At 41.4% G+C, this 263323-nt stretch overlaps 1 protein-coding gene and 1 pseudogene across 1 annotated transcript; one reads left to right on the forward strand and one right to left on the reverse strand.

Annotated features, from left to right (window-relative positions):
• The first annotated feature begins 10079 nt into the window (after positions 1-10079).
• Positions 10080-216765, forward strand: CACHD1 (cache domain containing 1). Its single transcript, XM_028512383.2, has 27 exons — positions 10080-10352; positions 84778-84840; positions 122978-123126; positions 148296-148402; positions 162091-162217; positions 164426-164570; positions 165415-165631; positions 171263-171412; positions 175816-176049; positions 178994-179143; positions 179783-179906; positions 180718-180835; positions 185002-185170; positions 186927-187069; positions 187714-187895; positions 189066-189176; positions 194341-194463; positions 195630-195729; positions 195818-195934; positions 197968-198128; positions 198324-198410; positions 199762-199878; positions 201035-201186; positions 202454-202615; positions 203849-203926; positions 204569-204670; positions 214724-216765. The coding sequence occupies exons 1-27, from the start codon at positions 10107-10109 to the stop codon at positions 214960-214962; spliced, it is 3873 nt and encodes a 1290-aa protein (XP_028368184.1). The 5' UTR covers positions 10080-10106; the 3' UTR covers positions 214963-216765.
• Positions 216766-258956: 42191 nt separating this feature from the next.
• Positions 258957-259451, reverse strand: LOC114497840 (annotated as a pseudogene).
• Between the last annotated feature and the right edge of the window lie 3872 nt (positions 259452-263323).

Genomic DNA, 263323 nt, shown 5'->3' on the forward strand with positions numbered 1-263323 from the left:
ACACCATCAGGTTGCACTTGTGTGAGCCCCTCCTCTGAGGGCAGGCAGGACGAGGTCTGGCCAGTCAGTGCTGTGGCATGAAAGCAACAACACCTAAAGTCAAATGCCTCATGCCAGAGAGTGAATGGTCCAAATGTCTCTGAGGTGACGTACTGATGTAGGGGGCCCACATGGCTCTTCAAACCCAGGGATACTGAAAGTGGGAATCTGGGGTCAAGAGTGGGCTTGGATAGGCCAGGGAAAACTAGAGCGATGAACGGCAGATGAAATGAGAGGTCTTCTCTTTTGTTTTAGAGGCTTCCATTGCAAAATTTCAGTATAACACTAGTAAAGGTTGTTTGAGCGTTTAAGAGTGGGGGCAAACACAAATAGGCATGAATTTTCTTTTCCCTATTTCTGACCCCTGGGACTATGGGGTGAAGTTACAATGCTCAGTACAAATGTCCACGTCCACTGCGGCAGGAATTCTAGAACTCCCTAGCATTGTGGGGACATCAGCACCAAAAACAAACAAGCAAACCGCCCAAAATCCCCCACTGATATGAAAGTGTCTCCTTACTTGTTCTTGCAATTGCTAGTTCAGTGTTTGTCTTTGCCACCAAAGTGTAGGCTCCTGGGGGTATGAAGTATGCCTGCCTCATCTCTGCTCTCTAGCATATAACAAAGTGCCTGGTGTGAGTGAATGGCAAAGATTTTAAAATCTGATTTGCCCCATTTATCACTAAGTCACTCATATAATAATTCAAGTGCGAGTCAGCTGGATGACATTGATAACATAAAATCTATTCCTTCAAGATGGTTAAGATACTGTGTTTTGTCATTTACGTGGACATGTGTTCATGGCTCCACTTTTCTGAGCACTAGTTGCCTTCATTGCAAAATGGATTCGATAATAATACCTACACGTTATTATGAAGCAGGAGAGCACTGTAACTAAGAGTGATGGCCTGGCCCTGGCCTGGTGGCACAGTAGGTTGGAGTGTTGTCCCATAGACCAAAAGGTTGATGCCTGGGTTGAGGGTTCAATCCCCAGTCAGGGCATGTACGGAAGGCAACCAATTGATGTTGCTGTCTCACACCAATGCTTCTCCCTCTCTGTCTCTTCCTCTATCTCCCTCCCTAAAGTCAATAAAGCATATCCTTGGGTGAAGATTAAAAAATTGTTTTTAAAAAGAGTGATGGCCTGGACTTAAATGATGACACCATCACATAGTACTTGTAAAACCTTGGGCAAAGAACTCAAACTCACTAAGCCTTGGTCTCCTAATCTGTAATATGGGAATGATTATACTTGCTAAATAGGGTCCTCACAAGGATAAAATAAAGTAATCCATTTAAAACACTTAGCATAGTGCTCTGACCAGTGTGATTCGGTTGGTTGGGCATCAATCATCCTGCAAAGTGAAGGTTCAGCTGTTCAATTCCAGTGAGGGCATTTGCCTGGGTTGCAGATGCAGTCCCAACTGGGGTGGGTACAAGAGGCAACTAACTGATTGAGGTTTCTCCCCCACATCCATGTTCCTCTCCTCTCTTTCTCCATCCCTTCCCCCATCTCTAAAAATAAATAAATAAAATCTTTAAAAATTTTTAAACACTTAGCATAGTTCCTAGAATCTAGTGAGAGCTCAATAAATATTAGCTACTACTGTGACTGATAGTTTTAGGGATTAAATGAGATAATTCCATTTAAAACATAGAACATCATGCCTAGAACCTTATAAGCATACGAAGTATGTTAGCTATTAACTTACTTCCATATATAGTCACCATTTCACCATGCTGATGACTGTTTGCCTAATTCATTTGCTTGGCTCCATCTCTTTTGTTGCAGCCTTGATCTGTGATTAAATCTCTTATTGTGATTTTATTTTTTATATTTTTAATTCTTGCCTCCCTGGCTAGAGTATGAACTCAGAGCAAGTAGTGTGGTCCATTGCCTATAGTAAATGTTCACCCTACTGTTATTTTCATTTAGTGTATTGATAATTCTATCACCCTTAAGTAGCTTTTAGAAACTTTTAAAACTTTGGGTAAGATGAAAAAACAAGGCTGCTTATATCCAATAAGGCACAGACGGCAAACACAAGGCCCGCAGGCCAAATCCGGCCCTCTGCCTTGTTTTATCCAGCCAGGCACCTTGTTTCTACCCAGTGGCAGTGCCAAGCTCCTTGTCCCTAGTTAAAGGTTAATTAATTTATACAGTCCTAAAATTACATTTGGCCCTTTGAAAGGCAACCTCGAAGCTGACGTGCCCCTGGTGAAAATGATTTTGACACCCCTGTAATAAGGGGTCACCAAGCTCATGAAAGGAAAGGGTCATCTGATTTCAGTGTAAAGAAATGATTAGCTGACAGTCGATCCTTGCTCTGTGCTTTCTAAAACTCCGTTATATTTAAGTTATTATATCATGTTTATAAAGAAATCATGAGGGATTTTGCTAAAGCTTGGGGTATTTTTTTATTTTTTGTCTATTTTAACTGAAAACTTACATGTTTCCCTTAGAAAGGTACTAGATAGAACCATTTAGATACTTTTGAGATGTTATTTAGTTCAGTCAATGAATCTAAGTAAAAAGTCCTTGACTTAAACCCATCCTCTACACAACTGTAGTGTAATCTTTCTAAAATGTCACTCCTCTGCATAAAATCCTCTGATGGATCCCCATCCCTCCCAGGAGAAAGTCCAAGTCACTTAGCCAAGGACCAAGGCTACTGTTTTCACCAAAGTTCTCATCTGTTGCCCCTGCCCACTTAGTGCTATAGAAATCCTAAATTTCTAGATCCTTTCTTCATATTGTTTTTATTTTGCTCTTTGTACATTTGGGTAATCCCTACTTATTCTTTTTTTAAAAAATTAAAAAATATATGTTTTTATTTTTAGAGAGGGGAAGGGAGGGAGAGAGGGAAATATCAATGTGTTGTTCTCTCTCAAACGCCCCCTACTGGGGACCTGGCCTGCAACCCAGGCATGTGTCCTGACTGAGAATTGAACATGTGACTCTTGGGTTCTCAGGCCAGCACCCAACCCACTAAGTCACACCAGCCAGGGCAACCCCTACCTATTCTTGATGACATTCCTCAGGCGGAGCCTTCTCTGACTTCTGCCCTCAATTAGATCGAGAGCTGCTCCCATTGTACCTAACGCACAATCTCTTTCTCTAGACCATTTCATATTGGAATTATTAATTCAACAACTATTTCCTGAGTAGTTACTATGTACCAGGTACTATTTCAAACACTGAGGATGTCTTGACAAAACACACAAAAACTATTGACTTCATGGAGCTTACAGTAGATAAAATAAGTAAGCAAATGTATATGATGTTACATGGTGTAAGTACATCAGAGAGGTAGGATATAGGGAATTCCTGGGGTTACAATCCTAAATGGAATGGTGAGGAAAGGCTTCCCCTCATATTTGAATCCAGACTAGAAGAAGGTGATGTGGGGAGACAGTTCTCCATGCATGGGTTCCTTGCATTTTTGCATGCCTTGTGAGCAAAGTATGAACTGCCCTATTGTTCTGCACTACATTTTCAAGGAGTTTATTTAGTGAACAGCCTTGGCAAGCAGAAATAGTGATTCTCTTTGGAGCAAAGGGAAAAATTGCTCTTTGTCCAGTATATTAAAGAGATCTTCCTCTGGGGCAAAGGGCAGTTTTGTTTGCATTTCATCATAAATGAGACTTGCGTGCTCTAAGCTTTGGATTCCTCTTCTTCAGTGCTACCTGATGTGTGCTGGTACCATCTGGCCCTCATCACGTTGCCGGGGGGGGGGGGGGGGGGGGGGGGGGGGGGGCGGGGGCGGGGTTGGGGCTTGGGGAACTGGCACAAATGCTGACACTCTGGCTACTGCTATTGCTGAGTAATTAAGTCCTTTGTCTCTAACCCAGGAGGCTGCCTCTTCTGCAGGCATCCCTGAGGCTGTGGTGGGCTGACTTATTGGCTTGCAAGTAAGAAAAGTCTCTCACACTTCACAGTTCTTGACAGTTAAAGGCATACACATATCTGGAAGAGGAGCATTCAAGACACAGGGAACAGCAAGTGGAAAGGCCCTGAAGCACTTGCTGTATGGATATTATCTGTCTTAAAATCCTGACTTCTGCAGTACTATAAAGTTCTTACGGATAATTCATCTTATTCATCTGCGTATCCCTAGCACGCAGTAAAATTGTTGGTATGTAGCAAGTTCTCAATAGGTGTTTATTGGAATGAACAGAGAAAAAATAGTTGTTGCCTTGGAAATAAGAACGTTTCTTAGGCAGGGATCTATGGGTGCCAGTTATCACCATTCCTTTCTTTCTTCTCACTCAGACAGAGGCCATGGATAGAGCAGCAAAAGCTGGGGTTTCCATCCCAGCTTTGCTGCTCATGAACTTATAACCTTGAGTCTCAGTTTGCCTGTGCATGAAATTGTATTAATAATCTTGTCTTCTCTGTTCTGATGCTTAAGTGATAAAACATAGGAAATATACTAAAAGTTCAAAAAATGATGTTGTTTGCCGTATATAGTACCTGACCCATGCTGGGGTGTTGGAAACTTACATCTCATACTGCTATTCTATCTGTGATAGCTCCCAATCTGAAGGGGAATGGGAAATCTGATAACTTTTAAAATCAGCAGAAAGAATATGAAAAACAGGGGAGACCTGTGTTCTAGAATTTTCTTTAGACCAATAGTCATTTCTGTATATTTAACAGTAAAGCACACTTGCTGAGATTTGAATTATTGTAGAAGTTAATGAGCGAGTACTAATTTCTGCCCTTGGAGGTAGTGGTTCTAGTCTACTGAGCTCCCTGAGTTCACAGGTTCAATATCATTTGCAGGCAGTTATTGTTTTGAACGGGAGGTCTGCCAGCAGCATTAGGCTGAGAATTTGTGTGAACTTGGCCCTGTTTTCCACTCAGAGCATGGAAAGGGGAATTGCAGTGGCTTGGAAATGCCATATTGCTTTTTTGGAAATCTGAACTAGAGTTCTGAGAGCAGTTTGACATGGAGTTCCTCTGTGGTGAGAATCTTGCCCAATAAGTACCATGAAGTGGTCTGTCACCGAAGTGGATCTGTACCCCCTAAAACGGAAGAGCAACCAATTTGGTGAGGAATATTGAGCTGTCCTTCTTTAGCAGTCAAACAACAAAGTTGTTTGTGCTCCTATCTGCACAGTTAATGATTCAAGAATCATCCTATTTTTCTTCTCATTTCTTTGGTCCAACAGTTTTTGAGGTATCCATTCTGGTCTGCTAGATTCTGTGGTGGTAGCAAATACAGCAGACACAGTCCCTGGCAGGTGATTCTGCTGTGGGTGCCTATAGACCACACTTTGAGAAACATGAAGATAGAGAAAAGAAAATGACAAATGAACAATTACAAGGCCACATGTTAAGTGCTGGGCTTACAGAGAGGAAACAGATAATGAACAGGTGTCCAACTCTGTCACAAGCAAGACTATAGGCAATTTTCATGGTTGCCTATTGTCTTCTAGGGATAGTCATGACCCACTTACCAGTCTTTTCATTATTTTGTATTTCAAATAGCTACACAGTCAATAGTGTCCTCTCTGTGTAGAATGAATGACTGAACTTGATCCTGAGAATTACATCAAGACAAAGGGAGAAAAAAGGAGTCTGTTATTAATAGAATGTGTAGATTGGAACTGGAATGGGAAAATTGGTTCTGGCTCTTGGCGATGGTCTCTCACAGGCCACATGCTCTATGTACTACACTTTCTGATTGGCTTTCTTAGCTTCTGTGTGCAGAATCATACCCACTATTTATTGGGTGCTTCTATGTATGTAACAGGTGCTGTGTTCAGTGTTTTATGTGCCTTTGCACAAAACCTCTGGATAGTATTGTTCATATTGTACAGATGAAGAAACTGAGGGTAAGAAAAGTTAAACTTTACAGAGATGATACAGCTAATAAATATTATTGTTGGGATCAAACCCAGGTTTTCTGATTCCAAGATCCGTGCTTTTAACGGCTATGTGCTTACCCATACCTATATGACTATGTAGAGGGAGCCATAAACATACATCAGGGAATATGTAGCCCTACATACACATCTTGGGGTTATATGGGCATACATATAGCTATATATTCCCTGCAATATGTTTTGTGAAACTTGCAGCCCCTATGTCTCCTTCTTATGTCCCTTTGGTTTCAATGACCACTTCTGCCTTTTACCCTTGGTATTTCATAACTAAAAATTTTGAGAATGAAAATTTGCTTCACCAGCTGATCTTTTTTTGCCATGCTTTGTGTGCTATAGGTTGGCTACCTTCATGTCACATGCCCACCCTGGTTCAATAAGTTATCCCTCTGGAAAACAACAAACTAATACTGAACTGAGGTTGATGGTGGGGCGATTTCACTTATATGGGCTGGGGACATTAAGGTTGGCAGTTTATTAGGCAGCAGGCTTTTACTGGTCTGTCATGTACCAGTATATATTATGTGTGTAAACCATTTTCCCTGACACCAGACTAGTAGTTCAGAGCTTGCTGTTTGAAGACCTGGGTCGCACACCGGCACCCAAATTATATTACCCAGGGCTAATGACTTTATCTCTCTGAAAACTTTTCCCCACTGGTGATATAAATGTCACATGGCCCTTTCTGGGTATTGAGATCTATTGGCTGTAGGGGCTGAGCTAAAATGCTAGAGCTCCCAGGGAGTGTGTTACCATCCTGGGGAGCTCGTTTGCAGTCCAACAGTAGTACTTCATAAGATTCATCTTGGGGGCATGTCTATAAAATTCACATTTTAGGACCTAGCTCACCTCTAGAGGTTATGCTTTAGTCGACTGGGATGGGAGCAAAGGATCTGCCATTTATTAGGTGTGCCCTAAGGATGCAGGTGGTCAGGGGACTTCATGAGAAGCATTAGGGAGGAGAAAATAAGACTTTCAAATGGCTAATCACAATGCTGCTAATTAACTGCTGGGAGACATTAAGTGCTGAGAGAAGAACCAAGAGCTTTGGAGCCCCAGAGGGGGAGCACTAAGTACTGTGGGGGGGGGGGTGCGGGTGCCAGAGAAGGCTTCCCAGAGGTGACTCCCAGCTCAGTAGGAACTCACCAGGGGAAGAGAAGGAGGGCATTCAAGACTGCTGGCAAAGGTGTTGTCTGCTAGATGGTGAGGATTTTGAGGGCAGGGTGGCTTCAATGAGGCAAGAAAGGTGGATAGGCCAGAGCACAGAGAGCCTTGTTTGGTGTAAGTTTATTTCTCTGAGATGGGGCATCAGAAATGTTTAGACTCATGAGAGATGGGTTCAGATTTTACTTTTAGAAAGGGGATTTTGGTTTTAGTGTGGGGCACAGAATGTTGGGGGTGAGACAGACTGCATGGAGACTTGAAACAGTGGTCATAATCATAGGGCAGCTGTGATGAGGAGCTGAAGCCAGAGAATGGATACACATGGAGAGCAGGGGATGGACAGGAGAGATTTGCAGGTGGTGGATGACGGAGTAAGGCACTTAGCTTCGAGACTGGGCGACACCCCCTGACATTTGCAGTCAGATACAGATTGAGGTGGAGAGTAGGGAAAAGCAGGAATGAGTTTTAATTCAGGTATATCTAGTAGAGAAGCCAGTAGATAATTGGGAAAATAAAATTCCAGCTCCAAAGGGAGACTGAGCTTAGTTTAGAAATTTGCAAAAACTCTGATGTCTTGGTGATAATCGAAGGCATAGGTGTACTGAGAGTCCTCAAAAAGAATCTGAGAATGAAGAAAAGGAACATAGAATAGTGAAAAATAGGTCCCCTCATAATAACAATATACAAAAAATAGTCAAAGGAGTTTCAGGATAGCCGGGAGATGTATAACAACTTTGGTGACAATAATCTTGAAGAATCCAATACAAAAAATTAATAATGCTGGATGTCATTATTTTGTTTTTGGTTTGCAGGCTGGTGCTCAATCCACTGAGCCACACCAGCCAGGACGATTTTTTGTTTTTTTCCTTCAGTTACCACATGGCTGATAGATTTTGCTTCACTGATTGGTTCACTATCGTGTGCAGTGATATAGCAAAAAAAAAAAAAAAAAAAAGAAAGAAAAACAGAAGTTACAGGATCATCTACCAAATAAATGTCACTTCAACTCTGGCAACAGAAAACAACATATATATCTTTTTATCCCATTATTAATTCAAGAATCATTTTTATGGTACCTATTTTGTTTGGTATCGAGGAGCTAACTGTGGGTGATTTGGTGGTGAAGGACTGGTCCCTGCTGGCAAAAGGCTTACCTTAGTTCTGATATGTGTGAGTTCCATAAAACAAACATTGCAGATACTAAATGCTGCAAGAGTCTAATTTGCCCCTCTCAAGGGGCACAGAGTGGAGAGTCATCACAAAATGAAAGCATAGTATAGCAGAGACAACGCTGACTAGGGAATTCAGAATAGAGAAACAACCAATCAGGTAAAATGGGCCAGGGAGAGATTAGAGATTACAGGAGGTGCATCTTTAATACAGTATAGTCAAAGAAGGAAAACAAGGTTTTTCTGGAAAGTGAAGAGGGCACTACATCCATGTTCTAGTCCTTAATCGTCCTGAGCATGGCTCTGTTCTCTAGAAACCTGCAAATAGCAATGTCACAAGGTTTGGAAGAAGAATGGCACCTTTAACAACCTCCTCCCCCATCCACTTATTCCAGATGCTTCCAACAGGTGATTTCTCAGAGACCTCAGCCAGGAATCAGGGGAAAATAGGAAGGTTAACAATCTTGCTTCCCTCTCATGCTCCAGGGAGTATGTGTGGGGCAAACTCCGGTTCAGCAGTTTTGTGGGGTTTTTGCTTTTGATGGGATCAGGTTGCTCATTTTCAAAGACAGGAAAAAATGATGTATTTAAGAACAAGAGCCTTGGAGTCAGACTTGTGCTTAAATTCTGGATCTGCCTCTTATCCCCTGGGTGATCTTCTGGCAATTTATTCCACCTCTCTAAGCCTCAGTCTTTGTTACCTAAAAATTTGGGATAAAGATGTGTACCTCATCTAGATGCGGCGGGGATTAAAGGATAATTTTACAAACCCCAGAGCACATTGCAGGGCACCGAGTAGCTGATTAAAAAAAGAAATCTGTCGATCCAACCAGTGCTAGCTATTGTCATGAACAACCTGGAAGAAAAGCAGTGTGGACGCTTAAACCGCAGTCCCCTCCTTCCCAAATCTCTGCCAGGCAGAAAGCCAGTGTCCTAGAACTTAGGGGACTTTTGATGGGTGGAACCTTGAACGGGTGGGACCCCGGAGTCACTCGCGTTGGCAGAGGCGGCGAGAGCTGAGATGGGGCACAGTCCCCGGTAACCCGAGGGTCCAAGTGACCCCAGCCCCGGCAGGGCTGGTGCCCGAGAAGAGAGCCTTGCTCTCTCGCGCTGGCGTCTCCGGGGCCAGTTCTGGGGCGGGAGCAAGGGAAAGAGAGGAGGGGCCACTGGGGGAATTTCCCCGCCTCTCTTGCTTGTTCCATAAATCACCGCAGCCGCGGCGGCGGCCAAGCCGGGAAGTACGCGGAGCCGGAGCGCAGCTTGGTGGCACCAGACACCTCCCTTTCCCCCTACCGCTTTCTTTCTTTCTGTCTTTCTTTCAGTAATTATTATTATTTTTTTACCCCGCAAGCCTCCCCCTCTCCCTCCTCGTTCGGGTGGCTGCCCCAGTCCAGCAGCCGGGTCGCTGCTCCGCCTCCGCTGGGTGCCGCCGGCCGCCCTCGCCTCCCTGCGCCGGGACTCCGGGAAGCGAAAGCTCTGCGGCTCCCAGCTCGCGCTCCGCCTGTCAGCCCCACGGCCGCGCGGCTGGCGTACCCGGGTGCAGGCGTCGCCGCGCTTCGAGACGTCCGCAGCGCCGTGGGGGCCCTGCCCGGGTCCCGGAGACCGCTCGGGCGACTGCTTCCTCTCCCGCCGGCCGCGGGAGCCCGGCGATGGTGGCCGCCCGCGCTCCCGCGCTGTAGCCGGGCGCCCCCTAAGTTTGGAAGCCGCCGCGGCGCGGAGAGGAGTCTGCACTAGGGGAAGAAAGTTTTGCGGGGTGCGCCGAGCGGGCCCTGGGCGCACCTCCCGTTGCTCTCTCCCCGCTTTCCGGCGCCTGGAGCCTGTTGGCGGGGAGTGGGGGGAGGCAGCATGGCCCGCGAGCCGGAGGAAGAGGAGACGGCGGGGACCGCCGCCCTGGCCCACCGCTGCCGAGGCAAGCCGGGCCGGGCTGGGGCCGGAGCGCTGCGGCCGTCCCTCTGGCTGTTCTGCCTGGTCGTATGCTGGCTCCTGGGCGCGGTGGCCGACGCCGACTTCTCCATCCTGGACGAGGCACAAGTGCTGGCGAGCCAGATGAGGAGGCTGGCGGCCGAGGAGCTGGGGGTCGTCACCATGCAAGTAAGTGGCTCACATTGCGCCCCTCAACTTGCCAGACACCCTGTGTCTCCTGCGCTGATTCCCGTTCCCAGCACAGGTCCCCTTGACCGTACACCAACCTCTCTGGCATGCACAGACCACCCCCCACAAGCTTTCCACCGAATACCTCTGTTCTCTGCACAGGATCCCCCCACCCCCAACTGCACACCAACTCTTCCTAGCACGCAGGTACCCACCCCTCTGCAGAAGCCCCTGCCCTTTGCACGGAACCCACTGTCCCTCCCGCCCAGCACCTTCAGCTCGGCAAGGTTTCTCTAGTTCCCTCGCATCTCCTTCCCTAAGTTGTTCGAATCTTCCCCACGGTCTTGTTTTTACCCGGACGCCCCTGCAAACTTCCCTTCCCTCTTTGTGTACGCATCCCGGGGCAGACGGCTGCGTCTGGCTCGGACGATTTTCCGAAGCCCCTAGCCTACCCTCTCACCACCTCCTCGTGTCCCTCCGGACCGAGGCTCATTCATGGACGCCGAGAGGGAAGGCACCAGCAGCTGCCTTTGGGCCACCTGGGTCCCAGCAGAGAGAGGCGCGGGAGCACACTTCGCGCTCCTTGTCCCCGCCCGAGTGCATTGGGGGAGGGGATGATTTGGTATATTCCTGGTAGATTCCTTACTCTTGTCTTGTGTGGGAGTTTTTTTTGTTGTTGTTGCTGTTTGCTGTGGCCATTGTCCGTTGAGCGCTCTCCGCTGTACGATTTTTGTTTTGTTTTGTGTATGCCTTTTGGGGGGCGGGGCGGGGAGGGGAGCACAGTGAATAAGGTTCCTATTTATGTAGTTTGTTTACCGTGTCGCTCTTCCCTAGGAGAAGAGGGGGGCTTCAAAAAAAAATGAGCGGGACTAATTAGGAATCCTGAAGATGTTGACTAATAACCAACAGTAGTAAAAATGGCTAAACAGCAACCACCTGGAGATTGTATTCTGCCGGTATTTTAACCTACTTGGTCGGAAAGGCCCCCTGGCTTAGGAGAGGTTGAGATGACATTAGGAGCCTGAACCTTTGCTGTACCATTCTTCGGGAAAACAACCTCATTCTCTTATGCCTTCTAACAATAATGAAGATGAATGTGGTCTTCGAAAGAACGAAGTTTTCAGGAATGTGTTCTTGCAATAGCTTTCAGAATTCGATTTTACTGTGACCACTGGTCCACCTCCTACCGGGAGGGAGACGTGTTTTGAGTTGCTTTGGTAGGATTCAGGTTTCTGACGTCTTTTTTTTTTTTTTTAACCCCCCTTCTATGACCTCCTCAGGCTCCTCCCAGGATGGTGCAGTTTTCCTAAAGCAGCTAACAGAGAGCTTTTACACTAAAGTAGAAGACGATTAGGATTTTTCTTTTCTTAACAGTGAGGTGAAATTGAAAAGTGGTTGGTTGGTTTGCTGGAAAGATAATTCTGTACAGTATTTATTTGCAGACATCCGGCCATGAAGTGCAATAGAGTCGGATTCTTCTTTCTCTGTAGAATAATAGACAAGCTTTTAAGTTACCTCATTTAACTGTCCTTTCCAATGCACATCTTTCAGGGTTAGATCCAGTTATAATTTTTTCCATATGCACTTTGTGATTTCTGATGACTGTTGACAGAGTTCTGAGGAGTGAAGTGACTTTTAGAGGAAATAGAACTAAAACGTTATGATAAAAAACTAGGACTTTTTCCCCCCAGTGGTGCATGTTTCAACTCATAGCACAAACAATTGTATTTTTGCATAGAGACACCTCTTTTAATAAAGGAAATTTAATATGTTGCTGTTTTGGACTTTGCTTGTAAGATTAGCAGGCATTTGTCACCTTCGCCTCATCACTAGGTCTGGACAAGGGACACTAGGATTTTTTTCCCCTCCTGGTTTAAGCTAAGGGTTTGCTTTCTCTAAGATACTGACAGCAGTTTTTCTGTTTCTCACCCGATCCTTGACAAAAGGTGAAATTGGATCCTAACACATTGTCATTCAGGTAGGGATCCAAAGCAAATGTAGTTTTAAAAGGCTTCCCTGTTGAAAAGGAGACACTTCAGAAAAAAACTCTGATCGGTGGGGGGTTTGTGCCCAAATGGCCCTTTATCTCCTCCCAACTGGCCTCTTTCTAACACCTTTGCAACCTCGTTGTAGAAACTGGCCTCCTGGGGGACAGCGTTTTGTCTGGCAAAATGTGAAGTGGCTTCTCTCCTTTTTTTTGAAAGGAGAAACACACACTATATTTAATATTTAAATTCCTCTTCTTGAGCTGTACATTGATCTGCCACTTGCCTTCACCTGGGAAAATGGGGGCGAGTCTCTTATGAATTTTGTTAGAGTGGCAGCTTTTGGGGGGGCTGGGGGTGGGTGGAAGTACTTGGAAAGTCAAGTCTAAAGCAGATTAGGTTTTTGACCCCTAGAACAAAGATTGCGAGCCTCATATTTTCCTCTAATCCTCAGGAACTTGTTCAGTGGGCCTGAAATTTTGTGGGGCTAGTTACCTAAAGTGCAGATCATACAGGCCTCCCTTGTGGAATGTTGAATTTTATAGCCGTAGAGCTAATTGTTGTTCAGAGGTAGGAAGCCTCGAGTGGATGTTAAGGTGAGCAGGTCGGACTTCCTTATGAGAGGGCTGGGGAAAGGTTGTGTCCCTTTGCAGGAGGAAAAATGTCCTCCCTTGGTGAAGGGATCGACTTCATTCATTCGACCTTAGCATTTCCAGCTCGTGCAGACCTTTCAGGACAGCATCTTATTTGGTGAAAAACTTTCAAAGTCAGCATATATGTAAAGAGCCTATTTTCAGACTTTTTAATTTCCGACTGTTGTGGCTAAAATTCTGCAAAGATTTTTTTTTTAATTTTGAGAAATTGCAAAATCAGTCCTGAAACAAGGCGTGTTCCAGCATTTTGAATGGCAATACATACTGCTCGCAAGAGTTTGCAGGTGGTAATTTTGCAAACAAACAAACAAACAAAACCCCCCCACCAAACCCCCCACCAAACAAACAAACAAACAAAACCCCAGCCTTCTTTCAGCACTGGCGTTTCCCATGATATAGGTTTTGTGCCCGCTGATAGAGGAGACAGTCTGAAAAGTGGTCCATCTTAAAGATTTTCTTGGAAAGGTTTTCTCCTGGAGGCTGCTTGCTCTTTCTGTTGTTGTTGTTGTTGCTCCTTTTTAGTAATGGAGACACTTGAAAAAAACCTTGAAAAATTTGCACCAACTGATTCTGCTAGTGCCCTGGGAAAGCTGTCACTGAATACTGCCCCCCTGGCAGAGGACATCATACATCATGTGTAAAAGTCAAAAACCTAATCATTGTCTCCTTGGGGGTCTGGTGCAGTGAAACCATCTACATCATGGTCTGGGGAACAGAGAGTGGCTGTGTCCAGGGAGACTTGAGCTTTTGCTTATTCATTCATGCGACAAGTTTTTATCAAGCTGCGTGGGGGAGGGAAAAGAACTCTATACTTGGTTCCAGTATAGAGAGTTCCAGTGCATGAAGATCATGCACTTAAAGTTGCATGATCTTCATCTGAATATTTGGGAATGATGATTCTCCCCAGAGATTTTTTCTGTAGACTTAATGGAAAGAGTGCATGTGAAGGCACCCATTAATGTGAAGCTGGAACTGAGAAATGTTGATGAATGTGGTTTTTCTTGAACGGAGAAATATTCATTGAATGCTTACTGCGCACAGAGCACTGTGCTGGGTGTTCAGGGGATTTACAAGGGGGTATTCCAGCACAGCTCCTTACATTTACAATCTGGAGGAGGAGGTAAGATTGCACAGGTAAAATGGTGAAGTAACAATGCCTGCTTGTTAGAAGGCATATCTGGCTCTGGGAGCCATTTCACCAGGCACTTATAAGGCCCATTTAACATTATATGACAATACAGGCTTCCTAACAGCGAGAGCCTGGCACACGGCCAGTGTGCCCTCCTTGAAGTTAGCTCTAACACAGCTCTGCGGGGCCGGGCATAGTCACTGTGAACTTGGCAGACACACCAGCAGGTTGGTCAGACAGCTGCTGTATGTGGCTTGGAAGGAGTTAGGGGTACTTCTGATAGAGGCAGAAGAAATAACAGAAGCAAAAACTAGAGCTTCAGGTCAAATTGAAGAAAGAGCAGCAGCCAGGACAGATGTGATATCAGGAACTGAAGGGCTCGACTGGAGTGGGGTGAGATGTTGGCTGAAAATGTGGAGCAAGGTTGTAAATAATGACTGCAGCTGAAAGTGAAAGGGAGGCCCTCTTTCTGTGCAACTGAACAGCATTGCCTAAATTCATTGTTCATTTTTGCAACAAATGTTCAGCAAACTTTGGGGGAGGGGTCTTCTGCTTTATGAGGGGCCTCTGGTTAGACTAAGCTGGATAGGTAAGGTGAGTATAAGGCCTGGTTCTTACTCATGCTTAAGCTCTCAGCTGATGATGGAGACATACAAAAACAGGTTTGATAATACTGGGGTTAGTGAGAGGCAGGGCGGTGGTAGAATGCAGTGGGTTAGTGCCATGGTGGAGAGAGGAAAAGGGCCTTGTGTGAGTATGGAGAATGGCTGCCCCAGTCCATCTGATGAGGTCGCAGAAGGTGGCTATTCCTCCTTCAGCCTGTTCAGTGAACTGTCTACACACATAGGCCAATTCTGAAAGCAGCAGCAGCAGCCTCAAAATTGAAGGGTAGTCAAATCAGTACTTCATCAGACATTTCTAATTCCCATTGATGGTACCGGACAAGGTAGTTGGTGTATTTTGAATGCCTGAATAGGGCATGCTGTGACACCTGTACCTCTTTATATGGCCCCATGTCTTGGTTCCATAACTCCTGGAGCTTGTGTGGTTACTGGACATAAACATCTTGGTGGCTCTACTATTACTGCATGCTGATGTGCAGTGACATTTAGGTAAGGTTTGTATCTTCCCTTAAATAGTGTCCATCATTACCAGGAATGGCATGTTTGAGGTTGCTTCGAATGTATACTTAGGTAATATAGAATATTTTAGAGGTGAGAAATCACCTGTATTTGCAAATAATATGGTTTGATTCTATGCCTTGTGTCCAATATAAGCCCTAATAGAAAACCCGCTGACTTGTTCTCTGCTGAAAATGAATATTTGGAGTAGAAGAGAATCGACCATTGATGGATGACTCTGAGTTGAACTCGGTGAGAATGAGCCCAAGAAAAAGCACGTTGAAGGATTTCCGATGGACTATCCCTGTTGTGCTTAGGACTTCCTTCACTTCCTCTCCACTAATACCTGTCTTATAGTTGGCATCCTCGCCTGTGCTTAATGTTTTTCATGCCAATCATACTTGAGTCTGGAGGGGTAGGGGGGAGGGGAAGGAGAGCGCTTCACACTTTATAACTTGGTGCTATTTCTGGTTGCTGCTTGAGGAGTTCCTTCCTTGAGCTTAAGTGGATGAGCAGACAGGAACCTTGCAGAACTCTGGAATTTTGGTGTTATGTGCAGTGGGATTTATTTTGGATCTGTTTGGACCTGGTGTAAAAGTGTGTGGAAATTCAAAATATGAAGGGCAACAGTTTAAACAAATTTATTTTTCAATTACAGTTGACATTCAGGGACAGTTTTGACTTAGCTGGTTTTAACTGCGTAACTTTTGTGTTACTAAATTGCTCTGAACTTTTGTGTTTTAATGCTTCATTTGGTGAGTTGAGAGAAATATATTTTAAAAGTGGTTAGCACAAGGTATAACATAGGAACAGTCAGTAAATAGAAAAAAATATGGGACAGTCTATTTAGTACCTGGGCAGAGAACCTGGAAGTCAACAGACATGTGGATCCCAGGCCTGAAGGAATCCGAAATCTGATTTTTAGAACCTGCATATTTCAGTGCGGTCAGCCCTCTGTCCCAGGGGTTACAAAAGTGTGGTGCACCGGCCTCAAGGATGTGGTGCAAAACCATCCTTCGAGGTTTATGAAGAAAATATTAGACCTGCTATTCATGGTTATTTGCTTAAAGTTTTGTATTACAAAGATTTGAAAAAAAACACACACAAAAGTAAAGAGCATGACATTAAAATGCCCCTGTGTCTTACCCAGCCTCAGCAGTATTAACTCCTGGTCAGGCTGGTTCTGTCTCTGCCCCTCCCCACTCTTTCCCTCCCCACTCTTTCCCTCCCCCTGATTATTTTGAAGCTAATTCCAGATACCACATCATTTTATCCATAACAGTTTTATTACATTCTTATTTAATTTCTATATTTTAAATGCTTTATAATATATATAATGTCGATACGCCAGCATGTAGAATTTGTAATCCACATGTAAACACAAATATTTTGGAGGGTATATACTTAGTTTCTTATGATGATATGCTTGAGCAAAGCCACCACTGCTGAGTCCCCTTAGCCCTTTACAAATAGTTAGTATTTTTGCTCAGCAACCTCTTTAGCCTTCCAGAAGTAATGCCCAAGCTTCTTTTGGGAAGCTTCTCTGGAACCCCTTTATTCTCTCTTATACATGCCACGTGGCCCTCGTTTTCAGGCCTGGCTTTCCGCTCAAAGCTGTGAGGTTCCGTGTGTTCTTAGGGCCATGCTGTGTGGGCCATGTCTTCTACTGCCTGTTCTCTCCCCCTCCAAGAGGAGGAAGGGGTGAGAAAGGGACAAGGCAAGATGCACTGTAGGTGGGAGAGAGAAGAGGGTGGGAGGGGAAAAGCCAGACTGCATACGTACTTGTCTACTAATCAGCCAGTCAGCAGATATTCACTGGGTGCCTCATTTTGCAGAACTGGAGGCTGAAGGAAGGCAGAAGTACAGGACATCCACATCTCTGAGAGCTCACGTCTTGTTATCAGGGAGGCTACCCAGTTTGTGCAGGTCGAGACAATATAGAAAGAAATTCTAAAATATGGGGCCTAGATTACACTGAGTGTTATTGAATTGAACATTTACAGGGGTCAGTTAGACAAAGTGAGTGATGGGGGCCAGGCGTGGGTCAGTAAAGACCGGTGATGCTGTTGTCCAGGAGGGCTCGTGCCAGGCTGATGGGAGGCAGAGGCACCTCCTATGGTTGCCACTGCCATTGCGGGTCCAGTGTTGCCACATGCCTCTGTTTTTTCAGGAGAAGCTGGATATCTGTTTTTTAGATGAAATCTCTTGATTCTTAACATGTTGGCAACTAATTCAGATTTTTTTGGCCAAACCAAACATGTCCGCAGGCTGCATCAGGCCAGAGGCCACCAATTCACAGTGACTAGAAGTATTCAGTGGGTCCCAGGAGGTGAAATCAGTGCTTGTGTGTAAGGTTGTGGGGAAGCAAGTTTCTGGGTAATAGAAAGGAAAACATTCTCATAGAACTCTAAATTGGATTGCTTTGGAAGATGAGCTTCTTGTCATCATAGTTACTTAAAGAAATAGTGCCTGGCACCAAATAAACATTCAGCAACTATGATTGGCTTGAGGTATCCACCATCAGTTAATTTCGGATGCAGTGAAGGTTATGAGAAAGGAGGTTCTGGATGCTTAGAGAAAGTATGTTGACCTTTCTGTGGGGTGGAAAGGGATTCTGAAAATCCTCCTGGAAAAGGTGGAATGAAGAGGAGTTGGTTAGTCAAAGAATGGAGTTCTGGGAGGTCTCCTTAGTAATGGCACCTTTGTGGATGGAAAGATGGTATTAAGGTTTGGAGTTTGGAGCGCTACAGGGAAGAGTGGGTGCAGAAGAGGTCACACCGTGAGATCCTTGGATCCTTCACATCAGTTGCAATTTACATGGCAGGTAATAGAACACCCAATTTTTATTATCGTGAAGGTGAAAGCAACCTACCGCCTTATGTAAGTGAACAATCCAGGGTAGATTTTTGGGCAGGGCTGGATTAGGGCTCAAACAGTGTGGTCAGTACCCTATTTCTCTCTCTTTGCATGCCCACTTTTCTTAACGGGCTTCTCCCCTTTGTTTCAACATGGCTAGCAGTAGCTCAGAAACGTTTGAATTGGGAACTAGCTGCTGTTTGTGCCTGAGTCTCTTGTATTTGGAGATGTGTTGTTCTGGGAGAGAGGACATAGAAATCTGGAGAAAGCTTGGTACTGTCACTCAGCTGAAGGATTTAGGATTCAGACACCATCAGCAGCTACCGGCAGCCAGAGCCTGAACCATATCTAGACTCTGCCTCCCCAAGCTCAGTTTAGGAGGGGCTGCTTTGTGGTCTTCCTGCTTCTGGCTCACAGACTGGCTGGCTGGCTGGCTGGCTAGCTTCCCACTGTGGTCTTGTGGTCTGCCCTCATGGCTTGTACAAATCCAGGCTCAGCAGGGCTGCCCTTGGCATGCCTTTTCTTCTTGACCTCTCAGGTCCACAGATCACTGGGTGCCATGGGAACTGGGAAGGACTGGAGAGAAAGTCACATCTACTTCCCTTATTTCACAGATGAGAAACAGGCCCTGTGGGAAATTGGCCGTCTGGATATCATACCAGCAGTAAGTGGTAGACTTAGAACTCAAGTTAGTCTTAGGACTCTTGCTTTGACCCTTTTCACAGTACTGTGGAAGCTCCATTTTTCCAAAGGAAGGTTGCCTTAAAATGGAAAGCAAACTTGACTTAATTAATTAAGAACCTTTACATTCCTCTTCTGGAAAAAAAAAAAGTCTGGCTTAGTTATTTTATGGCTGAAAACTTAAAGCTGATAATCTTATTTGGCAGCTGACTACATTTGTTTGTTTGTCTGTCTGTTTGTTTTAGTTAAGTTGTTACTGCCCTGGCCAGTATATCTCAGGGGTTGGAGCATCATCCCATAACCTAAAGGTTGTGGGTGTGAGTCCCAGGCAGGTCACATACCCAGGTTGTGGGTTCATTCCAGGTGCAGACACGTATGATCCTCAGTCTCGGCACTGGTCCCTGGTCTGGGTGCTACGGAGGCAACCAGTCGATGTCTCTCTCTCCGCCTTCCTCCCTTTCTCTAAAAAAAGCAAAATGTCCTCGGGTGCGGATAAAAAAAAATTGTTATTTAAATACCTAGAAGTCAGTGAGCCACTGAAGAAATACGAAAGTTCTCAGACTTACTATAATGTTTATAGATATTTTTTAAAAGAGCACATGGTCAACAGCTATTTATATTTGTGAACTTGTACCACCAAAATTAATTTTTTATTACAAAGGTACCGACTAAAAAGAAAAAAAATTGTTGGGGAGGAACAGTGGTGTGTGTGTGTGTGTGTGTGTGTGTCATTTGTAAAAGCCACAGAAGGAAATTCCACCTGTAATTTTCAGGCAAAGTTCTCTATTGAATTTCAGGACCTGCATCTCTCTTCATAGTCACTTACAGTCCCTAGGAGTAAGAAGTAAGTTTGTTCTTTCTCTTCCTTCTTCTCCTTCTCCTTCAAAAATTACAACAGTGTTACTACTTTAGAAGGGTTGTGTGACTTGATACCGAAACAAAATGTGATGATGTCATGTGAATGACTTGTTACTTTGCCCTCTTCTGAGTTCAAAAGAAGTTTCCCCTAATGTACGTTTACACAGTTAAATAATTTCTGAATTATTACAGTTAGAAAAGTTCCAAAACCTAAATACTGGAGTGGATCGACTGCAGAGTGGCTTGGTCCATCGTTTCCCTGGAAATAGTGTGCTTTATTGGGACTGCAGGGTGGAAGCCAGTCGAGGAAATTCTTATCTGTTGTATGTGATAACGCTTGTTTCTCTTCCAACCATAACAGTTATTTTAAAGACTCTGTCAAAGACCAAGACTGCAGCATTTTTTTCCTTGATTCCCCTTGGATAGTTCCTGAAATTTCTTCTTCTTCTTCTTCTTCTTTTTTTTTTTTTTTTTTGCATGGAGTATTTTAAAAGCTACTCCAAGGCCCTGGTGGAAGGGCAGTGAAAATCGGCAAGCCAGTGAGAATGAATCTGAATTTTTAATTAGGCTTTGAGTTGCTTCTTCAAAGTGTGGAGACATCATTAGTGATGTAAGTCTTGTTGCATTAGCAGAGACTGACATTTTACTTCAAACAGGGAGAGTGCAGCTGTCCTGTGCAGATAAAAGTTGCCAAGTGCGGAATAGCAAGGTGGATTGGTAGATAATTAGCTGTCCCACATTACTGCAGTGTGGAGGAAGCCTGCCAGTCATGGGCAGGAAGGAGGAATTATTAGGGGAGAAAATCCAAGTGTGTCATGAAGCAATTTGAAATCACTTCAGCTGCGGCAGAGCTGATAAGGCGTATGTTAAGAAACAAGACAAACTGAGTCTAGTATATGATGGCCAACTTTAAAAAAAAAAAAAATTAAAAGGAGGAAGGGCCAGAAATTAATGATCCGTAAGTACACTGAAGCACAGATTCATCGGTCTGCTCTGACTCCATATATAAAATAATAACAAATTTAAAATAACCTTCCTATTTCTGTGTCACTTGAAAATAAAGTGAGGGTTCTATCTAGAAAAGAAATCACAGGGAAGCCATAAAACTTGAGAATTACTGGGCTATGTTTAACCACAGTACGACTTGAAGGAGAAATTTTAAAGGACATCACCTCCCTGATATGGGTTACAATATTTATAAATGGCTTGAGGATACTTTTATGGCCTTATTGGTGGAATATGTGCATTATATAGACATTCTTAGCTTCCCAGATCAGATGAGATCAGGTACATTCACCGTGGTTTGGCCTTAGACTATGTAGTCTTAAAAGTTTTACTGTGATCATCACATTTATCTCTAGGAAATAAGAGGTGTAGAAGGACCTGTTGGGGGGTTTTGTCCATCCTCAATCTTTTGCTAACTCAAATGAAACTTCATGGAACTTTGCTGGCCCCTGCCAGGGTACTTGGACTCATTTGTTCTCATTCCGTGCATGTTTGTTGACTGGCTTTCTCCAAAGCCAGTATGTCCCCTGGCAGTCCAGAGGCGGGAGGTGCTGCAGTGTGGGTGCTGTGCTTGTCTTGGGTAGCGTCCTCTGAACGAGAGCTGCCCTTGGCCAGTGCAGGAGAGCCAGGTTTTTGCTCTGCTGCTGCTTCTGCTCCCTCCCTAGGAAACTGTCACTGGGTTGTTGCTGCCCTGGGCAGGTTTGGAGAAAGCTGGGAGAGCTGAGGTTTTCGGCAATGTTGGCTATTGGATCCAGAGTTGCTTTCAGTGACCCTACGTGAAACAGGGGTATTTGCCCCTCCACAGCCTTGGAAGGGACTAGACTCAGTGTTGATTGTGAAGCAATTTTATTTGCTCTGGGTTGAGATCCCTAGAGATAGTGTAAATTCAGATGGCTGTCAAGGGGGCTTGGATAATTTCATTTGCGTACGTGTATATTCAGATAATAAATGTGGGCAAGAGTTGCAAACAATAAAGCTTTGCACAGATGAAAGCTATTAGAGCATGAACTCCTACAGGAAAGAGCCCAGATTTATTCATTTGTGGGCCTGGTGTGGTCAGCACTATCTCTGGCATGTGGTGAGGACTCAAAAATGTCTGAACTACAGAGATGGTGTGCTCATCTTAAAGAGCAGACTGTGTAACTCTCTAAAAGTTATTACAGCAAACTTTTACTACTATGTTTCATGTGTTAATTTCATTACTCTAGATTTAGAGTGAATTGTCTTGAGCCTTTACTTGCTACTAAAGATTTAAAATGTTTGAGATGAGTGAAAGTGTCTAGCTAGTGTATCAAGCATATTAGAACTCCAAGTATTAGGTGCTTCTGATGTTTAATTTTTTCATATTAGAGAAAGTTGGATTCATATTGAGGACATTTAGGAATATAAAACAATGGAAACATGTGTGTATACTTGCAAATTGTGTGCTTAGAGCTACTTTATCCTAGAGGTTAAATTCATTGGTTAATTTGCTTAGCAAATGTTTATTGAGCACATACTGTATGTGTAGTACTACACTTAGATTTGAGTCTGATTAATTAAAAGAGACATGATCCCTATTCTTACGGAGCACACCACCTACTAGGGGAAATAGACATTAAAGAAATAAACATACAAATAAATATACATTGCATATTTTGAGTAGTATTATAAAGGACCGAGTACCAGGGAGAGCCTTTAAAAATATGTCAGATAGGTTACTTCTCTGCTTAAAGTTCACTCAAGGTTCCCATCTGACTTGAAGTAAAACCCCAAATTACAGTGGCCTTCACGGCCAGATATGATCTGGCCCCTGATACCTTTGTGGCTTCTCTCCCCTTCGATCACCAGGCTCCCACTCTTCCCACATACACAGATGCTGTCCTTCCAACACTCCAAGCATATACCCTCCCCAGGTAACTCTGTTCACAGCTGTTTTCCAGTGGAATGGTGCTTGGCACAGAGAATCACTCAATAAATGCTTATTGGACAAGGGTGAGTGGGATTGACGAGTCTATACTGGGTGGTATGGGATGGAATCTGAGGAAGTGTGATGGAAGGGAGGAGTTAATCATGGGAGGATTTGGAGGGCTAACAGAAGGAGGAGGAGCCAATTGAGGAGGAGTTGGGGACTAGCGGAGGGAAAAAGGGAGAATCTAGCAAGGGTTGGGGAAATGAGCATTCCAACAGAGGGAAGAGCCTGCTCGGAAAGGCAGGACTTAGGCATGCTTGAAGAACGGAAAGAAAGCTAAGCAGCTAACTAGCATGACAGCAGAAGGGTGGTGCAAGTGAGGAATTTGGATTCTTACTCCTAATCAATGCAAATATAGTTGTTTTCTAATAACTTGGTCATGCCCTTACTGATAAGGACCCATAGAAGGGTGAAGATGCTGGTGAAAGACCCTGGATCTGTAGACAAGTCTGGAAGTCTGGAAGTTGGAATGTCTGTGCAGGCCCGTTGTTTCTCTCTCTTCCAGTAGAGAGAGAAGGGAAACTATGCTTCCTTAAAATATATCATGGAGAAAAAAATTTTATTTATTTACTTTTTTAAAAGATTTTATTTATTTATTTTTAGACAGAAGGGAAGGGAGGGGAAAAAGAGAGGCAGAGAAACGTCTCTGTGTGGTTGCCTCTTGAGCACCCCCTACTGGGGACCTGGCCTGCAACCCAGGCATGTGCCCTGACTGGAACCAGCAACCTTTTTGGTTCGCAGGCCAGCACCCCGTCCACTGAGCCATACCAGCCAGGGCAGGGATAAAAAAATGTTAAAATGTAGCTTTATTATTCTGATTCTAGAATTTTTAAAAAATCATGGTTTCCATGTTATTTTTCTGTTTCTTGGCCAAAAAACCCCCAAAAACCCAACCAAACTTCTAGAGCCAATTCTGAATACAGTACAGGAATACCTTTTTTATTGTACTTTGTTGCGCTTTGCAAATATTGCATTTTTCACAAATTGAGAGTTTGTGGCAACCCCACACTGAGCAAATCTGGGTGACATTTTCCCCACATACTCAGTTGATGGTTAGCGTTTTTTTAGCAATAAAGAAATTTTAATTAATGTATACACATTGCTTTTTGAAAAGATGTAATGCTTAATGGACTACAATGTAGTGTAAACATAACTTTTATGTGCATTGGAAAACCCCAACATTATGTGACTTGCTTTATCGTGATGTTCACTTTATTGTTGGTGGTCGGGACTGAACCTGCAATATTCCTGAGTTTTGCCTGTAGTGAACTCTTGCAGCAAAGATTCAGATGTACTTCCCCCATTGTATTGCATTGATAGATTGACTGATTGATAGGTATATATATAGTAAAATGTACCTTTATTCCTCCTGACAAATAGCAAAGATTGCTTTAAAAAAAAAGATCACTTTTTTAATGTGGCTTTGAAACATTAGAACCAAAATTTTGTGAAGTGTATTGCGCATTATTTTTTCATTCTTTTAAAGAAGTTGTGGTAAATTATACATAACACAATTTTCTATTTTAACCTTTTTAAAAATACACGGTTCTGTGGCATCAAGTGTGTTTGCATTGTTGGGCAGCCATCTCCGGAGCTCTTCCATCTTCTCGAACTAGAACTCGGGCCCCTTGCACAGCAGCTCTTCCTTCTCCCGCTGCCAGGCCTCGGCAACCGCTGTTTACTTTCTGTCTCTATATGTTTGACTACGCTAGGTCTCTCCCAGAAGTGGAATTGTGTATTTGTCGTTTTGTGACTGATTCATTTCGCTTACCCTATCTTAAATGTTCACGCATGTTATAGCATGAATCAGAATTTACTTCCGTGTTAAGGCTGAATAGTAGTCCATCATATGTACACATTTTATCTGTCCATCCATGCATCGGTGGACACTTGGGTTGCTTCCATCAACTGCGTACTGTAAGTACTGCTACTGTACACATGGGTAGTACAAATATTTGAATCCCTGCTTTCAGTTCTTTTGGGTCTACACCCAAAATTCCAGGAAGTGGGATTGCTATATCATGTGATAATTAATTCTATGTGTAATTTTTTTTGAGGAACAGTCATGCTTTTTCCCATAATGGTTGTACCATTTTATGTTCTTATCAACAGTGGACAAAAATTCTAATTTCTCCACACTCTTGCCAACACTTGCATATTTTTTAAAATAATAGCCATCCTAATGTTTGAAAATGTACTCCCTTTGGTGTAGAGTTCCATGAGTTTTTATAAATGCACAGCCATGTAACTGTCACCCCAGTGAAAACACATCACAGTTTCATCAGTCCCCCAAACTCTCTCTGTAGTCAGTTCCCGCCCCCCCCCCCACCCCCCAACCTGGAACCCCTGGAAACCATCTCCAGCTCTGCAGTTTTACCTTTGCCAGAATGGTGTATAAATGGGTGCATTATGGTATGCATTTTGAGCCTGGCTTTTTATTTAAATGTAGCATAATACATTTGAGATTCAGTTATATTGTGCATATCAGTAGTTCATTTCCTCCTGCTACTGAGTAGAATTCTGTTGTGTGGGTGTACCACAGTTTGTTTATCCATTCACCAACTGAAAACCATTTGGACTTTTTTGAGGTCATAAATCTACTGTAAACATTCCTATATGTTTATTCATGGACAAGTTTTTGTTGGAATGTATGCTTTCCCATCTCTAGGGCTGGGATTGCTGTGTCATATGTTAAGTGTATGCTGAACTTTGTCAGAAACCGCCAGTCTGTTTTCCAAAGGGGTGGTACACCATTTTGTCCTCCCACCAGCAGTGTGTGAGGGTCCTGATGGCTCCATGCCCTCACCGGACCTGGGTCGGTCAGTCATTTTAATGTTAGTCGTTGTGAAATGTGCGTAGTGGTATCTCATTGTGGTTTTAACAAACGTTTCCCTAGCAGCTAATGGTGCTGAGTGTTATTTCATGTGCCTGTTTGCCATTCCTCTATACATGTATTTTTTGGTGAAATGTCAAAACCTTTGCCCATTTTAACATTGGGTTGTTCCTTACTATTGATTTTAAAAAACGATTTATTAAGTTTGTAGATTTGCACAATGATCACCACCATTCCATTATATAACATTTCTGTAACTCCCCAGAAGTTTCTCTGTGCTTTTTATTGTTGAGTTCTGAGAGGTGTTTTTTTATTCAGATGCACTTTTTATTTTCCTTGTGAGTGCCCAATTCTACTACTCTTAAGTATTTTTTTTAAGTGACATTGTTCTCACAAGAAATTTGCTTTCATTGCTTAATAATAACGCCAGGATTAGAAAGACTAATGTGTAATCCAGGATAGATCAGAATCTCTAAGAGAGAGTTGTAGATTTTGCAGTTCTTGTTTTCAGCTCAAAACAAAGCATTTTTGATAAGTTTTGGTTATCCCTGGCTGGTGTAGCTCAGTGGATTGAGCACGGGCTGCAAATCAAAGGATCTCTGGTTCGATTCCCAGTCAGGGCACATGCCTGGGTTGCAGGCCAGGTCCCCCAGTAGGGACCACATGAGAGCCAACCACACATTGATGTTTCCCTCTCTTTCTCCCTCCATTCCCCTCTCTCTCTTAAAAAAAAAAAAAGGTTTTGGTTAACGTGGCCTGTGTGGATTTTTAGATTTAGTCAATCTATTAGTAACTGCTGATTGAACTTCTCTCTGAACTGCTCTTTGTGTGAGGATATAGTGATAACAGAACAGAGTCCCTACCTTTGAGGGGCCTGCCTTCTAAAACAGGGAGGTAGATAGTTAAGTATGCAGAAATTGAATATAACATTGGACCCTGCTTAGTTCTATGAGGGAGGTAATAGAGGTTAATGTGCTGTTTCAAAGGAGGCCTCCTGGGGGGGGGGGGGCGCTGCTCTTGGAGCTGAGTGGAGGCGTGAACGGTGTTGAGAGGCCTGGGACGCACTAGGGGAAGGAGTAGGAGCCATAGGCCTGAGAGGAGGACGGACTTGGTGTGTGTGAGGGGGCTGAGAGAGGGCACTGAAGGAGGGTGGAGGTGGAGGAAGACGAGAAAGGATAAGATCACCGTGGAGACCAGAGTTTGAATTTTATTCTGGCTGAACTGGGAAGCGTTTGGAGGATTTTAAGCACAAGAGTGACCTGGTTGACGTTTGTTTTAGAAACATCCCCCATGGCTATTGGGAACCCTCATTGTATGGGGTGTGGGTGGAGGTGGAGAGAGTAACGAGGGTATTTATTCTTCACATTTGCTTTCGAGATTTCATTTAAATATGATGAAATTGTATTATTTGTATGCACATCAGCAAGGACCCACTGGGCCAAGGCTATGATTTGAAAGAAGGTAGGATAGCTGCAACAGAATAAAGATTCAAGAAAATAAGACTGGTCAATATAGAAAATATAAGACAGCATTGATAATCTTCATACTTATAGATATTCTCTGCTGAGCTATTGATTAAAGGCAGTTAAGACTTAGTTTACCAGCAATATAACTTTTCATAAGTCCTTTCCTTTTTTTTTCCCTCACTTTATAAATAGAAAAATCATACCTGTGTCAACCCTGGGTTAAGAGTCACAGCGGATGTCATAGATTCATTGTTATCATTGTTGTTGTCATAGGGTATGTTGAATTGCAAGTAACAACCCATCCCACCTGAAACTGCCTTAAGGATACAGTTTGTTGGCTTAAATAACTGAAAGGTCTCTATATAGTGTGAGTGAGCTGCAGACACAGTTTGATCAGAGCGCTGGCTCCATGTTTCCTCCCTGTTACTCTTGGGGCTCTGTCACCCTCTAGATAGTAGCTAATTCTCAGGCTGGTTTTGCCTGTGGTAAAATGAGTGCAGTGATTCTAGACCACTCGGGCATGTCGTATTCTTCAGAAGAGGATACCACCCTCTTCCACGCATTGTAGCATGCTTTGGGCTCACCCTGTTTGGACCTGACTGTGGTGAGTGGAATGCAGGAGGATGGGATTACATTAGTTTGTGACAGTCAGGAGCTACTCCTACAGCTGGGCAGGGGGTTGATGCCACCTGCACCTCACGACTGGTGCGCAGTCTAGTGATTTGGGCAGCAGGGAGGTCACACAGGTGTTCACTGCAGTTATCATTGTCATTCCATGCAGTAGAATATGGGAATGATTTGGATCATCTTGGCAGGTTTCTTAGTTTTGTTGGACTCTCCCTCCCCCGCTGTAAAATTTTAACTATTTACTGAGCTCCTGCATGAAACATAGGAAGCACTTGATGGTGTTATGTTAGCACAGTAATCTGGGACTGCTTAATCTGTTTGCTTAGTGGAGAATCCAAATCAATTAGTGTAGAGGCAATTCTAATAATTTATATATTAAAATATAATTTTAGCTTCATATGAGATGATTATGATTTGGAATTACCCATGCTAGTGGAGTTTATATTTTATAAACCTGTTATTAGAGATGCATCCTAATAACATAATATGTTTCTTGACATAACATGTTTCAGTCAGAATTATGTTTCTAAGCACCTGATGAGAGATATCTTATAACTTGTGTTTTGCAAATTTTAGATTCTTGACCAATCTCCATTTGTCCATCCCTAATTCTTTTGTTTGTGTCTATTTCATGATGACATTTGAAAAGTCATGAAGAGAATTGCTGTGTTACGGTGTGATTATTAAATAGCCTGCATTTAGTTCATTTAGTGACTAAAACTAAAGAATGGTTAATACATTTCCAAACGAACATAAATACACATTTTATTGGATTCTAATAAATGACTTTTGTGAGATTTGTAGTTACAAAAATAATTGCCATCTGTTTTGGACAGAGTTCACAAGAATTCATTGTTAAGGGAATCTCATTTTGACATAGTAAAATATTATCAAGAAGGTGGAGTATGATAAATATCCTTTTCTGTTTACCCTCCCAAAATTTGTCTATTTGATCTGACTCAAGAGTTCAGGACTTGAATATAACACAATTTTCACTTAGCACATTTATAGGTTATTGAAGTGAAGGTATGTGGTGCCATTTCCTATAATATCTGCCATTGAATGAATCAAGAGGTGGGAAGCCTGCAACCAGAACCATTATTGTTCCTCCAGCCATTCTTTTAACATGCAAACAGTGTGCACACACGCTACCAAGCAGTGCGCCTCATTCTGTAATTTTTGGTATCTTTCATTTCATTAGACTTTTATTTTTATACACTGGTTCTCTTAGTTATGAGACTAAGATCAGAACCGTAGAGACAGACATTGGACCATTCCTTCTTAGTTTTATGATCACATTAGAATTCTGTAAAAATACTTTTTCTTAAAACAGTCACATCTTTAAAATTTTAGAAATGGTTCATGTATCTAAACAATGTAACCGGGACAGTTAAGTAAGAGATGAAATAGTAACCTCTCATCTCACACACATGAACGTCTGCTGCTCGTTACACATTCTTGGAGACACTGGAGAGCGTCGTCGGCAGAGTCCAGTCCTGCTTTCCTGGAGCAGACGTTCTCCTGGGGAGATGAGGAAGCGGTCTGGGAACAGTGGGGGACCGGGTCATTCCCAGAGATTATGCACATGCAGCGATCAAGACTTTTGCTGGATGGATGCGGAGGGGTCACAGACTGAGGGATTCTGAGGGATAAGCCCTTTAAGCTAGTCTCTCGCAAGCCACATTTCTTGTTTATGGCATTTTTCAAAGACTCACAAGTGGCCTGTAAACAATTACTGTGCTTTATTCTTCTGTGTGTTTCCTATAAACCCTTAACTTGGATTTTTATTTCTTTTTTCTAACTTAGCTTTCTGAGACTTACCTCATTCTCTAGTCTCCTAGGACTGTCCTGTTAGGAAATGGGAATGCTTACCTTCTTGGAGGCTTTGGGGATGTGCTGCACAGAAAGAAAGAGAGAGAGAGAGAGAGAGAGAAAGAAGAGAGAGAGAGAGAGAGAGGGAGGGAGGGAGGAAGAAAAGAAAGAAGAAAAAGCCGTTTTTAAGGAGTACAGAGGCCATCCTGAAAGGTGACAAGAAAGCCTGAACGCTTCCAGCTATCCTCAGTTTACGACACTCTGGCTTCCAAAACTCATTTCGAAGTCTGTTGATTGAAACAACATTCACCCAAAGGGGTTATAAAAGCGCAGCCAGTACCCAGGCCAACTCACAAAAAAGCCTGTTTTGAGAAACTTGGATTTTTAATGCAAGCCCCCTCACTGTCCTTCAAAGCCTCAGGTTTCTCACTGTGAGAATCAGGGGTACATCCATGGTTGTAGGGTTATAAGAAAGTCTGTGAGATTATCTGGCACGCAGCCTGATGTCAGAGGTTTCACGAAGTGTTAGCCTTTTCTTTATGAAGGGATTCGTTGCTGGGATTCAGAATTTAGCACTCCACCCCTCACTTCTGGGTTTTGAGCAGCAGTGAGGGTCTTAGGTGGATGGAGATGAGAAATGAAGTAGGATGATTCTCCTACATTATTAATGTCTGGGAAGGGGGAAAGGTTATATAGTATTACCTACTATGGATTGAGCATTTGCTATGTGCTATGTACTATGTACTGTAATAGAGGTTACATGCTGGCTATTTTCATTTAACTCAGACCTAGCTCAATGGACTCAGCTTGCTGCTTAAATGTCTGTTCCGAAAAGCTTTGGCCAAAGGGGTTGGTTCTTCAGGTACAAATGGCTCTGTTTCAGGCCCTGCCCACTTCTTGCTTTTTTTTTTTTTTCAACTTAGTCCCTATCTATAGATCAAGAATGACTATTTGGGGACATTTTTGTCTGCCACTAAGCAATTTTAGCAAAAAGAAAGACGCTTTTCAAATTCCCAAAGGGCAGAACAGCCTTCTCCCTGGTAGTGCAGGTCTGCCTGGGCCTGGTTTCCTCTTGAAATGCCTCCCTGTGATGTTATGACTTAAAAGATGGAGGGGTTGTTTGATCCTAGCCCAGGATTTGTTGGCTACAGGGTTTTTGTTAATAGAAAACACTCATGCACCTCTAGGGGGGAGAAATTAAAGCACATACTTCTTCCTCTTTGACCTTTGAACCCTTGCCATTTACATCAAACACTCACTGGGAGAGAAGGCTAAATTAATAATCTGTGATAGCTCCCTCTCTAACAAGCTTCACTTTAAACCTGGCATTTTCTCCTCAAACTGATGAGTTTCCATCTCTCGGAAGATGTGTGTGCCCTTCAGACATCTAAGGGGAGGGAACACACTTTGTGTTAGCAAACCCCTGCACTTCCCACAGAGGTCCCATTCAGTGAGTTTCAAAACTGTTTTGTCCCTCAGGAACAATGACAAAGCAGTTGTATAAAGGCTGCGTGATGTAGCTTCCTAGCCTCAATTTCTTCGTCTGTAAAATGGGGAGTACTAGCTTCCTCAGAGCACTGCAATGAAGACCAAATGAAAGCATGTATGTAAAACTTCTTCCTATCATGCTTTTTGGGTATAAACTTTTACTCACGGGAGAGACAGTTAACGGTGGTGGGAGTACAGGCGCAGAGTAACATTTTCAAAATGCAGGGCCGAAAGCTCCTGCATATTTATATTCCCTATACCGTCAACCCTATTAGGTCATTGTGTAAAAACAGAAGAGAATTGTAGAAAAACTTTGCTTAAATAACTTTAAGAAGCAAGTATATAATCAAACTTCCTTATTAATAACCCATAGAGACCAGTATGATGTGACTATGATATTATTAATGATTCTAATTTATTACCATGATTTAGAACTTGGGCAGGGTTTGCTTTCAAGTGGTCCGAACTTTAAAGGTTCTGCCCATGAATGTCAAGGTCCTCTGTTCAGTGACCCAAAGCAGTGGGAAACTAGGTACCTTTCTCATTTTGTGAAATTATCACTAAAAATAAACAGTGAGAAACTAGCTTTTGTGTGTGTGTGTGTTAAAATTATACACTGTCCTTGATTTCCTTAAAAGACCTTTACTTAGTTTTCTTTTTTGACTAAAGATGGTTTGAAACCCTAGGACTCTCAAAATATTTCTCCATGATTTTAGAAAGATTGGGATTTTAAAAGGAAGTTTGGAATTCAAAAATGAAAATATTAAATCTGGGTAGCATTATTCATTGAGGAGAAAGTGGAGGGCCGAAGAACATATTCTACAGCTGCATTATGAACAGCAGCTGCATTTGGGGGATGCTTTACCCCCAGTGAAAGGTCACTGGAAATCTTTGTTGCTTGAGTTATATGGGCATTTATATAACTTCAGGAAAATATAGGGAAGGCTAGCCTTTATCCTCATAGCATGGAGCGGGCGTCTTCCATTATTTTCTTAGAATGGGCCTTTGACCAGCGGCTCTGGCCTCTGTCCCCTTTCCCATGCCGTGTGTCTACTTCGTGCCTTTGGGCCAAGCGGACCCTGGCTCCAGGGCTCCCCAGGCTCATCTCCCAGGAATGAGTGTTTCTGCTCCTCACAGCAGGGAACTTCCCCTGTTCTGAAATTCTTTGTCACACGTGAATCTTAATGGAGTACCTTCCTGTGCCCAGCTACGCTTATACTTCACCTATCTTATTTTCAGACTTGCTATAGGTGTCAAAGACAGCCCTGCTGCTGGGACTGCCTGTGCAGTTATTTATCTTCTGGAACAAATACTATTATCAGATCCATGTTTTGTCAGCCCAGTTTAACATTGGTGAGTAGTGGAAGGCATAGTGGTATGAAGAGAACACTGGGTTTGTCCTTGAGGACTTAATTATGGCCTTGCCTTAATTGTCTATACTAGACAACCAAGTGTACTTTCTAACTCTAGAAAGTTGTCTCTTTTATTACACCTATGTTTGGGTTGAAACCTGCTGCCTTGTGACCCCTTAGAACTCTGTACTTGCCCTTGTGAGCTACTTATGGGAAGAAACTAAGTCTGCTTTCCCTGAATCTTTAATACCTTGTATAGTGCCTAGGGCAAGAGTAGACCCTCAATGAGTGCTGGATGCATGGGTGGTGGGTGGATGGATGGATGGATGGATGATGGGTGGGTGGGTAGATGTATGGATGGATGCATGGATAAATTTGGAAGCAAAGACCCAGGGTTTTCATGTGAGTCTCTTCTTTCACTTATGAGAGTAGATTACACTTCCCAGGGCTATCGTTATATCAAACAACTGTCTCTAAAATCCCTTTGTGAATTATAAGATAATACACATCTTACACTAAGAGTTCAAAAATACTTTTTGAGTGAAAGATTTATCTTTCATATATCTAGATAAAAGGACATTGATTGCATTTATTGCTGTGTGTCAACTTGTTCTTTGTGTGACCACTTCAGTCTCCAGGAAGAAGTAATCTTGAAGAAATAATGAGATGAGAAACTTACTCATTTGTTCAGCCAATGATGGCTCACGAGTGCTTTAATAATTTACACGTACATGGGGCACCTCATTAATACTGTCATATACTCTGAGAAAATGTATCATAAGTTTTATTGGAAAATTAATTACTACATTTTGTACTTCCAACTTTTGAGGAGCAGTTGGAAAAGCACATATTACTGCACAGGGAATTGTGCCTCTCTCGTGACTTACGTCTAGGAAGGACTACTTTGAATGTGTAATGGCCCATAGCTGGCAATATGAGAATGCAAGTGCAGGAAAGGAATTGTGCAGGCGCCAACTGGCTCAGCCCAGGAGCTGCAGCAGCCTTATTGGACAGTTTTGTGTGAACCTTCTTTTCCCCTGGGAACTACCAAAAAGAGGGGAGGCCCCCTGCCACTAATTTTAAGTCTTCCCTCCTCCCTGCCATGCATACCTTTTTCTCCTCCCTGCAGTGGGTTTAACAACACTTTGTGGGGCTAATTGAGTGAGCTCGTGGTCCTCATAATCTCCTTATAGAAGTGTATGCACGTTCAGGGGCTGTATTTAATAGACACGGCTGCGTCTGTGAAAGAATGCTTTGTGGAAGGGAGCCTTTGTGTATTTCTCCATCTCTCAGCAGTTCCCGGGCACTTTCCAAGTCTCCCTGACACTGAATGGCAGAGCTGGGAAGGACCTGCTCCAGAATAATGGGGGGCGGAGGGGGTGCTGAGGGAGGAGACTGAGTGTTGGAATGCGTAGACCCTTGGTCTTGGCACTCCAGAGCTGAGCATCTTAAACATTTTCTCTTCTTCTTACCCCCAGTTAGGGATTTTGCATTTTCAATGAGGGCCCCACTACCCTGAGCCCTAGTGAAAGTGGATCACTTTAAGCCTGCAACAATGGTGGCTTCTTATCCTCTTAGTTAATGCTTTAGATAACTTTCTTTTAGACCAGGTAGGGGTTTGTAACGTGGTGCTGTGACTCTGGCTTTGCCCCGTAAGACACTTGAAATTTTCGCATCTGTTCCAATGTCTTCTCCCCCTGCTTTCTGTTAACTCGAAGGGAATTTTTAGATTCTTATTTGTGGACAAATCAAGCTATGTTAGTGACATATCGTGAGCAGTTGTCACAAAGAGGATTTACTTATAAAGGATAGCAATTCTGAAATTCCCAGACAGCATCCCAAAGCTTTGTTAGACAAAGGATGTACACTGTCTTTTTTCTTTCATTAATTTTGTAAGCTTGAATCTAGAATTTAACCAAATGGAAGCTGCTTTTATTCACTACCAGTGGAACCACAGGATTTTGCCTTATACGGTTCCTTAAATTGCTAGGAAAGGAAAAAAATATCTCCTGAGGACAATATTATATAGGTAAGTAGGACTTTTAATAGCATACTTTTGAGGGCTCTTTTTACATGCCAGGCTTTTATGCTAAGGGTTAAAGTTCTGTTTCCAATGCAGTTACTGACTTCAGAAAGTGTAAACAACCTGTGGAAGTTTTGAAAGTCACAGGGTGGAAGTGGTTAGATTCAAGTCTATGTCAGCTTCTGCTTGAGACTTAGGTTAGTTACATGAAATGATTCGGCATTTAATGAGCCCCTTATTATTTGCTGTCTGGATAAATCTTGTTTCTTTGTGTAGGAAACTCGAGAGAATATGAGAGTGGGTAATGGGAGAAACTGGCATTTTTGTAGCTCAGACAACAGGAAGTACTGAGCAGATCCAGTCATCGAAGACACATTTGTTTAGTTCATTCCTCTGTGGGGACCCCCCCACCTTTTGGAGAGAACAGAGTATATGTAGAAGTATTTTGGAAACTGGAAATGGATGCAAATATAGTGTTATTGTCATCATCACTGGGTGGGTGGGTGGCAGGAGCGAGGAAAACCTGACAACAGAATGCCGAATTCCAGTCTCAGGTGTAGAGTATTACAGTGTCTATCCTATGTTTTGGAATTCTTTCCTGATGTGTTAGGAAAACTGCCCTATGTAATCTTAAGTTTACTTCTTCTTCTTGGCTACCTCTGTTGAAAGAGATAAAGTGGCTGCTGTCATTGTACACACAGTCTGTTCATATATTTGAAAGACTGTTAAGTTCTCCATTATCTACCATACAAAAGAGTGTGTTCACCATGTGCTTGATGGAAGGGCTTTGTCCTTCAGTTGCTGGTTGGGAGAGAGAGAGATATGCATGCACAGACAGAGGCAATAAAGTTTCCTTTTTATTGACTCAGAATTAAGAGAATTAGCTTTTTTATTTTTTTTGACCCATTTTGAACCTGAGTTTTTAAAGTGCCCTTAGTTCTGGAATCTTCAAGTTTCTTCATCACGGCCAACCGTTTTCCTTCTTTTTTTTCTACAAGCCTATGGCTGCATCTCCCCCTTCTCCATTTCTTCCTAGGTTTGTCTTTCACAAGGAACTAGAACAAAAGTTGGAATACCTAAACAAATTTTTTAAAAGAGACATGCATAGACTTCACTCCCTCTTTTTGGCTGAGACCTTGGTAGCTATATTTTAGTTTTACTGTAATGCATTTGAATAGCTTTGAGTGTATTGCCAAAGGCAAGAGGGCACTTAATACCTTTGCATTTTATAATGATTTGTTTGCCAACCTGGCCGATGTCCCAGACAACACATCTTAGAGCTTGGGTGGTTGTGAAAGTGACTGGAGGTTTGGAGCTTATTTGAACTACATTCAACTTATTCTTTGAAATATATGGAATATTTCACTCCTACTAATAGGCTCCAGATTCTATAAATGATGTCAAGATTTTGCACAACTGCCCCACCTTATTCTTATTGAAATATTTTTATTGCTTTTTAGCTAATTATTATTTTTAAGTTTAGCCAGTTTGGAATATCTAAAAGGTGGTATGATCGGGAGTCAAGAGAAATCTAGGAGCCTTTGTGTTAGTAAACTGTGCTCTGCATCTGGCAGGACCTTAAGCTAATCCCTTAACCTCTCTGTGCTGTAGTTTCCTCCTGTAATCTTCCAGGTCTCATTTTCTAGGGTTATGTGCTCACATTTCCCTGGTCTGTTGTAGTCAAAAGCATCACATTTAGGTGCTTGATGAACTTGAAAATTACTGCTTAACAAAATTTGCTGGCTTTGGGGTGGACCATAGTATAGAACCCTTGTTCTATCTAATTGGTATTGTAATGGTGGAGATGGTGCACTGGGAAACTGAGAACAAGAATCAGAAGTGAATGAAGAGAGGCACTCTCTTCCAGCTGAGCCAAGCTCAGAAAGCCCTATTTATGGGCTGATTCATGGATCAATGAGATCACATGACCTGGACTGTCTTCATACATGATAGTTGTGCATGAAAGCTCAATTTCCTCAAAACCTAGATTTTCCTTAGAAGTTGCCTCAAAAAAAAAAGAGAGAGAGAGAGAGCGCGCGCGCGAGAGCTTTGCCTAAGTGGTTTCCTGTCCTCAAGGTTTCCATGGAGAGAACATTTTCAAGATTAAAGGACTCTAGCTGTCATTTTTAACCTGGGGAGCCTTAGGATTTATGTATCAAAGCAGGGTTGAAATTTAGCCCCCCCCCCAACTTCACACCTCCCTCACTGGCTCCCCAATTGTGTGTGTGTGTGTGTGTGTGTGTGTGTGTGAACAAGTTGGCTTTCTCTTCCCAAATGCTGAGGGTCAAGGAATAATCAGCCCACTGACTATTAATTAGTTATTAGCTTTGCAGTAAAGAGAGAAAGAGAAATAATCTGATTTTATAGTGCCTTTCTCTTCAATATGAAGGTAGAGTTTTTGTTTTGGTCTTTTTTTTTTTTTTTAAATCAGCCAGGAATGATGCAGGGCTTTGGCCATCTGTGGTCCTCTGAGCATCCATTCATTTAGCCAACAATTTTAGCCACTGCTGTGTGTTCTGTAGTGCCTCCGGAGGCCCCAGGGTGGAAGTAGAAAAGGACATAGTCCATGCATCCTCCTGTGCTGGTGAGCTGGGCAAAATCTGTGGGTCCTTCCTACTTGGGAAATTTCACTTGCACAATGACAGCCTGCAGTGGTTGACCAGCACAACAGGGAAGGGCGGGGAGGGAGACCCTTAGCCAGGAAAAATAAAGAGGTTTCCAAATCTGGTGAAATTACTATGATGATTATGAGAACCAAGACAATTTGTAATTATATAGTTCAGGGGGGAAAATACCTGGGAAAGAGCCTGGAATCAGTAGACATTAAACCCTGACTTACTGTCTTGCTTATCTGAAGAGCTCTCTGCTGCTAGTAAATGGGTCAGCCCCTGGGGAGAAAAATAATCAAAATAACAACAGGGTGCACAAGACAGCATAGAGGAGCAGGGGACATTGACGAGGACCGGGAGTGAGTGTAGACCACATCTCAGACCCTTTGACCGGCCTTCACATGTTCTTCTTTTCTCCAGAAAACTTTTCCCTGATTCTTCTAATGCTGGAAGAATATACCCCTAAACCAAACTGTTACACCTTCAAGAAGCTAATAGACAATTAAATCAGTGGTTAGATGTATAAGCACAGACAGGACTACCGGAGAGGAAGCATAGGGACCTCACAACAGCATCTGGATATTGACTGGTGCAACTCGTAAACTCACGTTTGTACAGGACCCAATGCAGGGCCCAGCACCGCATTATGGTTCAGTACTTGGGAACTGAACTGTTCTGTTCTCCTATTTACTTTCTCACCATTTGTAATGAAAATATTCTTTGCTTTACAAAACATTCAGTTTAAGTCTGTATTTTATTATATTTTTACAGTATATGCCACTTATTTTATCATCTTCCTGAGATTTCAAGTTACCAAATCTTTAATTTTATGTGAGAGGTACCTTCCAAGTTAATTTCCTCATTTGAAAGAAGGGAAATTTGAAGCTCTTAGAAGTGTAGTTCCTTGACCCGGTTTGCTGAGGTAATTGGAGATGGGGCCTAGATTAAAAGCCAGGTCTCCTGACTTTCCATTTAGTGGTGCTTCTACCATAGTACACCACCACTTAGTATTTTACACATGAAACAAGATTGGTTCCCAGGCCTCAAATTCTTGTTTCTCAAGTCTTGTCTGCAGGGTTTGTTACTTGAGTTAAAATGCTTTCTTGGTTCTCTGATCCTTCCCTCCTCATCAGGGCCAAGAGCTCAGTTATCTACAGTGTCACATGCTCTTTTATTTCTTTAATTCTTACCCAAGGATCTGTTTATTGCTTAAGAGGAAGGGAGACACACAGAGAGAGAGAGGGAGAGAGAGAGAGAAAACCATTAATGTGAGATAGAAATATCAATTGGTTGCCTTCTGTACACACCAGATCCAGGGATTGAAGGTATGTGCCCTGACGGGGGATTGAGCCCACCAACCTTTGGTGCATGGGATGATGCTCAAACCAGCTGAACCACCCGACCAGGGCTCACATACTCTTGAGTAAGGTGTTGACTCCCATGCTAGGCTGATTAAGAAAGTGCAATAATGGTTTACGTTAACGTACCTTGATCATTTCCTTCTCTGCAACTTATAGGATGGAGGAATACCTTAAGAAGTATGAGTTATTTGTCTTGTTTTACCCAGCCTTCAGAGGCTTATTAAATAGTTCTGACCTCCCACATTCCTGGTGTGTCTCCAGGAATAGTGCGTGGAGCACACCAGCTGAGGTCTGGGTGGCACTCTGACCCAGTGACCCAGCATCCTCTCTTGGCCATCTCCACGTGTCTTCGTTTCTTGAAGTCATGACAAGTCTCTGGACAGAGTATTTGACCATCTGCCTTTTGTACAACTGTTGGTGAGTTTTCCCAGACTGGGTGTTGTTCACGATGTCAACAGACTTGACTTAGACCCCTTTTATGGGCTGATTTTTATCAGTTTTCTTGATGTTTGCCTTGAAGGCACCTAAGTCTCCATAAATTTGCATTTTAGCAACCTGAATGATACTCTTCCTTTAGTCAGCTCTACATGACTGTAGAGCTGATGATTAACATTGGCAAGAACATGAAACTCAGTGGCAGAAGAAAAGTCCCAGAGGAACATGCCGCATGTGTTGCAGTGCACCTAACTGTCACCCGGGTCATCTACTGTCAGAGTCCTGCAGTGGACAGCCCTGCAGAGCTCTGCCGGAGAGTTTGTAGTGTGGTTGTATGACTCAAAAAAGGGGAAAACTTGGGAGTTTTTGTTCTGGGCTCCATAGAATTCAAAAAGAATTCTAACAGAAACCTCTGACAGAAATTTATCATCTCTTTCCATAATGATGTAGACAATAAATCCCAACAGTGTTGGCAGTACCTGAGATTTTATCATCAAAACAAATCACGGATATTTTAATAACTTTTTGTAGGTATCACAGATAAGTTGAAATAACATGATCTTTACTATTTTGAAATTACTGTAGTTTTTAGACCTACTTCTGAATCTTGTTGATTAATGTATTAATAAGGAAGCACACCTATGTAAGTAAAAAAACATTTTATAATTGGTGTTCTTTATAGTCCTGTGTGTTTTGTTTTATGCATTTACATACTTGGTTCTGAGGAGAGGTCCACACTTGACCCCACAGTCCCTGGGCTTTATGACACACACAAAACTAAGGATCCCTGGCCTAGGGCAGGCTGCAGTAATGAAAAAAAAAAGTCCCTGCATCTCAGTGTATGCATATTTCTTGTTCAGTTAGTATCTTTTAGGGGTTGACATGGCTTTCCCCTATCTTGAGACCTCAACGCTTCAATTTGTGACTTCCAGGTTTGCCTCAACGGGAAAAGACAGGCATGGAGAACTTACCCTCATTTTTGTAGGCTTTGGCTAGGTAGTGACACAGGTTTGTTGTTGTTGTTGTTGTTGTTGTTGTTGTTTTGACACGCACCAGTCCTCTTCTGGGGGCCCTAATTCTCAATTAGGCTACAAAAGGATTCAGTTATGATCATGTCCCTCAAGGAGGGGTACCAAAACAAAGAAGGTCATGGTCAGGAATCTGGTGGTACTTGCATAATTATTCACATCTGAGTTCCTATAAGAAAGGCAACAGTTAAAACATGTGAGCTGCCAGCACCTTGGAAACCCCAGAAATGCCTCCTTTCTCCACATTGACATACTTTTAATACTGGTACCAGCAGCTCTGAAACACTGCAATGATGCCTTTAGGGGTGAAATCCTGCATTAGTATCCAGCTTGGCAGCTCCCCCTTTTTTGATGTCCGTGAGTTTCTTCTCCTTTACTGGTATCACTGATGTCATCTTAATGCCTTGGGTGTCTGTTCACTGTTATAAATCATTTCTGATCACAACCCATTGGCCACACTTGATCGTAGGACCCCCACTGGACCGCAAAGGACCTGGGGTGTATGGTAGAGCACTTGGGATGTCCAGGAGGCAGCATGCATGTCTGTTGCACAATAATATGCTTTCATTGTCCAAAACTGTTAGAACATTGTATCTTCAACATTGAAGATGCCCGATAAATGTCTGTGTTCTAAATAGTCTCCTTGATTGGGCATGTAAACAAATCAGACAAAACCCAGAGCTGAAATTTTCACAAAATCCAGTATTGAAGTTCATACACCAATTCTAAAAGTTAACCTATTCCTATGTAGATAATGAATGTTTATTAGAATTCTTCTGTAATTGAGCTGCTGCTCACAAATTAAGAGTCTCTGTTTCTTCCCCTTCCATTTTAGTAAATAAGGTAGAAAGTGCAATGAGCTCACTAACATGGCATTTTCTAGGGTAGAAAAATTGGAAGAAAAACAGTAAGTTATGACCAGAATATAAAGATGGTCTTTCTTAATACACTGACAGTATTTCTTGCCTCTCTCACAGTTCACAACCCCTTGTACTACCTGCATCTTTATTTTATGTATTGTTTCTCTTGGGATAAAACCAGCTTCACTCATCATGACCAGAGGCCTTCAAGTCTCGTTCGTAGCCGTATTGTTGGATTTACTTTAGTCTAGGTTCACTACCTCTTTGAACTGATCTATGCCTTTTTCTGTTGATGCCTTCAGCAGTTAATTCTATATTTTAACTAGTAGTTCCATATTTTCTGTAAGAAAATACTATCTGAATGGCTTTTAGAAATAACCTCTACTTTTGGCAAATATTACCTCTGGTGAAATTACTTCTACTTCTGGTGTTTTGTGTACAGAAAGACCAAATCATGGTGAGAATAATGTAAACACTTTGAAAGATTGCCTGCCAGTAACTTTCTCCTAAATTAGAGACTTTTCTCCTCCCAAAGTGTAAAAGTATGGATATTCTACTTTCCTCAAAGGCTAACAAAAAAGAAGTAGAAGCGATTTCCAGTTAGAAATTATCAACTTCACCTTACTTTTAATAAATGATAGTATTGTAGGGGTGCGTGTGTAGATTTGGAGAGAGAAGCCGGGAGGCATGTGTGAGGAACTAGGAGAGAAACTGGACAAGCTTGGTCTAGATGTGTCTTTGCTGGCACTGATTAAATACACACAGTGACTTTAGGACAGATAAAAGGTCTAGAACTCTGGTGTTGCTGTTAAATGGTGTTCCTCCTTTCCTTTGCCACCTTCTCTATAGAAATTGTCCAAATAGTAATTTGGATATAAGCAATAGAAGGCTTAGCTTACTTTGATAACATTGAACATTAATTGGCTTGGGGGATATTTTTCCAGTTGTTTTCTTTAAATCTAAGAAAAATAAGCAGAGGCACTTCCTGTTTTGAAAAAGGGAGGATATATCACCATAACCTAAAAAGGACAGCAAGGCAAGTAGGCACCTTCCCCACAATGGAGCTGTGAACACCTCTTGTAACATACACTTCATAGCTCTCTTATTTGAGCAAATCCTCTGGAGCCCTAAAATTGATTTGTTGTATTGCTTCCCAGTTTTTTGCCAACAGTTATTTAGACAGAGCTGAAACGTATTAAGCATGAGTTGAGTTCCCTGTTGTCCTGTCTGGCACTCCGTTTCCATCCGCAGAGTACGCTGGTGTACATTAGATCACTAAGGGGCTCATTATTACTGAACTCCAGCCAGGGCTTCATTTCCTAAACACATGTGCTTGTCTGGTATTGCTTGTAGGCCTTAAGTTCTGCTTTTCCCTTGTGTGTGTGTGTGTGTGTGTGTGTGTGTCCGCGTGCGTGCATGTGTTCCTTTTGTTAGCAGAGAATAAGTACAGCAAGAAATCTTTGCAGATTATATTACAATTTTTGTTTCATTTACACATTCCCCTTACATTGAGGGGATTTCAGGTAAAGAGGAGAACACCAGCTCTATCTAGTTAATGCCAAAATTGGGGTGAAGAGGTAAAATTTTGTTGCAAGTGGAGGTGTAAGAACACAGTTAGCTACAATTAAAACCACTTACCTTGTATTACTTTTCTCCAACCCAAGTGTAACAGCCTTAAAACTGACCACCGAATTATGGAACTGAACTGAAAAAGGCTTGGGTTCATTGCATCAGTCAAAGTACTTTGCTTTTCCCATTTTAGGTACACTGATCTTCCCTTATTCCTTGGTGTTGGTGGGAAAACTTGGTCAAAAAGGATAATTACTTTTTCATTTAGTTGCATGCACTTCAAAAGGCAACAGCAAGCATTCATTAATTTCCATCTGATAGAGCTGAAATTTTTTTTGTGTGTGGCTAAACAATTGAAACAGGAAATGACCCGAGATACAGTTTCCATGACACCCTGTCACTTGGATCCAGTTTTCCAGGACATGAAAGGCCAAAGCCGGCTTTTGATAGTGAGTAACTAATTGGACTGGCTGATAGTGGGAGAATTTTTAAATGTGAAAAATAAAGAGAAAAAACTGGAACAGCTGTGTTTTGGTACAGTTGTCTAATCCCCAGATAAAACACTCCAAGGACATTGAAACTGAAAAGTGCCTTTAGTTAAGGAGAAAAATCTAAACTCTCTGAAAGCACGGGTTTACTTGAAAGAAAGTACAGAAAATATTTATGTGGAAAAAACAAGCAAAAGAAAAAAGAAATTGCACGGAGTGATGCCTTTTAGGAATCATCTTTGTTCACGCAAAGTATGACTTCCTATTTTTAAGATGTCTTCATGCATTCTTACATGTCACAAGAGAGACTACCTGCTGGATATTTTTTTCAGCCCACATTTTCTCAACATGATTTTGGGTAGTAGAGTGGGTAGAGCTGATGAGTTTTGTTGGGAGCATCAAGATACCTATAACTTACATTAAATAAATTGAGACATTCAGTTAGAAATGTTTTTATTGACCAGTCCTCCTGCACACACAAATTTAGGCTTCAGTTGTATTTTGCAGCTAAAGAGCTTCTCTGGAGAATTAAATGTGAATAAGCCAGGGGTTTGTTAGACTTACACTATTTAGAAGATAATTGGTTGGGAGATTGAGGCTCTGATTCCTGGTCTAGCCAGCCATCTGCCAGTGATGGGAACCTCTCTGGGACTCTTTCCCTGTTTCTTGGAAGTGAAGAGGTTGGAGGTAGTCCTTTAGAGCTCTGTTATTCTGCATATTTTTGGAATGTAAGCCAAGCTTCGACAGCTCCTAACATAATAGAAGTTAATAGTTATGAGCATACTAGAAATGCATATAAAAGGTTAAAATTTTAAAAAATAGAGAAAAGATCTCTATTTTTTAAAGGATGCTGTATCTTACCACAGCTTATAACTAATGGTATCTTTACACTTGAATCTTGAGGAATGTGGTCTTTGAGCTAATGAATTTTCTAGTAAATCTTAACCTCTCTTGTGTGTGTTACCAGAATCCTCTCTGTTAGTTTTACATTCGATTTACCTGTGGGGGTTGTTCTTTTCAGTTTGTCTGTAGGCACCAGTCCTTGGTTTCCTTTTGTTTTCCCTAAGTCCAAGGGTAAAGCAGACGTTAACATGGAAATCCTGCTGCATTTAGGAGGTGGGGTGTGGTGGTGTGCATAGACTGTTCTGGGCATCGCCAAGGGCAAATTACCTATTGTATATTTCCTCCTCTGCAAATTGTACCCACTTTGGGGTGCACTGCAAGTTCCCAGAGGCCTGGGACCTCCTCCCTGGGTACATTTATAATCCCAGACACCTGGCACAGTGCCTCTTCATGGAAGACCCCCATTGGACGCTTGCGCGGATTGATGGGGAAGATGGAGGCACCCGTACCTGTTCCATAAATGGTAGTAGCTCTTACAGTTTCATTACCATGACTTGATGTTTGTGAGGCTAATGGTCTCAAAAAACAACTCTTGAGACTAAGACAGCTAAATTTTTTTCTGAAAAACATTTTTTTCACTTAGAAGAGCATTTCTATTCTGAGTATAGGTCAGATTTCTTCTATCCCTTCATCTTAACTAGATACGGAGCTAGGGCTTTCTATTACAAGACCGCACAGTTTCAAGCTCTGGGTGTCCATGCAAGAGTAGCCCTTGGGTCTCTTAGTGTCATTATCCCGAGTGCAGTGGGAAGAGACAAAACACAGAACAGTTAGGAGCCACTGGTGAGCCCAGCAGAGGAGAACCCAGCCAGGGGAGCCACAGGTGTTAGTGCCAGGCCAGCGGCAGCCCATGTACCTGGAATGAGAGCCTGAACCTCAACAAATGCCAGTCTGACACCCTTTCCCAAATCATACCAAAGAGACTTCCTGCTCCCCTTTCCGGAAAGCAGCAAGCGGTGAATAAAAGCTGTCATCCTGTTGTCCCTCTCCCAACCATGACTATTGGAGGGCGGGGGGACTCTAGTCCTAGCACCCTTGATAAGGCTGCCCCCTAAGCTCGACTGTCCTGGGCCTCTGTGAGCCAGGGAAGGGTCTCAGCCCAGAAAAAGCCTTACCAGATTCACATCATCTCTGTTTGGGAGTTGGGCCCTGTCTCCACCGCCTCCATCTCCGTCTCCCCGCTACCCCAATCGCCCCACCTCCACGCTGCGTCCCCGCCCCCTGCCAACCACCCTTCACTCCTGGCAGGGTCCCCTCGCAGGCCTTCCAATCTTCCCCCACCCTCCCTCAGCCCAGGCTTCGCGGTGGGTGGTGGGTCGCAAGGATCCCCGTCAGGAGTCCCAGTTCTTTGTTCCCCACGGTGGGGCATTGTGCAGCTCCACCACCAGCCCAGAGCACTCTCCCGCGCCCCGCACTCCCTGCGTTAGTCCTTCCTCAGCTCAGTGCTCTGCTCTTTGTTTTCTACCCCCAAATCAGGCTTGCTCTTCTCCTGAAGATCCCGCTGAACTTTGCTAGAGCACCCTGGGGCTGCCCCCCCGGGCGGCACCTCTTCATTTGCCACTTCCAGTGCCCTGCCACTGCTCCCCTCTTTGGGCTGCGGTTTTCTTTTTTCTTTTCCTTTTTTTAAACCTAAGGTTACTGATGTGGTATCAATAAAAACAAACAAACAAACAGGCACTTTTAAAAATGGGGGTGGATTTTCCATGCAAAACACCATGGTGAATTGAGGCACTCGGGGATAATTGCGGCCCTTCTCTGGTTTGTCATTATTTCTTTTGCTCCTATTAAATGCCAGGTGGTGGCAGACAAACAAGGCCAAGAAGGAACCAGTGATCAGATTCACCTGTCTGAACTCAACTGCTGCCTGCCACTCATTCATTATAGCATTTAATAAGTGCTTAATGCTGTGCTTGGTGTTGTGTGGGGCTCTAGGAATCAAAAAAAAAATTCAGGGACCGAAGCTCCTCATTAATGCAGACAGGTAATGTAACTATCATGTATTGAAACTTACTAGGTGCTAAATACTCCTACTTTATGTAACCCTCACCACTTTGCTACCAGGTAAATAATACGATTGACCTTCAAATGACAGTTCATGAATGGAAGAGCCAGCACTTAATCCCAGGTGCTCTCAACCGCTGCAGAAAACCAGACGAATAAAGTGGTGCAGTATACTGAGTGCTTGTGATGATGTGTCAGGCAGTGTCCTGTGTATTAATTTGCTTAACCTTCCCAACCACCAGTGAAGTATAAGTACTATTGGTATTATTTTAATGCAGAGGAAGATATGGAGGGGCAAAGATGAAGTGACTTTGCTCAGAGGGCCATGTCCAAAGGACAGCAGAGCTGTGTCTGAGTCAGAGCCAGGCAGACTGTAAGTGGCTCCAGTGGGGGGGGGGGGGGGGGGAGTACATTTTTCCTACTTGGAGCAGGGTGATGTGTCCAGAAGATTCACAGAAGAGAGGACACTTTTGTTGAGTGGCTGGTGGTCTGGTGTAGCTTGTGTGTCATGGTTGTGTCCGTGCCTGGTTTATAGAAGAAGGTTGAAGGGTACCCAGAAAATGTTTTCAGATGGAGATAAAGCTCTTTAGCATTTTGTTTTGAATTTTCTTGAATGAATACTTCAAATTGCCTGCTCTTTATGATAGTAACTTCCCCTATTAGAGCATGTTTTATTGGAGCAGTTAGGAAAGATATAATTCCAAAGTGGTTGAAGCATTGAAAGATAGGAGCTGGATTTGCTTTTTCATTTCTTTTTATGACCGTTTGTTAGGCAGGCACTTCATCTTACTCATCTGTACAGTGGGGTTAGTAATAACTCTGCCAGCTGTTCTTGTGAGATGTGGGTACTTTAAGAGATTAGGCAGAACAGTGTTGTGAGAGCATTAGTTGTAAGTCTGTACAAGTCCATGCATCTTGCTTTGGAGGTTGTTCCTGATGTGCTAGAATCAGACAGAAACAAAGTATTAGGGTCAGTGCTCTCTCTTAATTTCTCCAGGCAGAAACAGTTCCTCTTACTTTTCTGCCACTTCCAGAGTCTTGCATTAGCCAGGTGTGTGCATTCTGCCTGCCACACTAGATTATGGGCTCCTTGTGTCAGGCACTGCCCTTACTCAGCTTTGCTGCTGTGTGTGAGACTGCAGACGGCACATCCTGATCAAATCAAACTGATGGGCTGCCAGGGTAATGTTGAGATGAAAGGTGATGGTTTTAGTTTGTGTTGCTGTTCTTTTACTCTCTGAGGTTGAAAAGGAACATCACGCATAGACCTGGAAAGCAAAGGCTCGAAGGCCTCTGGGGAAGAGGTGCAGCAGAGGAATGGGGGAACTGGAGGAAGAATCTGCTGACAGCCCAGCAAATAGGGAATGTGGAAACTCAGGTTGAATTAGGAAGATGAGCCAGAAAGAAGACAAGGATGAGCTTTCAGGAGCTGGGAGTGAGTCTGGAACCTGAGCTCCATGGGAAATAACTTCTTTTTGATATGTCAAAAGTGTGATACTTAAAGGAAAGAGCCTGCCTTAAAGAGTAACCTAGTATATTGCTAGCCAAGCAATTTACAGTTGGGGCCCCCTAACACATTGTTGTAGGAATTACATAAGGATGCCCATAGAAGCATTCTGCTATTCAGTGTAAAGCACAGCACAAATCCTGCTGAGAGAGAACTTCCAGAGAGGAAAGAGTGTTGGATTAAGGCTCAGTGGACTTGAGAGCATGTGAAGCCTCAGTTTCCTTGTGTGTAAAATGAGGATGGTAATGCCTACTTTCCATGTAATGGACCTGCTAGGAAAAACGTATTTGAGTTGGGACACAAAAGTTGTTTCAGTGATTGACATGAAAGATGTGCTATTCTCTCATGCAGATGTGTTCCTGTTGGGTCTGTGAGCTGTTGTTGTTGTCATCCTCATTTATAGTTCAGTTGGTTAGAGCATCGTCCCGATACACCAAGGTTGCAGGTTGGATCTCCGGTCATTAATAAGTGGGACAACAAATTGATGTCTGTCTGTCTGTCTGTCTGTCTCCTCCCTCACTTCCCCCTTCCCTCTTTCTCCCTTCCTCTCTCTCTCTCTAAAGTCAATAAACAAATATTAAAAAAAATAGCAGAGTAGGTAAAACAGATGTGACTTGAGAACCATCCTAGTGTTCTGACCTAACACTCTTAGATTTGACACTGGTGAACCTCTGCAAACCCCCCCCCCCTTTTTTTTTAATGTTAAGACCAAGACAGGTTCTCTAGCCTGGATAAGTTGCCTCCATGGTTTTTACTTTTAACCTTGAAAAGGTCCATGGGCTCCCAGCCACTTGCCTTTCCTTCAGTGTCCCCTGCCATCTCTCTTTCTCTCTCTCCCCCTGCCACCAGGGTTCTTCTTCTTCCCTCACATGATTGGCTGTGCTCCTGCATCTTTACTGACCAGATGTCAAGCATAAAGGAGAAAGATCCCTACCCCCTTTAAGGCCTTTATTGCTAATTATAAGAGAAAAACTAATAGGGCATCATAGAAAAATTACTCTGAGACTTATACAAGACTCAAAATTTACTTAAGTTCATACTTTCTGTGCTTCCTCGTTCATAACTGTATGTATCACAGAAGGTGGTCTCTGCTTTTACTTCTGAGGGTTGGGCCTTTCCACCTCTCTGAACTGCTGCTGTCAGCACAGACCTCACAACTTCCTCTACCAGGGCACCTTTATGGTTGTCATACCCACCCCTTAGCAAATGGGGAGCTCTCATTTTTTAGACATCTCCAGACAGAGTAATAACAAGTTCACTTGGCCTTGGCTGTGTCCAGGAGGGACTAATTGCACAGCAAATCCCAGGCCATAATAAGGAATTGTTGAAAGAACACAGTCTTTAATCCTTTTTTTGGCATCAACCACTTGCTATTAAAATGGTAGATTTGAATCAACTAAAGATGAACGGCTTAGTTCATTTATCTTTCTTGGCTTAAAAAAATGGATAGGAAGGAAAAGGGTCTTAGGGCAAAATACTGAAGTTATTGAGTTCTTTTCTAAGGCTTTGTTTTTCTTTGACCGTGAAATCAGCCCTAGGGGGCTTTTTAAAGTAGAGAAATTTTGTTAAATCCCCAAGGATAGAAGAAACCACTATAACATTATATATAAATATCAAGTTAAAACTATCAGGTGGATTTTATGAAAACATACTTTTTTCAAAACGTAATATATACACTTGTTTTAATATTATTGACATTTGCATTTTTCTGTTTATTAATAATAGGAAAGATTAAGACTTAGTAGAGACAGATGGTTCTCAAACAGAAACTCCGACAGATGTTTTTTTTGTACAATTAGTATTGATTTTTAAATTCAGGATTATAAAGAAATGATGGATTTCAGGAAAAAAATATTTTTAAAAGGTTACTGAAAGACTGACAACCTAGACAGCACATATTCCACAACACATACATGGTCATATTTATTGGATATTTGCATATTGTATATTTACAGAATAGTGAAGATCATTCATTAAAAAAAGCTATATCTAGGGCAAGTTAGGGAGCTTGTTAAAACTGCTTTTTAAACATATTTTTTAAAAACTTTATTGAATTTATTGGGGTGACATTGGTTAATTATATAGTTTCAAGTATACAATTCTGTAATACACCATCTGCATATTGCATTGTGTGTTCACCACCCAAAGTCATATCTCCTTATGTCATATATTTGACCCCCTTTGCCCTTTTCGACCTCACCCCCACCCCATTTCCCTCTGGTAACAATCATATTGCTGTCTATGCCAATGATAAACTGATTGTTACTGGGAGTCCAGAATCAGGAGTTTTGGATAGAACCTCATGCTGGTACTTGACCAGCTGCATGAACCTGAACAAGTCAATACCTTCTCTTGTCAAAAAAGGAGTGGGGGTGCAGTAGACTCGCTCCCATAGGGTTGGGGTTGTGATGAAGATTCAGTGACTCTGGACATTTGCTGCTGTTTGGGCTGCCCTGCATTTTAGTTACCCCTTTTAAGTTAGCAGTTGGTTCTTCTCCCCGCTCCGTAACAGCTAGGGTTAGGGTTGTGGTATCCACACTAGGTGACCCCCAGGGACTCCTCCTGTCCAGGATTTTAAATATTCAGGCAGCAGTTGACAAGAGCAGTTAATGATTTAAGATTATGGAGAAGGGATTCTAGGGACAGGACAGCCAGGTGTCCATGGTGGCCATCCAGTGAAGCCCTTTGGGTGGTTTGATCCCCTGGGGAATGTTCTCAGCTATCTAACCATGCTCAGTTTCTGCCTCTTACTGTTTCTGGTCATTTTCTTTTCCAATAAAGTTAATTGTCATCTTGATACATTGTTTTTGCTGGTGGTATTCATCCTCTAGCACTGCACAGTTTTTAAACTATAAAAACCAGAAATTGGCAAAGAGTTGGCCTATTGTGTCTAAGATTCAGATAAATTCAGGTAAACACCAAGTGTTCTTGTAATTCTCCCTGCAGGATTGTTGTATGATTTAAATGAGATGTTGGAGCTGTGGGACCTTTAAAGTCCTATGCATTCATTCATGCCCCCGATGAGGGGGAAGCCCATGGGATTAGGATGGCCAAGGGTACATTGGGGTTCACGGTGTCAAAGAAAGGGCACAGAATTTGGTGATGGTCCGGCCCTTGCAGAGTCGAGTCCACACTGATCCAGAGAAAGCAGGACTTTTCCTTTTGCTTATCACTATGTGGTAGGTTAAATGTATGGCTATTTTGTGACTGTACTTATTTTTTGCATACCTTAGGTCTCTCCAGGACGCCATAAAGCTGATGGTGAGAGTATGACAGTGTAGCAGATGGGGCTGAGAGAACAGCGCAAATGAAGAGGATTCATATTTACTGAGCTTCTGTACTTTAATCTGTTTTTTTTCTCATTTGATGTTACTTCCTTTATTCACGGGCCCTCTTTGAGAGGAAGTCTTAGTAACTTGTTCAGTATCAATTAGCTATTATATGGGAGACTGAACATTTCAATCCAGGCCTTCTCTGTTTCAAAACCCAGGCACTTTCCATGCTATGCATGCTAGGATCAAGGGAAAATAAAAAAGGAAGTGGAAGCGAGAAAAAACAGAGAAAGGAGTAGAGGTTATCTAGGAAAATAAATAAGCGTTTAGATTCCAGACATAGGTTATTGAGAAATCAAGGGACAAGGAGTCATAAAATTGCAAGGTTAGAAAAGACCGTGAAGGAATAAGGCTCATCATCCTCCCCAGCTGATCACCCGTCTATCGAGACGGTCCCCCAGCCTCTTCCTGCAGCTGTGATGGGAGCGTCTTACCTCATTAGACGGCCTGTTCCATCTGTGGGCAGCTCTGGCTCCTAGAAACTTACTCTCTAGAATCTCAAAGGATTTCCTTTGGCTCCAGGTTTGCCTGTCTACTAGTCGTAACCTCTTAGTAACTAAAATACTAATTATAAAGCTAGACAGCAAAGTGGTCATGAACCAGATTTCTAAAATCAGAGGGCTTTGGTTTGATTTCCAGTTTCTCCTCTTACTAGCAGTGGCCTTGGGCAACTCACATACAGTCTCTAAGGCCTGGTTTCCTCATCTGTAAATGGTGGCCACCTCACACTGTTAGGAGGATCAAATGAGATAAAGCGTTTGGCACAGTCACTGGCGTGTAGACTTTCTATAAAGTTTTATAAGGCTACTACTGATAGTTATTCCTTTCCACAACTGTCTCAGGTAGAAATTATTATGCCCATTTTCCAGGTCATGAAAACTAATGGAGCTTCCTGAGAGTCATAGAAAAAGCAAGTGGAAACCGTGGTGTTCAGGGGCAAATAACTCAACTTTTGGTCTTTCCATGTGAACACTTCCCGTCACTCCCCTACTCTGAATGGAAGACGGCTGCAGGCCTACCGGAGTCCCTGAGACGAGACAAAACGTCCTGCAGATGTGACAGTTGTGTCTAAGTCCAAGACTTCCACACCTCAAACTGCCATGCCTTCCTTTTTTCTTTCTCATAAAAAGGCATTTCCTTTCGAAAGTGTCATTTTATTCATTTATGTTCATCTACACGTGGATTAGGTGTCACTTAATATATTTGTTTTGAATAGCTAATATAAAAAGACTCTTGGGAGGACAACTTTGTTTTTCAGTATAGGAATGCGGTAAATGTAAGAAGATATTGTTAGGTTTGTTTCTACCGGCTATGCCCCAGACTGTACCATTATCGGGCCACATTACGTATTTCACAAAAGATGAGGGACACTTTATATTAGCCGAATGCTAATCTCTGACCTTGAATATTCAATACCAGTTCATGCTGGAGGCACAAATTTCCATCCTTAATGGGTCCAGTTTTTCTGTTATCAATCGCTATCAGAATCCAAGAGCTTGGCGCCAGAGTTCAAACCCTTGGTTCTACTGCAAACTAGTTTACCTTCAGTTGGACTTTCCTAGCCTGTGATTGTCTGTCTGCACTATTGTACTGTTTCTTGTAATTTTTCTTACCAGAGTGATTCTAAGGCAGGCTTTCTCAAATTAGACACTAATGACATTTGGTGGTGGTGTGGAAAGGGGTCTGTCCTGTGCATTTTAAGATATTTAATGTCTCCGGTCTCTACCCGTGAGATGCCACTGGCTCCCCCTTTCCCCACACCAGTTGTGATACCCAAAATGTCCAGTCTGCCCTGGGAGAGGACACAGTTGACCACCAGCTGAGAAACACTGTTGTGAGGTGGAACACTGTTCTGTATGTAAACGCCTGTAGCAAGCTGAAGAGCTATGAGGTAACTACTAGACATTGCACGAAGTATCTACTTCAGGTAAAGCTCAGTGCTGTGAAGAAAAGATACAGTAACCACCTGCTTCCAAGCAGCTATGGTGGGGGAAGGTGATGGCAAGGTAGAATCAGAAGACGGAAATGAGAGAAGTAGGCCTTAAATACACTTGTCAAACTGGAGATTGTGCTAACCACCTAAATGGAACAGTTGTTCAATGGAAGCCTGGTGTTGCCAGAGCTTGCAGTGAGTGTATCAAAAGATGCTAAAGTGCAGATTTTTGTAAAATGTGAAATTTTCCAAATTTTAAACGTTAGCTCAACTTAAAACAACAGTAACATGTGATGGTCAAACAAAGACTGATGGAGGTCAAATTAGGTTGCCAGTTTACAGCCTCTGTTCCAGATCATGTTTTTAGGGTGGAGGGAGGAGGGATTTTTTTTTTCCATTCTTTCACTTAAAAAGCTATTAGAGGAAATGTTAAACTGGTATGTTGCTCTTACTGTATACTCTTCATTTTTATCCATGTTTTACTTTCTCCATTTGAATCTTATCGAGCAAGATAAAGTTTAGATCTAAAATTTTGACCTAGTTTAAATAAAACAACATTTTTTGGAAAGCGTGAGCATCCTTCACTTAAGAATTCCCCTGAGTCCTCAGCTAAAAGTGAAACCTGGAATGACTGCCAGTAAATGCCTTTTGTAGCCTTGGAAATTCAAAGTGATTTATCACTTGGTGGTAATAACTAGAGGCCTCTATATACAAGAAAGAAGTTAAAGGTAAGGAGGCCAAAAATAACAAGTATAACCATATGGCTTTCTTCAAGAGGTGTCCATATGACTAGCTAAAAAGGACTCTTGCCAGCCTGACTGTGAGTTTTCTTTTCTCCTTCCTCCTCCTCCCCCTTCTCCTTCCTCCTCCTTCTTTCACTTTCCTCCTCCTCCTTCCTCCACCTCCTTCCTCCTTATTCCTCCTCTTCTTACTCCTTCTTCTTCCCTCCTTCTTCCTACTCCTCCTTCTTCCTCTTCTTCCTTTTTTTGTAGCTTTACATAACAGTCTTTTAGCTTTAACATTGTAGGGAAGGAATTCCTCCTCCTCATACTCCTAGGTTTTGAAAACCTAAACTATGGGGTGGGGAAGAAATGTGTTTATAGGCAGCTGAATCAGATTCATAGTTGACCATAGGATTACTGGCTTTTATCTCAGCAGCAAAGCTAGTGATAACCCCTCTTTATATTCTTTTAAGTCTCCAGAGGTAGTTTAGCTTTTTATGATGGCATCCCAGTTTTGTGTCTGGCCATTAAGCTCAGTACACCATCTTGTTGTTAAGAACGAAGCATGAAATTACTTTGTCAGATGCCTTAAGGAAATCAAGATACGTATTAATTCGTACAATTTCTACTTGTTTAGTAAAGTAAATGGCGTACTTTGGCCTAATTTGTTGTTACAGAATTCTGACTTGTCCTTAGTAATTATAATTAAATAATCTATTCTAAAATTATGCTGAGAGAGAGCACGAAATTGACTAGTTCATAAGCTCTGCAGCTCATGTCATATGAGCTTGGTCATAATGGAGGTATTTTCCCAACTTCAGAGCTCTTCACTGGCATGTTGGTGTCCATGGGATTTTTGCCACAGCATAGTATGGGGTGGTTTGGGAGGGAAACACACACACATGACACAGAAGGCTAAAAAGGCCTCTAGATTAATCTGGATAGTATGAATTCTTAGACTTTTTTTTCCAGAATCCTGAGCTCTTATTACAAATAGTTTGTTAGATACAAACTATTTAACAATTTAACAATAAACATCTATTCACCTGAATGGCACAGCATACTTCTAAAAATTAATGTCTTTGTCACACACTTTGGAAAACAGAATTGTGGAGCTGTGGAAAAGTTACAGACTTTCAGGCTATAATGACAACAGCTAGGAAATAATACAGACCCTACTACTGCTTGTGAGACACTGAATTTAAATTACCCTGAGAGTCTCTTCCAACCAGATGCACTTCCCATCTGATTGGTTTGACATTTGTCTAGGACCTTTGGAATATAAGCTTATGCAATTAAAAACGAAAATGAGTTTCTATCCTTGAAAGTTCAGAGTACCTCAAAGCATTTTTTTCCTTCTTAAATCATTTTGACTATTAGTATTTGTGGTGGAATGGCTTCCTCATATGAAAAATGCTATTATACAACAGCTGTAGTTGTGTCGCCTGAGTGCATGCCAGTCCTGCTCAGATCGAGCCGCGGGGACTGCTTGTTAGCTCCCTAGCTGCCTGGGAGAGAGGGTCATGTAAAATTAATGTGCGAAGAAAGGCCTGCTCTCTGGTACTGTTTGGGGATGCAGGTGGTCTGAAGTGGTAGACAGAAATTAAACTAGCATGCTAATCTTTGTGTTAGAAGAAAAGTAGCTGGGATTCATACTTCCAACTCTATCGGTTTTAATTTGAAAAATTAGGAAGGGCATTGGTTTCACCCCTTGCCTGGCTCCATTTCTGAATATAAAGCATGTACAAAGCTTGCGATGTTGAGACCTCTAGGTGTTTGGAATTGGGGGTGTGCTTTTTAGAGGAGTTGTGGAAGGCATTGTTGTGATAGGATTCTCACATACAGAATACAGATATCTAAAAAAACACTTTATTCAAGTAGTCTTTTTTTTATTAGTAGCAGTTAAATTAAACTGATAAACATTTTTGATGTATTCTAAGCTAAGGATAATGTAGCATAGGTCCTTTATTCAGCAGTGTGGTAGCAATTTTTAATATACTTATCTTTTTCATATTCTCTTATCTCTTTCCTGGTGACTTGGCGATGATCAGTATCTGTCCATTCTCACTGGAGCCAAAGCAGTTCATTTCAGCATTACGTGTCTCGTGATATCCAGCGCATAACTCGGTGGCATCATTCCTCATGTGGTTCTAGAGTAGCTGGTTTGCCTGTCTGCTTTATCTCTGGGCTGGGGGCTTTATCTTACCACGTTTGTAACCACAACATCCAGCATGGTGCCTGGCACACACTGGGTGCTTAATAAATGTGTATAAATTTATAAACAAGCAAAAGTTTCCATCGGTGAGGTTGTCAACTTTGGAAAGATGGAAGGACTAAATAACGAGCCAGATTTCCCCCCCCCCCCCCCCCGCCCCACACACACACACCACACACTTCTGGGAACGCTATTTTATTTAATCCTTGAAACAGTCTTGTACAATAGGCATCATATCATCATCCCTGTCTTATTTATTAGCCCCACATCTATCTCAGGGCTGGTTAGGAAGAAGAGCCTGGATTTGAACCCAGGTTTTCATCCTCTGCTTATTGTTCTTACCATTATACCACAGGAGAATATTTTCTAATACAAGAGTAATCTTTCAGGAAAATTTTTCTGTAGACACTTTTCTCTCCTTGAACTTAGAGCAGTTCTTTTTTCATATTTTAAACCCTTCCCCCGAATAAAGACTAGTAGAATTCCACCAAAAACAAAACAACAGAAACTTGTCAAGCAAAGCTGGAATGGGAAACATAGCACTGGAGTTAACTGCAGTCTGCAAGACCTGGGTTTTCACTCCAGCTTCTCTGTTTATTAACAGTGTGATCTTGGGCAAGTCCCTTATGTCTCAGCTTGTGTTATGTAAATTAGGGATGCTGTTGGTACCTGTTTCATATGATGGTAGGGATCACGTGAGATAATGGAGGTGAAGCACTTCCTGTGTGTCTGAGACATAATTTCCGAATTGCGATCTGCTGTGGTTGTCATTAGCACAGGGGTATGTTTTATTCATTCATTCAGCAAATATTTGAATGCATACTATATGGAGGGCAATCTTGGGTCCTACTCATTCATCAGTTATTAAAACACACAAAAACCCCTTTCTGCATGGAATTTACATTCCAGTTGCATTCCAGCAGTGAAGAGCTAGGCAATAGACATATGCATATTAGGAAGTAAATTGTATTGTGTGTTGGAGAGTGGCTAGTGTATTTAAACAAAAAGGAAGGAAAGGCGGGTACGGAGGATCAAGAAAATTTGTAGGGGCCTGGGGTGGCCATTGAGGTTGCCATTAAATAGAGCGTTCACTATGAGCCTCACAGAGAAAATGCTAATTGAGCAAAGACAGGAAGGCAGGAAGGGAGTTTGCCATGTGGGTCTCTGGGAAGAGCTGGTGGGGTGAACAGCAAGGAGACCAAGGTGGCAGAAGGACAGTAAGAAGGACAATTAGGGCCTTAGAGGCCATTGCAAGAGTAATAGGGGGCCACTGGGGGGTCTTCAACAGAGGAGTGGCACCATTGCCATCACCATGCTGCTTCTCATCTGGAGGAGGGCCCTGAGCAGTGTAGCTCCTTGCTCCTCTTTCTCCTATTAGCTTAACCTTTTACACTTCAAATGTATGGGGGGAAAGTATATTCCACCACCCCAGGGTAGCTGCCCTGCGTACTCTGTGTCATTGATTGATCTTGGCAGTCCTGTGGCTGTCAGGGTTGTATTCCTTGGGAAACAAAGGAAATGATTAGATTTTAAGAGGGAAGGAAAGTAGAATCCTGTGGTAGCACAGCTTGTGATCCTCTTTGAACATGACTTGATGTCTTCCAGGCTTCCCGTGCTGAACCAGGAAATCTTTGTAGAGGATCCTGGGAGGTGTTGGTTGGTTTAGTGGTTTTTAAATGTTTGTATCTTTTTACAGTGAGGAAGATCCATTATGGGGTAGGAGGAAGAGCTTAAGTGTACTCATTTGTCAGCTCATGACCCATGCTTAACTGCTTTCCTCCCAGATAACAGGCAGACAGACCCTCAGCACACCCAGGGACTGAAGAGGTTTCTGTACAGTGTCTCCAGTGGGGATCAACGATTCTTAAACCTGGCTCTCAACATCCAAGACAGTCTTCCACTGTTCTAATTGTATCCTGTTACTCTCAACCAAATTAATATATAATCTTTTTTTTTTTTTTATGCATGCCTGGGAATGTGGTGACCTGAGGGGAATGGTAGACGGGATGGGCGTGGGTCATGGTGCAGAATTTAACGGAGGAGCACGTGGGATTGGAGTCTGAGGAGCCAGGTTTCGTGCCCGGCTCTGTCAAGTAGCTGTGTTACTGTGACATCTCTGAGCCTGAGTTTCCCCATCTCCGGTGGATTAAGGTCATGTGCCTTTTATGCTTCATAGGATGAGGTATACAGATGTCACCAAATTACTAGTATTGTGATGCCAAATGTTGGTAACAACTTTTCTGCTGAAATTATTGTTTGGAAATAGAGAGAAGGTGGGGATGGTTATTGCCTAACCTTTTGTATACAATATCAGGTCAAGCCTGGGCATTTCCCCACTGCCTCATTCCCTGTAAGCTGAAGCTTTTGGCTTTCTTCAGGTTATTCACAAACTATTGCTTTCTAGATCCCTATAGATAATGACCTTGATCAGGCCATCAGCCTGTGCCTTCCAACCCACATGCTAACGAGACTTGTTCTCTATTTAGTGGTCCTATTTTTTTCCTTATGTTAATTGTTTGGGGGTAATTTTGGAGGTGCATCACTTAATTGAGTTAAAGCTTTACAATTGAGCGAGGGTACTCATGTGAAGGAATAGTATTTTATCTCATTAACCCCTTGTTACCATTTGATAACAGACTTAATGGAAGAATTTGCTCAGAAGTCACAAAGAGACTCAAATAGCTTTTGGGGCCTGATGGATAAACTTTTTGCCATTAGCAATGGAAATAGGGAAGAAAATTCCAGATGCTGAATAATCTGAGGCCAGCAGGTTAAGGCAGTGGGACCTTCTGTTTGAGGCACAGCCAGGAATCTCTACTAGAGAGAGTCACATCAGATTCCCCAAGGAGTTCCGACTTCAGAAATGGAAACATGTGGAACACCTCAGAAAAATTAGTATTCATCTGCCCCAGGCCTCAGTTTCCTTATCTCTAAAAGGAAAGGAGTGACTAACCCAGTGATAGGGAGATCATTATTATTTCTTAATACTTTAAAAATACCTACCAAACTCTTTAAGTCTAAATTAACTCTTTTTTTCCTTCCAGCAAAAAGTTATCAGTGACTGCCACTAACTGTCAACCAGATCCTCTGAGCAGCTCAGATTAAACAGTTATAATACTAAATTGGTGTAATTCCAGGGCAAACCAAAGAAGTTAATGTTTTAATCTTATAACAAGCAAATTTTGACTTTTTAAGAAAATCACAAACAGGTCTCAATCGTTGCTGCCTGTTGCAAACTGACCTAAGCCAGTTTGGTTGTGCACAAACTCCTAGGGGATGTGTGGGGGGTAGATTTTGATAGCAGACAAATTATTTGAGGTGAGTGAGGTTTAGCTACTATCTCACAACCTTGCCACCTGGTTGTAACTAAAACAAGTCTGAGACACGATTGCTACACATACCAGTGTTGATTAACAGCCATACATCAGCCAGTGGGCACAAAACAGATCACACAGAATCCCCCTGCATTCTTGATTAAGACTCAGCTGTCTGCTTTGAGTTGCTCTGAGCACTGCCTTGCATGGAACCTTTACTCCTAGAAGTGACAACATTCCAGAGGAGCATTCTGTTATCCTCAGTAATCAACATCAAGCAACCAACAACCTTCCAAGCTCATCAAGGCTGTTCATTCACGGGTAGGGATAGTTCTGAAATATTTTGGCCATTCTTATAGCTTGGCTATATCCTTCGTCTCAGCAGTGAGGACTATTTCTGATATTTATAATGCCTGTTCATAAGCCACTCATTTCACCCTGCCCAATCTACCTCTGACATTCAATTCAGTTGGCAAAGCGTCTGGTGTTGATTCACACAGATAACAGAAACACTTGCAGTGCCTCTTTGTAAAGCATGAGCTTTACTATCAGAGCCTGAGCTGCCTACCCTTGGGAGGGGGCCTTCCTGAATGTAATGCCAACTACATTGGAGTTGTAGCTTAACCTAATTAACTCTCACGTGATACCACATTACCTATACTGAATTATTGCTAAGTTAATTAGGCATCTTAACGCTGCCTTGGGAACCCCATGGTGGAAACCACTGTTACCAGTGGTGCTCTGTAGGAGTTAGATTTTGAAATGATTTGTCAGGATTCCTTTGTTCACAAAGCACTGCCTAAGTCCACATACTCATCGCCATCTCTTGTCACAGGGAGGAAAATCACACCTGTCAGGACTGTGGGAGAATGCATGACTCCTTCCTTATTCAAAGTGTTCTCAAATGATAATGTCTTTCAGTTACGTAAAGCCTGACAGTTTACAAAGTGTTTCCTCATAAACCTGTATTTCTTACGTTATTTTTCATTGAGATACAAGATAAAATGCATGAATCTTAAATGTATATAACTTGATGAAGTTTTACGTATTTATATCCTTGTGTAACCCACCAACCCACCTAGGTCAGGGTAACAGGCATTTCCAATACTCCTGAAGGCTCCCTTGTGCCCCTTACCAGCTACGTCCTCTTCCCAGAGGTACCGCTGTTCACAGAAAGAGAGAAGGGAGCCGGAGAGGAAGAAGAGCTTGTGACTTACTCTCCCTGCAGCCAGGAGAACACATATTTCTAATCCCCGCTTGTGTGCTCTTGCGTCCAGAAGAGCCTGTGCTCTTGGGCCGGTGGTCTTCCTAGTGGGCCATTTTTACAGGCAGCCCTAGGTACAAGATGCCATCCTGTACAAGATTCTGGAACACCCATTGGTGCTTTTCTGTCCCAAGTCAATTTTGTTCCCAAATCAGTCCAATAACACACCGAGTACTTATTCATATCATATATGTCACTCTTAACAGAGGATGGTTGCTTTTCCCTTGCAGAGCATTTTTGTTATATCTGATTGTACAGTATATAAAGAAAAAGGGCTTGTGTGTGTGCACAAACTTCAGGTACTTTTTTTTTGAAGTAGTAAATGAAAAGTTTAGATGTTGCTCTTCATCTGTCTCCTCAGAACTTCAGAAGAGCACTGATAACTCTAAGGGCCATCTGCACTTCCCTTCCCCTTCTTGTGTAGGGCAGTGAAGTGACGTGTGCCCGACTGAGGCCAGGAAAGACTCGTTAAACCTACAGAATTAAGGACTGGAAGCCAGTAGTGTAGAATCATCTTTTAAAATATATAGGGATTTTACTTTTTAAACTGCTTTATTGAGATATAGTTCACATACCATATATTTCACCCATTTAGAGTGCACGACTCCGTGGTTTTAGTACATTCACAAATGTTGCCAACCATCACCACAGTCAATTTTAGAACTTTTCCCATCACCACAAAAAGAAACTCCGCACTGCTCACTGTCACCTTCTTGTCCTCCTCTCCTTCCTCCAGCCTCAGGCAACTAGTAGTCTACTTCGTGTTTCTGTAGAATCCCCTGCCCTGAACATTTCATATGCGTAGGATCATATGTGATCTTTTGTGACTGGATTCTATCACTTAGCCTAAATTTTCAAGATTTATCCATGTTGTAGCATGTATCAGTGTGTGATTTCTGTTCGTGACTGAATACTATGCCATTGTACAGGTATAACACATTTGTCTGTTCTTCAGTGAATGGTCATTTGGGTTTCTACTTTATCACTACTGTGGATAATGCTGCCATAAGGATTTGTGTACAAGCTCCTGTGTGGACATATGTTTTCATTTCTCCTGGGTGTATACATATGATTGGATTTGAGGAACCACCAGGCTTCTTTCCCACATTGGCAGCCCCATTTTACGCTCCGGCCAGCGCTGTGTGAAGGTTCTGATTTCTCCACTTCCTCAGCAGCATTTCTTACCTGACTTTTTGTGCCTCGCCATTCTAGTAGATGTGAAGTGGTATCTCCTTGTGGCTTTTGAGTTGCATTTCCCTGATGGCTAATGATGTTGAAGAGACCTTCATGTGCTTATTGGCTATTTGTATATCTTCCTTGGATAAATGTCTATTCAAATCCTCTGACCTATTTTAGAATTACTTTTCTTATTGAGTTGTAAGAATACTTTGTATGTTCTAGATACCAGTTCCTTATTATATACATGGTTTATAATTATTTTCTCCAGTTGTATGGGCTGCCTCTTTATTTTCTTAATGATGTCCTTTGAAGCACCAAAATTTGAAATTTTGATGAAGTCCTATATTGTTTTCTTTTGTTATATTTTTAGTGTCATAGCTAAGAATTTTTTACTAATGCCAAAATCATGAAGATTTGCCCATATGTTTTCTTTTAAAAGTTTTATGGTTTTAGCTCTTACACTTAGGCTTTTGATCCATTTTTAAGTTACTTTTTAGATAGGGTGGTAAGGATCCAGTTTCATTCTTTCGCATGTGACTCTCCAGTTGCCCCAGCACCATTTCCTGAAAAGACCCTTCTTTCACTATCGAATGGCCTTGGCACCCTTTTCCAAAATCAGTGGACCATAGATAAATGGATCGGTACAGATTCTTTTTTTCATTTTCTTTTTTTGTTACCGTTGTTCAGTCACAGTTGTCCTGCCTTTTCCCTCATTGCTCTCCCCTACCCCATCTCCCCCACTCCCATAGTCAATTCCCTCCCCCATTGTCTGTGCCCATGAGTCCTATCTTCATGTTCCTTTGCTTGCCCCTTCCCCCTTTTTCTCATTATCCCCCTCTCCCCTCCCCTCTGCTCCCTGTTAGTTTGTTCTTTATTTCCAAGTCTCTGGTTCCATTTTGCTCATTTGTTTGCTTTGTTGATTAGGTTCCACTTATAGATAATATCATATAGTATTTGTCTTTCACTACCTGGCTTATTTCACATAGCATAATGTTCTCCAGTTCCATCCATGCTGTCACAAAGGATAGGCACTCCTTCCTTCTTTTTTTCTGCTGTGTAGTATTCCATTGTGTAAATGCAGCACAGTTTTTGATCCACTCATTTACTGATGGGCGCTTAGGCTGTTTCCAGTACTTAGCTATTGTAAATAATGCTACATTGAGGTAAATAATTCACATTGGGGGTACAAAGGTTCTTTTGAACTGGTGTTTCAGGATTCTTAGGGTATAGTCCCAGCAGTGGGATTGCTGGTTCGAAAGGCAGTTCCATTTTTAGTTTTAGTTTTCTGAAAGTTCTGTTATGTAAGACGTTATCACCAGGAAGGTGGGTAGACAGTACGTGGGAACTCATTGTACTGTATTTGCAACGTGTAAGTCTGATTTCTTTTTACCAAAAGAAAACATTTTAAAAAATGTTCTTGGGGCATAGGCAAAACCCAAGAGATTGGGGCTCATCTAGTAGTTTCTTCCTAATTATGAAAATACCAGTGAGGTAAGTGGCTTCTTGTATTTTATTCTGATGTGGCCTCCTCTCCAAATAAAAGAACATTGCGTCTTGGCTGTAAGAGAGAGAGAGGGGACCCACAATAAAGTTGGGGATGATGTGTCCACGGAACTAGGCCACAATATGCCCTAAAGTGCTGGCACAGCTTGAACCGGAAGGCACCCACTCCTGCAATGTCCCGCTCCTCGCTGCGGCTCCCAGTCCTTTCAGCCAAGCATCTGTACAGTAGAGCAGTGGAATTTGAAGCCTACTGGATATGTGATAATTTCAGGAATTGTTTGTGTGATTATGGCATTGTGACTTTCTCTTTTTACAAAAATCGTTTTTATCTTTTAGAGTTTTATACGAACTATTTGTGGATGATATTATGGGGAAAGTGGACATATGGATGAACCAGACTGTGAGCTGCGAATGTTTGAAGCTAAATCATGGTTGTGTGGCAGTTTGTTATGCTGTTTTGTCTTTAATAGTTTTCTGTAACAAAGAGTTTTGGGTGGGCATGTTCATTTTTAATGTAGCATTGGCGATTTGAGAGGCATTTTCATTGGGAGCTGCATTTGTGAGCTGGATACCCTTGCCTACACTGGCTGGAGGAGCACTGGGGAACCTCGACTGGAACACACACGCTTCTCCAGGCAAACCTGAGTTCACAGAGCCTTTCTGGGCCCCGTTGGAGGACACAGAGCCCTAATGATGTTCATCTGTTGCTTAGGGTGCCCTTTTCTCTCTGCATGTTCTAGATGCTAATCTGCAATGCCCTTTGTTTCACAGTTGTGTGAGTTTATTTTTCTGAAGCTTTTTAAACCTATGATTCTGTAAATATTGGCACTTTTTTAATGGAAGTTTTTGTCTAAAATGTCCGTTTATGAGTATACATTTGATAACTAGAAAAAGTCAGAAATAGTCCATAGAGAATTTGGTCCTTTTGGGGTTGAACTGTATTCTTTCTAGTCATTGATTCCTGCTTTGGTAGAAGAGATTTTCACATGCTTTATTTTTTTTCTTGCCCTCTTTCTAATGGCTAGGAATCCCAGTAAATGTAGTATGTAAGTCTTTACCCAGGAACAAAGTTCTTGCACAGAATTGTTGCAGCTTTGTATTCACATGACTAAAGATTTCAGAACAACGTTGAGCTGAAAAATCTGTATGGAAAAGGGCACCATCTGGACGTTATTCTCTGCTTTTTTCTCGGTTTTGCTGGTACAATAAAACATGCGCACTCCAGCTTCTCTCCTGATTGTTGAACTTTGTGATGTAAATTGTGCCAGGCTCTGAAAAGGCTTGTAAAGCCTTTGCTGACTTTTTTTTGTTTTGTTTTTACATATTTTCAATGAAACTGTCTGTGTTGTTTTCGCTGAAAGGAGCAGCTTTGAGCAGCTCTAGGTTATTTTACTGTTTTGAATAATGATAAGCAAGTGTAAGAATGAATATTGACCTCTGTGGGAATGATTGGTGTGTAGGAAGAATTTCCCCCTTTTCCAGAACACCCACTGGAGTGTTTTGTCATATTTGGCTCCATTTCTGCTGTGATGCAATGGGGCTCAGGACCATGCAGCACCATGCACTGGCGTTCGATGCTGGACTGTGTGCCATCGCTCACATTGTTGGCCTCATGGGAGGAGCATATGAACAATATACCATTTCTCACCTAACTATGTAAAAAGCCCTTTAAATACACTGTATCTACCTACCCACCCAACTGAATTTGTGAGAGTAATGACAGCTCATACTTCACTACCAAAACCCAGAGCAGAATTCTAGAAAAGGATGATTTCAGAGTTGACTTTTCTGTATTGTAAGAACGATTGAATGCCAGCATTAGGGAGAAATCACCCTTGAAAAAAATTAATCATGTTTTTAAAACACAAAAATAACATGTCCAATGCAGCAAAATATTTGGAAATAAGACACTGATGATGGTGGCGGTGGTGGTGATGGTGATTACCACAGCTTTCTTTTATTGTGCTTGTTATTATAATCCTGGCTACTGATTGGTTTCCACGTTATTTTTTTAAATACAGCAATCCCATGGGTGAGCAAGTTATTATTCCTATTTTACAGATGAAGAAATTTAGCAAGCCCAAGACTGGATTGTGAGTAAGTGGGGAGGCAGGGTTTGAGCTCCCTCTGGCTAAAGAGCCTGCATGACTGTTCCGTGTTTTTGCACCCAGTACCGTCCCTCCACTGGTGGGCAGTCTTGACCAGTACACCCTCGCTCATTTCTCTTCGCCATGAACAAATATTACCAAATTATAAAGTCATAATGTTATTTTTGTATTCTGCTGTATAATTCTTCTGAAACTCCTAAAAGCCTAGACAAGAAAAGCTTGGCATTGGGTCTCCTGTCGAGAGTGGCTTTGAAAAATGAGTATTCATGATCAGACACAGAGGGAAGGAAATGGGATCCTCCAAGGATTTAAAATGACAGATAGTAAAGAATCTCTCAATGATTAATACATAGTCAAAGAGTGTCAACTAGATATTTACCCCAAGTTAGAAAATAATAACCTATCTAAGCATTCTTTTCCTACCCTTGAAGATGAGTGGTTCATATTAGATGCTCTGAAAAATCTTGTCCAATTTTAGCATGCTGGTTCTCAATGCAGCTCACATAATTCCTTCCCCTGGATTCTCCCCCTCCTACACTGTGTTACTGCCGACCAAATACAGTAGCCTGAAGTGCTTGTATCTTAAGCATTATTTAGTTTCAGATGTAGGTCAGACATGAAGGAGGGTGGCTGGCATTTTAGCATTTTCCTAAATGCAAAGGTCACCTTCACCTAATTGAGCCCACATGGGTCGTGCTCTGTAACTGGTTAGCTCTCTCTCTGGACACTCTGGGGTGTCACTGGGTAAGGGCCACACTGCATTCTTCATCCTGCCTGTGTGACTGCACAGAGAGGCCTGTGTGCAGAAGGGAAGGGGCTGAAGGAGAACCCCGCTAAGTGGGCCACTGGCCGTCCGCTAACTTGATTGCTCTCCCAGAAAGCTGTAGGTGAGCATGAGGACACTGCCTACTCCATTTTCATGTAGTTATAAAAAATCTGAGGAATGAAAGCATTAATGTTTTTGTTTTTGTTCTGGGTGTGTGCTTACTTTTAAAAATTATTTTTGCTTTCAAATGGATAGATGATCTAGGAACTGAGAAAAATGGAATCGTTATTAAGTGCTACTCTTCGGGCCAAATAAAAACCAGCGCCAGCATTGCTGTATTTGATTCATGAACTATGCAGCTCCCTGGGACTTAGGGTCAGAAGGTGGGGGTTTGAGCTTGAGCTCAACTCATTTCAAGCAAGCCCTGGCCCCTCAGGGCCCACATGTACTGGTTGGTAAAATGGGCCTCATTGCCATGGTGTCTGCTCCTCACAGAGGCTGTGTGAGCTGTCAGATGTTTTTATTTCTAAGACTGTACGTGGAATGGGTTCCTGAGCTGAGCCATGCCTCCGACATGTTGCGGGACTCCGAGTTTTGGGTGGCTTCGCCTCCCAGCTGCCCCCTTCTTTTCCATTCATCTGTCAGTGGTGAAACTTGCAAGAAATGATTCATGTCCCACGTCTATGGGGACCATGAGGACCTCAAGTGACTTTTTTTTTTCTTGAAGTGGTTTGAGAGACAAACAAATGTAGTTAATAACAATAACAATGTTATTCCCGGAAGAAGAGTTCTAGCCTGCTATGACTTGTTTTGGAATTTGAAAGCCTCCCAGAGGGCCGCCTGACTGCTGTGTAACAGGGTTTCTTTTAGACTCTGAAGTTAAAAGAGACTGGGGTGGGAGGAGGGCATTAGGGAAAGAAGCAATTAAGTTAAAGTTTCAAAATTGATGAAGTGAAGCAATTTCCCATTCTTGCTAATGCAAAAAGCTCTCCAGATTTATTTATTTTTTCCATGTAAGTCAGAAACCTGTTCTTTCCCTTTGGGGTGTCTGGAGCCCTGCTATGTGAGAGCCCCAGCTCTCGAGGAGGCCATTTTTCTTCATTCCCCCTTCCTTCCCCGACACCCCCTGGGATTTGGGTGTACGTTGCTAGGCGGTAGAATATAGGCCTCTGTTTAATACCATGATTTTTCCCTGCCAAGGAAGAGGACAGCCACACGAGTCACTTAGCTAGAGGTCCACGTGTGGGTTAACTGGTGGACTTTTCCAAGCACTTGGCAAACCTTTGGTGTAGCAATCAACTTGGCATCAGTAGGTCCTCCCTGATTTTTCTTCTTGGGTACACCAGAACAACGCAGGGAAAGAAAGGAGGCTTTGTTTTTCAAGAACATCTTCCAAAATGGTCTGAAAAATAATTTGATTCTCTCTTGGTGAGCGCAGGAGAGTGGAGCAGGGTGGGGATGGAATACTGTTGCCCTGCCCACCTTTCCATCTGTACAGAAACTGTTCTAGGTCAAGGGCACCCAAATGGTGAGGCATGGAGTGCAGCCCGTGCAGCATCTACACAGCACTCCTTGATTGTGGACACACTGTGAAGCTGCTGGGTTTCTCTTGACTTCTTCAGGAAGTTTTGTCATCGTGTATTTTGTGGACCAACAGTATGAAGCACACTGTCAACACAGTGTGATTATGAAATAGTTAAAAAAAAAACCCTCACCTGAGGATATGTTCATTGATTTTAGAGAGAGTTCGGGAGAGAGAGAGAAACATCAGTTGCCTCCCATAAGCACTCTGACCAGGGATCAAACCCGCAACCTCTCGGTGTACGGGATGGCACCTCAGCCAACTGAACTACCCCGCCAGGGTGTGGAATTATTTGTGTCATGGCGTGGGCCCAGCGTTTAAGTCTGGGGAAACTAAATTTTGACCCAACATGGTCCAGTCTCATGGATTCTCTGGGTCTTAGAGATTTTCCATTCTTCCTTTTTTTTAAATACCTTTTTCTGTTTTCCTTGTCATCATGGCTTAAAACCAATTTCCTTCCTTCTGTTTTAAGTAAAGCAGATTTTACTATCACTTATAATATTGGAATGAGTATACAAACATATGAAAAGATGATATTTTTTGTAACAGGTTAGCAAGTATTGATCACCACCTGGTCTGTGACCTCACAGTACTAACTCCTGACGAAAATCAAAATGGATTTCTAAGGCACCTTCTGAATTAGGGTCCAGTGGTGAGCCGTGTTTCTCAGTTGTCATTTTGTATTGCTAATTGGCTCAGGGCTGTGGAATCTCACTGTCTCTGCTCCTGCTAGTGCTGACTTATCACATCCATTCTCTGTGTTAATGGGTGTTGCACAATGCAGAATGAATTCTGGAAAGGAGAGGGGGATGAGTTTCTGAGAGATTATCTCCATTTATAATGTGAGCTGCCCTACTTTAGAATTCTGCAATACTTAATAAGCCTGGTATTTAAAATCAAATCTCTTACGTGGTCTAATTATGTAGATAGATATTATTATCTCAATGTCCTAATGTGAGTTAAGTTTGAAGGCTTTTTTTCCTTTCTTTCCTGTTTCTGAAGGGAGGTCCAGCTAATTTACTGCAAATGAATTAAAAAGTATTTTGGAGGAATCGGTTGACATTTAGCATTCTGGTTTGAAATCCCTCTGACTGTTAAATATTTAATGGGCTGCAAAGCATTCTTAAAAATTAAATATGAATGAGTTTTAGGAAAGCTTGCAGTGATATAAAAAAATGAGACTCCCCCTCCCCACCCCATTTCAACCATGAGTGTCTGCCTAGGGAATCTTAATTATTTTTAATGAAGATGACATTATATATTTGATCAGCATGGGACATCCTAAATAATGAAGTTAATATAAATAGGATCTGTCTGCATAATATCACAGCAGAGATTTAGTTTGAATAAATTATTAGTTTTGTCTCCAGAGACAAAACTCTACCCCCTTTTTATTTTTGTTTAAAGTTAAGAGTAAAATCAAATGACCAGAGAAAATGCCTTTGTCAGGAAAAAAAATTTCCTTCATTTATTGCTTTGCTAAAAACTAGTACTTTATTTGCTTTTGTAAACTCATGAGATTTAGAATACTATAGACATTTTTGTGGGATGTCTAAAAAGAAGCATTACCATTATTACTATTATTTAAGAATAACTATATTGATAGTGATTTTTGTAATCTATTTTTATCTTTTAAAAATATTCTAATAATTGATGATATTCCCCTAATTTCATTAAATTTCATGGCATAGGGCTAGATAGGAGGGTCTTAGATTTATTTTTTAATGCTGACATCTGACATTTTTTAAAAGTCATACCTTTTTTTCCTTACCATACCTGTCTACCTTTCCTAGGGTTATATTCTATTCTCATGGCGTGTCATTGCAAGTATCAGTTATGAATTGGGAAAATGGGGGTTGATTTATGAGTGTATAATCCTGGTGCTCACTTTTGTAAAAGTTATATATGTTTCCAAAAAATGTTTTTAATTAAAGTCCATGAGATTTTCTTGAGAAACCCCTTTTTTAAAAGAAATGGCTTAATCTCTGTATCCTATCTGTTTGAAAGGATGGGGTAACTTTCAGGGATGAAGTTTTAAATTTTTTCTGCTTTTGCAGTGATTGTGGAGGATTTTGTTTCTCTCTCTTTCCTGTTTCTTTCAGTTTGACTAGGTAAAACTAACACACTAAAAATGGAACCTGTCATTGCTGTTCCTGTAATTACCCGGCTTTCAAATTTCTTTGGCATTTTTGCTGCTTCTCTCAATACCCCACAACTAATTAGCAACTGGGAGCTCAGAAATGGCCCTTACATTCATGTTCCTTATTTTTGTTCCTAAACCATCACCTTCTTTCTATCTCTCTCTTCCTCTGTCTCTGTCTGTCTGTCTGTCTCTGCCCATCCTTCCCTCTCCTTCCCTCTCCCTCCCTCTCCTTCTCCCTCTGGCTTATTACAGTAGCAGCAACAAAACTTATCTTTTACTGATTACTTGCCATGTGTTGCCTACTCTATTACCACATTTATACTGTATTATAAATGAATTATTTTGTTACTAATAATAGTCCTATGGAGTGGAAAATTGGGCACAGAGTAGGGGAGTCTTAGGAGTTAGGTAATGTGCCCTGGGCTGCTCAGTAATTGACAGAGCTGGAATTTGGATACACAGCAGCCTCTGACCCTAATATCCCTATTCAACCCCATATTATGGTTCAGTTTGCTAGCAATAATAATGGGTCTTCTCTCTATTGCTGGCAAATTATTCTACTACTTGTCCAGATCAGATCAACTCATTCCCTTGCTCTGTAACATTACTTCAAAGGCTTATAATATTACGTTATTACTTCTGAGTCTTCACAGCTTTGCTTCCAGGTCCTTCATGATTTTGCCCAAATCTACTTTTTTTATCCCTATTATTGTTTATGGTAATGAGGATTGACTAGCTAGAATGAAAACAAAAAGGAATATGAAAGAGGCCTTCGAGAGGAATATGGACAGGTTTCTATAATTAGAATCACATCATATCTGCCGGAGCAGCACAGTGCCTGGCCAGGAAGAGCCAGGTGCCCCTTGTGCCTGATAGCACAGAACTCTTCTCAGATTTAAAATGAGGTTCAACATTTTGCTTTGGGGTTTAAATGGGAAAACCCTGGGTGTGTCAGTGCTGCTGCCCAGGACCCGAGCAGTGTGGCATTCATTACCTGGGGTCATTTGACTTTTCCCAGTCCTGGTTCCACAGTGAGTCTCAACGTTCATTCCTACAGGTTTAAGAAGAGCAACTTTTAAAGAAGTGAAACCTTATGTTTATGAAACAACATTTGAGAAGAAAATCAAAGCCATTGCTAAGATCTTAGATATCCTCATTGCATGCATCTGTAAAGGAAAGTTAGAGAAAGACCAAGTTTAAAACTAGCGAAGATATAGAATGAGATATACAGTTGGCCTTACCACATCAAGGTAAAGGGTGATGCAGGGTTTTTTCCACCATTATTAATGGTTCAACTCTTCCCTTGAACAGTTAATGGGAAAGAATGAGCTCACTTGAGGGTTAGTGTCTCATCCCCTTTTTATTGGAAGAATGAAATAAAAATAAAATACTTCTTCCCTAAGCCTCATCCTATAAGCAGAAATTTGTTTAAAATAAAAAGTCTGAGGATATCTTATTAGCAATTAATTGTATATCACATTCAACTAGTTCTATAATGCAGAGCAAATCTGTTCATTAAAACTCTGATTTCTCATCAATAAAATGAGGCTTATTACTCTTACCTTGAAAGGTTATGTAATTAGGAGTAAAGTAATAGTAGCAGCAGCAGCAGTAGCAGTCATAGATAAGAAGAGGATTTGTTTCTGTTTATTGGCATCTTTTGTAGCTTCCCCATCTGTGAAACAGGGATACTAATGCACACCTTTCCAGGGGGTGGTAAGGCAGAGGCCTGACTAATCAAAGGGCCCATTCCTGCCTCTCTTCCTCTTGTCCTCTCAGGAAGTCCCACCCAAAGCTTATTTCATCTTTAATTCTGAATATCGGCTGCAAGTGGAGGAGAGCAGCTGCTGGTGCCTGAAGATTTAAAAAATGCCCCTTTGCCTCCCTCTGAGTGATGAGCAGTAGTGGGTACTTCTCTTTCCCTCTCCTCCCCTTTTTTTCTTAATTTCTTTTCTTTTTTAAAATAAATTTCTTTTATCCAGACCATACTTTAAAATATACTTAATGGAAATTTGGATTTCTACAGAAATTCAGTACAGGGGAGACCATTACCAACATAGCAAGGAGACTCACAGAAGCGTTAATGATTTGAAAGGTTCCCTAGTGTAGGACTTTCAAGCAGTGAGTAGTAGGCCACCTCCACCAGGACATCCTTGATAATTCTTGTACAGACTGGCTTCCCCTGGGCCAGTGGACTGATATCTTATGGGGGTGGGGACCCAGGAACTTGCATTTCATAACAAACCAACCAGGACTAGTTGTGTACTACTCACGTTTCATAATTAGTACCTAAGCAACAGAACTCTGCCTTACATAACTTATTGAGCACCTACTATGTGCTCTCTGTGATAGTCCTCACATAGATAGTAACTACATCCTCACTGCTATGACTATAAGGAAGATATTATTGAGATAAGTTTGTATTCCATAAAGTCACCCATTGAAAGTGTATCATTCAATGGTTTTTAGTATATTTCCAGAGTTATACAACCATCACCATAACCTAATTTCGAACATTTTAACCATCCCCAAAAGAAACGTTATATGCATTAGTAGTCCCTGCCCAAAGGTAGGTATTATTACACCCATTTTTAGAGATGGGAAAATGGAGGCTCTGGACATTTGAACAGCACGCCCTCCCACCCCACAGTAGGGAGCTGAAGGCCATAATCCAACTTCTTTCCTTCCAAAGCCATGCTCTTTCCACTATACCATGCTCCCTTCCAGGACTCAAGCCAAATTAAATATTTATTTGGGGGGAGAATAATTTGATGTTCTGGTTTTATCCTTGTTCAGTAGTTTTAGATAATATAGTCTCCTTTTGTGTTCCAACTGGCATTGTAGGGTAAATAAATAGGGCTTAGCTTTTAGTTCTGTATAAAGGGCAGCCAGATTTTTTTAAATTACATGAAAAACCAGCATGTTAAAAAATATGCCTGTTGAAGACTGAAAGCTGGGAGAACCCTGTGTTTGTGTCCCTGGTCGGTGACCTGTCACCTTCCTTCTTTGAGACTTGGTGATTCTTCTGTCAAATGAGGAAGTTGTAGGAAATCTTTTATTTATTAAGTATTTATTGGACATGGAATAGTGATTATACCGGATGTTACTTATTTAGAGAGAGTGATAAAAATTTCAATACCAGCTATGTTTAATTGGGCAAAAACAATATGCCAGACACTGTCCTAGCTTGTCATTCCATGCAATTGTAACAGCAAACCTAGAGATGGTGATTATCACTTTGTTCTGTCTCTGTGGAGTTGGAGGCATTTTGCTTAAATTCCCATGAGGAAACGTAGGCTCAGAAGGTTTAAATAATTTGCTGTGCAACTGAGATAGCCGAGGTCTGGACGATCCCAGGGTGCGGAGCTTCGTCTCCACACTCCTCTGCCAGGGGAGCAGAAGTTGGCCTTGCCCTCTGCAAGGTCACTACTGATGTTTATAAGCAAATCCGTGCAGTACTATGTGAAAGTAAATATTTAGTGACAGCACTAAAGGGGCTTTAATCATTTTGTCTCTGAGTAGGTCTGTGAAGGTGTCTCAGATGAGCCCCTGCATTCTGTTGGAGGTAATAGTTGGTGATTGCATTTCCCCTCTCCTGCAGGTCCTGTTTGCTTAGTATGTGCAGGTTGACTTCTAGGGAGCGCTTACCTCTCCTGGTATTGGCATTGGTATTGCTCTGCAAGAGGTAAGGAACCCTGTTTGTTGAGCACTACTAGATCGGGAGGCACCAGCAAGCACCTCTGCAACCTATTTTCCAACCTCAATTTACTCCTTGGGCCTTGTCGGTATGTTTATAAAGCCTTGTGCTCAAGTAAACTGCAGATTTAGGGGTGTGCTCAGAAAGGGGTACCCCACCAGGTCCTATCAAGGAAAAAGGTCACTTTCTGAAGGACCCAGCTTGCATATGGATTTCTGAAGAACCTCAAAGAAGTCAGTTTGTTGAGACTGGGAGCCAAGCTTGTAAAGGCACTGAGAACTCATGTGAAAACCATTTCCTGGAAATAACAGTTTTACCAGGTTTTGTCACTTTGGAAAGCTTCAGAAATGCTGACTTGGAAAAGTTCCTGGCATTCGAATGCGGACACTGATCCTCTCAAATGACTTTTTATTCCTGGGAATCATTGTTCTTTTTGAAGGAGTTATCAAAGTTACTATATTTGGAGCTTTTACTGTATGTAAGGAGTAAGTGCTGTACATGTATTGAAATTCCCAAAAACCCTGTGAGGTGCCTATTACTATCACCTCTATTTTACAAATGCAGAAATGGGGCAAATCTAACCTCTCTAAGGTAACAGTAGGAGTTTTTAAAAACTCCCCTTTCACATTTCTATTTTTTTAGTCCTAAACTGGAAGACACATTTTAGAGAGCATTTACATATTTATTAAAATTATATTGTACATGTGAGCGCAGAGAGCCATCATTCATCGAGATGCGAGTTAATTATTGTTGAGACTCATGGCATGTCCTGCTGGAGCCCTTGCAGGCCAGGGCTGTTGCCATGGTGCTTGATGTGTGTGACAAGCACCCTGCCTGTGAGAGCCTGAAAAACAATAGCCAGGAGGACTAGGGAGACATTGATGCATCCATGTTAGTATCACATTGATTGCAGAAAGGCAAACTGCTTTGATTCATGTCCTAAATGTCCACAGTTAAACCCACCATTCTCAAGATTGGCTTTCTCTCTGTATGTAAATTGTCATTTGAAAAAATTCATCCCTTCAATAATTGGCCACTCCTTCTGCAGCGTTTTACAGATATGTTTATAACATTTTAAAAACAATTCAGATTAGATCAACAAATATGGTTTTCTTGAAATACCCAGCCAGATGGCAGAGAGACCCAGCATTAGTGGCTTCTCAAAAGTCTAGCAGTAGGTATTTCAATAAAATTCTAGCACAATAATAGAGTGGGAATTCTAGGATCACTAAGTTTTTATATAATCTAGCTCCATCTTTCATTTCATAGGTGAAGGAAACTAGGCCTAGGGAGGCTAAATGACTTCACCAGGCAGAGAGTTAGTTTGTAGAGAGTTGTAATTTGACACTATTAATTTTGTGATAAGTTTTGATTTATAGTTTCTGTACTTAATCAGTATCCTAAATAAGTATCTCTTATGTACAAATAAGTATCTCTTTAAATAGAAGGATATACCAGTGGTGCATTTCTAAAAATTCTTTCTATTTGGATATGGTAGAAATGAATATTTCATTTGAAAAACTTCCAAACACCCCTGACTGGTGTGGCTCAATGGATTGGGTGATGTCCCACAAGCCAAAAGGTGGCCAGTTCGATTCCGGTCAGAGCTTATGCCTGGGTTGTGGGCTGGGTCCCTGGTTGGGGGCGCACAAGAGGCAAACAATCAATGTTTCTGTTGCACATTGATGTTTCTCTTCCTCCCTTCCCCTCTCTCTAAAAATAAATAAAATCTTAAAAAAGAGAAAGAAAAACACCCAAACAGCCTCACAGTAGCATATTTTAACTAATCCTTATCTCAGAATGCAATATTGCAACTGTGCTTCCAACTGCAGCAGTTGTTTTTCATTAAGTTCTTTCGAAATTATTAACGAGTATTTTCTCCGTCTCAATCCATACCATTGCCCCAGTGCTGTAGGGATTTATGCAAAATTGAGTGAAACAGTCCCTCAGAGGATTTTATAATTTTACAGAGGAAATAAGACACATGGGAAACCTCAGATCCAGGGTCCTTCAAGTGTCGTTCTAGAAATTGATCCAGTTCATGTGGTTCTTAAGTTGTCACAGCTCCTTGGGGTGGAGACTGTCCCTAGATGGACAAACAGTTTTAAGAGAGTGGGTGCATGGCTCTGAGCTTGTGGAATATAAGCATTCTTAAAGCTCCTGTTTCATCATGTCACTCCCCAGCTGAGAATCCTTTTAACAGTGCTTTATTTTTGGCAAATATTCATTTATTCATATGCTCATTCAAAATATATCTACTAAGTGCCTACCATCTGCATGAAATCCTTCTTTCTGGTTTGAAATACCTCCACTGTCTAGCCTGATCATCTCTATTCCATTTTGTTCAGTTTTAATTCCAAAAGCTCCCCTTATGAAGCTGACTTTGTATTGTAATTATTGACTTCGGGATCTTTCTCCAGAAGTGTGAGCTTTTCCTAAAAAGAAGCAATGTCCTTATCTTTGAACACCCCTGCAAGTAGACAGGCCAGTGCTTAGTAAGTCCTTTATAAGGTTTTTCTTGAGGCCGAGAAAATGTAGTATGTGTGCACATGGGCAGGGATTTTGTCTGTTATGCTCATTCTTGTATCCCTATCATCCAGAACAGTGCTCAGTTGAAAGTGCTCCATTCAGACCCTCTCTGTGAATGCTCTGAAATGCTCTCACCCAAGCTCTTTTTCTCTTTTCCCACTTAAATCTGACCTCAAGGTGCAGCCCTAGTCCCATCTCTTCGGAGTAGTCGTTCCCTCTTCTTACCCCACTCCCAACTCTGACAGCACTTTGAGCCTCCGCCAAACACACTGAGTTCATACCAAGTTCTGTATTGTATTGTTCACTATTACTTCTTACTTTTTCATTTATTCTCCCAACTGGAGTGTGAGCTTCTTAAGAATGCGGGACCTTCTTTTACATGGCTTATGAGTCTCAGAAAAGATGTGATTGATTGACTAAGTTACTAATTAAACATTGCCACTTAGTTTGGATGGTTAAGCATTTCAGGATTTCCAATTGCTTTTGTCCTTAATGGATGGATTCTCTAAGACCCAAGCATTTGTGTGGGTTTGTGCACACACAGAACACTAAATATTGAAGGCTTATACACCTGAAGTGCCTCCCTCAACCCAAGAATAAATTCAAAGCCATTAAATAACTCCCTTCCCTTTTTTCTTTCAAGGTGAAACCCAAAAAAAAAAAAGCTTTAATGGAGATCTTGGGAGTGGGGAGTTGGGAGTGGAAATTTGGCACCATCTGCAAAGCGTTTGGGCAACTCAGCTTTCCTTTTCTGAGAAGTTGCCATGTGCATTGTCATGAATATTACTTATAGTCAAGTTACATTGGCTAAAGGCGGAATCTTTCCAACATGTGGAACTGATTTGCTTGCCTTTTTCCCTCTTACCCCTTTTGAAAGCCAAAACAACAACGACACACACACGAAAAAAAATCCAATAACCCTTCCGAAGCTTTATTGCATCTAGGGAAGTGTTTCTGTCTTGTTTTGCCTGTCTTTGTTCTCTGGGTTTATATTTACCCACCACTCTTCTGGGTTTGAATGCTACAACAGGAAATCAAGTGATCAAGACTAGAAACTTTGCTTGCTGAGATTATTGCTTTAGATTTTCCCTGCTAAATCAAGACTGCAAACTACTCCTTTTTGGCGGTAATTTCTTTTGAGGGGTAGAGTGGGCCAAAACAGGCAGCTCTTTGTAAAGGTGACACTTGTCACGACGTGTGACTCTCCCACATGCTTTCTTACTATTCAGAGTTTGTGGTGGTTTGAAGGGTGTTAAGTTAAATGCCATCAGACTAAGGAATTAATAGTTTGATTCTTTTGTGAACTTGAAGTATCTGCAAGGCTGCCTGTGTACATTTAGAGCCAAAACAGGACAGGGAAGGAAAACTGGGTGAGGGGGGAACATTTTTTTTATCTTAAAGAGAAAGGATACCTTCCTCCTTTTTGTGCTAGCTGGTTGAGTTACCAACCACGATAATGATCTGAATGATTTAATGCCTAGATTAATGGATACACAAATGGTTACTTATGCTTACTATGTACAATGCAGGGTGGTAAGAAATCGTGGCATGGACAAAGTTAGGACCTAGAAATCCAAAAGAACAGAAGGAAATAGAGTAAAATGTAAACAGTAATTGACTTTTAGTGAGTAGTCAGGCAGTAGCTTTTTTTCCTCTTCTTCCTTTACATATTTTCAAATTTTCTACAGTGAACATACTGTTTTAATTGTAACATAGACAGTCTTTGCTACAGAAGTTCAGAAAAGGATGAGGTTACCATTTGTGGGAGGTTGCTTAAGAATGATGAGGGACTGGAGTTGGCAAGTAGATCCTCAGATATGTTTGCTCTCTCCCCATACCTCCATCGTAGAATAACTAAAGAGAATAGTCTTTAAAGATTAGCAATAATAGAATAATAATAGAATAATTATCAAGGCTGTTTGAGTCACTTATGGTATGTGAAATACATTCATAATGTTTCTAGTGTACTCTATGTGATAAATTCATCCTCACATTTGTTTTTATGAGGTTAAATGAGTGAATACATGTAAAGTACCTAGTGCAAGACAGATAGCACTGTATAAGCAATAGCTGTTGCCATTTTGTATATAGCAACCTTTAAACCAGAACAAGGAAATCTGCTAGACCAGGACACAGGTGCCCTGTGTACCATTTGTACAAGGTCATCCATTGTGTACTGATTAGTTTTGTTTTAAATTTCCAATGTAACCCTCTTCCTCTGCCATGATTTTTAGTACATAAACATTTCCCTTTGTCATGAAACTGGAATAGCCCAGTTTCTCGCAAGTCACTCTGATAGTCAAGGTTTAATTTTTATAGTGAGGATCAGCCATAAGCCCTTGTGTTTATTTTTTTACCTCTGAAAGCTGTACAGGTAGGGATCTAATGCAGATGGTTCTTTGTAGAGTTTAGTTGTAACTCCAAAAGTATGCCCCCTCTTTTGAGTGTGACATCCCTTTGAAAACTGTTTGCCACTATACATTATAAAGGAAATGCATGCTCTATTTTGAGATGGGGGATGGAGGAGAAAGAAAATACATTTTGTATTCCATAGTCACCAGTGGCTACTATTTTGGTTACTTTCTAGGTTTTACATAAGTTTTTTCTATTATATTGTGTTTACATAGAAGATGATGCATAAACTTGGAAGTAAGGCCAATTTTGCATCAAGATTGGCCACTTAGTTATGGTCAACTTTGGGCACATTACAACTCTCAGAATGTCAGTTTTCTCATGTACAAAATGAGGACAAAGTAACTAAATAGAAGGTTGTTGTGAATATTAAATGAGATGTGATATGAAGCACCTGAATCCATTCTGATCCTTGATAATATACATGGTAACATTATTATATGTAGTGCATCTCACACATACACACACATAATTAGAACAATGTGTGTGTATGTAAATGCTGCTTTTAAATATTAACAATGACAGAATTATTGTACAAGCTGTGCAATATATTCTTGACTGGATGAAGAGCAATTTAATCTTTCCCCTATTGTAGGGCACTTAGGTTATTTTTGATTTTTCTTTTTAGTGGCACCCTTTCTAATATTCTCAGTAAGCTCTTTTCTTGAGCCACCTGTATTCAGAATGAACAAGTTGAGAAATTTTTTAAAATGGCTGAGATTTATAGCACCAGATTTGTGACCTCTGAATGCAGAATGATAAGTCTCCTTAGATAATGTCATTTTGTGGACATTCCATATGTTTAACCGTGTGAGGTTAAATAGTCTGTTAAAAATCAGACAATGTCGAATCTGAGCAGGAGGGATCCCTTAAAAGCTAGTAAAAGATTATTCATGGGGCATGCTTAGGGCAGAATAAAGACACGCACATGTTTTCTTTCCCAAAACACTTAAATTGAGTTGCCTTTCTTCCCCTGTGCTGCGATTGTTGGAGTTTGTTTTAGTGACAGCACTTTCTCTTTTAATGGTTAGTGTTAGCTTCTTGAGATAACAGTGGTGATCTAGATTTTCCTCCTCTTTGGGCACAGTTCCTAGGTCATAGGAAGAAATCCAGAGCAGAATTAAGCTATTAGTGAACTGTCAGCCAAATTGGCCTGGGACAGAGACCTGTAAACATCAAGAGAATACCCCTTTGAATAAAAATTCAGTCCTGCATTTTCTTAGCAGAGATCAGGGAGGGAGACCAACAGAACATCATTAGGCTTATAAAGGTATTTATTTATTCACTGCAGGATTGTGCTATATCATTCATTTAAATATCTAGTTAGAATTTGGCAGGGCTGTTGGAAGAATGAAGGTAAGGCCAACTGTCTGGACTGACCATCTTATTAAACACTCACGTAATCGTTCCAGTTCCAGCAAAGTGGGATTCTCATGCCATCTGTTAAGCAGGCCCAATTAAATAGATGTGGGAGGGAAGGTGATGGGGCAGGGGAGGCAGGTTCGTGGCGTGGGGATGGGGAAGGACTGTGGTGCAGCCCATAGGAGGTGAGAGAAAGGAGGTGCAGGCTACCTAGAGCACGCGTGCGCACACGCGCGCGCACACACACACACACACACACACACAGAGCAGACTGTCTTTTCTTCTCTTGCAGTGGAGGTAGGGGAGATTGTATTCAATCGGTACACGACTCTTTAATTTTTAACTTTATTTGAGTTGAACTTCCATTTGTGGGGAGATGGGGGAAGGCAGTGCTTAGCGAATAAAGGAATAGCATATGCAACAAGATTTGATTAACTTGTGTTATATAAGTTTAGACCATCCAGGTTGGATGAAACTCTAATAAAGACACCTTTTTTTCCTGCTGAAAATTGAGGTTTGTGCGGTACCATTGGATGGGAAGCTGAAGAACTGAGTAATATTATGTACTTAGAGTTTGAGGGAGCAATTAATATGTAGCCTCAGGGAGGGCTCATGAGACCTTGTCTGTGAATTCCTTTGTGACTCTTGAGTGGGTACTGTCCCTATTTCATCTGGAGTACAGATTGGGGTGTTGATTTTTGTTTGAGTATTTATAATAACCCAGTTAACAGAGTCTTGTCCCTTCTAAAAATGTATAGTTTTAAAAACATACAAGGCCCTGGCTGGGTAGCTCCATTGATTAGAACATTGTCCCCATACACCAAGGTTGTGGGTTCAATACCTGGTCAGGGCACATACAAGAATCAACCAATGAATGCATAAATAAGTGGTACAACAACAACAGCAAAAAACATATGAAAACATCTGACCAGGGTGTATTTTAAAGAGACTGCCTAGAATGCATGTTTAAAGTAAGTTTAGTGAAGTATGGCACGGAGAGATGCACAGTCATAAATGTGAAGCTTGATGAGTTCTCACAAAATGGAACACATCCCTGTAACCAGCACCCAGATCAAGAAACAGAGCATTTCAAACTTCCAGAAGCATCCCGTATGCCCTATTCTGTTCACTGTCTCACAGAGGGTAGCACTGTTCTGACTTCTAGGAGGAGATTAGTTTTGCCAGTTTTTTTAACTTGATATAATGAGTCATATACTTTGTCTTCTTGTACCTGGCGTCTTTCACTCAATATTAAGTTTGTGAGCCTTATCACATTGATACATGGTGCGACTGTGTGTTCATTCTCTTTGCTGAGTATTCCATTGTGTGAATACATCACAAATTGCTTGTCTGTCCTATTGCGGATATGCACTTGGATGTTGTCCAGGTTGGGGCTATTATGAGTAGTGCCATTATGAACAAGTCTTATGCTTTTCTTGTGATAAACGTATGAGCATGTTTCTGCTCAGTTTATACCAAGGACGGGAACTGCTGGGTCATGGGATATGCATATTAACTAACTTTAGAAGCTACGGCCACATTTCCAAAGTGTTAATGAGAGAAAGGTCAGTTTGTCTTTAGATCATAGAACTCAGTTCTCACGAGCAGCAGAATCAGGCCTCGTGTTGTCATCGATGTTTTCTTTCTATTGTGGAAATAAATTTAACTAATAAAGAGGATTCCGTGACATGTTTCTAGTTAAAAAAAATTTTTTAAACTCCTCACCCATTGTATCTTTTCACTGTGCAGTAAGACATATTTACTTTTAGTATTTGACGGGAGTGAGAAAGAGTAATGGGCAAAGGTGGGCACTCTCTTGGCTACTCCTTGGAGGGATTTGTACTGGGAGGAGAGAGTTCAGACTCCCTCTAGGGAGTCTCAAAGTAAGAGTTCAAATTTCTGGGATTCCTTGGCTCCTCTAGGGATGTGGTGTAAGGGAGTGTGACAACTTGGGAAGAGAATGCAGGATGCCTACCCACCCATTCCCTAACCCTGTTACTGTGAGTAAATCATCTCGAGGACCACAGAAGCTGATCTTTTGGGATTGTTCATCATTTTCATGTTTCAGGAAAACTTTTCCACTTTCATTTTCCAAGTCCTCTAGTAAGCAAGAAACTCTTTACCCTGAGGTCAACAAAATGTCAGCTAGGTATATCATTTGGAATTCTTGGCTCAAATTAAAAACAAAAGCTCCTCAAATCCTGTATTCTATTCCTTTCACAGTTTCAAATAACAATAGAAAGTTATTTAAAAAAATAAAACCTTTGGGATTGTTAATTACTCCTGACATTGGTCATATGTATAAGATTATAACAACACATTTATATCTTGCTTGAAATGAAATGGAAAGAAAAAACCCAAATCCTTATTTTTTTTTTTTTTTTGCCTACATATAGGCATTAGGGTTCCTAGATAATCTGGAACAAAAAGGTGAGTTGAATAAACTTAATAGTTTCACTAAAAGCAATGCCTGTTTTTAACTCCAGACATAGGTTCAGAACTCAGCACTTGAAGTTTTTACCTGTGATACATTTTCTAACTTTCGAGCCTTAGTTTTTAAATCTGTAAAATTGGTTTCAGATCCCTGGCCCCTTCCTACCACCTGGGGTTGCTGTGGGGGATCAAATGTGACCATTTATGTGGCACTATAAACTGTGAAAGTGCTAAACCTAAGCCTTTGAGAGCTGGGCTTAGCAGACCCTGTGTTTTAAGAAAGATGAGCACCACCCATTGACCCAGAGCAGCGATTTTCTACCTTTTTCCTCTAATGGCGTATGAAGTAATTACTCTCTGTGGCACACCAGAAATATATGTGTTGAACATTTTGCCAATCTGACCAAAAAAATAGGTATAATTTTGATTCCATCATCCCAGATGGCTATTGTGTAGGCTATTGTCATTTATTTCTTTGACTGTCTAAGGGGAAAGAGGTCAGTGCCCCTGACTAGTCAGGCATCGCAGGTTTTAAACATTCTTGCTACACCCCAGCTGAAAATTGCTGCCCGAGAGTAAAGGAAACCCCCACTGTACCTCGAGAACCTGTGCACACACATGAGCCTGAACTTTTAACCTTGCACCAGACGCCTCTGGCTGACCTGTTCAGTTATGCGTTACTTGTCTAGATTCTTCTGGTTTCTCACTAACACCCCTTCCCACAGGGGAAAGGAGATGGGCAAAAATTTTTGCTTTGGTGAGAGCTCTGAACTGTTACAGGTCATCTTTCACTTCTGGAGGAGGAGTTACAGGGCTCCCTAAACTAGGCAGTCAGGGGCACTGCTGCCCATGTCTAGAACTTCTTTCTTGCTTTAAATGTTTCTTTTACCTACCCTCATTTATTAGGGGTAGAGAATATAGAAATGCTTACAAGCCATAAAAAAGGCCTACATAAGAATTTCAGTGGTCATTATTTATCATTGTTAGGGTAGTAAATGAGTGAACAGGGACTGGAGCGGCCGCACAAACACTACTCCCCCATGTATTCCTTATTAACTGCTGAGAAATTCATCATTCTTTTAACATCAGAACATCACCCCAGAAATGAAATCAGGAATTAACCACATTCAGTACGACCTGAAGATGCTACAGGAATTAGGTTAATTTTTAATAAAAGTGTTTTCTTGGTACTGAGCAGGTTTTAAAAATCAAATTCTATAAAAATATAGAATGTGGTCTGGGAATGTGCATGGCAGTGATATTGACGTGGCCTCTAAAAGTGTTACTAGGTGTTTCCCAGAAAACTGGGAACTTAGAGCTGTGGGGATGGAATTGTACAGATTCATAATCCCTTTCCTGAAATAAGATTTGTTTTAGGATTCATAGTGCCTCTTAATGATAAAACACCCCCAGTAAGATCTGGAGCAGAACCCTATAATCAAATACATTAATATGTCTGCATCAAAGTGAATGAATGCTCACATTAAATGGTTTAATGAAGACTATAAATATACATCCATTGAAGTTAGGATTTTCTGCCAAATAAGGTCAGGTCATGTCATATTTTACTAACAAATGTGTCACGCAAAGCTTTTGATTTTCAGTATCTGTTGAATTTGGGAATCCACAGACGGGATTGTTGGTGTGCTTTATGTTTGGGTATTAGCTCCTGACTGGAGTGCTTTATATGGGCAGGTAGCAAATTCTTATGAGACAAGAGAGTCAGGAGCACTGTCTGTGGAGTCACACTGCCTGGGTTCCAATTTTAGCCCTGCCAAGTGACTTTGGGTAAATTATTTAGCTTTCTAGGGTCTTATTTTTCCATTTGTGGAGCTGCAGTCATTTTCTTAATAAAGATTAAAGAGTTTGCTTGCAAAGCACAATGTATGTATTACATTAGGCACTTAATCAATATGCATCAGTTTCTTCATCTCTATAATAGAGATAGTGACAATGCCTGTCACAAACATGTTTTATGAAACTTGTTTTTGTGAAACTTGTAAGTAAATAGGTATAACATGCTTAGACTAGTGCCTGCCCCATCATCAGCATTCAGTAGATAGTAGCCAATATCACTGTTATTATCACCACTACTAAAAGTTTGTACCTTTCTTATCAGAGTTATTTTTAGGAAAGAGAGAGAAAATAAATATCTGTTCAGTGAATGAGTGGAGCATTAGAAAATGATAATTCATAATTAGAATTTTCTGGACTACAATTCCATCCTATTCCATTTCAATTCTTTCCAAGGTTATTTGCTTCCCGCCTCCCCAACACTATCCCCTAGTACCTTGATCTTCCTCCATTTGCACCATACTTGGTGAACTTGGCACTTGTCTTCCTCATCACAACCATGCAGGTGTGTTAGGCTGTCTGGGAAGCTGTCCCAGATGCTGACAAACCCTTGGCAGGAAGATAGAAAGGCAAAGGGGAAATTTTGGCTGACGTCTTCAGGTCTGACTCCTTACTCATCTGGAGAGTTCCAGAGATATCTTTAAAGTTTTAGGATAAATGATGAGGCTGCTGCTCCTTTTTTTTTTTTTTTTTTTTTTGGTGTCTCTACCAGATGCATATCTTGGATTCTCATTTTTTTGTTGTTGTTGTATGTTAATCTCTTGTGATTGCTTAGTAATGACAGGTTTTGATAAAATCCTAAGTCTACAGAGATGTTTTAAACGCAGGCAATGGACGGAGGAGTGGGGACCCACTAGTGGAAGAATGCGTGCTTGTGTGTCACGGTGTGGACTAATGTCTTGGCACGGCGGCCATATTCCTGGCGTGTGAGCACTGGATCTTCTCTTAAGGCCGCACATAGTTGGCAAGCCCTGTTCTGTTACTCTCCCGAGGGGGTACTTAGATAGCGAAGGTGATGGATAATGTTGGGTAGGTACTGGTTGGACAGGGACATGAGAGACTATGGAAAGAATGTTTTTGAAAGGGCTTTATTACATTGGATGTTAGTGTCTGTAAACAATTACAGCATTGAGGGAGTTCAGGATTTAAATGAGAAACACAACTTTGTCAGATTATACCGGTCGGATAAAATGGCATGGGCTCCGGAAATCTATAATTAAATGTATTTTTGAAAATGAAAAATATAGTATAACATCTGGTTTATTTCACTACAGAGGAGTCTGGGTATTGCTTATGTTAAGTGTGATTGACTTTGGCTGATATTTAGATTTTTCTGTGAAAAATAACTATTTCAGTTAAATTTTTTGTGCTTGACTGTGTTTATGGTGTAAACAAATTATTCACACACACACTCGTGTAGAAATTGGCTGTGTTATTTAGAAAATCTAATGCGTGTTCATTTTCTTTTTGTTGCAGCGAATATTCAACTCCTTTGTTTACACTGAGAAAATCTCAAATGGAGAAAGTGAAGTGCAGCAGGTAAGAGGCTATTTAGTGCTTCGCAATCTGTCTTGGCTTTTGGATGTGGCTTCTTTCCTCTTTCCACACCATCTCCATGTGGGGTTTCCTGTCCTCTGAGTGTGAATTCATAGACATCCTAAACATAATGGTGACAGCCTCTCACTTCAGGTTCTTGCAGGCAGTTGAAATAATAGTCATATGGATGGTTTCCTGTTATATGTTACTGTGGAAACATTATTGAATTCCCTTTTGTTGCTTTGGAAATTTCTAAATGACTCATTTTTTAAAATATTAGGAAATTATTTCATCTGAGATAGGAGAAAGTGCCCAGGTTTAGAATCAGACAAACGCAGGTCAGACTCTGGTTTGTCTACTTACTTCGTGACCCCCAGTGAGCAGTTGAGCCTTTCTGACCTGCAGGTTCCCAGTCTCACGTAAAAGGAATAGAATATCTGCCCTATGAGATTCTGAGAATTAAATGAAGTAATGTCACATTGAGCGTAAATGAAATCCTTATGTGGAAGGCTTGGCCACAGCAGCAGCTCAGTAGATACTGGCTTCTTCTGGTTTTTTGTTTTTTGTTTTTTTTTTCATTTCTCTTTCCTCTTGTATTCTTCCTTTGCTTCTTTCCTTCCATCTTCTTTCAATGCTCTGTAAGGTCAAAAAGTTCTGAGGACAGATTCTATTCGCTTTATTTATAGCTGGCTTTAAATGGACTGCTTCCCAAATTAAAACATAGTGTTAGCGAACTTGGTCATAAATAATTGATCTGCACTTGAAAAGAAGGGTGGTAAAGAGTATTCTGGGTTTTAATTTCAGCTAATCCACCCACTTCATTACACAATGTGACCATCAACTGGTAATTTGATGCTGGGTTGGAAATTTAAGTAATAAACAGCACCAGGCTAAAAACCAGAGTGTAGCAGAGTACTTCCACAGAGTAAAGAGATCACTATAGGAAAACACATAACAATTTAAACTCTCTGAAATGCTGCCTTTGTTTTATTCATGGAAAACAGCTTGACTTGATCTGAACTTCGGAAGTGCATACAAGAGGCAAAAGCTTTGCAAGTGTCATTAGACTGAAGTTATATATAGGATAGTTATTTACAATGAATTCCTGAAGTTCAGTCTTGAAGTTCAGCATTTCCTGTTTATAGACATTAATATATTTTTATTGTTTTTTTTTTCAGATTAAATTTATAGGATGTAAGCAGCCACACATATATATATTTCCTTAGCTTTAGATATTTAAAAAAAACAAATGACCTGAAATTATAAGTGGTCTGAAATTATAATGAATATGAAATGACTTGCTATCTTCAGAATTCCTGTGTTATTTTTATTCCAGCAAACTGGAAAGCACTTCAGGATCATGAATATAAAAGGATTTTACAGGGGGAGGGTTTCAGCACAAAACATGTTTAAGGAAACTTTTGGGGAGACCAACAGCCGCTTGATAACATTGTTAGAGAAACTGATCCAGGGATATCAGTTTTGCTACTTTCTCTTAAGTAACAGATACAAGTTCTTCCTTCAGCTGTTTTCAAGTGTGCAAGCGGTTTTGTTTTCTTGTACTGATGTCATTGCTTTATTTACCTGTGAACAAATTTGGAAGTGTTCAGTGATGATTTTTTTAAATGATAGCAGCTGATTGAGCACTTATGGGACACTGGTGCTAGGCAATTTCAATTTATTATCACATTGATTTTCCTGAATAACTTTGTAGGAAAGATATTATCCTTATTACAGATGAGGAAACTGAAACTCCAAAAGACAAGTTACCTGTAGCCTCAGGACTATTAAGTAAGCTAGTTTTCAAAATAAGTTTGGCACAGAGGTATCTGTATTTTTATTTTAATAGAATTTATTTTAACAATTTGTGTTTTCATCCAAAATAGAAGTCTCTTCTAACTCTTGTTTTTGTCTGAATAATTCAAATGAAGAAGAGTTACCCACATACTCAGTTCTATCTCTCCTCTCTCTGAACACCCAAAAAATTCTCTCTGATACTGACCCCGAGTGTACTTCTGTCTCCAGTCTGTCCAGTGCGTCCTCTGAAAGAGTCCTGAACACACAGAACTTATGCCTCTTTTGCATCTAGTACTTGGAGATATTTATGTCATTATCATTATCATTTAGCCTAAATTTAAAAGTACTCAGGGGCTACTCATAGACACAGAGAGGGACTAGTGGTTATCAGAAGGGAGGGATGTTAGGATGATGGGCGCAAGAGGTGAAGGGATTAAGAAATAGAAATTGGTAGTTACAAAATAGTCACAGAGATGTAAGTAAAACATAGGGAGTGTAGTTAATAATGTTGTAATAACTATGTTTGGGGCCTACTGGATATATCGAAGGGGATACTATGTAAAGTATCAATATATAATTATCTAACCACCAATCTGTACACCTGAAACCAATACAAAATGAAATTAGAAGGAAGAAAAATAGAAAATCCTGAGGTCCAAAAAATTTCTTCTTTTTTGACATGACTTTCATTTCCTTTCAGTTCTGTGGTCACTGAAACAATGAACAATAATAAAAGCTTATATTTGCATATGTACTGAACACTTTGCTCCTGTGGGTTGAATTGGGCAGGAGTTATCCCTGTTTTGTAGTGGGGAAACAGAAACCCCTAATATCTTGCTTGACTTGATTAATAACTACCCAGGAACTCTGGACCCTGAGATGCTGGTTAGTACCTGTGATGAAATCTTTAGGGAAATGTTTATCTCTTATGGTCATTATTGTGTGACTAGGTCCCCCATCACAGTCACTCACACTCGCACATCTTTTATCTCCTTTGAATTTCAGAATAACTCTGTAAGGTCCATGGAGTTACTGTTTTTAATGTAGAAAGGTCAAGGGGTCCTAGCTACTATGTAATTAAGCTGGCTTTTTTAAAATTGTAAGTTTTTTTTAAACGTGAAGAGTATATAAAACATATGCACAGACAGTAAAGAAATTAAAATGAATATCTCAACCTGCTGCTACCCGTCTTAGGAAATACGGCATGACTGCGAGTAGAAAAGCCTGTGTGACCCTCCCAGAGGGTATCTCCCTCCTTCCTGAAAATAATTATACAGTTTGACTATTTCGATTCCTTACATCCTTATGTAAATTTTAAGTATATTGTTTATATTCATGTATCTTACTTTCTCACTCAGCGTTATCTTCCTTAGAATCACCTAGGCTGAGATCTGTAAGGTGTATTTGTTTTCAATTCTGCATGCTATTTAATTAAATGCAGTGTATGTATACATTTTTTTATTGATGATATCTGGCTATTTTAGTGTTTTAATTTTTTACAATTTTTGTTCCTATTTTCTGGTGCATAGTTTAAGTGGAGTAACTCTTTTAACTGAAGGGACATTTTTATCCCTGGCCTCTGCCAGTTAAGTGGTGGTAGTGGTGGTGGTGGGTGTATCTGCACAGTTTCCGAATGCCCTGGGTGGGGAGAAGGGCTTTAGCTCAGATGGAGAACCCCTTCTGGAACAGGATGGCTGGATGCTGCCAAACCCGCAGTGGCTGTCACTGGTTACCTTCCTGCAGACAGGGTGTTAGAAACGTGCTGCTCCGTATCCTCTTCAGTACTTGGTATTACTGATTTTGAATCTTTTATCAATTTGGAGTGTTTGAAATGGTGTCTAATGAGTTTCATTTGTTTTACTCTGATTACTAATGAGGTTGGAATGACTTTTTGCATATTTATGATACATTTTTATGTATTTCTTCCCCTGTCAAATGTCTACTAATGTCTTTTGTCCATTTTTTAAATTGGGTTGCTTGTTTATTTTAGAGTTTAAAAATTCCATACATATTCTACATCAGCGCTGTCCAAGAGAATTTTCTGAGATGATTAGTTCCATATCGGTGCTAACTGAGCAGCCACTAGCCACATGTGGCTTCTGAGCAGCCGACATGTGGGTAGAGCTACTGAGAAATTCAATTTTTTATTTAATTTTCAGCCACACATGGCCGGCCAGTGGTTATCGTATAAGATTCCCTTGTAGATCTGTTTCATAAATATATTCTCCCAATTTGTGCTTTTCTTTTCACTTTCCTTATGATACCTTTTAAAAGAATACATATTTAATTTTCATAGTTTTTAAAATCAGCCTTTTCCTTTTTGTTTTCTGCTTTTTATGTTTTGTTAAGGAAATTCTTTTGTACTCCAAAGATATAAAGATGTTCTCCTACCTTCTAAAACTTTTGCCTTTCTCACTTAAGACTTTTATCCATTTGAAATTGATTTTGGCCTTAGATGTGAAGTAGGTATCTCATTTCTTATTTTTCCCCCATATGTATTTCCAAATGTTCTAGCACTATCTATTGAACAATTTATCTTTTCCCCTGACTTGTTTTCAATGTGCTTTCTGTCATTAGTTAAGTTCCCACATATGTGTGAGTTTGATTTGGTTCTGTTGGTGAATTTTCTCATTGTGCCCATACCATATGTCTGGTAGGGTGACCCACGCCTTCACTTATTTTTCTTGAGAGTATCTGTGGCTCTTTGTTCTTACATAAGAATTTTTGGCCACTTGCTCTTACATATGAATTTTAGAATGTTTGTCTAATTATGAAAGAAAATCCTATTGGGATTTTAATTCGTATTATAATGAATCTGTAGATCAATTTGAAGGTAATATCTTTACTAACATGTATAGCTCTCCATGTACCTAGTAATTCTACTGTGCTGTGTCTTTCACCTTGGGTTTGTAATATGTTTACAAAAGACCTGAAAATCCATGTATATGGGATTTACTTCTACATATTTCAGTTTAATTATAAGCTATAGCTTTAAAAATTATAGTTTCCTAACTGTTGCTATTTGTGTTTTATGTATTTATTTTACATGTAGTTATCTTCTTAAACCATCATATTGGTTCTAATAACTTACCTGTAGATTCCTTTGGATTTTCTGTGTACATAGTCATATATTCACATAGGACAGTTTTGATTCTTTCCTTCTAATTCTCATACCTTTCATTGCTTTTCTGTGTCTTGCTACATTGACCTCTAGAAAAGTATTGCATAAGTATGGTGACAGTGGCCACAAAACATGGTATCTATTATGTTTATTGTTTAGTTTTAGGTATATTTTAATTTTGATTATCATTGCTTTGATCTGTTATTTAGAAGTATGTTTTAAAATTTCCAAATGTCTGTACAGTCTTTCTAGTTAAACTAGCTGTCCTCTCTACACTCTCCCATTATACTGAGCTCTTTGGGTTACAGGTCTGCGCAGAGTCATCTATTGGGTCGGTCAAAAAGTTTGTTTGTTTTTTTCCGTACAGTGACTCTAGTAGCACTTAGTTGTGTTGAACTTCACTGGAAACAATTTTGTTAGACTGTATTGTGACAGCTGTCATATCAGTGTGCATTTAAAAAAACTTATCACAATTGGTAAATTTTGGTATAGCCATTTTAATATTGAAGATGGAAGAAAATTTGCAACATTTTTGGCATATTATGCTTTATTATTTCAAGAAAGGTACAAACACAACTGAAACACATGAAAGGATTTGTGCAGAATATGGAGAAGATGCTGTGACTGATCAAACATGCTAAAGTGGTTTGCAAAGTTTTGTGCTAGAGATTTCTCCCTGGATTATGCTCTACAGTTAGGTGGACCAGTTGAAGTTGATAGCGATCAAATGGAGACTTGAAATGAGAACAATCAATGTTATATGACATGGAAGATAGTCAACATACTCAAAATATCCAAATCAATAAAGTTACTGGTGAAAGTGAAAAATGTGTCTTTATTTTACAGAAAAAAATAAATGAATTTTTTGGCCAACCCAATATCAGATTTTTCCATCTTGGCCAAGCCCTAAAACTTCATCTCCTTTCCTGATGCCTTGTGCTGTCATCAAAGTGGAAGCTCAAGGTCTCTGGATTATGCACACATTCTCAGGGCGAAAGCAGGGTTGGGCATTGGTTTATCTCCCAGATTCTGGCTCTCCCCTTGTTTGGGGGCTCAGTGTCTCTAACAGTTATTTTGGTTTTCATTCAGGACACTGGCCTCTTAACAATTATAAGAACAATTACAACTGCTTATACAATTTGTTTGATAAGCCAAAAAGAGACTAGTTATTCGAAGTAGATTGTTGACCTATGTGCTCTTAATTTTAGTTCACAATCTTTAGTTGAAAAGATTGCACTTATTTGTGCATGGTTTTTCATGTTTTGTAGTATGTGGAATCCTGACTTGAGATTTTTATCCATCATTTCTTATTTGGGGTAATGAAAACTAGAGTCCCATGGGTTCTTGCCCTCCTCCTTACTAATCAAATCTTATTGAGAGTTGGATCTGACTTGTGCATTCTATATAACTTGGCATTAAATCTAACATGTTGTTTATATCTTCTAGATAGGGGAGCAAAGTAATTAAAACTAATAAAAAACATTTTGTGATTCTTGACTCTTACCACAAAATTCTCTATGGTATAGACTTTTCTTTGCTTTTTCTCATTATTTCTTTTAAATTAACCTTCAGAATGTGGTTCAGAATTGCTTAACAGTGTGTTTTGAATCTTTAATTAGTTCAGTATACATAGTGTGCTGCCAAAAAACTATGGCAACAGCCTCAGGAAAATACAAATCCCATGCACACATTCTTGTGCGGAACGCCTCCCATAGACTCCGTTTTCCAGTACTTTAGGAAATTAAGTTGTGTGAGCACATGAAAGCATTATATAAAATTGAACCTGAATCAAGAAAAATAAATGTTTGATCAAGAGCCCCAGAAGATAGCAAAACATAGCCCATAAAAAAAAGCAGTGGAGAGGAAACAAAAGGAGAAAGAGCCACTAGAGACCCTTGATTGGATCCCCAAAGGAGTCAGTCACTGTGGACATAATACCTCAGGAGGTTGCTCTAACTTTTTCTGAAATACTCTAGTAATTTTTTATTCAATGAAATGGCAAGCATATTTTTATAATTAATGCAGTATTTCATAAAGTATTGATTGTTGGCAGCAGCTAATTTTAGAAGACATCAATCAGAATGCTTTTGAACTGGGCAAGTTGGTACAAAGAACTGTTACTCAAACTTGGCTTCATTAGTTTTCTCTTGTTTGTTTCTGTTTCATAGAGACTTGTGTTCTTTATTATTTCCTTCCTTGTATTTTAAGTTAATTTTGTCCTTTTTGTTCTTAAATTGGAAAATTACGTCACTGATTTTTATACCTTTATATCAAATACAAGAGTTTAAAGCTCTAACCTTTCCTTTAATCACTGCTTTATTACATTCCACAAAATTTGATATATATATTTTCATTATCATTTGCTTTTTAAATATTTTCTAATTTCTCTTGTGATTTCTTCTTGTACCTATATATTACTTTGAAGAGTATTGTGTAGTTTTCAAAACATTTCAGGTCTTCTCAAATATTGTTACATAACTCTGTATGATTTAAATCCTTACTTTTTTGAAAACTTGGGTTTATGACCCAGCATATGTTCTATCTTGGCAAATGAGATTGTTAGACCTTTCTGGTGACTTACTTTTAACATTATGAAATGTCATTCTTTATCTTTGGTGATAATGCTCTTTCCTTGAGGTCTGTTTTACCTGACGTTTATATAGTCACTCCAGTCTTTGTTTGCGTAAGCCATTTGTATGGTGTGTCTTTTCATAAGCTTATACTCTCCATATCTCTATTCCTAAAACTGTGTTTCTTTACATAGAATATAGTTGAGACTTTTTAAAAGCTATTTTGACAGTTTCTGTCTTGAAATTGGGATTATTTAGTCAATTAATATTAACTTTGATTGTTGGATTTGGGTGAACAATTTTATTGTTTTCCATTTTCCCTCTGGTTTTTGTTTCTTGGTTTCACCTTCCCTACCCTCTTATGGATTTTTGAATATTTGAAAAAATTCATGTCCATATATTTTATTTTTAGCTATATTTCTTTATATATATTAAGTGTATACTCTAGAAATTATATGTCCTTATATCAGTCTATTTAGAGTTAATATTTTGTCACTATGTAAAATATAGAATCCTCAAAACCTTAAAGGTCCATTTGTCTTTAACTGTTCGTTTTGCTAAGGGTATTGTATATGTTACATGTACAAATATTACAAACTGCACATAAGTGTTACTGTTTTTGCTTTAAATTGTCATATGAATTTCATAAATTTAATTAATTAAAAGAAAAATTCTATATATTTAAGATTTCCAGTGCTCAATCACTTCTTTCTAAAAGTACCAACTGATAATGAATCTGAAGAATTCCTTTAATATTTACTTGTGCAGATTTCCTGGTGACAGATTATATTTTGTTTTTTTAAATAATTTATTGTTGTTCAATTACAGCTGTCTGCATTTTCTCCCTGCCACTCCTCCCCCTGCCACCCCAGCCAAACCCACCTCCCCCCCTTGCTTCCATCCTCCCTCCACCCCATTTTGTCCATGTATTGCTGTCACAAAGGGTATGAGCTCCTTCTTTCTTTCTGCTACATAGTATTCCATCATGTAAATGTGCCATAGTTTTTTGATCCACTCATTTACTGATGGGCACTTAGGTTGCTTCTAGCACTTGGCTGTTGTAAATTGTGCTGCTGTGAACATTAGAGTGTATAGGTTCTTTTGGATTGGTGTTTCAGGGTTCTTGGGATATAATCCCAGCAGTGAATTTCTGGGTCAAAAGGCAGTTCCATTTTTAGTTTTCTGAGGAAATTCCGTACTGTTCTCCACGATGGCTTCACCAGTCTGCATTCCCACCAACAGTGCACTAGTGTTCCTTTTTCTCCACAACCTCTCCAGCAGTTGTTTGTTGATTTATGATGGCCAATATGACTGGTGGGTAGTGGTATCTCACTGTGGTTTTAATTTGCATCTCTCTGATGGCTAGTGATGCTCAGCATCTTTTCATATGTCTCTGGGCCCTTTGTATGTCCACCTTGGAGAAGTATCTGTTCAAGTCTTTTGCCCATTTTTTAATTGGGTTTTGTGTCTTCCTGAAATGGAGTTGTGTGAGTTCTTTATATATTTTGGAGATCAAACCCTTGTCCAAGGTATCATTGGCAAATATGTCTTCCCATATAGTTGGTTCTTTTTTTATTTTAATGCTGTTTTCTTTGGCCATGTGGAAGCTTTTTAATTTGATGAGATCCCATTTCTTTATTCTTTCTTTTATGTCCCTTACTTTAGGGGACATATCCATGAGGATGTGGTTGCATGGAATGTCTAAGATTTTCCTGCCTATGTTCTCCTCTAGGACTTTTATGATGTCACAACTTATATTTAAGTGTTTTTTCCACCTTGAATTTTTTTTTGTGTATGGTATAAGTTGGTGATCAAACTTCATTTTTTGTTTTTTTTTTTTTGTTTTGTTTTTTTTTAGCATGTAGCTGTCCAGTTCTCCCAGCACCATTTGTTGAAGAGGCTATTTTTACTCCATTTTATGCTTCTTCCCCCTTTTCAAATATTAATTGACCATAGAGACATGGGTTTATTTCTGGGCTCTCACTCCTGTTCCATCGATCTATGTGTTTGTTCTTATGGCAATACCAGGCTGTTTTGATTACAGTGGTGTTGTAATACAGTTTGATGTCAGATACTGTGATCCCTCCTACTTTGTTCTTCTTTCTCAAAATTGCTGCAGCTATTTGGGGGTCATTTATAGTTCCATATAAATTTCTGAAATGTTTGTTCTATAGCTGTGAAATATGTCATCAGCACTTTAATAGGGATTACATTGAATCCATAAATTGCTTTGGGTAGTATGGACATTTCGATGATGTTAATTGTTCCAATCCATGAGCATGGTACATGGTTCCATTTGTTTGTGTCATCCTTAATTTCTTTCTTCAGTGTTTTGTAGTTTTCTGAATACAGATCTTTTACCTCCTTGGTTAGGTATATTCCTAGGTACTTTATTTTTCTTGTTGCTACATCAAATGGGAGTTTTTCCTGATTTCTGTTTGTGATATTTCATTGTTGATGTACAAAAATGCCTTTGATGTCTAAATGTTGATTTTGTATCCCGCTGATTTGCCTAATTCACTTATTAGGTTAAATAGCTTTTTGGTGGAGTCTGTAGGATTTTCTAGGTACACTATCATGTCGCCTGCAAACAATGACAGTTTTGCTTCCTCCTTTCCAATTGTGATGCCTTGTATTTCTTTTTCTTGTCTGATTGCTGTGGCTAGGACTTCCAATATTGTGTTGAATAGGAGTAGTGAAAGTGGGCATCCTTGTCTTGTTCCTGATCTTAGTAGGAGTGGGAAAGCTCTAAGTTTTTGCCCATTGAGTATGATGTTGGCTGTAGGTCTCTCATCTATGACCTTTATTATGTTGAGGAATGCTCCCTGTATTCCCACTTTCCTAAGTGTTTTTATCATAAATGGGTGCTGTACCTTATCAAATGCTTTTTCCACATGTATGGATATGATCATGTGATTTTTGTCTTTGCTTTTGTTTATGTGATGTGTTATGTTTATTGATTTGCGAATATTGTACCATTCTTGCATCCCTGGGATGAATCCCACTTGATCATGGTGTATGATCTTTTTAACATATTGCTAGATGTGGTTTGTCAATATTTTTGTTGAGAATTTTAGCATTTATGTTCATCAGTGATATTGGCCTGAAGTTTTATTTCTTTGTTATGTCTTTATCTGGTTTGGGGATTAGGATGATGCCTTCTCAAGAGTTTGGGAAGACTCCCAAAGTCTTCATAAAAAGAGTGTGGGAGTCTTCCATTTTCTTGAATTTTTTGGAATAATCCGTGAAGGATAGGAGTTAGCTCTTCCTTAAATGCTTGTAAAATTCTCCTCTGAAACCATCTGCTCCAGGGCTTTTGTGTCTCAGGAGTTTTTTGATTACTGCTTCAATTTCATCTGCTGTAATTGGTCTGTTCAGGGTTTCTGCTTCTTCATTCATTTTTTTTTAAGATTTTATTTATTTATTTTTAGAGAGGGAAGGGAGGGAGAAAGAGAGAGAGAGAGAAACATCAATGTGCGGTTGCTGGGGGTCATGGCCTGCAACCCAGGCATGTATCCTGACTGGGAATCAAACCTACGACACTTTGGTTTGCAGCCTGCGCTCAATCCACTGAGCTGTGCCAGCCAGGCCTCAGTTTTGGAAGATTATATTTTTCTAGAAATCTGTCCATTTCACCTAGGTCTTCAAATTTATTGGCATATAGTTGTTTGTAGTAGTTCTTTACAATCCTTTGTATTTCTGTGGTATCAGTTGTAATCTCTCTTTCATTTTTGATTGTGCGTATTTGGGTCCTCTCTCTTTTTTTCTTGATGAGTGTGCTTAAAGGCTTCTTGATTTTGTTTATCTTTTCAAAGAATCAGCTCCTGGATTTATTGATCCTTAGAATTGTGCTTTTACTCTCTGTGTCATTTAATTCTGCTCTGATCTTGGTTATTTCCTTCTTTCTACTTGCACTGGACTCTTTGTTGTTGTTTCTTGAGTTCCTGTAGGTGTAGGGTTAGGTTGTTTGTTTGGAATGTTTCTCTTTTTTAGGTAGTCCTGTATCGCTATGAAATTTCAGGACTGCCTTGGTTGTGTCCCACAAGTTTTGGTTTGTTGTTGAGTTCATTTTCATTTGTTTCTAGACACTTCTTTTTTAAAGATTTTATTTATTTATTTTTAGAGAGGGAAGAGAGAGAGAGAAACATCAGTGTGCAGTTGCTGGGGGTCATGGCCTGCAACCTAGGCATGTACCCTGACTGGGAATCGAACCTGCGACACTTTGGTTCGCAGCCCACGCTCAATCCACTGAGCTACGTCAGCCAGGGCTTGTTTCCAGACAGTTTTTGATTTCTTCTTTGATCTCATTCTTGACCCATTCATTGTTTAATAGCATGCTATTCTGTCTCCATGATTTTGAGTGCTTTTGAGTTTTTTCCTTAAGATTAGTTTCTAGTTTCAGTCCCTTGTGGTCAGGGAAAATGCTTGATATGATTTCAATTTTCTTGAATTTGTTGAGGTTCGTTTTGTGTCCTATCATGTGGTCTGTCTTTGAAAATGTTCTGTGTGCATATGAAAAGAATGTGTATTTTGTTTCTTTGGGATGAAAGGCTCTCTCTATGTATATCAGTTAAGTCCGTTTCATTTAGGGCATTGTTCAATGCCACAATATCTTTGTTGATATTTTCCTTGGAAGATCTGTTCATTTTTGACAGTGGGGTGTTAAAATCTACTACTATTACTGTGTTGCTGTCAATATCTTTCTTGAAGTCCTCCAAGATTTTCTTTATATATTTGAGTGCTTCTTTTTGGGTACATATATGTTTACAATGTTTATGTCTTCTTGATGAATTCTTCCCTTGAGTATTATGGAGTGACCTTCTGGGTCTCTCTTAATGGCTCTTTTTTTTAATCTATTTTGTTTCATATGAGTATGGCTACACTGGCTTTTTTTCCTATCCATTTGCTTGGAATATTTGTTTCCAGCCCTTCACTTTCAATCTGTGTTCTTTTGTTCTGAGGCAGGTCTCTTGTAGGCAGCGTATGTGTGGGTCATGCTTTCTTATCCATTCTGCTATTCTATGACTTTGGAGTGGGGTGTTTAATCCATTTACGTTTAATGTTATTACTGATAGGTTTTTATTCATTGACATTTTTCATATCTATGTTCCCCTCTCTCTCTCTCAGTTTTTCTTCCTGTTCTTAAAACAGACTCTTTAGCATGTCTTGCAGAGCTGGTTTGGAGGACGTATATTTTTTGAGGCTTCTTTTGTCCGGGAAGCTTCTTATTTAGCCTTCTATTTTAATTGAGAGACTTACTGGATCAAGTAGTCTTGGTTGCAGGACTCTGGTTGGAATATTTCTTGCCATTCCTTTCTGGCTTGGAGTGTTTCCATTGAGAAGTCAGCTGCTAGTCTTATTGGGGCTCCCTTGTATGTTACTTTCTGTTTTTCCCTTGCTGCCTATAGGATTCTTTGTCTTGAAATTTTGACATTTTAATTATGATGTGTCTTGGAGTGGGCGTCTTTCGTTTTGATTGGGACTCTCTGTATTTCCTGGATTTGTGTGACTTTTTCTCTCATCAAATTAAGGGAGTTTTCCATCATTACTTTTTAAAACAGGTTTTCTATCCCTTGCTCTTCTCCTTCTGGTATCCCTATTATATGGATATTATTATGTTTCATGTTTTCCTGCATTTCTCTTAACCCCTCTTCATTCTTTCTGAGTCTCTTTTCCTTGTCTTGCTCTTTTTAGGTGTTTCATGAAGCAGAGGATCACAGCTCACTGATGTGATCCTCTGCTTCATGTAGCCTGCTTTTGATTCTTTCTACTGTGTTCTTCAATTCAGAAATTGTATTCTTCATTTCCTCTTGGCCCTTGTTGATAGTTTGTTTCTTTTTTCATGTTGATGTAGTTTGCAGTGAGTTCATTGTAGTTTCCCTGTAGCTTTTGGTAATTTTCTGTGAGCTCATTGAGCTTCCTGACAATCATTGCTTTGAACTCAGTATCTGATAGTTGACTTGCCTCTATTTCATTTAGCATTGTTTCTGAGGCTTCCTCCTTTCCTTTCATTTGTGGGTTGTTTCTTTGTCTTTTCATTGTTTGTATTCAGTTGAAGGGGGAAGGCAAAATGGTTCAATACAATGGGAATGTATTCTATGGTATTTAAACTACCAACCCATGGAGAAGAGATAGGAAATCCTTTGGATATGTGTAGTGTTAACTGTGATATTTCACCCAGGTAGCCACTTTTTAGAAAGGGTGGAAAAGAGGTAAGACTCTTATTATGGGGGGAGGGGGGAAGGATTGTGAGTTGGATCTAGAAAGCAGTGAGCTTGTGGGAGGTCAGATTATGAGGTGAAGTGAGAGTAAAGGATAAAAAATAGGTGTAGTGTATGAGAGAATAGAGTTGACCACAACAGTATTGAAGTTCTGGAAACAGCGAAGTGAAATGAGGTTTGAGAGGGATGCTGTGTAGTATTTATAATTGCATGGAACTGCAATTATTTACAATGGTAATGGAGCAACAGTCATGACAGAATCTATGTGAGCTGAATAACAAGAATAGGAAGTACAAGACCTAGAGTAGTATGCTATTGGAACACAAGTGAAATGAAAGACGGAAAATTTAAAATACACTACAAAAGAGAGAACAAGGGAAACCAGTCAAACAATGCAATTTAAGAAACCAAGCAAAGAACACTAAACAGAAAATAATAATAATAATAATAATAATAATAATAATAATAAAAGATGTAAAAATAATGAAAAAGTAATAATACAAGTATACAATAAACTTGCAAGTTCTCTGGAGTAGCAAAGTGAAATTTGTCTCACTGTCTCAGTTGTTGGGATGATCCCTCTTTGGGTCTAACTCTGGTTCTTTCACAGCTCCAAGTTTTATCATCTCACTTGTGGGAATAAAAACAAAAAGAAAAAGAAAAAGAAAAAAGGGAAGGAAGGAAGAAGGAATTAAAAGAAGAAAGGAAAGGAAAAAAAGAAAAGGAAGCCTTCTGCTGGCTTTAAACAAGCCAAACCAGTTCTGCTGGTCTTCCTGGCTGCAGCAAGCTGAGCGGGGATTGGTGGGGCTAGGCTCATGGTGCCTCTGGGCCACGGGGTTACTTGCACTCTGTCTCCATCCCCAAGGATGGAGGCATGAGCTCTCAGCCTCTGCTGTTGGGGTGGGACCTGTATCCACTACAGTGCGGATTCAGCCACGGACAGTCCCTGGGGCTGCTGGCATGAGCATTTGGCCTTCTGTGCTAGGGTGGGACTGGCAGACACTGGATTGCGGTTCTGGGGCACGTTGTTCCTGGGGCTGCTGCTGTGAGCTCTTGGCCTCCTCTGCTTAGGTAGCATAGGCAGCCGCCTGGCTGGGGGTTTGGGTATGTACTATCTCTCGGGCCTCAGGTGTGAGCACACGGCGGGATCATGCATGCTCCACCCTCCGTGCTGTGGGCATGGGCACTGGTGTTTGGCCTCCGCAGCTGGAGTGGGACTGGTACTGGGCCACGGGGTTTCAGCGTGTGCCATCCCTGGGGTTTCGGGTGAGAGTGTGCAGCCACTGCAGCGGCGGCGGGACAAGGTGAAGGGCGACTGGGTTGGTGGCACACCTCTGGGATCGGGGGTGCGGCTGGGCACCCTCCAGCGCTGGGGCCAGGGTTAGGTACGTAGTCGCAGTTCTAGCAGCAGCGGTGGGCCCACAGCTGAGGCTGCGGAGGCTTATATTAGTTTTTCATGGTATTTACTCATAAATATCTCTATTTTGTCTTTTCTCTTCAAAGATGTTTTGGCTTGAGATTGAACATTGAATTGACAGGTTTTTAATGATGTTGCACTGTGCTCTGGACTACATAGTTTTTTATAAGAAGTCAGTTGAAGTTCCTACTCTGCCTGCAGTATAATCATCCCGCCCCTACCTCTTAGCAGCTTTCAAGATTTTTCTCTGTATCTTTGGTTTTCAACAATTTGGCTATGACTACCTAGACATAGGAGTCTCTGTTTTCATTCTGCTTGGTGTTTGTTGAGCTTTCTGAATCTGTTAATTATGTCTTTCATCAAATTGGGGACTTTTGACCGTTATTTCTTTAAATACTTTTTCTTACTCATTCTGTGTTCTCCTTTGGGACTTCAATTTATGGAAGATCCTTTGACATTTTACAACCAGTTCCTGAGATAATACTCTCTTCTCCTAATATTTTTATCCTCTGACTTTCAGATTAGATCATTTTTATTAGTCTGTCTTTAACTTCAGTCCTATTATTTTCATTCTGCTCTTAACCTCTCCAAGTATACATATTTTTAAATTTTCCGATACTATATTTTTAAGCACTAGGATTTGCATTTTTTTTAAATAGATTCCTATTTCTCTACTGAAATTTTTTCTCTTTTCAGTTCATTACAAGCATATTTTCCTTTGTATCCTTTAGTAGAGTTATAATAACGACATTAGAATCCTGTTTGCTAATTCTAACATCTGTGAATTTTTTGAAACTGATCTCTTGTTGATTGTCTTTTGAATTGAGACTAGGTCACACTCTGCTTTTCTTTATATGTCAAAAAAATTAGAAATTGTGAAGAACTCTGGGTTTTGTTATATTCCTGTAAGGAGTGCTGATTATTTTGTTTGTTTTAGTAGGCAATTAACTTATTGGACACAAACTAATAATTTGTGTCTGCAGCAATAGCTCAAATTTCAGCTCAGTTTATTTAGATGTGGTTTACTTTATACATTTATAGTTTAGAGATCTAAGAATTTTTCTGCCTCCAAAGGTGTCTCAAACACTCTAGCACTTAAAAAACATTATGATAGAAATCTAGCTTTTAAAATTGTTTTTATAAATTATTGATACTAACAGTTCTACCTGCAAGATTCAAAGTTTAATGTTTCACTTTACCAATTACAATTTACTGGGACAGAGTAAAGGAGAAGCATATAGGTTTTATAATAAATTGATGCTGTCCTGGCTGTTGTGGCTCAGTGGATTGAGCACTGGCCTGCGAACCAAAATGTCACCAGTTTGATTCCCAGTCAGGTTATATGCTTGGGTTGCTGGCCAGGTCCCCAGTAGGGGGTGCTTGAGAGACAACCACACATTGATGTTTTCCTTCCTCTCTTTCTCCCTTCCTTTCCCTCTCTCTAAAAATAAATAAATAACATCTTTTTTTAAAAAGGAAATTGATACTTATTAGGTACTAATATTCCAAGTTATTATTTTATATAAATATGAATTCAAAGCCGTAGTCAGGAGGAATTTGGGTGAGTCCAAAGCAACGGATTAGGAGCCATCTGAAAAGCAAGATTGGAATCCTGCACAAAATTATATCTCTTTATGCATAGGAGTAGAAAGATATTCTGTAGCAGAACAATTTACTTGTGGCCTCCATTAAATAGCTCTTTCTTTAAAGAGATTATAACTCTTGTAGTCAAGGTGGTGGCATAGGCAGACTTGGCTCACCTCTTTGAACAACCACATCAAAATTATAAATATAGAACAACCATCAGTCAGAACTGTCAGAAATCGAGTTGAATGAAAGTCTGATAACTACAGAATTAAAAAAACCACATCCATCCAGACTGGTAGGAGGGGTACAGATGCAGAACAGCCTGGTCTCTCACTCATGTGTGGTGTATAAAAATTCAGGAGAGATATCTCAGGAGCCCTACACCATAAGCTCAGCCCTACACGAGACACACTAGGCCCACCAGCCCAGGGTTGCAGTGCCAAGAAGCGAAGTCCCCACAACATCTGGCTGCAGAAAAACAGTGGGGATTGAGTGGGTGGAAGAAACTTCTGGAGCCCCAAGTAGTTGCTCTTAAAGAAGCCACACGGACTATCCTAATCAGACTCACACCTGTGAGGTCCAGCGCTGGGGTGGTAGCTTGAAGGGCACCAATGGTATACAGGGAGAGACTGAAGTGTCTGGCATCAATGTAGACAGAGGCCATTGTCCCTTTTTTGAGCCCTTGTCCTGCAGAGCCACAGAGCTGGCAGGCTGTTGCCATACTTGAGACTGCATCAACCTGGCTAATGCTGTTTGACCTACCTTGGAAATCCCAGAAACTCCACCCCATCCAACATAAGGACTCACAGAAGCTGCTTTTCCATATGAATGGCTGGTCTTGGCTCAGGCTTCACAACTTCCTAAATCCTATCAAACAAGCAACAACTGGCCTCAGTGAGCCCCAGTACTAGCAGCAGCCAGTCTAGCTTCACATCTTGGCTTTGCCTGGAAGTCTCCAAGCCCAGCACAAGTAGCAGCCTTCTCAGATTGCTTTATAACCCAGGAAGGGCAGCCCCGGGCAAAATACAGGTTGGGGCTGCCCTTGGCCAGCACCACCCAGGAAATCCCAGGGCACCCAGGGGATAGTTACAGACCACTTAGAGCACCACTACCCTGCCCCTGTGCAGTTGATCTCCACGGAGGGCCGAGATTAGAGGTAAGTGATCACAACCAATCTGGCCTGGGTAAATCCTTCCCACTGATCTGCCAACAGCAACCAAGACTCAACTACAAGAGGAGTATGTACTCAGCCCACATGGAGGGTGCACCTTGAATACCTAGCTTGGGATAGGGGAGGCTATGCCACTGGACCCTAAGACACCTATTATATTAGACCACACTACCAAGACACGGAGTCAAAGTAGCTCTACCTAATACATAGAAACAAACACAGGGACACTGTCAAAATGAGGAAACAAAGAAACATGGCCCAAATAAAATAACAGATTAAAAACTCCAGACAAAGAGCTAAATGAAATGGAGACAAGCAATCCATCAGATGCAGAGTTCAAAACACTAGTTATAAGGATGCTCAAAGAGTTTTGTGAGAACCTCAGCATCATAAAAAAACTAGTCAGAAACGAAGGATTCACTAATTGAAATAAAGAACAATTTACAGGGAAACAACAGTAGAGTGGATAAAGCCAAGAATCAAATCAGCGATTTGGAACATAAGGAAATGAAAGCAACCCATCAGAACAACAAGAAAAAAAGAAAAGAGGGTAGTACAAGCAGCCTCTGGGACAACTTCAAGAGATCCAACATTCACTTCATTGGGATGTCAGAAGGAAAAGAGAAAGAGCAAGAAATTGGAACTCTATTTGAAAAAATAATGAAAGAAAACTTCCTAATTTGGTGAATGAAATAGACATACAAGTCTAGGAAGCACAGCAGGTCCCAAACAATTTGGACCCAAAGAGGAACACACCAAGACACATCGTGACTAAAATGCCAAGGGTTAAAGATAAAGAGAGAATCTTACAAGCAGCAAGAGAAAAGCACAGAGTTGCCTACAAAGCAGTTCCCATAAGACTGTCAGCCAATTTCTCAAAGGAAACCTTGCAGGCGAGAAGGGGCTGGCAAGAAGTATTCAAAGTGATGAAAAGCAAGGACCTATGACCAAGATTACTCTATCCAGCAAGGCTATCATTTAGAATGGAAGGGCAGATAGATGAAGTGCTCCCAAGACAAGATAAAGCATCATCACCAAGACGTTATTAAAGGAAATGTTAAAAGGACTTACTTAAGAAAAAGATCAAAATTGTGAACATTAAAATAACAACCAACTCTCAGCTATCAACAACTAAATCTAAAAATTAAGGACAAAAACAAACGAAGCAAACAAGCAGAACAGAAACAGAATCATAGGTATGGGGATCATTTGGAGGATTATCAGCTGGAAGGGGGAAGGAGGAGGGGGAAATGGTGCAGGGATCAAGAAACATAATTGGTGGGAACAAAAAAGGGGGATGTTAACAGTATAGGAAATGGAGAATCCAAAGAACTTACACGAATGACCCATGGAATTGATAAAAGGGGGTTGGGGGGATTGCTAGAGGAAGGGGGATACCAGCCGAGGGGGGCAAAGGGAAAATATTGGGACAACTGTAACAGCATAATCAATAAAATATACTCGAAATATTTTTTAAATAAATAAATGTGTATGGAAATATTTTAAAAAGAGATTATGAATAACAAGCCAGTCCTAAAGTGGCAGTTCTTTATGTGCTAATATGTAAAGAATTGATCCTCACTAGTGTGATGCTGTAGGATAAGGCTGGAAGGGACCTCAAAGACCATGGGTACAAGGCCAGAAAGGTTAGGAAACTTCCCTCCACTTTTCTTGGACAGCCGCCTTGTAGCTTGGGGTGGAGAATTAAAGAAGTTTATCTTTCAATTTGAAAACTTGAGCTTCGGACAGGATTCTGTCATGACTGCTTGACTTTTTGCATGATGTTTAACTCAGCGTCTACATCAATTTCATCTAATAAAACATGAAATAATGTATTTTGCAAGATTCTTTAAAAGATTATGTGGTTGGCTCAGAGTAGGCTCTCAGTATTTTGTGTTCTGCTTTCAGAATACAAACATGGTGGTAGGGTATAAATACAAGGGTACACTAGTGAGATGATTTCTATTTTTAGTCTTATTTAATCCTCTTAAGTAACTTATGCCTGGAAGGAAAGATCTGTAAACTTTTTTAGGAGAATTTCCAAGAGAGAATGATCGCAGAAAGGCCCTGGGAGGGACTGGTGGGACCTGTAAATAGTCGAGAAATGTGAGGCTGGACATGCGATTTGTACTGGCTATGTGTCTGTGTTCACTCTATTTCTACGCCTAGAAACACCCCACTGTAGGAAAGTTTAGGTATGTTGTTAAACTATGCACTGAACCACCGGGAGGAAAGGGACAATGATTAGACAATGAGAGCTTCCAAAGCTCTCAGCGTGGAAGAGCTGAGCACTCGGAATCTTGTCTTTGACTTCTGGCTTCCTGTGCTTGGTACTAGCTAGGAAGTTAGTGAACATTTTGGGGGGAGTGGGGATGGCAGGGGTGAATGACTAGAGATAGTCTTGCATCTCAATATTCATATTTTCTAGTATCTAGGTGTGTTTTGGTGTTGGCTTGCCAAGTGTAACTCATGTGGTGGTAGCCTGAAGGCTCTCATTTTGTTTACAATTACCTAGTGAAGTATGTTCAAGGCTTAGACTTGTCCAGACTAGAGGAATCCCGGAGGTGGTGTGGATGGATTCCATTCTTTCTTTGCCCTCAACCTTTCCCCCATCTATTCCCAGGGGATTTGTTTAGGCTGAGTCCTGGTTTAGTTCACCCCTTACTCAAATCTACACTTGGAACTGTGTTTATTGTAAGTATTCATTAAATGTTTGTTGAGTGGGTGAATGAAAGGCACTAAATCTGGAGGAAGGGGAAAGAAAGGTTGAGAGGTATTGAAGCTGCCCAGGTGGGGAATTGTAATGAATCAACGAAGGATCAGAGCAAACAAATGACTGTTCTCTCAAACCACAGCCCCAGCAAGTTTAGCTGGTTAGTGTTTAGGTTTCCTTGACTGGAAATCAATCTAGGTCTGTTTCAGCTCTTACTGTTCGTGGTCTGACTCTCTAGAAGACAAGCTAATTTTTATCTCAGAAAACCCTCTTCCCGGAGTACCTATCAAATCTTAGGATGCCTTATTAGCAAGATGGGATGGTAGTATCTCATTTGGGAAAGATGCTACCAGAGGGGATGTGATTATTGTAATAGTTAAGTGAGTATTTTCTTAGTGTTGCCACATATGTTTTCTCATTTTAACATCTTAATAATGTAAATAGTGCAGGTACTATTAATTCATTTTTTTTGTTTTAATTTTAATCATTGTTCAAATACAGTTTTTTTATTAATTCATTTTTCATATGGGAAAACTCAGAGATATATTAAGTGGTTAAGGCCTCATCGAAATGCTGAAGTGTTTGAGACAGATTTTTAATCCTGTTTATATTTTATTGGCTATGATAATAACTAGCACCATTTATTGAATATATTATTACTAATAAATACTAATTAAGCACTATCCGTAAGTCTTTTCTCTTAGCCACATGGTTTGTTTCTGTATATCCTTTCAGTCTTGGCTTAATGTTACCAATTAGTGAAGCCCTCCTTGAATACCCATTTATAAAATTTGTGTTTTAAAATGTTTTTAGTTTTTTAATTTTTAAAAAAGATTTTATTTATTTTAAGAGAGAGGGGAAGAGAGAGAAATATCGATGCGTGGTTGCCTCCTGCCCGCCCCCAACTAGAGACCTGGCCCACAACCCAGGCATGTGCCCCGACTGGAAATCGAACTGGCGACCCTTTGGTTCGCAGATCAACACTCATTCCACTGAGCCACATCAGCCAGGGCCCATTTAGAATTTTTTTAATTGTACCCCTCTTTATTTCATTCTCTTCTGCTTTTTAAAATCTTAAAAATTGATCACCTAGGACTTAAATATGTGTCTATCTTTTTCATTGTGTATCCTTTCTAATAGAATATGAGTTGTCTGAGAGCAAAGATTTTTGTCTGTTTCATTCCTTGTCATGCTCCCAGTACCATGAAAAAGTATCTTAAGTGGTGTGTGGTAGGTAGGTACTTAGTAAATATTGGGTTGGCCAAAAAGCCCATTAAATTTTTTCGTAAAATAGAAGACACATTTTTTATTTTCACCAATATCTTTATTGATGTGGATATTTTGAGTATGTCAGCTATCTCCTGATATTGGCTTCCAATGGGTAGAGGCCAAGGGTACTGCTAAACATCTTCCACTACATAAGACAGCCCCTCAGCGAAGAATTATTTGGCCAAAATGTCAATAGTACCAAGAAACTTCACAAACCACTTCTGATTCGTTTGGTCAGTCACAGCATCTTCTCCACACACTGCACAAATCTTTTTCTTGCATTTCAGTTGCATTTTTACCTTTCTTGAAATAATAAAGCATAATATAGCAAAAATGTTGTATATTTCTTCCATCTTCAGTATTAACATGACTGCACAGAAATTCACCAATTTTTATGTGTTTTTTTTTTAATGCACGCTGATATGACAACTGTCACAATGCAGTCTAACAAAATGGTTTCAAATGAAGTTAAAGACAACTAAGCACTACTAGAGTCATCATACGGAAAAAAACATAATGGACTTTTTGGCCAACTCATTGTTTGCTGCATGAATTAATAATTCTCAAAATCAACTCTGTAAGGTTTACTGAGGAAGAAAACTATGAACAAAGAAATATTTGATCCAAAGTCAGCTGACTAAGAGGTTAGAGAACCTGATTTTGAATTCAAGTGTATTTAGATTTCAGTGCTTCCCTATATATGTTCAAATTTTTTTTGCTCTAAGGTATTGGGCAGGGGCAGAATGTATTACAGGACATAAGGAACCAGGTTCTGTTCTTTTTCTAATCCCTTTTCTAACAATTCACCTTACTTGATTAGTATATTGGAGTTTAGTATGAGATTTTTTTGAATGGTATATCGCTTTAGAAAAAGGAAATATTTATGTCAGTATACTTCATCATGGTGCTTTCCCAGAAAAATGCAAGTTTGACTTTGAATTTGTTTTAAAAGAAATGCAACAATATTGTGTTTAGAGGATGGTCCTTAAACTTTTGGGAGGACTAAGAAAATATTAAATAAAAATTTTTATAGCAGAGAGAACATTTTTGGTATTTGTTATCTCTTCCAAAAATAAAAATTAGGCTCTGTCATGCCTCTGGTAAGTGGTAGGCAGTTGATTAATTCAGCAAACATTTGTTTAGGAATTACTATGTTCTTGGCATTGTAGGAAGAGAAACAAAGAGCCTATCCCAAGGAAATAGTATAGTCACAAGACTGAATAAGACCTGTTTTTATTGTGGTATATGTTGCTAATCCCTTGCAGGCGATGCCCTGAATGACAGAAATGCCCTCTTTGGGCATTTATGAGAAGCAGATTGGTAATCTAAATAGACAGTAGATCCCATTCAGTGTGGTAGTACTTTGGATTATGTTTAAATTATGTCTGTGTTTTCTGAAATGTTTATAAATGGGGGATGGGTACAAGAACTAATATGTATCTGGATTGTGTTATATTTTTATAAAAGATTATTTAACATGACAGTTTATATTTCTTCAACAACTGCTGCTTCATGTGAGATATCTCATTAACTTTTTAACGCAACACTGTGATACAAATACATTTTCTCTTCCTGTTTTTAGAGCCAAGGATTTCAGAATCAGGTGTATTAATTTCTCAAAATTATTCTTTTTTTAAACAGAAGGCTCAGGTGCCTTTATTTAAATGTTGAAATTTATTTTTTAATTATAGTTGACATGCAGTATTCTATTACTTTCAGGTGTACAACACAATGATTAAACATTCACATACCTTACAAAGAGATCACCACAGTAAGTCTGGTAGCCATCTGTAATAGTGCTTAGTTATGATGTTATGGTCTCAGTGACCTATGCTGTACCTTACATCCCCGTGACTTGTTTTGTAACTGGAAGCTTGTACTTGTTAATTTCCTTTTTTTCTTTTGTGCTCATTTCCCAACCATCTTCCCCTCTGGCAACCATCAGCTCATTCTCTGTATGAGTTTTGCTATGTTTGTTTATTTTGTTTTTTAGATGTCATATCTAAGTGAAATCATATGGTATTTGTCTTTTTCTGTCTGACGTGTTTCACTTAACCTAATACTCTCTAGGTCCATCCATATTTTCACAGATGGTAAGATTTCATTCTTTTTTATGGCTAAGTAATATTCTCTTGTGTATATATATCATATCTTTATCCATTCATCTGTTGATGGACACCTGGGTTGTATCTATATCTTCGCTATTGTAAACAATGCTGCAATGAACATAGGAGTGCATATGGTATATCTTTTCAAATCATTGTTTTCGTTTTCTTCAGATAAATACCCAGAGATAGAATTGCTGGGTCCTGTGGTAGTTCTTTTTAAATTTTTTTAAAGAATCTCCATACTGCTTTCCATAGTGGCTGCACTAATTTATAATTTTACCAACAGTGCACAAGGGTTCCCTTTTCTTTACATCATCAGCAATGCTTGTTACTTGTTATCTTTTTGATAATGGCCATTCTGACAGTTGTGAGGTGATATCTCATTGTAGTTTTGATTAGCATTTCCCTGATAAATAGTGATGTTGAACAGCTTTTCATGTGTCTGTGGTCCATCTGTATATCTTCTTTGGAGAAATATCTTAGGTCTTTTGTCCATTTTTGAATTGGGTCATTCATTGGGTTTTGGTTTTTTATATTGAGTTGTGTGAGTTCTTTCTTTATCTATTTTGGATATTAAGCTTTTATCAGATACGTCATCTGCAGATATTGTCTCCTCTTCACTAGTTTGCCATTTGCTCTTGTTGTCCAAGGCTATGTGGAAAGCTTTTGAGTTTGATGTAGTCCCATTTGTTTATTGTTACTTTGCCCGAGGAGACATAGCCAAAAAAAATATTGCTAAGATCATGTCAAAAAGTTTACTACCTATGTTTTCATCTAGGAGTTTTATGGTTTCAGGTCTTTAATCCATTCCCAAAATCGTTCTTGAATTAGGTGATATAGGTAGGACCAGAATATCAGTCAATGTGGCCTAACTCCAAAGCCCATATTCTTAACCACTGTGCTATGTTACTATTCATACTTTTTCCACTGCCAATTTTTCTGCATTTTCAGTTTTTTTATTGAAGGTGGTTTATTCTCTCCTGAGAGTATTGCACATCAACCAAAGTAATATAAATAATATGTCTAAACATTGTAAGTACTATGATGAAAACTTAGCTGCTAAATGAGGAAAAGATGGAGTTTAAATGCTCAGTTGACATGGGTTAAAAAGTGATGGGGAGCACCTTCTGTGCTATTGGGGAAAAGCCTTTTAGCTCCGGTAAATAAAAAAGACGTAAGTTGTGCCTTATGAGGGAAGGCACTCTAATACTGATGGATCATCCTGCAGGAACATAAACAAGATACAAAAACAAATGAAGCCCTTGATGTATTTGAAGGCAAGGCTCTTCTGTCTTTTTCACAATTTATCATTACTCTATTATTAATATATATAACTTCAGGCAGTTGGTTCTAATTTGTGTCAGTCTGAAATTGCCTTGGGCTGTTGATTATTTGTTGTTGTGTTTTGTTGGGGTTTGATGTTGTTGCAGTAAGTAAGTACTCCCAAATAAGAACTTCAGCGACCGGAGAGACGTTGTGGCCGTTGGTCCGGCAGCACATGGGGTGGAAGTAGAACCTAGTGAGCTTCTGTTTTGTCCCACACAAGGAAAAGTTGAACTCTGTCAGTCATAATGTAGAACGGTGGCTGGTAAAGCTTTTGTTAATGCATTTTCCCTGAGGAATGGAGCAGACCATCAGCCCCCTCTCAGAACTCTGCGGTTCTCTTCCAATATAAAGCTTTGACAATAAGTAGGATACTTGGAAAACTGCTTAGCCAGCTTCTTGGGGGAAAAGCGAGGTGGCCCAGGAGAGAGGAAGCAGTCTGACAGCTACCTAGCTTACTATTTAATAAATAACAATTTTCAATTTAAAGTAGTTAACTGTCTTGTTTATATTTTAAGGAAAAGTATATGCAGCATATGCGTTGCCTGCCTGCTAAAGTACATGGGTATGCATGCATGAAAGCTTTAATTCCTGTACTAAGTATAGACCAGCTGGCTTCAAGGACACATATCGTACATTATTAGCCAATGTATGTGCCTGGTGTCCAGATAAGCTGAGACAATCTTGCGAACACACCCCCTCCCCCTCCTGTATACTCACGCATTTTATATAATGTACTCTTTTTGAACACATAAAAATGTAGTATATATCTATCGTTTACATATGTAAATTGTGCTCTATGCACATATTCATAGTATTTATAACAGTATTCATTTTGTATATGTACACCTATACCAATGATAGAAGATAGAAATCTCTATGTCCCCTACCACCGCCATGCACTAATACTTTAGGCTTGAAAATTCTGGTTACAGTTTTCTCGTGTTGTTGTTCTGAAAAAACCCAGAATAGTCCATGTCGCTCATTCCCTTGATTCCCATACTTTGTGTTCTGCTGTTGGTAAGGGAACAAATGAAGAGGCTGGTACTGTTTTTCCATCAGCAAAGACAGGGGCGCCCCAGTAGGGTGTTGCAGGCAGGCGCAGCTGCAGAAGAGGCTGCAGCAGCAGAGAGGACGGGCAGGACCTTTGGGGCAGGGCAGGACCTTTGGGGCAGGGCAGGAAAAGGCATGCGAGCTCCCACCATGGTGTGCAGTCTCCCTGCACCCTGCCCCAGCTGGAACATAAGCTTCTCACATAACTCTGCGATTCACATATATGCACATACCTTCGCTCAGTGAAGCAGACCCTTGAAAATATGGCCCAAGCTTCTGACTCAAGCCCTCAAAGCTTCAGTTCACTAGGAGGAAATAGATTGAGTTGTCATTTTAAAAGCCAGGAAGCCTTCATCACGAGAAATGAATATTCCACTAAAAATGGAAACAAGCTCACTTTACACACATTTCCAGTATCTTAGGTTGGAGAGGACCCAGAAATGCTGGTGAAAAGGTAGCAGTCAAGTCTTCTCCAAGTCTCCACACCCTCACCCCCAACTTCTACTCCATCTTCCACCAAAACTGCTGCTCCTACTGGAAAAATAACTTCAAATCATCTGCACTGGCAGAATGCATTAACAGAAACTCAACTCAGAGAGTATTTTAAATTCTGGCAAGAAAGTTAAGAACAGGGGCCAGCTCATCCCTAATATATTCCTTGGTGCAATAGGAAATACCTGTGGTAATGATGTGGAGGAATTGATTGTTGCTAATATCAAGAACTCCAGGACCAGTTAAATGCTTTGAAAATCTGGACCCATGAAATAACACATGGTATGATCAACTTGGAAGCTTACCAAAAATCACAAATTATTTTAATATTAGAAGACTCTGGCAGGCAGGATTGTATTGAAATAGCTATTCGTGGGCATTCACACTGATTGTTACTTAAGCAGTCTTTAGTCTTTTATATGCTGCAAAGTACATACTGGTCCTTCAGAGTCACTGAGCAGTGTCACTGCCACGGACACCAGCACCCATGTCAGGCACCACCCTCCCAGGGAAAGCGTTAGCCCTGAATCCTGTGGAAACAAACAGCCAATGGAGAGCAGACGTGCCGTGGTTCTTCTGTTTGCAATCCTCCCTGTCATCAGATCGGGGATGAGAAGACCTTGCTAAATCCAACTGTGAGTTAGAGAATGATATCAGATGCCGCTTGGCAAGGGAACACACAGAATAGTTGAGAGGAGGATATAATAAAATTGTTGTGGTTGAAGCAAATATCCTCATTCCTCTGGTTTGGAACCCACATGGGAAACATTACTGGTGGTGTTGTTTCTAGCAAGTCTTAATAGCAGTACGTTTCCTGCTAGCATCGAACATTTGCACCTCATCTGATTGATTTGTGAATGTTGTTGTTTTTCTTGGTCGCAAAAAACAAAACCAAAAAAATCCTACCTCTGCATTACAGTTACATGCCTTCATTAGAAAGGCCCCTTGATCCCAGGCGCTGCTTTGCCACCATTCAAGCATGTTGAAAGGAAAGCCAAGAAGTGCCTTTTCTATCTACTGAGATAAGCACATTACAAGCTGGCGTCATTGTTTGAAGGTAGGACCAGGAGAGAGAGCGTGCTCCTGCCTCCTGCAGTTGTCCTGCCATACTCCAGACTCAGATGATTGTGGATATTCAGAGCCACTTTTCAACAGCTGGAGAAATCAAGTGTTTACAAGATGCTCTCTCTTGCACTGTTATTTTCTTTTAGTTTTAAAGGGAATTTGTGTTTTAAAAAAGTGTTACTCCAAACATGAATGCACTGTGCATTAGGCTGTCTCGTGGTGACTTACGTTTTTGCAGTGGGGAACTGGGAGTGACATTATACTTACTATAACTAAGCACCACCACCACTGCAAGGGCTGTGTGGCATTGAAGCTCTTAATGACACAGTACCTATTATCTTCCATTGGAAAAGTAAGGTAGGTAACAATATTAAGAAAGGAAAAATGGAAATATCTAGGTTTTTCTTTAAATTATGTTGTCTCAAGATTGTCTTTACAGGAATTGGATTTAATAGTTATTGGCCAAGTTGAGGGTAAGGAAGTGGTTAGGGACAGCAGATGTGTGTTTCCCTGCCAGTGACATCTTTTCCACTTCATTGCTGAGCAAATTGATACTTACTGGCTAGTATTTGATCAATATGCTTTCAAAGGGCCTGTGAAGAACCCTAAAACCGCTCTGGTCAGTTGGCCTGTAACTGGAGAGTAGGTCAGGTTTCCTCGTTCATTTATAGAGAAAACACTTCCTGTGTCCCTGCAGGGTGCCAGGCTCTGGCCCAGGCTGCAAACAGGGTTCAAGATGAGGTGTTATTTGCATTGGGTGTGGGGAAAATAGGCTGCATGTTCCCAGAGTCCTCCCAGCTGCTCCTTGGTTCCTCAAGTGCCTCTGCCCCTTATTTGGACTGCTTCTAAGTTACACTTGGTGTTTATATGTACAGATATTTGTATTCTAAATAAGAGCTTTACATGGTAAGAGTAACAGAACTGGGTTGTCTTTCCTTTTCCACAGTTGGGTACTTCAGAGGCCACCGGTGAATTCCTAAGTTCTCGACCCCAGAGCATTTACCCCTTCCTCCTTGATTAATATCCTGCACAAACTTATTTCAAAAGTTGTGAATTAAATGGTAGAGATTATTCTGTGTGCTGTGGCTCTTGCCTCTCCTCCACTCTGCAGCTCTCTCAGCCTCTCGATCTTTGTGAGATCAGGACTAGTTTGGACTACTTTTTCCTTGTGAAGCAACAGGCTACAAACTTCAAGGCCTGAGTGCTTGCTTATTTTGGTTTAAAGGAACCTCTGATCAGGGGCTCCAGTTACAGAGTAAAGTGAGGAGAAGTGGGTTGATGCCTGCCCTTCCCTTTTTTTTTTTTTTTTGTTATGATCTGGTTGTTAAGGGTAGAGTGGGGTGAAAAACGGGGCAAGAGCTCAATGAGCCCTTGAGTTGATAACCTTGGCTTTTAGGAGACATGGGTGTGTGTGTCCATGACTCTCCTGGAACACCTAATATAAACTGCTGCCCAAACCAAACCTCATTGTAACCTTTGAAGCAAACCTTGCACTTTGTTTGCTTCAAGAGAGAAGCTGCCACTCTCAACCATTTCCCAGAGCTCTGGTTCTCTGGCACGTCAGCACTTGCCTTATGTTTTTTCCATTGCACTCCTTCCCAGCTCAGCCACAGGGCCTCACCTCTCACAGGATTGGGGTGTGTGACCCTGGAGCCCAGACAGCCTTGCTCATAAATCTTCTTGGTCCACCTGCAGTTCATCTGTCAGCAGCTGCCCCGCTTCTCCGCTGGATGTGCTATTCCCACACAGCCTCAGACAATCCTGAAGGCTCTGCAGGCCATCGGAAATTCAGACCAGCCCTATTCTGTCTCCAGGTCTTCATATATCTTGTCCGGTTTCATTGCCTGCCATGCCCAGGCTCTGCTCTACTGAGCAACTTCATGAAGCCCAAACTAATAGTGAAGGAGCAGCCACATCACAACTACGGCCAGTTGCCATCAGGACTGTTCTTTCTGTCAGCCAGACTTACTTCAGAGCAGCTAATTCTACCCCAGAGGAAGGTCAAAATTGGGAACTAGACAAGCCCAGAATTTCTGATCGACTTGAACTACATAAAAGCAGTATTCATAGGTTATCTGCTGTTTTCTAAAACTGGAATCAGATTTTTCCAGTGTGGCAAATAATAGTATATTGTATGGGGAGCAAATAAATACAGGAATAAATGTTCTTAAGTCTCTTCTAGGTGCTAGGCACTATATTAAATAAAAATGCAAGCCTTCGCTGGGTAACTCAGATGGTTGGAGCATTGTCCCCATATGCCGAGGTTGCTGGTTGGATCCCTGTCAGGGCAAATACAAGACTCAACCAATGAATGCATAATACTCTAAGTGGGGCAACAAAAATAGATGTTTCTCCTTCCTCTCTCCTTCCTCCCACCCCTTTCCCTTCTCTCTCTCTCTCTCTCTGAAATCAATAAATTTTTTAAAAAATGCATAGTACAGTGTTTCAAGAGTGTTGATTTGATCTAATTATTCTATTTATTAGCTGAGTGACCTTGGGCAATTTATCAGAACCATCTATCTGTAAAGATAGCATACAGCAATTACCAAGAGCTGTGAGAGTTAAAAGGCATCATGTAAAGTTGCACTTTCAAAGTTCCCAACACATAGTAAGCAATCAATAAATGCTAATTATTATGCTAATTATTATGTTATTGTTTTATTGGTGGAAAATAGGGTCCCTAAATGAGGAAAGACAACAATATGAGTCAGGGTATGAGTGGCGCCCATGGGGAGTCCTGGGTGGTTTCTGAATAGGAGGGTCTGACAGGCTTTCGAGGAGTCAAAAATTGGGCCGGTACTGGAAGAATGAATAGAACTTAAAGAATTTGATCTGGGAGAGTTTATGTTTTTCTGCAATTTGGGAGAGCTTGTAGCAGGAAGAGAATAGAGTAGGGATTAGAAGAAATAGTCTCTTTGTTTTTTACATTTACTCAGCGTGAGTTTAGGCACACCACTGAGCCTTGATTTCCTGAATTAAAACAACAACAACAACAAAAACCCTGGGATGAGGAATACCTTCTCTGTTTAGGTCCCAGGGATATTGTGAGATGAGTTATGTAAAAATGCTTTCCCATGGTAAAATGCTCCCTGGTTACCTAAGACTGTCATTATGTGGCCTGAGTGACAGTGCTTTGGAAGAGGCACTGACAGCCCTAGAAAGGTCAGAACCCACTGTTAACACATCCATCCTGACACCTCTCCAGTTGCTGAAAATATGTTCTTAGAATGTCCACTCAGAGTACCTGAGTCAATGTGTAAAGACCTGCAGACAGTAACAACAGCTACAACAGCAGCAAATAGCAGTACCAACAATAGTGAAGCAACAGCCACTACTCTTTCTCTGGCCCTTACCATGTGCTAGACACTGGGCCAAATACAAACTTTGTGTCTCTTATTTCTCAAGCAACATCATGAAGCAACTAGTATTATTTCCATTTTAGAGGTAATTAAGTTGAGACTTAGAGAAATAATTTATCTGGTTCCCTTTAGCTAATAACCGATGGAGCTGCACTGAACTCATTTATTTGACTCCAAAGGCTTAAGCCCCCTTTTGCTGTTCATCTAAGGGAGAAAAAAATGTTTCCCCTACCCCCAGACCTGTGCCAGGTTTCCTGTGGAGGATTAGGCATGGATATGAGTTAAATGAATAAAATGGTTAATGTTCAGGTAGCCCCTCTCCTGTTACTTACGACTCTATTGTTAGAAAATTTCGACCTCCCACGTTATTTTTCCCCATCAGCACCACATGCACTTTCTAGTCCAGAGACTGGGGTGTAACAATAACTAAAACAGGCGGTCCTTATCCTAGGCTTTATGTGTTCATTGTTTCATTTGATCATCACAAAAAGCCCTTGAAAAGGGGTATTATTCTTATTTTACTCACGAGGAAACTGAAGCTCTGAAGCTAAGGGCAAAGAACTTGCCCAGATTCCCAGCCAGTAATTGAGAGAGCTGTTTGAAATGTTGCAACTATTACTAATAAAAATAGTAGCAAGGGTAGAGCAATTCTTACATCCCATATACAGTGTGCAGCATGAAACAGTGTGAATGTTTTCTACTTGGACATTTGGAATGCCATGGTGTGATATTCAGCGATGTTAAATATTTCTGCTTGCTTACACTTAAAATTATTTCTCTGTCACGTACATTTAAATAACCAAATCCTGGAACTTGCTGGAAAGCAAAAGGTTTATTTTTGAGTAATAAGGCTGGAACTGAAGGGCAGGGATCAGCTATTAAATTCTTAATCATGGCACAAGGTTTTTGAATGTCAAATGTTAAACTCTTCCACAGTTGATAGGAATTTTGCTGTGAATCGTGGGTCCCCCAGGGTACCTTTCCTGTCTGTGCCTGTCAGCTTCATTGTTTTGTATTTTAAATAAAGCTTCCCCTTAAACTTGAAACTCCTTCCAGCCCTTCCTTTTAGGAAGAGGACATAAATAAAGTGTGTACTGTGCCTTTGCATTTTTGTTTTCTTTTAACCGTGTGCCCACCCCACCCCCAGTCTTCAGAAGTAGAAAGCTAAGGTAAAAAGAGCTTTAAAAAAGGGCTCTGGGGAAGTATGCAAATGACAGAACTGTCTATGGGAAAATTAAGGGAAGTGAAATTCAGCAAGAAAGAAATTCATTGATGTGGTGATGAAACGTTGTCACTGGAGATGATGACAAATTAGAATCCGTTCCCATGGGGACCGATGCAGTACCTACTGATCATTTGACCCATGGCTGGGTGTTAGCTAGCCGAAGAATTGACCCAAAAGATGACAAGATGGTTTTAGTCCCGTTGTCTCATCAGCATTCAGGAACCCCTTAGGGGATGAAGGGGAGAGGATAAAGAAGGATAAAAGATGAAAGCTGAGCTGTGGAAAGAAAAATGTTTTTAATTACACTGAGGAGGATTGTGGGTCCACCTGTAGCTTTTTGTCGAGAATGTCCTTTGTTTTCTCCTGTCTGCAGAGAGCACGGCAGCCCCAGAATCTGTCTGGTCTTCGGGAAAGGTCCGCGCTGGTAGCCAGTCCTCTTCAGCCTAACCGATACATTCAGGATTTAATCTCTCTGTGGGCTATCTTTCCTCTAATAGATTCTGTTACGCTTGCCGAGCAACCTGGATTTGGTTAGCGTGCTAAAAGAGATTGCTTTCAGAGAGAGAAAAAATACCCCGCAGTGGAGCACGAGTTGAGGTTTCCATAGTGAGCCCCTATCACATGCCTGTCTGAAGGGCACTGGGAGGTCGTCTCAGGCAGTGGGGTGGAGGGAGGCCAGCTCACCCCCTGGGAGCCAAGAGACCCTTGTGCTCCCTATGTGCCTCAGTGTCTTCACTTGTAAAATGGGAATTACAGTTTCATCTTAACACTGATGGCAGATTGATGAAAATCCAGAGGAAAATATTAAATTCCGAAATTCACTACCTGAAGGAAAGAAACATTTACTCTGTTCTCTTTCCGGATTATGAACAAGTGGACAAACACACTTGTTCACCTGGAGTAATTAGGACGGTGTAAGTTAGTTTGATGTAACTTATTCCACGGTATAACAGGTAGGCATTGTTTTTGGAGAAGACATTATTTCTAACTCGGCCCTATCCCGTTTTTTTTCTGTTGGTGGTAGAATTTAGCAGTTCTAAACTTCCTCAACATCTTGATTTTCAGAGAAATCATGAAGAATTCTAAGTGAAATATTAATTTTAAAACATCTAATTCTTATTATAAGATAATAAGACTGTGTGTGGCTAGGGTTTTCTGCCAAGAATTTCACTGCATTTGTTAAGATTTGAAAAGAAATGAGGGAGGAGGTTGTCAATCCCTATTGCAAAGAGAACAGTTGCATAAGGGTTGAAGGTTTAGGCTCTGAAGTTAGAATACTTCTGAGTTTGAGTCCCAGCTCTACTTACTAGCTTTTGTGACCTTGAGCAAGTTATGTAACCTTCAGTGTCTGGTTCTGGAAAATGGAGATGTGTGCCTTTTAGGGTTCTTTGAAGGCTTGGTGTATGGGTGTGCGATGCTTAGAATGGTACCCCACACAGAGTTGGCAGTCAGCAAGTGTTGGCAATTATGTTTTTGTAAATACGGCGAGATGGGGTGCCAGAACATGAAAGCCAAGGAGTTTCTGACAGAAGTGGAGAGAGCTTGTGTTTGAGACCTTCTGTTAATTGTCATGTGTGTCTGGGTTCTGCATGCAAGGCACTGCCCCCACTGATGAAGAATGACTCTTGAGGCCCAACCTGGCCAGGAAGCCAAAGGCAGACATTCCCATGGCTCTGGGCCTTAGCTGACTATGTTAATGGACGTTCCATTCCTCAGAGTCTGTGATTTGTCATAGTTTTATTTCAAGCCACCTTTTCAGCTTCTTTTAAGTTGGGTTTGTCTGGGGCACTGTAGCTGAGCAGATGAATATGCAGACCTTGTAGACCAGACAGTTCTGATTTTGAATAAGTAAGTGAGTTCTTTTGCTTATCTTGCAGTTTTGGGCCACAAAATAACCTCCTTTTCATAAACTGATAATACCTGCACTGCAGGGTCTTTGTGTCTAAGGTATGGTAAGTACCACTATATGGTAGCTATTAGAATTTTCTGAAGGACCCTGAGCTCTCTTGACGATGGTTTGTAACACACAGGCTCTCATCCTGGTAATTCTAATGATGTGGATACACTGCATGGATCTGAGCAGCTTTGTTTAGTTCAGCTTCAGTACGTTTATCTTAAGATGGAATTCTGCCTCTCCTGCGTGTGCCGGTGTCTCGTTGCTGCATAACCAACCACCCCAAATGTAGTGGCACGAACAACTACACCTTTATGTCCATGAATGTTCTGGGTGAGGAATTTGGGCCAAGTACAGCAAGGAGGGCTTATCTCTGGCCTGTGGTATCTGGAGCTTCATCGAGGGAAGACTGGGGGCTGGAGTTGTCGGGAGGCTTCTTGACTCAAGCCTGGAGCCTGGGCTGGGTAACTTGAAGACTTGGCTCAGCTGGAGCTGCCAACCAGGCATTTAGCTGTGGTCTCAGACCTCTTCACAGCAGGGTGGCCGAGAGCATTCCAAAGGAGAGACAGGCTGAAAGCAGCACATGGCCCTTTATGACCTAGCCTTAGAAGTTGCCTAGTGTCACTTTCTCCCTCCTCCACGGGTAGAAGCCATCATAAGCCCACCCAGATTCAAGCAGTAGGAGACTAGGAACATTAAGGCCCACTTCTCAATGGGGAGGCGTGTTCTGCAAAGTTGTATAAAAATACAGGGATTATGGCTCCTATCTGGGGACATGTCAGGGCTTCTGACTTTCACACACAGCCAAGCAGGCCGCACAGTCTCTGCTGCAGCTACTTAAGGATGTGCTGTGTAAATGAAAACAGCCATTAATGTTATTTAAACAATTGACCGTTGTAATAAAACTGTTACAAACGCTGAAATTTGAATTTTGAATAGTTAAGTATCACAAAATGCCTTTTTATAAAAAGACATTTAAAAATGTAACAGTCGTTCTTAGCTCCTACAAAAGTAGGCAGTGAGCCAGGTTAGTCTGCCATGATTAGCTAGATCTGACTTTTTTTAAATCAGAATTTTCCAAATGTGTAGAAGAAACATGTGGATACTTCTCAAGTGTTTGTGTTTGTTTCTAAGTATGTGGGAGAAAGAAGTGACTGCAAATTCCATTTTCACTTTAGGAATAAGTTTGTGAAAATATTGGAATTTCAGTCTGTTCAAGTATGCTCCATCTTTATCCTGCTGTGGAACTTTCGTCCCAGGGCTCTTGATACTCATAGGTGGAAAACTCATGATATTTCATTTCTCTCAGAACCTAAAGAGAAAAGATACAACTTGGTCTTGGAGTTTCCAGAACTGTGTATCATTATATATTTTTAAAATCAGCACTCCATGTTTTTAAAGAGGTTGTGGATCCCTAGACCAAAAGATAAGGCTGATGACTCAGTCTCAGGGCTCAAAGTTTTTTGGGCCTTTGTTAACTCCTTCAGTAATTCTTGTCTGCCTAAAATACCAGGCAGTATGCTAGGTGCTGGAGATAGAGAGAAGAACAAGTATCTGTATATATCGCCTGTCCTTATGGTGCATCCAGTCTAGTAGGGTAACCAGATGTTAGACAGTAGCACTGAAGTGTAGTGTGTGTTACTAGGCATTAAGCTGGAACTTTTTACTCTCTCTCATCCTCAACTGTCCGTTGAGTGTGAGAGGCTAGGAAACAGGGATCATCACAGTAGTGCAACCTGCTGTTTAAAAAACACGTGAGCACATCCGCTAATGGGGGAAGAGTCCTGTGTCTCTGTATTTGCGTTACATTTTAAAGAACTGTAGACATGTGAAACTTCTTTCCTATTGCTTTGAGAAAGAAAAAAGAACAAAGTAGAATGTTGTAAATATTGAAACTTGTTCCATTTTTTTTCCTCCTTAGGGTACCATTGTTATGGGTGGAGAACTAACCTAGAAAAACAGTTTGGGAATTACAGACTGTATAGAAAATTGGGATAATTGTCTCTGACGTTTCTCTATCAGTTTGTCTCAAATGGGACACTGTTGACATTCTGGGTAGTAGAAGTCTTGGTTATGGGGACTGCCCTGTGTGTTGTGGGCTGGTAGGGGCATCCTGGCCTCCACTACTAGGTGTCAGGAACACTCTACCAAGTTGGAACAACCAGAATCATCTCCAGACTTTGCCAACTATTCCTGAGCGGGGGGTGAATCACCAGTGGTCTACACTAAGATGGGAAAATAAATTGTTCTCTCTACATTTTATTGTGAAGGCCCCAATGAGAAAAGTGTATGTTTCTTTTCCATGGTAAGAACTCTAGCTCAGGGAGTAGAATTACAGGTGGACTTCTTAATCTTTGAGACACAAAATTCCTCCTTTGAAAAAGCTGAAATGAATTTGGACAACCCATTATCAAGTTAAACATTACACTCATCCATATTCTCACTATGTCCACAAATTTTTCTAAACTTTATAGTCTGTGCAATATTTAACAAGGCTGAGAGCCTCAGTTATTTAATTGAAACTGAAAGTTCCCAAATACCACTGGAGGCAGATCAGATTTTAAAATTGACTTGAAAATAACAAATGAAGATATTTTGAGTTGGTTCCATGTTCTTAGCCTGTAAGCTATTGGATTGTGTGGGATGTGTGACCCAAAGGAGATGATTAGTTCTCTGCTAGTACGCTGATAATGAATAGCTCTACAAAACCAATTAGCTATAATTCTATCAGTCATTTCATTTGGGTAACATTCTGTTTAAGGGGAAGAAAAACAACAGTTTTCCTTAGAGATCTGTAATTAAGCTGTGATATTTGATGGGAACAATGGAGCAAAAAGCAGTATGCTTATCAATTTGCTTTTGTTATTCCCTCATGAAAGTAAATTATGATGAAGTATTCTGTTCACAGCAGTTAAGAAAGACATTTGTCCATTTTAAAGGTGTAACTGACCAAGTGTGTTTCTAACTGTTTTGTTTTATATGGGTGTCTGCATTGCACAACTCCAGGGATGTGCCCCTCACACAGAAGTCTGATGTGACCCCTGAAGTTGCGTAGGAGGAGACACTAAGTCACTCATCTCATGAGACACTACTTCCTTGATGTATTTTCCCCTCAAAATCTATGTGAATCCAGAGCCATGAGCAGTGGAGTTTTTCCTTCCAGTCATTATTGTTGCTCTGCAGCAGCCAGTGCCCACGGTCATGTGGACAATCATATCAACAAAGTTTGTGTTTACCTATCTAGCAAGGCATTTTATGGACTGATAACTGTTCTATTTGAATTTGAATTTGAATTTGAACACATGAAAAGTTCTTAATGCATCATCCTCTATTATAAAACAAAAGATATTACTGGATTTTGCCATGCGTAATATACTCCTGTGTATAATGCACACTCATGTTTTTGTGCACATTGTACATGAGATTATCATACCCATTATTATACCCTTGGTATGAAATCATTATACCCATGCATAATGTGCATCCTTATTTTTCCCTCAAAAATTTGGGCAAAAGAGTATGCATCATACAGGGCAAAATATGGTACTTTATTGTTATCTGAGTATCCTCCTGTGACTTCTGGGCATTTTGCAATTTTTAATCTCAATTAACACAGTGGAATAAGAGAATTGGGTATGTGTTGTTTCACCTGAAGTTTAATACTTGCAGTTTGTGATAAATTAGCTTATGAGAAAAAGTACAGTGGGTTATTGTCTTGGACTTTCTATTTATTATGCTTACTGTTGTCCCCACAGCTAGCCAAAAAAATCCGAGAGAAGTTCAACCGTTACTTGGATGTGGTCAACCGGAACAAGCAAGTTGTGGAAGCATCCTACACAGCTCACCTGACCTCCCCACTCACTGCGATCCAGGACTGTTGTACCATCCCACCTTCCATGATGGAGTAAGCTGTCATGATTGTTCATTGTTTAAACCAGGAATTGAATTGCTTTCCATTCATATTCAAAATATTACTGTGTTTGTTTATTGCACAGTGTATACAGTATTCCTATCTTAAATAAGTCCTTTATTATTACACAGACAAGTAATTTGTAAAGAAGTGTGACTCTATATTCTATGTCCAGGGAATTCCTGGACCCTCCAAGCTCACCTTTTTGTGAGGCTGGAATTCAGGTTTAGAAGCATCAGATCCTGTTTGAGAGCAGAGTTGACTCAGTCTAGAAAGTTGCAAACATTTTGTCATGTGTCAACTAGTAAGTCATGAATCAGGTCATCTCTCTGATTCTGGTACTTCGCCTAATTCAAGGGAGTGCTTTTCATCTTTAATAAGACCAGCAAAAATTCCCACTTCTTATTTTAGTGTAGATACCACCTTTAAGCTTCCAAGAGAAATGTGGCTTCAGATAATATTGAAAGAGGATTGTTTTCTGTATGGTTGAGGATATTTTCATTTATCAGGCTAGTGATGTTTATACCTGGAAGAGTAGAGTGTCACGTGATGCTGGAGATTGTAGTGGAAAGAACACTTACCTGGAGGTACAAAGAACTTACTTTTCAATTTGAGTTGGCCTTTAATTAATTAGCTGTGATCTTAAGTTACTTAATGTTTGTTTTTATGTGCAGTTTTCTACCAGTGAATGGAAGTCTTTATTATACCAATTTTCTAGGGCTACTTAGATTGAGTAAACTGTATTAACATACTTTAAAAATTGTGAATGTAAATGTTACCATAATTAGTATGTATTACTCCCTTTTGCACAATAAATACTCCTAAGATTATTCAAGGGATGAAAATGACATAGTTTTGGGGTTTTTTGTTTAGTGTTTAAATGATGCTTTGCTTCTGCAAGCAAGTTTTTACATACAGTTTCTTGGTGAGCTACGTTGGTAGCAGAGTACCCTTAAGATATTTTATTTCTCTGGCTTACCCTGTCTGTGACCCAAAGAAGCTCAGATTAGTTGTTTACTAGATTAAGGGGAAAGTGTATGTACCATTTGGAATGAGACTATCTGGATATGACTCCTACCTACAGCACATAATACTCAGATGGACTTGGATACTTAATGCCTTTGAGTCACCCTGTCTTCATCTCTAGAAAGGGAACAATTACAAATACTTCCTATTTGTAATGCTTCAGTATTATACATCTTTATAATACTTATTATAGCTAATACTTTATTTTATTTACTATATTCTGCATTTTATTTTTTAAAGTATGTTTTATTGATTATGTTATTAGAGTTGTCCCAATTTTTCCCCCTTTGCCCTTCCCCACCTGGTACCCCCTTTCCCTCCAGCAGTTCCCCTACCTGTAGTTCATGTCCATGGGTCATGCATATAAGTTCTTTGGCTTCTCCATTTCCTATACTGTTCTTAACCTCCCCCTGTCTATTTTGTACCTATCAATTATGCTTTTTAATCTCTACACCTTTTTCCCCTTCTCCCTCCCAGCTGGTAGCTCTCCACATGATCTCCATACGTATGATTCTGATCCTATCCTGGTTGTTTGCTTAGTGCTGAGTTTGTTTTAGGGTTTTTGTTGATTTGTTTGTTTGTTTAGGGTTCAGTTATTGGTAGTTGTGAATTTGTTGCCTTTTTAATGTTCATAGTTTTGATCTTTTTCTTAAATAAGTCCCTTTAATATTTCATATAATAAGGGCTTGGTGATAATGAACTTTTTTAGCTTTACCTTGTCTGGGAAGCACTTTATCTGCCCTTTGATTCTAAATGACAGCTTTGCTGGATAGAGTAGTCTAAGTTGTAGATCCTTGCTTTTCATGACTTTGAATACTTCTTGCCAGTCCCTTCTAGCCTGCAAAGTTTCTTTTGAGAAATCAGCTGATAGTCTCATGGGAACTCCTTTGGAGGTAACTATCTGCTTTTCTCTTGCTGCTTTTAAGATCCTGTCTTGATCTTTATTTAATCTTTGGCATTTTAATTAGATGTGTCTTGATTCATTCCTCTTTGGGACCAACTTGTTTGGGACTCTCTGTGCTTCTTGGACTTGCATGTCTATTTCCTTTGCCAAACTAGGGAAGTTTTCTTTCATTATTTTTTCAAATAAGTTTTCAATTTCTTGCTCTTACTCTTTGCCTTCTGGCATCCCTAAGATTCAGATGTTGGCACGTTTGGAGATGTCCCAGAGGTTCCTAAGCCTATCCTCGTTTTGAATTCTTGTTTCTTCTTTCTGTTCTAGTTGAATGTTTATCTTTTCCTTATGTTCCAAATCATTGGTTTGAATCCCAGCTGTCTTCACTTCTCTGTTGGTTCCCTGTAGATTTTTTCTTTATTTCAATTAGTGTAACCTTCATTTCTTCCTTTATGTTGTCGCCATACTCAGTTCTCTGAGCATCCTGATTACCAGTATTTTGCACTCTGCATCTGATAGGTTGGCTCTCTCTTTTTCACTTAGTACTTTTTCTGGGGTTTTGTTCTGTTTTTTCATTTAGGCCATATTTCTTTGTCTTCTCAAGTTAGCAGCCTCCCTGGGTTAGTTTCTGTGTATTAGGTAGAGCTGCTTTGACTCCCTATCTTAGTACCATGGCCTACTCTAGAAAAAGCACCTATAAATTGTGTGCGGCAGGCCCTTAGGTAATTTCAAGGGTGGGGCACCACTTGACCGCTTTTTGTCTGTGTGAGGTTGGCTTGGAGAGGGGACAGTGCTGCCCCCTGGCTTCTGGAGGTTCGCCTGGCACTCCCCCCTTTTCTAGTCACTTCACCCTCTTCCTGTGTGCAACTGGCGCCCTTCCAGCTGCTGGCTGGGTGGTGAATCTTGGAGTGGGTGGGTTTGCATATGTTTAAAGACTATGCGGGCCCTTTAAGCAGCAAAAATCCAGCAGTTTCTTCTGCCTCTCCAAACCCCACTAGTTTTTATAGCCAGAGGTAATGGGATCTATCTTCCCAGTGCTGCAACCCTGGGTTTGTGTGGTCTGGCCTGTGGCTGGGATCACTCACTCCCAAGGTATCCCTCCTGATATTCATCTACCATACGTGAATGTGGGACTGACTGTTCTGCTGCTGTCACCTCTCTGCCCCTCTCTGTGATTCTGCCCCTCCTACTCGTCTGGATGTATGTGTCTTCTTTAAATCTTTGATTGCCGGACTTCATACAGCTCAATTTTCTGATGGTTCTGGGTGTTATTAGTTTTGAGATCTGGTTGTAATTCTTTTTACAGTTGTGTGAGGAGGCAAAGGATATCTACCTATACCTCCATCCTCACCGAAATTCCTCAGCAAATTTAAAAATTATTGGGTGGGCAGCAAATACTGAACACAATTTATAGTTAAGGCAAAATGTGACACAGCTGAGAGGTGTTGTGGTTCCTTGAAGCCAAGAAATGTACCAGGTGGGTGTCATCACTAAAGACTCTATAGAGAAATAGGCATGGTATTTGATCTGGTCATTTGGAGGAATATTGCAAGAAAATGACTAGACATATTCATAAAGATAAACATGTAAAAAAGGTCATCGTAGTGTCATTCAGAATAGAGAACATTGTAAAGACCCCAACTTTCTAGCTATAGGGGTTAGTTAAGGAAATCGTATCCTATAAAAGTGAGATGATAAGATGCAGCCATGCTGTAGAAGAGTATTAGCTTACTTGTGAAACTGGCCATACACACACACACACACACACACACACACATTAAAATTTTGGGAGGAGTCACACCAAAATGTTTTTGGGGAAGGACATTCATTTCCATTTTGAATGTACAGAGATCAGGGTGCAGGTCTGAGATAGCCATCCAGATATTTGGCAAAACCACAGTGGTCCATCTTTTAGTGAATACAGGAAAACATAAAATGTATTTAGTTTCTGCCTTCCAGTAATTTCTCATTTGGTTCAGTCTAGCGTCCAAGAGACCTTAATGGTACTCCTAGAAGGATGCATGCTGCTGAGTGCGTGGGTTAGTGTGAGAGGCTGTTCCTCCTTCAGAGGTGAGACCGCAGCACTGAATGTCGCGTGGGGACTCGGCAAAGCTCCGAGGTAATCTTCTGTCCTCACTAGTGGTTGACAGAACTGAGAACTGCCATTTGAGATGAGCCTTGTAAAACCAGGGTAGTTCTGACTCCAACGCTGAGTAATCAGAAGATGTACAGGTGAGCAAAAGACAGGCCCCTCTGGTGGCACATTAGAGAGAGATCTGATAACACCAGTTTGCCACTGAAGTGGCAGGTGACGACTACCATTTCTCTTAACTGAGTCTTCTTGGCTGTGCATTGAATTCACTTTCCAGGAACCTGTGTGTAGGAATTTTTGGTGTGAACTCTGAGCTGATGCTTTTCTAGCCATTAGCTATACAATAACACCTTCTAAAATTGCAATACTCTCTCACCTTTTTAAACAAAGATTCAAAAGTGGACAGAGTGAATAGTAGGTAAACAAGAGTGAGAATACTTAGCTGCCTTTGTTCCAGTTGCTCACAAAGCAGTTTTCTCTGCATCCTGTGACTGGCGCCCTCCTGCACATTTTCAGTCTCTCTCTCCTATTTCCAGTCCCTCTGAAAGTATCTACAATTTGAATCTTAGGGAGTTCACGTTGGAGTTAAATTCTGAAAGGAAGGCTCCCAGTCTTGGGAAGTAATGTAAAAACATACTAAAAATAATTATTTTAAATACCAGGCAAATTTGGTTTTGAGCCATACCCTTTTCCCTCCTGAGTTGACCTTGGGAAGGCACTTCATTCTGACCTTCAGTTTCCTTACCAGTGAGATCGCACCTGCACCTGCTGTGCAGGGTTATCTCCATCAGTGAGATGAAAATAACAACAGTGCCCACCTTACTGGGAGGCATGTTTAGGTCATAACTTTTAAATGTAATCATTACACATTTCAATATTATCCTCTATGTCGAGGGATATTGTTTTTTCTCTTATGGCAATAACAGAAAGTTCCTTTTTAAAAAATAAATACACCTAAATTAAAAGTGAGTTAATTGAAATAAAAATATCAACTGAATGTAACCAAAATTTTAAAGGTGATAGATATGGTAATGACTGAAAGTTTATGAAAAATGGACTCAAGAGTGTTGCTAAAGTCCTTCCAACATCTGGCCACATGCATATGTGTTAATATAGCCATTACAAAAATATATAAGCAACTGGACTTGAGATAAAGGATCTTTAGTCTTAGATCTGGCTCTTGTCCATTTTTTATATGTGGGCTCTATAAACATTTTTAAAAACTCAGCACTGGCCCAGTGACACTGTAACATTTTAAGTGCCTGTGGCCTGTTGACCTTGCTTCTTCAAATGCATAAAGTAATATGAGGAAGGAACTTTTCACTTTTTGTTTTAGGCCTAGACTTTTATTTTTACTGATATATAATTAATATTTGTTTTTTTCTCTCTAAGCCTTAATAATGCATATTTTAAAAAATAAACTCCCAGTGCTGAAGAGATGGGGGGCTTTAAAGCATAGAGCATTCTACAGATTACACCCCTGAAGGTTATACTATGGTAACAACAGAGAGAACCTGCAAGGCAGCAGAAAATCTGATTTTTAAGATGATTTTGATACTTTCCTTCTCGAATCAGTCAACTCTCAAAATTCTTATGCAGGAGCCCTAGAAGTTAATTATTTTGTACAGGACCCTGCACAATGGTGGGGTGATCCTGCACAATGGTGGGGCGCCCCACCATTGCTTGGGTACAGGACCCTGCACAGTGGTTGGGTGCCCCGCCATTGCTTGCTGAAGGAATGATCTGAAAAATTACCATTATCAAATATGGAGGAAAGTAGACAGGTTAAGGCTTAATCTAAGACAAATTCATTTCCAGTGCCTCACAATAACATAATTTTGAAAAAAGTTCATTTATTCCTATAATTTCATTAACAGCTCCCTTTGTGTTGTATCGGGTCAGGTGAAGAGGGTGCATGAGATCTTAGAGTGTCCCACAAAAAGCCCACAGACACACAGACTCACAGTTACACTCACAGGCCATATGTAGCCTACAGATGTGTTTATCTTGGCCCCACAAAATGCTTTAAAGGTTTTTAAATTGGTATGGTTTAAAGTCTGTTGCCAATATTTAAACTTTGGGAGGTGGTTGCATATGTTAAAAATCCAAATTTAAGTCTTCTCTAAAACTCAGAAGAAGGTCTGGCAATAGTGAGTCCACATTCCCACAGGGCATCTCCCCTTTGCAGACAGGACGTGCGTTCTCCTATTCACCACAATTCCCACAAGTCCATATTGTATTATATGCACCCATTCCCCAGACTTTTCATTGCCTGCTCGGCCCACATTATATGTGATTTTGCAACTCATGATCTAAAAAGACTATAAATGTTAATAAGTTCCACTTAAGAAAATGTCCATATGCATTTCCTTCTGTTGCAACTTAAGCACGCATTCTCATTCTCTCAAATGTAAAGGATATAGCTCCTTTATGCATAACACCAAGAACATCTACCCCAGAAAGCTAGCTTGCCACAGAGATGGGGCTCTGCTGTGAGCATCAGAAACTGTTGTTTAGCCAGCAGGCCCTGACAACACTTGGCTTTTACATAGGCCAATCAACAACTTTATCTGCCACATCTCTTAACCCATTTCTTTCCTCCCAGTTCACAATCTTTCCTATAGATGTTCCTGCCCAGTAGCATTCTTATTTTTAATTTTTGATGTCTTTATTTAAGAAAAAGGGAACAGTGGAGGGGGTAAACCTGAGGGTGAGTACTGGGAAGATGAACTTAGATTTTCTTTTGTGAGTCTCCAAGTGGATTCAGTGCTGTTAATAACCTCACTCAGTTCATGCTTGTTAATTGTTAATCATGGTAGGAATTGGTGTTAAGGCATCTAGACTAGGTTTGAGATAACAAAGTGATACTCTGATGAAGCTAAAATAAGTAAGCAACTTATTTCCAAGGCTCTCTGCAGCCAACCACCTGGAGGTAGCTCTATAGAGACTTCTCATATTCACCAGGGGAGACTTTAAAAGCTTCCCTGATTCTAAAAAATGAAGAAACTTTGGAACCGTTATGAAATCGGATCCCTGCTATTTTACAAGTTGCTTTTTTCAGTTGGAGCATCCACTGAGATTGATACAGTCACTGGGGAAGGCAGGTAGGACTCATGTCATTTTCTGAGAAGCCAAATTTAATGCATCCCCAGCTGGTGCCCATTAGAACTATATGATTCAGGAGTCAGGTCTCATCAGTCAACCTGTTGGGGGTATTGTGCTGTAGGCAAAGTAACTAGCATGGGTTCTGATGAAGAAACGGGCTCCTGGTTACAATCCCATGAATAGCCACTGTTATAACCCTCTGTATGACTCAGGGTTCTCCTGAGAAACAGAACCAATAGGGTGAGAGACAGATTTGTTTTAAGGAATTGGCTCACACGATTGTTGAGATGTAAGTCCAAAGTCTGCAGGGCAGCACAGCAGGACGGAGGCTGAAGAAAGCCTTGCAGTATCAGTCTGACGGCAGAATTCCTTGCCTGGGGGAGGTCAGTCTTTGTCCTGTTTGGCCTTTCAACTAACTGGGTGAGGCCCACCCTCAAGTCCACTGATTTCTGCCTCAAAATCCTTCTCAGACACATCCCAGAATAGTGTTTGACTAAATATCTGGGTACTGGGGCCCAACCAAGCTGACACATAAAATTAACCATCATATCCACCTTTCAAAGAAAGAAAAGAAAATTGGGATGGAAGACCTAATGTTGAAGTTGAATTTTTATGAACCTTCATGTTTATATTGGGGGATGCTAGACTCTCATTCTGTGGAGCTTTCAAAGCTGGAGACATCTCCCTGATTTCAAACTATATTACAAACATATTGGAAACAAACAGAAACAGACATGCAGATCAGTGGGACAGAGCAGAAAGCCCAGAAACAAACTCGCACATACACGGTAGGTTAGTTTACGGCAAAGAAGCCAAGAATATGCAGTGGGGAAGGGATAGTCTCTTAAATAAACGGTGTCAAAAAAACTGGGCCACTGTTTGCGCCATATACAAAAAACAACTGAAACTGGATGAAAGACTTGAATGTAAGACCTAAAACCATAAGACTCCCAGAAGAAAACATTAGGCGGTAAGCTCTTTGACATCAGTCTTGTCCAAGATTTTCAGGATCTGACTCCAAAAGCAAAAATAAACAAGTGGGATACTTCAAACTGAAAGCCTGCTGCACAGCAAAGGAAATCATCAAAAGAATGAAAAGGCAACCTACTGAATGGGAGAAAATATTTGCAAGTCATGTACCTGGCAAGAATTTAATATCCAGAATATATAAGGAACTCATACAACTCAATGGCAATAAAACACATCTGATTTAAAAATGGGCAGAAGATCTGAGTAGATGTCTGTTTATCCAAAGACATACAGATGGCCAACAGGTGCATGAAAAGATGATCAACATCACTAATCATTAGGGAAATGCAAATCAAAACCACAATGAGAAATCACCTCACACCTGTTAGAATGGCTCCCATCAAAAGGACAAGAATGACAAGTGTGGGTGAGGATGTGGAGAAAAGGAAACCTTCGTGCACTGTTGGTGGGAATGTAAATTGGTGCAGCCACTGTGGGAAACAGTATGGAGATTCCTTGAAAAATGAGAACTACCATATGATCCAGCAATTCCAGTTTAGGTTTTACTTGAAGGAAAGAAAAGCACTAATTCCCTTGTGTTACTGCAGCATTATTCACAATAGTCAAATTATGAAAACAATCCAAGTATCCATCAATGGATGAATAGACCTAGAAGTAGCATATAGATCCATATCTATACAGAGTGGATCACATATTATTCAGCTATAAAAAAGAATGGGATCTGGTCATTTGCGACAACATGGTTGGACCTTGAGGGCATTAAGCTAAGTAAAATAAGTCAGAATAGACAAGTATATGACCTCACTTATATGCGGAATCTTATTTTTTAAAAAACAAGCTCATGGATACAAAGAACAGGTTGGTAGGGGTGAGGGGTCAGAGAAAAGAGTGAACAGGTCACAGGGTATAAACGGCCAGTTACAAAATAAATATGACACGTGGATGTAATGTATAGTATGGCGACTATAATTAATAACACTATGTTGTATATTTGAAAGTTGCTAACAGTGTGGATCTTGAAGTCCTACCAGAAGAAAAAAATTGTCATTATATATGGTAGCAGGTGGTACCTAGCATGACTGTAGTGAACATTTACAACATATACAAATACCTAATCATTATGTTGTACACCTGAAGCTAATATGTTAATTATTCCTCAATTTTTTGAGAATGTTAATGTTCGTGCTAATGGGCTACCTGGAAAGGAAGGGAATCCTAGCATTTGAGTAATTTTTTTTTCCATGTAAATTGATTGTGTCTTTTCTGTCATGATTTAGATATTGTGCAAATTTCTCTATTCACATTTCAGGTTCTTTAAGTGTTATTGACATCATTAGAGCCAGAAATAAGTTACTTAGAGAATTATTTTTAATTTTGATGATTAACTTCCTGACCCATAATGTTTAACTCCCTGTGCTAAGCTCTCAAGGGATTTAGCTTCAGGTCAGGTTTTCATGTTTTGTTTTGTCTTTAATTTAAACTCAAACATGAGCTTTCTTTCATTTTAAGAAAAGGCAAGCTTCTTTCACATTTTTTTTTTTTGGTTTCGTTTTTTTAAATCAGCTCAGTCTCTAGGATGGCGGAAAGAAGTACCTCTAGCAGTGAAGACGGTTTTCCTTTCTGTTCAGGTTCAGTTGTGATGCACATTTTATTGTACTGATACAGTTCTAAGACTGGAGGGCCTCCGTTCCGACACTTTGCTGTGGGAAGCACACTTAGCCTTTTTAGTCTTCAGTTTCCTCTACTGTAAAATGAGCAGTTTGAACTGTACTCCAGAGACCCGTCTCTCAAGAGTCATTGATTTCCCTCAACCTTCTCAGAAGGTTTGTTTTTAACTGGAGCTATTTGCCATTACAGGCAACTTTTCCTACTGCCCAAAGTTGGGCATTCTGGAGTTCATGAGGAAATTTGTTTTCTTCTTTTTGAGAGTCACCTAGGAGGAAAAAAGACATTATACAGCAAGGCCTACAGATGTTAAATCCCTCACTCACTGATTTGTTCATTCATTTAAAAAAATTTTCATTTGTAAAATAGTCTCTGGGAGAGGCATTTCAGCTGAGTGTGTAAGTAGAAAAAAGATTTGAAAATTCAAAGATATGGAGGAAGTGATTTCCAAGAGAGGAATGTCAATATGAAGAAAACCCTATGGCTGGAAATGGCCAGTCACACTCTGACATCTGGAGCAAGTGATGGAAGACATAGCTGAGAAGTTGAATGAAGAGCATTTCACAGACTCTTAAAAATGCTCCAGTGAGCCCTGGCTGGCGTAGCTCAGTGGATTGAGCCTGGGCTGCAAACCAAAGTGTTGCAGGTTCGATTCCCAGTCAGGGTACATGCCTGGGTTGCAGGCCATGACCCCCAGCAACCGCACACTGATGTTTCTCTCTCTCTCTCTTTCTCCCTCCCTTCCCTCTCTAAAAATAATAAATAAATAAATAAATAAATAAATAAATCTTAAAAAATATAGGTGAATTACTTTAAAAAAAATGCTCCAATGAAGAACCTGAACTTCGCTCAGGAGAATATAGGCTCTGAAAATAAAGGACAATGTCTTCACTTGCTACTTTATTGTTACTATATAACTAATAGCAGACACTCAATAAATATTGATTTATTGATAGAGATTATTGATTTAAGATTTTTGACAAAGGAAATGAAATGATGACTTATGAACTCTTAGGGGATTTTACTTGTCAGCCATGTAGTGACTAAAAGACCTAGTCTGACTTCATTTATGTAGGCATGGAAGAAGAGGGGCCTGGACGCAGCTGTTGGCACTCACTGTGTTGGGTGTTGGAAGAGGAAGGATCCAAAGGTGTTCGGGGTTAATTCTGGGTAACTGCAAGAGGGGTCGGTAGCAGGTTCTGAGGCGTATTCTCATCTGTGTGCCCTCTCATCCTTCTTAGTTTCACTTGAGTTCAGGCACCCTGTCAGATTTAACTGGGTATTCAATACCTTGCTTGAACAGGTCCTCAATAAATACTTGCTGAAGGTGTTACTCTGTGGCAGCAAACTAGATTTTGTCTTTAGTTTTTGAGAAATGGTGGTGGTGATGTCAGAATTACTGAGCTACTTTACCTACAGGCAGGAATTCAAGTACTTTTATATCCATTCATAAAAGTTGTTGTTTTCATCTGAGTATTATTCCATTGTTATAAGCCCTGCTGTGAAACTGCAGGTGAAGTTGATATTGACTTCATTATTACAGTTATCAGCTAAATTAAGTCATTAATAATGAATATGAATAATTATTATGACATAATATTAACCGATTGTATGCAGGGTGAATTTAAAACACAAAATTTCCAAATGCCTGTATTATATACAATAGTTTTCCTTCATCCACAGGGGATATGGTCCAAGACTCCAGTGGTCATCTAAACCAAGGAATTACTGAGCCCTATATCATACTGTATTTTTCCTAAACATACATACGTATGATAAAGTTTATTATTTATCGTGATCAGGCACACTAAGAGATTAACAACAATAATTAATTGTAATATAGAACAATTATAACAATGTACTGCATTGAAGTTCTGTGTATGAGGCTACTTGTTCCAGGGGATCCCTTGCTGAAGTCTTTGTATAGGTTCAAAGCTTTCTGGTGCAACACCTTGCCATCGGTCAGAACACGTTTTCTGTTCATGCCTCCACCCACAAATCTAGTGCCTCTTCCATCTTAGCTAAGCATCTGTTGTGTATTGTGGTTGTCACTTTGGTAGTTTTAGGTACAACAGCGAAATTAGCATGAATTTCTTTTTCCTTCTTTACACGTTCAAGACAAAAGATTTGTTCTTGCTATAAATCTTACAATTTTTTCTTCCCTTTAGTTAAGAATTTCCACTTTGTCCCTCAGAGGAAGCACTTTACAGCTTCTCTTTGCCATATCCAAATTGCTGGCATTACGGCCCTCATGCTGTGGGGCCATTATTAAGTAAAATAAAGATTACATGGACAGCACTGACATACTGTGACAGCTGATCTTATGACTGAGGTGGCTCCTATGTGACTAATGAGCAGGGGGCATATACAGCGTGGGTACACCAGACAAAGGGGTGCTCTATGGTCCCATATGAAGGAGCAGGAAGGCACGAGATTTCATCATGGTCCTCAGAAAGGTGTGCAATTTAAAACTCATGAATTGTTTATTTCTGGCATTTTTAATTTAATATTTTCAGACTGCAACTGACCACAGGTAATGGAAACTGGAAAGCAGAACTGCAGATAAGAGGGGGCTACTCTATATCATTTTCTGCTCAACTTGTCTGTATCATGTTCAAGGTAGTTAACATGCAAGACATTGTACTAGATACTGTCTGATAAACAAAGATGAATAAAGTGCTTTGTACCCCTAGGAACTCAGAGTGAGCGAAGGCAGACTGTCAAGCGTTGGGAAAGGAATCCAGTGACTCCTTTAGAGAAGAAACATTATGGACAGAGGCTTCTTAGACTCTGACTTGGTAGAGAAGTGGCAGTTGAGGCCTTGAAGCGTGAAACCTCTGCAGATAGATCTGCGGGGAAGGATGCTTCTGATCAGAAAACAGCAAGAATCCATAAAGCACTGAGTGTGGAAGACACAGCTGGATCGGTGGATAAGAGATGAGCTGTGATGGGCTCAGAATCCTTGATCGCATAGGCAAACTCCTTGATAAGCAGTAGATTTTAAAGCAAGGTGGTCTGTGATTTGGGCAGATGAATTAGTTGCAAGTGAGGGATCATTTGTGGTGCAAAGGCATGTTGCTTTTAGTCAAGTTGGACCATCCTAGTAGTCTGGGATGGCATGTAATGAAAAGTAATGACATGTCGAGGAAGAACTGTAGGAAGACAAAAGATGTCCAGGGTAGTGGTGGTTACTAGAATCTGTCAACTAGTTTTTAGTGGGGATTTGGGTGGGGAGGAAGATTTTAAAAGATGGTTCTGAATTTTTAATTAAGCATCTCAGGATATGAATCAATTAACAAGAGAGTGAAAATCAGAGCAAAAGGAGATTTTTATTTAAAAACAATACAACATTTTGACTCAGACACACTTTTTTGTACTTACGACTCTTGTTCCTTTGTTCATTTGGTGTCACAAGGCCAAAGGTGAATTTGGTGTAAACATCTAGATTTTGATTTTGAACTGCATGTGGATCATGCTTGGGAAGGGTCTGGCAGGCAGTTGAGATTAGCCCACAGTGTTATTTTTTATCCCGCAAATGTTTTCAGCCCCATAGTCGTGTTATGTGCCTAGCAGTTGTGAAGCAGGGACAAAGCTGGAGTGTGTAGTTCTAATGTGCTGATGCACGGGTGAGTTTTATATAAAACCATGTTTCTAGACGTAACAGCCGGCGCCCATGTAGGCAGCTCTGACTTTTCCCCAGTCCTATTTTAAGGTAGCACACATTTAAAAAATGATGTAACATGTCTAACCTTGGAGAGAATTTGTTTCTTATTACTGTTCCCATGAAAAATACAACATTGTGACTTAGCCAGGTGCTTTTGCACTTATGACACATTTGGTGTCACAAGGTCAAATAATGTGACAAGCTTGGTCCTTGACCACTAAGTTTAATTTTATTTCAGGTCCTATTCTTTCCCCGGGAAGATGTGTTTTGCATTTTGCCCTTATAATACTGTACGATGAATCTTAGTTTCTCAAGTCATTCTCCCTGCTTTATCTCACACTTCCTCCTCTTAATCCCTTTAAAATTGTTATTACCGGCAGGCAGGCAAAATGTCACAGGTGCAGCCTTTCTGGCTATTGGTGCCTGAAGGACTTGAGTTGAGCTCAAGATAACAACAAAGATTTTGCAGAATGCTTCACGTTACAGAAGGCCTACTCAGTTACATTATTTAACTTATGTAAAAGAGTTACATATGTTTACACTTCCATAAAATACTTTCTTGGGCTTTTATGTCTGTAAACATCATTTTACTTACATTAGCTTCTTTGTGTGACCCTCTCAATAGTGGTGGGAAGGTGGAGACTCTGCCCTCCCCAGCCTCGCCCCCGTTTTGCCAGGGAGGATGTAGACTCAGGAGAGGTTGTGTCAGGGCTCAAGGGTCCTTGGTTTGGAATCCAGGTTTCCTGATTCCAGATAATTTTCTTTCCGTGATAAAATATTTTCACCAGGCAGTAAAATCGGGGTGGTTTATCTGGCTCTTGAAATGCTAAACTATATATTTCTTCCAAGAATTTTACTTGAGGCTATTGCATGACCCTCTGAAGTATCTAAATTGGCTGAATATAATGTTCCCGGTAGTCTGGTTAGCTTGTTTCTCAGTCTGAAAAACATGTTCCCATAGCAATTTGTGTCACTTACGTGTATGCGTGGGTCTGTGTGCTCGGATGGATACTGTTATCTTTAGAACTATTGATGAGCGCCATCACCGCAAAAGGCACCAGTGTTTGGCTGTGCTGACAGACTTGCTTTCTGAATTCTCCCTGAGTGACCTTCACTGGAGGAAGGACAGGAGACCTGCTACTCTGCTTAGGATACTGAATTTCACCAGTGGCCTTTTATGGATTTTAGGGAGGGAGGGTCTTATTTCACTCCATCTTTCCTCTCCCTTGCCCTCTCTCTCTTCATCCCCAAAAATCTGGTCTCTAAAAGAAATTGCCAGCTTTAAGAAATAGATCCTATTGTAGCAAAGGACCAGAAACTTCCTTTGGGATTTTTGTGTTGTGCAAAAATTCAAAGTGTTTTCAAAGAAGGCCAAAATTTCAAAAGCTGTCTATAATGTCTTTCAGGGAGTGTGGCTTGTTTGGTATGATCATATAAAAATCTACCTTCACACTCATAGCTTTATTAACTTTTTTTTAGAGAGGGAAAAAGAGAGGGAGAGAAACATTGATATAAGAGAGCCACATCAATTGGTTGCCTTCCGTACACATGCTGACCCTTGACCAAACCTGCAACCGAGGCATATGCCCTGACCAGGAATCGAACCAGCAACCTTTGGGTTTGTGGGATGATGACCAACCAACTGAGCCACACCAGCTGGAATGCTTTATTAACTTTTTAATACTGGGTCAGTAATTTCTTTTGAGGACCTGTTGGATATAAGTATTTCATATCTTATGTTTTATGTTTCTTCTAGAGAAGAGGGAGATCTGGACAGGCCTCTTCCCTCAGCAGGTAATGAGCCTGAGAGGTTGAGCCAGTTCATCTTCAAGGTCATCTGCTACCTCTGAGATTGTTAGTGCATCTCTTTGATGTCTCTGTCCTACCACTCACAGTTGTGTGCTGTTTACTAACTATGCAAGAAGAAAACACGTGAATTTGCAATCTCTGGTCTTTAGTCCTAGAAGTGTCAGCCTCTTAGGTTTTCTGTATTTACTCATTCAGTAGACATTTAAAAACCTGTGCACTTTACAGGGCTATGCCTTGGAGATAAACACAGGAAAGGATGTGTGTGTGTGTGTGTGTGTGTGTGTGTGTGTGTGTTAACTAGCAAGGGAAAAAAGTATATAAATAGATTATTTTAAAGTCTGTTAAGTCCTTTTTTGAGGTTCAGTGGCAGGATGGACAAGAGCTACTGAGGAGCACAGACGGTGCCTGTGGATCCCACCCTCCCCAGGCCTCTGCCCACCTGCCTGTTCCCCCCTTTATTTTTCCAGATACCCTTCTTTCTTCTTGTTCCTGCACCCTGCCCCAACCTGGTGATGAGGAAGATAAGGATAAATGCTTAATGTGGTTTAAGATCCACTTCCAATCCCCCTTCTGTTCACCTGTACAATCTCCCAAACTTGTGTGAGAAATCGGATTAAATGGATAATACTTGGAATCTAGACGTGAGATCCAAGATCACAGCAGGCCCTCCCCTCGGTGATCTGTTTTGGTGGGGAAGTGGTGAAAAAGGAAGATGGCTGCTTCGTGTGATACTTAAACTTGAATGGAGAGAAAGATGCTATATTGCTCTGAAAGCCTTCCCTTCCAAGGGTATTTGAAAGCAGCCCTTGTTTCTACTCTGGCTGAGTTGCTGAACCCTGAAGGTTTAATCCTTATTGCTGATAAGAACAAAAAGAATGTGACTTATCTCTCCAATCTCTGCAGAGATGGAAGGAAACGCCATTTCTTGGAACGCCGTTATTTGACAGCTTTTCAGTTTGCCCATTAATTTAGGTGTTTGAATAAGTAAACGCAGTTGGGGGGGGTTCAAGTATCATTTACTTTATGAATGTGATAGTTCTTTTTTGAAGTGATCCCACTCTTACCCCTTCCTCCACCATTCAAACAGAGTTTAAATATTTGCCAGTACAGATGTTTGATTTTTATCTTAGCTCTTTCTTTGTTTAACTTTATTCTCATGGGTGGTTAAGTGGAAGATAAGGGCGTTCTTGTTTAATTCTTTTCAACGGGTGTTGCTCAAATATTTGGAGAGCAGACACTTCCCAGAAAGAATGAGCAGGAACCTGGTTGAATGGAGGTGAAATGATACGTCTCCCTCGTATCATAGAAAACCAGACACTGTTGGGCTGTTACTGGGCCTGGAGGGTCTGGTAGGCATGGATGTTTCTCAGTGTCTTGATGCTCTTTTAAAGGCTCCTGCAGCTACTGGTCAAGGGGCTTTGCCTCTTTGGCTTCCCAGGAAAATGTGTGCTGCTGGTAAAATGGAACCTGACCATTCAGGTTCCATTTTCCATTTTAAGCAGTAAGCAGGCTGTTGCTTCCAGGGCAAGGTAGGCGCTCACCCTGGAAGCAAGAGCCTGCCTTGTGCTGTGAACATCTGCTCCACACCAGCTTCTGATCTGATACCAGGTTTTGCTTCCAGAAGAAGTGGTGGGATTTTTTTTTTAACCTTTTGCACCTGTCTCAGCATTTTAGCAGTGATTCAAAACAAGCCACAAACAAGTGAAAAATATCCACTACCCTATTTGCTGTCATCATACTGGCTTTGTTTATGGACTCCCTTATCAGTTTTAAGCCTTGCTCTTCTGAGATATCCACAGGGATTTGCTTTTTGAAATAGTACCATAAAAATGTGCCCATGAATAACATCACACTTCACCACCGCCCTCGGAGCCGTGGGTGTGGTTTTTGCCAGGCAAATCACTTTCCACAGGAAATTTAAACAAAGACCAAGAAAGATATTCAGGAAGTAAACCCCAACTGGTGCGTGTGTCTCTTTCCTTTTATATCTTTTTCTTTCTAAACTGGGACTCCACCGAAAAGTTGATTTGCACTGTGAATCGAGGCTGAATGAAATCCAATTGGAACTCACTTGAACAGTTTTGATGTAAGATTCAAAGCTTCTGCAAATTTATTTTATCTTCTACATTTGCTGATCTCCTGCTTGTAAATCCTGTTGAAGGAGAATAAAAATGACTGCAGCCTGATGGGAATTAAATGTCTGAAGTTCAAAGCAGTTTGCACATCAGAGCAAACGTCAATCAAATGAACATCTTGCAAGCCAGGCAGGGAGTGAATTTCTCCATGGGGAAGAGATCAAAGTGGGAGTCACAGTTCTGTTTTCTCCCTCGGGATGCAGTTTCGATCAGTTGTTCATGAAAGTAAATCCAGAAGGAAGTTTTTCTTTTAACTTAAGGGGGTAGGAAAGATGGAGTTATTTCTCTTGAAACTGAATTTCAGGCACTGGTTTTATCTTATAAAAATAAGCATAGAAAGCAATCATAATCCAGCATCTCCTTTTTTTTCAGAGAGGATCTACAGGAGATTTAGAAAGGATTATTCTCTTATTGTTAATACTTTTCTAAAGCACAGATATAAAGATCATTTGAATTGCCTGCACATTTTATGTGAAAATTTATTGTTATACCAGCTCCTGACCTTTCCATAAACCTAGAATTATATAAATGAGACTGGCAGCTAATATACTTCTCAATGAAAAATCTTTTAGGTAACCCCTAAGAGTATGCGATGTGTTTTGATAAAGTATCATAAGCATGAACTTTATATTTCTCAGAGTCTCCAAATCAGGGTGAATGGCATGTTTCTTTTTATAAATGGCACACATTTATAAAATGTGTTCCTGTCTTAGGCAAGGCAACCCCTCGGGGGCCCAGAGGTAGCTAAGGTAACAAGATGGCTAAGCAAGTTTTCCTCCCATGTTTGGAGTCCAGAAGAAAAGCAGGCACTAGTGAGTGTGGGTGAAGAGATAATCACAGGGTTTTGGCTCCTGTAATTTTTTCTCCTGGCTGGCTCACCAGCTTGGAACACACTGTTCTCCTGTGTATCTTAACCCCCCTGTTAACACCTGCTTCCCATACCTGACCAGCACGTGGCATAGGTAGGGATAGCAGCAGAGGCTCATTCCTAGGCTTTTCATGTTCACTCAGCTGGGGTGTGCAGGCTCCAGGGCTAAGACTCAGCACGTGAGGGAACTCAGACAATTGAGACCACAGTGAGACTGTTGCCACTTAATAGCATCTAGCAAGGAGCAGGATGAAGGAGAGTGGTTGGCATGTTTCTGAATTCTTGAAATGTCAGAGTGTGGGGTGGGGGGCACTGAAAGGAGTACATTAACTTAAAACCACCAGCATTCACTACATGCAGGTTACTCCGGCAGCAAGGATTAAAATAAAGCATATTCTGAAACTAAGTAATCTGTTTCACCTCTTACTAGTAAACTTTTGAAACCCAAATGTCCTTGAGCTAAAGAGCAGAGGGGCCAGGTTGCCCTCTGGCTGAGGTTCTCCTGCAAGGTGCTTACTGATTATCTCTAAAAACATTGGGAAAATCCTATGGATTCCTTCAGAAAAAGAACTTCTGGCATTTTATGGTTTGTTTGGGCTTTTTTTTCTGGTGGGGTTTTGGGTTTTTTGTTTTTTGGTGTTTTTTTTTTTTATCAAGTCTGATCTCTGGAAGGCACCGCATCAGCTGGCATTTCCCCGACCTGTGTATTGCCCACATTGACATAAAACTTAAATTGTGGCCAGTATCTGTTACGTTACTCAGCATTCTGTATTCCTTGTCCCATGTGAGAAATTTTCAGAATTTAGTGCAGTTTTTCTCTTCCCTTGTCTTTTCTTACTTACACTTTATATTATCTTTGTTGTACATAAGCCATTTGTTGAGGATCCTCAGATTACCAGAACGGCAGGGTTTCCTTCTCCGAGGAGAAAGTCGGCACCAGGAAAAGCAGGAACAGGGGTGAACTGGCCCCGGGTCTGCCGTGCATCTCTGTCCCATGCAGACAGTGAATATGTGTCGGCTCTTCTGTCTCTTCCTTAAGCCTGGCGGATTTCAGTGGTGAATGGGAAGGGAGCTGGGGGCTTTTCTAGAATGAAATAACAAAGTAACTCAAATTGGCCAATTCCATAGCTATCCCAGTGGTGAACATTCTTTAAAATCTAAGTTGTCTATACTGAATAGAGAACACCTGTCTTTAATGTTGTCTTCCTCTTCCTCCCCATCCACATCTTTATCCATAGAGTTCTCTGTCTAGCTATCCACTGTGAAGCCTTATATTTAGCTACTGTCATTTTCTATTTAGTAAAAAGCAAAGATTTCCCCTAAGCTATACAGTCTTTCAGCATAATCTGTTCCTTTGAAAGAACTGACTTCTACTTCTGCTGTTTCAGATAATGTTGGTGATGATTTATTGGTTGATTTATTGAGATACAGTGTAATGTATTCATTATGAATGAGAGTGCCAATATAGTATCTTCACATCTTGGTTCAGCTAATCCCCAGCTGTGAACCTGGGGCTTCTTAATTTAAAATTTTTGTGCCTCAGTTTCCTGCTCTTCAAAAGGAGATAATAGTATTTCCCTCAGGGTTTGAGAAGATTGGATGAGTTAATCCATGTAAAGCACTTGAAATATACTTGACATATGATAAGCATTTAGTAGCTGTTAACTGTTATCACTAGTAATACCTTTAATACTGGTTATTATTATTTATTAAATGCTTATGTACTAGGCTCTTAACCATTTTCTGATTTAATTTTTAACACTTTATGAAATAGGTACTATTATTAGTACCATTTTATAGACGAGGAAAAGAGAGGCTTAGAAAATGTATGTCATGTGATATACATTGCTATTGATATATATGTATATGTATACATATACATATGTGTGTGTGTGTGTGTGTACACACACATATATATATCAGTAAGCAACTTAAACCCAAACTCTCTAGTCCAGGTCTATGTTTCTCTCAAGCCCATGCTCCTGCAGTGACATCAGCATGCTTTGTCAGGATGGCAATGCCTTACTCATCATGTAGCTTTTTAAAAATATATTTTATTGATTATGCTATTACAGTTGTCCTATTTCCCCCTTTCACTCCCCTCCACCCTACACACCCTCTCTCACCCACACTCCCCCCCTTTAGTTCATGTCCATGTGTCGTACTTATAAGTTCTGTAGCTTCTACATTTTCCATACTGTTCTTGCCCTCGCCCTGTCTATTTTCTACCTACCATCTATGCTGCTTATTCTCTGTACTTTTTCCCCCTCTCTCCTCCTCCCACTTCCCTGTTGCTAACCCTCCATGTGATCTCCATTTCTGTGGTCCTGTTCCTGTTCTAGTTGTTTGCTTAGTTTGTTTTTGTTTTTGTTTTAGGTGTGGTTGTTAATAATTGTGAGTTTGCTGTCATTACTGTTCATAATTTTTATCATCTTTTTCGTAGATAAATCCCTTTAACATTTCATATAATAAGGGCTTGGTGATGATGAACTCCTTTAACTTGACCTTATCTGAGAAGCACTTTATCTGCCCTTCCATTCTAAATGAAAGCTTTGCTGGATAGAGCTATCTGGGATGTAGGTCTTTGCCTTCCATGACTTGGAATACTTCTTTCCAGCCCCTTCTTGCCTGTAAGGTCTCTTTTGAGAAATCAGCTGATAGTCTATGGGAACTCCTTTGTAGGTAACTGTTGCCTTTTCTCTTGCTGCTTCTAGCATTCTCTCCTTCGTTTTTACCTTGGCTAATGTAATTATGATGTGCCTTGGTGTGTTCCTCCTTGGGTCCAACTTCTTTGGGACTCTCTGAGCTTCCTGGACTTCTTGGAAGTCTATTTCCTTTGCCAGAATGGGGAAGTTCTCCTTTATTATTTGTTCAAATAACTTTTCCACTTGTTGCTCTTCCTCTTCTCCTTCTGGTACCCCTATTATTCGGATGTTGGAATGTTTAAAGATGTCCCGGAGGTTCCTAAGCCTCTCCTCATTTTTTTGAATTCTTGTTTCTTCATTTTTTTTCTGGTTGGATGTTTCTTTCTTCCTTCTGGTCCACACTGTTGGTTTGAGTCCCAGTTTCTTTCCCGTCACTACTGGTTCCTTGTACATTTTCCTGTATTTCGCTTAGCATAGCCTTCATTTTTTCATCTAATTTGTGACCAAATTCAACCAATTCTGTGAGCATCCTGATTACCAGTGTTTTGAACTGTGCATCTGATAGGTTGGCTGCCTCTTTGTCACTTAGTTGTATTTGTTCTGGAGCTTTGATCTGTTCTTTCATTGGGGCCAATTTTTTTTTTGTCTTGATGTGCCTATTACTTAGTGAGGAGCGGAGCCTTAGGTGTTCACCTGGGTGGGGCAACCCAGGTTGCTGGGTTGTGACACTATATGTGGGGCAGGGATCCGAGAGGGAACAATGGCACTTGCTCTGCTCTCTGCTAGATTTCAGTTACTTCCCCTGCTTCCCACAAGCAAATTGAGCCCTTCTGATGCTGATTCCCATGTGGGTGGGTTTGTGTACATTTGGGACTCAGTAGGTCTCTCCAACAAACTCTCCTGTGAGGCTGGGAGTCTCTCCTGGCACCTCAACCCCCACAGGTGTTTTCAATCAGTGGTTTGAGACTTTATTTCCCCATGCTGGGACCCTGGGTTGAGAGGTCCGTCCGCTCCCCAGTTGTTTTTCCCAGTTTATCTGCGCACAAATGGGACTGCCCACTCCACCAGCCTCCTTCTTGCTGGGTCCACCTGCTGCCGCCTTGCCCGCCTACCAGCCACAGCCTTGCCATGAGTCCTCTCCACCTGGTTGCCCTTCTCCGCCCCTCCTACTGGTCTGGATGAATGTTTCTTCTTTAACTCCTTGGTTGTCAGACTTCCATACAGTTTGATTTTTTGTCAGTTCTGCTTGTTTTTTGTTTTTAAATTGTTGTTGTCCTTTCTTTGGTTGTGTGAGGAGGTACAGTGTGTCTGCCTACACCTCCATCTTGTCCGGAAGTCTTCATCATATATAGCTTTGATTGACTAAAACACCAGCCCTTTCCAGTGACTTAGCTCTCTGCCCTTCCACATTAGTCAGTCACTGATGAGAACTGATGGAGCACACTTCCCAGCAATGTACTAGACCTGAGAGGGAAATATAAACCCTCAAGAAACTTACAGTCCCATCAGGGGAACGAGGCCTCTCAAACATGTGACAGGTGTCAGAGAGCACTGGGAGTCCCGGTGCTGGCGGTAGGGTTTAGACCATAAGGCTTCCATAACAAAATCAGAGAAGGCAAAATAAGTAAGATAATTTGTTCCTTGTTTATAAAAATCTTATTTTTAAATTGTTGTTGATTAGTATTTTGTTGGTATCAATGGAATCTAAAACGAGTTGATCTGTGGACATCAATCATGACGACACTATGTTAAACCTGATTTCAAGACAATATAAAAAACAGGAAAAAGACACAAGCACAGATTAAGACACAGAATGACACCGGTCAGTTTGGAGGAAGAAGGGCCATCACAGGCTGGAAATGGCAGCAGGATGTTCAGGGAGGAGGACGGCAAGAGCTGGGCTCTGCACGGGGGCAGTAGACCCCGGAGAGCATCACAGCCGGGCTCCAACAGTTGAAGGGCAGGTCTGGTCAGCACGGTGGGTCGGGAGATGGTGGGAAAGAAGGTTGGGTAGGTGATAGATAACAGGCTCCACATCGTGAAGCCTTTTTATGATGACAAATATTTACTGAGCGCCTACTTTTGTTAATGAGTCATTTTTTATGTTACAAGAATGTTTTCTTTAATGCTCTTAAAGTTGATCTTTTTCGTACAGAAAAGAAAACAATCTATAAAAATAACTACCTGATCTTCCCAGTCTGCCGGAGCAGGCGTTCCTTTTGCAAAGGCCCAGGGGATCTGTGCGAGCCCAGTACTAGACATGGGCCTTCCTGCGGGGTGGGGCTGATAACACAGGTCCTGGCTGTGGAGACTTCCATCTGGGATAAAGGGGGCTCTCCCCAAACTTAACACTTTATCTGGAAAATATTTTAGAACCACTTGAGTTGACCCTTTCAGCAGGTTCTTCCTTCTGTGTCACCTCAATTGAGCCATGTGGCACATGGCTCATCCTTGGACTGGGGAGTCATGTGATGGGATTCAAGTTCATTTTAGGTCCTCAACTTTCTTTGTTATCCTTGGTGTCACGTTTCCCAACTGTGAAGTGCAGAGGTCTAAAAGGGATTTGTAATTTGACCAGCGAAGTCCAGGTGTGAATTGCAGGCAGACCCACAAAAGCGTACGTATGGTCTGGCCTTATTAAAAAGTGCACGAGGGAATGGATTTAACGTGGCATCTGGAGCATGGAGAGCAAGTGGGTCACTTGTATAATGCTGCTGTTGCTCAATAGAAGTTCAAGGGTTAAAACGAGAGGGACTGTGAGATGACACTGCTTGGCCAGCACGCGCACAGCCAGCTGCTGATATACTAATCTCTCTTCTCTCCATCTGCGGCTTACAAGGTAGCAGTCTTCTCATCTAAACAAATTGGAGCAGGTCCAAGAGGAGTGACCACGTGGTGAAGCAACTGTGTCCTTGGAGGCACAGTTGACAGTGTCGATGGAATTCTGTAGTGGGCGAGAAGCTAGACTAAAGGTCTCTTAAAATCCAGTTACCACATTCTTAGTGATGATTGTGTTTCAGAACAGAATGTTTAACTTTTGCTTGGAACCCAACACACACTGCGCAAACCTAGCCCCCTTGCTATACAGCCTGTTCAGTTTTGTAGGTCTTATGAGGTCCGATCAACAGATCATCAAAGCTCATGTGAGTAAGCGAGTTGGGTTTTGAGCTTTGGGATTGTTTCTCCTGGGTGATACAGGGGATACAGCCTCTCTGCCTGTGGTAATGGAATTTCATTAATGGCATTTATCATCTGAGGTATGCATTTGAACACAAGTTTTAAAAAACCTGATTTCAGATTGAATTTAGCTTTGGGGGGAGGGGGAAACTCTTAGAAATGTCATGAGTTCTCCTAGTACCTGAAATTCTGAAAAGGTTACTTAAAAGTTTAAATCTTTAATCTCTTTTGTTAACTTCTGGATTAAATTCACTTTTAAAAATACTCTTATTGACTAATGAGCTGGTACCTTTTACTGTTACTTTCTTGAAGATTGTTGTTAGCTCTAGCAAAGAACTCATTGATTATAGTGGTATTTATTGGTCAGCCAATAGCCAAGGTGCTAACATTGTTCTAGCTCTAGGACTAGCATTGTGCTAACTCCAGAAAGCAGAAAAGACTTTGTTTACATTACAATCTAGACAGTGCAAGCTGTGTCATGTAGAATGAAAGGAACTTGCGTACATTATTTATAATATTTTGTACTGCTTTGGAGAATGAGTTTTATTATTTCTTTTTTTTTCTAGATAAGAAAACGGAGACTCAGAAAAATTAAACAATTTGTCCAAGGACAAACATTTAACAGTGACCTAGCAGAGATTCCAATCTAGATCTGTCCTGCCCTGTAGGCATTCTTTCTCCTTCACTGCTATCTACTTTTGTTCTTGGTTGTTGATTTTCAGATAGGGCAATTTAAAGAATTGTTTCTCATATGTAACATTAGAGCTCAAGTCTGAATTTTTTACGTTCTAGTCTGAATTTACTTTCCTCATGATTTTATCTGATTCAGATTCATGGAAAAAAGTTGGTTTGTAGGGTGGTTATTTCCGTATCTTCTGAGAATTGAGCTTGATTTCTAAGACCTTCTAGATGCAAATTTTCCCCCCAAAGTGCTCTGTAGTGATTTTTTAAATATTTAAAATCTAAATCATAAGTTTACAGTTATGAGCTGATCTATTTTATATACAGTATAAACTCTTATTTTTGTTGGTTTGTTTTTCCAGACTGAATAACCACCAAATAAATACTGCTAATTTTCTCCTATTCTTCCAGATTCGATGGGAACTTCAATACCAATGTATCTAGAACAATTAGCTGTGACCGACTTTCTACCACTGTTAACAGCCGGGCCTTCAATCCAGGACGAGACTTGAATTCAGGTCAGTGCTCTTTCAGCTTTATAAAAGTAAACTATATTGCACCACATTCAAGTATATGAATGAGTGTATTGCTTTAGACATTTTCCTTTTAATTTTCAAGAAAAATATATACTTAAAATGGGATATTTCTTGCTGGAAAGTTGACATTCGTAAGAAGGAAAGGAAGGAGAAAATCAGCCACATGCGTTGAGCACTTTCTCTCCAGCTGTTTTTAGCACCTTGCTTGGCTCTTTATCCATCATCTCATTGTTAGGAGTTTTACATTTGTTATTGTAAAGGTTACTTTAGAGACCCAGTTATCTTTGCAATAGAAGGTGTTGAATTTCATTTGTATTTCTATGTATAATTTTTAATTTGTGTCGGGGATGTTTTGGAAGAATGGTAAGGGAGCTTTTCTAACTAATAAACAGTGTCATAGTGCTTTAGATTGAGTTTGAACTTTCTTCCTGGTCTCAGAGGAACTCGGTTATATAGAGAACTCCTGGGGTACCTGTCTACACATAACTCCAAAGTGACTTAGTGTCTCTACTTTTTTGCCCCAGAGTTTCAGTTTATATGTCTCACCCCTCTGTCTTGTTACACACACTTGCTGATTGATGAACCTCAGAACCTAAAGCCTTCACCATTTCAGAGCCAGAAGGGGCTTTAGAAATCACCTACCAGCCTCAATTCTCAGATTCTACTAAGGAAAAATCAAAGGCTCAGAAGGGTCCCAAGACTTCCTGTATTGCCAGAGAGATGAAGGATCTCTCCTTTAAGGATCTGATCCTTAAATATGAAGAACTGTATCTCCCAAATTCCAGGTCTCTTGCAGACATGTAAAACCTAAGAGAAAAGCCAGAGGACCAGAACATTTGTTGTTAGAGGCCCACCCAGTCTTGGTCCAGGGGAAGAATGCAGTCTTTGGGAATTGTATATACAAGCTAGGTAATCTATTAGATCTGAAAAGGTAGAACTGTTAGCTTTATGTTGCTTAAAGATCATAAAACTATAGCTGCTGGCTAAGGGGTCCAACCCAAGTTAGCCAGGCATATGTTGTCTAGAACAACTCATAAAATGGCCTCAGTTATTTTTTTATTGGTCTGAAAATCTGGAAACCTTCTGGAGCAGGTGAGGTTTACTACTAGAAAGGATGCTAAATGAAAATGATTTTCATAAGAAACAACTGAAGGGACTACAGCAGGGCATAGAATGGGCAGAGGAAATGAATTATGGGAGGTGCATAGCTGGAACTTGAGTCTCCTGGCTCCCAAATCCAATACTCATCCCTCTTCCTTCAAATGTGCACAGTAACACAGCACATGCTGCTGGGTCTGAAGACGTGAGGTGGAAATAGCAGTCCTTGAGCAGGATCAGATTTGAATGTGTCACAGGACTACACAATTTAATCCAACAATACGTAGAGTTAAGATTTTTACAGTACATGTTACCTTGTGGGCTATTTGGTTATTTTGTTGTCGTCATTTATTTTTTTACATTCTTTTATTTTTTCAAGTTGAATTAATAAGAAAAAATCAGTGTGCTCCAGATATAGAGATAGATATATAGATATAGTCCAGAAGGACTTACTTATAATAAATGTTAATGTTTAGTGGTGGAACAGTGGGCTATTTTTACTCCTAATTTTCTTAATTTTAAACTAAGCATGCGTTTCTTTGTAACCGGGGTGAAGGGCGGGATAAGCAAGAAGAAATTATAGACTACTTTCTGATGTATTTTCACCTTTTTCTGGTAGACGATACCTTTACTAACAAGCCTCTGGTACTATATCCTGTTCGGTGTTGAGGTTCTAGATGACTTGCCGTCACCCTTCTGGCTGCGTGACGGGGGCAGTAAGAAGGGTGGGCTGGGGCAGACAGAGGCTGGGGCACGATCACTTGGGAGCCAGAGCGATGCTCCCCTGCCATGGTCACCCACCTTAATGGGCCACATCTTGGAATATCTGAAACCTGCTGCAGACATGGCTATATCCTCACTGCCTTATTTTATGTCTGTGTATAATAAGGAGCTCATTGTTGATATCTATCTCCATCATTAATAGTCATATTATTGTGCCTTTTTCTTAGTGAATGCAAAAGCCATTTATTCTGCCAGGTAATGGTCTCCCACCTACTAACTAGATTGAAAAAGTACAATAAAAATTCATTCAACAAATATATGTTAAGCATCTTCAATGTGATAAACACTCTCCCTTGGATTTGATAAGGAAGAGTGTGGTGAGGGTGGAGGTATATAGTTAAAGATCAGATGTTGAATTTTGCTGTTTCTAAGAGCACATCTCAAGTAGAACATACTACCTAACAAGAGCTGTTCTCAGCACAGTTGACGTAGCTAGATTTACAAGCAGCTTTTGGCAATATTCAGGTATTTGAGAACTGACTTGCTTACATGTCAAGTTTGTGACATTCCACCAGGCAGTGGCTGCATCCCAAAGTCCACATTCTTGAGCAATCATTTGTAATAGGAGTGGAGTGGTAGAGGGTGAAAGGTGACCTCAGAGCTCCTTCTTTCCTCCTCTCTAGCTCATGCCCCCTTTTCAGAGCAAAATTAATGTACTTCACTGGCTATCGCATGTCTGATATTTACATCTGTAAGATGTCCAGCCTTAGGCTCTTTCAGACTGTGTATAATCCATCAATGAGTCCCTAATTGATAACACAGTTTCAGGTTGCCTTTAAGGCTAGCTGGAAACAGACTCACATAAATTGTAAATGATTTCTTAAGTTCGTTTATCCAAAACTAGGTCATGTGTCCATCCATCCAACACACATGTGTATTCTTTTTCTTAAAACCACTGCTGCCAGATCTCTACTTTCTAAATTGACTCCTTGTCCCTGATTCCATTCAAATAACTAATGTTTGACAGTGCATGTGTTATATTATGGTGCTGGTAATGTTTTGTTCAGGTTCTTTCTTGCTTTTATCCCTAGTTGCTCACTCTCTCTTTTTTTTTTCCTTCAAAATTCCTGCTGAGCTATTTTCTTGTGCGTAACCTGATCCCTAAAGAGAGTTTATTTGAAGAGTCCAAGGAAAGTTGCCTCTTGCTCTCTTGAGTTACGCAATTGAGGTGAGAGTGGAACTGGGAGTTCGTCTTTCTCACCAAAAGAAAAAGTGTCTGGACTTTCTTTATGGTGTTTGATTTAAAGAGCATTTGAAGTTGCAAACTTCGATCTTGGTAGCATTGCAGTCTTCATTGAGAAACGGGATTCATGGGGTGTCAGGGGCATGTGTAAGTCACGTTACAACAGTAAATGTGCAGGAGGTACAGGTGGGCGCTGGAGGCTGCGCTGCTGATTTCAGTGGCTTCATCACTTCCTTCTGTGAATGGCAAAGACTTGCTGTGTGCCATAGGTTCTTCTCTTTTATCTAAAATGCTGTGAAAATTCTGTTAACTATGCTAACACTAATGTAGTGAAAAGCTACCTTCTACCTAAAAATGAGAATAAAAATCAACCAAACTAGGAATTTCTAGTTTGTTATTATGCCTACTTACCCCAGCTCCATGACTGCATTAATGCCATAGAAGATGTGGTAATTATGTAATATCTAAAAACTGTTCGGTTGCTTAGCAGTCCAGATATCTCAAGGTTGTGTGATTCAGTTTCTGTAGGTGTATGTGATATGCACACACATATACAAAAATAAGTACACAGAGGGCCCTTTTGTTCACCTTGACTCCCCTTCAGGCTCTGTTCCTGCACTGCAAACTACTCCACAGTCTAATCTTACAGTTCTCACAGCCCTGTTACAATGATTGCACAAGGTTTCGGCCACATACATCCTCATCTGTACTCTGTCATCACATACACAATCACAATGGATACAGCCTGTTGTTTTTTACTTCGGCAAGTGTATCTGAACATTTCTTTTGCACATACATAAATAAATACACTTTTATAACATTGTATTAGTGACTAAATAATATTATTGAGTTAATGAATCTGCTCCACTTCAACGTCTAGAAAGTTCCAACTGTTCACTCCGTCATTGCTCCCTTGGGAAATTTCAAGTGACCCTTCCACACTTTTACTGGACCGCTGTGTGGCAGTTGGCGGGTGAACTTCTCACTGCCATCCTTTGGTTTTCATTTATCCTCTTCTCTGCTCAGTCCTTTTCCTTTTCTCCTTGACCTCCTTTTCCGTTGTTCGGTTCCAAAGGGTAGATGTCTCTCCTTACCTCACTACGTGGTATCTCCCTGAACCTTCTCAACTTAGCCAGCACCTTAGCTCCCACCACGTGCTGCTGAATTCCAGATTGTTATCTCCGTCCAGGCCCTCTTTCTGAGCTTGGTTAATAGCTAACCAACTTCAGGGCACACATCTCTCAGAAATAAAACTATCAAAAACATAAACTTTCCTATAAATTTACTTCCCATCCTGCTTACACTGGGAACTGCTCCTCATCTTTTCCCCCCGATGCTGCTCCAGGTTTTAGTGAGCAAATGAAAGCGTGAGTGGGTGAATATGTGTCAGGTGTTACCGTGTACAAGGTATATCACTAGGCACTTACCTGTGTTCCTCTTCTTGCTCGTCACACTGATTGTGCCGAAAGTCTCATCGTCCTCTCTTCATTGCAAGGGGAAACTTGGCTCAGAGCTTGTTGTTCCCAGATGTGTCTTGAGTCTCCTTTGTCTTCTCTGTTGCAAATGCCACAAACTTAGATCCTCGTTGCCTTTCTAGAAAAATAATTAATGTAGAGATGCCCCCAAAGGTTACCCTGCTTCTCTTCTGTTTGTTTGTTTGTTTGTTTGTTTGTTTTTTAATATATCCCCCATACTGTAGGTATTTTGAAAATGCCTGCTCTGTAAATCCACTTTTCAAAAACCTCTGGTGGCTCCCCTTTCCCTCGGCGATAAAGGTGGAGGCCTTTCAACTTCATTCAACTTCATCTGTCTGCTCCTCTTTCTCTTTCTTTATTGTCCTGAGCTCTGCCCTCAGGGACTCACTCTCATTTCTTCAAATCACCAGTCTCCGTCATTCCTCCATATTTTCATTCATATTATTGGTTTATTCTGTGATAGAATCAGTACCTGACTTCTCCAACTTACAAAATATTGCTCAGTCCTTGGGGCCCAACTTCTTTCCCATTTTTCTCTGACTCCCGTAGGTAAGAATTCCTTGTCTGTTGTAGCTTGTTGGGTTTGCCAGGAGGCAGCCTCGGAGCTGGGGACCGGCAGCCTGTGGGGAGAAGGAAAGAAGCGGGACTGAGCAGTGGGAGAAACGGGCTGAGATACCGTCTCCGCAGAGTCCTCGGGTGCCACCAGGAGAGCCGCTGCTGTGCTGGCCCTTCCGAGTTGTGGTGGCCCAGCTGAGTTTATTACTTTACTGGATGGCTCGTTCTTATTGTAGAATTTTAATGTCTTATATTTGACATACATTTGACCCTCTGCTCCACTTAATTTGCTTTTGTGTGCTTACTGCTTAATCCAATGCCTTGCCCATAGCAGGTAGGTACGCAGTAAGTGCTTGGTGAGTAAGTGAATGAATGAATGAAACTAGGATTTTTTTTTCTGTAATTGTGTTACCTCATTTTTATAATGGAATAACCAAGACTTTTGAAGTACCTTAGTGAAGAAAGAAATGTGGTTGTGATTTGCTGTGAGGTAGCATGGGTCTCCGTCACTTAGCAGCGTGTCGGCACATGTGAATGTCTCAGGTATGTAGAGTGGCCCAGACCGTGCAGGTGGATGAAGCTAACTACACTGAGTCCAAACATACAATGTGGACACGAAAATCAATCCATCACTTCTTAGTATCTCATTAACCTTTTGTCTTTTCCTTACCTTGGATACCAAAGAGTATCCACTCTGTCTTGTAGATGAGAAACAGGCCCAGAGAAGGTAACTAATCTGTCTAAAGTCAAACAACAAACTGTTGGTTTGACATGACTAAACATAGTGTCTTGACTCCTAGCTGAGTGGCCTCCCCACAACAGGCTGCTTAAGATGAAGAGGTACATCTCCACCACTGCCTCCTGACACTTCACACCCTTATGTCTAAAGCCAAACTTACGGTCTTCTCTCTTCCTACCCAGACCTCCACCTCAGCTCATGTTTTATGTGTCACTTCATAGCAGCTCTATTTTATTTTTCACCGAAGCTGGAGACCCAGAATGAACCCCAACTCCTTCCTTGCACTCCCTCATAACTGACTTCTCTCAGGTGACAACTGTGTGATAGGGCAGACACCAAAGTAATGAAAACCAAGTTCTAACCCTCAGAGAGTTCACAACCAAGTGATGTGAGAGTGTGTGTGTGTGTTGGGGCAGTGAGGAGGAGGAGGAGGAGAAAAATCAAGTGCAGTTACCATGCAGTGCTAAGTGCCATCGTGGTAAGTTAAGCCCTGGCACTCGACCCAGGGCTTCGAGGCTTGTGAGGCTGAGCTGTGTCTTACAGGACAGCAGGGATCATCCTGGTGATATGCTGGTGGCAAGCACCTCTCCCATTTCAGAATCTGTAGAAAGTGCAGACCACACAGATCTCTGTGTAAGAGGGCATAAGTAACAGAAAATGAAGACAGTGCTAAACCTGAATTTAATGGGCCATTTGTACATCAGTCAAAAGAGTTTTGTTTGGGGGTTGGTTTCTGTTTTGACTTGTTTTTAGGTTGATGTCAACCAAACAACAGACTTTAAGCAGGGAAGACAAGAGAGTTCTGTGGAGAATGGATGGAAGTGTCGTCAGCCTGGAAGGAGAAAATGCGGCAGATTATTAAAGGTCATCCAGGAGTGGGCGGGGCCGGGGGGAGGTTGTGGCCAGGTGAGGAGTGGGATGGCAGGAAGTGGAGAATTGGTGTATACCACACTTAAGTTGGCTTGGCTGAGAAAAGGAGAAAGGTCACTGAAGATGTAGAGGTCAGACAAGGGAAGGCTTTTATTGTTATTACTGCCGCTGATAGTTTTTTAAGTTAGGAACACTTGGGACTGTATATATACTGAAGACAGACTGTATAGAAAGAAGTGAAACTAAGAAAATGGGGCAATGAAGTTTAGTGTCTTGGTGCAGTTGTTCCATACCTCAGTGATCGTCAGAGTCACCTAAGTGCTTTGTCAAAATAACCACTTTTTGGTCCCCAGCTCAAATCAGGTGAACCAGGATATTGGCTGGGTAAAGCCTGGGAATCTGCAGGTTTCAAAGCCGGTTGAGACGCTCAGCCAGGCTTGAGAACTCCATCCCTGTTATTCTCTTACTCCGTCCATGAATGTTTGAAGATCACCTGCATCTTTGGGTCCTTTGGGAGCAGCCTACTAGAAAGGAAGAGGGTAGAACAGTAGATCCTATACTGCTGGCCCCAGAGAGTTATCTGGACTCTGAGCCCCTGACCAGGCTCTCTCAACTGAATCAGGGACAGGACTGATTATTTTGCATTATAGAATTAGCCTAGAAGAGACATGACAGGCTTGGAACAGAACCAGAGATTTAAGGGTGCCCTCTACTTAGTATTCCACTAAGATAAATACGGTGGGATAGGTGGGTCAGCGGTCATTAGTATTACTTTGGCAGTGGGTTTCAGCTAATATAAGCAGTGTGATGGATGAATCACTGGGCTCCATGCTCTGGATTCATTCAGCTCAGAACTCAAGTCACTCTTCCCTTTCTGAGTCAGAATGCCTTTAACTATATCACAGGAACAGTAATATCTCTTCAGTGAACCTCCACATTCTGGCTCTTGTTAGCTGCCTGAATTGTAGATAAAACTGCATAGGACTGTTGTGAAAATGATCTGAGCTAATATATCTGAAAAACTTAGTAATGTGCCTGGGACATGGTTAAATGCTCAATATGTTTAGCACTTCTGGAGCAGTGTAAACATTACCTGGGGGTCCATGAAATAGAGTCTCTCCTGAATACACGGTAAAGCAATCCTCAGGATGTGAGCGAGGAGCAGGAATTGGAAGGCTATGGTAGGGTATAGTGCCAGAACTTTTGTGAGGAACCATCAGAATGTTATTTTATTTCATTCCCCTCCAAAATGATGGCTGTTGCGCAGAATATTACTGAAAGGTACTATGTAATTTGGGGTCTGTTAGGGAAGTAGGTGTGTTTTTATATGTCTGCAACTTTGTGTATTTAGGACAGCTTTTATATTTTGTATTTGGTAAGCTGTGGGAGGTAGATAGCTCTGGGTGTTTTGCTTGGTGGTGTTGGACTGGGCATCAGAAAGTCCAGAGTTCCTTGAGGTGGGAGGCAACACGCCTATTACAGAGCATTTTCTGTTGTTGTTCCTGCCCCTGGTGGACAGTAGTGAGAAAAACAGAAGTGTCGGCACAGCTTCACGCAGCTAGTTTGTCATCCATCTCTTTCTCATCGGCCTGGTGATTTAAGCACTGAAGAGGGTGGGCAAGACTTTGGGAACATTGTTGGTTTTGTTTTTACTGACGAGGTTAATGCCTTTAGAACAGGTCAGATGTAGATGGTGAACTTGGAAGGTGAATACTTAGGGGCCATGGAATCTGGGGCCTATAATTTAGAATTACCGTGTATGCAGGCAGATTTTGAGACTCAGTAAATAGGAGTTGTAAAAAATAAATAAATGCCTGAAAAGGGGAAAGGCACATTTTTAGGTAATTTTGTGATAGCAGTTTATGTGTTGTAGTTGAAGAAAAATAAGCCAATGTGTTTTGCAAAGTTATTTGTCTTTGCTTAGATTTAACATAGAAACTGTAAGAAAGACAAATAGTTTGTTGAAGGCTGTGCAGAAGGGGATGGAGGGGTCAAGCTGGCCTTCAAAGAACAAGGTGCCATCACAAATAGTTCTTCATTCTTTAAACTCCAGTATCGAGTTTCTCCATCATCCTCACCTAAGTGCTTCTTGGTCCTGTTTGGACATGTTGTTTAGTCTTGGATCACTGTTAGTATCTCGTGGTGCTGACCTACAGCTCCCAAGTCAGTAGGGAGTAAAGATGCTCTTTTTTCCTTTTTGTGTTTTTCTGCATAAACTGGACCAAACCTACCCAGTTGTAAGTATACTCTTTCTGGTTGTAAACCTGTGTACTTCCCTCCTATTGGTCTTCATTCTTTGCTGTCTTAACACTGTTCTCTTTTGGTTGCTAAAGGGGGTTTTGGGGAACACATTGTCCAAATGCATTACTGTACAGATGAGGAAGTTGAGGGGATGTAGGTGAAGAGCAGGATCGTCATTTACTTGGTCGCTCAGCACACACTGGCTGACTGCCTCCTGCAAACCAGGCATGTGCCAGGAGACTAGTAATGGGATGAACAAACCTGGCCGGGCTCCTGCCTTCATGAAGCTTACAGCTCCTCTGCATGAGCCATGCATCACATTGTTTCAAAGGTAAATACAACAAACATTGCCCACGTTTACTGTGAAGGAAAGCACTGGGTGCTCTGAGAGAGGATGATAACTGAGGGAAAGTCTCTCTGAGAATGTGACCACAGTTACTCCAGACCAAAGGATCATCTTGTGCAAACAGCTTGGCACATTTGCAAAACTGAAAGAAAAAGCTCTTAATGTATACCGTATAGTGAGTTGAAGAAGAGAAAGGTGAGGTTAGGGAATAGGAAGGGGCTAGATCGTATAGAGCCTCCCAGAGTTTGGGTTTAGTACTGGGGGTGCTAGAGTGGGAAACCTTTGAAGGGTTTTAAGCGTATCCATGGTGGAATTTGATTTCCATTTTGATTTACATGCCGTATAAAAAGTAAATTTAAGGTCAGAGGGCTTATCAGTGTTAGAGATGAGACTTCAGCACATGGCTTCTTATTCCCAGCCCATTCTGATTAATCAGCCCATTCTAGTTCCTAAGTACCAACCTGAATTAAGTAGAAAGTGCAAAATAGCATTGGGCTTATGTCCAAATGGCTTACTTATGCTTGCTCCAATGGAAAGGAAAAAAAAAAAAAAAGAAAGAAACCTAGAAAGTAATTAAGAGGTCTCAGCTATATAATGGCTCAGTTCAACAAAAACCCCTTCTATTATCCCAAATGTGTTGTCTGTTAGCTGTCACTCGGAGTCACGGGCGCTGTAATTACTGTTGATTCTGCCCTCTAAGCTGTAGCTTGTGTCTGTGCCATTTTCTAGTTACACCAGCTTGTGGGGTCAACGGCGAACCCCATGACGTCGGACTTCCCAGCTGGTGCGTGCCACTTTTAGCAATTCAGCAGTTTGTTTTTTCTCACAAGATTAAATGCTACTTTAGCCTTACATCTTATTTGTGACATTGTGGAATCATTCCTTTTCATTGTGTCTCCTTAATTTGTTTACATTGTCTATTTACAGAGGAATGCAACTGATTATTTTGATTGAGAAACACCAGCATGTTTAAATATATTTATCCTGCCTCTCAAGAGATACTCGGTGTGCTTTCTATCTGATGATTGCTAACTCATTTCAGCGTGTATTTAGTGACATGTGGAAGCAGCGCGGTATTCTGGGAACAGCAGGGCTTTGGACAGATGTGCCTAGATCAAATCATCACTCTTCCCCGCTGGCTCTGAGCAAGCTCTGCATCTGTAAAATGGGTATAATAAACTTATAGAGTCATTTTGAAAAGCAGTACACCATATATAAAACTGCCCAATAAATTTTCACAATTTTATGATCACATCAGCTTTACTGAGGTTGTCATTGACATCCAGTAAACTTACACGCTTTAAATATACTGTTGACACATTCTGACACGTTTAACCCTGGGAAATCTTTAGACGAGTGGGCTTTTTATCCCTCCATTTACCTGTCTGGTCTGTACCTGTTGTAGTGGTGCTGTTGGGAGAAGGGAGTTTTTTTCCCTTCAAAACATTTAGAATGATCATTGCTCTGTATTGCATTAGTCATGATATTGTTTATTGGACTCGGCATTAGAGGCAAGTAAGATTGTAGGATTTATCAGACAACAGTATTAGAAAAACGGTTGCATAGTACTGTGCAGACTGTCCGTCCACAGCCTGCATGCGGCAGCCGTCAACGCTGCTGCTCTCATGGAGTGTGCGCCTTGGTAGGGAAAGAACCGGGGGCTTTGCCTCAGGGGTACAGAGACCCTGCCCTCGAGGATCTTCATATCTAGGGATGAAGTGAAAAGTTACCCAGAACAACAATAATACTAACTAGAAGGTGGGAAAAGGTAAAATACTGGAGGAATTCAGAGGGTGCAATAACTTCTGTCTTGGGAATAAGCTCCAGCGAGGAAAAAACCATTCATTGCCTCCTGTGCGTGTGTCTGTCTGAGGTAGGTGTGCAGAGCAGTTTTGACAGATACGGGACCTGCCCATTGAGAGCTGAGGGGCTAACGCTGTGCGTCATGGGCTGACGGGCTGGGCATCTGCCCAGCTTTTTCCTGGATAGTGTCCAGCGTTCCCGAAGAAAGGGAGTGCGCAGGACCCCAGGCCAAGTTTTCCATTGGCCAGAACCCCTAACTGACTCATGTGAATGGAGAAGCCCCCTCTGGGTTGCCTGTGTGGATAATAGGGCTCTCATTCACCTCCACATCTAGGTCAGTGAGGGGCCCACCTGGGGTGCATGCCACGATGAAAGATTGCTTCTGGGCTCTGGGGTCCTTATTACCATCATATCCATCATCTTCTGCTAGTACCAAATAATGGATGAAATTCAATCAGATGCCAAAGAAGTTCTCAGCGGGAAGATTTGCAGAACCTAGCCTGATACTTAAGCTCTCGTGCTGCAGTGATTATAGGGAACCAGAGTGGCAGTTTTTGTGTGTGGTGAGACCAAATGTATCATGCACTGTATGAATTGTGATTTATTTTTAAAACATTCTTGCTCTCAATGGCTCCCCTTTTAATAGTCTCATTGTAGCCTGTTTATTGTTACAGATGTTATTTTTAAATGAGGTCATTGAGCTTTCCTTTACTTCCAAAGGCAATGTTTGCCTTTTTATTGCTGGGTTGGCAGGGCCGCCTGGAGAACAGCGCTAATATGAGATCGAGGTTAAGGCTCCGGACCCCCAGGAGGAGAGGCAGAGGAAAAACCTCTTCCGTGTGAACACACACTCACATCTGCCTTCCCTCTCAGGAGACACTGTGGTCGCCTGAGTCCAGGTGATGACCTTGATGGGTCGTCGCCTGGCAGAGCGGAGAGGGGACAGGCGTTGTGGACACACACTGGGTTGACTTCTTTCTTGTCCACTGAAACCTCAAGCAGGTCAGGAACCTCTCTGGTCATGGCTTCGCATCTGTACCTTGGGGATGATAATTTTGTTACTACTAGCATTTTCGTGAGGGTGAAATGTGCTGCAACTCCTTGGTGTGTGGGGGGCAGGGTAATTGCTGAAGGTGTGAGGCGCCGAACATGCTTCAACAAGTCCAGCTTGCCACTGATGTTTGTAAATAAGCTCTTGCTGGCACATGCCCACATTCATTTACAGCTGTACATGGCTGCTCACACAGTATAGTGGCAGAGCTGAATAATTGCAACTGAGACCACGTGATGGGCAAAGCCAGAATCATTGCTAAACTAGCCCTTTACAGAAGTTTGTCGACTGCTGAGCCAGACCAGAAGATAGCCATGTGGTATTCAGAGCTCTATATGTGTTTTTCTCAAAGGCATCTCACACTTTTCTTTCTTTTTGGCTTTGCTTAGACTCCTCCTCTGTTGAATTGCCTTCTATTCTATTTCCCTGTATACAGTTCTTTCAGTATATTGGGTAATACAATAGGGTTTGTTTTTTGGTCATCTTGGTATATTTTGCAACATGTGAATCTGTACCCCACACATAGTAAGTGTGTAACACATCACCGAGTTTGGTGTGGAACAGAATAAATTGCATCAGGGAAGGGAGACAGCTCTGATTCCAGGGAGAGAAGGTAAGAAAGACTTCATAGAGGTTTGGGGACAGGATTGCACACAGTAAGGTGGCTGTCACTCCAGCTGCAAGTCAGTGACAGGGGTGCAGTATACACAGGTGAGGTAAAGAAGACAGGAACCTGGAGACCCAGGCTCGAATTCCAACTCAACTATTTGTTGAGGAAGCCTTAAGCTCTCCATGCAGATTTTCTCAACTCTTACGGCCCATGGACATGAACTAAGGCGGGAAGATGCTGGAGGGTTGGGGGGGAATAAAGAAGGGGAAATTGGGAAAACGGTAATAGCGTAATTGATAAAAAATACTTTAAAAAGAAAGAAAGAATAGGGCATGATGATCCTAACGTTGTTGTGTGGGTTAAATGAGATGACAGAAAGGAAGCCTCTCTCCCCGTGCTGGCACATTAGAATCGTTCCATAAGCTATTATTGAATGGTTATGGGTCTGGCCTTTCAAGTACTGTCAGTGCTGTTTCCCTCATTATGGAGTGAGCACGGCCAAGGTCACACATCTAGTCCCTCTGGAGACTAGGCCTATTAACATCACTGTTTTCCACAGTTGGAGAACGTACCACAAGCCAGTAAGTATATGCTGGCCCACCAGGGACCAGTCCAGCAAGGGGGGGATTCGCGCAAATGGGCCATTCACGTTGGAAAAAATAATCCAGGACATATAGTGTCACCATTCAATGTTGAGAGTAATTGCTTCGCTTGACTTGAAACATTCATTACATTTTCTAAGATGGGATAATTTTTTAAGGGACACAAAGAAAATGTTTAGTAGAAAATTTACAGCCTTATATCTAGTGGGATCTCTTCATACTACAAGCAGTTTATGCAAAACAGATGCCTGCAGAGTGGTGCCAGCATGCACCTGTGATTTGACGGTTATATTTCATGCTACCCCCTCCTCCAGTTCTTGCAGACAACCTGAAATCCAACCCTGGAATTAAGTGGCAGTATTTCAGTTCCGAAGAAGGAATTTTCACTGTTTTCCCAGCACACAAGTTCCGGTGTAAGGGCAGCTATGAGCATCGCAGTAGGTATGTTCACTTACTTGCTGAAGTTTTAATTGCGTAAGACTGATCTGTATGAAATATAGGTTCTTCATTTACATACATGGCTCTGCCGCTGTGCTGTGGTTTTAGAGACTTGTGCTTGTTCTGCAGTGATTTCACCTGTGAACACAGGTCGACTGTGGAAGTGTTAGGGAAGAGCAAATGATAGAGTCCAGAGCTTTTCTAGAACTACCAAACAACCAAGTTAAACAAGATGTTTACTAAAATAAATTGAATTGATTGAAGCACCCAAACTGTTCTGAGCTTCTCACATCTTTGGTGAGACAGAAATGGTGATACTGTACCTTCTCTTAAAGTATAGCTCTCGGAGACTCGATAGCCTGTCTCAGAGCAGAGTGTGTGATGCCCAGCTTGCCTTTCTGTGATATTATGCTTGGCCAGCCTTTTGAAATGTACACTCAAATCTTAGCTACGAGAAGGGTGAAGGTTGTTAGAAAACATTGGATTAAAGATCCATTGTTAACACGGAAATGACTTGAGGTTTTACCACTTAGCCAGAAGGGCAGTGATGGAGATATCGTTTGTATGACGAGACTCATCAATTTACAGAACGAACCCCTTGGGTAAAGATACGCTCCCAGGGAATCCCCACGGTCTTCTGTTTGCAGTGCCAGGTGTTTGATCCAGAACTTCTGCAGTCAGTGCAACACGCCCCCTTTTCGGGAGTCTAAATTAACCGGAGCTTCTCTTCATCTAATTTTCATTTGCTTCTCAGAAGAGAAATTAGATGGCATGCTGTTTTTAATGAATCACCTGTGAGGGATAGTCCAAAAGGAAAGCTGGACTTTGTCACAAATCAACATTCACCTACACTTGGGAGGTTTCATGCATCCCAGCTGTAAAGAAGTTGTGATTTATATACCCCACTGATGCATTTTTCACCAACTTGCTGTGGCACCTTGAACACATGTTCTACTTATAGTTATGTGAGTTGAGTTAGAAAGAGGAAGGTGTGTCCTTTTTGAAAAATCATTCACATAGCTTGGAGGACCTAAAAAGTTCAATATTTCACATGATTGTCAGTGTTGGGATAGTTAGATTTTCTTCTTTTTGGTTCCCTCTTTCATTTCTGTAGCCACGTCTCCTGGATTCTTTTATCCCATTTCCCTGCTGGCTCAATGGTAGCGACTAGTGGCCCTTTAGTATTAATGCAGGACTTCGGGCTTGAGAACCACAGTGTCCACTTGGCCACATGTTGAGGGTGTTTGGGACTTAGCCTGCATTTCTTAATTTGTGCCCAGGCTTTTGTGACTCAGCTGGCATCTAACATTTCACAGAAAAATCTAGTGTTCAAGGGGTGTCAATAAGGGAGAGCATTCTCTTGAGGCTGATTTGCTTTCTTAAGCTCCCCCTAATTTGTTCCAGCTTTAAAACCGTGAATAGAGACCTCATTAAACCTCTTCTCACAAACAGTCCTGCACTGCTTTGATGGGGGGCATTTCTCCTTTGGAGCTCCACCCACCCCCCTTTTCTTACTGTTAGCAAACAAAAACCTGGCAAGAAGAGTGGCTATCACAGGCTTGGACAAATTTGATGGCACGGTTTTAAATGCTTAGATAAGGGGCCTTTTGGTGGCTGACCTGTGTGAATGGCTTCAGTGCTGAAAGGAAAGGGCCCTCTTAGCACTAGCCTTTGTCTTGAGGGGAGAGAAACCAAACCTGCTATTCAAAGCAGCCCAGCATGCCCCCAGATTATGGGCTGCCTGAGTCCCACTCTGTCAGTCTGCCAAGGAAGACCCTGCACTGGCGAGCGGACCTTTTTCTCCCTCTGATGCTCCCTCTGCAGCTTGAGGGGGCCCCCCAGTCTATTTCCTGTAGCAGGATGTTGGGTAATGGTGGGAGCATTGTCAGGAGCAGCTGAGATGGTTGACTTTTGAGGAAAAGCTAGCCTTTCAAAAGATTTGCTTCTTAAAACCTTCTCCTGGTTGCTTGAATCTTTAGAAGACATACGTTACCAATCCCTGGTCTGCAGACACACACTGTTGTCTTGTGGTGTTGTTTTCAGTACGTCTGTGTAATTTCCCATCCTGTGCCCGTCTCTCCATGTTTGTGTGCCCGGTGGAAAAACACATACGCATCAGTGTACCCACACATCTGCCATGCTCACAGCTGTGTTAGGTTGGGGCCTTTTGCTTAAACTGGGACTGACTGCAGAGAGCTCTGCTCCTTCCAGACCTATCTACGTCTCTACAGTCCGGCCGCAGTCAAAGCACATAGTAGTGATCCTGGACCACGGAGCTTCCGTCACCGACACCCAGCTTCAGATCGCCAAGGACGCTGCCCAGGTCATCCTCAGCGCCATTGATGAACACGATAAGGTGACCGTTATCCCAGGGACCCGCTTGGCATTGGCTTGGCCTTGAGCACGTTTGTAAAAGCACTTATGTCTTATGACGTATATTTTTAAATTCATCTTTAAAATGATGTTGGGGAAAGAGAATGGCTTGGTTTTCACTCTAGTATTTGAGGAAGCAGCTCCCAACTCTGATTCCAAGTCTCTTTTCAAACCACCCCCACCCAGCCAAGGCTTGCACTTCCTTTATGCGGCCTGTTAAGACTTCTAATTAGCTGGTACTTGCACACTGGGAGTTATGCTAAGGAGCAAAAGGGCGAGGGCTTGGTGGCTGGCTGGACTTTATCTGAAGGTGGGCGGGAGGGAAGGGAGCAGGGAAGACTGCTGGAGGTTTACTAATCTCTAGGACACCTCCGAGACAGGTGTGTTCATAGCTAACGGTAATCTATTGCCTGTGGACATTTTCTGCTTCATCATTTTGACTTTTCCAACTCCTAAGGTTTTACTCACCAGTGTAGTTGTTTAAAACACACACCCCACATCTTTCCCCCAACCCTCCAGTTGGAAAATCAAGATAGTTAGTACTTGCTAAGATTTTTTTCCTGCATGAAATACTTTTTTTTAACATTGTATGTGAACACCATACCGCTGACTTCATCTTGGAACAAAATCAACCTCTAGGATCCCTCCCTCTTACCAGTCCTTAGCTAATCCTTTTCAGATTTGATAGATGTGTGCCTCCAGGCATTTATTTTTAAACTTTCAGAAATCTGTAGGCCTTCTCATTCCTTGGGCTCTTTTGAAATTAAAAAAAAAAAACAAAACACCTTTACGTGGTAGGATGACAAGTTTCTTTTTCTTTCCCCCAGATCTCGGTGCTGACTGTGGCCGACACTGTCAGAGCCTGCTCGCTGGACCAGTGCTACAAGACGTTCCTGTCTCCTGCCACCAGTGAGACAAAAAGGAAAATGTCCACCTTCGTGAGCAGCGTCAAGTCCTCGGACAGCCCCACGCAGCACGCAGTGGGGTTTCAAAAGGCGTTCCAACTGATTCGAAGCACAAACAATAACACCAAGTTCCAAGCGAGTAAGTGCGTTTTCTCAGAGGACTTATAAACTATCGGATAAAGGGTGGCGATAGGAATACCTTCTCAATGGATCACACCACGATGTCTAGGGGGATTTCTTTTTAAATTGACTTAGGAAAAAATGTTTGTGTGTTGTCATAGTGGTCATCTCATGCTAGGGTCTTAGCTAGATTTTCTCTTCTTTTCCTATCAAAGCTACTCAATCTGTACAATTTCTTCACTCCCAAAGCCTCCTCTTTCTGCCCCTTTTATTAAGAACATATGCCCATTTATTTCCCAGGGACACCCACTTCCTTTTTCATGCTGATTGTCAGCCTTGCCTTCTCATTGACTTAGAGTGGATGCCTGCTTATGCCCAGTGCACATAACCGGGGCAGCAGGAGTCCTGGAAGAGGGAGATCCTTCTGTCTTCTAGCCAGCTGTCTTTTAGATGGGCATTGCCCTCCATATGTACAAAGGTACTCTAATTTAATTTTATGTATCAAAGAAAATCTGGAATTAGGATGCATACTTAAAGAAAGGATATTTGAAATAAGACACATGCTTTGAAACTACTGAAAGAAATCTGTGTACATAATTTTCCCTTTTATATTTGAAAATCTATTTGTAGGCTTTCTCTTTAAGTGAATGTCTCCATGAGATAAATTTAAAGAGTATCTTTGTAAGCTCTTTATTGTGTGTGCATTAAAAGGAAGGCAGCGTGGATACATGCAAAGCACAGTGCCTGGCACATGATGGACCCTTGAAAGAAGGAAGCTGTTCTAATTATTGGGACTAGTGATGGTAGATGGCACATGAGTTCTGTGTGTCCGAGTATTATCATCTCACAGTTTCCATGAGTCAGGAGTCCAGGAAGAGCTTAGCTGGCTGGCTCTCTGTTTGGGATCGCACAAGGTCGCAGTCCGGCCGTCAGCCAGGTCTGTGGTCTCGCTGGAGGGCTGGAGTCCTCTTCTGAGCTCAGTTGTTGACATCATTAATTTCCCCGCAACTGTAAAATCCATGTCCGCTTGCTTCTTCAAGGCCAGCAGGAGAGCGTCTCCTCTTCCAGCTCCTCACGTCAGGGAGGGCTTTAAATTTTTAAAGGTCTGGTCTGTAGATCAATCAGACCCACCCTCCCTTTCAATTTAATGAGGTTGAGCTCCCTTGTGATCGACTCATTAGAGACCTTAATTCCATCTGCAAAATCACTCCATCACCTTTGCCATAGTCTTTTGCTTAGAAGCAAATTACTGGTCATGCCCACACTCAGGAGGGGAGAGGACTATGCAAGGGTGTTGGTCTTTGGGCTCATCTTAGAATTTCCCCAACCAGCCCTGAAAAGTGCCAGCTACTGATGACCAATATGACAGGATGGCCAAGCATAAAGTTCCCCATGGTTCAATAAGACTAGTGGATAAGGCTGACCTCTTAAATATTCAAGATTCATGATTGGCTAGTTGGTCAATGCCATTTACCTGTAGGTGTCATCTTCCAGGTGCCGTCTACCTGCTGGCATTCCTCAGTGGAATTGTTCTTTCTACTTGATTCCTTGGCCATCAAACCAGCTTTGGAGTTTAAGTCCATTTTTGATGAGTATACTGTTTAAATCATGGAGAGAAATGTCAGCCTGGCAGTGACCAGGTGGTGAGTCTAGTGAGCCCGGGGGAGGGTGACAGGGACTGTTTGTGGGGCATCATCAGCTCGGGAGCGCCTGCTCCGCCAGGAGGGCAGCTGCTCTTCTGTTTAGCCTGTGTTTCCAGAAAGGAATTTCTGCCCAGTGCTGCCAGATCTTCTGGTTCAAGAGAAGCCAGAAATCTGGATTTTTATGTGAAATCCCTTGATTTTCAAATTTTAACATTTGTTCCAGCTCTAAAACTGTGAGTACAGAACTCATTAAATACTCTTCTTACAAATCTTCCTACACGGCACATTAGCAGAAGGCTACTTTAATGGGAAGCATTTGTCTTGTATGTGTTTTGTTTGTTTGTTTTTAATGCATAGAGTAGTCTTTTTTAGGCCAAGTAACATGTTTCTCAGGTTTAGCTCACAGGTCTCCACTTAAAGCTTCTCCTGACAGATTAGAGGTGGGGGGAAAGAGCCCATGGGGTTGCATAAACAAATACTTCAGGAATTAGCATTGTCCAGTTTATTCAGGAGAGATTTGAGGTGCTCTCAAGCAGTATAGCGTAGTGGTTAAACATGCGGGTTTTGGATTTCAACCAATGTGGTTTCAAATTCCTACTTTGAAATTTTTCTAACCTTGTGAACTTGAGTAAATTATTTGATCTCTCCTGGACTGATTTCCTCATCCACAAACTGGGGGTGATAATAAGATCCAGGATTCCATCATAAATATTAAATAAATGTAGCTGTGGTTATTATGATATTCAGTTTCCTCCAAGACTTCCAGCTAACCTAGAGCAGATACCCCAAGCATCCTAAATTGACCTCAAGCCTAACTGTGACCAAGGCCCACGAGTAGCCTTGGCTGCAGCACAGTGAGGCGTCTGTGTGCTCCTCCCAGGAGCTTGCACTGTATATCATTCCTGGTCATTCCACAGAAAATCATTTAGCACCTACTCTGTTCCTGGCACTGCTTTAAGACCATGGGGTGGGATCATTCTAATGAGTCAGACCTACCCAGTAGGATTGTTGTGAGGATTAATCTGTGCATGCAAGTGAAATATTGACCCCGTACCAGTAGCCATATAAACAAAAGATACATGTCATAAATTATTGTAGCTTTGCACTAATAAGAAAAATCTAAAACTTTTATCTAGTGCTGGGTCTTTTTCAGTCATATAGTAGATCTTTAACTGATACCATCAATACATTTGGGTTGTTTGTCCTGGGTTGGTTATTGGCATGATTGGTTGGTGGGTCACTTTATAGCAGATGGTTAGGAGTGGCGATCTACTGGCACGGTCAACGTCCAGATCTGAGTTGTTCTTTCCTTTTTTAATGTTGACCCTAAGACATGCAGACAGCCTAGACAGCGGCTTGCCAAGTGGAGAGCCCATTGCATTGTCTTCTAGGTACATGCTATGTTGTTGCTCTGCCCCAAGTCTGTATAATTACTCAACTCTGACATTACTAATCACAGGGTTCAAAGTTCCACTGAGTGACTAGACAGAATATTCTAATAAGTAAATCAGACCAAAATTTGCAAGTGTGGTGTCTAAGAATAGAAAAATAACTCAATTTTGATTGAAGATAGCACAGGAATGGAGTCAGGGATAAGGCCAAGGCAGTGAGGATGCTCATCAAATGTGTATCTTACTCTGGGGATGGAGAGAAAATGCCCTGGCTGCTGAAGGAACTTGTGGGCTGCAGGCCTCCTAGCTTTCCCAATACGGGTCTGTGCCCTGAAACTAAGTTTCAGTGACAATGTACTTAGAATCATAAAGCTAAGTAAGAAACTCAGTGGGGTTTCTTTTAAGTCAGTGTTACAGGTGCATCCAGGAATTTATCACACAGTACGTTTGCCATAGAGCAATGGATTTTCTCATAACTTTAGAACAGTCTGAAACTTTAAGTGAGATGTTTGCAGGTGTGTATTTGCAACATTAGAAAAATATCACCTAGTTTAAGACAGGGATATTCCTAAGCTTATGGGTATTTTGTGTGTCTTTCATCAGTATTCACTTCCTAATTTCTGATAAATAAATAGTGTGATATAAGTTTGAAGTTAGTGTTTATTAGAGAATTATTCAAGCATCAAAATGGGCTTTAAGACATGCTTATATGCTAAATCTTAGTAGTAACTAAGGGATAGCAACTTTGAATGGATTTACTTCTTTGAGTCAAATTGTATTAGATCAGTTCATTTGCCTGCAGCATTGATTCAACATAAATGATCTATTCAGTGCTGCATAATAAAGGATACTATCCAAGTCTAAATTGGAAATCTATAAATTGCAAGAACTTTAAGCATGGTATCCTCAACATTGTGAGGATAATTTTTTAAAAGAGTAACTGTATACGTTCTCCTTTGCTGGTTGACCAATTACCCCAACACTCAGTGACTTCAAATAATAAGCATTTATTATTTTGGCAACTGTAGGTCAGGAATTGGGGCACAGCCTAGCTGGGTACCTGTGGTTAATGGTGTCCCATGAGGTTGCAGTCAAACTATTGGCCAGTGTTGTTGTTTTCTTGAAGTTCAACCCAGAGAGGATTTGCTTCTGTGTTCACTCAAATGGGTGCTGGTGGGATTCGATTTTCAGGGCCTTGATTCCATGCCTCTCCACAGAACAGCTCACTAGATGCCATCTGACTTCTGTCAGGGTGAGAGAGCACCGGAGGTAGAAGCCACTGTCTTCTTATAACCTAACCTCTCCCATCCCCTCTGCTGTGAGTCGTTAACTCCAGCCCACACGCCCAGGGAGACTACTGCCCATGGATGCTAATGTCTGGTGGTAGGATCACTGGGGGACCAGCTTGGGGATCACCTGCCACAGCAACTCTGCAGCAACCTCTAATGATGACAGCAATTAAGGCCTGAAGAAATAAGCATTATCACATATTGTATAAATATGTATTTCTCAATAAAAAAACGCAAACTGATATGCAGGATGTCTTACAAATCTGTATTGAATCAAAGAATCTCAGATTAGAAAGAAAATGTAAAAATCAACTTGTCTTCCTTCCTTCCTTCCCTCCATTAAAGCCATTATTCAGCCTGGGTCTCTGGGTCTGTAATGCAGGAAATCTATCCTTTTTGTTTGTGAGTAAATCCACTTGAAAGGAGTTCTTCACACTGAGCTAAAATAACTTCTCAATTAACTGTACCCATTAGCCTTAGTAGGAGTAGTTTTAATCTTGAGTCATAGATGCTACTTGACACCACTACACGAGTTTTGTTTTGTGTTTGGGTGTATGTTATGGTTTCTTCTTTTGTCTTTTGCCCTCTATTGGCCATCACCCCTCTGTTTTCAGTCTTTTCTTAAATTAACTGATCAGTTCTCCCAGCACCCCTGTGAAGTTCTGTCATCCCCACGTTGTGGACAAGGATGTGTGGGGAGGTTCAAAACTCTGCCTGCATCACCCAGACACAGCTTATAGGTACCAGAGCCGGGAGTTGAACACAGGCAACCTGGCTCCTGTGTCTGTGTTTTATTGCTCTTCTACTCTGGCAAGTTTTTAAAATAAAAATGGTTTGGAACTACTTAGTATGGGGAAAATAACTGCACACATCTCAAGAGCCCCTGGAAAAATCACCATTTTTAAAGGCTAATCCCTCCCCCACCAAGAAAAAGAAAATGTGCATTCTTGGCAAGAACCCTGAGTCACTAAGGAAAAGATTAAATCAGGTTCTGAAGCCTCATTTGCAGAAGGCAGAAGAGACTTCCATTTCGGATAGCTAAATTACCTGAACCATGGGTGCCTAAAGGAAATCTCCTTTTATCTGGTAAATTTATTAGGAACACTTCTTTACCTGACAGCGGATGAATGAGGCCTCATTGCCCACAAAGGGCAGCACGGATGAGAAGCAGAGGCGGGGAGATGAAAGCCCAGCATCAAATGCGAAAGAGCAGGAGCGGCGGGCCAGGCGGGTCCTTGAGGCGGGAAAGTCCAGGGGACCTGACAAAGAAATGGAACTGCTGCCTGTAGCCAGAATCCAATGTAACAATTTGTATGTTTTTGTTTAGATACAGACATGGTCATAATTTACCTGTCAGCTGGCATTACATCAAAGGACTCTTCAGAAGAAGATAAAAAGGGGACTCTCCGCATCATCAATGAAGAAAATAGCTTTCTAAACAACTCCGTGATGATTCTCACCTATGCCCTCATGAACGGTAGGTAGTGTTTTGAGATTTTCCTTTCAGATGAAAGTTCTCTCTAAGTGTATGCTGCTTTCATAAAAATAGAAAAGAACCCTCGCAGTGTGCTTTGATGAAGGGTGTAAGGAGAGGGCACCTAGGCAGCTTCCTTCCTAAGCCCGGCTTTCTCTCTCTAAGGTGGGCATTCAGGATGCGTGTTAGACGGTCCTTTCTCTTCGTCTCTCCAGCCAGCTGCTCGTTCCTAAACCTTCTCTAGTTATGTGGTCTTGCAGAGTAGTCTGCACAACTCCTTTTATTTTCCCTATTTCTCCTTCATATCCTTGGAATTCCATACTGCATGGAGGCAACTAAGTTTTCTCTGACTTAAGGAAGTCAAGGCATTGACCTGCATTCTTCTGCGAGACTGTGAATATTACATCTCCCCACAGACTCACACCCTGAAGCCTCTTCTGCTACTTGTTCCTCCTCCTGTCTTAGCTGTATGATAGGGACAAGTACTGTCTACTTGGCAGGGTTGTTCTGGAGATTCGCCCTATGTATTAAACACCCAGGATAGTGCCTGCCACCTGCAAGAAACTCGTTAAAGTTCTTGTGGTGTTTTTTGTTTTTGCTGTTAAATCGGATATTAATTATATGAAAGGATTTAGTCCATTGGCAGATCTGAGGAAATGCTCAATACCTTTCCTCCTGTCCTCCAGTCTGACTGCAGCTCAGTTTTCTGGCCTCTCTGCTGTGTCTGGTCTCCCTGCCTGTTAATGCATTGCCCTCTCTCAAAACATCTCCAGGCCCTTTGTTCTCTGTTCCAGGTGGCTGTGGGCCCCTTTTTCGAAGAGGCCATGTCTCGATCCAGCACCCCTTCCTGCCTATGGCCTTTATTTCTCTGATCCACTTCCAGAGTTCCATGTAGAACCACTTGGCTTTAGGAACAGTGCTTCTCATATTTTAACGTGCTGAGGATTACTTGGAGTTATTTTTGTGAAAAGAAGACTCCCAGGCAGTGCCCTCCGATTTTCTTTCAGGCCCTCTTGGGTGGGGTCCTGGAATGTGAGTTTGGGGCCACATGGTCCTCCCCCAGGTATTTTGTGGACTGCACGTGTGCCGTCTAGAGGTTCCGGCTTCCAGTCTTCAGTTAGCCGTGGGGCTTATTGCAAGTTACGTCATTGCTTTAGGCCACAATTTTGTCTATAAAATGAAGGAATAAAATATACATAGGGTTGCCATGATAATAAGTGAACAAGATATGATGCATTTAAGGTTCCTGACGCAGCACCTGGTAAGCGACCAGTCCCTCAGAGCAGGTGAAGGAAAGAATGAAAGACTCTGTGATTTCTGTTCCAGGACAGCTCCGAGGCAGAGGTGTTTCTCCCCGAGTCTGGGTCGCTCCCCAGGGTGTGTGCATAGTGCTGTGTGCATGTTGCCTGTTAACTGCAGTATTGTGCTCACATACATACTGGTGTCTCTTCCCTCCTCTTTCCACCGAACTTGAGCTTGTCAGACAGGAGCGATGCTTTAGTTTCCTGTGTATTCTGAGCACAGCCGAGGTAGGTAGGGATGGCCTGTTTTTGCCTGGGACACATACTTTCAGTGTTACTCTGAGTGCCAGTCTCTCTTTTTTCATGTGGCTAGCTTTTCACTCTTAAGAGGAAGGAAGGGACAGAGGTAAGGAAGGGGGTGTGGAAGAAAGGAAGGAAAGAGGGTAAAGGGGGAGGGGTCAGAATGGAGAAGAGAGGGGAGGGGAGGGAAAATTTATCAAGCCTACAATGTAACCTAGTGCACTGAGGTTTTAGAACTGTATCATACAAAGTCCCTGACCTCAGGAAGCTTATAACCTAGTGAGAAAGACAGACAGACAAGGCAGATACATCATTGAATGCAATGGTACAGGAGTAAGGAAACATAAAAGGAAGTGATCGTGTCTTCTTTCCCGCTGGATCTGAAGGTCTGCTCAGGCAGATGCTGAGTAAAGAGGCTTCCTTGCTCTCACCCATCTCTTCACTGCTCCTAAATCTCCCCACCAGAGTATCTTTTGTACCTGCTCTGCCCCTGATAGTTTCCTTCTGGGAAACCCCTGGCTACTTCCTTCAAACCACCCGTCTCTCCTTGCTCCCTTTAACCTAGCCAGACCCACAGCCCTGCTGCCATCTGTGCCCCTCGCGAGTGCCGTCTCTGCACACGTTCACGGGCACTGACCCACTCCCTTGCTCTGTCAGTTAGGCTTCAAGTAAAGAAGCAGGACCACTCTGAGAATTCTGGTATAACAGATTTATTATCAGGATTCCAGTGTACAAAATGATGGGGAAAACTGGGAAAGTAAAGAAGAGTTGGCAATTCAAAGTTTAGCATCCAGCTCTGGTATGGGTGAAGGAGTTAGAGCCTGTAAGAATCTCCAGAACCTAGAAAAACTGAAGACCGTTAGGAGGCCTGGTGTGGAAGTTGATGGGAGGCTGTTGGCTCTTCGTGGCTGCTGCCTCTGTGAACTCCGAGTGAAGCATCTGGAGTGGGATCACCCTCGGTGAGCCAGCCGGCAGCTGGGGAAGGAAACTGGATCGGATCAGAGCGAGTGAGACAAACTAGGACATTCTGGTCCTTCTGCATCTGTCACCATCTCTCACTTCTCCCCTTAATCTCACGCACTTCACTTCTGTTCACCTTTAACCTGGAAGCATAAAGGGAAGGAGATTCTGGGAAATGTAGTTCCTAGCATGACTGTGTTGATAATAGACTCATCCAGCATACCTAAACCAGTCTGCACCTCTACTGCCAGCCCTGTATAACAACATTTCTTGATAGACTGATATAAAATTTCCAATCTTTGATAGCCTTGCATCCCACACTTTTCTTCTTTAGCTAGAGGATATTCCTATTAATTACTTTTCTTTTACATTTTGAGAGCACCGAGTAGTACATGACAAAGAAAGAAAATGTATTTATTGCCTTAACTTGTCTTCTTTTCCCATTCACCTCTGGGAGCATCTGAGCTTCTCAGGTGTGGAAGGTCAGGGATCAGGGATCATTCGTGTGTTTTGTGTTGTCTTTTACTCCTAAAGGTACCACTTACCACCCCCTCCATCTCAACTTTATGTCACGCATAGGGAACAATAATCTGGTTCTGACTTTCCTTAGGCATTGCATGAGGGGAACAAAAGCCAAGTTATTAAAATACAATATGTTAAGAAAGAAATGATATCCATTAGATACTGCTGTGACTTTAGAAATAAACTCACAAGGCTTAGCGTGTATACACTCCCCATTATACAGTGCTAATGTCACATGAGGTAGGTGAGCCGTAAACTCTTTGGATTTTTTTTAATGACTAAATAGTTCAAGAACATGAGGCAAAGCCTTTTGAAAACTCATTGGTAGGATCTCAGTAGTGATTGAAATCATTTGAATTTGTTTACAGTGGTACCCATATGGGATCAGTTACTAATCCTCTTGACTGTGTTCCAACAATAGCAAACCAAAATTTTTAAAGGTTTATTGAATTTTGTGCTATAGATTACAGATGTTGCAGAACAGTACATCCCAATATGCCTGAATCTTTTACAAACTTTTAAAACTGTCTAAACGTAAAAAATGCACATAAAATACATCAAATCCAGTGTTACCCTGACAATATCTTGCATGAAAACATTTGTAATTAAAACGAGCTTAAAGACACAGTGTTTGGAGGCATCCTGAATGCAGTCCATAATTCTTGCATTCAGTTACATGAGACTTTGGCAAGTGTTTAATAGGCGAGGAGGTAAGAAATGAAATGGTAAACCTCTGTCCTTTAAACTCTTACAACTTCATCTACTAATTTAAATTAAATACAGAGTTCTTAGTCATGACTTTGGCTTTCAAATGTTAAAAGCAAAAAATACTTTACATATAATTAAACTTTTAGGGAAGAATATCTTTGCTAAATGGGGCTTCTTAATTTACTCGTGTGTTTTTCATTGTTGCCTTTTAAAAAATATTTTATTTATTATTTTTATAGAGATAGGAAGGGAGGGAGAACAAGAGGGAGAGACATTGACCAGTTGCCTCTCATGTGCCCCCAACTGGGGACCTGGCCTGCAACCCAGGCATGTGCCCTGACTGGGAATCAAACCAGTGACCTTTCATTTTGTTGGCTGGCACTCAATCCACTGAGCCACACCAGTCAGGGCATCATTGTTGCTTTTTAAAGAACACTTTTGCAGTCTTGGCTATTTGAGGAAAGACTACACATCAGGCTTTGTTCCTCAGCAAGAGCTGGTATCCATGTCCTGAGTCCAGATTGTCTCTGCAAAGACCTCTTTGGTGGAGGGGTCATCATTTGGCAGAGGCATTACAAGACCTCAGCCACGCCCTAATATGAGCTCTAAATGGCAAAGTTATAGAAATATGTGCCATGTTGCCTTACATTGTCTTTCCTTGTCTTCCCATTTCAGATGGGGTGACTGGTTTGAAAGAGCTGGCTTTCCTAAGAGATCTGGCTGAACAGAACTCAGGGAAGTATGGCGTGCCGGACCGTTCAGCCTTGCCTGTGATTAAGGGAAGCATGATGGTGCTGAACCAGCTGAGTAACCTGGAGACCACAGTCGGCAGGTTCTACACCAACCTTCCCAACCGAATGATTGACGAAGCTGTCTTTAGCCTCCCCTTCTCTGATGAGATGGGAGATGGTGAGTTTGGAGGAAACTTCCTGCTAAAAGAAAGGGAAAGGGAGTGGATGTGAGTCCACGAGGAGCATAATTTTAAATGTTGTTCAATACCTGCCTGTGAGCATTGGAGGGTCTGGGCAGGTGAGGGAGTGAACATTTCTTTCTCTGGTCAGAGGGTTGCCTGACCCCACGGCATCCTATTTCTTCCTCATGGCCCCGGCTCAGTTCACACAATGAGCAGGAATATCTAATTGTAAGGCTTTTCCCATATCTAAAAGTTAGTGAATTGGAACTAAAGGGTACCTGTGCATAGCTGGTAGTAAATAAAGCTCAACAGTGATTAGAATTCAGCCTCAAAGGCAAAGCAACACGGTGTAGTCAACAAATACTTGCGTGGCATAAGGGAGGATCTCAAGTTCCACTCTGCAGCTGAGTTGCTGTTCTTGGTAACTTAGTCTTCTTAATTCCCATTTGGTCACCTGTTAAAAGTGTAATAACATTTTTCATGTAATTAATTTTTGAGGTTATTAAGATTGTAAGATTTATTAGTGCCTGGCGTTCTTCTCAATAGTAATTACTGATCTTGTTTTATTTATTTATTTTACCTTTGTTATTATTGCTATTATCATTATCATCCTAATGTCACAATTTACCCATAATTTATTATTTTGTTTTTGTTACTATTACTATTGTTATTATTATCATCATCATCACCCTAATGTCACAAGTTGGGTGAAGTGTTTAATCTTCACATGATTAAATTTATTGGTCTATAAAATGGGTAAGATAATATTTCCCTCAATGCAGTTGTGAAGATTAATTGCACTAATATTTGTAAAGCATCTAGGAAAATGCCAGGCCAACAGTAGATGCTCAGTAAAAATGCCACCTTTTTCTTTTTCTTCTTATACTCTTGCTTATTCTTTTTCCCACATCCTTCCCTCTCTTCTTCCTTGACAGAAAAGATTGAAGAGGCAGTTAATTACTAGCCAAACAGACAAAATCACCACATGAGATTTAATTTTCATGTTCCATTAACTAGGGATGCTCACAAATACAGGTATTCAGAGGAAACTCGTGTATATAAAGTAACAAGCCTGTAGAGAGCGTGTTTTCTAGAATTAGGTAGACATGTTTTTTCCTATAAGGAAGAAATATGGTAGTTGCTGGTACACCCTGATTTTTTTTATCCTTCCTATTTCTGGCAGGCCCCACGGAAGTGTATAGGGTAAAAACACCCACCTTTAGACAAGGTTACTTTCTTTTATAGGGAATGCCAAGCCTCAAATGTGGGTGACCTTTTATTCATTTAACTGGTATTATTGCGTTGCCAGCTAAGCATCATGCCAGGCAGTGATGGGTAAGGCAAACATCCCCCCACAACAAACATTTAAGTCTGATAAGAGAAAGAGAGGTCAATAGGCTTAGTTAATGTCCATCATCTCACATAGTTACATATTTTTTTTCTTGTAATAAAGACTTTTAAGGTCTCTCTTAGCAACTTAGAAATATACAGTACAGTATTGTTAACAGTAGTCAACCTGCTATACATTACATCCTTAAAACATACTCATTGTATAACTGGGCATAACTTTTCACAAGTTTTGCCTGTTGTATCCACTTCCTCCTGCTGTGATATGCATGTGATTGGCCTTGATGGTCATGGCAACTCAGCAATATTTTGTTGATATTACTGAGTGGACCTCATACCCAATTCTCTGTATAGAAGCCCGTGCCTTGTAGAAAACCTTAAGAGGGTCCAAAGCCCTTTCCCGCATATTTATTGAAGGATGGCTTTCTGATGTGCTGCTAAGGCATGAATGTGCCATTAAGCCCAGGAAAATACAAGAGGAAGATGGAGAGAAGCTGTTCATCTTTTTTTGTTTTGACCTTTATTTAGAACCATAGCATTGTAGAATTATATGGGATCCTAGAGATCATTTTGTCTCAGCTCTCCATCTGATACACAAAAAGTCTCATTCTGAGAGGTGGCACAACTGAACCCAACGCAGCAGTGGAACCAGCAGGGAAGCACAGCTGTCCTGATGCTCAGGGCCGTGCATTGGCCTGCTGGCACGCTCTCACCTACACGTTTTCCTCCCCTTTGCCTTTCTCTTTCCCTAGCTGTCCTAGTGTGTTTGTGTGGCCTAAGATCCAAAAACTGTTTTTTTACATTCAAATCCTTGTTTAAAAAAAAAGTATACGTAACAGAGACTGTATAACCCACAAAGCCTAAAATACTTACTATCTAGTTCTTTACATAAGTTTGTAAATTCCTCATTCAAGTGACAAGAAATATGTTTCTTTGGAAATGTAGTGTCTCCTTTAGCTACTCAGAGTTCTAAGTGGTCAGAAAACAAGATTCTCTACCTAAGTTTTTCTCTCCATCTTCCTGTTTTTTTGGATAGGGTACATTAATGAAGCATAGTGCCTTATAAGCTTTCCTTTATCCATAATGTCTTTTCATCTCACAGCCCCTAGAAATCAGTACAGCAGTTACTATTATGTCCATTAAACACACATGGAAATCAGGCCTCAGAGAAGTTACGTCCAATGAAAATGCATGATACACAAGGGGCACCGCTGGGTAGAACCCGGATACTTTGATACCTTGTGTCTTTCAAGTTCAGCTGAATGTTCCCTACCCCAGGAAGCAGAGTGATGTATGAAGTGCTGATGATGCTTGGCATTGATCTGGAATATCATGTCCATTAAGGTGAAAAGTAATGGAAAATATACACATTGCCTCAATTTAACTGAGCTACCTGAGCTCCCAAAAGTCTCTCTTTCCCTAGTACTCTCATGCTGTCGGGAAACACAGTGATTGGTTACTGGATCACACCGGAAACTTTTCTTCCCGGCGAACTTGAGATGGGTGGTAGCAGCCTTTATGGCTCACTAGCGTGTGGCTCCAGTCCTCATCCTTCTCTGCTAGTCTTCGGATTTTTCTTTTTTTAACCCATAGGTTTGATAATGACTGTGAGTAAACCCTGTTATTTTGGAAACCTGCTTCTGGGAATTGTAGGTGTGGACGTGAACCTGGCTTACATTCTTGAAGATGTGACGTATTACCAAGACTCTTTGGCTTCCTATACTTTTCTCATAGATGACAAAGGTAATCTGCTAAAAATTAAGCATGGGAAATAGTCATTTCTTTAGCAGCCTGAAAAAAATAACCTGTAGATATTCTGATCCTAGCCAAGTAGAAAATGATAGTATTTTTACAAACATGGTGTGACTAGGACTACTATTTATAATACAACACTATAAAAATGACAGAATGAATCTAAAATTATGCATTTGTTCCTATGTTGTGTTGAGGGTTAGGTAATAGCTATTTGTAGCATCAGGAAATTGGACTTGAGGGTTGAGTGACACATAGAATGTGAAACTTTGGATAGATTTTTTTTTTTTTTTTGCATTTTTGGTCTCTATTATTGTCTTTGGATTCACTAGCATGAAGGTTTATATGATGGATTATAACATTGCATAAAACAAAGACAAGACCAAGCAACCAGTACCTCCAACATATTCTTGACTAGACAGATGTTTGATAATCTAAGACATATTTCCACATTTAAGGGGTTTGCACAAAAACACATGAACCACGTTCAGTTTTTGTCGGGCCGGTGAGTCCGTCCTGAGAAGCGGAGCGCTGGGCAGCCGTCCCAGAGAGTTCCACGGTTCCCTTGATTACATCCCCTTCTGCCTGCAGCCGTTTTCCATGGCCTGTGTTTCTGTTTTTTTATTTCAGGGTATACACTTATGCACCCGTCCCTCACCAGGCCATATTTACTATCAGAACCCCCTCTTCATACTGACATCATTCACTATGAAAATATCCCCAAATTTGAGTTGGTTCGACAAAATATTCTCAGGTAAGGAAAAGGTGGGGGTCATAGCATTTTGTTTTTCTCTGAGAATAGGATCCTTGGAGGTCAAGCGTGAGTGTTTATTACAGGATACAAAGCAAGTGTATAAATTGTTTTAATGTTATCAATAGTATACTCACTAATTTTTTTCCTAAGACTAATAATAGCCCAAAACATGTTTACTTTGAATAATAGGTAAGGTCTCTCAGAACTGTTATTTGGGAGAAATGTCTGGTAAGTCAAATTCTGTGTTTACATTGCCTTTAATTGTAAAATCAGATATATGTTATCTCATTTAAAAAAGAATACTCCCATTGTACTGAGTTGAAAAATGTTGGCGAAATGAAAGGTTAAGTGGAGGACCAGCTCTGTAGCATGCCAGAAAATCACTTGGCAAGGTAGTGTCCATTCCAAGTTGACAGCACAATCATATACAACATGTTCTCTTGAAATAAAAAACAGATTGGATTTTTTCCAACCATGATACATTATTTTGGCAGATGGTAACCTATAGAGAAATGGGTCTTTGTGCTCATTGGTTTTCAAGTAATAACTGAGTGATTTGAGACAACGTAGTTTCTGGAAAGAATTAGAATTGGGGGTACCGAGGTGGAGAGTAAAGAATGTTTTTAGTGCAGAGCTGATGTAACGCTTTTAGAAAATTGAAAATCTTGCATTATCTCTTTAAAAAGTGATGAGCTTCACTGCTTTTGAAAATCTGGAGATGGTCATTGACTCTCAGCTTCTCCCCAGCCTTTAATTAAGTGCTTAATTTTTATCTTCCACCTGAAATATTCCGTCCTGTTTGCCAACGCAGCCTCCCTCTGGGCAGCCAGATTATCGCAGTGCCTGTGAACTCATCCCTGTCCTGGCACATCAACAAGCTGCGAGAAACGGGGAAGGAGGCGTACAACGTCAGCTACGCCTGGAAGATGGTGAGTGAGGGCGGCGCCTGGCCGGGCTGCTGTGGGCGCAGTGCACTCCGTCACGCAGAGATTCTGGGGACCTTAGTTCGGGTGAGGTTACTCATCGGTTTTAAAGTGGTTGGAAAAAGAAGAGATGCTTCAGATGTTTTAGAACTTCTTCCCTTTTCTATTTATAAAACCAGGTATTGTTCATGATGAATAAGCCAAACCATATAAAAGGATAGAAAGTAGACAGTAAACTGTACTCTTCCCTCCACCCCGGCTTTGACCTCTTGTTCCCCAGAAATAACCACTTTGATCAATTTCCAGAAACTTTTTATCCAGCCCTGACTGGTATGGCTCAGTGGGTTGGGTGTTGTCCTGCAAAGCAAAAGGTTGTAGGTTCGATTTCTGGTCAGGGTATATGCCTCGTTGTGGGTTCGGTCCCTGGTTGGGGCTCATCTAAGAGACAGTTGATATTTCTCCCTCACACTGATGTTTCTCCTTCTCTTTCTCCTTTCCCAAAGTCTTTTAAAATTTTCTTATCTACACACAGGCATGTGTATCAGTGTATGTGTGTATGTTCATGTGCATGCATGTTTAATGGCTACGTGGTATTACATAGATGGACCAAATTTCTGTAACAGTTCCCTGTTCATACACATTTAGGTATTGCCCAGTTAGTTTTTATCATTTTAAACTCAAATTTTGGAAGTAGGGAATTTAAAAAAGAGATATGAAAGCATAAATGCCCTCTGCTAACATATCCCCAAGAAAAGAAACTTTTACGTTAAAATTTAGATAATTCATATTCACCACAAGTGGGTTGGCAGTTTAGGCATAACTGGCGGTGCCCACTACAGCTTTTCCTACTAGCCTCCTTCAGACAGTGGGCCACAGGGAAACAGCCTAATGCACACCATCCACACTACTTCTGCTTCTGTCCTTAACTCCCTCTTCCAGGTACACCATGCATACTGTTATCGGGCCCTTGGTATTGTAATTGACCAAAAGAAGAGTGGACTTTCATTTTTATCATATAATTTTAATTACTAATGTTCAAATGCAGTCACACTTGAGCTTCCCTTGGATGGCCATATCAGGTGTTTAACCTGTTAACTCCAATTGGGCCTATGTATTCATCCCTTTATGAACTACTTATTGAACATTTATTATGAGCTAAAAAGAATGATACTCTCTCGGCCTTCATAGAGCATCCAGCCAAGTGATGGATGCAGACCATTAAAGAGCTTCGTGCAATGCCCGTGTCTGGCATAGGAGTCACAAGAGTTAGAAGTAGCCAGCATGATTTAGACATGACTCTCCCTCCTCTGACCTTCTTATTTGGTTCTTAAAGCATCTTATGGCAACAGCAATAGCTACAATGAAAACAAAAACAAAATAATGAATGAAACTTTTTGAGAAACTTATATTTATAAGCTAAATTCTACTGATACTTTATTGTTCAGTAATACACATTTGAGGAAGGCCAAAGTCTTTTTGAAATTCTCTGAGTCAGTTCATTTTCAGGATTTTTTTAGAATGATTGAATCATCTTCCTTTATTTTTATATATTTAAACAGTTTTTTAAATGAAGATGAAGTGCTTAATTCTTACATCAGAAAGTTTGAGCCAGAAACCAGAATACTTGATTGAACCAATACTTTTGCACTTGAAATTGGAGGTTTGTTACCTCTAGTCTATCCCGATTGAAGCCAACTCAGTTACATCCTGGGAAAATATCTACCTTAATATGTGCTGGCATTAAAAGAGGAAGAAGGGAATGTAGCCATTTTTAAGACCTTCTTTGTATAGAAATAAACTCAATGTTAACATTTTAGAAAGAAGTATTATCTAATTAAGATAGGAGTTTTGTTTGTTTATCTGTTTGTCTGTTTAGTGATGCCGGTAAATTTTGGCCGCTCAGTTCCACCAAATGGGTATAATCATGTAATCAGTTGAGGAAGAAGCATTAGCTTGCTCAGAGTTCTGAAATTATCAAGAACATCACTATCAAGTGAAAAATGAGAGAGTAATAAGTAATGAGATTGGAGTTTTAAATAAAAGGCTGACCTGGTTGCCTGGCCTTGAGAGTAAATATTTTTAAGCCTTCTTGAGTTATTTTAGGGGAAGGCTAGTAGGTACTCAAGTTGTTTTTAGGAATAATAGATTCCTCTACTAAATAATCCAAATAGACTTAGCCTATCCTGAGAATAATTGGTTAAACGGCTTAGCATCTTTACATGTAACATATATTGATGGGTTATTTCACTGAATTAATTTAAATATAACGTGAGGGATTCTGTTAGGAGCCTGAGGAGATTACTGCTCTATCGCTATGTAATCCAAGTCCATTTTCGAGCATTTGAGGAGGCTGCGTGCTCTGAGGGAAGGAAGTGTGGACTCTCAGAAAGCATTATGATGTTGCTGTATCACACAGCCATGCTCCACTTCAGAACATGAATCCCATGGGCAGTCGGTGACAGATCCGCTCCTCAGTCACAGAGAGCCCTTCTGGAGACACTATAATCCGAAAGCAAACTGTGGCTTTCAGGGAAGAACATGATAGGGAGACCTAGACTGAAATCTGGGTTCCTTGTAGCTAAGAACTATTCATAAATATAAATATTTATAAAGTATTCTAGGGTAACTTTGTTTTTAATTGTTTGAAATTTTTAAATGACAGTTGGCGTACAATATTATACTAGTTTCAGGTATAACAGCATAATGATTAGACATTTATATACCTTGCTAAGTGATAACCCCGATAGATCCAGGACTTGGGGTAACTTCATTTTTGTCTTACTAAATAGACACAATCACAAACTTATATTCTGGTCATTCTGGTCAAGTTTTTATCTTTCGGTTCCTTGGAACACGCAGCACAGGAAAGTAAGAGGAAGGATGATTCAGTGAGTTGGGAAGAAAGGAAACAGCAAAGGCCACTTGGCAGCTCCCTGTCATTGTCTCAGTTGGTGGGTGGAGGAAGAGGATTAAATTTGCTAATCTAATTGCATATCCTCAGTAGCAATTCTTGAAAGCAGTTTCAAAAAGATGCAAATTTCTCCTGTGTTTAAAAGGATTTTGCCACCATCCTCATAAACCCAAAATTTCACTTAACTCTAACCTGCCTAAATTTTCTCCTTGATCATTAAGTAAATCCTTTGAGCTGCTTTAATTCTGATTTAGCTGGTCATCACTCTTCATTTATTTACATACTATCTTTTAAATAGATTCTGTCCATCTCCTAACACAATGGACTTAAGGAGATTGGCACTCTTATGTTTTTAAGTCAAGGAGCTAGAACTAAGTGGCTCAGCTTGGTTTTTGATACTTTGGTGGGCATTTTTTTTTCACTAAATTTTATACAAGGATTCATTTTTTAGGAGCAAAGTGAGTTTGAAAGTACTCCCACATATGAGCTGAACAATTTAGGCTCAGCTACAGCTTTCACATGTCCTGGTCTGAAGGGATGCATCAGGCAGGCAAATCCTGGTCGTGTCCAACCAGGAAGAGAGAAGGTTGGATAGGATGAATAAACCAGATTCTATATGGGCTGTATATGTGGATTCATAATTTGCTTTTAAAATAGGCATTTCTTGAAACCCTCTTTGCAAAACCAACTATATGCAGGCTCTAGCACAAATAATGTCCCATATTTTATTACAAAATCATAAGCATGAATTCTGTAACATCACAGCCAAGCACACCATATGACATTTGGGTAAAATTTTCAAATTAAAACTATAAATTATTGCACCCGTATTATTACCCTACCAACCACACTCAAGCAGGGGTTAATTCTGCTGGACCCTGTGTTTTAAATTGCATTTCAAACCCCATAGGAAATAACAGTTGTATTCTCATGCCATGTTCCAGTTTAAATAAGCAAAAGAAGGTTGGGGTCGCTATTCAAAGGGACTAGATTTTCTAATCCCTTCATTAGCTTCATGATTTTCTATTACACACATGAATTTTCCTCTATCAGAAAGGAAAATAGAAAACATAAAATGTAATCTTTGCCAGAAATATTGTCTGTCGTGCCATCTTCATTTTTTTCTTTCACTCATCAACTCATCAAATATTTCTCCATGTGGGACAGAGGACAGAGACAGCAGAATATAATGCAGGGCAAGGTCACTATTCCCAGGACCCTCGTCTTCTGTGTTAGAAGTTCGTTATTGATTTTTTTCCAGGTACAAGACACTTCCTTTATTCTCTGCATTGTGGTGATACAACCAGAAATACCTGTCAGACAACTGAAGAACCTCAACACTGTCCCGAGCAGCAAGCTGCTCTACCACCGACTGGACCTCCTGGGCCAGCCTAGTGCGTGCCTCCACTTTAAGCAGCTGGCCACTCTAGGTAAGGCCTTGCACTTCTCTGCTTCGTGTGGTCTTACTCATAACAGCTCACCATAAATGTCAGTTTGAATTAAAAAAAAAAAAAAAGATCCTGGCTGGCGTAGCCCAGTGGATTGAGCGCGGGCTGCAAACCAAAGTGTCGCAGGTTTGTTTCCCTGTGAGGGTACATGCCTGGGTTGCAGGCCCTGACCCCCAGCAACCTCACATTGATGTTTCTCTCTCTCTCTCTCTCTCTCTCCCTCTCCCTCTCCCTCTCTCTCCCTCTCTCTCCCTCTCTCTCTCCCTCTCCCTCTCTCTCCCCCTCTCTCTCCTTCTCTCTCCCTCTCTCTCTCCCTCTCTCAAAATAAATAAATAAAATCTTTAAAAAAAAAAGATGTTGCATGTCTGCAGTGCCAGTCTGGGGATGCCAACGTGAAAACAATTAAGACCTTGCCTTGGAATTGTTTCTCCAGCAAACACTGCAGTGAAGATTTGTGTGTTGATTTATTAAGGATGGGCTCTTGGAAAAAAGCAGCAACAAAGTAAGGGAAACAGGATAGGGAAGGAGGAGAAAGCAAGCAAGAGTTTAATTTTAGGTAAAGTTGCAGCCTCACCTAACCCTGTAGGGGGGCTTTGGAGTTTAATTATACTGCAGAGTTTGCCCGGACTCAAGAAAGGTGCTGGACTTCCATATTCCATACTCACTTTCAGCTTTCAGCTAGTGCTTGCAGAAGAGGCTTTAGTAGCCCAAAGACAGTCCATCAGAGAGAGTTGTAGATATGGCCCGGTAAGAGGCAAGCACTCAGATGTGGGGGTCAGGGGATACGGGGACTGGGGGGCATACCTATGTATCTGTATAGCATTCTGTATCTACCATAGGTCCCTGTCTTCAAACAAGTTTAGGAAATAGGCAAATGATTTTTAAAAAGTAAAAGGGAATTTATATTTGTCATTTGTTACATTCCTCCTCGGAGTTGACCTGTTACAGATGAGGACATTGGGTTTGTTAGAAGTACAGACCTCTCCCAAGGTAACACAGAAAGCAGCAAGGCTGGGCTGTCACTCAATGGCCCTCCCGGGCCACAGTGCCACCTCTTGTAGTGCATGCTGCCATGCTCCTGGCCCGTGCTAGGCATTTGTGGTGTGTGTTGTCAAAACAACACAGTACACTCGCAGTACCCTAAAATAGGTATTCTTTTTTCCACTGTTGAAATACTGAGGGTTTGAAAATCATAACTAAGTCATTAGACAGCTGGCAAACTGAATTAGAGGGGCCACAGACAGGAAGGGGATCAAGGATAGAAGCCACCACTGCTGACATATGAGAGCCTGTGCTTGGTTTCCCTGGTTAAATACTGTCCTACAGATTCTCCCTGGATATGAGATCAGGAGACCAGGACAGACTAAGTAGGACGCACTCCAGCCAGGACACAGCAGAGCCCAGATTCAACTCCATCTGACTCCACATCACATGCTGCTTCCTTGGTCCTATTAAGTATGTTATGTGCAGGTCTGAGGTATCTTGAACATTGGCCATTTCAGGCACTTGTACATGTTTGTACATGTTTCTCTTCTGGTTCACTCATGACTGTAAGCTCCCTGAAGGGAGAGAAATGTGGCATTTTTCCTTTGTAGCTCAGTGTCAAGTTCTTTGCTCTCCTTCTGGGAGACTCTGTGCCACCACGGCTGATGGTTTGGCAGAGCCTTAGGGATGCTTCTGTTTGGACCTGAGATGAAATCTCAGCGTTCTCAGGCCCACTTTGTCTGCTCTCTTTCAGAAAGTCCAACCGTCATGCTGTCTGCTGGCAGTTTTTCCTCCCCCTACGAGCACCTCAGCCAGCCAGAGACAAAGCGCATGGTGGAGCACTACACAGCCTATCTCAGTGACAACACCCGCCTCATCGCTAACCCAGGGCTCAAGGTGAGCCCTGGTGTGGGGCCCATTTCTGGTGTGCCCCTCCTCAAGCCTGGGAGGGCATGCTGGCAGGGAATCTCCAAAGTGGGAGCCCAGCTCTGGATCTGTGCCTTTTGGCTGCAGAGCCAGAAAGACAGTGTGTGGCCATGGGGAGGTTGGTTGGTGATGACCCTTCTGATGGATTAAGAAGCCCTGTGAGCCAAATGAAGACTTTTGGGGGGACCTTAGATGCACTAGGGGTTTTCTAGGTGGGGCATGTGCTTTGGAGATCAGTAAAACTTTCCCAGATCCATTTTTCCCAGGAGAAAAAAGTAAAGTGCCCCTCTTGTCTGTCTAGATAAATGTGATGAAGTTTAAGGATCAGAGAGTTAGCTGGGCTGTGTGTGTGTGTGTGTGTTGCTTCACTGTAGGATCTTGCCTCAGTAGGATGAACAATGGAGTAAATCACACATTCACACATCCACTGGCTGTATTTCAGTAAGCTTTTGTTTTCACCAAGTTTGGCTATATCCATCTGCTGTGGAAAGATTTTTAAGAAGTAATTGGGCTTGGCTTCTCTGCAAGAGAGCTTTGGGAAGCCCTGCCAGCAGTCTGCTCTCTTTTCATGTGCGTCTTAAAGGATCCCTGCTATGTCTTCCTTTGTTGCCCAGTTCTCTGTCAGAAATGAAGTAATGGCTACCAGCCACGTCACAGATGAATGGATGACACAAATGGAAATGAGTAGCCTGAACACGTACATTGTCCGCCGTTACATAGCAACACCCAATGGTGTCCTCAGAATTTATCCTGGTTCCCTCATGGACAAAGCATTTGATCCCACTAGGAGACAATGGTGAGTTGTCGGGGCTTGCATTATCAAAGGTTCCCCCCAAATCCTGGAGAGACATGATAAGTAAATACTATAAAGCAACTTCAGGCAGTCACATTAAAGAAGATACCTTCGTGGTACTGAAAACATATTTTTTAATAGTTTTTTTAAAATGTATTAACAACAGCTTTGTGGGTTTCCTCTGTGTACAGTGTTTTATCTTTTCATTGAAATTTTGAAACTGAAATGCTTTATGCTCAGCCATTTCAGTTCCTAGCGATTTGCTTGGTTCCTGCCTCATGTGCAAGGTGTCTGCAGGGAGTTTCCTTAGTGTCATCATTGCACGTGATTATGGCATCAAATTACAGCTCATGTACGACCTATGGAAAATGAGCATGTATCAATTCAAAAACTTTTTTTTTTACTTCTGGGCTTTCTTTGTACTCTGGCTTTCAAAAAACAAATGTTGGTCAGGTGCTATAGCAGGGGAGCAACTTGGGCATGAAAACAAAATTTCTAGTCTTATGCTGCTTGGTAACCAAGTCACTACTGAGTCAGCTATCGATTTTACTGCCTGTTCCTCCCCACTTACCAATCCAGGACGCGTTTCTATGTGCCGAATTGTATTTGTTTCTATTTCATTCATTAATTTCTCTTTATTTTAGCCTCTAAGACACCTATAGAATAGATCCTATTAAAAGTTCAGGTATGTCCTTAGTTCAGTATCGTTTTTAAAGGAGCATTTTACATTTTCTGACCTCCTGTGTTGATGCTATGGTCAGACATTAAAGATACGAGCTATTTCAAATTTTATTGTAAATAGGCACTATTTATAATAAATGTTTTTGACCTTTTTAAAAACTTTGCCATTCACAGTTTGCATTCAGTATTACATTGTGTTAGTCTCAGTGTACTGCGTAGTGGCTAGACCATTGCAGGCATTACAGAGTGCTCCCCCCGATATTCCCAGTAGCCACCCGGCCCCAGTGATTACATGATTATTCGCTGTATTTCCTGTGCCACGCTTTACATCCCCATGATTATTTTTAACTGCCTGTCTGTACTTCTCAATCCTATCACTTTCTTCACTCAGTCCCCCATAAGTATTGTTTTGAGTTGCAAGCTCTCTTTTCTTTAAAACTTACAGAGTTGTTCAGACCCTAAAACAGCATGGCTCTCTTTGGTCTCCATTAGGTACCTCCATGCAGTAGCTAACCCAGGGCTGATTTCTCTGACTGGCCCTTACTTGGACGTTGGAGGAGCTGGCTATGTGGTGACCATCAGTCATACAATCCATTCATCCAGGTAATGCTGTAATCTTGAGTCCTTTCTTGAACATAGCAAGGGTATTTTGAAAATTTGAATAGATTGATGGCAAAAGCATGACCTTTGAAGTGAGGCAAGCTGAGGTATATTTTCTTCAGCTGTGTCACCTTGGCTTCCCCGTGCTTCCTTCTGCAATCTGTAAAATGGGCATAATACTACCTCACGGGGTTGAGTCATGAAGAGCTCATAGCCCTGTTCTTGGAAGCCAGGATGGTGTTTAGGAAGAAGAAAAGGAAAGATACTAGACTCAGTAGAGCACGTTGTAGAAATGTCAGTCTTAAACCAATCCAAGAAACAGCAATAGGATCCTGGCAATTATCATCACTAGAGTATTTTCCAAAGGAAAGGAGCATTTTTGGTGGAGGGAAAGAAGAATCAAGATACCAAATTTATGACCTCTTGTATTGGGGTCTCTTTAGAATTATATAGGAGTTTGTTGTTTTTACTTTGTCTTCTCACTGCCTCCTGAAAAATAAAAGGGCATTTTGAAAATTGACTTTCCAGGAATGCTACAAAATGTCACTGTCAACTGTAAATAGAGAGTGCTTTATATTTCCTGTTTTTGAAGTTTCCGTATTTAATCAGCAAATGTCAGTGAAGTGTTGGGTGGAGAGGCAAGCCAAACACCTTGAACACATTTTTAACCCCTTCATTTTACAAATAGTTATTTTTTTCTCTAGCAACCAAGAAAGACCATATTTTAACTGGTACATGTAATGCTGCCTTAAAATTTGTGGGAGACAAGTTTCCTTGCTTAACTTTATGATTTCCACTGGTGCTCATTATCTGTTGAGTGGTTGACATTCAGTAGAATTCTTCTAATGCAGGTTCACTGGGAGTAAGAATTGGGAAGCGGGGCTGTGTGGCATTTCACCGTGACCTGTGTCTCTGCAGAAAGCAGAGCCCTGCCACCAGCCAAGTTTTGATTCCTTTGCAGGGCACTGTATCTATTTGGCTCTGTCAGCTGCTCCCATACTGTAATATTTCATATATAAACAAGGAAATACTCATTTCAAACAGACTTTTTCAATGTTTTCATTAACAGACCATCTGCCAGGCATATGCCTACTATTGTCTGAATGGCAAGATTTGTCATCACTTGTACTCCAGTCAGTTGAGAAAAATAAACAAAGGTGATTTCTTTGAGGGGACAGCAGTTACCTTGGTCTTTGATGACAATAGAACGGGCTCTTAAAGGTATCATAGGGAAGCAGGTTGAAAACAATGACCACATGTTTCTTACTTGGTCTCTGGCGTTCCAGGCCTCTCCCACCTGCCACTCGTCATCTGTATCCATTAGCTTTTCCCCCTCCCTTCTATACAGTGTTCTTTTTCATTGGTGCAGTGGGGTCGCCACTGGGAGGTACAGATTTTAATGCTCATATTCATCAGTACATGTACATGTTTTTGGGAATTTGAATGGGTGGGAGAATTTTCATTGAGCCTATTTATAAATATTTATGATGTCAGTCCAAATGAAGCGTGATGGAAATATGGGCTTTCAAGTTAGAAATAGCGCATTTTGCAATGTATAATACCAAAATTTTTAGGGAAAAATAAGGATATCTATTATGCATGGGTAGTACTAATTCCATATCTATTTAAATGTTTTTAATTATTTTATTTATGCTTATGTGTTAAAAGTGTAACTCTTAAAAATGCAAGAAAGCAATAATGATATCCATATGCAAAATAATACCCTAGAATATGATCACTGGTTTTGTTTCTAAATACAAATAAATAAAAAATCAAATTAAAAAATTAAAATGAAAGATTTTTTTCCTGAAAGTTTGGGAACATGGGTGCACATTATACATGGCAAAATACAATACCTAGATTCAGCTTCCTTATTTGGGTAGTTTTTATAGTGTGTTTAACACATACAAGTTTGGTTAAGTTTAACAAGAGTTCAGTTGCCATTTAAATCCTGGATTCTGTCCACCAGTCACTCAGGGAGAGTGTATTCCAAGAATGAGTACCTGTTCATGCCTTGATTAATGTACAGCGTCATGGACTTGATCATTTGAACATTTCCTTAGCTGAGCATGCTTTTGTTATTTTAAAGCCATGTATTTTTCATTCAACACAGTTTAGAATGCAAGGCAGCCATCACTTCCGGTTCTCAACCAAAGCATCCACGGCTTTAATGGACATATTAGTAGACGGGCTCTCTGCAAAGATAGTTTTTTTTTTCAAATAATTACTAGTGATTTTGGCCTCGTGTGCCAACTTGTGAACCTAATCTCCTAAAATGTGATTCTACTCTGAAAAATTTGATTTGCCATTTACTATTTGTATGACTATAAACAAGTTCCTTTTTGCTGTGGTTTCCTCACCTATGAAAGAGGGATATTAGGTTCTATCTCAAATGATTATTTCATGGCTACCTTAAATAGTGTATGCGAAGCCCTTAGAACAGTGCCTGGCAGAGATAAGAATGCCCATGTCAAATGATGAGAGAATTAGTGATGATGTGTATAAAATGCTTAGCACTGTGCTTAACAATATCAAATCCCAAATAAATGACAGTTATTTTCATTATCATTCTATTCCTGCTTTCAATTTCTGGCATTTTAATCGGTGAGAAGAGGGAACTTTAGCTGATGTTCACCATATCCGGAGGCATTCTCATTCACCCCTGGTTTATGGATGTGGTTTGGCTGATAGCTTGGGGAGGAGTTTTTCTGGTTCGTTGCGCACCCACCAGTTACTCATAGTAACAGAGCTGTGGTTCTTCCATAAGCATTATTAGCGGCCTGCGAATCTAGGTGTGCGTTCTTGGGAGGGTGGTAATGCTGATAAGGATTATAAAGTTTGGTCATTGATTAAGGAACTAATCAGATGAATCTTCAACAGAGAGCAAATCTCACAAACAGCATGGTTTATTGTACTTAGAAATGTAGGGTTGGTTTGATTTTTCTATGATAATCTTTGTGGGTTGTTATGGTAACAGTGTACATTTTTGAAATGCAGGTAAAATATGAACATTAGACTTACAGGGGCAATATGCATGCTTTTACTTCAGCTTGTTGATCATATTGGAACAGATGGCAATCAAACAGGGGAAGTTAGAAACAAATTAACTCGTCCCCAAAAACTAGAGTTGTGTTTTTTAACGGAGGCAGCTGAAGTATTGTAGAAAGAGCCAAATTTGCATGCTGGACTATATACCATAAATAAAAGGTGATCGATCTTGCTTAAGTCGTTTAACCATTCCAAACCTAAGTTTTTATTTTTTAAGTAGTGACTATAATTCCTTTCTGATGTCTCTGCAGGGAATTAAATGGAAGGAGACAGTGTAGCCTGATGATGAGGAGCAGTATAAACTTTGGAGATGAAGACACTGAGTTTAGCTTTTTGCTTCCACCAGTTATTCACTGTGTGACTTTCTCCAAGTACTTAATCTTCTCAAGCTTCAATTTTCTAGAAATGATATTACCCATATTTTTTGTGAAGAAATAATTGAAATGATATGTACAAATGCCTACCAGAGTGTCTATAAATTGTGAACATTCAGTAAATAGAAGCTGTTCTAGTACCATAATGTAAAGTGATAAAGTCTTGAATTTCTTCTGTAGTAGAATTTAAGGTACTTCAGTAAAAACGGGGCTCGTATTGAGGCAACAGCCTCTCAAAGATAATCCTACAACATGGTCCTTCCCCCATGCCATACCAAACACAGTTCTGACAGCAAAGCTCTGAGAGAAATGTCTGTATGGGCCATGGTCCCTTTTTCTAGTGGTCGTTTGTTTGGAGGGGTAGTGGAATGAGGCTGGGGTTTGGGGTGATATAAGCTAGTGTCAGTGTTGGCAGTGACCGGACGGGGCCAGCTGTCTTCATGGCAAAGCTAATTTTACTCCCAAGTTGTGATTTTACAAAATAGGGTTTTACTTGGGGAAATTACTTCTGAACTTTCCAGTTAGTTTTTTAAGGTTTTGGCGGGTGGGGGGGGGTGGTCAATAACAATGCCATTTTTCTTTTGGTATTTTCTTTATAAAGAGATCATTTGGGTGGATGACGATGATGATGATGAGCTCTTAGAACGTGCCATGCTAGATAAAGCTTGAAATTCCCAGCCACAAAAGTGGCCAAGTAACCAACCCCTTTCAGCTGCTCATGAACATAGATTAAAAAGAACCTCAATTCCAAGTGAGAAGTCAGTGCTTCTGCTATATCTAGCAATTTCTCTAAAAGAATAATGGATTCCCTCTCTGTCTTGGACTGAACTTTAAGCTCTATTTAGTTCTCTTCAGAATAACTCTTGCTATATAACACCTTATCCGGTGTTTTTGATGTTTGGCAGCTTGCTAAGCACACACTATCTCATTTCATCCCAATAACAGCATTATGAAGTAGATACTGTTATTATCCCCATTTTCAGATGAGAAAACGGAAGCTTAAAAAGGTTAAGTATTATCCCAGGAGCCACATAGATAGAAACCAACAGGGCCAGGATTTGATCCCAGATCTACCTGATTCCAGAGCTAAAAGGGTAAGCACCATGTCGCACTGCCCAACTGTGTCTTCCTTGGTGCTCCTGTTTCTGAGAGCAGCTTTGTAGAATGAGGAAAGAAATGGCCTATGAACCAGGAGAGTGTTGTTCTAAAATATGAGCTCTGTTTTGGGTGCAACCAACATTAGTATTATAAAAAGAACTAGACATTTTTACTAAATTTTTTTGTGACCTTACACTAGACAGTTAACCTTGAGGACATCTCAGTTTCTTTACCTGTAAAATGAAGGAAATAATTCAGGGGCTCCCTCGGGCTCCTTGTCTAAAGGTTCCTTATAAGGAACCATAGTAGCTATGCATCCCACCTCTTACCTGATGCCTGTTCCCTCCCGCCCCCATATTCTTGCTAACAAGTAATCCAGTCATTGTCTGAACATCGATAGTCAGAACTAGCCAGATCCCTGCCCGCTAGCTGGGCTGCTCAATTTAAGAAAGTGCTACCTTTAGTCTTAAATTTTTCTCTCATCACATCCTCATGTTATGCTAGCTCAATTATGTAGTTGTTCATTTTTATAGGGTTGGAAACTCTAGGCATGTATGTCTCATACCATACACTCTTCTTACTATTGAACATACCTTTACCTTTAGATAAACATGCCTCTTCTTCTCTTTGCTCTTTTTCACGTGAAGCACACAGATGTCATCTGGGCACACTGTGGCCGTGATGGGCATTGACTTCACGCTCAGGTATTTCTACAAAGTTCTCATGGACTTGTTACCAGTTTGTAACCAGGATGGCGGCAACAAAATAAGGTGAGCCCTTCGGCGGCACTGTTTCCTCTCTAGCTGGGAAATGCCAGGGAAACAGCATCGGATATCTCTAGTTGAATGGCAGCCACATTGTGGAGGTTGGGACCAAAAATTGAGTCTCTGTTCTAGGTGTTCTATTAAGAAGGTTTTTGGGGTTTTTTTCTCTTTCTCAGTTGCTTACCAGTTGTAATTTAGACAAACAGACTTGGCTCATAAGCAGGAGAGTGACAGTGGCACAGAATTCTCTGAAAGCTCTTGTTTCTGTAGAAGTCAGTAATCAGAGGTTTCCTATATTTGGGGTGCCAGAAGGACCAGAGGGCACTCTTGGATAGTACTTTTGATGTTAACTTCGTTATCAAACCAAAGTCTCTGTGAGGCGTTTCAGGCACTTACACTGTCCCTCTTACATTTCCCCAGAAAGAGGCTCGTGCGACTAAAGTCTTTGTCGCCTGAATTTCAAAAGAGCATGTCTGATGAAAGCAAGGGCATTCTCTTGATTTAATGCAGGCCCCTTTTAGAAACAGCTTTCTTGTTTCACTCTCATGCCCCATGCTTCACATCATGGCTAAATTTCACTTTGGGCCTTAAAGGGGAAATAACGGGATTCATGGCAAATTGTTATGAAGACTGTAGAGTAAAATAGAGCAAAATGTAGTCTTGATTTGAGCAGTTCTGACTTTACTTATTTCGTATTTCCATCAACTATATTTTTGTTTGTCTCCTGAATGTCCTTCTTGATGTGATGTATGTTTATCATTGAAAGGAGAAATTGTATGGTTTACTGAAACTTTGTGCCTATAAATATTCAAGGTCACTCTTTTGAGAATCTCCCTCCTCAAAATAAAGAATAAACTTAGTGCTTACACTTTGTTGCCAAAGACCTTCAAGTCCAACCTACTTGGACAGGGTGGCCCCATTGTGTATGAGCTATGTAGGTGACGTCAGAGGCAGGTGTGACTCTCTCACCTGAAACTTTGTACCACCAGGTGATCCACTACTTAAAGAACAGTGTATCGGTCTACCTGTCAGTCATGCTTCACTTTATCAATGAATATTTATTAAGAACCTGAGATAAACTCAATTTGTCTTGGGGCTAACAAGATAAATGCTGTCTGAAGGCACAGAAAAAGAGCTCCAATGACTGCGTGTTGTCACTTGTTTTGGTGCAGGTGCTTCATAATGGAGGACAGGGGTTATCTGGTGGCACACCCCACCCTCATTGACCCCAAAGGACACGCACCTGTGGAACAACAGCACATAACCCACAAGGTATGTGTTGCGAAGCTGGTGGCTCCGTTCTCCAGCAGCCTGCAGCTCACTGGTGACGTGGCATTTGTCTTCTGCTTGGCCTTGTTAGGAGCCCCTGGTGGCAAATGATATCCTGAACCACCCCAACTTTGTGAAGAAAAACTTGTGCAACAGCTTCAGTGACAGGACAGTCCAGAGGTTTTATAAATTCAACACGAGCCTTGTGGTAAGTTGATTCCTTACCACTCTCCTATCCCTTCCCACTGTGGAATGTAAAATAGAATAATGTTAATGTCTATTTTACTCTCGGCCCTTTCCTTGAATTAGAATTATAGAACGATAGGACAGGGCAGGACCTTAGTCCAGCTCCGCAGTATGACAGTTGTGGAATATAAAGCCGGAGTTCTCACACTTGGCATTTTGTTTTAGTTTTGTTTGTTCACAGGCACGAAATGTCTGCTGAAGTCTGTTCCCACTCTCTTGTATAAATGTATGTGGCACCGTGGGTTTCTGTCTTCTCATCTTCTAGAACTCACTCGGTCTCCTGGATTTCCTAAAGCTACCCTCAGTCAGTTCTTGGTCATCCACCGTGTAAGACAGGAGTTCTTATGTACACCCTCCAAAAGTACTGTCTTTGTCTCAGCCAAACACTGTGATCTGAGGGACTGCAAACTTACCTGGGTGTGGCTAAAGATCTTAAGGATTTTCTTAAGATCCTTAGGATGATTTGTAAATAATCCTACGTGGGAGACTACAGAAATGGGTAATGTCAGAACAAACATTCAAAACCAAAGGTTATTTAAAAGAAGTAAGCTTTTTATTTAAAAACAGGTATTTGTATCACTAAATATATAACTAAATATTAATTCTAAAGATATGATAGGTTAAATGAAAATCTAAACTTAATGACCCCCTCCCCCCCAAAAAAAAGTAATTGCAAAAAACCGTTGTTTGGGGGAGGAAATAATTTTAAAAATGAATCTATTAAAATGATAGTGTGTTCAAAGCAAGGAAAGTCGTCATTACTCTGTTCAGACCCCACGTCCTGTTTAAAGGGCACGCTGCGAGACCCGAGTGTAGGCAGAGGGAGGCTGCCAGGAAGTCTGTCATCGGAAAGTCGCAAGTACTCTGTGTCTGATCTATTTGTACAATGATTTCCTGAGACGGCGCCAGGATACTCCAGCAGAAATTTTTCAGAAACACAAATATTAGTGAAATACAGTGGTGAGCAAAAGTAGGTTTACGGTTATTCATAGGGAAAATAATACAGGAATTAGTAAATAATACAACAAGAAACTGTCTCGTGTACTCACAACTGTAAACCTACTTCTGCCCACCTCCATATGAACTAGAATAGTGTCTTAGCAGTGTAAGTTATCCCAACGTGGAAGTGGAGCATTCCTATTCCTGGGTCTTGGAGCTAACAAAATGCAAAGCCCATATCGTTGCTTATATTGTAGAGGCAGGCATTGGCTAGGCAGTGGGAAATTCATCCAGACCTCCAAGCACCCACTCAGAGCTGTGATTCTCAGATGTGGGCTTATTTGAACCAAGGACATCTAGGGGGTACTGGCATGGAAGCAAGCGTGTGTTTACATAACTGGCCTACTACATATGACCCACATGGGGGGAAAAATGGCTGTGCTGAGTGTTGCAATGTCACTTTTGAATCTCTGATTTTCTAGTGTGGTGGCAAATTTGGCAATTCAGGAAACTTGGCTATCACATTTTCTTGTTACAGAATGCTTTCCTTGGATTTTTTAAAATATTCTGGAAGCGGGACACTGGCCTCTTAAAGAGGCTTTGGTTTTTAAATAATTTTATTATTATAAAAGAACAGTTTTTATTTGGGGAAATGGAAATGCATGTCTTCTGGTTATTTAGGTTTGCCTTTGAATAAATTTCAAACTATTCCTTATCAGAAAGCTGTCTTTCACTGGTTGTTGCATTTTTTCCACTTTATGATTATTGTTAGGTGTTAAGGAAAAAAGAGATTACAAAAACATCTATGAAAATTTTATTTTTATAAGCATAGATAAATGAATAAATGATACATACACAATAGTTCAATGAGAATTATCTATGATGGGATTATAAATGAATTTCACCTTCTAGGTTTTTAACAGTACTACTTTTGTAATCAGAAATTAAGTTTTGTTATAAGCTATTTTCAGCACATGACTGAGGGGTGCGTTCACCATGGTGAGGCTGAGTCTTGCATTGTTGTCTTGTCACTTTTGACACCTCCGCTGTCTACAGGGGGATTTGACGAACCTCGTGCATGGCAGCCACTGTTCCAAATACAGACTGGCGAGGATCCCGGGAACCAATGCGTTTGTCGGCATCGTCAATGAGACATGCGACTCTCTTGCCTTCTGTGCTTGTAGCATGGTGGACCGGCTCTGTCTCAACTGTCACCGGTAAAAATGCAATGGGTCATATTCTCTATTTACCGTGCCATTGAATATTTTACCTGATGCCAGTCATTCTGAAGTAGCACCTGCAAAATAAACAAAATGCTGGGTATGTCCTGGAGAAAAGGAAAACCCTGGTTACAGAAGCTTTTATAATTTGTTATTCACCCTCTGCATAGTAACTTTCTTCTTGCTTTTCAGAATGGAGCAAAATGAATGTGAATGTCCCTGTGAGTGCCCTCTAGAGGTCAATGAGTGTACTGGCAACCTCACTAATGCCGAGAACCGGTAAAAAAAAAAAAATTTATGTACTATGTACGAGGATATATACCATATTTTTCAGACTATAAGATGCACTTTTCCCCCAAATTTGGGTGGAAATGAGGGGGTGCGTCTTACAGTCTGAATGTAGCTTACCTGGCTCACTGTGGGGGGGCAGCCGTGGAGCAAGGTCACAGATTATTAAATATTTTACCACATTTTTTGCTTCAAAATTTTTTTCCTGTTTTCCTCCTCTAAAACCTACATGTGTCTTATGGTCCAGTGCATCTTATAGTCCTAAAAATACCATATATATACCTTGAGTCTTGTTTATAGGTTTGTTTTGGGTAGAGACATAAAGTAATAATTCATTCTACTGATGTAACTGTTCAGTGAGCCATATTTCAAGCTCAGTAGTGCCTTAAAATGAAGTCCACTTCCAGGTTTAAATTTAAATGCTGTGGAAGAATTAACAGCAATGTGCTATATACAAAAAATATGAGACTGTTACAGGCATTAACATGTGTCAGATATTTTATGCACATTAAGCAACTTAGTTTTCAAATTAACCCTGTGATAAATATGTAGGTATCCTTCATACACACACATGCTCACACATAACACAGCATTATTGATGTTAGTGGCAAATTTTAAGACCAGTTAAATAAATTGTGATAAGTCCCTTGTCCAGAACTTAAAGTGTGTGCATGCATACTAGTACAGTTGAGCCTTGAACAAAGTGGGGATTAGGGGATGCGATACCCCATACAGTTGAAATGTGTGGAAAACTTTTGGCTCCCCAGAATTTAATTGCCCCTCAGTATATGCAAGGAATTGGTCCCAGGACCCTTCCGTGGATACCAGAATCTGCAGATGCTACTCTGTAAAATGGCATCGAATAATGCGTAGAGTCAGCCTTCTGCATCTGCAGACTCCCAGCCTCAGATCAAAAATAAGACAGATATTTGCTGGAAAAAAAAAGTGTATTCAAGTGGGCTCTCATAGTTCAAACCTATGTTGTTCAAGGGTCAACTGTATATGTTTATTTAGGCATATAAAAATATCTAAAAGGACTCCATTAAAGTATTAACAGTGGTAAGCTTTAGAATGGCGAGTGAGGGAAGGTAGCCGCTGCTTTAGACTGTATGTTTTCCTATTTTGTTAAATACCTATGACTTCCTCATTTATTTACTTACTTATTTTGTACATAAAGATGAACATGTCGAAGCTCAGAGTAGTTAAGTGACTCTCCTAAGACTTTGTATATCTAAGTGGCAAAGCCAGGATTCAAACCCAGATCTGTCTGACACCACAGGGGCCAGGGGCACAAGAGTTTGGAATATACGTGGTCCTAACCTCTAGACTTATTCCCAAATAGAAACCCAAGCTGCGAGGTACATCAGGAGCCAGTGACATACACAGCCACGGACCCTGGCCTGCAAGATGCTCTTCACCAGTGTGTCAACAGCAGGTGCAGTCAAAGGATGGAAAGTGGGTAAGCCACATCCAACGCTTATTGTACGTCAGCATGATAGTTCTGGGAGCAGAACCTAGTAAAGTCCAGTGGCCAGCATCCTCACTGAGCTTTCCCAGCTGGTATTTATCACTCCCATTCTTGATGTTTTAAAAGGTAGTATCTATTTTTTTCCAGATCCAAAACTGATACCCATAAGTCCTTTATCCACCAGGTTTAAGCTTGTCCGGTTTTCACTTGTTACTGCAACCTGGCATTTGTACCATGTTACAAATAGGTGGGAAAGTTATTCTTGAGGTAAAATAGGAAGGTAAATGAGTGAGGGAACATGGCATGAAGAAGCAAGGGCAAGGGGCAGCAACTCAAAGGCTCCAGAACCAGAGCCCAGCAGTGAAGACTGTGTGTGGCATACACTGAAACTGATCGGTATTCTTCCTGGGAAAGCAGCTTGTTTAAAGAATGACAAACTGCATGTCTCCTGCTCCCTCCTCCTCCTCCCTAGGGGTGGCAGTGGGTGATTTCTTTATTATGTATACAGCTGCAGGTTACCATTTGATGAGACAGAATTAATAGGTAGGAAGGGCAGCCAGTTCTCCTTTTGGTGTAGATTTTGGCAAAGGAATGGTAGGGCATCAGATAAATTGAGATGTTATACAATAAGCCAAAGTGAATTAAGTTTGAGAAACACTGCACATACTCTCTGGAGAGTCATAGTTCTCTTAGCTTATTAAAAGTTCTAAGAAATTTACAGTAATAAAATGTTTAACTTCCCAGGTATTTCCCAAAATCATTTGATCTTTTTTTTCTTCCTTCCTTTCTTTTTTTTCTTTTAAATGACCATACACTTGGGGGATGTTAGTTCAGAGTCTAACAAACCTTGTGGCCATTTGGTCTTTTAAGATGATTTTGAGTATTCCGGCACTCACCCGTGCTGTGTGGATTTCCTGGTCTGACTCAGAGAAGGCAGCTTCAGCTCTCATTTCCCCGTTGTTGAGGGACATAGAGCAGCTCTCCCCTAGCAGATCACTGCTGTTCTCACTTTACAAGGAAAGGAAACGAATGCTCAGGGAGCTACAGCACAAATAGGTAATGGATCTCTTGAGTGCTGTCTGAGGCCCCAGCCCGCGTGCCCCCCGCCTGACACTGCTTCCTGGAACTCTCGTTGTCTCTCTGGCAGGGACTGTTTTGGCGTGCTGGACTGTGAATGGTGCATGGTGGACAGTGACGGAAAGACTCACCTGGACAAATCCTACTGTGCGCCCCAGAAAGAATGCTTTGGGGGGATTGTGGGAGCCAAAAGTCCCTACGTCGATGACATGGGAGCAATAGGTATGTCTGTTGAGAACCCATTGTAATGTGATTCTTGAATACACATTTTTCTGTCTGAATGCTCAGACAGAAGTCTTAAACTGACCCTCTCCTTCCCTGATCCCTTTGCCAACAGTTTTTCGTTACAAAACCAAGGCAGATGATTACCTTCAAAGCTGGCTAGATATTCTCAGCAGACTGAACAGCCTTCTGTCCTGCCAAATTTTGCAAGCCTGGAATTCATTCCTGTAAAGCTTGTTCTGAGAAATATCAGGCCTGATCTCTGTGTGGCTGAACCCTAGAGTCTGTTTGAATGCGAGTTCCAGCTGTCAGAGCACAGGGCCCGTGATGGGCGGAGGGACCACTGCACACCCATTTCCTGCTGCCACTGTCCCTCACAACTTCTGCAGAGCTCGAAGTCTTGTGGCTGCAAATCATTGTTTAAGGCCTCGGGGTCCACAGAAGCCAGAGCTACCCAGTGCAGCTGGAGTGCCTGAGGATGTGGGGACACTGTAGGGAAGAAAGCCTCTGGGGTCAGGCCCCAGGACCTCAAAAGTACCACCTGCACCCCATGGTCAGATTTTCTCAGCGTCTTCCCAGGGTTAGCACAAACTCCTAAAGCTTAGCTGGCCCATGAGGCAAATATTTAAGCCCTCAGTTAATACCTCGGTTATTAACGTCTCCCCACAGGAGCCTGTCTGCAGCAGCAGAGCCCCTGCGTGAGGCAGGGCTCTGAGCTCACGTGTTACTGCTGAGCCAGGTTAGCACACGGAGGAAGTGACCTTGCTCGAGAAAGTCACTTTATATGCCCACCTGCAGTTTTCTGTCTAAAAAGTGCACGTGGTGTTTTAAAGGGAACCCATAAGCTTTGAAATGTGATCTTTTGAGCACATGTTGAGTAAGCCTGGTGCCATTTATTTCTGTGAGATTGGTCCCCTTGTCCTCCCCTGGCACCCCCCCACCCCCACCCCGCCCAGGGATCTGGGCTCCCAACACTGGCCACCACCTATTTCTGATTCTCATCTACTCACTGGTTTTTCCAGGTCTTGCTAATTATGCTCTCACTCTGCTGAGCAATTAGCATTTCTTCTGCAAACCAGGAATTAAATGAAATCACCGCTCCCACATTCTGGTGCATTTTGAGGAAGTCAAAGCTTAAAGCAGCTCCTCTTATCTTCACCAAACCCCTGCCATGCTCTGTTCCTTCCCATCTTACCACCATCCCTGCTTCTGCCACTGCACTTGGGAAATCCTTACACAGGACATCTGTCTGTTTGCTTTCCTGAAGGCGACGAGGTGGTCACCCTGAACATGATTAAAAGTGCCCCTGTGGGCCCCGTGGCTGGAGGCATCATGGGATGCATCATGGTCCTGGTCCTCGCCGTGTACGCCTACCGCCACCAGATCCACCGCCGCAGCCATCAGCACATGTCTCCTCTGGCTGCCCAAGGTGAGCTCAGAACAAATCTCAGAGCTGCTCCAGCAGGCAGCAGCCGTCCTTGTTTTAGGTGGCTCCTGGGCCAGAGGACAGTGGCCAGTTGGGTGAGCCTCTCCGCCGTTATGAGAGCCGTGCTGCATTTTCAGCCTCTCCAGAGTGGATGCAGAAGCCCCCAAAGCCTGCCTTCCTCCCTCAGCCCCTTTTGATTCCCTAGGAAATTCCTGGGTCTTCCCTTTTCTTACACAGCATTCCCCCACCACAGGCTGCCTCTGGAACAGGCCGGCTGGGGAGCTGGAACGCTGAGTGGGAAATTTTCTTCTTCCCTTGACTCAGATGCATTGCCTTTGCTGCGCCAAAGACACTGGCAGACCAAAGATACCCCAGGGCACTATTGGCAAGAACATGAATTATTCTTACCGCAGCTGTTATTGTATATTTTATTATATATCGTGAATGAATACACATTCGAAGGAAAGATCGCCTCTCTTAGAACAGGACAGGTAAACGAAGCCAGGTACAAGATGATTAATCTGTAATCATGGCTTCCACACCAAAAGTTGAATGTGGTGCATGTGTTCCTTTGCGAGGCACAAAACCGCCCTCCTTCCTCAAAGCCCCTGGGCAGGTGCTGACCTGAGCTGTCTGCTGTGAGCTCACTCAGCCTTCTTGCTGCACTGGGCCAGCAGCACTGAGCTCACCCCGCAGCGGTGAAGACAGGTGATGTCGGCATGTTTCGCTCTGGCCGCGGTCCTGATGGGGGGTCATGGGATAACGTGGCCTGATTTAACAGCAGGGCTAATCACGAAGCTCTTTCCCCTTGGTAAGGTTCTGTTAGACTGAGGACGGCTGCCAGCCAGTGTTCACTGATGCCTGACCTTTTATAAGATTGTGTGACGCCATCTCATCAGCACAGCCAGCTGTGGTGTGCAGCCCCTTCCTCCTGTTTCGGGCACTTTAGCAGAATTGTCAGTCTATCGACTTCTCCTGTTTCTTCAGAAATCAGTGTCAGGTTTGACTGACCCCCTGTTCTCTCTCTTGTGAGTCCTGCTCTCCCCTCCATTAGAAAAGAAGAAGAAAGAAAGGAAAAGAAAAAAGGATGGGGTATCTGTTCATTCTTTTCCAAGACAGGACTCATTCTCGATGGGAAGCTGTCACTTAGCCATCCGATGAGACTCCGCGGGGTGTTGAAGTGGTTGATTTTGTGTGATGAAATAGTTATGTTTCTCTCTTTCTAACGATGGGCAGAAATGTCAGTGCGTATGTCCAACCTGGAGAACGACAGAGATGAAAGGGACGATGACAGCCACGAAGACAGAGGCATCAGTGAGTATGCACACCACGCCGCGCAGGTGTCAGCAGGAGGCTAATCCAGAATCAGTATTCCTGGTTATATCCTGTTGGCTTATATTAAAGTTTAAGGAGCTGTGACATGATGGGGCCTCCCCCCCACACACAGACTCTGCCGTTTTCATTAGGAATAAGTGTAGGTGTTTGATTTGTTCTAGAAAATCTCAAAAGATTTCATGATGTTCTTTTTTGAATTCAGTGCTCTGGCCTAAGACACCTCACTCTTCCATTTTTTCCTCCTCCTCCTTACTTTCCCACATAGTATTTTAGGAAGGGAATCCTCAAGTATGCATTTTTTAGTCCCTAAACTACTGGATACAAGTCAGGGGCAAAGGAGCATTTCTTTATCAAAAGAGAGTTCCATTAATGTTGAGATAGTTTGGCCTTCAGCTACTTGGAGCATATCTTATTGATGCATGTCAGAGACAGGTAATTAGGGACCTCTCCCTGCCCCAGTTCTAAAACCAACTCCCTTAATCCTCAGGGTTCTCTAAAAATTACATATTCTAGCTCTCCACAGTATAACCCCAGCGTGTGAGTGAGCCTGCTCAGAGAAAACGTACTTGATCCAATGAGGGTGCTGGCATGAGAGGAACTAACCATCCTTGCCTTCCACAGTCAGCAATACTCGGTTCATAGCCGCGGTCATCGAACGGCACGCCCACAGCCCGGAAAGGAGGCGTCGCTACTGGGGCCGATCAGGAACAGAAAGTGACCACGGTAAGGTCCAGCTCCCTGTATGGGAGGGGCCTGAGGAACCCATGGACTCCTGTGGGCCAGTGCTCATACCCCCTCTTCTCTCTCTTTCCTGTACTGTGCTCAAGCAAATTATTTTGACATGGTTTTCCTAAAACACACATTCCAACATGACCCTTTTGTAAAGAGCCCAGGGGTGGTTTTGCATGTGTCTCAGCACTCCTCGATGTAGGTGAGATGACCTCGGCACACAGAGGGCTTCCTAGGTTTTCTCCGTGAATGGGGATTCAGATTGTCTAAGTGACACCTGCTTACCAGCCCAGTTGATACTCAGTAGATCAGCAGCCTCATAGGTCCTACTGTCCAATGTTGAATTTCTATGGAGAGTCAAAAATTTTTTCCCAGCGACATCAAGGGTTCTCCCAGGTACATACTTTTAGGGACTCTGACATTCCCCTCCGTGCCTTCCAGCCTTGCCTGGGAGACTCAGGGAAAGTTTCATTGAAGAGGCATTGGTATGGGGCCTTGAAGGATGAGGAAGGAAAGAAAGTCAGGGCGAAAGGGCCAGTGCATACAGTCACCGAGTTGTACACAGCACCTGTAGGATGCTCAGGGGGGCTGCAGGCTGAACTGTGGAAAGGTGCTGAGGACCAACTGTGGATATAAAGTCCACATGTCGTACCAGAGACCAGCCACCCCTCAGCTGCTCCCCACCCCCTAGGTCCACACAGCTTGTCGTCGAGGAGAACAGCAGTCGCAGCACTGCCGCAGGTGCACAGAAACAGAATCGGGGGGTTCAGACTTCTCCTGTAATTGTAAAATCCTTTTATTTTTTATATAACTGTTTAATTTTCAAGAATTATTTTCTTCTCAGAATCCGGGTTGTTTCTTTTTAATCCATAAATAATGCATTCATGCCTTCGACTTGGCTTTCTCCACATATACCCTGGAGAGGGGGAGAAAAACATGTTTTCAAACGGTGCTCCCACACCTGTGCTAAAAAATGCAGGCGTGGATATTCGTCAAAGCAACCAATGCGGCCTTTCACAAGCCAGCCAGGTATTCAGACTCCCTTTGGAACATAGAAGCTAAAGCTCTGAGTGTAAGCTGGAGACTGTTAATTTGAGCTCTGAATGACATTGTTCCCACCAACTAAATAGAAACGTTGGATTTCTATGGAGAGTCAAAAATTTTTTCCCAGTTTCTTTGACTTTCTGCCTTTTTTCACTAAAAACCTTTGAGCATTCATAAATGCATTCTGCCAGGCAGTTCTGTGCCTCTTCTCCTTTGAATAATAAAACAGGTTTGAGGCTACTAAAGTTCAACAGAAATAATTTCTTATTCAGCAGAAATACTGAGTCCTTTCTGTCTCTCCCCCACTCCCTTCCTCCCCATTTCTCTCTCTCTTCCTCCCTCCGTCTCTCCCTTCCTCACCCTTTCCCTCCCCCTCCCCCTCCTTCTCCCCCAGTAGAAACTGCTTCAATACGAAATTGGAACTCTGAGTGCCACTGCAATTCTGAGTGACGGTGACGATGTTCCATTAGCTCTCCCATTGTCTTAGTAAGATGGCATGTGAAGCAACAGCTTAGATAAAAGGAATAGTGCAGTGTCAGTATCTGAAAGCCAAGGAATCTAGCTGAGGGCTTGGTTTCTTTCATTTTTCACAATAATTGGATCCCTGTTATCCCCAAGGAATAAAAAATAGTTTCTCGTGCAGACAGAGTGCAACATTAAAAGAAGTGGGAGATATTAACATTCCACGTGATTCCAGATGCACTACAAAATCAATAGCACTTAACTGCATGTTTTCATATCCCTGAATCCTTATGGTGGGTCACTAAAATTGGTGGCATCAAGTGAATGTCCCTGTCATGCCCAGAGGATGAGCTGTACGTGTGTACATATTAAAGAAAGGAGCTAATCTAATTGTTTTGTCAGCATGCTTCTTGCTCATCTGTGTGCTTTCCTACGTGGTGACTATTGGCATCTGCCCTTTGGTAGGCACAGGGCAGGGAGTCACAGAAAAGGAAGGTGTCATTTATGGGAGGCAGCCGTGGTGTGCAAAAGGGCTTATAGGAGAGGGTCAAGCAGACCTCACTTGGCATCTCACCTCTCTTCATTTTTACAGTCTGTGAGGCCTTAGCGCAGCTGCTTTGGACCTCCGTTTCCCAATTCTTACAACACGATTAGAAACTCCTCCTCAGTAGTGTTGTTTTGAGGATTAAATGCAATATTGTATGGCAGACGGGAGCTCAGGGTGGACCTCCCCGCCTCCATCCCCACTCTGCCCTCAAGGAATTTACAGTCCAAGAGGAAACCGAAAGTGTCTTCCTAAGACTGATAAAAGGCTGAATATGACAGCTTTCTTAAAGGAGTGGAACAAAGAAGGTGGGAAGATGTGGGAGACCCTGGGGGGAATTGTCATCCGCAGGCCCTGGAGCTGGTAGAATCAGAGGTCTGTGGTTCTTTGCTACTCAGTGAGCGTATTTGCACAGAGTTTTGGGATCTGATTCACAGAAGGAAACTCAAAAGAGCAGCATAGATAAATATATGAATACCACACACACTAGACTTTTGTGGGTTGGTTCAGACTTGTGATATTCCTAGAATTAAAATTAAATGTTACCAGGCGGCATTTTTTTATTTAGAAATATTTAATGTGGCCAAGAGAATTTTGTAGTTCAAAATAATCTAATTTTTGTATCTTAAAAAAACTGTATTCGAAGTGGTTTTTCAAAAGTAGGGTGATCTTTGTCAGTACGCTAGGGCCGCGTAAAGCGATTGTTGTCAGCACTCAGCTGTCAACTGTCGCTGTCAATTCTCACTGTCACGAGAGGTTAAAAACAGTTACTACCTAGCTGTGCTTTCCATTAGATATCTGCCTTTGCCCATGATTCCTCCTGAAAATACCGTGTTCCATCTAATCATCTACTGGTTTATTTTTAACTTAAAAACTACCATTATATATTTGTTCCTTATGAGTCTGTTTTGGTTATCATCTCATTAGAGACTTTATGCATATGTATATGAAGCAATATATTTCTTGGTAAGAGGCAAATTTTCGCTAGTGAATCAGATTCCAAAAGATTCAGCAGGCCACTATCGAACCTTGAAACCTGATCAAAAACTGCACGGTGCAGCAGGAGACCATTTTCTAGAGGTGCAGATGTTATCCTGCAGTTACTCTCTGTGACCACAAGGTGGTGAGTAGTCCCCAGAGAGACCTGACATCCCCAACCATCAAGAGAAGTGTCTTGGAAACCATTAGCTAAAGAGAAGCAGACTTCCAAAGATCCAAAGCTTAATTAATCTTGACTCTTCTATTAATAGACACCTGACCTCCTTCCTAAAGCCTTTGTCTTGGTGGAGATTGTTTTTGCAGAGATTTTTCTGCATACACTTTTGGATAGTAAAGAAATTTTGCCTTTGAAGGTATTTGCAAATACCCTTTGCGTTTTAAACAATGCTTCCTCCTCCATGAGTCAGAGATGGAGTCTGTCTTATTCATTGCTGTTCCCGGTGTCCAACAGAATTGCATGGCACTGAGTAAACAATTAACGTGTTCAGTGGGAGTGTGTGTTTGGCTTGCTCCTGCTTCTCCACATCTTGCTGCTCCCTTCCTTCAGATTTCTGTTAATTCCTGGGATAGAAGGAGGCCTGAGTAAGTTACAGAAGGATTGAGCAAATTAAATAGAATGGCCCTGCAGTGTGGGATTCACTTTGGAGGGGCCTCTGCTGGGGTTCTCATCAGAAAGCACCAGGAAATTGGGGGTGCCTCCACCCCCGGTTGCCTTGGGACAGCTGTACTATCATGGCTGCCCTGAGTCTGTGGCCAGTCTGGTTCAGAGCTTCCCTGGACCCTACGTCAGAGGGCAGGCCCAGTGAACCTCAGATTGTCTTCATTTTTAGATGAATCTGGTGAATCCCACCACAGATAACTTAAAAAAAATCACTGATGCCTTTGCTTTGGGCATATATTATATGATTTTTTTAAATTAAGTGCCTGATTTGTGTGAGTCATTGCATTGAATATTAGGAGTACAGAGATAAATAAGTCCTTTTGTTTTTTGTTGGTTTTTTATTTGTAGAAAGAATTTGGTAATGGACAAGATAGCCCTATATTTTATTATAATATGGTTAAAATCTAAGATAGAGATGTGCACAGAATGCTGTTTAAACTCACAGAGAGGACACCGGTGGGGGTTGGGGGGTTGGTTGGGAATGCTTCCAGGAGAAGACCCTCAGACTGAAGCATGGAGCACAACAGCAAGATGAGGAGAGGTGGGAAGGTGAGCCAGGCAGATGGCCTGCCGAGAATTTTATATCAGGGATGTGAAAGTGAATGATCAGCTTGTGTGTGTGTGTGTGTGTGTGTAAATGAGCAGAGACAGGAGGCTGCCCGGGAGTATTTGGAGGAAAGGTAAAAACAGCCTAGCTCTGACGGTTGACCAGAAATCATTAACACATGCTGAAAACACTAAGCGGCTTCAGCCCCTTACAGGTAGGCCAGCGGTGGTTTGAGTGTGTGTGGCACTTTGTGACTGAGGTCTTAGAGCCTAGCGGACACTCTTACATCCTAGACTTAGCAGCACTGCCAAGCCTGATCTCTTCGTTTGGTGTGAAGGCGTCACAGTTTCCTCAGCCTCTGAACCTAGAAACACTGACCTGATCCCAGGACGTCAACTCTCTGGTCAATGTGCACCATTGAGTCACCACAGCTGCCCCATGGAGACACTGCTGCTGTCCCACCTGCGTCCTCACCATCTCCTCCGGGGGATGCGCCAGCCCCGTCTTCCGAGCCCCTGATCCCTCTTTCCTTCTGCCCAGCCTCCTCACTGCCACAGGGGAGCACCTCAAAACACACAGTATGTCTTTGCCATTTGCCTGCCCTCGGCCATTCCTAAATCCTAACTTGTACAATAGCTTCAACCGGCCTTGTTGATCTGGCCCAGCCTCCCTGTCCAGCCATGTCTCCCATGTCCTTCCTTCCCACACACCGAGCTTTTCACCATGCACCGATCCACTGGAGCCTGTTGGGCTGCTCTGTCCATGCATGTGCTCATCTCTCTGCCTGTGGCACCTTTCCTCTACCCCTTCCTTCTAATGAATTCTTCCTGTCCCGTGAGGGCCACCACAAGTGTCCCTTCCTCAAGTATCCTTCCTTGGTGTACTTTCTGGTCAATCTCTGTGTTAGCACCTGTGTTTCTCTTCTTGGCTGTGGACTTCTCAGAGTCTGGTGCTCACCTCAGCCCTTTTCCGATTGAGCCCCTTGCCTGGCACCTGGCTCCCGAAAGCCACTCACTGATAGCAGGCACGTATATCAGTGAACTCGTTTTCTCCGACGTCCCCACATTTGTGACCCACAGACTCTCACAGTCAAGGTGAACAAAAACCAAATTCATCTTCTTCCCTGAAACTCAGAATTTTTGGTTCACCCTTTCTAATCACCCTGACTCAAAGTCACAGTTCCCTCACCCTGCAATGTCCCACGTCTAATTACTTACCGACTTCTATTGTTTCCACCCCAAAGATACATTTTAAATCTGCCCAATTCCATACCCCTACTTTCAGTTCTTCATCTCCCATCTGGCTGTTGCAATAGCCTTCTAACTGCCCCTCTCCCTTTTTACATTCATCATTCAGGCTGTTATCAGAACTCTTTAAAACACAGAAATGATTAGGTCATATTTCAGGGCAGGGGTCTTTACAGAATCTTGTATTACCTCCTCATTTCTGTGCTTTGGCATGGTCTTTATAGGCTGACTTTAATTCACCTTTCCACCCTCCACCGGCCCGGTTCTCCAGCTACCTGCCAGCACTCATCCTGGCCCCATGGTACAGGAGTGGCCTTAGGTCGCCACCCTCTGTGCTCACCTGTGCTTTTGCTCATATCCACTTACCAAACTCCTACTCTTCCATTTAAGACCAATTAAATATGAGTTGTTCTGTGATGCTTCCTCATTACCCCAGCCAGAAGTAGGGATTCCCTGTTTTGAATTTTAATTATACCTCAGTTATAACATTTACCATTGTCTGCGTTAGAATAAGCCTAGCTTCATGACTATCTGTCTCATACTTGGTTATGAAATACTTAAGGAAAAGAGATGTTTCTTACTCATGTTTTATAGTCTCCCCTCCAGCCCCATAGTGGACTTCAATAAGTGACTACTTGAATTTAGCCATCTTTATACCTTTTCATATTTCTCAAGCACTGGCTTTTGAGTTCCTTGTGCAAGGTCCAGGTTTTCATCTCGGCGCCTCCTGCAGTGACCAGCATGGTGTCTTATACGTAGTAGGTAGGGTGCCCAATAAATATTTCTTGCATTGGACTGGCTTAACTAATTCTCAGTTGGGAAAAGTTTCATTGAGAACAGAATCACCTTTATCATTTTTGCACAAAGCACACATTTTCCACCACCAGCTATTCCTGCTTGGCTGTATGCAAGCACGTCAGTTTCGCAGCCACAAATGTGACTAGCACTACCCACGGGTGAGTGCTGATTGATGCTAACTGTAGATGCAGCGGAAATATTAATGAGCTGTCACTTCTCAAAAATGTTAAAGGGGATTTTTGCAATATTTAAAAACATGCCAAGGTTCTTGGAATGGAATCCTTTGATCAATGGGGACATTTTCTCTTGAAACATGTATTACTTAGAATACCAAAAGAAATTAATCTTTAAATACAGTGAGGCAGCTTCCTCAGAGAATAGGTGATTCCTTTGCTAGTTGCTATGGGTATATGTGGGGTTGGTATTTCATTAGGTATGGGACCTTTAGGTTCATTAAGCTCTCTGAGCATTACTTCTCTCACCTGTAAAATGTATATTAAAATAACGTGATGTTGGTCTGCAGGAATTTTTTAAATTACGTTTTATTGATTATGCTATTACAGTTTTCCCAGTTTTTCCTCCGTAGTCCCCCTCCACTTAGCACCCCCCACCCGCCCCCCTCAGGCAGTCCCCACACTGTTGTCCATGTCCGTGGGTCATGCATGTGTGTTCCTTGGCTACTCCATTTCCTATGCTGCACTTTACATCCCCATGACTGTTCTGTGGCAACCAATTTGTGCTTTTTAATCTCCTCATCTCTTCACCCATTCCCCCACACCCCTCCCATCTGGCAACCACCAAAACATTCCCTGTATCTATGATTCTGCTTCTGTTCTTCTTCATTTTGTTTTTTAGATTCGGTTGTCAGTAGATATGTTTTTGTTGCCATTTAATTGTTCATATTTTGGATCTTCTTTTTAAAGAAGACCCTTTAACATTTCATATACTGTTGATTTGGTGGTGATGTACTCCTTTAGATTTTTCTTGTCTGGGAAACTGTTTATCTGTCCTTTGATTCTAAATGACAGCTTTGCTGGGTAGAGTAATCTTGGTTGTAGGTCCTTGCTATTCATCGCTTTGATTATTTCTTGCCAATCCATTCTGTCCTGCAAAGTTTGTTTTGAAAAATCAGCAGGTAGTCTTATGGGGGCTCCCTTGTAGGTAACTATCTGCTTTTTTCTTGCTGCTTTTAAAATTCATTGTTTTTAACCTTTGGCGTTTTAATTATGACGTGTCTTGAGGTGGGCCTCTTTGAGTTCATGTTGTTTGGGACTCTCTGCACTTCTTAGCCTTGTATGTCTGTTTCCTTCACCAGGTTAGGGAAGTTTTCTTTTCATTATGTTTTCAAATAAGTTTCCAATTTCTTGCTCTCTCTCCTCCTTCTAGCACCCCTATGATACAAATGTTGGTATGCTTGAAGTTGTTGCAGAGGCTGATTACACTGTCCTTGTTTTTTTGGATTCTTTTTTCTTCTTGCTATTCTGTTTGGGTATATTTTGCTTCCTTATATTTGAAATCACTGGTTTGCTTTGCAGCTTTATCTATGCTACTGTTGTTTCCCTGTACATGGTTCTTTATTTAGGTTAGTGTATCCTTTATGTCTGACTGGATCTTTTTTATGTTGTTGAGGTCCTCGCTAATTTCCTTGAGCATCTTATAACCAGCATTTTGAACTCTGCCTCTGATAGATTGCTTTTCTCCATTTTGATTAGTTCTTTTTCTGGAGTTTTGTTGTATTCTTTCTTTTGGGCCGTGTTTCTTTTGTCTCTTCATTTTGGTATCCTCCCTGTGTACGTTTCTATGTATTAGGTAGAGCTGCTACATCTCCCAGGCTTGGTAGTGTGGCCTAATGTAGTAGGTGTCTTGTAGTGTCCAGTGGCATAACCTCCTCTATTACCCAAACTGAGTACTCAAGGCACACCTGCTCTGTGGGCTTTGTGCACCCTCCTGTTTAATTGAGCCCTTATTGCTGTTGGCACATCCAAGGTCAGCTTGTGTTCTGTCCAGGGCCACACAGTATGAGCTACAAAGCAATCAGCAGATGGCTGCTACTTGTGGGGGGCTGGCAGGTGCCTGGGTGGAGCCAAGCTGTGAACCAAGGCCCACTGCTGTTAGTGCCAGGCTTGGGGCAACTTAGAGGTACAGGACTCGCTGAAGCCATATGCTGGTTGTTTGAGATCATTTAAGAAAATCTAAAGCATGAGCCAAGACAGGTCATTCCTATGGAAAAATCACTGGAAACAGCTTAGGTGGAGCAGGGCCTCAGGGAATCACCAGGACAAGGCAAACAGTGTGAGCCATGTTGATGGAGTCTCAGATGCGACACCTGCCTGCTGGCTCTGTGGGAGGAGGACTCAGAAAAGGAATGGCAGCCTCTGCCAGCACTTCTGTCTCAGAGAAAGCTGCCACCCAGCTCTTGCTCTAATGCCAGACAATTCAGTTCCTCCCTGTACATCTCTGATGCCTCTCAGTCTGCTGCTCCCCCACACTGGAGCTCAGAGGGAGTGAGTCTGAGTGAATCTGACCAAGTCTGTGCATAGGCTTTTTATAAGGAACTGCCAAGGAGTCCAACAGTTTCTGTCTTCCACAACCTGAATCCCCACTGGTTTCCACTGCCAGAAGTTGCGGCGGCTTCTCCTCCTGGCACTGGAACCCACGGCTGGGGGCCTGGTGTGGGGCTGGGACCCTTCACTCCTGAGATATCACTCCTGATTTTTATCTGCAACAGGTGGGTGTGGGACCAGCCCATTCCACGTCTCCGACCCTCCTACCAGCCATATTGTAGTCTCTTCTTTAATTCTGTACTTGTAAGACTTCCATTCAGCTCAGTTTCTGACAGTTTTGAGTGATGGTTGTTCTCTAGTTTAGTTGTGATTTTGGTGTGCTTGTGCACAGAGGTGAGCCGTGTTCTCCTACACTGCCACCTTCGGCATGCAGGAACGCTTGCCACCAGCGCCTGCCGCAGAGCGTGTGGCGGTCACCGCGGCAGTTTCTTCTCACAGTTGCATCACATCCTGGCGTTTTGAAGCCCAGCTTTGCCCACCAGCCCCCAACTGATCTGACTCCGGTCAGGTTCTTCTTCTCGAACCTGCCTTTTTTGTCTTTTTTTTTTTCTTTAAAATAAAAAATAATCTTAATCTTATCTCAGGGAAAAGTGTAGTCAGAGAGTTCCCCAAATGTCCCCCGTGGTTATGTATGGATTAGATGGGACATGAGGTAATTTTAGTTTTTATTTTGTTCCTTTAGGGAAAGGGTTCTTGTATATCTTTTTTTTTCTTATCTAGACTTCTCCATTGTCTGAAATGATTAGGTGTTTCTCATGTAATTGTTTTAAGAATGAAACAGTCAACAAAAGATGTCTTTAAAAATATGCACTTCCCTGGCTGGCGTAGCTCAGTGGATTGAGTGCGGGCTGGGAACCAAAGTGTCCCAGGTTGGATTCCCAGCCAGGGTACATTCCTAGGTTGCAGGCCAGAACCCCCAGCAACCGCACATTGATATTTTTCTCTCTCTCTCTCTCTCTCTTTCTCTCTCTCTCTCTCTCTCCCTCCCTCCCTTCCCTCTCTAAAAATAAATAAATAAAATCTTTAAAAAAAAATATGCACTTCACTGTCTGATGAGAGCCGCGAGTGTTCACATCTGTGGGGCGCAAAGGCAGGAACACCTGCTGGTGCCCCAGAAATCCTAACCGACCTCTCCCCGCATGGGACGTTCTCAGCGACGTGTTCGTTGTGTTCCTTTCCAGGCTACAGCACCATGAGCCCGCAGGAGGACAGCGAAAACCCTCCGTGCAACAACGACCCCTTGTCAGCGGGGGTGGATGTGGGGAACCACGATGAGGACTTGGACCTGGACGCCCCGCCTCAGACCGCAGCCTTACTAAGTAACAAGTTCCACCACTACCGCTTACACCACCCCACACTGCATCACAGCCACCACCTACAGGCGGCCGTGACGGTTCACACCGTGGATGCAGAGTGCTAACAGTCCCCTCCCCTCTGTGAGAAGACGGGATCTGGGAGATACAGAACATTCTAGAGGAAGAAGAACCGGCATGAAATCCACAGCAAGAAACCCCTTGTGTTTGGGCTTTGTCCGGGGCGGCTTAACTCCGTCCTGCCTGTTAATATGTTTGACAACGGGAGAAACAACAAAACCGCACTTGGGAAGGTGGCAGGCTGGTTCTGGAATGGAGGGGAAATTAGCCTGATAAATGAACCTGCCATGATCCTAACGGAACGGGACAGAAGGCAAACCTCCAAACATAGAAACAAAACCTACAAATGAAACATTGGGAACCTTCGTTACACTGAGCCAGAGGAATGTCCCGAGGAGCCAGAAACATCCAGCTCTCCTTAACTGGAAGAGAGAGAAATGTGCTGGACTGGAGATAGACTGGGCGTGCGGCACGCCGGAGGCAAGTGTGTGCTTGGAAGATTTCACTTTGTTTCTTAGCGGTACCTAGAGACCACAATTGCTGTATGGAACTCATGTTCAGCTCTGAGTGATGCATCTCAATATTTCTAAGTAAAGGATTATTTTTCTACTATTTATTGAACTTTCAAACATTCTCAAACTTTGGGGGAAAGAAGAGGAAACATGAGAAATTTTCAGCAATTATCCCTAGCTATTTTGTGTGTAATGAAGTGGTTCTTTGACTGAGGAGTTCTCTTTCTTATTTAACTGATATCATCCCACTGCCCCACCCCACAAAATGGGAAAATGAAGAAATGTTTCTCTCTGACTTGTTTACAAACATTGTCTTTGGAACATGATTTCATGGACACACGCCTTTATTCGTATTGCAGGCAGTATTCTTTCCCTGTGTTTCACAGAGATGGGAGAGGCAGAGAAATCCAAGAAGTTCTTAAAGAAATTGTGTTTCTTTTTAACACTTTCCCACTCCCCATACAATGCTTTTCTTAGGTTTCTACGAAACCTAATATTACAACCCCAGCCTTTCGGCTAAGGGAGGGCTGCATTTATTCTCCATGTTTCAGAGACTAGAAATTTGAAAATATCCCATTTTGAGTCTAAGAATATTGAATACCCAAAGGAAGAAGTTTTTAAAATCCAAAATTTCGATTGTGTGTTAAAGATTTCTTTTGAAATCATAGTTCAAAGCTACTGCTAGTCAGTCATCCAAGAAGTTATCCACCAAACTGCTTTGTGATGTATACAGAGATTAATCGAATTGGGCTAATATAACATGGCATTGTAATTTTAAAGTAGTGTTCTAATTACAGTGATGTATTTTAGATTCACATGTTGTGATTCCAATATGTTACAAAGATATTCTTGCACCGTGTGTGTGGTAAATCTCCATTTATATGTAGTTGGCAAAAATTCACTGAATAATGTTTTAATGATAGGGTATTATGATATCATGTAAAAAGATTAATGGTTCCTCAGCAGTACAGGAAGTAAACTATGTGTGCTATCAGGACACCCCTTCGTACTGTGTATAAAGTTGCAGTCTAGTGGAATAAACTGTATGAATGGACAGTGTTGGTGGTTATAGTGATTTGTTCACATGCCGCTGCTTATGCCTCAGGGCAGATAACATTCATTTGTCGCCTGGCAGATCGGCTGCCACACGGAAAGGAGACCTCCTTCTAAGGCCAGAGTCAACTTCAGGGGCTTCTTGACCATCGTGAACATGCAAAGAAACTTAAAATTGTAATGGGAAAAATTAAAAGCAAATATTTTAAAGTGTACGGGACGTAGCTCTCCTTCCTGAACATCTAAAGTTGTGTCGTTAATGTTGAATAAATGGTTATTCTCTAACTGCTGGAGAGAATGGGTGACTTTCCTGTCTTCCTGGAAAATCAGACTTTTCCGTGTAGGTTTTTTCTGAAGTTCATCAGAAACTTTGTGTTATAATGCTAGCTTCTTGATGGGGGATGAGGGGGGACCTGGTGCTTTGAAGAAAATAATCACAAAACTTAGAGCTTAAAAATGAAAAACGTTACAGCCTGCTCAACTATAGCAACAGAAATGTCTTTTGTGATAAGTAACTCACTTCTCTTGAACTTTAGAGGCAAACAATTGAATTCTTACACCTGAATAAGAAAACCTGTGTTTTACAGTTCCTATAGAATAGGACATACAGGTTTGTGACATTTGGATTGAAATTCTTTTTTTTATTATTTTCTTTTTTTTAAGATTTTATTTATTTATTTTTAGAGAAGGAAGGGGGAGAGAGAGGGAGAGAGAGAGACATCAATGTGCGGTTGCTGGGGGCCATGGCCTGCAACCCAGGCATGTGCCCTGACTGGGAATCGGACCTGCGATGTCTGGTTCTCAGCCCACGCTCAATCCACTGAGCCACCCAGCCAGGGCTGGATTGAAATTCTGATCTTCTAAATGACCTTTTGTCTCCTTCCCTAAGATTGCATATAATGTTTAAACATTTGGTTTTTGTATTGTTGTTGTTGTTGTTTAAAAGGAAAAATATGTTTTTAGAAACTTTTTATCATGGTGACCATTATTGTTCCCCTTTGCTCCCCTGATACCGGGCTTTGTGAAGCAGGAGTCTTCCCTGAAACCCTGGAGGGAGGACCCATCCCTGCCTGTTGTTTGCTGAGGCCTCGCGATGCCTGTAACCTGCACTACTTGTCACTGTTGGTAAGCACCGAGAGCTAAAGGTGTTCCAGGTCGCTTTACATAGCTGGAGATGGAAATTTCCTACCTGTGGCCCAAACAGGATTCCGACCCATATTGGTTCTCGTGGTCTGTATTTATCTGCTTTCCAGATGCGTTTATTTTAGACCTTTTGGTCAATGTCTCTTTTCTTCCTCTATCTCAATTGAATTTGAATGCTCAACTAAACTTCATTAATATTTTTATTTGAAAGCCTTTGTCAGATTTACTCAGACAGGTTTATTTTGCATGTCAGAGTAACTGGTAGGTGTGGGAAGAAATCTTGGAAGATTACTTAAGCTCGCTTCCCTTTGGCAATGGCCCACTCTAATGGTTACATTTTTTAAATGTATGTCTGGTAGAATAATCAAAACAGACCAGCCCTGTCTCATCTGTGTCCTTTTTGGTCTGTTTCTCAATGGAGGAGTGCAGATTTTCCTGGCTGAAATACAATGCCATATTCAGAATTTTTTTCTAAATTTTCAGTAAAAATGAATCAAGTTGAAAGATATATTTCTATGGCTATTATTTATAACTGTATAATACGGTCTGTTTAATAGCTAAGGTGCATGTCAATACATGTAGATGTGTGTACATTTGAGATTGTTCTGTTTCTCTTCCCTCCTAAGCCTCCCTCCTCAGTCCTACACTGCTCTTAAAGCATCTTCTTCATCCTTGAATTCAGTATTTCTTAACCCTTTTTGAAATTCAGTATTGCCCCCTCCTAAGGAGAAAATTTTTTTTAAAGATTTTATGTATTTTTAGAGAGGGAAGGGGGGGGGGAGGGAGGGAGGGAGGGGCAGGCGTTGAAACATCAATGTGTGGCTGCTGGGGGTCATGGCCTGCAACCCAGGCATGTACCCTGACTGGGAATCGAACTTGCAACACTTTGTTTCACAGCCTGTGCTCAATCCACTGAGCTATGCCAGCCAGGGCTGGAGAAAATTTTTGTTTAATTTAAATTCATCCTAACAAGAGAAATTAAATAGTAGGAGATAAGATTTTGTTGGAGAGAGTGGAGTTTTGGAGGACTACAAACCACTGTAATATCTGATTTCTTTGCTCTGCCAAGAATCCATTTTCACCCCTTGTGGTCAATATCTCCCCAATTTGAGAATGTGTTCTGTCCTCAGCCCCCTTTTTAGTACTTGCTTGGGGTGCTAGAGCACTGAATTAAAAACGAGGCCAGGAGCTAAAACCAAAGCCTCAGATCCCAGGCTCAGAACTACCTTGAACTTCATCTCCTTTTCTTGTTTCACATCTGGTCTGTGGCCAAGTCCAAAGTCTTTGAGTAGACCGTATCCTTGCATTTGTCTGTCCCTTTCCATTTGGGGGACTGGGTTGTAAGCTGTCTATATCCTCCACTGAATCAGTGACCTCCAGCTGGTTCCAGACTCTTTTCTCCAGTTCTTCATTTATTCAGCAAATACTCACTGAGCTCTTACGACATGTCAGACTTGTGAGTACATGGGAATGAGTTAAGCAGAGCAATCCCTTCTCTCCCTGAATGTGGAGATGCACGTGGATAACAATGTTTGCCCCGCTCTTTAAGTACAATTCCACATATAGCTATTTACTGTGAAGGCAAAGTAAGTGTGACAGACAAAATAACTCATAGAGGAGGAGTGGGCACAGAAGGAATCTGCTTTGGATTCAGTGCTCATGGGAAGTGAGAGGGTGACGTTCAAGCTGCCACTGAAGAAAGAGCAAGCCAGTCCACAGGACAGGGCAGTGAGCAGGCCCATATTTGAGGCAGAGGAAATAGAACAAAAACATGCAGTGGGCTTGAGAGAGAACTGACCAGCTAAAGGGAAAGTGAAATGTAGGAAGATGGGGTATTGTAATCCATGGAGAAGAAGTGGGGGAAATCGATAGGATCTTTTAAGAAAGCTAGGTGAGGCTATACTTTAAAGGTGAGGCTATACTTTTAAAAGATGATTACAAGATGACAATGGATTGTGGGGTGGCAAAAATGGAAATATGGATAGGAAACCATTGCATATGTCTAGGTAAGATGCAGGATGCTGGCAGTAAAGTGGAGGAAAGCAGAACGGTAGAAAATCCATTTTAGAAGCAGGAACAGCACAGCTTGGCAATGGAGCAGGGTGAAGGGTTCCTGACTCTGACAATTACATAGTGGTAACCACTTTCTGTGCAGGAGATGTTCGATATATTTAGTGTGAGGTGGCTAGAGATGTCAAGTTCATCCTGCAAAGCTCAGCCCAGTAACTACTGATGACTTTGACTCACATGGAACATTTGCTCAGTGACCAGCACTGTGGCAAGTTCTTCTCATCTGCTACCTCATTTAATATGAATGAGCTCTGTTCATTTAGCTCCGTAGGAGAGCTTCCGGTTTTACTACTTTACCTACCTATTTCCCTCAGTGGCATGTTCCTGAGTTCACATTCTGCTTAAATCCAGAACCTCATCATGCTGCACTATGCACATCCCTGCTATGTTCCAGCCAGCTGGCCTGCTGACCAGACACCTTCTGACTTTCCCGAGATATGTGTTTTCATTTATACTTTTTGTATATGAATTTTTTCAGCCTTATTCAGGTATAATAAACATAAAAGATTTAAAGTATACATCATGATGATTTGATATATATGCCTTTGTTGTGAAAGGATTCCCCCCATTTAGTTAACAAATTCATCACCTCATTTATTTATTGAGAACATTTAACTTCTGCTCTCTTAGCAATTTTCAGTTGTAACACTGTTGTCAACTATAGCCACCAAGTTTTACATTAGATCCTCCGATCTTACGCCTCTGATAGCTGAAAGTGTGTACCCTTTACCAAACTCTCCATATTTCCCCTACCCCCAGCCCTGGCAGACACTTTTCTACTGTTTCTGTGAATTTGGCATTTTTTTTAAGATTCCATGCATATTTGTCTTCCTCTGTCTGGCTTATTTCACTTAGCATAGTGTCCTTGAGGTCCATCCAGTTCTTTGCAAAAGATAGAATTTCCTTCTTTCTCGTCACTTTTTGTGCACATTTTAAAAATCTGTTTATATTTTCTCCTCTCTAAAGAGATATCCTGCCCTGGCTGGCATAGCTCAGTGAATTGAGCACGGGCTGCAAACCAAAGTGTCGCAGGTTCGATTCCCAGTCAGGGCACATGCCTGGGTTGCAGGCCATAACTCCCAGCAAACACACATTGATGTTTCTCTCTCTGTCTCCCTCCCTTCCCTCTCTAAAAGTGAATAAATAAAAAAAAAAATCTTAAAAAAAAGTAATCTTACTAAAAAAAAAAAAAAAGAGATATCCTCTCACTCCAGCAATTCAAACACAGCTTCTTCATGACCAGGTTCCTTAACCCTGCTTGCCTGCTTAAACAGTGACCCCTGGCCTTCGACTTCTCCAATGCTGTTACGTCTGCACCACCAGTCATGAACTTCTAGTTTATACTGGCTTAGATGTTGGCTGCATTTTCTCTTTTTTTGTTTTTAAATTTTTTAAAAAAGCTTTTCAATTACAGTTTACATTCAGTGTTACTTTCTGTTAGTTTCAGGTGTAGTCTGGTGGCTATACAATCCTGTACTTGACAAAATGTCCCCATTGAATTTTCACATGAATTCTTTTTTTTATAAAGATTTTATTTACTTATTTTTAGAGAGGGGAAGGGAGGGAGGAAAAGAGGGAGAAAAACATCAATGTGTAATTGCCTCTTGAGCTCCCCCCACCAGGGATCTGGCCCACATCCCAAGCATGTACCCTGACTGGGAATCGAACCAGCAACCCTTTGGTTCACACTCCAGCACTCAATCCACTGAGCCACATCAGCCAAGGCTCATATAAACTCTTATAGACTCAACTAGATTTGAGTTTTCTAAGGGCAAGGACTATTATTGCTCTTTGTGATGTTCATGGACCATATCCTATACTTTGTAGGGCCTTAAATGTTTAAAAGATTAAATGTTTGTTTAAAAGATTAAATTTCTAGAGTATCAACTGCAGCCATAAATTAATTAGTTACAACACATAAAATGTATATAGCACTTAAAGTAGTAAATGAAGCACACTGATTTTTCCAAAATATTTGCTTAATCAGTTAATGCAACACTTTCTTTAAATTGAAGTATAATTGACATTATATTAGTTTCATGCATTCAGTGTAATGATTCAACATTTATATGTATGTGTGTGTGTATATATATATATAAATGATCACATAAGTCCAGTTAACATCCATCACCATACATAATTACAAATTTTTTTCTTAAGAGAACTTTCAAAATCCATTCTCCTAGCCACTTTCAAATATGCAACACAGTATTTTAACTAGTCACGATGCTGTACATCACCTCCATATGACTTATTCATTCTATAACTGGAAATCTGTACCTTTTGAATCTCTTTATTCATTTCACCCACCCTTAACTCCCCACTTCAGGCAACTAGCAACCTGTTCTCTATCCACGAGCTCCATTTTGCTTGTTTGTTTGGTTTTTGAGTACAACAATTTTTTAGAATATTATACTAACAATTAATACAGTGTTACATGTTTGGAAGTTTTTTAATGTTGTCATTGACATAAAAAATCTCAACTCCCTAAAACAGTTTCAGTACATAGGCCTTTGAAAGGCTACCCACATTTTATTATAATAATTTGTGACGTATATACACATCGAAGTGAAAAATAATTCCTGTTGACTAAATGTGTAGTTACTTATCCAGTGTAGCTTTTGTTGTTGTTTTATTTCTTGTATTAGGGAGCATACACAGGTCACACCCCAGGACATAAAGTCCACTCTAGTTTTAAATAGTATTTCTTTGGAAGAAGGATCTTACATATGGGAAGTTTTCAAATCCTGCCCCTTATAAGACTTCTTGTATTTATTTGACACTATTCATATTCTGCCTCTGAGTGCTGCTTGATTGTTTATGTAACAGTATACCCACCTGGATGACTGCCTCAGTTCATACTTCAGCCTAGTGCTTTTAGTGGGGGAAACATAACAAAGAACTTGGCTGCTCCACGAAAGTATTTTCTTGACTTGCAGGGCTTTTGGCAATCCTTTATCCAGACCCAGTTTACTCTCTGGTACACTGTCCTCAAAATCTCTTCCCACACGTTCCCACACTGCCCAGTCCCGCACCTGGTCCTGCCACAGCTACCGCAGCTGCCGTGTGTTCTACCCTCATGTTTGGTTTGAAGTCCCCAACTTCTGGGCCCTCCACATCCAGATTGTTCTCCGACACCATCGTTCTCTCTTCCCAGAGGAAGGACTGTCCCAGTCCTCCCCAGGGCCAGCTTGTGTCCTCTTGGTCTAGTGAATGGCACCAAGTACGCCAGCCCGCAGTCCCATCTCCCCAGTCGTGGCTCCTTCTCTTTGAATTGAAGGCACTTGGGGGTCCCCTAGCCCAGGGTCTCCAGGCCTCCCCCCGCTGCAGCCTGTTAGGAACTGGGCCTTGAGTGAAACTGGGCCCAGGAGCTGGCACTGCTCCTCCCAGGGCTGCACCTGAGATGCCTGTCCCTGCCCTCCTCCCAGTTACTCTCATTTCCCGCCAGGACCGACACAGCAGCACATCCATTGCCCTCCCATCTCCCTTCTTGACCCTCCAATTCCTTCTCCACTCGGAGGTCCCAGTAATCTTATTGTTATTGAGGTAAATGGCACATACCATAAAATTGACCATTTTAGAATATACCATTCAGTAGCATTGAGTGCATTTGGAATGTTATGTGCCCTGGCCAGGTGCCCCAGGGTTGTGGGTTTGGTCCCCACTGGGGCACGTGCAGGAGCCAACCAATGAATGCATGGTGAGGTGAAACAGCAGCTTGATGTTCCTGTCCTCACTCAAAAATCAATAAATAAAAAATTGTTTTTAAAATGTTATACAACCATCCCCTCCATCTATTTCCAAAAGATTTTGCCACTTCAGAGGGAAATTCTGGACCCATAAAGCAGTGAGTTCCCTTTTCCCTGCCCCCTAGAAGCCACCAACCTACTTTCTGTTTCTATGGGTTTACCTGTGTGCATGTCATATAAGTGTGACATTTGGTATCTGACATCTTCCACTTGGCATCACCCGTAGTATAGCGTGTATCAGTACTCAAGTCCCTTCTGTGGTAGAATTATACTCCATTGTACAGACATATCTCATTGTGTCTACCCAGTCATCATGTGATGGACGTTTGGGTGATTGCCACCTTTTGACAATTTTGTATAGTGTTACTTTGAGCACTTCTGTACAAGTGTTCATCTGAATACCAATTTTTAATTTATTTGGAAACGTTGCTAGGAGTTGAATTGCTCCGTCATGTGGTAATTCTATGTTTTAACATTTTGAAGAACTGCCAGACTGTTTTCCAGAGGAGCTGCAACAATTTGCATTCCCACCAGCAGCGCACAAGGGTTCCAATTTCTTTCCTTCGTTGGCAACATTTGTTTTTTTAGCCTTTAAAAGAAATTATAGTTATCCTAGTGGGTGTGAATTATATCTGACAGAGCAATCTTTTTTTAAATGTAAAATTAAAACCCATTATTGACTTAATATGCTTAAATGTTTTGCCATTGCCCTCACCCTCATTTTGCCCTTGGGACAAAGTCAATCTAACCCCAGTTTACCCCATGTTCCTTCGGTCCTGCTGTCTTCTTAATTTCTTGAATGAAGCTCTAGTCCACCTCGGGGCCTTTGCATGGCAGCTCCCTCTGCCTGGAACTCTCCCAAGCCCACCCCTCATAGCTCTGTCTGTCACATGGGTAACTACTGTTCCTCCATAGATCTCAGCTTCAATGCCACTTCCTCAGTGACTACCCATACGGCATTGGCTACATACGTTCCTCTGCTGGGGAAAAAAGTTGTTTAAACCCAAAACCGACCATGGTGGCTGTTGCCTGCTAACAGAGAGGGTCACGTAATCCTTAGTGGGAAAATTCATCCTTAAACTGGCCCCTTCTACTTCCAGAGGGGAAAAAAAATTGAAAAACAAAAAAACTGAAGCTCTGAATCCTCTGCCAGTTTTTCTGTTCTGGGAAAGGATGAGGTTCTTTATTCTGTGAAATTGATCTACCTAATAAGTAGGGGTAAGTGAAGCTTCTGAAGGGACTAGGAAAGCAAGAAGCTGAGAGACATGTGGGGAGTTCTGAGGCAGAAAGAAGACACCAAGGGTAAAGGCTCTGGTACCCACAGAGAAAGGTAACCAGTGAAAGTTGCGCTGGGCACCAGGTGGCCAGGAGACGAAAGAAGTGTTGGATTTCAGCTTGTCTGTTGCATGCACACCTCCCCCTCTCCACAGCCTCACTGGAGTTTCATAAACATAAGAAGCCGTGAGTGAGTGACTTCAGGGGAAGTCTAGGAGAATGAACCAAGTTTTGACCGGACAGAAAGAACAAACAGCAGAGGACGTTTGTAGGGGTGAGAGACAAATGAAACAGTTGAGTGAAGCAAAAATTCAGAGCCAGAGGTGGAAAAAGCCCTGAGGCATTCACAGAAGTCTTGGGAAAGTCATTGGATTTCCTACAGGGCACGGGGGAGAAGCTCCAAGCGCGTTTTATTTACATCTCCAGGACGGTTTGGCCTCAGCTGACCGCAGCCGATACTGCAGCACGCTGTCTGGGTTGTCTCCCAGTTCCCTGTCATCACGCTGCGGGCACTGGTGCCATGGCTGCCTTCCCCACCAGACGAAGCTTACAGCCCAGTTGTCTGTCTCAAACAGGCACATAAAGATATTTGCTGAGTGAATAAACTTTTTTTTCTGACCCAAATTTAAGGTGGATTAAAAAAAAACAAGAGATACTAAAATGGGATAATATCATTTTTTATTTAACTCTCCTGAACTAGAAATTATTGAAAATTCAAGATGCCTGAAGTGATAGGAATAGGTTTATTTGTTAAGATATTGAAAGAGATTGGAATTGCCTTATCAGAATGTCCCATAAGTACATCAAAATCAAACTGTCAACTATAAAAATACCAGAAAAAAATAAAACCCTGTGCTTATGACCTTGGAGGAAAGAAGACTTTTTTCAACAGGACCTGAAAAAGCAAAATTCTTAGCTCAAAGGTTGGTGTAATTTAAAATCTCTGTACTACAAAAATAGCCAACAAAAATTTAATTGCAAAAGCTTGGCACTGCCAATAATAATATATATTAAAATGAACCTATTAATAATAATAACCTAATAAAACTATTATGCAAAAGAGGAATTACCCAATAAATAAAATCAGGCCAACAAAGTGCTTCCCAGATAAGGTCAAGTTAAAGGAGTTCATCATCACCAAGCCATTATTATATGAAATGTTAAAGGGATTTACCTAAGAAAAAGAAGATGATCAGAAAAATGAACAGTAAAATGACAACAAATGACTATCAGCAACTGAACCTGAAAAAAAAATAAGCAAACAACTAGAAGAGGAATAGAATCACAGAAATGGAGATCACATGGAGGGTTTGCAGCAGGGAGTGGGAGGAGGGAGAGCGGGGAAAGGCTCAGAGAATGAGAAGCATAAATGGTAGGTAGGAAATAGTCAGGGGGAGGTTAAGAATAGTATAAGAAATGGAGAAGCCAAAGAACTTATATGTATGACCCATGAACATGAACTAAGTTTGGGGGCTGGAAATGATGAAGGGGGGGTGCAGGGCAGAAGGCATGAAGGGGAGAAAAAAATGGGACAACTATAATAATCAATAAAATATACTTTAAAATATTTTTAAATAAAAAATATAAAGCAACAAATAGCCAGTAAGCATATGAAAACATGTTCAACCTTTCTAGAGTTAATAAAATGAAAATTAAAATGACATAAGAACCCCCCCCCCCATGGATGGGCCAAAACTTCTAAGTTTTATAGAACTCTAAGCATTACTGGGGGCATGTAAATTAGTATAGATACTTTGGTCAATCTATTGAAATGTAAGTGTCCAGCACTCTCTGACCCAGAAGGCCCACCTCCCCACAGGGACCCTCCAGAAATGCCTGTGTGCACCAGGAAGCATGACAGATACGTGCACTGAAGCATTTGTTGGAACAGAAAGTTTGGATACCATCTCAGTAACAACTAAATAAATGTGGAATATCTGCCTTGAAATACCATGCAGCAGCTTTAAAAAAGAAGGCAGACCTCTGTGCACAAACATGGTCCTATCTGCAAGGACACGCTGCAGAGAGACACCACTAATGGGATGCCTGCAGTGTGCGGGTATGTGAGTGCGCAGGGGAGAAAGACTAAGAGGACCTACAGCAACAGAGCCTGGTGATGGTCTCCAGGAGGAGAGGAAGGGCAGCAGCGGCCAAAGGCTAGGAGACTTCTGATCTATAATGTTTAAAATTTTTGCAAGACAAAATGTAATCATGTACTGTTTTTATCATTAAAATCATTTCAAATTAGATGCACAACAGTAAGACACTACTCAGCAATACAAAGAAATGGACCACCAAGGCACAAAACATCGCAGTTGAATCTCTCAGATGATAGGCTAGGCAAAAGAAGCCAGACTCGAGAATGCATTCTGAGTAAACCCATTGAGGTAAAGTTCTCAATGGTCAAAACTAATCTATAGCACCCCCCCCCCAAAATCAAAGCTGTGGTTTCCTCTGAGAGTGGGGAGACGGACCGGTGAGGGGCACTAGACCAGTGGAAAGGTGGGTCATGTGGATGAATCCACTGGTTACAACAGTTGTGATATGTGCATTTTAATGCATGCAAAGTTGACTTCAGAAATTGAACAAAATCACAAGTGTCTAGTTTACTGTCATGATAAAGTGTTTAAATTCTCATTTTGCCCAGAATTAATCAGTTCTTCCTCAAACATGTTCATCCTCTATTTCCCTTCTCTGCCACCTTCTTACTGATCACGTCCCCCAAGCTCAGCTCTGACTCCACAGGACAATGACCAGGTAGGTCTGGCCCCCTGCAGGAGCATGCTGGGCAGAAATGAGGAGTGTGCCACATGTGTTCACTGTCGGTGGCTGGCAGGTGTTTCTATCTGCAGAGAATGCATGTCCTGAGTGTTGCACGGCCAGCCCCACAAATGGGACCACGGAGAGCAATTGGGAGTCATTCACTGTGCTAATTGATCAGCCTGAGTCTTGTGTTCAGGAATCAGTTTACAGAGATGGGAAGCAGAACAAATGAATAGGAAAGGGATACCAGTTCAGCCTTTTAATTATGGAAAAGTTGGAAAGGGCAAAGAGACAAAATGAAAGTGTGTCAGCTCTTAAGAGAAAGAGGCAGCCTTAGAGCTGCTGTCTGTAGGCCTCTAAGGGCTGTGGCCTTTTCACACTAAGTCCCTTCTTTGTGTTTTACAGGAAACGGGATGCCAACATGAAATTTCTGCAAAGATGGAACCTATGCTGGGAGGGTGGGGAGGGGATCAGGACAGAGTCCTAACAGGGGATACCAACTTCCAACCAAATAAGTGATAAGATTTAAAATGTAAAATACTTGGGAGTCGGTATGAGGATTAAATGAACTGTTGCGTTAGAAAACCTCCTGGCTTTAAACAGCTGTCCTAAATGTTATCTAGATATAGTAGTAGCAGCAGCCAGAGCAGTAAACTATGAAACAAACAAAAATTCACACAATTTTGCCTTTTTTGCAAACATTTCTTATTGAATTGTAGGTTGCAGATTTAACTTGACCTATCTCAGCTGGAAGAAAAGGCAAAGAGAAAATAGAACAATGTTATAACTTGGTCCAGATTGATCCAGGACATAGTGGTTTCCTGCTTTGGGTTAGAGAGGGATGGTGTGGAGACCCCACCAGTCCCTGGGGGAAGCAGACAGTGACGAAGCACCCAAATGAGGGAGGGAGGGAAGCGTGAAGGCCATAGCGCCCTGTACCAGAGTCATCCAAGTTCCAGACCTGAGCTAACCTGTGGGCTCTTCCCCCCTCTCCTCGCTGCCTTAGAAACCTCATCCCTTAATGAGCTGACTGGCTGGTCCTCAGCTGGAGGACTGGGCCCAAATTTATGTGGATACTTACCATGTTTTAACAAAAAATATTTATATTATAATAAAATATATATAAAATTTACCATTTTAACCATTTGCAAGTGTACAATTCAGTGACATTAAGTACATCAGCAATGTTGTGCAACCATCACCACTATTTCCAAAACTTGTCATCTCCCCAAATATGTTGGTAGTTTTTACTTCCCCTGACTTGCAAAATGATAATTCCATAATTTAATATTAGAGTGAGAGGGAGCTTGGAGATCATCTCCAATCACCTCATTTGTGCAGAAAAGGAAATTGATACTCATAAACGTTTTATTCCAGGCCACAAAGTTAGATAATGGTAGAGCTGGAACTCAAATGCAGACTTCTTGATTCTTAATCAAGAGTTCAGTCGCCCAGGAATTGTGTCTATCATAAACTCTATTTTGTTTCAACTATTTCTAGCTATTTCGATGAATTAGTCTAGTGTAGCCGTCATAACATCAAAGGCCTACTGGAGCATAGAGGCACAAGACAGACACTGAATATGTATTCATTCCTTTGATATGTGAATTAATAAATTGGACATCCGCCCATCTAACAAGGGCAGCCAACTCGAACATTATTGCCATAGAGATTGCCAGTTTTTAAGAGAAGAACCAAAAATTTAGACTTGTATATGAAACATTTTAATATTAAACATTATATGGGAGGAAAAAAAGACATGTTTGGAGATCACAGTCATTATTCAGAGCTCTGTACCTGCAGAAAGCCAGGTGTGCTCTGTACCAATCACCGAGAAATATGAGTCCTTGCAGCATGTAATAGACATGGAGTAGATGTTTATTGGATAAGTGAGTAAATACATCATGAATTCACTCAATCACATTTCCTCCACAGGCTAGAACACTGGAGATATTCAAGAAAAGCATATAAAGAAGATTCTTACATTTACTGGGAAGTTAGGAAGTTAGCCAATCAAGTCACTTATTTACTTATTCACTCACTGATTCACAAATTCATTGATCATATACTATGTACCAGGCTCTGTACTAGATACTGGATATACAAAGAACAGAAATACACAGCCCTTGCCCTCGAGGAACTCACAAGCTCATGTCAACAACTAGAATACAATGTTGCAACTCTAGACAGAAGGGTAATGCCCAATTCAAGTGTAATGCAAACCCACAGATGGGGAGGGTTTAGGGGCTCAGAGAAAGGTAGGAGGGCTGGAAAAAATGAGAAAAAAATAAACAAATAGGGTTTCATTAAACTAAAATGGTTTTGCACAACAAAGGAATCCATCAATACAATAAAAAGACACACAGAATGGGAGAACATTGGCCAATACATCTGATAAGGGGTTAATATCTATAATTTATAAAGAACTTAACAAAACTGAACACCAAAAAAACAAAAAGCCATTTAAAAATTTGGCAAAGGACCTGAATAGACACTTCTCCAAAGAGGACATACAGATGGCCAGTGGAAATATGAAAATGTCACCAATCATCAGAGAAATGCAAATTAAACCCACAGTATGATATAATCTTACACCACTCAGAATGGCTATCGTCAATAAATCAACAAACAAGTATGGTGAGGATGTGGAGGAAGGGGAAGACTTTTGCACTGTTGGTGGGAACGCAGATTTGTGCAGCCACTGTGGAAAGCAGTATGGAGATACCTCAAAAAGTTAAAAATGGATTAACTTTTGAGTTAAAAATGGGTTAAATGAGACCCAGTGATCTCACTTCTGGGCATATATCCAAAGGAACCCAAAACACTAATTTGAAGGAACATAAGCACCCCTATGTTCACTGCAGCATTATTTACACTGGAAAGTGTGCTTGGACAACACAAAGTATAGCTTAAATCGTCAAGGTATGGAAGCAACCCAAGTGTGTCCATTAGTAGATGAGTGGATAAAACAACTAGGGGATATATACACAATGGAATATTACTCAACCATAGAAAAGAAGAAAATTTACCCTTTGCGACAGCATGGATGGACCTGGAGAATATTAATGCTAATTGAAATAAGCCAGTCAGAGAAAGACAGATACAATATGGTCTCTCTCACATGTGGAATCTAATGAACAAACTGAACTAACAAGGAAAATGGGGACAGACTCATAGATGGAGAGCAGATGACAGCTAGTGGTGGTGAATGGAGTTAGGGGTGGAGGGATCGAGCAAAAAGGAAAAAGGACTCATGGACATGGACAACAGTGTGGGGATTGCTGGGGGCAGGGGAGGTATAAGGGTACTAAATGGTAATGGAAAAAATACAATAAAGATTAAGTAAAAATAAAATTAACAAAACGTACCCATTATGTAATGGAATACCTTGCAGTCATTGATAATTGTTTTTAAAGAATATTGATTACATGAGAAATGTATAAAATATAGTATTAAGTTTTGAAAAGAATACAAAATTGTATGTTTAATACCAGATTTAAATATAGAGAGAAATAGATTAGTCTGCATAGACAAGAGAGTTAAAGTACATACACTAAAATGTTATTAGTGGATTTTTAATGTAAAAACTACAAATATTTACATTTTTCTCTAATATTTTCCAAACTTCACAATGACTGTTACTTTTTGGTTAAAAAAAAGTTAATTTACAATGCTATTTTGGACACATGAGTTACTTGTCTAGCTAGACAACTTGTCTGGGACATGCCCCCAGACTCCCACGCTAAATCCAGAAGGTCATGGGCCCAAGTGTATGCGATTACCCTGTCCTCTTGCCTACAGTCAGCTGGTCCACAGGTGGGCATCTGATGCAAATGGGGCCAATCACATTACATTTCCTGAAAATTTGGAGATTAAAATAATTCTCAAATCATGTCTCTTTTAATGGAAGAAATATAAACTTGAGTGCTCGAGGGTGATCATATTTCAGCTTCATGGTCCAAGGAGGAGAGGAAAACAGGCCTCGAAGCAGAAAAACATGTGGCCGATGTGCAGAGAGAGGAGACAGCAACCAAATGTTGCCAGACTCCGGTGACAAAGGCGCTCCCGCCGTCCGTCCTTCCTGAAGTCCTCAGCACTACCCCTAAATTCTGTTAGACAACCATACACTTATAAGAAATCCTTTTTTGCTTAATCTGAGTCGACTCGGCTTCTGTTGCTTGAAACCAAAAGGTCCATCTAACACAAATGTCTTTGGTGGCATAAGGAGTAAAGCCAAGCTCACTAACTGCTCCAAAACTATCTCCTCTGTGAGGACAAGGACTGCATTTCTCGGCTCAGGTTTCCAGCACGGAGCCCTGGGCTGGGCACGCGGTTCGCACCCACCACATGCCTACTGTCTGACAGCCTGGAAGGATGAAGGATGGGTGTGTTGCCATGCTTTTTTTCTTACTTGCACTGCATTCCCTTTCATAATTGTATGAGGGGTAGGGAAAAGGACATTTCTGAGTCCCTCTCCACTCATTCTACAGAAAAATACTCTATAGATGTGGCCTGGGAAATGTCGTCTTCTGTTTTCTGAGTACCGTGTGCTAACCGATTGCGCCACTGGAGCTCCGTCATCTTCTGTTAAATTCCACTCATTTGGCTCTCAGATTCACTTGTAATTAAAGGCTGGGCAGAGCTGAAAACCTCCCCTTAATGGCTTGGGGCAAAGAGCTTCATGTGGAAAATACAGAAAAGTTTGTCATCAAAGGAAAAGAATGGAAGTCGATTTATAAATGCAATCAAATGGCACTTTCTACCATTTATTATTCCTTTGTCAGACATTCGGGAGCAGCCAGGGTGCCACGAGCTGCCAGCCCACTCTCAGGGGGAGTTACAGGGACAAAGTGCAGGAGCATTGGAATTTGGTCTTTTCTCCCAAGGCAAAAGCACAAAATATGTATGGCACATAAATAGGGTAACATAAAAGTTTGGGGGTTTTTAACAGGATGAAACTAGGTCAAATTTCTAAAGTTTCCAACAACTCCAAAATAGTACTTTGGAATTAGGAGCATGTGTTTGAAAGTTGAGAAACCACTTGCATTAACAGCATTAGTGAATGTTAATGGTGTGAAGTCTTTAAGAAGTTATCTGACCCACTAAATTTCAATAGGAGGTTTAAAGGCTCAGGAAATTGCGTAATGTACTACCTACAAAATCACAATGTCAGGCTGTTAATTGATGAAGTGAACTGCTAATTTAAAACTCTCTAACACACCAGTGGTTTATACAATTTTATAAACCCTTTGGGTATAGCAAAAAAAGAGAACTCTGTGATTCACAGCCATCCAAATATTTTAAATGCATTAGCTTTAACTCTGGGAAATAGATGTGTCATTTTCACTCAAACAGAGCCTGATAATTTGAGGCTTACTACTTGTGTTCAGTTTCTCTCTAGAATCATGAAGATGTTCACCGAGCCTCCGCCCTGTGCCAGGCGTTGTGCCGCACTGGCGATGTGGCAATGAAGGGAAAGGACAAGTTCTGCTCTTATATGGCCATCCTGATAAATGACCTTCAAGTTAGGGTCTGAAGGATGAGTCATAGTCATGGGAACAAGGAACGGGGAGGGATTTCAGGCAAGGGAAGAGCATATTAGAAGTTCTGAATAAAACAGAAAGCTTCTTGAGTTGTAGTTTTCCACGTGCCCCTAAGTTTAATCAAGTGTTTTTATTTTCTGTATTTTATGACGCGCTCGTATCTTGGGACCTTGGAGACTGCTCCTCTGAGGTTTTGCTAATACCTGAAGATTGCAAACCAAGCAAACCTGGGTCCATATTCCGTATGCTCCCTTTCATCAGGCTCCTGCAGTCCCCGGCATGAGGCCCTTGCCCTACGTCAGCCCAGGGCCAGGTACAGCAATGATCGCCCCTGTAGCCCAGAGCCTGCTGAAACCGCTCGAAGGCACCAGCCCTGCCTCTGCTCACCTGCCTCACTTCGCCTTTTCTACAGAAACCACCACAAAAGCTGGTGCCGGGGTCCAGCCTCGGTGAGTCTCCGGGTCCCCGAAGGAGGAACAGCTCAGGTGAAACGAGACAGACACCCGGTGAGGTGCCGGAGGACAGCCAGGCTCTCTAGACCTGACTGACTCACCAAGGAAAATCAATCTTTATTTTTATAGGGGAGGTTATACAATATTTAATACATAATATGATTATTAAAACAAAAATGGTTACCATAGAAATAACTTTGAAAAGTACAGAAGATTTTACAGATCAATCATGTTAAACAAAGAAATAACCGAAAAGTATAGGAAGTCCCACAGATCAACCATATTAAACAAAGGTTATTTTGACCAAGAGGGTCATTAATCAATTAGCCAATGAAGCTATACAGGCACAAACTTTCAGGTGCTAATTAAATTGTATCTATTTTAATAGATATCTATTTTTAATAGATATCTATTTTAATAGGTATCTATTTTTCAGGTATCTATTAAAATTCTAGGAATTGGTCTAAATTAAAAGGATGCAAGGGGAGATTTGTAGGTATATAAAAATCAACTATTATCCATTTAAATTTATCTCGATTAAACAACTGAATTTTTGCCTAGATTTTTTTATTTATACATCTTCGAGGGGGGCATATTTTGTATTCGTTCCCATGTATTGAGATTATTATTCTCAACTAAAACTCCTTGTTTCTATACACTCCTGTCCAGGGTATAGGAGGGGTAGTGGCTCCAATAAATCGTACGCTCTCAGGTGGTGACTCCCTAAGAAACATTCCTAGCAACAGCTTCCTTCAGCGTTCTGACAGTTGGTCTGCCCATAGTTGAATTTTTGTCCTTAACTTCCCAGGTGAGGGAAACAGACAACATTAGGGTTGCTAGGGGTCTCTGTTCTGTGGTCAACAAGTCATTTCGCACAGAATCAGAGGCATTGTGCAGAGTTTTTTGTTATAAAGCACAGGTGTCCAAAAATCTCCCCCCCTAATGCTAATAGGGACAAGCATACAGGAAGAGATAGACAGGAGACCCGGCCACAGCCACTTCTGCTGTGCGGACGCGTCTCATCCGTCCCGACTGTGTCAAGGGTTGGTTGTTGGATGGCCTCCAACAGGCTGGTGCTTCCATCTTCCCAACATTCCTTCTGCCTCCTAACCATCCGGCTGTTTCCCCACGTGGTCCTGCGTGGTGTGGCATGCCCCCCACTCTTGGGAACTGTGAGTGGCAAAATATATTTTTTCCCAGTTTTACTGAGATATAATTGATGCATAACATCATCATTATATAACATTAGTTTTAGGCATAGAACATGATGATTTGATATGTATATATTGCAAAATCAGATAACACCTATCAAACCATCTTTTCAGTAGTGGTCATCTCTTGATCTGCTGGCCTCACCTGAATAAAAACAAAATTCCTGGCATATTTAAAGCAGTACCTAACTCACATAATGTCATGAGTTAGTTAAAATTGAGAAAACATTATCAGGATGAATACTGCCAAGACCAACATCGATATGTAGACTACTATAAATACTTTGAAAGCAAAACCGAAGCCATGGTATTGTAAAAATGTCATACGAAACAGAGTGTGTGGCCCTCGCTCACTCAGCATATGTTTGTGGAGCACAGGACGTGCCAGGCACTGTGTTAGGTACAGGGATATGGTAGTGAACAAAACAAAGATCTCAACTCTGTGGAGCTTATGTTCTAGCAGGGAAGAGAGAGAACTTTTAAAAAACATAATATATACAGATATAAAAACATGATGAGTGCTAAGAAAAAAAGTTACAGGGATGTGGTAGTCAGGGTAGGCCTCACTGAGAAGGTGAGATTTGATCAAGGACTTGGAGGAGATGAGGGTCCTGTGGGTGTTTGAGGGAGGAGCCTTCTGGGCAGAAGCCACAGCCAATGAACGTCTCCACGACAGGATGCTGGGTGGCTCCTGGAGGAGCACAGGCTGGAATGGTGTGGCTGGAATGCAGTGACTAAGGGAAAGACTGACAGCACTCCAGGAGTGACAAAGTAAGGTAAGCAGTAGGAGGTGTGGGAACGGCAGACCGTGCCAGGCCTCGCGCCGCATTTGGAGGACTTTGGCTTCTACTCTGAGACAGCTAGCCGTTGCTGGACCAGGCCAGGCGTGCTCTCTGCTCTCAGGGTCTTTATACAGGTTGCTCCTTCCACTGACCGCTTTTCCTCCTCATACCCTTCAGTGTCAACACCTCTTGTCCCCTTCTTGTCTTGCTCAAATGCCTTCTCAATGCAGCTGGTCCACTCTACCTGAACTCTAAGTTCTCTATATCCTACTCTATTTTTTCACCAAATACTTATCTTCTAATATAAGATAAAATTTATTCATTTAGTATTTATTTTTCATCTGCCCCTACCAGAATGTAAGCTGAACAAGGGCAGAGGTTTTTATTTTTGTTCACCGATGTATTCTGGGTACCTACAACAGTGTCAGCTTGTAGTATTTACTGTTGAATTAGCCCATTATTATAGGGTGTATTTTATACAGGCTCTGGAGGAGCCCATCCCTTACATGCTGGCCCTGTTCTTCTGGTACACTAGGAAGGGGGTACTAACCCCCAGGTGAGTTAGGGTGATGATAACAGCTGAGATTTCCTGAGTGCTCCCTCTGGGCTGGACACGGTTGTAAGTGCACCGTGTGCAGTAGATCATTTAGTTCTCATGACACCCCTGTGGGGCGGGCACTATCACTGCCTTCATTATATAGAAGGAAGCTAAGGCACAGAGAGGTTAAGCTGAGGCACAGAGGGTTGTGAGGTTAAGGCACAGGTAGGTTCTGTGACCAGTGTCACGCAGCCTCTGAGAGGGAAAGTCGGCCTTTGAATCCAGACAATCTGGACCCAGAATCTGTGGCCCTCAGAACCACTCTCTGCACCTCTCAGAAGCACGTGGTTTCTGGGAATAAAGCCCTGATGTGACTGTAGACGGGAGAAGTAGCATGACCAATGTTTGCAAAAGGTGGGAGTAGCCTCCTGTTGTCATCATCAATACGGTAAAAGACTAATGAGAAGTTGTTTCATTTTTGGAACCATCAAACAGCAAGTCAGTAAGGGTTTGTTTCACTATTTTAACATTTTCTTGCTTTTTCTTATGGGTGGGAGAAGAAAAAAAAAACCCTATTTTTCCTAGCATTTATCTATCATTCATGTATTTCCCTCAGTGACTTATTTTCCCAAGTGAAATTCTGGCTTTAGTTTAATCTTTTTTGTATTAATGGAAAAATGGTATTTAAGGGAAAATGAATATTATTGTTAATAATAAACCAAATTGAATATGTAACCTGTAGTACCTAACTGAATCTATATGCCTTGCAAGTATTTTTTGACTGAGAAAAAAGTGGTGCAGTGTACCCAGCAAAACTTGTTTCTACAAAGTGGAAATTTGGTTGAATTGGTCTTCCCAGTGCTAGTTGGACCTTTTTTGCTGCACTAGTGGGAGAATTTATACAGTTCTTTCCTTCTGTGTTCATCTGCCACAATGATTAAAAATTTAAATAAGCTTGCCAGTAGGGCTGCTTGGCAGCTGTTGTGCCTGTTAAACGGAGTGCATCTTTAGAGCATTCCATTCAGCTGAGTGGAAAGAACTTTAAAGAAGACCAACCTAAGTGCTTGGGGAGTGAACAGGTTACACATAATTCAAGTGAAGTAATAGACACTGGATTTGTTGTGAATAGATAATATTGTAATAGGCAAGAATGTCAAGTCTAATTATAACCTTGTGATTTGAATGTCTTTGTCTGTGGAGAATCCAACTATGACGGCAGTTGACGTACCTACCCTTCTGTCTCTCCAAATCCCGAATTCACCGTGGGCTAGTTTACAGTGAAAAACTCCATTACCTCAGTCCTTGGTCCATGAGAAACATCTACATGTCATAGAGCTAGGTCATTGCTTGGTGTTTTTGATGATGTGTGAATGAGATTACACGACCTCTTTGAAATCTATTTTTGTATTTATCAGAGGAATAGGAAATACTGTTCCTTCTTCACAGTGGCACCGTGAATATATGTAGAAAATGTCTAAAGAGGGCTCCTATATTTGAGTTCCTCAGATATGTAAGTAGTATTCAATGACTACTAAGAAAAATTATACATTATCATATATAGCTAGTATTTTTATTTATCATTAATATTTAAGATACTATATCAGAAAGGTCTGAATTCCCAAAATGGGGGCTAGACTGGCTAGATAAGAGTCACCCAGAGCTTTTTTAAAAGGCAGAGTTCTGCCCTGGCTGGTGTAGCTCAGTGGATGGAGCGCGGGCTGGGAACCAAAGTGTCCCAGGTTCGATTCCCAGCCAGGGTACATGCCTGGGTTGCAGGCCATAACCCCCAGCAACCGCACATTGATGTTTCTCTCTCTCTCTCTCTCTATCTCTCTCCCTTCCCTCTCTAAAAATAAATAAATAAAATCTTAAAAAAAAAGGCAGAGTTCTGAGGTCCTCTCTCAAATATTCTGATTCCATAGGCCAGGGTGGAGCCTAGGCATCTGAATTTCTAAAAGAATGCCCAGCTGATTCTGATATACAGCCATGTATGAGTGCCAGTGTACAAAGACACTGGTATAGTCCTATTACAGACTTCTAGTCCCTAACCACTACTAAGATTGTATTGTAAGCAACTTGAGAAGAAGGATTATCTTATGGATCATTATATCCCCTTCAGTGCCCTGCACATAAAGATGTGCTGACCATTTGAGCTGAACAGCTTTGACACAGAAGTCACGCCTAGATGTGAGCACATACGTACACACTAGAACGCTTTACCCCCTCTGCAAATGAATTGGCTTTGAGCACGAAGCGTCCTGGGGTGAGTCAGGTGTTCCCCAGCCTTATCACCCCTTAAGAAAGAGCCGATACTTGAGAGTCCGACCTCTGACTATTAGCACTGAGTCTGCCCTTGACCACATGTACACCACGTACTGTACTTAACCTCCACCATCCTGTGCCCGCACCTGTTGAGTGGGTATAACACTAAAAATATAGGATAGTTGTAAGGATTAAGTTAGAAAGAGTATGTTGGGCCCTGACCTGCAGTTCAGCTGGTTGGGCATCATGTACAAAGCAAAAGGCCACCGGCTGGATTCCTGGTCAGTGTGCATACCTGGGTTGTAGGTTTGGTCCCCATTCGGGACATGTACAGGAAACAATCATTCAGTGTTTCTCTCTCACATTGTTGTTTCTCTCCCTCTCTTTCTCCCTGCCTGCCCCTCTCTTTAAAAATAAATAAATAAAATCTTTTTTTTTAAGTATGCATTGGGTACTTGCATTGGAAGGTGCCAAATAAATGTCAATTGCTTATACTGTATCTCCATTTTCTTCCGTGAGGAGCTGAAAATCACGGTTCTATGATGAGAATAGTGAGAGGCCAGATTCTGTACTGTGGATAGACTGCCAAAGTGAGAGCCAGCCTGCTTCTGGATTACTATAGGTATTATAGTTAAAATGAAATGCTGCCATTATTATTATAGCTATGTTCTGACAGCCCTCAATTTCAAAATAGCTACAAGCAATATTTAACTAACAGTATGCATTTCCTGAGTCTGCCAGAACATAATATTATGAACTTGGTGTCTTCAAATAACAGGAATTTATTATCTCATTGTTCTAGAGACGAATAAAGGCAGGGGCAGGCCCCGCCCCACCCCATTCTCGGCAAGTGCTAGGGGAGGATACTTTCTTGACTTTTCCAGCTTCTGGTGGCTTCTGTCTTTACATGGCTTTCATCTTTGTGTCTCTGTGCCCTCTCCTCTTCTAATAAGGACACCAGCCATTGGATTTAGGGCCCATGCTAAGTTCAGGATAATTTCTTCCTGAGGTCCTAACTAATTACATCTGCAGAGACTGTATTTCCAAACAAGGTCACATTCTGAGATTTGGAGCAGTGGACATAAATTTTGGAGGGACGCTAACCATCTATGATATCGATTGTTAAATATCCCCAAACAGTTCTTCCTTTTTTCCTTAGTAATATAAACCTCTATTCTTCATTAGCCACAAAGCCGTCTAGGATATTTAAAAAAAAAAAACCCAAAACTTCCTTTCCTAGTCCCACAGCTGAAAGTATGTTCCTGTGACCAGATTCTGGTTAATCAGAAATGTGGTATGAATCCTTAAAGAGAAGGAGCATGCCCTCCTTCCTCCTTGTCCTTGTTTCCCACATGTTGACATGGCGACTGGACTTGAGCAGCCTTTTGGGGCTACAACATAGAAGACACATGTTGAGGATGACAAGAGCCTGGGTCCCTGACAACCTCATGAAACTGCTCTATCCCAGACTGTCTCCTATTGAGCTTTCATGTAGCAGAAAGAAATTCTGTCTTGTCAATGTTATTTGGGATCAGTCTCCCCAGATAGCTGGACCTAATCCTAGCAAGTACACCATCTGTCCTCTCTTATATGATGGAGTTGAGGTTTAAAACCTCAGAATAAAAAGTCAGAACTGAACCTAATCAACAAAACAAGCAAATAAGCAAAATAGAACCAGAGACATGGAAATAAGGAACAAACTGGCAGTGACCAGAGGGTGGGGAGGGGGATAGTGGGGGAAAGGGGGGACAGGGCAAGTCAGGAAACATGTATAAAGGACCCCTGGGCAAGGAGAACAGGGTGGGGATTGACCGTGGGAGGGGGTGGGAGAACAGTGGGGAAAAAGTAGGACAACTGTAATTGAACAACAATTTTTTTAAAGCCAGAACTGTATTGAACATTTTAATAAAAATTTTGGTAGTTCCAAATAGTTTGTCCACCCTGTCAGGGTCTTATTGTCATTATAACTATATTAATTTAGTCAATAATTGATTGAAAGATTGTTATAGTTTTGTTTACTTTCCTACTTCTAACAAGGCCAAGCAAATAAGGTAATTTTCCTGCTGTGCCTCCAGCACTCTGCTCAGCGGGGGCCTTGGGTTGCCAGAACCCAGGAGCATCAGCCACTGTGTAATCTCCTCAGGGCACAAGCACAGTGTGGATGCGGCTCCCTGGAGATGTGCAACGAAGTGGTTCCGCTGCTGGGTTCCATGTATATGGGGAAATTAAACAAGTAGTAGATGGTTTTCCTCATTTGAAGAATAATAACAATCTTGTAAGCTTAGCAGTGTTTCATTTTTAAGCTGTATGTCAGTGTCGTATTCCTGGAAATAATTGCTCAGGGCTCAATCTCAGACAACAGGATTCACTGAAGCTATTGTAGTTTAAGAAGAAAGGATTGCCTTAATGGATCAACAGGGTAGCCTTGGCTGTGCCGCAGTAACCAACAGTGCCCAAATCTTTTTTTTAAGAGTTATATATTTTTAGATTTTATTTATTTATTTTGAGAGAGAGAGGGGAGGGGAGAGAGAAAGAGAGGGAGAGAAACGTCAGTGTGAGAGAGAAACATCAGTTGGCTGCCTCTTGCACGCCCCCAACCAGGTACCTGGCCTGCAACCCAGGCCTGTGCCCTGACTGGGAATTGAACCAGTGACCTTTTGGTTCACAGGCAAATGCCTAATCCACTGAGCCCCACCAGCCAGGGCTAAATCTTATTGTTATAAAACAACAAAGGTTTGTTTCTCACTCTTGCTTCATGGACATCATGAGTTGATTGGGGATTTTATTCTGTAGCATCTTCAATTCCAAGCTAATGGAGAGACTACTTTCCAGAACATTGATAGTAGCCATGGTAGAAAGGGAGAGGTGATGTTTGCTCTCACTTCACTGGCTCAAGGCAATCACATAGCCACCCCACACTCCCAGGGGGCCAGGTAGAGTGGTCCTACCACATGACCAGAAAGCAGCACTAATTGCTTACCCAATCACTGGACAACCAGAGAAAGGGGCTCTGGGTTGATCTTCCACAAGTGACTCTCAGAACAATACCACAGAACTGACCAATCAGGGGTGCTGCTGCCTCTGATTGTGATTCTAGGACCACACTGCCTCAGCCACATTGTTATCGAAATGTTCCTTATTCCCAAATACCCTCAGAGTTAAGGACTAGATACTAGAGGCTCCACTACCACTGCTGTGGAAAAATCAAAAGCCTCCGGAGGGAACTGTCAGACACATGCTTTCCATCTCACAATGGTCACTTCTGTCTACAGTTTTACTTCGGTACACCTGCTTGGTGGAAGTAGGTTATACGTGGAGAATGAGAAGAGGAAGCCTGAAGCACGTAGTTTCGAGCTTTCCAGGCTTGACTGCTCAGTGAAGCATGTTACAAGGGGGTGAGAATGGAGTTGAGTGAGGCTAACTGTCTTATCTGCTGCACATACACTGTGTGTTTATGCTTTCTTACATTCCTCCATCCATCTCTTCACCTCTTCATCTGTCCCTGGGTAAACTGCTACTCTTTCTAGGCACAGTATTAAGTGGTTGTCATGGAGGGAAGTTGGAGAGCATGTCAGGGGCTGAGGTGAAAATACTTCCTTGGTTTTTTTATTATGACCTATGAACATTTCAAGATCAAAGTTAGCAATCCACCTGATTAAGTTTGAAATGGAGCTGTGGAAACACCTCTCTGTTGTAGATAGCACAGGTTTTTAAAAAAAGTCATCCCAAATTAAATAATTTAAAATGTGCAAAAATCAAAAAGTTCACACATCCGGAAGGGAGAGGTGGTTGATGCTGCAACAAAGCACTTGAGTGGGAGTTGGAAAACAAAAAGCACTTAGCAGATTAGTTCCTTTCCGATGCTAACTGGTACCTTGAGGGGTTTTCCAATTATAAGCAATAAAATAAATCAAAATTTACTTTAATGAGCTGGGTAAACAGCACCAGAGGAGCACATTAAGACTCTTATTTACCACCAAGAGAAGACAAGTATGCCCTTGAGGATTCAAAGAGGTGTATAAATTTTTAGGGCTCTATGAACATACCTATTCTGTTGAGCAAAAACCACAGCTGTCCAAGAGCCTGTCTGGGTGAATTGTTATTCACCTAGAGACAGTATTCCAATTATTTTTCTTAATTTTTATTTATTCACTTTTAGAGAGGGGAGGGAAGGGAGAAAGCATGGGAGAGAAATGAAGAGGAAGAAACATCGATCCATTACCTCTTGCACGTGTGTAGACAGGGACCGAACCTGCAAACCAGGCATGTGTGTCCTGACCGGGGATTGAACCAGCAACCTTTCTCTTTGTGGGGCGATGCCCAACCAACTGAGCCACACCAGTCAGGGCAACAGAATTCCATTCTTCTTCTCATTACCCCCCCCCCCCACCAATACAGTGAAAAGCATCCCTCTCTTATTCGAGTCTCTGCAGTGAACATTCACATCCATTAAGTGGGGTTGTTTTCCTTTAGAGGTGAAAAGTTATTGACTGAAAACCATTTCATCATCCTTTTAATCTCTCATTCTCAACTAGTTCCTTTTCTATTAGCACTGAAACATGATCAAGTCTTTCATTTTAAAATATAAATCTTCCTCTTACCTCCAGGCCTCCCCCAAGCACCACCCGAGCCCTCTTCCCTTCACAGCCATACTTTTTTAAAAGATTTTATTTCTTTTTAGAGAGAGGTGGAAGGGAAAGAGAGAGGGAGAGAAACATCAATATATGGTTGCCTCTCGCATGCCCCATACTGGGGATTTGACTTGCAACCCAGGCATGTGCCCTGACTGGGAATCAAACCAGAGACCCTTTGGTTCGTAGTCTGGTGCTCAATCCACTGAGCCACACCAGCCAGGGCCACAGCCACACTTTTTGATCTGTGTTTGCTTGGAGGGCTGTCCCCACTGCCTGACTCCCTCCCACTCCTCAGCCCCTATTACATGACCCCTTCCCCACCCTTCATGAGGTCATCACATTTCCTTCCAAATCCAATGGACACTTGTATGTCTTTATTTTTCTTGGTCTCTCAACGCATTAAAAAACTGTTGAGCACTTCTGTCTTTTTGAAATATTCTTTGGCTCAAGAGCCATATATTCTCTTGCTTTTGTTTCTACTTCTTTAGTAGTTTGTCCCTAGCCCACTTAACAGATGGAATAAAATGTCAAATGGGACGTTCCCTGATGTCTCAGATTTAAGCTGAAACCCAAAGCTGAAAACAAATGACATGCACCCCTGTATTTAAAAGAGACGTTTTATAACTTGCTGAGCATAGACAGATCCTGTCCTCTGCCCCTTAACTCATATAGGGATTCACTAGAGGAACAGGGATTCTTAGCAGAGAGTTGCTGACCAGGCTGGAAATGCTGAGGCATTTTTTCCTCCTCACATAGAGAAGATTAGGGGCATGCTACCTCATCTCAAGCCAGTGAGAGAGGCAGTAAGTGAACACTCATAGAAATTTAGGGTGAGTGCTTTCCAGAAATGAACACTGGCTTCTTACTCCCAGCTGGATGCTCACTGAAATGCAAAAGCTCCTTGTTCCACTTTCAGGCTGGTACCAGAGCCAAGTACAGTTTTTGGAGAGCCTGACATGGACTTCAAAGAGCTTAACAGTGTATGTGATAAAGACAGAGCTGGCTGGGAAGGCTGTGTCAGCAGACAGAGTGGGGAGGATGGGAAGAGACAGTGGGAGCAGCCTCTATTACCAACATTTGGGAAGGTTCCTCCAGGCCAGCTGGGTATGGTAGTTATTAGAGCTGTTTAAAAACCAGTCCGGTTCTTCTCCTTATCTGGGCAAACAGTTGTACTTCGTCACTCTCCTTCAAGTTAGAGTTGGGATTGTCCCCTGCCTTGGCCCATGAAATGTGGGCATAAAAGTGATGTCCCTTCTGGGTAGGAGCTTGAAGAGTCAGAACAAAATTTCCCTTGTTTTTTTCCACCTGCCATGGTGAGCAGAGAAACATGAGTCAAGGAGTATCTGTCCGACTGGGTTCCTGAACAGTCTGACAAGCAGAATCCCTTACTAACCCACAAAGCATGAGTAATTTCAAACAATATTTAGGGGCTGTTACAGCATAACTTAGTCTGTCTGGATTAATACAGGTAGTCGGCATGATTTTGCAAAGCCCTAACTCAAGAACTAGGCTGCATGGGATGGAGTTGGAGGGAAACTGTGAGGGGTCAGTTGGATATTGGACTTTCCTTTTGTTTGTGTTTTGTTTTTCTTTATTTAAATCATTTTTTATTTTTCAGTTGACATGCAATATTATATTAGTTTTAGGGATACACTCCTGTGATTAGACATTGTATAACTTATTAAGTGATCATCCCAATAAATCTCATACCCGTCTGACACCATAGTTATTAGAATATTATTGACTATATTCCTAATGCTGTACTTTACATCCCCACGACTATTCTGTAACAACCAATTTGTACTTTTTAATGCCTTCGCCTTTTTCACCCATCCCCCCAACATCCCTCCCATCTGGCAATCATCAAAATGTTCTCTGTGTTTTTAAGTCTGGTTCTATTCTGCTTGTTTGTTTTATGTTTGTTTGTTTTTAATTCAATCATTGACATATATATTTATTACCATTTTATTGCTCATATTTTTTATTCTTTTTTTTCTCCTTCTTCTTAAAGAAGATCCTTTAACATTTCATGTAACACTGATTGGGTGATGATGAACTCCCTTAGCTGCTTCTTGTCTGGGAAGCACTTTATCTGCCCTTCCATTCTAAATGACAGCTTTGCTGGGCAGAGTAATCTAGGTTGTAGGTCCTTGCTTTTCATCACTTTGAATATTTCATGCCAGTTCCTTCTTGCCTGCAAAGTTTCTGTTGAGAAATTAGCTGACAGTCTATGGGAGCTCCCCTGTAGGTAACTAACTGACTTTCTCTTGCTGCTTTCAAGATTTTCTCTTTTTCTTTAACCTTTTGCATTTTAATACGATGTGTCTTGGTGTGGGCCTCTGTGGGGTTCATTTTGTTTGGGACTTTCTTCACTTCCTGCACCTCTTTGTCTATTTCTTTCACCAAGTTAAGGACATTTTCTGTCATTTTTTTTCAAATAATCTTCCAATTTCTTGCCCTCTCTCTTCTCCTTCTCCACCACCATGATGCAAACATTATTTTACTTGAAGTTATTCTAGAGGCTTTTTACACTATCTTCATTTTTTAAATTCTTTTTTTCTTTTGGCTATTCTGCTTGAGTATTTTTTTACTTCCTTATTATTCCAATTGCTGACTTGACCTTAGTTTCATAATTAATCTATTGCTAATTCCCTGTAAATTATTCTTCATGTCAGTTAATGTATCCTTCATTTCTTACTGATTCTTTTTTATGGGTTCTATGTCCTTTTAAATGCTGTTGAAGTCTTCACTAACTTCACTCTGCATCCTTATAACCAGTGTTTTGAACTCTGCATCTGGTAGATTGCTTGCCTCCATTTCATTTAGTTTTTTTCTGAAGTTTTGTTCTCCAAAACTTTCATCTGGGACATTTTTCTTTGTCTCATCATTTTGGCAGCTTCCCTGTATTTTTTTTCTATGACTTAGGTAGAACTGCTACAAATCCCGGGCTTGGTACACTGAATACATGTGGTAGGTATTCCATAAGGTCCAGTGGCACAGCCTCCCTGATCACTTCAGGTGTGCCCCCAACCCTGTGTAGGTTGTGTACACCCCCTGTTGTAGTTGAGGCTTGATTGGTGTTGGCACATCAGTGGGAGGGATTTATCTCTAGGCCAATCAGCTGCGAGGACTTGCTGCAACCAACAACCACTGTAGAGGATCAGCCATGCAGGGACCTGCCCCACAAAACAGGACTTGTGTCAGCAGGGTTCTGATGCCCATTGGGTCTCCCTCTTGAATCTACCACTGGTTGGGTGGTGATGCTGCAACATAGTCTAAAGCTGTCCACTGGGTACACTAGCTCTTGGGCCTTCTGGGAGGTTCAAGCCAAGGTCAGCCGCCTCCTGTGGTTTGCCTTGGAACCACCCAGCATGAGCTACAAAGCAGTCTGCAGATTGCTGCTACTAGAGTTAGGCTTGGAGGTGCCCAGGCAAGGCCAAGCTATGAATGAAGACCAGATGCCTCTAGTGCCAGGCCTGGGGCCACTTAGTGAGAGAGAGAGGTGTGAAGCATTCTGAGGCCAGATGCTGTTTGTTTGGGAGATTTGAGGAATGTCTAAAGCATGAGCCAAGACAGGACATTTGTATGGCAAAACCACTGAAAACAGCTTGGGTGGGCTCGCAGGTTGGGTGGGGAAGGTTCTCAGCGAATCACTAGGGTGGAGTGAACAGTGTGAACCAGGCTGATGGAAACTCAGATACGGTGCCTGTCTGCCAGCTCTCTGCAGGGAGGGCTCAGAAAAGGAACAATGGGCTTTGTCAGCATTTCTATCTGGGAGAAGGATGCTTCTCCATCTCGCACCCTGATGCCAGACAGTTCAGTGCCTTCCTGTATGTCCCTGGGGCCTTTGGAGTTTCTGCCCAAGCAGTGGAGTTCAGAGAGAGTGAGTCTGAGTAAGTCCATGTATGGGCTCTTTAAAAGAAATGCCTAGAACTCCAGAAGCCCTCTGTCTCCCTCAGCCACAATCCCCACTGGTTTTTACAGCCAGAAGTTATGGAGACCTCTCTTCTTGGCACTGGCACCCTGGGTTAGGTGTCCTGGTATAAGGCTGGGACCCCTTGCTCTTCAAGGGGGACCTCCACAGCCAAGATATCCCTCTTAATTTTTATCTGCTACACATGGGTATGGGATCAGCCAGTTCCATCCCTCTCACCAGTCTCAGTGTGGCTTCTTCTTTTCAGGCAGTTCTGAATGATGGTTGTTCTGTAGTTTAGTTGTAATTTTGAAGTATTTGCGGGGGAGGGGTGGGATACAAGTACTTCAGTTACATATGCCATCTTGACCAGAAGTGGATATTGAATTTTCTGAGTCAAGGGAGAGCATAATGTAGAAGTTCCCAGATGTTTAGTGGCAATAAGGGTCTTTTTTTTTTTTAAAGGATGTTAACTTTTTTTTTGTTTGTTTTTTTAAGATTTTATTTATTTATTTTTAGAGAGGGAAGGGAGGGAGGGAGGGGGAGAGAGAGAGAGAGAGAGAGAAACATCAATGTGCGGTTGCTGGGGGTTATGGCCTGCAACCCAGGAATGTACCCTGGCTGGGAATCGAACCTGGGACACTAAGGGTCTTTGAAGAGCTTACAAGGCCCCTACAGAAAACATCCGTTACAGGAAAGGGAATTTGATGGTCCACCAAAAGAGAAATATGGTTTGACCAAAAAGTTCACTTGTTTGTTTCTATAAGATGGTATTAGTAGTGCTTACTTGGACTTCATTCAAAACAATTTTGTTAGACTGTATTGTGACAGCTGTCATATCAGCGTGCATTTAAGAAAAACTTATCAAAATTGGTAAGTTGTTTAGGCATTTTAATACCAAAGATACAAGAAAATATGCAACATTTTCAGCATATTATGCTTTATTATTTCAAGAAAACTAAAAATGCAACTAAAATGCAAAGAAAGACTTGGGTAGTGTATGGAGAAGGTGCTGTGACTGATCAAATGTGGGAAAAGCGCTTTGCAAAGTTTTGTGCTGGAGATTTCTCACTGAACAATGCTCTACGGTTGGGTAGACAAGTTGAAATTAATAGTGACGGAATTGAGACATTAATGGAGAACAGTTAGTGTTAACACCAGGTGAAAAATAGCCAACATACTCAAAACATCCAAATCAATAAAGTTATTGGTGAAAATTAAAAATGTGTTTTTTATTTTATGGAAAAACTATAGAAACTTTTGGCCAACCAAATAATTTTACCACACTTTCTTTTATCCCACATTTCTATATTAACCTGGAAAAAGCCAAGAACCAGAGGAGAAGTGGCATAAATATGGCACAAAAAGAGTGAAAAAACAGACCACATCCTCCTTCCACTACATGACTGGGAGCCAGAATGAGGCTGGGGCTGGAGGGAAAAAGAAAGCTTAGACTGGTGGAAACTTTTAGATGGAAGTTTTAATTTATACTGGCCTGAGTATTTTAGTGTGGGACTAAAACGGGACTCTTTGAATATTGAAAAGTTAGAAAAAATTAATGGAGTATCTGAAGATATTGTTTGAGGTGCATGGTTTGAAGGCAGTGATGGGAGAGAAATGAAGCCATTCTGGGGTACCCTACCAAGTCCAACCAATTCAATAAACAAGCTCTGATTCCTCAAAAAAGAAAATATGAAAAGTGGGTAATCCTCGGGGTTTTATCCTAAGTCCTCTTCTCACACACTGCTCTCATATGTTTACATGGCTGAAAATTCCTATGGCTATGCTTTTTCCTAACCCTGTTTCCAAACATAAGCCACTCTTCTGAGTTGCAGAATTGGGCACATATAATTGCTCACTGGGCATTGGTACTCGTACAGCTCGTGGGAAGCCACACCAACTAAACTCATTACCATTCACCTTGTGCCTGCCTAACTCACTCCTCCTCAGGGTTCCCCTTCCTGTTCTGATTGCCCACGGTGAAAATCTTGATTTTTGCTCCTGCACAGCTCCTTACATCCAATCAATCACCAGGTCCTTTCTACTTTGCTTTCTAAATATGTCTCAAATCCGTTCATGTCTCTCCATCCCTACTGTGATTACATTGGTCTGAATCATCTTCATTTCTCATTGGAAGAGCAGTGGTGGTCTCCATCTGGAGTCTCTGCTTCTAGTCTCACTGAATACCAATCTGTTCTTTTCATTGCAGCTACAAGTAATTCTTATGAAATGAATCATTTACTCTACAAAGGTGTATCACGTGCCTAACGTGTGCCATGACCCGTGCTGATCTCTGGTGATAGTAGGAGCCCACAAAACAGAGGCCTTGCCCTTATACGGTTTACACTTTAACATGAAGAAGGTAAATTTTATTTTATTTTTTAAAGATCTTATTTGTTTATTTGTACAGAAAGGGGAAGGGAGGGAGAAAGGGAGAGAAACACCAATGTGCAAGAGATATGTCGATCACTTGCCTTGCACACACCCCAACCGGGGACCTGGCCCACAACCCAGGCATATGCCCCAACCAGGAATTGAACCAGTGGCCTTTCAGATCCCAAGCCAGCACTCACTCCACTGAGCCACGCCAGTCAGAGTGGAAGAAGGTAAATTTTAAACAAGTGAAAAGATCTATAAAAGTAGTCAAAATGATTTTAAAAACTGTAATTATGTAGTTAAGTACACTTGGAATATTTCTGTGTATTTTCTGTGTGTTACATTGAGAGAAACACAATCTATTAATTTAGTTAAGTATAAGGAATTAATTTAGGAATTGAGTTTGGGTTAATAAAGTAAGACATAGACAAGATTAAATTAGGCTACGAATTGTTTACATTTTTGTAACCACACAGTTGGGATAAATTAAGAGTGGGAATTTAACAGTGTAGATTAGGAGGTCCTGCTAGGGCTCTACTCCCTCATTCAATAGTCACTTTGTTCAGAAATCCTTTCCTTACCAACACTTGTCAATTTGCAGGTAAGATGTTGCTTTGATGTGTTTCCATAGTCCCTTTATGTCCTCTTTCATATCAACTTGCATACATTATTTTACTTCTTAGTTCATTGTTGTCTTGTTACCAAATAAAAATGGGGTTTTGCTGCCTGCTGTCCATAGTCAAAATCTGGTGGCAGAGGTTTGGTAAAAAAGGAAAGGGGTCTTTTATTCAAAAGCTATACAATTTGGAAAAATGGCAAGCTTCTGCCTCAGAGCCCATCCCCTGCAGAACACCCAAAGAAAAGCCACACCACCCTCTGCCAGATCAGTCCAAAGCTGCCCCTGGAGTTGCTTCTCCCATTTGAAAATACCATCCTTTTGTCCCTGGCTGGTGTGGCTCAGTGGACTGAGCGCTAGCCTGAGAACTGAAAGGTCTTTGGTTTGATTCCCAGTCAGGGCACATGCCTGGGTTGTGGGCCAGTCCCTGGTTGGTCATGTGAGAGGCCACTGATCAATGTTTCTCTCACACATCAATGTTTCTCTCCCTCTCTTTTTTGCTCCCCTCCCCTCTCTCCAAAAATAAATACATAAAATATCTTTAAAAATACCATCCTTTGGGAAACTGCAGGCGGCTCTGCGTTGTCCTCCAAGCTGCTCAGCTTCTTTCCCCATCACACTGGGCCTCAGGGTCCTTTCTTGAGTCTGTGTGCACTGCCCACACTGCCAGTCACTGCCTGATGCGTCCTGCACCAGGGGAGGGATGAGCCAGGGCCTGCCATCTGGCTATGTTTGTCCACAAGCCCTCCAGCCCGCATGTCCCTACCCTGGAACCCAGATGAAGAGAAGGGCAAGTCTCTTCCCTCCCTCCACTTAAATCTCCTAGTACAAGCTTCTGTGTGCTCTGGAAGGGTCCAGTTACCCCAGCAAATCCTGTTTTTTCTCCAGGTTAGACTGACAGGTCTGCACCTCCCCCTACAACCATGTTAACCTTTAGTTGCATGTGGCTCTATGTCTTATAGTTTTCCCTTCAATCAGGAACCAGAAGAGGGTAGGAGTGCTTTTCCCTTATCCACACATTTTGCTAGCATTGCAGCAGATTCTGTGTAAGGACTTCCTCCTGAGGAATCTCTGTCCAGGGGCAGGGAATCTGTCCTCTTGTGCTAGGTTGGTTACCAGGGCAACGTGATGCTGTCTGCTAGCTTGTTTACCCTTTACCCTTGAAAGGTCCGGGGCTGCCTCTGGGCCCCTCCCTTCTACTCCCAGCAGCATGCCCAGTCTGTCTGGCCTTATTAGATCTCTACCCATACCCATTACTACCCCACACCTATCCTAAAATATGCTTGCTAACTCCTACTTATCCTATAGGTCTTCTGATCACTACTCAGTGGTCATGGGGGGAAATATGTGAACCGTTGGTACTTATAGGTTTCTTGCTTACAAAATTCTTTGGTAAAGGAACTAGGGCTCCTTGGAAGGTATGTGGTACCAGAACTTAGGAGAAGAGAGAGCAAGAGGAGCTAAACACATCTTCTTGTTTTCAAAGACTACAGATGTTTTCATAAATGCCTGAAATCTTAAGGACAGTACAGACAGGAAAGCTTAGTCACTGGGCAAAAGGTGACAAATTTGGCATTTAAAATGATCACAGTAACTGGAAGACATTGAGTCTTTCCAAGAAGCCATGAGCATATGGTGATTTCCCAACAGTAGAAGTGGTTTTAAAAATTGTTGAAAGAATTTGAGATCAATAAATATAAAGGTTTACATTTAATAAATATTTATTTTTAATTGAATGATTAAGTTGTAATTTGATTCAAATAGAAAATGGCCATTTACATGAAAATGTCTACTACAGGAACTAAACAGTTGCAACTTGGGAAATATGTTCACTCATTGTGTTAAATATAATAAGAATTCTTGAACCTCACTATCAGATTTATTATAAAAAATGGATTTGGGCTATAACAGAGGGATTTCTATATTCAAAGGAGAAATTCCTCTCTGTGCTCACTGTTAAACTTGAGAATGAGGTTATTGACTCTCGCTTGAGAAGCTTTTCCTCCTATCTGGGTTATATTGTGTACAATTCTGCCTGGAGGCGGAAGAATACAGCAGAGCTGATTTCCTAAGACTCCTTCAAGAATATGACTCTCCAAAGTGATCATTAAGAGACCATTCTAAATATGCTCGTACTGTGTTAGACTCAGTTCAATGATACTTTGTGAAGGGACGTCCTATAACTGAAATATTTATAGTTGCATTAAATGTGCATTTACATTACAGATACAGGTTCCCAAAACGACCGGTGCCTGGGGAACTTCAACAGTATATATGGAATTATCACTAACCTACTTTACTGAGGTTTTCTTTGCCATGCCCTATCTTGGAATCCTTTTCTGTGTTAGGAATAAGTTCACCAGCTGAAAATAATATTAGGAAAAAGACCTGTGCTCATTTGAAAACTATTCTAGAATAGCACAACTTCAAAGGTTTGGTTCCTCTTGCTGGATGAGTAAAAGCAAAATGCAGCCCGTAAATGGACAATTGAATGCAAAAGCAGAAGGGGTAATGGAATATTACAACCAAAAAAAGAAATGGAAGAGCTGGCAAGAGACCTGGAATACTGCAAAATGGAGGGATGTAAAATTAGCTGAAGACAGAGGCAGTTGTAGGAACACTCCTTTTGAGTGGGCAGCTGAAATGCTAATGATTCTGTAAGAAATTCAGGGTTTAACTAGAGAATCCTAGGAATTCAGATTCAGCAATATGTTTAGGAAGTTATGAGGAGAATTAACTTGAAAACCCCCACCTCAGCTGGCTCAGAAAGGAGGTGGAAATATAGAATCTGTGAAAGGAAGTTTAATGTTTTTTTTTTAACTGTCTGCTAAATTAGACCAGATAATTTATGCATTGACAATGTGGAGCACCTGTTAGCTTGGCTTCAAAAGTAATAATTGTCCAAGGACTGTAATCCATTACTAATCAATGGTAAGACTGTGGTCAGGACTGAGCTAATTAGATATGGTCTTAAAAGTGTGCTTGCGTGCCATATTCCAGTATAGATTGACAAATTTAGCACAGAAGTGTGCCAGAGGCTGAAGACTAAAGGGACAAAACCGAGGTGGATTAAATAAGATGGCAGAGGAGTAACACAGAAAGACAAAGATATATCAGATTTTGTAGGAAGTTCTAAATATCAAAACTGAAAAAACAATTTGTCCCAGTTCAGATCCTCCAAGAAGCAAGACATCAAGATAGAATGAGATGGACAGGAAATGTGTGGAAGGAAATGCCTTTGAAGGACAAAGGGAGTGGGAGCAGGAGTAGATGGGGTGGGCTCTCAGATCACAGTAGAGGTCTGACCTCTGTGAACGGACAGAGGAAAGAAAGCAGGGTCCTGTAGAAAGAGAGAGCCTCTGACTGCAGTGCAGCAAGGTCAATGGCAAAGCACCCTACCAAACATTGCTGGAGCTGTCATGCATTAGGGAGAAATGGCACAGCTCTAGTAGCCGCATTGTGTTTAGTGATTAGCTAGGAGCAGCCCGGGGGGGAGCCTGGCCTCAGTATGAATGCTGTGCCAGGTCGCAAAATGCAGCAGCTGACGATGGTCAGCCAACTATACTCTTTATGGCAAGTTCTTTGGAGGGGAGATCTGAGTGGCATACCAGCAAGGCTGCTCTGGTCCACCCCTTTGTGCCGCTCAGATTGACTTAGCCACTATGTTTGGGGAGCAGCTCTTTCATGGCTCCTGTGAGCCTCTCCTCCTGTGAGGAGACTTTCAAGAGAAGGATTAGTGGGAGAAACTATACTCCTAGGTGCTGCAGCCAGTCTCAGAACTGTAACTGGCTGATATTCACTGTCTTACTCCTCCACTGTCTTTTCTCAATTCCTCTCATTTTCAGCTGTCACCTCTGTGAGTCCTGGTGGCTCACCCAGTGGTGTGAGCCAGACCTTTATTCCAGAAGAATCTGATTCCTTGGCAATCAATATCTTCTCAGGCCATCGTTGGAACTTTTGTTCATTCATGGTTATCATTGGTTGAGGGGATGAAAGAGGCACCCAAATGATCAACTTGCGGAAGCGCAGCCCTACTTCCTTCTGCTGTTCTAGGTCTATTACCCCCATGAAGATGGTGACCTCTTGCCTGCTGGCTACCGGATACAGGAAGTCCGAATGCTCACACAGTAGCTATAATATATAGTTAAATAGGACCTTTACTGTCCCCTTAGAAAGAATATGCTCCTTTGGGGGGTGAGAACCTCACTCTCTCCAAGCTCAGAGTTATAGGGAAAGAAAGCAAAATGCCCTCCAATTGGTCACTGGGAATGATGGTAAGGGGGCCACAATTGTTCCTCCCTTGGTACTCTATGTTCATATATTCTTTCATTCGGAGTACCACGGAGGGGTCTCTGATTTACTGTATGTGCTGTGTTCTAGATATTACCCTATTCTTTCAGTGTATTGTCTCTGAGCTGGGTTTTCAGCTATGCCTTGGTAAGCTGTTCCAACATTCTATCAGGCTGGCTACTTTAGGGTGGTAAGGGATCACTGGACTCCATGGTCAAGGGCCCACTCTTGTACCTGCCTCTCTATGAAGTGGGTTCCCCAGTCAGATGCTGTGCAATATGGAATTCTGTGCCCATGAATCAACCATTGTGTAAACTCCTGGATATTGATGTTAACTGAGGGCCTTTAGGCAGAGAAGACAGACCCAGGCCTAGAATAGGTGTCTACCACTGTGAGGATGAACTGCTGGTCCTTCCAGGACAGAAAAGCTTAAGACACCAAGTGGCTGTTGGTCGCCTTGAGGAGCAGTGCCCTATCAGGTGTCAGTGTTGCTCTCTGTTGCTGGTAGGTTGGATATTCTGAGGCAGCAAGAGTGAGACTGGCCCTCACCCAGTCACTTAATTCTACCAATTTAAATGGAAACTTCACCCCAAAATACCCTTACAGAACTATCCAGAATAATGTTTAATCAGATATCTAGGTACTGTGGCCCAGTTGAGTTGACACATAAAGTTCATTATCACAGGGTACTAATATCTGCCATCATTTCTGGGATGCAATACTGTTTTTGATTCACTCCCATGACTTGGTGAGGTGGTTGTTTCAGAGACTTCTCCAATATGATTGTTCTGATTCTACTAGTCAGGAACAAAGTGAATCAAATTTCAATGAATGATACCCTAATTCTTTTTTTACTAAGGATGAGTAAAATGCCCACCAACTGGGTTTGTGGACCCACTGTAAGTAAGATTTCAGCCAGAATTGCATATAGTACTGGGTCCCAAAGCCCCAACTGTAACATGGGGTGGTGATGACACTTTAGGTTTATAGATATCAATGTCAGCTAGGAAAGTGTGTCCAGAAGTCCTAAATGTATGTGATTATTGTCCTTTTCCTTGTGCCTAGCCACCTGAGTAAATAGCTGTAGGTTCATTTGGGGCAGGACTAGGGAAGTCATTATGGTTAATAGTTGTCACAGTATTGCAGCGTTCTTCCTTCCTGGGACGCGGCCAACTCTCAGTCACCGAATTCTGGATCTGCACATTGTCTCAGGTCCAGGAACTGAGCAAGGAATTAAGATTTGTGTTGGACCCTTAGCCTCCTGCTTCTTGGATCTTGCTTGTTTCTGATTATAGATGCTAAAGGACATTGTCATTTGTTGCTCTTCTATTTTACCCCTAGGGGCCCCAAATTCTATTAACCATTTCCACAGCTTCCTGTGTTTCATGCCTCCTTGTCAGCTCTTCTAGCCTTGCTGGGAGTTCCAGTAATGGTGGCCCCCTGGCTTCTGGCAGTTAAACTTTGTTATGTGGCTTCTATTATTCTGGAGAGCTATCACTCCCATTGCTATTAATGAACATGAATCTGTAACAGCTTCATCCCTGACCTGCAAGGAGAGCTGGCACAATGTGATTTACTGATGCCGGTGCCCCTCCCACCACTGCATTCCTGGTGGCCTGGAGACTGGTGTGTGCTCTGGACCCTGCTGTGGAATGCAATCCTCTGGTGGGCCCTCTGGCTTCACATGATGAATTTATTGCAGCATACCCCTTCCCACAGCGTTTTTATTCCTTCCTCTAACATCTGCCATGAAAACTCAGGCATTTCCTCCTCAGCAGGGGCCATCACCTTTTCCAGGCTTCTAAGAGCCATCCTACCTTGAATTTGCCCCACTCCCTGAGGGAGGGGCATGTCCTTGCAAAGGTGTTAAACTCAGTTTTTCAAGAAATTGCTCCCAGTTAAACAGGCTCCCTGTCTCTCATGCCATGCCTTTTACTGTTTCATTATTTCTCAGTTTCTCATTGTCCCTCTGTAAGGCATCAATAGAACTTTAAAATACCCAGTGAACACTATTATAATTGCAAGCACTATTATTCCCCCCATATCTTTCAAGTAGCTAAATCTTCAAGCTAGCAAAACTGCTCCCCTCTCCTAGGATGCATTCCCAGGTCACCAGTAGTGAAATTCTCAGCACTTATGGGGCTACCTTGTGTGAAGGACTACCTGCCTCCTACCTTCCACTTGCGATGAGGTCCTACCTGCCAGCCAACCATGAGTGAACCTAACTTGACTGCCTGCTTTCTTGGCCCATTTTTTTGGTTTGTTTGTTTGTTTGTTTGTTTGCTTACCAACTGTGTCAGCTGGGTCCTCTGAGTAGCAGATACCAAGCCACAATTAGGTATGCATATGATGTATTAGGAAAACATCCCTGAAGGATAAAAGGGGAGGTGGAGCAAGAGTAGGTGGGAAAGCCTTCAAGCCACAAAGCAGGTCAGACACTTGTGAAAGAAGAGAGGGAAGAAGAGGATTAGGTAGGAAGAGCCCTATGCTGCAGTGCATCCCTGGGAAAGTCTTGACTAGGTAGGACATCCCAGAGCAAAGATGGCCCACAGAGGAATCTTGTGTGAGACAGAGATGGCCCAGCTAGAGTAGCCCCACTGACTGCATTTAGTCATTGGCTGGGAGCTTCCTGGAGGGAGGATGGTCTCAGTGTGAAGACTGCAGACCTGGAGCTACATAGAGCAGCTAGCTGGATTCCTGTGCTTCTCAAGGGAGAGCTGAGTGGCACACTGTCACAATCAAGTCTGAGTGACAGAAGCAGAAAGAAAAGAAGCCAAGACCAGGAGGTCAGGTGGAAATGGAATGGGAGCCTCCCAAAGAACATTTGTAGAATAAGAATGGGCATGTGCAAATTTCACCTCATTTATCTGTATTTGGATTTGGTACATTGGTTTAATATTACAACAGGTATGAATGAGTCTGTGTGAATACACGGGCTGCCATGAGATATAAGCATTGAAAAGGAAGGAGACAAAAAATCTACAAAAAGCGGACACAAGAATTAAGAAGGTATAACTTCATGAAGTCACTTAATGCAGGAGGAAATCATCCTATAATCCTCAATATACCCAGAAGCCAATTATTCTATTATTGAATTCATCACTAAAAAGATAATTCAGGTCGAGTATCATTTGTTTTAAGAAGTAAATATGTGCTCCTTAATATATCTACTTTAAAAAGATTTTCAACATCCCTGATGGTGTAGCTCAGAGGACTGAGTGGCAGCCTGCAAAACAAAGGGTTACCAGTTCGATTCCCAATCAGGGCACATGCTTGGGTTGCAGGCCAGGCCACCCAGAGTGGGGGCATGTGAGAGGCAACCACACATTGATATTTCTCTCCCTCTCTTTCTCCTTCCCTTCCCCTTTCTCTAAAAATAAATAAATAAAATCTTTAAAAAAAGATTTTCAACAAAATGACTTTTAAATGTCACTTGCTTAAATGGTAAGTTCCTCCATTCTACATAAAAACTTTATCACTTGAAAAGACGTGTTTCTCTGCTCTATAGCTGGGTTATACTTTATTATCTTTCAAATATTCACACTGCCTGCTGCATGGCTCTTTCTATAATTTCATAGCTCCCAGTTTTAAAAATTACATTTTTATAGAAAGTGCACTACTTCCTTAGACTTCTGTAATTCAGGAAGCAGGGCTTCAAGAGAATCTAAACTTCAATGGCAAAGAGTAAAATTCTTTTCGTATTATACAATTCAAGGTTCAAGGGAAATATCTGTAGTTTAGATATTTATAACTTTCAGGTTATCTTTCATAACTTTAGAAATATTATATAACATGGGGATAATAATTCCCACTCCAGATGGTGGTTGTGAGAACTGAATGTATGTGAATCACCTACGTGGATTACAAATTTTAATTTCCTGCTAAAACCTATCAGAAGATGATCTTTCTGCTACCTGGAGAAAATTAGAGGCTATAAAGTTTATCTTGCCAATTCCTTTGTTAAAAGTTGCCTCTGTCCTTATCACTTTCTTCAAGTTGCTCTCATTCAAAGACCGTGGAGCTTCCTGACTGCCAAATCCAACTTCTTTCTGCTCTCATTCTATCTTCCCTCTGTACTGTGTTGACAAGCTGACCATTCTCCTTCTTGAAACAATTTGCTTGCTTGCTGTCTTGGAAGCCACTCTTTCTAGTTCATTTTTAGTCCTTTATTTTTTCTTTCTGATTTTGGTTTCTTTTATAGCTGGTGTGTCATGGAATGCAAGGTCAGTAGCAGGAAGGAGTGAATAGTGAGTCAGTTCAGCTTATGATCCAAAAAGGAAGCGAAGTAAAAAAAAACAAAAACCAAAAACCAAATTCAATATTGTGGAGATACCAGAGCCAAGGAGAGGATGTGCCAGAACCCATAAAAGAGCAGGAACCAAGGATTAGGAGCTACAGGACGCCATTAAGGTAATGGATGAGAGGAATAGGCAGAACAATACCCAGTGTAATCTGACCATGTTTGCCAGAAAACTTTTGCATTTTTACCTGGCTCTCCTTACATGGGTGGGACACATAAGTAGTATAAGCAGAGTCTAAACAGGACTGCCAAGTACCCCCCCACCACTTTTTTTCCCTGCTGGCCTTTAAATGTTGTTCCCTACCATCCTGCTTCTTGGAATTCTCCAATCTATGTACTCAGTCCGAGTGATCTCATGCAGTCTCCTTTCTTTAAAACTACCTGCTTCTCTAACAAGTTTTAGACTGTCTACTGGGTGCTTTTGTCTAGATATTCCACAGTGTTCAATGCCAAAATTGAGCTCGGTATCTTTATTTCCTAAACTGTTCCCTCATTAGCTGCGGCACTACCATACATCTAATCTCTCATATTAGAAACCTCGATACCATTCTTTTTATTTTGCATAAACTGTGTATTAACAGACAAGGCCTAGAGATTTATTTCTCCTTGGACACACCCACAGTATGACCCCAGCGGCCTGTGGTCTTGGTGTACTGGCCTTAAACATGAAGACCCCAGAAGCAGTGCAGCCCCCTGTGGGCCTGAATTTTCTTCAGCCGCTCTAGGTCTTCACGAAGCTTGTTGTCCAGACCATTGGCCAGGACTAGGCTGTATTATTCATCCTTCACATCCTTCTGTCTGTCAAAAGCCAGTCTGGAATCTTGTACTGGCGTGGGTTCTGCATAATGGTAATTGCCCTTTCCACCTCATCCCCTGTGAGCTCTCCTGCCCTCTCGGTGAGGTCGGTGTCTGCTTTCCTCAACACCATGTGAGCATATCCTCGCCCCATACCCTTCACTGCAGTGATGGCAAAGCCTATTTACTGTCACCCATCAATATTGGTGTTGAGTGCTCTCAAAATGTGCTAGGACTTCTCAGGAACCGCCAGAGACATGGCTGCCCCTGCAGCCGTGGCTGTATGTGGGCCTCCTGTGGAAGAGAGTCCGTTCTTCACTTCTTTCTCTGCATGGACACCCAATAAGTCACCAAAACTTTTACAGATCATTAATAAATATTTTTGTAATTGCCATTGGTATTATGATGACTGCCTTTTTATCTAGCCCTTGAGCTAAGCACTTTGCCAAAGCCCTTTCTATATGTTACCTCATCTAATTCTCATAATAGCCTCTAACGACAGCCTTGTGGGTGCTGTTATTGTGAGATGAAGAGTCTGAGGCTTAGTGCATTTGAGTTATTCTCTCATGGGCTTTAAATAGCTTGCTTCTGTGACACAGAATTGAATGCAGGTATTTTAATTCCTGACCCTGTTCCCTCCATCGCCGTATTCAGCTTCTACTTTGCTCTACTGTGTTCTCTCAGAAAAAAAAAAAAATCTCACAAATCCAGCCCTTCCTCCAGCTGTAATTACACAGATTCACATACCTGGGCTCCAAAATCAGATGCATTTGTCTTGGAATTCCAAGGCCCCTGTCTGCTATGTGACTGGACAAGCTACTTTCTCTGCCTTTGATTCCTCATTGGTAAATAGGTATGTACTAGCTACATCCCATGTTGATTATAGGGTTAAAATTAAATACTATGAACAAAAAAAAGAAAGAAAGAATAAAAGCTTAACCTATGAAAAGCTCTGTACATTTACTACAGTAGATCACTCAGGTAACCCATGTCAAGCTTGATGCACTTATTATCCATTTACTCCAGGACAAGCCCTCAAATGTTTCTACTTTGTTTCAAAAGATGTTTAATTTGTCTCCCTGACATCAGACCTGCTAAATTCAGTCTCCCCATTATTGTCAGAATTATTTTTTAAAAAACTCAATCTGATGCATTGACTTAAAATGGAATCAACCTCTTAGCACGGCATGGCATCTTCTGCCTTTCTCGTGCATTCCCTGCTACGATCCGGAAAGTAGCACAGCTGTAATTAATATCCAACCTATTATTTTGTGGACATGCCAGCCTCTTGGATGATGCCTTTGGGTCTTTCTGCTCCCTGTTTCAGTACATGAGCCTTATCATCTAGAAAACTCCTTGTCCTTCAAGGACCCCCTCCTTGTGATAACTTCCCTGAAGTCAAACTCAAACACTCTCGTGCTATTAAGAGTATTTTCTTCATAGTGTTTGTCATGCCAAATTTGAAATTCCTGAATTGCAATTATTTTCTCTAGGAAAAGGACCATTTCTGAATAGAAATCAATCAAATCTGGTGTGTTATACAGTACCCATTGCATTGTAGGCAACCAATATATAGCAATGAATGAGTAAATGATAACTAAAAGTATCATTCTTACAGTTTACAAGGTCTTTTCACATACTTAACTTGTTTTTATCACATTTTCATAATATGTAAGCATAAGATTGTTTGGATACAAGAGGCTGTATTATTATTATTGTTATTATTAACTGGGACTTATTCAACTTCTCCAACATTTTTCCCAATTTCAGGGCTTTAAAAATATGCAAAATAACCACTAATAGTTTTAAAAAGAAAGGCAAAAGTAATCACATGGCTCATGTTTTAAGAAGAGGTAATTATAGAGATCATGATAATTACCTGTGGGTATTGGTAAATGTATTGCAGCTTGATGACTGAATGTACTCCAGATTCAAATTAGAACATTTCTTTAATTTGCTGCAGAAGATGCTTTTTAGAGAGTCAGGCTAAAACCTTGCATTAGGGGAACTCTTCAGAATTATAGTAGCATTCCAAATCTTTGCACTTTCCATCCACTTCTTTCATGTGGCAATAATAATCAATGCAGTTAAATGAGTTAAAAATCAGTAGGTTCTATTACCTCCCTGAATTCCTTGAAAACAGTTGATCCAAAGTAATAAGGAAAGATAGTTGATATGAAAGCTAGAGCAGTGTTTATCAAAACATAATAACTCATGCATGGCACATGAAATCAATTTAGTTACATTCTAGCAATTAAAAAAAGGAATATAATACAATGAACAATACTAGAGTGTGCTGTATCAGGTAAGTGTATATTGTTTTGTGAAATCTTTGTTTCAACTGTCTGTTGTATGGGCTTCCTAGGTTGTGATGTAAAATATATTTCCCACTGCAGTATTTATTTCCCACTTCATTGGGTCAAAAATTTGAAAACCTCCACCATACAGGACAAAACAATATTGTTCAAGGAGTGGGATCAAGTCTAAGTAGCCACTTAATAAAATTGGTTTAATAACTTCATAACATTGTAATCATGTCCCATTTAAGGCCCCAACCCCCCATTACATAATCATAATCCCCAAAGCATAATATAGCTCTGATTCATTCGCCAAACTTGGCTTTCAATAACATTTAATTATTTGCAAAAGTCAAACGAATCTCTAAGAGATGAACACTCACTACCACAGAAACCGTGCAGAAGAATTTGCCATAGAGCCTGAAGTCAATAACAAAAAAGCAGTGTGAAAAGTATTCTCAGCAAAAGCAGTCACTAAAATTGGACTGAGATCACTATTTTCCAGGGATGCTCCTGGCATTTCTGTTCACGTATTTATCATGTTTACGTATAATTACTACATAATTTTCCCTTAGTGAAACTGAGCCCCTATCACACAGAAACCTTATTTCATTATTTCTGTATAATTAGTGCCTTTGCATATATTGTCTGGCACATAGAGACATTTAATAAATGTTTGTCAAGAAGACAGTACTCGTTTGGATAAATACATGTTCTGAAACTTAATGACTGACTCCAGGTCAGAGCATACGCTAAGGCTATTCACACTTCCTGCCCACTTAAAAGAATATACTTCTCAGAATGTTTCAGCCTGCAAAACAAAATCTTAATGGAATTTAAAATTTATAACTTTTTAAATCAAGGCATACAATTTAAAACAAAATGAGATGTTATTTTGACACCAAATTATTATGGATGCAAACAGAGAAATGAGCACTGTCAGTCAATGTTTGTGATAGGGAAAACTGAAAAAGATGGTTTGGAACTACACATCAAAAATCTTTAAATATACTTATTCTTTTACAAAGAAGTTTTGCTTCTAGTTCTTTATTCTATGGAACAATTAAGACTGCAGATATGGACACAAAGGTATTAATTTCAGTGCTCTTCACAATAGATAAAAATGTCTAATACTGGAAGATTGATGATGGAAATTATGGTAATTTTTACATAGAATAGTATGCAGCCATGAAAAACAATGATGCTCAATTATATTGACATAGGAAAAGGCTTAGAAAATAAATGTACTTTAAATGGCAGGCAATGAACCTGTAAACTGCAGAATATCATTTAAAATTTTTTGTGAGGTAAAATTCACATAACATAGCTATTAACATGAACAGTTCAGTGGCTATTTAGTATATTCACTTTCTTGGTTCACTGTACTTCTGTCTAGTTCCAAAACATTTTCATTACCCTGAAAGGAAACCTGTACATACTATGTAGTTGCTTCCCATTCCCTCCTTCCCCATCTGTGTTCTGTCTCAATGATTTACTTATTCTGGGTATTTCATGTAAATGGAATCATACAATATGTGATCTTTTGTGTCTGTTTTTTTTCACTTAGCTTAATGCTTGAGGTGCATTTGCCTTATAGCAGTACTTGATTCCTTTTTATGGCAGAATATTTCATTGTATGTATATGCGATGATTTTTCTGTTCATTGGTAGAGGGACATTTGGATTGTTTCCACTCTGGCTGTTGGGAATGGTTGGTGCTGCTATGAACATAGATATACTGCAGAATCATTTTAATGATACAAGTATCTACTGGCAGAGAATAAATTCAGGAATATTAGCAGTCATTATGCTGGGTTACAGATGAATCTCTTTAT

The sequence above is a fragment of the Phyllostomus discolor genome, chromosome 5 (genome assembly GCF_004126475.2).
Source record: "Phyllostomus discolor isolate MPI-MPIP mPhyDis1 chromosome 5, mPhyDis1.pri.v3, whole genome shotgun sequence".
NCBI classification, from domain to species: domain Eukaryota; kingdom Metazoa; phylum Chordata; class Mammalia; order Chiroptera; family Phyllostomidae; genus Phyllostomus; species Phyllostomus discolor.

Bases quoted from the DNA above. Each gene is read 5' to 3' on its own strand.
- CACHD1 (XM_028512383.2), top strand. From the start codon at position 10,107: ATGGCCCGCGAGCCGGAGGAAGAGGAGACGGCGGGGACCGCCGCCCTG. The intron at 84,841-122,977 runs GTAAGAGGCTAT...TTGTCCCCACAG, and splicing joins GAGAAAGTGAAGTGCAGCAG to CTAGCCAAAAAAATCCGAGA. The intron at 165,632-171,262 runs GTAAGTGCGTTT...GTTTTTGTTTAG, and splicing joins TAACACCAAGTTCCAAGCGA to ATACAGACATGGTCATAATT.